This window comes from Anabrus simplex, chromosome 3, assembly GCF_040414725.1.
Source record: "Anabrus simplex isolate iqAnaSimp1 chromosome 3, ASM4041472v1, whole genome shotgun sequence".
NCBI classification, from domain to species: Eukaryota; Metazoa; Arthropoda; class Insecta; order Orthoptera; family Tettigoniidae; genus Anabrus; species Anabrus simplex.
The window spans coordinates 328,700,864-328,989,221 of record NC_090267.1 but is presented as its reverse complement, the minus strand read 5'-3'; the positions used below and the strand labels follow the sequence as shown (position 1 = coordinate 328,989,221).

General features: G+C 39.4%; 1 protein-coding gene across 3 annotated transcripts; it reads left to right on the top strand.

Annotated features, from left to right (window-relative positions):
• The first annotated feature begins 111,506 nt into the window (after positions 1-111,506).
• On the top strand, positions 111,507-260,469 carry Cortactin (cortactin). 3 transcript variants are annotated; one of them, XM_068226694.1, is made up of 12 exons: positions 111,517-111,599; positions 111,828-112,006; positions 122,711-122,830; positions 130,634-130,754; positions 154,917-155,082; positions 163,266-163,376; positions 175,505-175,626; positions 210,985-211,099; positions 211,283-211,467; positions 220,720-220,966; positions 241,509-241,564; positions 256,574-260,469. In XM_068226694.1, exons 2-12 carry the CDS (start codon positions 111,849-111,851, stop codon positions 256,652-256,654), a joined length of 1,482 nt encoding a protein of 493 aa, XP_068082795.1. In that variant the 5' UTR covers positions 111,517-111,599; positions 111,828-111,848; the 3' UTR covers positions 256,655-260,469. The 3 variants fall into 3 exon arrangements, with proteins under 3 accessions (XP_066999271.2, XP_068082795.1, XP_068082796.1); XM_068226695.1 differs by having other exon boundaries at positions 111,554-111,599; positions 111,838-112,006; XM_067143170.2 differs by lacking the exon at positions 163,266-163,376 and having other exon boundaries at positions 111,507-112,006.
• Positions 260,470-288,358: the final 27,889 nt, after the last annotated feature.

Sequence of the window (288,358 nt, the reverse complement as noted above, 5' to 3'; positions counted from 1 at the left end):
TGTTTGTAAATTACCTGACTATGGCTCATCTACTGTTCAATATGTTTCGGCTAATTCATCTCCATTGGAAATCCTAGGTTCTGTAAATGTCAAAATTCGTATTTTTAAATTTACATGGAAAATCAAATTGTTTGTGGCTAAGCACTTGTCTTGCCCCATTATATTGGGAGCTGACTTCATTTCTTACACTGGTCTTGTGCTCGATCTCCAGACTAGGTCGTGCACATTCAAATTTGCGTCCAATTGTAAAATTCCCTTGTTAAAGTGTAATTCTGTATCATGTTCATCTATTTCGCCTACCCAGGATGACATGTTGTTAGACCTTAGACATCTACCTGAGGAGCAGGCTGATAGTATTCGTAAATTATGTCAGTCATTTCCAGAGGTGTTCTCTGATACTCTTGGTGTTACTGACCTTATTGAATACAAAATTGAGGTCACGGATTCGATTCCTGTCCGTTTTCCACCATATAGGCTATCTCCACCTAAAATGAAGGCATTGAAAGAAATCGTCGATCAAATGTTGAAGGATGGTATTATTAGGCCCTCTAAGTCGGCGTATTCTTCGCCTATTTTTCTAGTCCCGAAACCCCAAGGAGGCTTCAGGCCTGTCATTGATTATAGGGCTCTCAATCGGAAGGTGGTGTTGCAATCTGTGCCCCTTCCTGACCTTCATTCTTGTTTTTCATGGTTTCGTAAGGCCAAGTTCTTTACTATCTTGGACTTGAATCAGGCCTATAATCAAATTCCCCTTGCCGAAGAGTCTAAACATCTTACAGCGTTTGCCACGGACTGGAACTTATACGAATACAACCGCGTGCCTTTCGGGCTCCCCACGGGAGCAGCTGTACTCACTAGGCTGCTAGATAGGGTCTTCTCCGACATCAAATTTGAATACTTGTATCACTACTTGGATGATGTCGTATTTTCGGAGACCTTTGAAGAACATCTAGATCATCTGCGAGAAGTTCTCAATCGCCTTCGTAAGGCTGGGTTAACTGTCAAGTTGTCCAAGGTGGCCTTTGCTAAGCCCTCTATGTCATTCCTAGGGCATATTGTGTCACCTGATGGTGTTGCCGTCGATCATTCCAGAACACAGGCCATCCGTGATTTTAAACCTCCCAAGGACATTAAAGGTATCGCCAGGTTCATTGGTATGGTGAATTTCTTCAGGAAGTTTATTCCTAACTTCGCTAATAGAGCGGCGCCCTTAAACCTTCTTCGTAGGAAAGGCATCAAATTCGAGTGGGGACCTTCTCAACAAGCCGCTTTTGAAGATCTTAAATTGGCTCTCTGTAATGCCCCTGTCCTTGCTATGCCTGATTTCTCAAAGAAATTCATCGTCCAAACTGACGCGTCGTCGTCAGCAGTAGCTGCTGTCCTTCTTCAAGAGACTGAACTAGGGAGGCCACCCATCGCCTATGCATCTAGGACTCTATCGGCTCAAGAAGCCAAGTATTCTATCTATGAGCTCGAAGAGTTGGCAGTCTTATTTGCCTTAGAGAAGTTCCGTCTCTATCTGGAACATGTCAAATTCGACCTGGAGACAGATAATCAAGCCTTAAGCTGGGTCTTAGGTAGGCCGCGTCGTACTGGTCGTATAGCCCGTTTGGCCATCCGTATTTCTGCCTTCCAATTCGATGTCCGGCATATCAGAGGTACCGAAAATGTTGTTGCTGATGGACTCAGCCGTATGTTTTCCAACGACGTTGAGAACCATGAATCGGTCGATAGTTCATCTCCTCCCGAGTCCATGCTATCTGATGTTAATGCCATCTTAACAGATGCTCCCATGCTCTTTAGGGATATCGAGAAATACCAACGTGAAGATCCGACGCTGGCTCCGATAATGGAAACCCTTTCTTCTGGGGAACATGTTGTCCCTTATGTTCTGAGGAATGGTGTTCTATGTTGCCCTTCGAGGCATGATAAGATGATGAAGGTTGTCGTTCCAGCTGTTCTTGTGCCTATGATCTTCAAATACTATCATGAGACCCCATTAGGGGGGCATCTTGGAATCTTTAAAACTCGTGAAAAGATTCGTGAAAGGTTCATCTGGAAGGGTATGGACGGTGAAATCCGTGAACTTGTAAAAGCTTGTAAATCTTGTTTGCTCAGTAAACCAACCATGTCCACCAAGGTAGGCCTTCTGCCTTCGCATCAAGCGTCGCGCCCCATGGAACGCCTGTATATTGATTATGTAGGACCCTTCCCCCAGTCAAAGGGAAATGCCAACAAGTTCATCTTTGTATGCGTAGATGGTTTCACAAGATTTTCCTGGTTATTTCCGACCAAGCTGGCTACCGCTCAGTCCACCATTACTTGCTTAAATTCTATTTTTGCCTCTTTTGGTCCGTGCCAATATATTGTGTCTGATAATGCTAAGGCGTTCACATCAAATCTTTTTCGTAAATTCTGTTTTGACTTGTCCATCTCTCATGTAACTACTTCTGCTTATTACCCTCAACCATCTCTGGCTGAACGGGTTAACCGTAATCTCAGGTCCGCGCTTATTGCCTATCATCATGAAGATCATTCCAGGTGGGACACGTCCCTGCATTGGTTAGCTTTTGCTTTGAATTCGGCGGTTCATGAATCACATAAATTTACTCCAGCCTCTTTGATGTTCAAGTTTGTTCCCAACACGCCGCTCTCTAACCTCTGGTCCCTGAGTGACATTCTACCTGAGACAATAGATCCGGACAACATTAAAGATCTTTGGAAGAAGGCTAAAGCCAATCTTAAAGTCTCTCATGAAAAGGTTAGGGAAAGATATGATCGTGGACGGAGACCCATCCCTTTGAAGGTAGGTGACCAAGTAATGGTCAAGAATTTTGTTCCCGCGGGCAAGCTTGCCCCCAGATTCCATGGGCCGTGTGTCATTCTAGATTTCCTTACGCCGGTTACGTTGTTATTAAGCAATCCAGCCACCGAGAGGATATTTAGGGTTCACCTGTCCCAGGTAAAACCGGTGTAATTTCTGTGTTAACTTGCTTCATATTTTTTTGAAAGGAATATGAAGGTTATATTTTTTTGAGTTTTCACTTTTAAGGCATTCTGCCCCTTCTATAAGATTTTGTTTTATATGTAAGCATTTTTGTGAATCCTGCCCCGAACCATTAAACTGCCATCCTGTCCTTGCCACAGCCATTACCACGCTCCCGTCTCCTGCTCCACTCTACACAGTGGCTTAATTAATGCCATGGATATCTGCACGCCGCTGGCCCCTCAACCTCTCCACAAGCCTGTGCCCTCAAAAAAAAAGATGATGGTCCAACAAATTCTGCCGCCTAGTTTTAATGTTTCAGTGCCCCCACAGCCGCGCGGCGCCGTGCCGCGACTGGGCTAGAGGAAGGGCCCCCTCGACCCCAGCGAGGACGACATGTGCACGGCGAGCCGGAGCTCTCCTCCCGGCCAAGGCTGATGTGCGGCGCACGACCTGCTACTTGCCCGCAGCCTGTATATGTTCACCGCGGGCGCGGCGTGCTTCAACACCCCTGCTCCCCTCATAGTGCGGGCGAGCGGTATCTCAGGGTACTTGTGGGGTCCAAGCGGCCGCCTTTGGACGCAAGCTGCAACGGCCGGTCTGGCCATCCAACTTAATCAACATCAACTACATGGACAGTTACTATCAGCAATTACTACACGTGGGAATTCAACAGCAATATTTGGTGGACCTTACAAAATTTTTCATCACTTTCAAGTATTAAAAGTTTATCTTCTGAATTCAACTTCTATAAACATAAAGACTTTACTTCACCAGTCACAACAAAAATTTTGAAACTGAATCAAACCACATTAAGAAAATCTTATAAATACTTCTGCAATTAATCTCCATATCAACATCAAAACTTGGACCTGGTTTTCAAACAAATTCCATGTGTCACCCCTGGAGGAACTTTTGGGGGGGGGGGGAGGTCTGTACCGGGCGGTACACCTCCACGCCGCTAATTTAAAATTTGCGCCAGTTGAAACTCCTCTGCTGGAGGAAGTCTGAACTTTATCGACGGAATTAATTTTCTACTTTCTCAGAAGATGTCACTACCTGGAAATTTTGGAGTTTTTGAACTGTGTCATTTTCGACGTATTTTTGTTTTGCTTGTAGTAAGAAGTGTGAACTTTCTCTTCTAGAGGACACTACTGAAGATCAATAATAGTGCACCCTAGTGCGGAGTGAAAGAACTGTTTTTTGGAGAAAATTTAATTTCAAAAGTTTGTTCTTTGCTAAATTTCTTTCTGTTATTGTTTAAGTTGGCTGTATACCCCTCTCTTTCCCCTTGTTTTGTAGTTAGCCAATCCCGAATTTCTTTAATTAATTTTTGACCAATCCGATGTATCTTCCCCCAACTTGAATATGCTGCTTATCCCTAACCAATAAAGTGATTGTGGGCGGGTGTTTTCTTCCCTGAAACGCCTCGAACTTTCCGCGAGAGTATATAAACTGCTGATTTTAGGGTCTCGGTGCCACTTCTGTTCCATCTTTCAGTGTGTAAAGTACATAGCAGGGGGCGGGAAGCGCCTCTTTCTTCGGCAGCGGTCAACAACAAGGTAATGGCCAATTAATAACTTCTTTCTTTGCTAGCTCAGCAGTTTAACTCTCGGGGCGGGTCCGAAGTTTTTCCATAATGTAACCTTCCTTAAAGTGTATCTATTCTATCTTTAAACTGCATTTCGGGATAGAGAGTGCTTAACCCTCTCGAGCTCCCAATCATATTGTTTTGAGGTGAACTTATTTTTCTCAACCTATTCTTCGTTAACGTAAAGCAAATTGTTCTTTTCTAAAGTCACCTCAGTAGTATGGGATTAGCCCTTGCATTAGTGGCCTAGAGCCAAATTAGGGTTTGAAACAAATAAATTAGGAGTGCAGATCGCCTCCTCTCAAATGGTTATTTTAGAGGTCATGTAATTAACCTTTTTCATTTAATAGACCTCAGTAGGTTGGGTAGGTTACCCCTGTGTCTATGTCCTGAGAGGACAACTTGAAGGTGGAGTTTGGTGTGGCCTTTGAGAGGCCTAAAGGTTGAGATCGTGTGGCTCTTTCTTGAAAATTGAGTGTTGTATGCCTCGAGGAGGCTTTTCTGTGTAATTTGGAGCAAGTGCTCCCGAACATGAATGGGGTTTTCTGCCCCTCTGGTAAAACTTATTTTTGGAGTAAAATTGGGCTAATTGCCCTAGAAGTGTGAATTCAGGGCTCGAAGCCCAAATACTGTAAATACTGTAATTGCTCCTTTTGTTGCCTTGCTACTCTGTACCTGCCGTACTTGTTTTTTTTCTTAATTTTGAAAAGAAAATATAACCTTGTTAAATTTTACATTAACTTTGATTCCGTAGTTTGAGACCCGTTCAAGCCCGCACCTTCTTTCACCTCTACCTACCGCTAAAACACGGTAACAGATTCCAACAAATACCTATATGAGGAGTCACTTCATTACTGTTTTGTACAATGTCTTATATTAGTTTTGTAAACATTAGTAAGTGACAATGACCTAATTACAGTATACAGTCATTCATTGTAGTTTTAACGTGCTTTGGTGTACTGGAATTGAAAATCTTTTAGGCAGTACATTTACTCCCACGTTGTCACTGGCTTTAGTTATGATCCCACTTGTATGGCATCATCTTTCCCAGCTGTTTCAGTTACAATCTCCTCTACTGTAGAAATATACGGGAAATGAATTGTCAGATAAAATAGAACTCAAATCAAACTGATTTTTTTTCAGTGCAGCTGTAATGTTAAGATCTCTTTTGTCAGACTTCGAATCATGAGTCCCACCAACAGTTAGTGAAAACCCAATCTGAAATTATGGAATATTTACCATTAATATTTACATTTTACTAAATAATAAACATTGTAGGTACTGGTATGCAGTTAATATAAGCCTGCTGAATAATAAATACAAATTTTTCATTTTTTTTTAAATTAAATTATATCCTTTAACTGGTGAGGTGCCTCATAGACTCCCAAGAAACGTAAAACATCTGGACTTATATAATTAAAAATCTTGCAGGGGGCTCTAGTTTATGTTACCTTTTTATCTGTGTCAACACACTTCACACCCTGGGTCAGGGTTAGCTCACTACCTTCAATTGGAATTCTCAAGTGGCCTGCCAGACCTCACGTCAGCAGTTACAAGAGTATTTTTGTCAATGCATGTTGCGTGGTCAGCGTAGGAAAAACATCTGAAATGTCTGGTCCGTTGCAGTTATTATGAACTACAAATCTTCAGTTTGAGCTATTGGAGTTCGCAGTTTGTAATACTGTCTTGATGTTCAAGTTGTACCCTGAACGTCCAGGTAACAAAAATGGAATTCTTGAAGGGTTTGGCAACTGATCAGGTGAAATCACATGTCAAAGAATAATGATAAATGGGTGAGTTCCCACGGAGATATCAGCAGGAATAAGCAACATTTTGCCCACAGGACTCGGTGCCGAGATACGGAAGAAAAACTGAAGAAGCAGCAATCTTTCCGTACATGTCCAGCATCCTTAAAGAGAAAAACAGCACATGCGTGTTTTAAGTGGGAAGTACCAGTTTGGAGTATACTAAAAAAGTCTGCAACAGTTTCATCGAAGTCAAATGAACATCACAACTTCAGTGCCAGAATGATAGGTTCCAAAGTGTGCTGCACGTTTTCATTTATATGATTACTTTTGTTTACGCTTGTTGAGTTCTGGTTCAGTGAAGATGATCTGTTTGGTAACTGCGGTGTATTCATATCATTTTAGTGACGACAACAGTCAAGGTGAAATTTAAGACTGTCTGCATACTGTGAATAAGAAAGAAGGAAAAATATACAGTGAGTCATCATGACATGTGACAAACTAAACATTATATTTGTAATTTTTGATACATAACGAAAGAAAGTTTGACAATACAAAACGCCAATGTTTCCAATATGATTACATAATAATGCAAGTGTCTCAGAACAAAAAATGCCATGTACATTAAAAAATAAGTTGTCACTTTATCACATAACAAAACCACTTTAATATTCGGAAACAAGGATCATAATGACCGAAACTATAGCGTAACATGGAACTCAAATCAATCTAGTACTGGGTGGCATTGCCACGTTGTTTTATGATGGATTTCAGTCATTGTGGCTGAGAACAAACGAACTTTTCCGTGTCCTTAGGGCCAATATTAGCCCATTTTTGTATTCGTCTTCGTTGCTGCTCCTCCTCTGACGTTATTTTGGACTTCCTCACTCTCTCGTCAAGTTCACTCCATAAATACTCCATGGGATTGCAATCCGGGCTTTGGGGTGGTTTCAAGCACCCTTGGGCCGTTGCCTAGGGATAGGCGCGACCAAATACAGTAGAGACAATATGCGACCGGATTTAGCCTTGTTAAAATGGGAGACAATTCGACGGTGGCGCTCCTAGTGACTTCACCTGAAAAGTCGCGCTAAATTCAAATATCAATGGAAATGCATATACGAAAATGGATAAATTAAATTACGTCTAGAAAGAAAGTATTATTGAGATATTAACTTCGAAGTTGATAAGGCAATTCTGGAGAAATGAATGAAGAATTATTTCAAAGGTTATTATTTAAAGACGGAAATTAGACATATAAACAAGATGTGAAATAGACTGCTGTGAAATGAGTTGATCTTTCATTTATGCATTACATTTTTTGCTTTAGCATTCCTGCCTGAACTTTTACGGTTAGATTTGTATTTTTCCTCATTTAAAAACATTGTATCATCACATCAAGACACTTGTCAATAAAAATATTGGCACATTCCTCACACACACATGATGCAATGAATTACCATTTAAAAGCTGGACAATTTTCCTCTTAACATGAAGCCTACTACCAGAAAGAAAATCTATAAAATCCCGGCTTTAATCTGAGAAGAGGGATAAAAGAAAGAAAAGTATGAAAATGTTGTCGATAGTGATGCTTTGAGAAATACTTACGTACAATTACAGTAAAAATGTAACATACCCTTGGCTGTATAGTCGAGGATTTATAAAGTCGCTGCCCTGGAAATGATCTGAACAGATGAGCCGATGACCTTCGATGTTAGGCCCCTTAAAACAACAAGCATCAAGCAAGCTTTCTTGTACACCTTATCCAAATCACTGCTGTGTCATTTCAAAACCCACAGATCACACCTACAACAACACATCGATATTGAAGGTTAAATGCTGCACTATACAATAAAATATGCGTATTATATTTTAAGCCAGTTAAAATATGGGTCGATCAATCAATCAATACTGATCTGCATTTAGGGCAGTCGCCCAGGTGGCAGATTCCCTATTTGGAAATTGTTTGAACATCTCACTTGGTAAGTTATTCCAATCCCTAACTCCCCTTCCTATAAAAGAATATTTGCCCCAGTTTGTCCTCTTGAATTCCAACTTTATCTTCATATTGTGATCTTTCTTACTTTTATAAACGCCAGTCAAACTTATTCGTCTACTAATGTCATTCCACGCCATCTCTCCGCTGACAGCTCGGAACATACCACTTAGTCGTGCAGCTCTTCTTCTTTCTCTCAATTCTTCCCAACCCAAACATTGCAACATTTTTGTAACGCTAATCTTTTGTCGGAAATCACCCAGAACAAATCGAGCTGCTTTCCTTTGGATTTTTTCCAGTTCTTGAATCAGGTAATCCTGGTGAGGGTCCCATACACTGGAACCATACTCTACTTAGGGTCTTACCAGAGACTTATATGCACTCTCCTTTACATCCTTACTACAACCCCTAAACACCCTCATAACCATGTGCAGAGACCTGTACCCTTTATTTACAATCCCAGGTCAGAAGAATATGAAGTACTATAAAAATATCTTTGTCACTGGAGGAATGTATATGCAAACACAATATTACTTACATTCTTTTGTCACGAGGGTAGCGAAAGAAAGACCGCGCATTCTTCTCTACTTCATAGTTACTGCAGCCAAACACAGCACATACCTTTCCCCTCATGTTGAGGGGAGATATCAAGGAATGACACACGCTACTATTTAATTATGTCAACTTGAAAACGCATAAATAACACCAAAAACTTCACACACACAAATACACGTGCTCTTATGACAGAATCAGTAGTTCTCAGGTCTACCCGCTAGAGAGAGCTCTAATAGCTGTCCCTCGATATCTCGCTGAGTGTCGCGTATTATCTCTACTGTATTTGGCGCGACTGAAGCCTGGAATCGAGAGCGGTTCGCATGAAGCCTCGCGATTCCAAGTTACCCTGATGCGCATTACGGGGCCGCACGGTCGCTTCGCATGAAGCCTCACGACTCCAAGCGAATTTGACTCTCATTGCGGGGCCGCTAGCGTGTCGAGGAGCGGAAAATAACATGAAACATCATGCATGTTGCTGCTCATTTGCCCATTGGGTTTTTTAAGAGTATTTGCAGAGTAAAGTGCGGTATCGTTACCGAAGACGACGAGCGTAATGGTGTAGTTGAAATAAAACTAAACGTGTCAAGTCAGAAAGTATCGTCATAGCAGACCACGGACATTTAATTTCACGTCTTTATTTGTCGTGATCAGGAAATTGATAAACAGATATCAATGGTAAATCATTATGAATACCACATGAACGATGAAAACAAATCTAATATGGGTAGGTAAATCCACTAACATAATTCGAACTTAGATTAAGCCATCTAAAGCCTCCGTGGCTCAGGTGGCAGCGCGTTGGCCTCTCACCGCTGGATTCCGTGGTTCAAATCCTGGTCACTCCACGTGAGATTTGTTTTTCTCCGGGTACTCCGGTTTTCACTGTCATCTTTCATTCTAGCAATACTCTCCAGTATTTCATTTCACATGTCAGTCATTCATCATTGCCCCAGAGGAGTGCAGCAGGCCTAGGCAGCCGGTACAATTCCTATCCTCGCCGAGGATGGGGGCTTCATTAATTCCATTCCTGACCCGGACACTGACTGGAAAACGGGTTGTAGGTTTTCATTATAATTAAAGGACCACGTGAAGTCTTGTTGCATTATTATTATTATTATTATTATTATTATTATTATTATTATTATTATTATTATTATTATTACTATAAACAAAAGCCCTTTTTCGTGACAGCCGTGGTAGGCCTTGGCCTACCAAGTGACCCCTGTCCAGCTCGAAGGCCAGTAGATTACTAGGTGAGGTGTGTTCAGCACGACGAATCCTCTCGACCGTTATTCTTGGCTTTCTAGACCTGGTCTCTACCTCACCGTCATCTCGAAACCTGAGATACAGGTAAAAATCCCTGACCTGGCCGGAATCGATCCAGGGGCCAACCTAGACTGCGGAGTTGGCTATTATGACGCACAATGTTTGGTAAAATATTTGTTGTAAAATCATAATCTAAGCACTCGCTTCTTTATTTTCTGTTTTATGCCCCAGGCCAGGGATATTAATCACTTACAATTAAAAAACCTAACCTGGCCGAGAATGGAACCCGAGGCCGCCGGGTGACAGGCGGACGCTTTGCTCCCTACACCGCGGGGCTGAACAGATTGAAGTAAATATTGGCGATGATACACTGACTGACAGAGCAAATGCAACACCAAGAAGGAGTGGTTCGAAAGGGATGAAAGTCGGGGAAAAAACAGAGACGGCACGGACGAATAATTGATGTTTATTTCAAACCGATATGCAGGTTATACAATGCGTACGGCATCGACTCAGTAGGATGTAGGGCCACCGCGAGCGGCGATGCACGCAGAAACACGTCGAGGTACAGAGTCAATAAAAGTGCGGATGGTGTCCTGAGGGATGGTTCTCCATTCTCTGTCAGCCACAGTTGGTCGTCCGTACGAGGCTGGTGAAGAGTTTGCAAACGGCGTCCAATGAGGTCCCACACGTGTTCGATTGGTGAGAGATCCGGAGAGTACGCTGGCCACGGAAGCATCTGTACACCTCGTAGAGCCTGTTGGGAGATGCGAGCAGTGTGTGGGCGGGCATTATCCTGCTGAAACAGGGCATTGGGCAGCCCCTGAAGGTACGGGAGTGCCACCGGCCGCAGCACATGCTGCACGTAGCGGTGGGCATTTAACGTGCCTTGAATACGCACTAGAGGTGACGTGGAATCATACGCAATAGCGCCCCAAACCATGATGCCACGTTGTCTAGCGGTAGGGCGCTCCACAGTTACTGCCGGATTTGACCTTTCTCCACGCCGACGCCACACTCGTCTGCGGTGACTATCACTGACAGAACAGAAGCGTGACTCATCGGAGAACACGACTTTCCGCCATTCCCTCATCCAAGTCGCTCTAGCCCGGCACCATGCCAGGCGTGCACGTCTATGCTGTGGAGTCAATGGTAGTCTTCTGAGCGGACGCCGGGAGTGCAGGCCTCCTTCAACCAATCGACGGGAAATTGTTCTGGTCGATATTGGAACAGCCAAGGTGTCTTGCACATGCTGAAGAATGGCGGTGGACGTGGCGTGCGGGGCTGCCACCGCTTGGCGGCGGATGCGCCGATCCTCGCGTGCTGACGTCACTCGGGCTGCGCCTGGACCCCTCGCACGTGGCACATGTCCCTGCGCCAACCATCTTCGCCACAGGCGCTGCACCGTGGACACATCCCTATGGGTATCGGCTACGATTTGACGAAGCGACCAACCTACCCTTCTCAGCGCGATCACCATACCCCTCGTAAAGTCGTCTGTCTGCTGGAAATGCCTCCGTTGACGGCGGCCTGGCATTCTTAGCTATACACGTGTCCTGTGGCACACGACAACACGTTCTACAATGACTGTCGGCTGAGAAATCACGGTACGAAGTGGGCCATTCGCCAACGCCGTGTCCCATTTATCGTTCGCTACGTGCGCAGCACAGCGGCGCATTTCACATCATGAGCATACCTCAGTGACGTCAGTCTACCCTGCAATTGGCATAAAGTTCTGACCACTCCTTCTTGGTGTTGCATTTGCCCTGTCAGTCACTGTATAAACCTATACTGTCAGATTATTATTACCACTACTATTATCGTTATCATTACCGTCACCAAAATAGATCCACAACATTAACACTAACTGTACCGGGTGGTACACCTCCACGCCGCTAATTCAAATATTGCGCCAGTTGAAACTTCTCTACAGGAGAAAGCCTGAACTTTAACAAACTCTATTAACACAACGGTTTCTCGGAAGATGTCACTACTGTAAATTTGGTAATTTTGAAGTGTTCTGAACCGTGTCTATTTTGATTTGTGTTTGTTTGCTCCGTATCAAGAAGTTTGAACATTCTCTAACAGATGTCGCTACCCAAAACTATGGTAACACACTCTGGTGCAATGGAATGAACTTTCTTGAAGAAATATTGTATTCCTAAGTTTTATTTTTACTAAATTTTGTTCTGTGGTTTGTGGGTTGGCAATATAAATCCTTTCTTTCCGCCCGTTTTGAATGTAACCAATCCTGAATTTACGTAATTAATTTTCCACCAATAAGGTGTTTCTTCCTCGTCTTGTGTATTAGTTTTTGCTGTTGGCCAATAAAAGTTTGTGGGCGGGTTGTTATCATTCATGAACTGTCTCGAATGTTCCACGAGGGTATATAAACTGCTGATTTTCTTGTCTCGGTGCCACTGCAGTAACATCTTTCTTAGTGTGTGAATATGTAGCAGGGGGCGGGAAGCGCCTCTTTCTTCAAGCAGCTGTTCATCTACAAGGTAATGGCCTGTTAACATCTTCATTTCTTGCTAGCTCAGCAGTTTAACTCTCGGGGAGGGTTCGAAACCTTTAGTATGTAACCTACCTTTTTAAAATGTAAATTCTTTTCTGTCTATCTATAAATTACAAATCTGTAAAGCGGGGATAGAGAGTGCTTCACCCTCTCGAACTCCCCTTCATTTTTGAAAAAGGAGGTGACTTCGTTTTCATAACCGTTCTTCCCTTCTTTAATATAGTAAAGTTTTCTCATACGTGTCACTTCCCTAGCTTGGGATTAGCCCTTGTATGATCGGCCGAGCGCCACATAGGTTTTAGACAAAACTTGGTGTAGGAGTGCAAGTTATCGCCTCCATTCATTTTGTATTTTGGGCCATTTTTCTTAACCTGTTTGTTTTCTTCATGCGAAGGCCCCGTAGGTTGGGTATTAATTACCCCTGTTTCCTTGTGTGCTTTAAGGGCAGATAGAAATGAAGTTTGTTGTAGCCTTTGACAGACTTGTAAAATCGAGAGCGGGACAGCTCTTTATAGTGTTGTGGTAAAAGTGCCTTAGAGAGGCTTGAGATGTAAAGTTAGGAGCTAATGTTCCATGTAACTAAGGGTGTTCTGCCCTTTGGTATCTTGTTATTGTGAGCTGAGAGCTCAGAAATTATTTTTGGGACTCGAAGCCCTGATCTTGTAATAACCCCCTAAATCTTGTGATTTCTTTGTACCTAATTTTGGCTTGTTGTTGACTTGTTAAGTTTACAAATTCTATGTCATCATTGTTAAGTTTTGAAAATATAACCTTTGTTAAAGTTTTAAATTAACTTTAATTTTGTAGTTGAGACCTATTCCCGCCCGCACCTTCTTTCACATCTAACTACCACGGATAACTCCGTAACAAGTGGTAGCAGAGCGTGGTTGAATGGGTCTCAAATTGCCCCTTTTGACTTGCTTTGTTTTGAACTCTAACAATTTTCTCAGTTGCTGGAATTTTTTTGGTTTCTAAAATTTTTCTGTCGACATGTGCGGCCCTCGCGAAGTCTTCCATCCCGGCTATTTGCGCAAGGAGGAATTGATCTATGAATTAACAATTAGAAATGTACAATCTGGAGGCACGGTTGCAGTAGATACCAATAAACTTAAGGATTCCCTGGATTTGCCTATTACTACCCCAACTTTGGGAGAGACAGAGATCGATGACGCTCTCTCCACGATCACTGAAAATATAACTGAGCTAGCGTCTGTAGTTTGTTTTTTTGATTAGGGGAATCCATCCCCTAACCAACTTAAACGTGTGCAAGCTAGAGTATTCCATTTTTATAATAGACTTAATGATTTATTGTCTCTTAAGTTGAGTGACGTTCGGGGAAAGGAGGCTAGTGCTCTTATTGAAAACAAACCTGGTTAGCGAGGAAACCTCTTCCAAAGGGGAAGAAAATGGAACATCAGCGGTTACTCGAAAAACCACTGCCCTACTAGACACCGAGCCCGATCGTCGGCCCTCAATGCCGCCCTTCTTTTTGAATAACGCTCCGTCCGTGCCTCCGTCACCCCCTAGGTAGTTACTTACTATGTCACCTGGGTTCAGTAGTTTGCCTCATCCATTAGCTATGTTACTTAGGGATATTTCTAAGTTTTCGGTCAACTCTACCAGTGATGTAATTTCATTTTTGAGATTTTTGGTCGAGTTCCAGGATCATGCTTTAGTGTTTTCCCTCTCTGCTTCACAAATTCTTCAAATTATATATCCGTATGCCATAAGTGTCCTCTCGGACAAAATTGTTAGGGCAGTAGCTGAACAGTCATCAATTGAAGACTTTCATGCACACCTTCTCGCAAATTTCATTCCTGCTCGTGCGAGGTCATCTCTGATTCAGAAGTACTATTATCGAGTACAGAGACTGGATGAAAATCTTGCTGATTTCATACAAGACATTAAATTCTATACCAGGGTGTTTGCTCTTCATTTTCCAGAAGATCAAATTGTTCATGCTATTGTGGAAGGAATATCACCATCCTACAGGTCATATTTGTGTTTTGCGGCACGCCCGCAAACCTTTACCGAGCTAGAAGCATTGGCTGTCTCAGCGGAAGGAGTTAGATACGCCGATACCTTGCGTGTCGCGAAAGAACCCCCTCCGTCCTCTAGTAATTTTCGGCCCCCACCTCGCCGTACCTTCACTGCCCGTAAATGTTATGCTTGTGGGTCGCCTGACCATCTTCGGAACAAGTGTCCATTAATTAAATCTAGTGGGACCAGGAATGGAGCAGGGTCATCATAAGGCTGTTTTAAATGTGGCGCTTTCTCACATATCGCCAAGAACTGCCCTAATGCTAATAGCACCCCCTCCTGCTCAACTTCAGGTGCAACTTCCACCAACAACCATAAGTGACTAGTGGCTCCGGCTGAGTCGGCAGATTCATCTTTTCAAGGCTCAGCCGAGGTTAAATCCGACGAAAATTCAGAGAAAAGTCTGAAATGTTCTACATTATCTTTTGAATGTCCCAAAGAATGTCTTAGGATCGCGGCGGATACCCCCGCACTTGTTCCAATCCTCAAAATTGAATTGAATAATGAGCCCGTAACTGCTCTGTTAGATTCAGGCAGTGTTTGTTCAATTATTTCGGCTGAATGGTATTCCAAATTAAAATCTATTTGTAAACTTCCTGATTTTTGTTCGTCTTAGGTTCAATATGTTTCGGCCAACTCATCCCCATTAGAAATTTTAGGTTCTCTGTATGCCAAGATCCGCATTTTGAAATTTACTTGGAAAATAAAACTCTTTGTGGCTAAGCACTTGTCTTGCCCCATTATATTGGGAGCTGATTTCATGTCTCACACCGGTCTAGTGCTCGACCTTCAGAGCAAGTCGTGCACTTTCAAATTTGATAGTAATTCCAAAATCCCCTTGTTAAAATGTAGTTCTGTAACATGTTCATCTATTTCGCCTACCCAGGATGAGATGTTGTTAGATCTTAGACATCTACCTGAGGAGCAGTCTGATAGTATTCGTAAGTTGTGTCAGTCGTTTCCAGAGGTTTTCTCTGATACTCTTGGTGTCACTGACCTTATAGAATACAAGATTGAGGTTACGGATTCGATTCCTGTCCGTTTTCCACCTTATAGGCAATCTCCACCTAAAATGAAGGCATTGAAAGAAATCATAGATCAGATGCTAAAAGATGGCATTATTCGCCCCTCTAGGTCGGCGTATTCTTCACCTATTTTTCTAGTCCCGAAACCCCAAGGTGGCTTCAGGCCTGTGATTGATTATAGGGCTCTCAATCGGAAGGTGGTGTTACAATCTGTGCCCATTCTAGACCTTCACTCTTGTTTTTCATGGTTTCGTAAGGCTAAGTTCTTTACCATCTTAGATCTTCACCAGGCTTATAATCAGATACTGTTAGCAGAGGAATCTAAACACCTGACTGCTTTCGCCACTGATTGGAATTTGTATGAATACAACCGCGTGCCTTTCGGGATCCCCACGGGAGCAGCTATGCTTACAAGACTGCTAGATAGGGTCTTCTCCGACATCAAATTTGAGTACTTGTATCATTACCTGGATGATGTCGTCGTATTTTCTGAGACCTTTGAAGAACACCTTGATCATCTTAAAGAGGTCGTAAGTCGCCTTCGTAACGCAGGGTTAACGGTGGAGTTGTCCAAGGTCGGATTCGCTAAGCCCTCCATGTCATTTATAGGGCATATTGTGTCGCCCGTTGGTGTCGCAATAGATCATTCTAGAACACAGGCCATCCGTGATTTCAAACCTCCCAAGGACATCAAGGGGATTGCTAGATTCATTGGTATGGTGAATTTCTTCAGGAAATTTATTCCAAATTTCGCCAATAGAGCGGCGCACTTGAACTTACTTCGTAGGAAAGGCGTCAAATTTGAGTGGGGGCCTTCTCAACAAGCCGCTTTTGAAGATCTCAAATTAGCTCTGTGTAATGCCCCTGTTCTCGCCATGCCTGATTTCTCGAAGAAATTCATCGTCCAAATCGACGCGTCGTCGTCGGCAGTGGCTGCGATCCTTCTTCAAGAGACCGAACTAGGGAGGCGACCCATCGCCAATGCATCTAGGACTCTATCGGCTCAAGAAGCCAAGTATTCCATCTATGAACTTGAGGGTTTCGCTGTCTTGTTTGCGCTGGAAAAGTTCCGCCGTTATCTGGAACATGCCAAGTTCGACTTGGAGACTGATAACCAAGGCTTAAGTTGGGTCTTAGGTAGGCCGCGTCGTACTGGTCGTATAGCCCGGTGGGCCATCCGAATTTCTGCCTTCCAATTTGACGTTAGGCATATTAGAGGTACTGAAAATGTTGTGGCAGACGGACTAAGCCGTATGTTTTCTAATGAGGTAGAGATCCCTGAACAGGTTGATAGTTCTTCACCTCCCGAGTCCATACTTCCTGAGATTAATGCCATTCTAACAGATGCCCCCATGCTCTTTAGGGATATTGAAAAATATCAACGTGAAGATCCGACGCTGGCTCCGATAACGGGAACCCTTTCTTCTGGGGAACACGTCGTCCCTTATGTACTGAGGAATGGTGTTTTATGTTGCCCTTCGAGGCATGATAAGATGATGAAAGTTATAGTTCCAGCTGTTCTTGTACCTATGATCTTCAAGTACTATCATGAGACCCCACTCGGGGGGCATTTAGGCATCTTTAAAACCCGCGAAAATATCTGTGAAATGTTCATCTGGAAGGGTATGGACGGAGAAATCCGTGAATTGGTAAAATGTTGTAAATCTTGTTGGCTTAGTAAACCCACCATGTCCACTAAGCAAGGGCTTTTGTCTTCTCATCAAGCGTCGCGCCCCATGGAACGCCTGTATATTGATTATGTAGGACCCTTCCCCCAGTCAAAGGGGAATGCCAACAAGTTCATCCTTGTGTGTGTAGATGGCTTCACAAGATTTTCTTGGTTATTTCCGACTAAGCTGGCTACCGCTCAGTCCACTATTTCTTGTTTAAATTCTATTTTTGCTTCTTTTGGTCCGTGTCAATATATTGTGTCCGATAATGCTAAAGCTTTCACATTCAATCTCTTTCGTAAATTTTGTTTTGATTTGTCCATCTCTCATGTGACTACTTCTGCTTATTATCCTCAACCATCTTTAGCTGAACGGGTCAGTCGTAACCTGAGGTTGGCTCTTATTGACTGTCATCACGACGATCATTCCAGGTGGGACACGTCCCTGCATTGGTTAGCTTTTGCTTTGAATTCAGCGGTTCATGTATCTCATAAGTGTACTCCAGCTTCTTTGATGTTTAAGTATGTTCCCAACACGCCGCTCTCTAACCGTTGGTCTCTTAACGATATTCTACCTGAGACAATAGATCCAGATAATATTAGAGATCTTTGGGAGAAGGACAAGGACAATCTGAAAATTTCTCATGAAAAGGTTAGGGAAAGATATGATAGTGGAGGGAGACCCACCAATCTGAAGGTTGGCGGCCAGGTTATGGTCAAGAATTTTGTTCCCGCGGGCAAGCTTGCCCCCAGATTTCATGGGCCGTGCATCATTTTAGATTTCCTTACCCCGGTGACGTTGTTACTAAGCAATCCAGCCACCGAGAGGATATTTAGGTTTCACCTGTCGCTCCCCGCTAACCTTGTCTTTATAACTTTGCAAGAATCCTGAAGGTTACATTTTTAGTTTCATTTTAAGGCCTTCTGCCTCTTATTGTTTTACATTTGGTTGAAACTGCTTTGTATAAATTGTGTGAAACCTTCCCTGAAGTTAATCTGCAGTCCCCTCCATATGGCCATTACCACGCTCCCGTCTCCTGCTAAACCACACCTGTAGCAAAATAATAAAAGTTTCCACGCCGCTGGCCCCTCAGCCTCAACCACAAAGACTGTACCATAAAAACATTTCTGTCCAACACAAATTCGGCCGCCGAGATCTTACTTTTTCAGTGCCCCTGTAGCTGTGCGGCGCCGTACCGCCACTGAGGTGGGGTACGGGCCCACTCCACTCCAGCGAGGTGAACCTGGTACGGCGCGCCGAAGCCCTCCTTCCGACCAAGGCTGATGTGTGGCGCACCACCCACAAGCTACTTGTGGACTGTAAACAAACTTCGCATCTGCGGCGTGCAGCGCGACTACCCCTCTCATAGTACGAGAGAGCGGTATCTCAGAGTACTTAAGGGGTCCGAGCGGCCTCCTCTGGACACAGGCAGCGGCGGCAGGTCTTGCCGTCGAAGTAATCGGCAACTAATGTACTTATTCAGCTACATGGACATTCCATATCCACAATTACTACGTTTTTGGATTCAACATCTGGTGGACTTAGAATTTTTTTCCTTCTTCCAAGAATTAAAGTTTTCCTTTGGAATTCAACTACTACAACCATAGAGACCTTTCATCAAAAGCTACTGCAAAGAAATTCCAAAACTGGATTTTATTTAATCCCACTTATATCAAACAACTTCTAAGACCTCCGTCTACTGAAAAGTTATATTTTTCTCTTCTAAATTCTGCAACTCCTCAGCAAAACTTGGACTTTTTAAAAACATTTCTTTCCTTCTGTGTCACCCCTTGGAAGGACATTTGGGGGGGGGGGGGGAGGTCTGTACCGGGTGGTTCTGAACTGTGTCTATTTTGATTTGTGTTTGTTTGCTCCGTATCAAGAAGTTTGAACATTCCCTAACAGATGTCGCTACCCAAAACTATGGTAACGCACTCTGGTGCAATGGAATGAACTTTCTTGAAGAAATATTGTATTCCTAAGTTTTACTTTTTCTAAATTTTGTTCTGTGGTTAGTGGGTTGGCAATATAAATCCTTTCTTTCCGCCCGTTTTGAATGTAACCAATCCTGAATTTACGTAATTAATTTTTCACGAATAAGGTGTTTCTTCCTTGTCTTGTGTATTAGTTTTTGCTGTTGGCCAATAAAAGTTTGTGGGCGGGTTGTTATCATTCATGAAAGGTCTCGAATGTTCCACGAGGGTATATAAACTGCTGATTTTCTTGTCTCGATGCCACTTCAGTAACATCTTTCTTAGTGTGTGAATATGTAGCAGGGGGCGGGAAGCGCCTCTTTCTTCAAGCAGCTGTTCATCTACAAGGTAATGGCCTGTTAACATCTTCATTTCTTGCTAGCTCAGCAGTTTAACTCTCGGGGAGGGTTCGAAACCTTTAGTATGTAACCTACCTTTTTAAAATGTAAATTCTTTTCTGTCTGCCTATAAAATACAAATCTGTAAAGCGGGGATAGAGAGTGCTTCACCTTCTCGAACTCCCCTTCATTTTTGAAAAAGGAGGTGACTACGTTTTCATAACCGTTCTTCTCTTCTTTAATATAGTGAAGTTTTCTCATACGTGTCACCTCCCTAGCTTGGGATTAGCCCCTGTATGATCGGCCGAGCGCCACATAGGTTTTAAACAAAACTTGGTGTAGGAGTGCAAGTTATCGCCTCCATTCATTTTGTATTTTGGGCCATTTTTCTTAAACTGTTTGTTTTCTTCGTGCGAAGGCCCCATAGGTTGGGTATTAATTACCCCTGTTTCCTTGTGAGCCTTAAGGGCAGATAGAAATGAAGTTTGTTGTAGCCTTTGATAGGCTTGTAAAATCGAGAGCGGGACAGCTCTTTATAGTGTTATGGTAAAAGTGCCTTAGAGAGGCTTGAGATGTAAAGTTGGGAGCTAATGCTCCATGTAATTAAGGGTGTTCTGCCCTTTGGTATCTTGTTATTGTGAGCTGAGAGCTCAGAAATTATTTTTGGGACTCGAAGCCCTGATCTTGTAATAACCCCCTAAACCTTGTGATTTCTTTGTACCTAATTTTGGCTTGTTGTTGACTTGTTAAGTTTACAAATTCTATGTCATCATTGTTAAGTTTTGAAAATATAACCTTTGTTAAAGTTTTAAATTAACTTTAATTTTGTAGTTGAGACCTATTCCCGCCCGCACCTTCTTTCACCTCTAACTACCACGGATAACTCCGTAACACTGACGATGATAAAATCCCGAAACAATGGTTAATGTTTGCTGGCTAATAATCATCTTGTATTTGTCGTATCACATGTTACTAAGAGACGAACGTGGAACTATAATTCCAAACAGTTCCGACAATACTTGTTAGGTGGTGTTAGTGCAACAGTGGAGTCGAGAGTGTCGGTTCCAACAACAGAGGTAGCAGTTCCGACTCTTCGCGACTCCGTTCGCAGTTCATCTCTACCGTTGCCTACGAGATACACAAGGCCGGGAAATACAGCACACTAGACTCGTCCTCGCGATACTTCTGGCAAGTGCCGCTAGAGTTCTCTTTACTTATCTGTCTCGCCCGCTCATTGCAACACGTTCGAATATGAAAAACTACAAAAATTAATTAAAACTAGTAATTTCAGAAGGCAGGAAACAGATATGAGATCAAAGATAGACCAAGAGCATTTGTTTGACTTATTTTCTACAACGTATTTCTTACAATATGCTTAAACGAAATAAGTAATTCACGAAAGAAGCAGAGAAATCTGATAGCGAGTTTGTCACTTCTTAACGATTCCTTTAATTGTGCCTCAGAGTATCAGATAAGCGGATCGAGATTGCGGTCATAAGTAATTTTGGGTTTATTTATCAGCGATCCAATCTTTTCCTCCGCACATCTGATATTTTGACACTCGTATTGAAGCCGCTGTTTAGTGAGCGATGTTATGCCCGTTACGCAAATATTTAGCGGCGTTTCACCGTATTTCTCTTTTTTCTTCCCGTAAAATTAAATTTGTGTTCGCCCCTGAGGTGTAGTGGTTAGTGTGATTAGCTGTCACTCCCGGAGGTCCGGATTCGATTCCCGGCCGTGCCTCTAAATTTGAAAAGTGGTACGAGGGCTGGAACGGGGTCCACTCAGCCTCGGGAGGTCAACTGAGTAGAGGTGGGTTCGATTCCCAGCTCAGCCATCCTGGAAGTGTTTTTCCGTGGTTTCCCACTTCTCCTTCAGGCAAATACCGGGATAGTAACTAACTTAGGGCCACGGCCGCTTCCTTCCATCTTCCCTGCCTGTCCTTTCCAATCTTCCCATCCCTCCACAAGGCCCCTGTTCAGCATAGCAGGTGAGGCTGCCTGGGCGAGGTACTGGTCGTCCTCCCCAGCTGTATCCCCCGACCCAAGGTCTGGTGCTCCAGGACACAACCCTTGAGGCGGTAGAGGTGGGATCCCTCGCTGAATCCGAGGGAAAAACCGACACTGGAGAGTAAACGGATGAAGAAAGAAAAATAAAATTAAATTCGTTCTAACAGGTATAAAGCTCCTAAATGACCAATTTTAGCTTGCTTTTCAATTATTTTTTTTTTTGGTCAAGTTAAGATACCGTAAAACATTTTTTTTCTGATTTCATTACCCGTATCCTACTTCTCAATTTACAGATTGCTTTTCTGTAATCTGGTATTTAATTTTCTCATCCGTATATTTTTTTTAATGATTTAACCAGTGGCGAAGCTATTAGTTAATGAATGGTTAGGCAGAAAATCTTACCTTAAAGTTGTTTGTATGGTAGTTCCAAACGTTGGCCGGCCCCGCATATAGGTGCACGTGCTTGCCTCTTACTCGGAGGCCTCGGGTTCGATTTCCGGCCAGGTCAGGGATGTTTAATTGGGTCTGAGGGCTGGTTCCTGGTCCACTCAGCCTAAGTGATTAGAATTGAGGAGCAATTTGACGGTGAGATGGAAGCCCCGGTCTAGAAAACCAAGAATAACTGTCGAAAGGATTCGTCGTGCTGACCACATGAGACCTCATAATCTGCAGGCCTTCGGGCTGAGCAGCGGTCGCTTGGTAGGTCAAGGCCCTTCGGGGCTCTTGCGCCATGGGGTTTGGTTTTTAGTTCCAAACACCGATTTTTCTTGGTTGCAAAATGGTCAATCACACGGTCCTTCAATACTTGACCACTCATCAATTCCTTCGCAAATTTTTCTCGACAGAAATGGTACTAAGACTGCTGATTCTTTCATTGTTCTTGTATTACGCAAGTATGTCTTTATCCTCTTTTAGTGGCCATACTCCTTTCCAGACGATGAGCTCTTTTTGAGGTTCTGCTAAAAAAACGAATTAAACGCTGTCAGATTATGAATGAAGAGCCTGACTGATTTTATTGTTTTGGAGCAATGGAGAAGAACGAGGTTTAACTTGTGGCCATAACAGTGTAGAAATACTGCCCTTGGGCAAACTTGTTTAACGTAATGCTAAACACCCTCATGCTTTCCTGCTATTGACATACGACTTTATCAATCACTACCTACTTTCGCAGAATTTTGACAATTAATTCTGATAGCCTGATGCGGTCTTATCAATCGAAACATCATAAAAGACTATTAATTTTTCTGTGGGGCCATGTTTTGAGCAGAACCGGAATATTACACTAACTTGATCTGTTTGATACATCTAAGGTCTCATCTGTCTGAATACCAATGAAATCACAAGAATCTAAATCACCGAGCTCGATAGCTGCAGTCGCTTAAGTGCGGCCAGTATCCAGTATTCGGAAGATAGTAAGTTTGAACCCCACTGTCGGCAGCCCTGAAAATGGTTTTCCGTGGTTTCCCATTTTCACACCAGGCAAATGCTGGGGCTGTACCTTAATTAAGGCCATGGCCGCTTCCTTCCCACTCCTAGCTATTCCCTGTCCCATCGTCGCAAAAAGATCTATCTGTGTCGGTGCGACGTAAAGCAACTGGTATATATACAGAGTAAAGCGAAATTCGCGCACTCGGGCGTCGCAGCGCGATTCCTCACATCCCAGCAATAAAAAAATATCTCTCACAAAATTTCGTCCTGCGAGTATATCCGGCAGAAAAAGGACGTTGAAGAGTGGCAGTCTGGCAATACTGTAACCATAGGTAGGGTAAATACCTCTGTCAGCACACGTTTGGCGTGCTGTACGGTTGGTGCAGTGGATATAGTTTTGGGTTAGCATGCAGGAGGTCGAGGGTTCGATCCTGTGTTGAGGCGCATTTTATTTGCTAATTTCCATCGGACATTACATACCGTACTGTAATACAGTAAGACACCAATCTTAGGTCACATGTATCTTCCATTTACAAAATTTTGGAACGTTGAATACGTTGTAACGCATCTAGTAGGGTTAAAAGTCAGGTTGTGAGTTTCACAGATAGGAAAAGTCCTCTCAGTTTTGCGTTGATGGGGAGAAAGTTCCTTTTGGGTATCACTGTAAGTACCTAAGTGTTAATATAAGAAAAGACCTTAATTGGGGTAATCACATAAATATAATTGTTAATAAAGGGTACAGAGTCAGAGTCCGTCTCTGTGGTGTAGTGGTTAGCGTGATTAGCTGCCACCCCCGGAGGCCCGGGTTAGATTCCCGGCTCTGCCACGAAATTTGAAAAGTGGTACGAGGGCTGGAACGGGGTCCACTCAGCCTCGGGAGGTCAACTGAGTAGAGGTGGGTTCGATTCCCACCTCAGCCATCCTGGAAGTGGTTTGCCGTGGTTTCCCACTTCTCCTCCCGGTACCTAACGGCCGCTTCCTTCCCTCTTCCTTGCCTATCCCTTCCAATTTTCCCATCCCTCCACAAGGCCCCTGTTCAGCATAGCAGGTGAGGCCGCTTGGTCAAGAGTCTGAAGCTCAAGGACACAGCCCTTGAGGCGAACCTGGAGGGTAAACAAATGATGATGATGATGATGATGAATAAAGGGTACAGATCTCTGCACATAGTTATGAGGGTATTTAAGGGTTGTAGTAAGGATGTAAAGGAGGGGACAAATAAGTTTCTGGTAAGAACCCAACTAGAGTATGGTTCCAGTGTATGGGACCCTCACCAGGATTACTTGATTCAAGAACTGGAAAAAAACCCAAGAAAAGCAGCTCGATTTCTTCTGGGTGATTTAGCGTTACAAAAATGTTGCAAAGAGAAAGGAGACGATCTGCTCGATTAAATGGTATGTTCCGAGCTGTCAGAGGAGAGATGGCGTGGAAGGACACCAGGAGACGAATAAGTTTGAGTGGTGTCTTTAAAAGTAGGAAAGATCACAATATGAAGATAAAGTTGGAATTCAAGAGGACAAATTGGGACAAATATTCGTTTATAGGAAGGGGAGTTAGGGATTGGAATAATTTAGCAAGGGAAATGTTCAATAATTTTCCAATTTCTTTGCGATCATTTAAGAAAAGGCTAGGAAAACAACAGATAGGGAATCTGCCCTAAATGCAGATCAGTAGTGACTGATTGAAGTGGTGCGAATAAATTCACGCCAACAATGTGGAAAGGGCGTCTTTCAAAGCTGACCAATGAAAACGATTGTTCGTCCATTTCTAGGATCGTAGTATGTAAGTGCAAATGGTTTCTGGAGGACCCGCTACAATCGCTGTTGACGATTAAGATGCCAGATACCATACCACCTGGACTACATTTACGAAATAAAAAAACTTACTCCACAACCGAAGATCGACCCCTCGACCTTCTGCATGCTCACCCATAACTCTACCCACTGCACGAACTGTAAAGTACGTGCAAAACTAGCTGACAAAGGTAGTTACCCTACCTGTGGTTACAGTGTTGCCAGATTGCCACTCTTCAACTTCCTTTTTCTGCCGGATATACTCGCAAGACGAAATTTTTTGAGAGATATTTTTTTTATTGCTGGCATGTGAGGAGTCGCGCTGCGACGCCCGAGTGCGCGAATTTCGCTTCACTCTGTATAATAGAATCTAAATCTGCTATGGTCGTCTCCTGAATTATGGCAGTTTCAGACTCAATTAATTCATTCTGTATTTCACTTGATCTGCCTTTGAAGTCCGATGTGGACTGAAGATAATTTCGAGGTATACTGTTCCTGTTTCGAAAGAAGATCTAACAACTCTAGGTAATTGCCGCTATATTCGAGTCTTCCCCTTCAAAATGACCTCGAAATCCAAGCTCCTGTTATCCAAGAAACACACAATGTCAACAAGTCTCTCAACAACAAGCCGATTTTGTTTCACGACTTCGATACGTTTAACGGCTTGAATTCTTGCACCTTCAGATCAAGAATGTTCTATCCTCTCGCGCCCCATTGAACGGAATATGTTTATTTGAATGTTGATGCTTCTCTGCTTTTCTAAGAAAGGTTTTTGTAACGATTGTCCCATTTAAAGTCCATTCCTTTTCACCACCAACAAAACACTCTTATATTATAAAAGCTTCTTGCTTTCGGAATAGGCTGTTAACCATGAATATCGTGTATACCAAGAAAACTGAAATTTTCTCGCTACATTACAGTCAAAATACTTACGGGTTAAAGAGTTCAAAAGACTCCTAAGTTCCCGAAGGGGCCTACTTCACTCTAATGAGTTTCAACGGATGATGTCAGTCTTGTTCTACACAACTAACAGTCCATGTTTGAATTGTCACAAATAAAGCCAGTAATGCATTGATTGCCTACTAATTCAAAACAATAACACACAATTAACAATACGGTATTTCATTGTCACCTTCGCGCAGGGAGTTTCTATACTCTCAAGTAGCAGACGAGGTATGTCTCTCTGGGATCTAGACCTCACGGAGAGCGGAGCGCGGGCGGTAATCTATCTTTCCTCCGCCGCCCCGCTCCAGTCATCAAGCTGAAGGAAGGGTAACAAAACAAAAAGTCCTGGGTGAGACAAGTTACAGACTTTCTCCCGGTCAGAACAAGTAGTCTGCTGTCGCCATCTAGCGGGGCGATCAGCGAAGCACATCATCTGCTGCACGGCCGACTTGATGGGTCGGAGCGCAGAGAGGGATCCAGTCAGCTGTGTCTGCTGTCATCATGTAGCACATATCAAATAGAGACATGGGCGCCCGCAGGATCTTTTCCAGGGGGGGGGGCACATTAACAATTTTCTTGAATATAAAAACCAATATAACGTTAGCAACATTAAATTGTTTACACAAACTTCCAGTTATAACATATGCTAGATGACTGTCAGTAATTTCAGTTTATGAAATAATCTGGTATGATATTAGACAATTGAACATCAACATCTTTAGAATCCCAGGGGGGGGGGGCAAGTGCCCCCCTTGCCCACCCCCTTGCGGGCGCCCTTGAATAGAGATTATTGTTGATTTAACCCAATAACAACAGCAGACAAATTTGTTACGGTATTTATGTTTAATCGTATTTCCTAGGGTAGGCATTGCCTCAAATGACTCCAAGTAGTTTCGCCACTGGATTTAACAGAAATACCCGTAGACTTTTCTTGATATAGAAACGAGACTTATACTCCTTTTTCGTTTGTGGCTGACGTATGAAGATATGATATGTTCATCGTCATCTGAAACGGAACTTTTACTACATTTTCAAGGACCGGGCGAGTTGGCCGTGCGGTTAGGGGCGCGCGGCTGTGAGTTTGCATCCGGGAGATAGTGGGTTCGAATCCCACTGTTGGCAGCCCTGAAGATGATTTTCCGTGGTTTCCCATTTTCACACCATGCTGTACCTTAATTAAGGCCACGGCCGCTTCCTTCCCACTTCTAGGCTTTTCCTATCCCATCGTCGCCATAAGACCTATCTGTGTCGATGCGACGTAAAGTCACTAGCAAAAAAGAAAAAAATGATGGCAATACATCATTTTTGGGAGCTGGACACTTCCTGCGTTTGACATTTTCCTGTTTGTGAACAGGATACACAGTGAAAACAGAAGGAAGTTTGATTGATGTGCTTACACTGAAATCTGTTTTATGAGAAGAATTGCTAGGTACGTAAAGAGATCCTGCTATATCACCTTGCCTAGAAATAGTTTGCTCCATTACTCTCTTAAACCGCACTTGGAAGGGAAACTTTGGAACGTCAATCTTCATGCGTTTTTGTATCATCCGAAATACAGGGAGGCACACAACAGTGCACCTTTTTCTCAAACTCACAGGCACTCACCGACAGAAACAATATTCACAATAAATTGCACAAAATCAACACAGCATCACAATTACTCGGCATATCACAATGTTGAAGTCCGCCAAGAACACAACGGAAACCTGGCATCTAGCGGCCAAATCGTGAACACGGTCGGGCCGCTTTTTCAGCGACAAATTAGTAGCTATATCCCGACCTTGTATATCTCGTAGGCAACGCTTGGGCAGTCGAACAATAGCCACATTCGGACATTGGGATCATCTTGATAAAAATGAAATGTGTCCCTGATGCCAAGCTTTGTTGCACTATGGTGTAAATTCTGCTGCAGTGTGTATAGATACTGTTTATGGTCCATTGTATGTTCAATAAACGACATTTCACCTACGCCAGCAGACGCCCATACCATAGCATTCCCGCCTCCATGTTTGACAGTTGGTTGCAAATGTCTCGATTTTAATTCGGCATTTGGTTTGCGCGAAATCAATCTCCTCGCATCCGATCCATGAATATTAAATTTGCTCTTATCACAAAATAACATGTTTCCACCATTCCGTGTCCTTGTATATAGTTGGGCACGCGAGAGTTGAAATCTGACATATGAGTGGCGAAAGCACTAACTACGAAGTACGCCGCGTTGTCATAGTTACCTCAAGCTGCGGCATATCACCCTTTCATACAGGCTGAATATTTAATCAATTATGTTGGCCTAATGCAAGTCAGTAAACTTTGGCTCTTTCCTAAGCTCGTGCTTATCGTTCTGGCATTTAAGACAGAACACGTCATTGCCGATATATATGAGATTTTATATTCACTAAACTGACAATAACATCAACAAATGCACATGTTAAATAAGGAATGTAACTGCACAAATAGCCACTGATTAACTTACGAAAAAGTAAACTAACGAAGAAAATGATACTCAGAAAACAAACAAATAAATAATTACATAAACCAGCAACAATTACCACAGCTAACACAGTACCGGTACCACTCCGAATAATGTCACAAAAGCGACTGAGAGCAAGCCAATCACGTGGCGACAACTTCCTTAAATGTGGCATCTCTGTTATCGTTGCCATAGCAACAGGCCATTTTCGAGCAGCGTTAGTCAACTTTTTGTCGCCGGTGGCGCTAAACATCAGACTTCAACTCTCGTGGGCCCAACTATAGGGGAGAGTGCTGTACCAAGGGACATCTTTTATTCTGGGAACATATTCAATATTCTGTTGGCAGTACTGTAACTTTCCCTCCAATTGTGTTTTATTCATAGCCAACTACAATTACAAGTCGGAATCATGTAAGTTTGGCAACGTCCAGTGGAAGCCAAGGTGAAAGCGCGGGATCTATCCGTTTATGTTGATGTCTAGTGAACTTCGTCTCGTGTTTCTATTTTCACGGATAGGTTTGAGTGTATATAACAAGATAAGTGATAGAATAAGACTATTATCGAAATAATGTGAAGGCTAAGCAGGGCTGAGTAGCTTGGACTGTAGAGCTGGCTTTCTAAGCCCAGCTCTATCCGGTATTATTTGAAGGTGCTCAAATACGTCAGCCGCCTGTCGGTAGATTTACTGGCGCGTTAAAGAACTCCTCCGGGACAAAATACCGGATTACCGGCGTCTCCCCAAAACCGTAAACGTAGTTAGTGGGACGTTAAATCAAGGTGCGGACTGAATTTGGCTTGTTAGTAAAATGTTTAGTGTATTTGCAGATGCCCAGAAAATGTTATGTTCCCATGTATCGTAAAAACTATAGCATTGAAAAAGTTTTATTACCTCGTTTAGTTTTCCTTCAGACGAAGAATTAAAACAAAAATGGATCTGTCATCTTAAACGGGATAATTGAGAACCTGGGAAGGATTCATTCGTATGCATAAAACATGTCACACACGAAAGTTTTTCAACAGGGGATAAAATTTGTGGTAGTAAAGTCAACGTAACTACACTACCACCTAAACCTAGTGAGTTTCTCCCTGGTGCATGTCCAATTATTTTCCCAAATTTGCTAAAATATTTGTCATCGGAAAGCAAGGAAAGAAAAGATCCTGATGGTAGGAGGCTGGAAATGTAGAGAAGGGTAAACAAGAAGATGGATGATGAGCCAAATGTAACACATTTACTCAAACTTCACTAAGTTATGAATGTCGCTGTATATTGTCAAGTTATCAGGTGTTGGCAAAACAAATGACATGTTTAGCAGATGATAAAATATCAAAGTGGTCTCAACTAAATGGGTATGTATTAAATTATATAAGAACCACTTCTTGTAGTGTGAGTGTTAAATGTGTACACATAAATATATTGAAATGCTTCACAATCTCATAGACTATCGTGAGGTAAGCAGTGAAAACACCTTCTTTGTCTTCCCTCATATTTTTAAGGGAACAATTCGAACTTTGGACTAAAAGGGCCGGGCTGAGTGGCTCAGACGGTTAAGGCACTGGCCTTCTGATCCTAACTTGGCAGATTCGATCCTGGCTCAGTCCTGTAGTATTTGAAGGTGCTAAAATACGTCAATCGCGTGTCGGTAGATTTACTGGCACCTAAAAGAACTCCTGAAGGACTAAATTCCGATACCTCGGCGTAAAACCATAAAAAATAGTTAGTGGGATGTAAAACCAATAACATTATTATTATTATTATTATTATTATTATTATTATTATTATTATTATTATTATTATTATTATTATTATTATTATTATTATTATTATTATTATTATTATTATTATTATTATTATTATTATTATTTGCACTAAAAGCAAGAAGAGTTAGGCCCTACTCAAAAAGTTTCATTTGAACTGTGAAAGCAAATTATTTACTGTCAAGAAAGTTTCACAGTGATAACTTAGAAAGACGGTTTAGTCAGTAGGTACTTACAGCTTATCGGTTGTAACTTCAATGTTACTGCACTTCAAGTCATAGAAAGTGGGATGAAAATTAGGATTAAGGGTGTTCTAGGGTTGCGGAGGTGGTGATGATGGTATGGAAATGTGAGGCTTGGCTGTAGCCAATTAGAAATGTCTGATTCCATCAAGACAGATGTTATTGGGTTCAGTATAAAAGTAGTAAACAAGTTAGACTCACATTTATCATGTGAATTTCTTTGGTGGGTGTTTTGAGATAACGGGGTAATATGCTGTACATTTCTGGGTACCGTATACTCTAAGGACAATATCCAGAAGGATAAGCTATAACACTTGTTTAGGTCTCCTCCAAAGTAATATAACAGGTGATCCCTATTTTGAAAAACTTCAGAGAGGTGGGTTAGTGGTGCCATCACATTGTGTTATGTGTGTCTGCAGAACAGTGGTATACAAACACTACCAGGATTGTGAAATTATAAAGAATATCTGTTCTCTCTATCCTTAGCTGCTTTTGGAAGAGATGACACTCAACAGTTCTGGTTTGAACGCCGTCATTGTGGGCGTGACAATAATGATGCGATAGATTATTTACTGTCTACATTTTCCAATGTTGTGTTAAATAAGTTTTGAAAGCAGGTGAAGAATACGAGTTATGTCAGCAGTGAGGATAAAAACACTAAGCGGAGGAAGCTGACAACGCTCCACAATAATATTGAGCTTGAGAGTACTGTTATTGAAGTGTTTTGTTTTAGTTCTTGTAAAATGTATATTTCTTACTTCAGTGAATGCATTTACTGATGTATGTGTTTCTTAGTACCATTTCACGAAGAGTGTGCATTTATCATAATCATCGTGTTGGTCTACGTGTAGTGAATATGGGTGAAGTAATTCAAAATCGAACACGCCCCCTCTTCTCTCGCCCTCCGCTTGACAGATAGATACAGCGTTGCCAAGCGTACCTTCCGGCTTTAACTGTAGATGGCTCTGGTTTTATGACCACGGTAGACTGGGTCCCTCGCTGCGCTCCTTATACAGGCTTTGACAATCGCTTGTGTAGCCCAGCATAAAGCTGTAATTGGAAAGTTTCACCATAATGCCGCTGGAGCGCTGGCCTCCTGGTCACTGACAGGAAGCTGTATACCGAAAATTACTGCATTTCCAGCTTTATTTATGGTGTTTTGCTGTCTTAAATGTTGGCAGTGTGTTCGCAATAAGGTGCTTGTTGGCTTGATAATTTGAGCTGATAGTTATGTGCTAGTGAGTTCAATTTTTTATTGTGTAGTGTGGTGATTATATTTTTAAAATTGTGTTTACAACTCTTGGAATTTTTGACATTATTGGGCGCCTTTTTGTACTTCGAGCTGAAATTTTCTGCAAACAGGAACACATGTAATTGGTGGCTCAAAGTGTTTTCTCGCTGTAACTTCGTCCTAAACAAGAATTTTAATTTATGCGCTAATTCGTATGTTTTAATGGTGTAGTAATTTGCTTTTCTTTAACTGTGTTTGGAAATATTCGAATACAGATTGCTGTGTGCCTTTTTGTATTTCGAACAGGAAAAAGAAAAAGAGCAAAGGGACACTACCATTTCACGAATTTTCTATTTTCCACACTTCATGAGTCTGGAAGTTTCCTTTCTTCAAAACACCTCTGTAGTTATTTAAAAATTCCCCAACTGTAGTTTAATTAAATGCTGTTGAGTGAGCCAAACTTGTAGCTTCAGGTTTACGTAATGACAGCTCAGGATGTCGTTGCCGAAACATTCGGAGCCAGCTGATTCCAGCAATTTTCTTTGCCTCCCACTGGGGAACATCTTTCTGATTGGACTTTGCATAGTCATAGGCAACTTTCCTTGCTTGATAAGTTATCAATCCATAGTGCAGATAAGCAGCTTCCTTCAAATAATTAACTAAATAATGTTCTTCACTTGATGAAAATACTCTTTTAACATCAAATTTAGGTTTAGAGGAAAAGATGGCATTGTTGGAACAGCCAATCCTTGCTTTACACACTGAGCGTGCTATGGCAGATTTCAAAACGTTGTATTTGTCTGCAGCTTCCCGAAGAGACAACTGCTTTTTAATCACTTCATTCACCGCTGCTTCCATTGTTGCTGGTGCTGGAACTGGTCTCTTGATTCCAGTTTCGCTGCGTGGCATTTTCTGACCTGGGAAGTGTAGTAGGTCATATTAATAATGGAGAAAAAGCAGCTTATTTTACGAAAGTATCTAAGGCACGTTCACTTAAAAAATATATTCACGTAACATTCATGTCATTATTAAACATACTGTATGTGTAGGCCAATAGTAGGCAACTCATATGTGGTTAAATGTTGCTCAGGTCTTACGTTCTGACTAAGCTATTCGTAATATAAGGCTAATAATATCAAGGAGATAGAGATTTGTACCAGGGGACGTCCCCAGGTACAGCAGTGCGAACTGCCACTGGTACATTTTATGCCATTAAAGCGAAAATTATTATTTTAAGTTATGTGGAAACATGCACAAGTTTAACACTCTGAGAAATTATGAAATACAAGAGAGAGGAGACATACCTCCAAGTATATTTTTAAGTAAAAACCATTGAGAAAAACTCACGTTTATGAGAGTTAAATAATTACAAAAGTAGGAACGAAACACAACTCATTCACTGATCTGCCAAGTAACTGTCATTTTTTTAATACCACGGTCGACTTGATGCGTCGCTCTAGCTATCTCCTACCGGCCTCGATAATCGGGTCCACGCACTGTAATCGGAGTAGTTACACTGCCCGACATGTGGCGCTGGCGGCCTATGTATTTGCGGGAGAAATGAATACTTCTTTATGGAAAACATATTGACTTTGATTGCCGCTTTATCGTAATTTAGAGTTATAGAGAAAGTTACATAGGTTAATACTGTTAAAATGCTTAATCTTAAAGGTTACTTTTGTTGAAATTTGCCGAAATAATGTCGTGAAATGAAACTGCGGTGAGATGGAGTAGTCCAGCTGACATTCTGATAGTGACTCTGATTGCCGATTTATCTTAATTTAGAGAATAAAGGAGTATGTTACATTGACTAATACTGTTAAAGTGATTAATTCTAAAGGCTCTTTCATTGATATGTGCCAAAAGAACGTCGTGAAAGATTTTTAGATTTTTTAAAATATGTATTTCAATAATTAATTCCAGCGAGCCAAAGGCTCATACAGAGGAATTGTACAATGAATAATATATTCAATGGCGGATCTACAAACTCTGAATACTTACAATGATATAATCAGGTGACTTAAACAATAAAAGTAGAGACATCAATACAGAAAGTGTAAAAAATAAAAATAAAATACCATTCTATAATTCCTTAATTATACTAAGATACTTAAAATACTTAGTACTACAAGTGAGTAACAATGCAACAGGATTGAAAAAGCGGGGCGAGTGTTTGTTTTAAACATTACATATTTATATTTCACCTATGAACTATCTATTCCATAAATTTTCCTTTGCCTTTCGTTTGAAAGTTATTAAAGTAGGGGCAATTTTTACATCAGCAGGAAGTTTGTTGTAAGCTTGAATTGCTGACAATTTACAACTGTTCTTCCCATACTTAGAAGAGTGGATGTGATCCAAGGTCAAGTCATCTGCATGTCTAGTTTGATACCTGTGGTTGTCTGAATTGGTTATTAAAGTAGTGTTGTGAAATATTATGTTTCTTTTTATTTTATACATTAGTAAGACAAAATTAAGCTCTGTAATTATGCTGAGAGGTGGAATTTTGGTCTGAGTGTATAGGTCTTTTACTGGGGTGTATAATGGTAAGTTAAATATGTTCCTTATTGCCCTGTTCTGTATCACCATTAGTTCATTCAGGGAAGACTATATACAATGTGACCAAATTACACATAAGTACTGCAAGTGGCTATGTACTAGTGAATAATAAATTTGAAGGAGGAGGTGTTTAGGGATTAAATATCTAAGTCTTTTTAGTAACCCAGCAACTGGGGCGATTTTCTTAGTTATGTATTCAACATGGTCATTCCAGGTCAGGTTCTCATCAATAATTAATCCAAGATATTTCACTTTGTTTACTTTTTCTATTTCCGTATCATTTATTAGTAATTTATCACTATTTGAGTGAAGGACTTTTTGTTTTGAAAAAGTATGTATTTAGTTTTCTGCAGATTCACTGTCAATTTGTTACAGTGGTACCAGTGTAAGAGAGTGAGTATGACCTGCTGCATGTTTTCTAAAACTGTGTCCTTACTCTTGCCCGTATATAAGATATTGGTATCATCAGCGTATAATGTGATATAGCTATTTAGATTACATGAAGAAATATAATTTATATAAATGAGAAATAAAATAGGACCTAGTGTGGAACCTTGTGGGACACCATGGGTTACATACTTGGCAGAGCTTGAGTAATTATTCACGGTAAGAAGTTGCTTTCGTCCTGTCAAGTAATTTCGAAACCAATTCAGCGCAAGGCCACGAATTCCAGCCGTTTCTAATTTTCTTAAAAGAATACTATGATCAACAGTATCAAAAGCTTTGGTAAGATCAATAAATAAGCCTGCTGCAATGTTGTTGTTATCTACAGTGGATTGTAACGTTGTAATGAGATCAACAGTAGCTACTTCGGTACTAGACCTTCCCTGAACCCATATTGCCCCTTATAGAAGAAATTCTTTCTTTGTTTAGAAAAGCCAAAAGTCTTTTCTTCACAACAGTTTCCATAATTTTGGAAACAATTGATAAAATCGAGATTGGCCTATAATCATTTGGATTTAGTCTATTCCCTCTCTTAAACACAGGGATCACTTTAGCTATCTTTAGTTTATAGGGTGTTATACGGGTAGTCAGGTACACGTTAATGATCTCTACGAGTAATCCTATTATAGGGTCCTTTGCTTTTTTAATAGTGAGGTAGTAATGTCATCTATTGCGCAGCTATTCATACTTTTAAGGTTAGATATGATTGACTTTACTTTTGCTACATCCGTTGGGTACAGGTAAAGGGATTCGAGACTAGTAAATTCACTGAAAGTCACAGTATTATGTTCAGAAATACTTAGAGCTAGGTTTTTGGCAATGTCTATAAAAAAGGAGTTGAATGAGTCACACAGAACCTGTTTATCAGTTATTACTTTGCCTTCAATTTCAAGCGTGGTACACGAGACATTCGATACTTTTTTATTATGAATGATTTCGTTCATTAATTTCTTGTCTGTTTTGGATTGTTATTATGAAATGAAACTGTGGAAGGATGGAGTAGTCCAACTGACGTTACTTAACTGTGAGGAACAATAGTAATCGCTTTTATTATTATGTCACTTAGATACATAACAGAACATACCACAATACTTTTGTCTTCTGATGTTAACCTTGAGATTAAGAGTCATTGTTCAATTAGAGTTTTAAAATCCTTCACGTGCTGCTCTCAGGAAGGGGCTGGACAAAACATAAAAATCCTATATTTTCTATATTCATTGTATGGATAACAAGTATTTTGATTTAAACATGTTTAAATTTTTATTTCAATATATATATTTTCAGATTATATTTCATTAATATCTTCACTAGAATTTTGAATACCGGGCGACTTGGCCGAGCGGTTAGAGGTGCGAGACTGTGAGCTTGCATCCGGGAGATAGTGGCTTCGAACCCCACTGTCGGCAGCCCTGAAGATGGTTTTCCGTGGTTTCCCATTCTCACATCAGGCTGTACCTTAATTAAGGCCACGGCCAATTCCTTCCCACTCCTAGCCATTGCCTATCCCACCGTCGCCATAAGACCTATCTGTGTCTGTGCGAATTAAAACAAATAGCACGTAAAGAAGAAGAATTTTAAATAAAAATTCAGTGGGAGAAAAGTATTTTGAGTAAATACATTACGAACTGTCACTGTTCATTGCTCAGGTAACAACACTTCATACATTGACTTTACCGTCATAAGAGTAATGGTTCTTACTTGTCATCGTTTAAATGTTAACGTTCAGATTATCTTGGAGAAAAATATATTTGTTTTGCTTTCATATGGCAAATACGACACCGCCTAAAGGATTATTCAGTGAAAGGAAATTTAGCGGTAAAAATACCCGACTAGTGTAATTAGCTGCCACCCCGGAGGCCTGGGTTCGATTACTGGTTCTGCCACGAAATTTGAAAAGTGGTACGAGGGGCGGAACGGGGTCCACTCAGACTTGGGAGGTCAAATGAGTAGAGGGGGGATCGATTCTTACCTCAGCTATCCTCGAAGTGGTTTTCCATAGTTTCTAATTTCTCCTCCAGGAAAAGACGTGGATGGTACCTGTGTCTGGTTCAACCATACCGTGCTGCTCTGGTCTTGCATCCTCAAATAGCTGCTCAATGTACGCTTTCCACAGCGTACTTACAATTACAACTATACTCTAAATTTGTATAGGACGTTCATTAAAATTCAGGTACTGGTCGTATTGTGTAATTACATATAAGTGATTGGTTGGTGTTTATTGTTTTAAGAGGAAATACAAGTAGGCAACCATCCTCCAAATAACACTAATCAGAGAGGAAAATGGAAGGGAACCGACGCTTCGAAAAATGAAAGTATCGGCCAAAGGAAGACAAGGGCTACGAAGGACGTGAAATGAAAGACTCCGTAGGCCTTGATTTCTCTAATACCATCGGGGTCGGAAAATAACAATAGTTGACCAAGGGAGGTCGGATAGGTTAGATGAAAGTGAGGAGTCTGGCACAAGTAAGTGGAAGCAATGCCAGGACTCAGCTAAGGATCCGTGGTCGCCAACCCACACTCACAGATTAATAGCCCCTCGGGTCCCTTTTAGTCGCCTCTTACGACAGGCAGGGGATCCCCTGGGTGTTATTCTACTGCCACCACCTGCCGGGGGAATTATGTATAAAGTCAAGGGGAAACTCCAGTGTTAAGCTCAAACTATCAAACACAAAAATGAAATTCAAATAGTGCCTGCTGTACCGTGATTCAACCAAATCCGAACATTTATAAAGTTTTGCTGATAGGCGTTCGTACCGCCGTACCTGTTTAGCAAATTCAGGCACCTTCAATCTGTGACAAAACGGGTGAACTTGTAGGCTTCCTTTTCATAGAAGACAGCATTTGAAACTGCAATGTATAGTCTGTTATTTCTTCGCTGAATTTTTTTCGTGGATACCTTAAACACACAGAAAGTGGACTGGCCTAGTAATGGTGTTTACGTAAGTAGCGCTTTTTGTGGTAGCAGTAACTAGCACCAAAGTGAAGGTACTGCCGTCTCCAAAAGCACTCAAGGCAATAACACTCCGTGTTGGTGGATATGCTTGATATGAATGTTCTCTTCCATTCACCACTGCAGCCCAATTGCTGTGCTGGGGTGCCAGTAGTAGCCTATGGAGAGACCTACGTACTCATATAGGAACTGCAGTAAATGATACTCCATAATGTAACAGCTGGCATGAACGAATACGTAACAATGTGGTATATCGCCAGTGATTGTCTGATGGGCTCAACCACCCCCTTGAGATGACAAAATCATCTTGGTGTAGGCTGCTTCTCACGGTCACATCTATCTCTTCGTGTATTAGACCCATTTTCGTACTCTTCCGTACAGGTTTGACTACGACAAACACATTGCACCTTTCACATAAGATGATTTCTGCTAAACACGTTTCTGTCGTAATCGCCGATGTGCCCATACGGCTGTCTCACACGAGCACGTTGAATTCTCGGTAGTCAACTGACCTTCCAAACCATCTGCATAGCCGCTATCACAGAATGACGAGCAGAGATAAAACCATAACGATATTTTGTTTAACTGGCCTGGACGTAATACACACAGACATGTCATACTACAGTACTAAACGTTTCTTCAGTAGACATACACATTCTTTGAAAGAATCCAACATATTGCATATTCTCAAGTCTCATCATCATCATTTCATCCTCATCACGACGCACAGGTCGCCTACATTCGTCAAATAGAAAGACCTGCATCTGGCGAGCCGAACCCGTCCTGGGATATCCTGGCACTAAAAGCCATACCACATGTTTTTTCTCAAGTCAATCAAAAATATTAATTTTTCAAATTATGGCAAAATTAAAAAAGTACAAAAATAGTAATGATCGAAAACGAATGGAAATATTATACATATTTACGTAAACTATAACACAACATCTAAAATCTTAACTCCTGCTGAGCCTTTACTTGCTCCTACTTGAAATAACGCACGTCTTCTCTTGTACATTCGTATTTTAGCGAACAGAGCAGTACATTATAGATCATAGATAACGAATTGTACTTTTATCGTAAAATTAGGATAGAGACGTGATTGAAGAATCCTATATAGGATACAGCGTATTTTACCAAAATTTGAAGACCCCTCGAGATCTCCCACTTCATATGGTGAAAAATATTGTTCCAACCCTATGCCTGGTAGAAAACAGGAGGTGGTGATTTTTAAAAGAAAATATATCTGGGCAACCATAATTTATAAACACTAATCGGAAGGGAAAATTAAAAGTCCAACACATCAAATAATGAAAATATTACCACAATAAAGGAAAGATCCACGAAGGTTTGGAAAGTGAAACTCCCTAAAATCGTCGGGTGGGAAGAGAAAAAGAGTTGATCAAGGGAGCTCAGAGAAGAAAGGTGAAAGCGAGACGTTTGGCGAAAGCAGAAGCATTGCCAGACTCATCTAGGGGCACTCAGTTTTTAAACTTTATCTCAATCCCATTTTCTTCATTTCCTAATCTACCGTCCGTTTCCTGATGAAACATACTTTTCACAAATGTCATGTCTGCTCCTATATTAGGTCTTCATTCTTCCTTGTCACTGGTTAGTCTCAACTGTATAATGTCAGTAGCATTCGTTGAGTTGGCTTTTTTAATGGAAACATTCAACAGAATATTACTATATTTTGTTCATACGATGGGTCATTTCGAACCTTTGAAACGACTTGTAATTTTACACTTGCGTATTCTTAAAAAATAACAAGTCGGTTGTATATGGAGATGTATTTAATTCACTTAAGTTGTTGAACAAAGAAAAGTTGACAAGACCATAAATATACATCTTCGTTAAACTCCTTATAAATATGCCTCTGGTAAATAGCTGATTCATGGGAAGCAGGGTGTCTTCTCTTGAAGTTCATTCACATACTGTCTGTAAAAAAAATGTTATGACAAAGAAACTGAGATATCAAAAATTCTACTAGTTGTCGCTGTTTCACCTTAGTTTAAAATTTCTGATACAGTGTGGTCAGTAGCAGCTCGTACTGAATTGTGTTGGTGGTTCTGCTCTGTGGCACCCAGTCCATTAAAGTAAGTCTAACAGATAAATCTAAATTCATACTGCATATTAGAACTGCCAATTGAGCTCTTGTGCATACATCCACGCAGAAACACCAGTGCCTCTCCCTCTCCTTGTCTTATCGCCTTTGAAGTTGCTGAATATTTACAGAAAAATTACAGATAAACATACATCTCAATTGGGGCAAAAGATTCACATGGGTCGACGCCCCGAACAAATAGCATTTTTTCTTTTTCTACATCTCAATTTGTAAGACTTACTGATTTCGAGTGACTTCGACTACATAAACAACCGATTTACACAAACAAATATTAAAAGTGTACAAAAAGAATATATTGCCCTTACCGCAAATAATTATGATCTGGTATCGACATACTTATGCCTTTGCTGGCAGGACCTAGTGTTTACAGTGCACTATGTATTCTGGTATAGGCTAGAGCAATTTTGTTACTTTCATAGATCTGTCTCTGTCGTATCCTTGGCTTTGACAATATGAAAGTGACTGAGATAGAAGCGTTTGTAGTAATGCCAGTCCTTATGCAGCCAGTCCCTGCTATGAATGGTGTGAAAATGTTGCTCATAGGGTCAGTTGGTGTATGCATTTCAGTGGCTTGGCAGACTTATATGTAATAGAAACTCTGGCTTTGTGAGGAAAGCAACGGGAAACTACCTCACTGCTCATTTCCCTAGTACGCCTTTTCAGTGATGCCTAGACGATCTATGACAGCTGATGACAGAGTTGTTGAGTATCCAACCAGCGGCATCGCTGACGGACTGAACATACATACATCGACATACTTATATTTACAGATGTACCGAGACCTGTATACAACTCTCGGAGCCGGCTTTCTTATGAAGGGTGAAATCACATCTGATGACACTAACGTTCCTATTTTCATTTCCTTAAATACCTAACTTCGGATAATTGACCATTACGGAGTAACATCATGATGGCTTCTGAATGTTCATGTAGGTATTGATGTAATCACTTTTACGGCTTGTCTCACCTTGCCAGTTGTATTACGAACAGACTACCTATTGGAAGCGCGATCGAATAACAAGATACCAAATCGGAGCAATGACTTTTCAATAAAAATCTTCAAGCCAGGTTTAAAGGACTTTCTTTCCTTTCACATTATGCAAGACGATATCATCCCAAAGTGGGTGATAGTGTAAGAGAGAAGAGGCTATGATTTACGGCGGCGCGTAGGGAGGAAATATCATCGATTCCAAGAATTGGGATGTCTCAGTGACACAGATCCTTCTTTTCATACGAATAGGCCTGCCGTATTGCAAACCACAAACAATTGGGCGACTCTTTAACTACAGCTCTTTCGTAGAGTTGGATATGTGTGCTCCCATGCGTTCGTTGTGAAGTGTTGTCGTTCACAGATCCAAGCAAACTGTCAGATCTTCAGTAACTGAATCGTTATCGATTTTTGGCTCGATGACAACATACAATGTAATAAATTCAGTTTAAATGAGGCAAGATTCAATAACATCATACATCAAATCACAAGTAAGCGTAGAGCCCCACTAAAACACAACACTGTTAAGAAGAAACAAAATTGTATCCATCACTTCAAATAATTGCAACATAATGTTAATCGGATGGACTTAAATTCAGGATACCACGGTGCACATCCATCCAAGTCGAAAGTTTATTAATTCTTCCAAGAGAAAACAAAACACACCCGCACACAATGGTCATAATGACCAAGGGTCTAAGCAAGACCGACTACAATATCTCAGACCTTAATGTTACTATCGACCGGCGGGAAAATGGTGGAATTCGTGGTGGTCGTATGGTACCTGTGAATCGCACATGGTTATGTGACTTTTGTCTAGCGCCTGACACTAAGGAGCCGTCATCGGTTATATTCGGTGTCTCTCGGCTCGTAATGCCGAACGCATCGTGTCGTCATAAGTCCCGCTCACATTTCATTCTTTGAGAATCTTTGAGTGAAATAATTTTTCTAGTGTATTATTTAAGTCAATTGTGTCGTCACAAGTAATTAAGGTAGTGTATTAAATTTCATTCTAAAATAGTGATGAGTAACTTCGTGTGTTTAGTATGTTCTACCGGTACATCCTATAATTATACACGAGTCTTTCTTTCTTTTCTTGTAGTGTATGCATTCCCGAAACATGCCATCTTCTTCTAAAAGAATAAATTTTCAACCGCAAAGAAAACTATTCTCCACTAAAAAGGACATTATCAAAGAACAGCCTTATCCTTGTAAAGACGTACTGTAGACCATGCTGTAGACTGTCTATCTGTTAGGTCATCAGCCCAGAGGCTGGTTGGATCCTCAAATAGCACCACCAAAGGCTATGCAGTGATAGGAAAACCACAAAAACCAATGACAGTACAAAATGAGGCGTACTAGACAAGACGAGGAGTGAGGTAGTTTGCCATTGCTTTCCTCACTGGGCCAGGCAGTGCTATTGTAGCACGACTGACCCTATGAGCAACACCTTTCATAACACTCAGCTGCACTGGTTGTACCCTGAATGCCGTTACTCAGCACCACCCATACCCCAGGAGCTTCCATATTGACACAGCTATTGATAAGACTGGTACTTCAGTGGAAGCTACACTTTGCTCTGGCCTATCCTTGTAAAGACTTACTGTAGACAAGAAAGAAATAATATGTGCAAATTTATAACTCCGCTAAACAACGTATCACAGCCACGTAATAAATATATGTAGTTGTATCTTCCCCCAGTTGTTCCACAATGATAATATGTTTCTCATATTTCAGTTAAGATAAATTGAAATGTCTTTTTGTTTATTAGTTAACATTTTGAGTGTGAACAATAAGTTATTTACAGAAACTGTGCAAAAATGTCAAGTAATATTAGGAACTAAGCTGTCCGACTCGTTGGCTGAATGGTCAGCGTAGTGGCCTTCGGTTCAGAGGGTCCCGGGCTCGTTTCCCGGCCAGATCGGGGATTTTAATCGCTTCTGATTAATTCTTCTGGCTCGGGGACTGAGTGTTTGTGTGGTGTTTGTGTCCGTCCCAACACTCTCCTCTTCATATTCAGACAACAGACTACATTACCAACCACCCCATCGTTGTACAATGCCTGGATGAAAGTAATGCTTCCTCCCGAGTTTCGACTTTTCTGTTCCTGGCATGTTGACCGCGCGTGGAGAAAAAAAACTTGGTGAAATAAAAGGAAGGGAAAAACAGCCTGAAACTTACAAGATATTAAGATATTGGCATCAGGAAGGGCATCCGGCCGTAAATCAGGACCAAATCCACATATGTGTGACGCAGTTCACACCCGCGACCTCACAGGTGTGGGAAAAGCGGTAGGAGAAGAAGAAGATTACGAACTAGACTATAAATGCTGAAACTATGGTAAAGATCGTTCGACAGGGACAATAAAATGAGTTTCAACAATCCTATTCCCGGCGCTTTTGGAGAAGTAGAACGAATTTGGTAAGTCTACTTTTATGATAAATAATTTTCCAGTATAAGTAAATGGCCAGTCCGTATACAGTTGTAAGAGGGAGACGTCTCATCCTAGCAAAGACAAGTTTATATTAAATAAATTATGTTTTATCAGCTCGCTCTCCTTACAATATTATATGGGCCTCCATCATAACGATATGATATGAATATTTGTAACTAGGTATGCCTTTCATAATAATATTAGCCACTTATTTTCTCTTAATATGTTAGAAATAACACGTAGCATTAGAACCGGTTATAAACTGGGCACGCAATAGCATTGTGAGCGTTCACTTCTATCACTGAGCCTGTAATTCCGCTCACAATACACTCAACTCGAGGAAAGTGTTAATCCTTACTTTTGAAACACCCAAGCAGAGGGAGGATGTGGCTAAATATCGGGCCACGACGACCATGCCTTAGCCGATGCTGGCTCCTAATTGTCAGGTGCTAGAACAAAGTGGTTATGTGTGTTTACATTGTGATTAGAGCATAAGACGTACTGTTTCAACCGCGTTATTGTAGTATAAACTAAAAAGTATATACGCAGACCTTTAACGAGTAATTCATACTGTGTAGTGTTAGGGGTGTAAACAATTGTACATAATAGAGTCTAATGTTCTGCTGTAACGGCTGTAGCATTTTCCTAAATGGGTCGTTCGTGTTGCGTAACTTACCGTACCAGTACTAAGTTGTAGATTAAGTTATACTGTCTCAGATACTTCACTGTTTAAATTCCCTAAATATGGAGCTTTAACGGAGAAATAGATAAGGAACATACACGTAGAAAATAAAGTCATTTAACGTACGGTATTGAACTAAGATTTTTGGTTAGGAAATCCTTCTTTCCAACAGAAAGGGGTGTGTATTCCATGGAGAGGAGTTGAATTTTGGCAAGTGCTGCAAATGTGATTTGATCTACTTTTGATGACCTCAGAACGAACTCCTGGTTCCACTTAACGTAGTAATGAAAACTTCTGCTGGGCTAAACTGTACAATTTGGTGAGCCAATTAACCATTACGTACATCTTTTCACGTCCAGTAGGATTTATATCCAAGTGAATATTTTTGAGGATGTCTTGATTCCTGATAGTGATATGGATATAGTTAGATGTAGGGAAATAACATCTGCTTTAGAATGATATTGGAATTACAGTGTTAGTTTTAGCTTAGGGTACAGTATCCGCCAGAGCTTCTGATATGGGCTGATTTCTTACACGTATCCAGGAGCCTATCAGTTAATACAAAGACTAACATCATGACTATTTCATCATGTATACATTTGATAGTATAGGTTCCTAAGAATACTATTAAAGCTTGCTCTAAATTTGACCAGGAACTCCCACGGCTATCAAGAGGCAGAAAGTTGCTGTAGTTATGAGCATTTGTCATAACATTATTGTGGAATTAGAGATGACTTGTTTTGTCAAATAGTGTTTAAGGAAATATCTTCATTAGGTAAATCACATAAACAGGATTGTAAAGAAAGGTAAAGATCTCTGCACATGGTTATAAGGGTATTTAGGGGTTGTAGTACGGATATAAATTACAGGGCATATAAGTCTCTGGTAAGACCTCAACTAGAGTCTGGTTCAATTGTATGGAACCCTCGCCAGGATTCCTTGATTCGAGAATTGGAAAAAATCCAAAGAAGAGCAGCTTAATTTGTTTTGGGTGATTTCCGACAAAAGAGTACCGTTACTAAAATGTTGCAAAGTTTGGGCTTGGAACACCTGAGAGGAAAGAGGCGAGTTTTTCGACTAAGAGGTATGTTCCACTCTGTCAGTGGAGAAATGGCGGAGAATGACATTAGTAGACGAATGAGATTGAGCGGTGTTTTTAAAATTAGGAAAGATCACAATATGAAGATAAAATTGGAATTAAAGAGGAAAAATTGGAGCAAGTATTCGTTTATAGGAAGAGGAGGGATTGGAATAATTTACCAAGTGAGATGTTCAAATAATTTCCAAATTTTCTGCAATTATTTAAGAAAATACACCAACAAATAGGGAATCTACCACCTGGGTGACTGCTCAAAATTTCAAGTTGCATGTTTATCCGATAATTTGTTCGACTGCTAGGGGCTTAAATGTAACCAATATATTTCATATGGCACTAGGCGTTCTGTTTAGTTTCGCTCCTGAATAAGTTACAAGCTTATAACCTATACCAACAAAATGAAATGATATATCACAGAACCGATATTTCATGTTACATATTTATGCGAAAATTTATTCGACAGCTAGGGGCTTAAATGTAACCAATGTAAGCCTATTTCTTATGATACTAAGCGTTCTGTTTAATTTCCCTTTCCACCGAGCTCGATAGCTGCAGTCGCTTAAGTGCGGTCAGTATCCAGTAATCGGGAGATAGTGGGTTCGAGTCCCACTGCCGGCAGCCCTGAAGATGGTTTTCCGTGGTTTCCTATTTTCACACCAGGCAAATGCCGGGGCTGTACTTTAATTAAGGCCACGGCCGCTTCCTTCCACTTCCTAGGTCTTTCCTATCCCATTGTCGCCATAAGACCTATCCGTGTCGGTGCGACTTAAAGCAAATAGCAAAAGGAAAAATTCCCTTTCCGCATGAGCTACTTGCTTATAATCCATGCCAACAGATTCAAATAGTATATTTCCGAACCGATATTTCAAGTTACATGTTTATCGGATAATTTGTTCGACTGCTTGGTGCTTAAATATAACCAATGTGTTTCTTATGGCACAAGGCGTTCGGTTTAATTTTACTTTCCGCATGAGCTACATGCTTATAACCCATGCCAACAGATTCACATAGTATATATCCGAACCGAAATTTCAAGTTACATGTTTATCCGATAATTTGTTCGACTCCTAGGGGCTTAAATGTAACCAATATATTTCATATGGCACTAGGCGTTCTGTTTAGTTTCGCTCCTGCATAAGCTACAAGCTTATAAGCTATGCCAACAAATGAAAATGATATATACCGAACCGATATTTCATGTTACATGTTTATGCGAAAATTTGTTCGAATGCTAGGGGCTTAAATGTAACCGATGTATTCCTTATGGCACTAGGCGTTCTGATTAGGGTTGGGCACTATGTCCCTGTTTCGGCACAAGGTGCCGGTGCACAGTTATGTTCCGCTGTTCCAGAACACCGAGTGTCAATTGTTCCGAAACATTCTCAAGCGAGCCGGAGACACTGACTCGCTGTCCCATCAGAAGAGCCACTATGCACTGCCCTTCGCCTACTAGCTGAACTGTGCAGCGGGCGTACGGGACGCGGGACTGTAACTGCGCAGTGTAGAGAGAACTTCGAGATGCAACATTACATGCTCCGCGCCAGTGGGAACTGGGAGCGTGCCTGTACGGAACGTGCTGTATGGTGTGTGCCTGTGTGTAGTTATGGCCATGGTCCAGCATAAAGCTGCAGGGAACGTGAACGAACAGTCGGAACACTGAATTTCGCGCCCAATAATCACGTTAAAGGCTGCTTTTAGGTTAAGATTTTTCCGGTCAATATAAAATACACATAACACGGTTACAATGGCAGTGCAGGTGTTTTAAAAGTAACCAATTCAATAATATTTTCACCAGTTGAATGTATTGGCCTGTATTGTGAGTAATTAATGAGTAATTAATATCTCGAAAATTTCCCTCAACACTTTCTCGGGGATTGACGTTAAACATTAATTTGGACTTTAAGGAAACTTTTAAGCCCAAGAAAAATTTGGGTCGTCGCTTTGGAATTAAAAATATAACTGGATGAATACATTGTTGTGCTTTCGTGCTGTTAGGCCGGGCGCACATCGAGAAGCAGTTGGCCGCAGAGCAGAGAAGAGCAGAGCAGAACAGCGCGAAGCTTACGAAATTGCGAAGTGGACGTGAGCGCACATTGCCACGCAGGGTCTCGTCGGTTTTCAGAAATAACATGTTTTCTTTAGACTCTGTGATACTGGGGCATCCAGTATAAAGAGGCTCTTTTTTTCTTTTTCTTCAAGCATTCGCGATTTTTCTCATTTTGTTAGCCATCTTCACAATTTCCCTTGTGCTGATGGCAACGCGGTTATTCAGCTTAAGACAATCGCAATAAAAACAACCACCTTCGCCAGTTTACAAGACTGAACAAGTTTTCTATGTTATCGATGTTCGGCGTTCATATGGACTAAGCAAAGAATTTAATTCATGATTATTTTTTATATTTTTTACGTCGCACCGACACAGACAAGTCTTATGGCAACGATGGAATAGGAAAGGGCTAGGAATGGGAAGGAAGCGACCGAGGCCTTAATTAAGGTACAGCCCCAGCATTAGCCTGGTGTGAAAATGGGAAACCACGGAAAACTATCTTCACGGTTGCCGACAGTGGGGTTCGAACCCCCTATCTCCCGAATGCAAGCTCATAGCAAGGCGATCCTAACCGTACGACCAACTTGCATGGTAAATTCATTAATAGGATCACAGTGGGGGAGAGGGAAAATATATGTATTTACAAATGTACTGCTAGATTTTCATCTAGTTGTCACAAGACACAAGATACTAAAATCAATCAACATTGACAATCTGTTGTCAACGCGTTTGCATTTATATTTGACAAGACATGATAAATGATTTTCCGTATTTATCTCTTCACATAAATGTGATGTTGGATGACGGCGAAGGAGTCGGCGATGATGCTCTCCATAATCAGCATTAGATCTTTGTCTTATATTCTATATGTTGCGAGAACTTTTGTCACGGATTGTTTCATAGATATATGAGGATTACATTCTTTTGTTTGCTGTTTGTTTAACGTCGCACTAACATATCGAAGGTTTTCGGCGACGGAAGGAGTGTGGAAGATTGGGAAGGTAGCGCGCGTGGCCTTAATTAAGGTACAGCCCCAGCATTTGCCTAGTGTGAAAATAGGAAACCACGGAAAACCATCTTCAGGGCTGCCGACAGTTGGGTTCGAACCCACTATCTCCCGAATGCAAGCTCACAGAGGCGCGACCCTAACCGTATGGCCACTTGTTCGGTGGATTACATTTTAGGCCTTTCTCTAAACTATAGTAATCGCCACGTAAGGCAATACCCCAGAAAGTAAATATCGCCGCCCGATGCTCTTCTTTTTCTTTTTTTGTAATGGCTGATCACTGCTGCCAACCTGCCTGGTTACATATTAAAATCACCAGACATAACTATAACAAACTAACCTCAATGTAAACACCGATAATGAATGTTTCCCTACCCTAGTAAATGATAAAAGTTAACATGAAATAAATCAAGATATTCATAATTAAGTCGATTTCCACGCTCAATGAGGAATTAAGGAAATAAACATACTTTCTCACTCAAATTAATGTTACATATATCTGTCTTTATTTTGATATACAGTAGGCGTACTATAACCATATTCTTGAAAAGAGGGGCGTGTTAAACGATGCAATTTATTTAATAAGTCTTTGCAGTGTGATTTTCGAAAGTTCCAGACATCCAATGACTTCCCTTTCTTTTGCGCGAACATTTTCTTCTCTCTTCAATACCGGTAACTAGTAAGGAGAGAGATTATTGGGCATATTTTCAGCCTGCAGGCTGGTTATATCTTCAAGCTTATCAGGAAACATATAGGAATACTAATGTGCCAAGCTCCGTGAACGGAAATTAGGTCAGCTTTCAAGTTCACTGCGGATTTGAAAATAATAATATGTTCTACTGCCAAAATTTCGTCCCGCAAAAGTTATTTCATGCACCGGTAGATCTAGACATGAGACTGGCGTATTTGAGCACTTTCATCATTTCACACAAACTATGTTATTGAATGCATTATCCGAACATGCCACAATTCTACTTACCTGGTATTAGCCAAATAGATTTACAATCCCAAAGAAAAAGAAAATATGCTTTCAATATTCTCGCAAATGTATCACTAGTGACTTTAACGGCGATGCGGTGCCAACACGCAATTCACGCTAGAACAGTGATTGAACGTTGCCAACGTGCCAGATTAACGGTAAATGTAAGACATCGTATCGGCAAGTAGGGTCCCTAAACTGTATGGTTAGCGACACTGAAAAAGACCTGCAAAATACCCAACAGCAAGAAAAGTAACTATAAATCAATATCTTAATATTACAGGGGAGAAAGGGTAAGGTTGCACCCTTAGGGTACGTCCTTACACGGAGAGGACTATACCTTGTTACGCAGCGTGAATAAAATGATTTATAGCCTAGACTGTAGTGCCTTATTTCCCCAATTTACATACCGATTTTCATTTTCGTTAAATTCTGTTCAGCCATTTTCTCACGAACATACGTACATACATACAGACAGACAGACAGACAGACAGACAGACAGACAGACAGACAGACAGACAGACAGACAGACAGACAGACAGACAGACAGACAGACAGACAGACAGACAGACAGACATACGTACATACTGCATTGCAGTCCACATGATTCACATAGTACCTACAAAACATGGTGAGACTGATGAATGGCTGTGGTAATTTTCTCCTCCATTTCTTAACTAACTGCGTGACACGTGCGGAGGAAACTGTGTTTCGAAGACTGCGCGTGGTAGGCGGAAGTAGGTGCAGAACCGGCCTGCTCTGTTCTGTCCTGCCCTGTCTGTCAACTTGCGATGGTGCAATGATTTGTGTGGATTACAAAAATCTGCTCTGCGCTGCACTGCTTTAGCTGCTTCGCCTTCGTCTCAATGTGCTGATGCAATTAAGTTATTCTCTAAGGAGGGAACATATCCTGTAGCATCAAATTATTTAATATATTATTTTTCTCCTGTCTTTAGATTGTTTTTGGCCTTGGTGACTTGAATAATTTATCCCTTTTTAACAATTTTGTTTACTTTTAATTTGGGAATTTTATTTTTTTTAGTGTTCCTCGAACCCAAACAAATATAAAAGCTAAAAAGGTTAACTTAAAAAAAAAAATTGATAAAACATCTCCCCCTAAAAAAATTACACAAACCAACATTCTTATGATTACCGAAAGCACATGTGGAAGCGCCAGTGTTTTAGGTTATATTCAAATTCGTAAAGGGCCCAATAAAGTAGGATTTATTGGGTTGCCACAGCCTTTTGCTGATGGGTCAAGGTCAAGCCAATCATAGCTTTATGCCCATTGTAATTGAAAGAATTAACATTAACTCATTTATTAAATGACCAAACCTATACGAGTATCACATCCTCTTTTTAAAATTGCCAATAACGCCTTAGTAGATCTGCCTGCCCCCTCAAACATCTCCGCTTGATGAAACTTCGGATCACTCCTCGGTCTTTGTTTAATAATCCAAATTGCCACAGGTCTTTTCTTAGCCATACACTATACTGCTAATGTAGATTTAGCTTTTTCTAGTGTGGCCCACATTTGTCGTGATGTCAACTACGGTTGACTATTACGCACTTTACATTATTGTAGAATTATAAAGAAGTGTAGGCTTTAAATTAGCCATCAGTTGAATAATGTTATAAGTTATTTTATTGTAATATGAATGATGACGTGATATTACACGAGAAGGGACGTATCAGGGCCTTCACACCTTACCAGTATCTGACCACCTCAATCCTCACTTCAACCTTGGTCCATAGTTTTAAAAACTTATATTATGATAATATGATTTTAGCTCTAAAACATGTACACATCGCCCGTCGCTCTCATTATAAGGTGAGATAAGTCGTAACGGAACCCAATTAACCTATAGCCCAGCCCTACTTTGAGTATTAGGTTTTGTCTTCCTCTTCACTATTGGAGGACTAACAGGAGTTGTATTAGCCAAGAGTTTGAGGGTTTAGAGGAAGTTACACGCTTATGATCGCTCATGGGTTATGTTCTTCGTAGAGAACTTTGATTTAATCCCCCTAAAGATCCAATTAGTACTGAGGATAAAATAATTATTCTAATGAAAATGCACTTCGAATTCCTTCCCTCTCAACTTCCATTTACTTTCTTCAATATCTCGAAAATTTTCCTCAACACTTTCTAGGGGATTGACGTTAAAATTTAATTTGGACTTTAAGGAAACTTTTAAGCCCAAGAAAAATATGGGTCGTCGCTTTGGAATTAAAAATATAACTGGATGAAAACATTGATGTACTTTGGTGCTGTTATGCTCTCTGCACTTCGAATTCCTTCCCCCTCAACTTCCATTTACTTTCTTCAATATCTCGAAAATTTCCCTCAACACTTTCTCGGGGATTGATGTTAAAAATTAATTTCGACTTTAAGGAAACTTTTAAGCCCAAGAAAATACGCGTCATAGCTTTGGAATTAAAGATATAACTGGATGATAAAATGTTAACACTCCAACACAGGGCGGCACACAGCCGGTATCGACAGGCAGACACAGCCAAGGCCAACTAATCTATCTAGTGCGGCCTTGGCACAGCACGTTCGGTTCAGGCACATTCCAGCTGAAGCGGAACATGTCCTGTTGCCTCTCGAAGTTCTCTCTAGGACGCAGTTACAGTCCTGTATCCTGTGTCCCTTGTCTCGGCACTCTGTACCGAAACAGTCCGCCTCAAGTTCCTAATGTTGCGGAACAAGTGAATGTTCCGGTCTGCCCAACCCTAGTTCTGATAAGAGCCTATGTATAGCCGCCATCTTGCGCAATCGCCCATAGTAGTAATTTTTTTCCATAAGAGCCCATGTATAGCCGACATCTTGTAAAATCACCCTTGGCCGGCATCCATTAGAAGCCCTGTATAGCCACCATCTTGCGCAATCGCCATTGTCCGTTTTCTTTCTCCAGAGGAGCCTGTGTATAACCTCCATCTTGCGCAAGCGCCCCTAGGCCTTCTCATAAGAGCCTGTGTATAGCCGCCATGTTGCGCAGTAGGCCCATCAGCTAGCTTTCTCCATAAGAGCTTGTGTATAGCCGTATCTTGCGCAAGCGCCCCAAAGTTGTCTATGTATAGCCGCCATCTTGCACAAGCGTCCCTAGGCCGTCTCATAGGAGCAGCCTCCATCTTGCGCAAGCGCCCCTAGGCAATCTCATAAAACCTATGTATAGCCGCCATTTTGCGCAAGCGCCCCTAGGCCATCTCATAAAACCTATGTAGAGCCACCATCTTGCGCAAGCGCCCTTAGGCCGTCTTTGTATAGCCGACATCCTGCGCAAGCGGCCCTTTAAGTCGTTCCATAAGAGCCTATGTATAGCCGCCATCTTGTGCAATTGGCGTCGGGAAGGGCATGGTGCATGTGAGGTTAGGCCCGCGCTCTTAGACGTTGGGAAGGGCAACTAGTCGTTAAAGTAAGGTTAGGTCCCACAAGATGGCGACTGTGAAGTTAGGCTCGCTCTGTTATGCAAAATCCACAAATCAGCATTACACACCTACTGTACTAGGGGTCAATGGCCACGGGTAAGAACCCGCATTGCTACACTACTAGATCTCGTGTGCTGACTCAGCAGAAAGGTGCTGACGAGGTGGCTCTGAATCACCACAGCTCTACTAGTGACATTTCATTTTTCCATCATATCCACATGGTATTTACATATTTTGTCCTACCCGGCCGACCTCTGAGGCTTTCATGCTCTGCATTGAATGACCGACAACGAACCTACCGGTTACTATGGCAACGTCTGTGGCTGCTTGTCACTAGGGAAGTGTCCGGCTCCATGGCTAAATGGTTAGCGTGCTGGCCTTTGGCCAAAGGGTTCCTGGGTTCGTTTCCCGGCAGGTTCGGGAATTTTAACCATGATTTGTTAATTTCGCTGACACGGGGGCTGGGTTTATGTGTCGTCTTCATCATCATTTCATCCTCATCACGACGCGCAGGTCGCCTACGGGAGTCAAATCATAAGACCTGCATCTGGCGAGCCGAACTTGTCTTCGGACACTCCCGGCACTAAAAGCCATACGCCATTTCATTACTATGGAAGTAATATAATGCCGTTTTCGTCGCCATTCCTGTGAACTCGTAGTTGTCCGATTGGTAGAAAGTAAGAGAAACGCCAAGCTGCCAAGAATTGGATACAGCACGGGTACAGTTGCTAGTGTTCTGAATGGCTATCCCTCGTTGACGAGTATGATTGTCTTAAGTGAATGTAGAGGCCAATTCTAGAACCAGCAGATTTTTCCGCATTTTTGACACACATATGTTCGGTTAGGCACTGGATGTGTAGTTTGGTTTTTCTTCAAGAGATCCCGTTATTTTCTTGCATTGCGCTTGTCAGTTTCTGTTCTCCGCCTTTCTTGCTCGAAATACTGAGTTCCTTCCCAGACATTACGACGCCAGACTGCGCGGTTACGTGCAGTAGCTTCCCAGTTGTAAGTTTTGATTTGACATTTTTTCATGTTGGTTTTTAGCGCATCTTTGTAATGCTTTTGTGGCCTTCCAAGTTTTCTATGACCATCCCTTAGCTGGAAGTGCATAATTTGATGTTGGGAGACGGAATTCAGGCATGCGAACGATGTGGCCTGTCCAGCGGAGTTGGTGCTTGATAGGTGGTTGTGATTGATGTTTTAAGAGGAAGTACAACTAGGCAACCATCCTCTATATAACACTAATCAGAGAGAAAAAATGGAAGGGGGCCGACACTTCGAAAAATGAAGGTATTGGCCAAAGAAAGACAAGGGCCACGAAGGGCGTGAGAATGAAAGACTCCCTAGCCCTTGGAAACCCAATAGGGTTGGGGTCGGAAAAGAACAAAACTTGGCCAATGGATATCAGATATAATAGATGAAAGTAAAGAGCCTCGAACAACTAAGTGGAAGCAATTCCGGGACTCAGCTAACTGCCCCGTGGTTGCCAACCCACGCTCCATAGTTTAGAGACCCTATGGCCCCCTTTAGTCGCCTCTTACGACAGGCAGTGGATACCGTGTGTGTTATTCTACCGCCCCCATCCACAGGAGGATTGGTGCTTGATAATCATAGCCTCAATGCTAGTGGAGTTAGCTTCTTCCTGAACACTAACGTTAGTGCGCCGATCTTGCCATTTCACCCTCAGGATCCTTCTCAGGCAACGTTGATGGTGTTTTTTCCAGGCATCTTATGTGCCTTCTGTAGGCAGTCCACGTTAGGCATCCATATGTAAGAGATAGTACAATGGTAGTTTTGTACACACAAGGCTTGGTCAGAGTGCTGATATTATGATCATCAAGGACCTCTACCCGAAGACGACCGAAAGCCATACTAGCACATTTGAGGCGTGTTGAACCTCATCATCGATATTTACAATTGCTGAGAGATGGCTGCCGAGGTATGGGAATTGTTCTTTGTTCTTCAGAACTTTGCCTTGGGCTGTGATTGAAGGACATACGGAGGTGGAGTTGGGTTCAGGCTGGTGAAGGATCTGCGTCTTCTGGATGTTAAGGCTTAGACCAATACTTGTATACGTTCATCAAATCCGTTTAAGATTGCTTGTAAATCTTGTTTTGAGTTTGCAAGAACAACATTGTCATCAGCATACTGAAGTTCAATGATGGATGGATGTAGTGGATTTTTTGGTCTTGGCTCATAGTCTACTGAGATTTAATAAACCTCCATCAGTCCTGTATTCAATTTCTATGCCTCTTGGTAGTTTCCCATCAACAAGATGATGTATTGTCGTAACAAATATTGAGAACAGTGTGGGTGCGATCACAGAACCTCGCTTCACTCCTGCTGTGATTTCAAAATTTTCTCCATGGTTATTGTTGACAAGAACCATGCCCTTCATATCATCATGCAGCAATCTAGGAATGTTTATGTACTTCTGAGGATAGCCTATATTTGCTAGGATCTCCACAGAGTATCTCTTTAGGATTTGGCAAGATCTGTGAATGCCATGTACAGTGGGAGATGTTGATTTTGAATTTCTCCTGCATTTGTCTAGCACAGAAAATCATATCTGTTGTGCTGCGATTGGGTTGCAATCCACACTGAGTTTCAGGTAAGCCGTCTTCAGCGAGGCGGTTGTATAGAATTCGGGCGACTATTTAACAGCGATAGACAGAAGGGTTATTCAACGGTAGTTACTAGAGTCAGTTCTGTCTCCTTTTTTTGAAGATTGTAACTATCAGAGCATCTCTGAGATCAGGAGGAATTGTTTCAGTGTTTCATATTATGAGTATGAGCATTAGTGTATGTTCAGCAAGAATTCGTCCACCTTCCTTGAAAAATTCAGCAGGAATTCCATGTGATCCGGCAGTTTTATTGTTTTGAACTGTTTGACAGCATTTTCAACTTCTTGTAAAGAAGGGACTTCGCCAAGATGAGATTTTGTAGGTTTTGTGGAATTTTCAAGACTTCTACTTCGTTGATCTCAGGACCTTCTTCAGTAGTTCATGGAAATGTTCTTTCCATCGTACATTATAGGAATTTATGTTATTTTCACCCTTAGCAACGTGAATGCATGCAGCCATGTTAGATTTTTATCTGTCAAACTTCTCTAATAATGGAAGAATACTATTCTGAATGTAAGTAATCATACACATTAGATGGTAGAACGTTCGTAAAAACTTACATGATACTGTGAAAAATAGCGAGATAGTTGGCCTTGCGGTTAGGGTAAGTTGAGGTGATGGTGGTGATTATTTTTAAGGGGGACCTACTCCTTTGAAAAAAGAAAAATGGAGTGTATTAAACTTTTCTTTTCCGCAGCAATAGAAATGAACAGTAAAGGGAAACTTAGTATAACAAACGCAATAATCTTTAATAATATGCCTCCATATTTAGAAATCATATAAACCTATGTCCAAATGTATAATTAATTATCCAAAATGGAGGTGTATCATGCAACTATTTTGCCGTATCCCTGATAATTTCCAAACAAATGTTTTTTTCTATGATTCTTCTTTTATCATCATTATTAATGGTATAGCTACAACATATACCAGAATCAGTGAAGTCGATCAAGTATAAATATTTCTTCATGAAGTTATGTTCAAATAGTCCATTTTTTCTTAATTTACATTTGAAATTTCTTTCTTAACCAATGAGGCTAGCTCAATTATTCTAGTATAATCCTCTTCTTCAGTTGTAGGGCAATAGCGGTTCTAAATCACTGGCGTCAGCATCTTTTCTGCTGAGTCAGCACCCGAGGTCATTGACCCCTAGTAGTGTAACAATGTCGATTGTCGACCAAGGCCATTCACCCCTAGTATAATAGTTGTACAATGCCGATTCGTGGATTTTTTGATAAGAACGCAAGCCTAACGGCCAGTTGCCCTTCCCGACGAGGATCTTACCTAAGAGAACTATCCTAACCTCACAGTCGCTATCTTGGTTATCCTAACCACAATATTACGGTCAGATGCTCTTCCCGAAGTGGACAGTCGCCATATTGAGGGTGTATAACCTTAGTTTTACGGGTAGATGCCCTTTTCGACGTGGAGAGTCGCCATCTTGGAGGGCCTAACTTCACTTCAATAATCGCCATCGTGGGTGGCCCTAACCTCACTTTAACGGCTAGATGCCTTTTCCGACGCCATTTTTAGTAGTAGGGCAGTGAGTATTCTCGCGACGCCAATTGGAGTAGTAGGTCAAAGTGGATTCGTGTAAGATAGCAAGCCTAACCTCACTTTTACGGCAAAATGCCCCTCCCGACGCCATCTTGATTAGTAGGGTAATGGGAATTCGCATAAGAGAGCACACCTAACCACGTGGAGGAGCCTAACTACGCGCGGCCTAGTTTTACGGTCAGGTGCCCTTCCTGGTGCCATTTTGGAGAGGCCTAACTACACTGGTTACAGTCTTACGGTCAGATGACTTTTCCCTCGCCCTTTTGATTCTCACACTAGAGGAGGCACACATGACCTAACATAATTTTATGGCCAGATGCAGTGAGTATTCTCGCGACGCCATTTGGAGTAGTAGTTCAAAGTGGATTCGTGTAAGATAGCAAGCCTAACTATGCAGGCCTAGTTTTACGGACACATGTCCCTCCCGATGAAATTCTTGTGGGGAATAACAACACAGCGCGCAGTTTTACGATCAGATGACCTTCCCTTCGCTATGTTGATCCTCCTACTTGAAGGGGCAAATAGATTTATGTCTCTATCCGACAATAACCAACAAGTCTATACATGCATAACTATGACGACGTTAACTTATGCTTAAGGCTTTACGCCTCCATCCGACAGACTGTCTCCGACGGGACTGAGCACGTGCTATACTAAGATTATTCCGCATTTTAAAATGCAGTGATGACGTCCAAAATCTATTATTATTCTTCTTTCTTCGTTTCGGCCTGCTGTGGACCACGTTATTTCAACCGTTTGCATCCTTGAGCTTTAATTCTACCCCAGTACTCACGCATTCTCGTTCTGTGAGCCTCCTTCCTTTCATCAGTCCACTTCTTGCCTGTTTTCAACTTCGCCTTTCTTGGAACCTCTTGTATCCCTGGAGCTTTTTCTGGAGAGGAGCACGTTTCTGGATGTCTTCGAGTGTGATTCCTATTTCTTGAAGGTCTTTTTCAACTTCGATAAACCAGGGTCCCTTGGTTTTCTTGTTAAGAAAGTAGGAAAAGATCCTATTGGTTTGTCTCTGTGTGCTCATGCGTGCTATATGGCCATAAAAATCAATCCTCCTTTTCCGAATCGTGTCTGTTATCCTCTCCATATGCTGGTACAGATCGCTGTTGTGTCGTCTCCTGTACTCACCATTTTCTTTGATTGGTCCAAGAATCTTTCTCAGGATTTTTCTTTCTTTAGCTTCTAGCTTCTCCATCAGACCTTTTCTGTTCATTGCAAGGCATTCTGCTGCATACAGTGCTTCCGGGCGTACAACCGAACAATAATGCCTAAGCTTGGCGTTGATGGACACTGATCTTTTGTTGTAGACATTCCTAGACAGCTGATATGCCACCTCCATCTTGTTGATTCTGCACATGATTGCTTCTTTCTCAGAGTTGTTAGGTACTATCCACTCGCCTAAGTACCGTACTTAAACTTTTCCACCTGCTTGATTTTTCCCTGTTCCACAATGAGCTCTCTGGGGGCTGGCTTGATGTTGGTTATCAACTCTGTTTTTTGGAAAGAGATTTGGAGGCCAGCTTTTGCTGCTTGGATTCTCAGTTGGTTAATTTGTTTTTCAGCAGTATCTAGGGAATCAGAAAAGATCGCTAGGTCATCTGCAAAAGCTAGGCAGTTTATGATAAGATCATCTTTCTTACATCCTATTCTAAGGCCATTCTCAACCTCTTCCTTGCACATCTCCTTGCGCCATTCCCGAATGATTTTCTCCAGAGCGCAGTTGAAGAGAAGCGGTGATAGTCCATCCCCTTGCCTAACACCAGTCTTGATTTCAAAGACGTTCGAAATTTCTCCCCTGAATTTCACCCTGGACGTAGTGCTGGTTAAGGTCTGTTGAATGATAGCTCTCGTTTTGTTGTCTAAGCCCATTTCCTTCAGAATGCGGAGGAGTGTGTGTCGGTCTATGGAGTCGTAGGCTTTTTGGAAATCAACAAAAGTAACTACAAAATTCTTATTCCTGGATTTTAGGTACGACAGGACAGACTTAAGGTTCATGATCTGCTCTGCACAAGATCGTCCTTTTCTAAAGCCTCCTTGGTATTCACCCAACTGTGAATCAAGTTGCTCTTCTGCTCGAGTTTGAAGGGCTTTGGAGAGAATTTTGTATGTTACTGCGAGAAGGGAGATGCCGCGATAGTTGTTTACATCTGTTTTGTCACCTTTCTTATGTAGGGGATGAATCAGGGCTGCTGTCCAATCATTTGGGATCTTCTCTGTTTCCCAGATCTCGCGAATGATCTCAGTTAGTTTATCGATCGCCTTTTCACTTGCAGCTTTCCAGAGTTCAGCAATTATCGCATCTTCTCCAGGTGCTTTGTTGTTCTTTAATGATGTAATTATCTGTTTGATTTCCTCTTTTGTGGGGGGAGAAGAGTCTGGGTTGGGATGTCTGGATTCTTCAAAGGTGAATTCTGATTCTGGTTCTTCGCAGTTAAGAAGAAATTCAAAATATTTAGCCAAGATTTGGCAGTTATTCTTGTCGTTGTAGGCAACTTCTCCATTTTGATCTCGGAAGTGTAGACTTGGTGGGGTGTACTTGGTGAGGTTGTGTTTGAAGGTTCTATAGAAATCCCTAGTATTATTCTTATTGAAGTCCTGCTCGATCTGTGTCAGTTGGTTTTTGTCAAATGCGCGCTTTATTATTATTATTATTATTATTATTATTATTATTATTATTATTATTATTATTATTATTATTATTATTATTATTATTATTATTATTATTATTATTATTATACAGTTAAAAGTGTGTTGGAATATACTGTCGCAGAAAGACCTTAACGTTCTGGAGTTACGACATGGAACTCTCGCATTTAAACACACTCCCTCAAATTCTTTCGACAAGAGCCGAGATCTAACGAAGAGAAAGACTACTGCTAACTGGCACCACATAAAGCTCATATATTAACGTGCTATCAGTCCTTTAGTACCGGTAAATCGTAAATGGTTTAAAGTGTTGCAAAGACACGCTGATTGAAATCATGAGCTTAAATTGCATGATAATTTTAATAGTTACTCTGCTGACGAACTAAATTCATGTATGTCGACCAACTATAGACTAATATTGTGAACGATGGAATTTCACCTTGCAAAAAATTTTCTTCCTTAACCTAAAAAACTGGAAAGCTGTGCGCTCATCTCTAGAAGTTCTGTCTGGATATACAGGAACAAATTATATTTCGACTTCAAAATAAATGAGCTATAATCACAAACTTTTTCTGTATTTTTTTACCCGAAGTGCTCACAATGACACAGGAAAAAAATGGCAAACCTTGTTATACTTGGATAGTATCGTAGAAGTAGACAGGGGTCTATATAAGTCAGTTATCGTGGTAATGTAATAGAGCTCAGGATTATTTTCAAAACATCAACTGCTTTAATCATTAATCATTCAAATCTGTGTAGGAATCCCTTGAGGAGTACCGTAGAACGAATAATTGACGTCTCCTCAACCCCAAGAAAGTCTGTAGTACTTACAGCTTGATTCTTAACATACCGGGGTCAGAAATATAGTTCATTTTATATACCAGTACAAACCTGTATTTAAGAAGATTGTCGGCAAATCACGACTCTTCCGTATCACTATCTGGTGTGCAGACTTTCAGCTCTGCACCTCTCGTGGCTATCAATACCGGTGGTTCAATTGCGTCTCCAGTGAGAGAACTGAACAAGACGTACAAGTTAATTAACTTCAATGCAGATTTTTTATTTGCTATAGACTGTAGAATTCAATAAATGCTATCTAACTTACTCTAGGCATGGGCGTATATGAGTGCACCCGTTCTGTGGTTTGTTGATGTCAGGGCCGTCTCCTAGTTCCTGCTTGGTTCCTAGGCTGTCGTGTATGACCTTTAGCACATCCAAACACATCGTTACCTAGAAAATTACACTCTTACAGGACTGAATTCGTGGGGTTACACAGCTGGAATAGATAACATTGAACACTTATTCTAATATGAGTCCAGGTTTTCTCAAAATGTGTCACGAGCGCCATTGTATGCAGGTCATCAAAATACACATTTCATTAACGTTATTCGTATGCAATGCACGCTTATAGGTGACGAATAAATCGAACTGTTGCAGAACTCATGTCCTAATTGTGTAATGTAGCAAAGTTCGTTATGTTTAGACCAACAAAACTCTGGAAAACTCGTTCTGTGTATCATAAAATACCTACAACGGATACTCTAAAGTACGTTTTATCCTACTTTAAACATATTCTGTTTAATACACTTATGGAAACTCTTTGAAGTCTCGTGAGATATTCAAGTTTTTATGCTGGTGATTCTGTTTCTAGCCGCTAAATTCCCGCTAATTCTTTGTTTATATTTCAATATTTAAGTGGTTGTCATACTCGTGATTCTCTCCCTGTGAGACTCAAATACTGCAATGAATCCATTTTAAGTTCAATCTGCGCCCCAGAGGATCTGGACGTAGAGAGTAAGAACCATTTCGTCCATGCATTGACAGACGGTCGTACAGAAAATACGAGGTAAAATCAAAACGATATACTAGCTCGCCGCGAGAGCACGTTGTGTGTCGTGACCGTGGAAAATGGGGAGCAATCTCCAATAACTGGTGACACATCCGATAGGAAGATTGGTATGGTATCCCGTCGTGTTGAGTGTGAAGAGCGGGCCTGGCTCAATGGCGCGTCAACTGGATGATCACTCCAAATTAGAGGTGCGTACAACGATCGGATTTATATAGACTAAACGCTCAATTGCACAGACATTCATCGTGAAATCACTGATGTATATGGTGAGCGTGCAATTTCTCGCCCATGTATTTTAAAGTGGTGTAAGCAATTTGACGCCGGACGCACGGATCTCACGGATGAATATCACGAAGGCAGGCCCGCAACGTCCAGTACCGTTGCAAATGTTGACCGTGTAGATGGGATCATTAGAGAGTATCGGCGCATAATACTGCAGGAAATTGCCAGCATGCTGAACATTTCGTATGGCAGTATGTTATCCATTGTTCACCAGCACCTTGGATTTCGTAAACTGTGTCAAAGATGGGTCCCGCGACTGTTCACCGATGTTCACAAGGGACAATGTTTCCTATCGTCACTGGCATTTTCGCAACAGTATTATGTGGACGACAGCGGGTTCCTGCTGCGAACTATCACAGGGAATTAAACATGGGAGAGAGAGAGAGTAATTTCTGTCTTCAGATGTAAAACAGAAAATTCAAAATACAGCAAATGCGAGATAGAAGCGTGAGGTGAGTTCTCTTGTAGAGTTCGGGAAGATTGGCCGTACCGAAGAAGAAGTAAAAATAATGGACCAAAACTCCTGTTCCTTAATTACAGCCTCTCTTTCCCAAAATCTTAATAAATCGTGGGTGTTGTTAAGTTATCTGCCCCCTCTGGCGCTTTGGATGAATGGTTAGAGCTTCGTGCCCACCCCGCCCTTTTTATGATACCTTCATTCTTCGGAGTGTTGGACGTCTTCCATTTCCCTTCTGATTAGTGTTAATAGAGGATGGTTGGCCAGTTGTACTTCCTCTTAAAACAATAATCACCACCACGGAATGGCAGCGTACTGGCCTTCGGTTCAGAGGGCCATGCTACGATTCCCGGCTGAGTCGAAGATTTTAATCGTGCCTGTTAAGTCCTGTAGATCGCGGGCTACGGGTTTGTGTTCGTATTCATACGCATCTTTAAGTATATACAACATATCGTACGGAAAAAAACCACAGAAACAAGCAATCGTGAGTACGGTAAGGCATCCGGTCGGAAAGCTGGGCAAAGTCCATACGAAGTGCTGCGCTAGGTAATTGAGAAAAGGCTAGAAAGATGAGGAGAGAGTAGTTGTTAAATATTCCTCCCAGGGGCTGGGTGGATCCTCAAACGAATTCTCCTTTATAATTTTTAAGACATAGCGAAAGGCATGGCTAACATAATAGTCGTTTGGAGGTTTATGAAGGCGGCATTTCATATTTTAAATTTTCATTCTTAATAATTATGATTATTCAATTATTTAAACAGACATATTTCCAATAAGTGTAGTGCATTCCTCCAACTCTTCCTAGGTATAAGGCCTCACAACCGTTCTGGGAATATACTGTGACGTCTGCATCGGCAGGCAAGCTTGAACCTCTTCAGTAATAAGACAGCAATGAGTTTGGCCATGTAACGCTGAAATTAGAAGAATTTTAATACGTTTCATGGTGCCAATTGCTAATGACGTTGTATGTAATGGTACTGATGTGTTGCGTATTCAGTTCTAAGGAGAATTGCGACAGTGATAACGAAGTGCATGCATTAAGTTTCCGAAAGACGAGGTTATACGACAGAGATGTTTACGTGCAATGCCAAGGCAAGACTACAGATTTACTAATTACTCAATGGTGAGTAACTATTATTATTACATTCTCACATCATCATAATGAGCATAGCCTATGACGTATTTAACTACATGGAATAACTGGTGATATGTAGGCATATTTACTTTTCAAATATATAAGGTTATGTTAGCTCACAATCATGGAATACATTAATTCAACGGGATTGTTATTATCATACGCAATAAAACACACCACATAGGCCTACAAGAGCTGCTGGTGTGGGCCGATTCACTCTGTAAATGCAAGAATTTCGCTCACAGTGATACATTATTTTGCAGGTATGCCACAGACATTTCAAACTCAGTGATATTTTATGAGAAGTAACTGGTAGTGATCCTCAGGAAAAACTTTTAACTACTCGTCTTCCAAGACCATGATTGTCAGATAATGCAGTGCCTTCTATCTTTCACAACTGCTCATCACATCTATCGTCACATTCTGGCAGGTGAAGAGAAGATCCAGGCAAAAAAGCAGAATAGAGAGAGAAGCAATAAACAGAGCCACTGAAGATGGTATTAGAAGCCATACCTCATAGACAGACATAATTGCAATCAACAATCATACACAGCTGAAAGGTACAATAAACATGTTGTTACCGGATGGTTGTTGTACTGTGATGAAGGGAACGTAAGTCATTTTTCTGTACGTGGATACATCAAGGCAACCATATTGCATACCATATTGGAATAGGACATGGCCTTTATTCTAAAGGGGTTTTATTAAAGTATAAAATATTTCTAATGTACAGTATATGTGGACAAAATGACTACCGGTACTACAAATGCGATACCGGTATATTCTTTAGTTACACAACTTCATAGCTGCATTATTAGGAATGAGTGTATCAATGTGCAGAACGATACAAGAAACAAGTTAATTCTAGTCTGAGTTGGTAAGTTAAACACCAAGGATGATGACCCACACAGTTAATTTAATAGTCACAGTTAAAACTTTGCTTAGTTCATAAAGGAGTATGTTAATGATTTTATTGTTGTTTGTTCAACCTTCTGTCTGATATCTCTCATGTTTACAAATTTATGGCCGGCCCTGTGGTGAAATTATATCGTGTCTGCCTCTTACCCGGAGGACCTGTGTTTGATTACCGGCCAAGTCAGTGATTTTCACCTAGATCTGAGGGCTGGTTCGAGGTCCACTCAGCCTACGTGATTACATTTGACGAGCTGTATGACCGTCATATAGCGGCCCCGGTCTAGAGCTAAGAATAACGGCCGGAAGGATTCGACGTACGAACACAAGACATCTCGTAATCTGCAGATCTTTGGGCTCAGCAGCGGATGCTTGGTGGCCCAAGACTTTTCAGGGCTGCTGCGACGTGCGGTTTTTTTTGCAAATTTATGAGACATAGTAGCAACTTAATTTTGCCACATATCCATACTTCTAAAGAGTAGGCACCAGTCTGAATGGCAGTCCGATATTACATACTTCCTGGAAGGTTATGAACAGAATGACAAATTTACAACATAGATAGTAAATGAAATTCTCATTAAATCAAACATGAACTTCAAAGAATTAAACATTGTAGGGTCATGTGCAAATACTGCCAGTGACGCTACATCAGCTTAGATGTTAGGCCTAAGCTAATATTATACGTACCGAGCGAATTAGCCTTGCGGTTAGGGGCGCGCGGCTGTGAGTTTGCATCCGGGAGATAGTGGGTTCGAATCCCACTGCCGGCATCCCTGAAGATGGTTTTCCGTGGCTTCCCATTTTCACACCACGCAAATGCTGGGGCTATGCGTTAATTAAGGCCACGACCGCTTTCTTCCAACTAGTAGGCCTTTCCTATCAAATCGTCACCATAAGACCTATCTGTGTCGGTGCGACGTAAAGAAATTAGAAATTTATGTACATATATGTATAATACGTGCTGGTTTTCTTTTAAGATCATGTAATGCTTATTTAGTGCGTATCTATCTATATATTAAAAAAATTGTGAAAATTAAAGTCAATCAGTACGGCCATTTTTCCGGTCGATTTCGTTCATTCTTTTTTAACTCAAAGGTATTCATGCACAGATTTGTCATCAGGTACTATAAATCACTTAACTTCCGCCTTCCTCAAATTATTTGATTTTTTCTATTTTTGTCTCTTTGAAGCAATGATATCTTTGGTTCTAATTGAGGTACGGAGTTCGTTTTGGCCTAAGAACACTCAGTGGATCAAGATCTTTTATTTCAGCTCTTAACTATTCAAAATGGTTGATTCTGAGGAAAGTTACGAGTGCACATTCAATTTGACGTCTCATTTCTTCAACATTTTTCTCGTTGAAGCAATCATATCTTTCATTCTAATTGAGGTACGCAGTTCACTTTTATCTAAAACACTCGGTGGATCAAGCGCTTCCTTTTGAGGTAATAATTACTTAAATTGGTAGATTCTGAGAAAGGTTATAAGTATATTTGTCTCCGTGACGAAGATTTTTGAAGGACTTTTTAACATTTCGGCGCACAGCAAATCATGCGCTTTATTTCATTTATTTTATTTCATTAACTCGAAACTCTGCAAACACATCCGTGAGGATAGTAACAAACAACACCATACTTTGTACATTGCCAGCGGGAAACTGCTAGTTTAAATTGAAATATGTTTGTAACTTCCTGTTGTGCTGTTAGCAATTCGACCTAATATGTTAACATTGTAAAATGCTGTCGTGTTTTACGACTGTGTGGTGTTTATCTTTAATGGTAGAGTTGCTAAAATACGGTAATAACGACAGTATAATTCAATATCCTTTAAAATTAAAAAGCTCTTTGTTAATACATAAATTATTCCATTGCAAAAAATATTAAAACCATGTCTGTGTTTGACCATGCTCCGCGTTTCTCTGCATTTTCATCGCCTCCTTAGCGTGACGTCCCCCTACTGTTGTTAGGCCGTTTTATCTAGGAGGTGTTGATTCCTCTCAACTGTAGCAGAGACAAGTATACATTGCACACCAACACCCTAGATGTCACCACCGTTGCTATTCGCACTCCACTCAATGCTGTCGAGATAGAGCTGGCCGGTATTGGTGTATTAATGTATTTGCTTACGATATCCCAAGGCCATATGAAAAAACAATAGCAATACCCCTATGCAAAAATCCGAATCGATTTATATAGCAAAAATTGAGATGATCGAACTGAAATTTTAGGCAGTAGTTTTGGCCATTTTTAGTAGAGCACACTGTTGCAAATAAAATGGCCAATATAACAATGAGATATTTATACCTTCAGAAATTCGGCCTAAATTGCTCACTTGTTCAGCAACACAGGACAAACGCAGAAGGGGAAATTTGATTCTCCAAACCTTCTAAAGAATCACTTGTTTTCTCATTTTTGCGGCCACTACAGCCACACACCCATTGGCGAAGCGTAAACTAAGTAAGGGGGTTGACAGAATGTTTTTAAAAATTTAAACTATTTTAATCATATTATGTATGGAATTTTGTTCTCGACGTATACAGATCTTCATTCATTATTACATTAATGACTCTGAAACTAAGGCAAACCCTATAACAACCTATAACCCTATGTGGACTCGTTTTATTTTCAAATATAGACTAAATAAGCAGCGGGGACTTATCAAAAAACATACTTTTAGAATTAAAAAATAGCAGTATGGTTCATTGTTATTAGCCGAGCTGAGTGGCTCAGACGGTTGAGGCGCTGGCCTTCTGACCCCAAATTGGCAGGTTCTATCCTGGCTCAGTCCGGTGGTATTTGAACGTGCTCAAATACTTCAGCCTCGTGTCGGTAGATTTACTGGCACGTAAAAGAACCCCGGCGGGGCTAAATTCTGGCGCCTCGGCGTCTCTGAAAACCGTAAAAGTAGTTAGTGGGACGTAGAGCAAATAACATTATAATATAATCATGGTTATTAGTGCCTATTCCGTCTTAAGTCACGTGCAGATGTAGATTTAATAAGGAAAATAAGAAATAAGTAGATTTTCGTACAAGTCTCCTATGAGTTCAATCCACCTGTCCTTTATTTCAGCAAATACCGTATATCTATTACTCTCGTATTTTAGTCAGGCGTCTTGTTAAAATGCCACAGCAGTTCCTTCTCTATAGTTAGAGTTCCCAAGTTAGACAGTCTCTGGTTGGTCATCGAATTCCTTAAATAGGTTCTAATTCGTTTCAAGGCGCTCATAGCACGTCAACTAGAAACTGGCGTTAACGGAATAGACAGCATCAAGTTAAGCATTTTGTTCTTCCCATATACACACTCTGGACTTCATTATCAAGAATCTAAGCCAATAGTTGTTGGGGTTATAATACCGTAACTAATATTGGCGGGCAAGGAAATGCATGTACTTGAAGAGTTTTTATGCCATCATTAATTTACTCGTATTTGAATGTTATTATTTTATTTTTAGACGTGTCTTATGATAAAGTAAATTCAAATTAATTACTTTAAAATTATGCCTGAGATGGCAGCCAATAAGAGCACCTTTATAACTGAGATCCAAATACTAGCCAATGAGAACTAGAAGATACGCTGGTAAGTCTGTCTACTGGGCGGGGAAATCACATTATAAGAAAGTCATAGTTCCAGAGTGAGCACCTACAGACAGCTTTAATGTAGCTCTATCTGAAAGCTTTGAAAATCAAAGAGAAAATACACAGAATGGACAGCGTCTACTTTTCCCCACGTACTTCGTGTAACTGACGCGAAACCGATCATTGCCGAAGTGAGACAAAAGTACGTAAAGCGGGGAATACAATAATGTCATGAATGTGGAAATAATTAATGTTCTAAAAATAATTGAATTAACTAGACAATATTTCGTGTACAAAATGTTAAGGGTACACGCTGTCTACCCTGTCTCCCCTGACGCTTCGCCCCTGCACACAGGGAACGTAGCAGCGAAATAGCAAAAGCAAACTATGTAACGATTGTGTGCTTACCGACACATTTGACACACAAGCTACAGCCTTTGGACAATCCATTACTGGGGACACTGAAATCACACTACAGCGAGGGAATTCGCAAACGGATCAGGAATAATAATAATAGATTTCCTAGACCCAATCGATATTGTCGAAGTCTTTGGGACTGCCTAGCCTACTTCAAGTTTCAAATTTGGGAAAGCTGAGACATATTTTAGGACGATGGGCATTTATACCATACACAGGAACGGATTCAATTAGCAGACGTCATTGCTGCTGAATTGGAAGACACCACGAGGTGTAACGTTAGCTGAAGTCCCCATCGCTGAATCTATCAGCAACGGGTCTGCCTTGGTGCAAGATTACTCAGATGAAGACAGCGGATCAAAAGAAACATGACCTTTTGTGACCGTCAATAACAATATTGTTCTGTGTTGAAATGTGACATATATGAGACGTCAGATACTGGCCAGCTTAGACTTAATGGAAACAAGCCAAGCGGATTCGATTAAGTGCTGGCTAGTGTGTGTACGCTTCGAAATAGTGTATCGATTCATTCAACTGTCCGAGTGAATCAAATTACAGCTACAGCGAGTTCACGGTACACGAGTCAGTGATTCACAATTCAGTGAAACACAACACTCATTCGATTCATTATCGGAACGGTGGACGTCGTTGGTGAGCCGAACTTTCGCTGCGAGCGAGACATAATGGGCCATGGATAACTGACAGAATCGTTCGCTGTGACATTATTACGGACTCTCGCTCTCAGCTCATTTGATAATGATATGCTCACTTTCATTTCCACGAAGGGGAGGGTTTTAATAATAGTTGGATATATTTGCAGTGTTATAAAATTAGTTAAATTATAATTCCGAAGTAGATAGTGAGCTTTCACTCACCTTAACTCCAATTTAACGTACTTTATATTTTAGTTAAATATCTTAGTGATACTCTCATTAAAAATCTAAAACTCCGAAATTAAAACCTAGTACTTATGATAATTTTGCCCAAAAGGATTGCGAAAGGCTTCGGCAGCCAGCAAAGTACCTATCCTCGCAGCTAAATGGGGCTTCATTCATTCCATTGCTGACCGGTCGAATGACTGGAAACAGGCTGTGGATTTTCTTTTTCACTTATAATAATTATTTGAAAAACATATTGTTGCGAGAGAATTGTTCAGTTTATCTAGGAGATGACTCTTTTCCAGGGCCGATGGTCTTCGATGTTAGGCCCATTTAAACAACAAGCATCATCATCATCATCATCATCATCGAATATTTTTCAGTGCGTTATTTCATTATTATTATTGTTTTATTTTGTCCGACTCATTGGCTGAATCATCAGTGTTGAGGCCTTCGGTTCAGACAAAATACCTACAATATCTTCTCAGGTTTGAGGAGGTTAGTACCTTGACTTTGAGACTGTCTCGCTGACCCCGCTTTCGATTCCCGACCAGTTCAAGGATTTTCACCTAGATCTGAGGACTAGTTTAATCAGCATACGTGAATACATTTGAGGAGTTATCCGACGGGGAGGTTGCAGCCTGGGTTTAGAAAGAAAAGAACAACGGGCGAGAGGATTATTGGCGCTGCCCATGTAGCACCTTGTAATTTGCAGGCTTTCAGGATGAACAGCCGTTGCTCGGAAAGCAAATCCAAGATCCATCCGGGCTGTTGTGCCATGGGGATAATACATTGAGAGAGCTTGAGGATAATAATACCGTTGCTTTCCCCTCGTGGCAACGACTACCCTCACATTGTTCTGTTGTTTACGATAACTCATCCGATTTTTAATATGATAGGCTTGGATAGGGTAGATGAGATCTTACATTCCCAGGGGACACTTTTACTGACCTTGGTGGTACTGAAACCAGTTATTTCGCAGCCTTACTTTCTAATTCGTTTTCCATAATTCCCACGTAGCTTCCAAGTCACACGAAACTGATTCCAGTGATAGAATTCCACTAAATGTCTTAAATATTTTGCACCAACGGTTGCAGCGGAAAACAAGAAAAAATGGTCTGCAGTGAACTCAGGAAGAAGTACAATAATTCTTGTGAGCAAGATGTTTAAAAAATCTGCATTTCAGTGGATATTCTACACAACGTATGTGGCGAGATCTGTATGTTAATATAACTGTGAACGGACGAACATACGAACATTCTCTACAAACTCAAATCTGTTCGTGAACATTTTTCCCTAGTATTTTAACATCGCACTAACACATCGAATATCTTCGGTGATGCAAGAATGGGAAAGGGATAGGATTGGTAAGGTTGCGACCGTTGCCTTAGTTAAGGTACGGCCCCAGCATTTGCATGGTGTGAAAATGGGAATTTCATGAATATCAATCCTGCTTCCGGAAGATGGTAATAGCGCACTGGGTATGAATCCCATAGACAGCATGTTCACTTTCTGTACATTGTTAACATCTAACCGTACTACCGAATGCGTTCGTTGAAATCCCTCTGCGGATCAGTGGTAATGGTGCCGGGCACTGGATCCCAAGGTCAGTGTTCAAACGTGGCATAGGTAGTCAGATTTTTGGAGGGCAGATAAGAGTTCATTTGCCACTCCCCGTCGTGCAATGCCGGCATGAAAAAGAACAATGATAGCGTATTTTGGTGTTTATTCAGCAAATTAAATAGAACTCAACCATATATCACCCATCAGAGATTCCTACCTCCGCCATCTGGTAGTGCAAAAGGGATCCAGCAACAATACCTACCAGTCACATTCAACCAACGATAATACAGTTCGCTATCGTCCATGTGGCTGTCAGCCGATTTTCAACCCAGGTGATATCGGGTATTAAAAAGTTGACTATTCGGGACTTGCAAAATTACATGTATTTCAAACGCGTACGAATATAGTCTTATATTCTTGTATCTGCTGACGCATGCGCTCCAAGGATGGAACTCCGGATTCGGAAAATGAATTATTAAACGGTTTAACTCTACAAAAATCAATAATATTCAGTGCCTTCAAGCACGGCTTTGTACTAAACCAGAGCCTAGTCGGTAATAAAGCAACACAAAGTTTCGATAAAGTTTCACTAGCGAAACAAGAAAGCATAGTAGACAGAAGTCTACAACGGCGATTTCAGGGTCTTTCCCTTTCATTAGCCATTACCTTTATTCTTCCAAGTGTCAGACCTCTTCTGTCTTGTTCATATGATTTTTGTTAAGAGAAGGGATTGCTTAAATGTATTTCACGTAAATAAATAATCGCAAGCACCTTTGACATAACGCTTCCACTGAATGCTTCCATGGCACACACATGACATTAATGAGCACTTGAAGACGTTCTCATATTAACCAAACACTCAATAATGCACAACGGTAACGGCGAGTCTCGAGGCATATTCTGGAATGAATTTAAAATTCTCGAACAACGTAGGCCTACTCGCAGTTTCATGTGCATGTTGAATCCAACATTCAATCACAAACAATTGTTAGTAGTTTGTGATGACGTACGTTATTATGTATGTTTCTATATAGCCATCTACATTAATGTTTAGGCCGACACGGTGTTGGGATAAATTTACACTGGGTACGATGTTCCTAGCCAGAATCTTTTCAATTTCGTCCAAGATAAAAGCCACATTTATTATATTGATAGAATATTCCGAATATACGAACTGCTAGAAGCAACTGGATAGGTACCGTACTAATAACGGAGTAAATATTACATTAAAAGTGGAAAACAATGCGATTATCACCATACATTTTGTTCCGGGGCACTCCTAGTTATCAATTGGAAGTCCTGGTGGCGTTTGAGGAGCGTGCCACGACTACCTGCATCGCTCTCAATTTAACGGTGATTCCTCTCATGCTGTACTTTGCAAAACAATGATTGCGCAATACAGGGGCGGCTTTTCAGGTGAAGTAGGGGTGCCACTTCACCACTTATTTTTACCATAATTAATTACTTAAATTTATTTTTCTTATGACATTTGTTGGTTTTACGGAAAGAAAATGTTTTATTGTACGGCGTTTGGAGCACCTCATCACCTGATGAGAACCAGGGGAACTCACGAAAGCGCCGGCTGTCGGCCACAGTACGGCGCGTGAGACTGAGTGAAGACGAGAGATTCCGCAGCTGCCTCTACCTCCCAGGTGCTCCCTCCTAGCGCTTGGCCTTAGCGGTTGCCATGACAGCCGTGACGTCACCCGCGTACTTTCCACATAGCGGAATGTGCTATAGGTGGGCCGGTGTAAGGTTGCACATGACAGCTGCGCACAATGTTGGTCACACTGCAATGGCACACGAAGTGATGTTGCCGCCATAACAACAGCTGATTGCATGACACGTGAGTTTTTAAAAACATGGGAGAAACGTTTTTAATATCATCGCGATGATACACAATACAAATGAAATCGGCCGACAAAAATCGAACTTTCAACTCACCGATTATTCATCACACAAAATGATACGAGATAAATGTACCACGAAGTTCTCATTATCGCGATGTTAGAAAATACGGAAGAAATCGGTCGACAAGAATCTCACTTTAAATACACCAATAAATGTTAGAATAATATACACCGGTGCTAACACAAAATGTTTCAAGTAAAATCTATAAACTTTACGAAAATTCAGAAACCTTATTTTCATACCTGATACCCTCAAGATCACTGCCATCACTACCGTCGCCTTCGTTGTCATTGTCATCGTCGTCTAGGGAGATCATCAAGTCCTGACAGTCACTGATGATGCCATGTATTGCCATTGCCGAGTTAATGAATGCTGCGACATGGCTAACTTTTTCCTCCACAAAGCCGCATCCATTCGAGTTATACTCTCCCGGAACACTCCTTCCACTTCAGTAACTGTGAAGGACTTGTTATTAATGCGTACGTAATGTTTTACTTCACCCCATACCGTACCAACTCAATGAGGTTGGAGTGACAGTAGTACGGCGGCAACCTAATAATCTCGTACCCTTGTTCCTTCGCTACCTCGTCGACTAATTTAGTCATACACATATGCGCCGGGATATTTATTTACTGCAGCCATTCCACTAACAGTTCTTTACGGGCGCTCGAAGTAGGGGTCTTGTCCATTATTATGGAGTGATAAAGTGCATTGTCCATAACAATGACAGAAGGGACTTTGAGTTGTAATAATCGTACTCGTGTCTTTGTATTGCATCAGCTTGGAAAGAATTAATTCCTGTTACAGGAGATTCGTTCCTTTCCCGGAGTGCTGTGAAACAAGTCCCTACTATCAGCCCCGTTTCCGCTACTGCTATGTACCCCAGTCCCTTTTTACTTCTGTTCCTGGAAGCGAACACCTCTCTGAATAACAGAACGCTTTGAAAGCCCTAATGTTTGATGTATGCGTTCCACAACATGATCTGCAGGAACAGAGAGACGGCTATACAAGCTTACGAATTTCCTCCCCCTCTCGTAAAACTCACGAATTCTCCGCACTAATTCTAATGCCTGACTATCACGGGACACTCCACTTCGCGCTTAATGACTATGTTGTCATTTCCAAGACATCGCACTGCATACGTTAAAATAAAATTTCACAATTATCTCACAATCAAAACAAAACTTTCATAAACGCGCGAATCACACCCGACCACGTGCTAGCGGCGGCAGACAAAACGGCAACACTTCAATACAGTAGTCAAGCTACTTATAGATGGCACCACTATACCACCCATATTGCCAAAAACAATCAAATGAAAATAGTTCGTATTTATTTTGTGGCTCGCATAAACCTTATAATTTTTTTAAATGCTCATATTTGTGAAAGCAAATACAAATTTATAATCACTATGCGGAATTAAATACGAATTAACGTGAATAAAATGTGGAACTGTGTCTGACATTTAAAGTAGTATATTGGTGATTCTGACTGACGGGTGACGTTCTTCACTTGATTTTTGTAGTGATGCCAACATGACTTACTACTGTCAAGTGCAACCTTGTGCACTTCAGTGAAGTTGTCGGAAGAGCGGAATGTTTCGTCTTCCCTGCGTCATCCTGTGTGAAGTACGAGTACTTATGCATCGTGATTCATTCGCAATGTTGTGCTGTTTTATTTAAATATGTATCCTATTTATGACATAGTGTACATTTTATTATAAACACCATTTTCACGTTGGAGAAACGAAGATCAGAATGAAGTTCTACGTTTTGATCGCCCTAATGAATCAGTGCAAATTTGTGCTACAAAAGAAGTGAAACATTCCGGTAAATCTTACAATCTTAGTTTCAAACGATCGTGGTTTAAGAAATTTCCATGGTTGTGCTCCTCTCCAGCTCTACATAAGTTGTTTTGTTGGGCCTGTTTGCCTTTTATCAATAAAAATAACGTTTGGAATGAAGAAGGTTTTTGAGCCCTTTTGAACATAACACGTTCTTTACATAAGCACCCAGACTCTGCAGAACATAAAATACGGCAGCTAGATTTCAAGACATTGGAAACAAACCAAAATACGATCTCTGATGTCCTGAAGGAAAATGCCAGACTGTATATTGTAATTGTACAGTTCAGTGGAAATGTACATTTAAATAGGCTTTTCGTTCAGTTGGTAATTGATGCAATGCTCTATTTAAGTAAGTAAGAACTAGCTTTTCGTGGTCATGACGAAACATTAAATTCAATAAATTGTGGTCATGTGCTGGACCCTCCGCCAGTCACATATACGAGGTACGAGTACAAAACAACCAAAAACAACACGTAGTTCCTAAATCCTGTCCTTCTCTGTGGTGTAGTGGTTAGTGTGATTAGCTGCCACCCCGGAGGCCCGTGTTAGATTCCCGGCTCTGCCACGAAATTTGAAAAGTGGTACGAGGGCTGGAACGGGGTCCACTCAGCCTCGGGAGATCAACTGAGTAGAGGTGGGCTCGATTCCCACCTCAGCCATCCTGGAAGTGGTTTTCCGTGGTTTTCCACTTCTCCTCCAGGCAAATGCCGGGATGGGACCTAACTTAAGGCCGCGGCCGCTTCTTTCCCTCTTCCTTGCCTATCCCTTCCAATTTTCCCATCCCCCACCAAGGCCCCTGTTCAGCATAGCACTGAAGTCTGAAGCTCCAGGACACTGTCATTGAGGCGGTAGAGGTCGAATCCCTCGCTGAGTCCGAGGGAAAATCCAACCCTGGAGGGTAAGCAGATTAAGAAAGGAAGAAAGAAGTTCCTAAATCTGTCGCTCGAAACCGAACGGGTAATAGCTCTTCACCATACTTTACAGCCACAAGCCGCCACTGGCGCAATACAGTGTTCACATACATTTAATATACAATTCAAATCATTTTTCCGGGACATTAAGAGCTTGTAGAGGGCAAATATCTCAATGAACCTTAATCACATAAGAAATGCTGGTATCAGTATATGATAGAAGGATGGCCTTTTCCAATCCTTAGTATTTAAGGAGTCGTTCAAAAATATTTGTTTTATAGTTCTCGATCCAGAAAATTGCTACCAGACTGAGAAATGCACTGAAAACCATGGTGATACAAATAAAATAATAATGTAATATCGTCCGTAAATTAGGTTATTTTGTTAGGCTACGTATTATAGACTCACCTTATGTTTAGAAAATTTCTGTGACATGAACTGATCTTTCGTTAAATGTGGTGTATGCGAAAATACGTCGCGAAGGATTTTATAGATGGCTTCTACTGAAGTATTTTTCTTCTTAGCTTTGTTACTGAATAATTCTGGAGTAATATTTCTCACAATTTTGCATAAGATCTCTTTCTTGTAATCGTAAAACAAATACTGGTAAATCGGAACGTAAGTCCAAGGGTCCCCTTGAAGAATCCTGAAGAAATAAAGTGAAATGAATATTAGAAATTGCTTTAAAGATTAAATAACTCTTATCCAGGTGTTTTAGAATGGATGCAGATAAAAATTTATTTCCCTTCTCGAAATGGAACCCAAACTTAACCATAGCAATATAAGATGATTTTCTTTAAATTTACGCCAATGTCAGAGATAAAGTGTAAACGTGTCATAAATCCTGAAAAGGTGTGTGTTTGTCGGCTAAGCTGTACCTACTGAGAACGTGTGCGAAAATCATTCTGCGGGATATGCACTTCAAAACTTTCCATTCACAAACATTTGCTACTTGCTCTTCATGAAGAGTGTAGTTGTTCAATGGAACACAAAAAATCACTTTAACTACATTTTATAATGACTATATAGAATGTTATGTTAACCACGTAGAGGAGAATATACATTGTTCAGTTAGAAACGAGATTATCAAAGAGTTAAAAATAAAACTATCAGTGTATTGAACCTTTTTATACCGTTTCTTCTTCGATCCAGTGTAGATCTCTCTTTGAGCAAACAAACCAAGATGATCGTGAGTCGTGGCCACACACCACCTCCCGGTGGTAACACTCAGGAACCTGAGGGGAAAGCGCACCAGGGGGCCAGCACATCTCATTTGATTGGCTGGCTGTTCATGTTCATCTTAAACACAGCTGAATGGAGTGGCCTAATTTGTAGCTGGTAGCGTGGAGGATGGGCCACATTCTGGTTTGAGCCATATTCTGGTTCTCCTTTGGCTGTCAACTTTGAACTTGTTATTTGAGTGAGTTAAAACACGGTATGTTCCGTTTCAGTAGATTTAACTTATACAGATTTCTTGGCATTATCCTGACGGAAGAAAACATGTGAACTGGTCATAAGTTCTGGATGGACGAAGAAATATTTGGACAGGTGGTGTTTGATACTTACTGGATGAAGTGAGCTTAAACTTGAACACAAATGTTGGAATATATCATTTCTTGCTGGAAGAGTGGACGAAGTCTACTGCTAAACTTAGGGAGTGCAATAGTCCATTTTGTCAGGTGTTGTTTTGTACTCTGGTATTACGTAAGAACGGAGTCCCATTAGGATAGTAGGCAATTCATCCACTCAGTTTATGAAATTCGTAAAGCTGCCTTTAGATTTCTGTGCCAGCGCTCTATTTTACTGTTAGTTGCAAGGTGGTAAGCTGTCGCATTAATATGCTGGATACCTAGTAACATGATGAGTTGCGTGAAAAGCCGGCAGCTGAATCGTATTCCAAGAACAGTTGTAATACATTTAGGAATACCAAACGAGCAATTAATGAAGAGAAATGTGTTCTGGAAATAGTTTCTCCGTCTTTGATAGCTAATGCTTCTGGCCAACCTGAAAATCTCTCGATCATTGTTAAGAAGTATGTGTAGCCTTGAGAAGTGGGGAAGTGTTCAACAATGTCGAGATTAATGTGAAAAACGGTCAGTTACTTTAGTGTAGCTGCCGAAAAGCACTGTTGAGTTTTGAACCGTACTGTTCATATGGAATTCGGTGATATTTAACGCAATTATAATGTTGCGCAATAGGACGCTATGATAATTGGCGCGAAGACATGTTGGAAGCAGGAATTTGAACGCGATCCTCTACTACGGGTTTGGCATTGTGTGTGTGAAAAAGAAGATAGAAATATGTGGAGCTTGTTTGGGGAAGCCTTTTTGCCACATTAACAAAACCTAAAGTGGAAAGAAACAGGCTTGTCACTTCGCAGGAATCAAGTGACACAGTATCTACTCTCCCTGAAGACTTTTGGAGGAAATAAATAGATGTCAATGATCCTCAAAAATTTAGGAACATTAGGATGTGACTCATGACAATAATTTGCAGCGAATTCGATAATTCTGCATTAGCGTGCATCATCATGGGAAGATGTCAAGTATCTGCATTCCAACGTGAAGAGTGTATCCCGGCCAGTCACCTAGCGTGGCTTAGCTAGAAGCTCCCGATAAGTACTGGCTAATTTGGAGGGAGGTATCCCATTCTACAGCAAGACTTTCTCCTGTGCGTGTCGTGAGTACGTCCGTCAGTTTAATAATTGCATCATAAAGTCTGCTTAGGACAAAGACTGTGGTTACCTTAGTGCGGTTGTGCTAATAATTATTCAGCGGCTCGATGATCCATAAACTTTGCAGTAACTGTTCAATCGAATTATTGTATTTAGATTTTTTATAGTGCGGTCGCGAATGTCTAATTATACGACCGTAGTCCATGCCGTACAAATAGACTTCATCACGAGACGGTATGGGAAACCGCGCAATTAGATAACTAAGTACGGAAGAAGTGCAAGTATAACCTGAAGCCATTTGGGTTATTCCAGCTAGATTTACGTGCCCGAATCAGTTGAGCATGTGATAATGAAATTTTTTTTCAACAGATCAGGCCGCTGATTTCAGATCGCAGGTATATTAGCCTACGCATTCGTGCGCGGTTAAGCAGCTAAAAGGGGAACAATGAGTTTTAAAGTTGCAGATCGCCAGTAGCTGATTTAATGAGGTAGACCCTAGATGTGGCCAGACGATTGAATGATCCCTTGTATTTGTCAGGGAATGTCCGAAAAGTGACGGTAGTGCCGTGCTGTTAAATAACTAGGCATTTCATTCCAGTGAAGACCTGTACCGTGTTTCAAGAGCTTAGTGGCATGAGACTTTCCGACCATAACTTCAAGAGGACGGCCTCATGAACGAGTCATCCATGGAGACTGGACCAAGAGCTGCCTCCGTGGATTAGCGGTAGAGTGTCGGCCTCCGGATCCCAAGATAGCGGGTTCAAACCCGGCAGAGGTAGTCGGATTTTTGAAGGGCGGAAAAAAGTCCATTGGACACTCCATGTCGCATGATGTCGGCATGTAAAAGATCTCTGGTGACACATTTGGTGTTTACCCGACAAAATTAATTAAATCTCAGCCATAGACGCCCAAGAGAGTTTCGGTTTACTCGGTCTGCCACCTAGTGGGGGCCTAGAGAAAAACGGAACGTCGAAATTGACGAGCAGACAGCCAGATGGCGTCTAATTGAAATGTCTGCACACGGTAGCTGAGGCCATACGATTATTATTATTACTGGACCAAGAGGATCGACCCAGGACAACAGCTTCACGATGATGGGGTAGGCAGGAGTAGCCATGGCCCGAAGGCAGAAGCGAAGAGGTCATCAGTAATCAGATAAGTGGGCAAGTGTTTGGCATGTGTTAAGGATAGTAAGATTTTCGCAGAAAGATATTTGTTTGATTATGTAAATAAAATTCAGTTTATCCCTTTTGGCAATAGTGTAATATAGTTAAGATGATAGTTAAGCCATTCAGGCACCTGTGTAATACAGTTTCCGGTACGATGTTATGTAAGCCCATCAAGCAACCTGATGCTATAATCATAAGTTTGAGTAAGCCCTTATGGCGAGTAAGTAATTTACACAGGACAATTACATGGTGTATTTGTATAGTTAGTTATAATTTATGGGAAATGTAGGAGCTCGGTGTAACATAGGATTGTCGTTAGTGATATGTTCCAGTTATTCTTAATGCATGTTAACATAATGTATTGCAACGTAAATGTCTTCAAAGGAAAGTTCTGATAAGATAGGACGGTGTTTGTGAAGATAACAAAATGTTAGTTAATTTTATATTGGGATCTGCATGTTTCTTTTGCATGAATTTCAGTGATTGGAGTGACGTGTATAACCTGCAGCAATGTCGTAACAGTAAAATTATCTGAATTTCCGACAGAGTTTCTTTCACTATGCACTTGACTTGAACCTGGAACTCAAGGATGAGATGTTGCGACGTATGAAAGATGCGCCCTAGCGTTTGTGATGAATTAGTACGTGAGAGTACTCTTATTTAATGAGGTAGACCCTAGATGCGGTCAGGCGATTGAGCCTTTTGTATTTGTGAAAGTAAATGATCCCTTGTATTTGTCAGGGAAGGGCCGAGACAAAGCCTATATGCCTGCTTTGTAAGAGTGGAAGACTAAGAGTCCTTGTCCCATCAAGTTCGCATCAGCTGAGAGGAACCAGGTCGAGGAGGCATGTTTGTTTACGATTTTTTCTGCTAGTAGGGGAGAGCTACTCACACCACCCTGCAGGACAACGACACAACCCACACCAAGCCAAGGGAAGTTTTCGTCCTGGATGCCTGCACGTGAATTGTTATTTTGTTCTGTTTCTGTTGTGTTTTATTTCAGGTGATTAATTTGATGTCTCTTGTTGGCATCCGTGTGTATGTTTATTTGTGGTGTTCATGTGCGTCAGATTGCCCTACACTTGTCGTTTAATAAGTGATGTAACACCCAAGTTGCCAAGGGTCATGAGTTCGTTACTCTTATATGTTTGTGGAATTGAGTCTACATTAAATTCTGTGTTTTGGTAAATGTAAATTAAGCCTGTGTATTTTTGTACAGTTGTATGGGATTTCTCTAGGGTTAATTATTGATCTGCAAAGCGTTACTAGTCCTAACACTACAATTGGATTATTCTATGCCATGGTGTTGTACACCACGGGCTTGTCCATAATCAGCTAAGATTCAAATGATGTAGTAATATTATAAAGCCTTGACGTGTTGTATTATTTAGACTCAACGTTTGTTTAATCACAAAGAATTAATGTTTTTTAATTATAAGGAAGATTCAATGTTTTGTTTGTGTCATTGCCACTTCATGACATTTATCGCGCTGATGTTTAGTGGACTGGGTTATGTTATATTGAGATTTTAATATTCCTTTTATTGTGCTTTCGTTCATTAAATTGGTTTATTTTAAGTTGTTCCTCACTTACGCAAATACAACGCAGAATTGCAGTCCATTTAGATCTATAATATCCTTAATTATTTATAGGAGGCGACCGGACCCTTGCCCACGTTCTACGGCTGCTAGGCGGTGCATTTTGGACAGGAATAACAGGTAAGTTATCGAATCCCCTATATTTACTTGACTTATCCATTCACTTACACCCTTATAGGGTATATTTATTCTAGAGATTTTAGCTTGTTGACAGGAAATGCACGATTTGGCCCACAGTTTATAATCTTGTCTGACTGAAAGTCAAACAAATCGCTGTCTAATCAGAATAATTGAGCCGTTAATTCCAGGATGAGTAAAGTTATGCAGTGAATGGAAAATTGTTTCTCGATAGTCTACTGGAATGTATGGGTGAAATTTTCCTTGGATTGATCACAAATCAATTCGGATCTATCAGGAAAAGTCACCATGCTCAACAAAAATGAATAGGACGCTGATTCCTTCATAAAATTGGCTAGTTTCACCATATCTTCCGAAGTATAACGATGTTTTGAAATGAACTGCTCACCTGCAACGTGATCTAGAAAACGTATCCACTGGAACATTTTCTCATCCTCTAAAGTAGCGTATGTCGTTGAATTGGCCTATATAGTGGTGCAGTTGTGCAGGCGTCGCTCTATCTGGATGTTGTTTGAAGTCGAAGGTTAAAGTCTTGTGATCCGTGAAGATCGTGAATTGTCTAACATCTAGGATGTTCCGAAAGTGTTTCACATCAGAATAGGCTACGAACAACTAATGCTCGTACATGCTGTCGGTGGTGGTGATTGCGATTTTTATTTTAAGAGGAAGTACAGCTAGGCAATCATCCTCTCTGAACAAATTAGTGGAAAAGAAATTGAAAAGAATATAAAATTATTTTTTCAACGAAGGAATTTGGGAACGCAGTACAAAATAAAACAAAAATTATTGAATTAAGCCGAAAAATTACTAACGAATCAAAAGGGAACGTGCGTTCCCTGAGTAACAGTACACTTGACATTTAAACATCCTTGATTAATACACTGTCGCACATAAAGCGGATGACGAGGTCAGCAGTAGTCGCGCCATCGGCTAGTATGCTTTCGAGTGTTTCCTGTAGGCCGAGGCTCCGTCTTAGGCCAGAGAGATCGGCGCTCTCTGCGAGGATGGGGGCCGCGGTGAAGTCGGCACCACAAGAACACACTGGGGGTCGTCCCTCGTTAGGAGATAAGTGTGCGCGTCGTTGCGCTGTGTGTCTGTCCGAAATCTTGAGAAGAATGCAAGAGGCTCTGGTATGCCATGCCTAATTTGTTGGAGCGTGCCAACAATTGCAAAGTCTGAAGCATCAGGACGAGAGGGAGTTCAGATGATGGATGAGCGAGCAGGCAATACTTAAATAACACTTCTTACATTGTATCAAATACCTTGTTAGCTGAAACCGAATAATGAATCTGTCAATTGAATTCGTTTGACTATGTTTGCATTGGTAAAAACGGGTCGCTGAGTATTTGCCATGCATGGCAACAAACGTCAATAAAAATGTACTAGGAAATTCGAAGTTCCAAAATTGACGTAGTTTTGAAATTGTGTATGGGCGAGGAAAGTCGACAATAGTCCTTACTCTGCCAGTCCTCTGATTCGGAGGCTACTAGAATGTAATACAGATGTGAGTACACAAAGGGCAGATCACTGATAATACTCTGCATGTAACGCTGGAAGAGGTATGCTGCATTGCGTAGTTCGAATGGTAACTGAACGAATTCAAAAAGACCGAAAGTGGTGACGCCTGACCGTCTTCGGAATATCTTCAAGTGCAACAGGAATATGGTGATAGGCACGGATGGGAACCATGTTAACGAATACGGTCTTCCCACTGAGTTGGCTACTATAATTCTGTAGATGTCGAATGGGTTAGCGGTCCGGCACTGTAACCGCATTTAAAGCCAGAAGATCACCACAAGGTCACCACGATACATACACTTTACAAATAGTAACCTAGAAATGACACTTCTTCATCAACAAATATACACTTATACAAATTAATAGTGACGATGTGTTGGATCAGACATTCGAACAGTTTCTGGAGATGAACAGAGTGTTCTTCTGATTCGGAGGCTACAAGAATGTAATATAGATGTGAGTACACTATGGGCAGATCACTGATAATACTCTGCATCAAACGCTGGAAGATTTATGCCACATTGCGTAGTTAGAATGGTAACTTCACTAAATCAAAAAGACCGAAAGGGGTGATGCCTGCCGTCTTTGGAATATCTTCAGGTGCAACACGAATGTGGTGATAGGAGCGGATGGGATCCGTGTTAACTAATACGGTCTTCTATATATGAGGAATGGTTTAGCGGTCCACATTGTAACAGCATTTAAAGCCAGAAGATCACCACAAGGTCACCACGATGTATATTTCCTTCGGAACTAAGTGAAGAGGGATAGACCAGCAACTTTTGGGTCGTCTGCCCATTCACCATATAGAGAGTAGATTAGAGTATTATCTTAAGAAGTCCCCGGAGTTGTTGTGTGGGCTTACGATGAGAAATGAACAATACATCCTGACAGGTAATGACATCTCTGTTGGAGGTGAGAGTTCGTCTGTCGAAAAGCTGTTTGGATTGAACATCTAACAGAAGGCTGAAATAGCCTAAGTAGAGGATGATTAAAATCTGTTGGAATAAAAGGTCAACTAAATCTCTTTCTGAGTCTTAAATCTAAATTGAATAATCGCGCACCGTATATGTGTACTGTGGTGCCAATAACCATGAAGTGTTGTATCTTATTAACATCCATCCGTTCTCACTGTGTTTGGGGTTTGACTGAGATTTCTGCTTCCAGAAACGAATAGAAATCTTAGTCTAGTACTGCTGTCAGTTACGAACAGGTGGCATTGCATCTAGGCCCTCACATTTTGTGCCACGTTTTGTGATAGGCCTGCAGGTTTTCCGATCTTGTGTCACTAGGAGTCTGTGCAGAGAATGAGCATAATTGAGTAAATTTCTTGGTGTGTCATTTGAATTTGTAATGGTACCAGGACGAATAGAAATGCATATTGTGACGACTTCTACTGTTTGATATGTTCCTCTGCCGTCTCTGAACATGTGATTCTAAATGAGATCTGATGTGATTTATTTCGGGCGTATCGTTTAAATAAATTATTTAAAACCGTGTATTCATTATTGTGATGTTTCAGCACTGTGCATTCTGTTTACTGACCGATGACTGTGTTTATATGCGATCTGTGTTTCATGAAAATTAAGGTATAGTGTTCCTTGTTTCGAAAGTAATCTGTGAAAAATCCGTAGGAAATATTTTACATTAGGTAATGGTTTAATTGCATTACTTCTGAAATTAGTTCGTCAGTATCTTAATGAATATATCAAATGTGTATGTGTCTATTGAGCTAAGAGTTCTTCCATTAATTCACCACGAAATCAAACTCGGTTGCTATTATCAATTATAACATTAAGGTGAGATCAGACACATTTACCGACAATGCTAAATTCTGTCAATTTTTGATCCATTATCACTGAAACTATTGAAGATATCACTACGAAATATTTACCAATTGTAAGACTGGGTGCATTTAGTTCACTGATCTGGAATGGGAAAGGTATAGAATGAGATACATTTTTTAAACCGATGCCTTCACTTTAAAAAATAATGTATAAAATACAGCATCAATTGTATCATTCTCAAAAGACTCATTGTGGATCCATACAATCACCTCTGCTATATGAATTATTTACACAAATTTTATGTTTATATCTCTATTAGTTCCTGAGAAAATTAGGCTTTTGTCAAAAAAATTTACAGTTTTGAGGCAATTCAAGTAAAACAGTAATTATATGGAAACATAGACCTTTCTTCGTGAAGCACTGGTTAAAAGCATCCTGATTTATAATCTGGTTCTTCCTCTTCATCAATAAGGCATAACTTCTTCTCTTCTTTCTTGCCTTCTTGGTCATTTGCTGACCAGAAATTCTAGCATTCTGCAGTCTTAGTCGGTCAAGAGTTTTCAAGGTACTTGCTGTATTCTGTTCAATATTAATTCCCAGCTGATTCAAGACCTTTATTCTTCCAGAATTCCCATCATTTAAGGAGATCACTGCATCACACACGCCTAAAGTTTTAATGGCTACAAAGACACTTTTTTGAATCCGAGTCCACATAATAAAATGACTCGTTCACATTCTGCATGTTTCAATGAAGGCATTTCTTTAGCGAGTCTGGACGTGCTAAGTCTCTGAATATAGGCTTAATGACCTCCATTACTGCTTACGGTATTGGAAGTTTATGCTTGAATTTATCTAGTGTGTCAGCTGCCTCTGCTTTTCTATACATACACCATGTTTTTGGTGCAGGTGGGCACAGGCAATGTGAAGGTTTAGTATCTGTGGACAGCCTGTGAAAGTGTGTTGCCCACACTGCTCTTCTCGTGCATTACAAATCATCTATATTTCCCTAATGGTTTTGCCATAGCATTCTTGAAATTCATTAATAACTATATCAGTAAGCCTTCCAGAATATTTCATACTTTTACCATCTGATAATTTGGTGTCACCCTGTTTCCAGATGGCGAAGGCGGGCTCTCATCCTCTTCTTCACATGGCCTTCACATTCAAGCTTTGTAATAGGTTCATCATAGGTTTTGCTTTTTAAAACACTGTTGAAGGATTTACAGTCCCCATATCCCAGATATTTCCTGTATCGAGCTCCTCGCTCTGAATGTGAGCGATGAAAAATAGCAATAGCAGCTGCAACCTCCATACCGCCACTTGACCCTTCATAGTTCTTTACACATAAAGGCCTGTGGAGACACTTTTTCTCTTCATTATTGTAGCCCAAATGTAACCACTCTACGGGTTACACAATAATAATAATAATAATAATAATAATAATAATAATAATAATAATAATAATAATAATAATAATAATAATAATAATAATAATAATAATAATAATAATAATAATAATAATAAGAGTTTTATGATAACTTTTAAGAATTAAAAATACAGTAAAACATTAGAACAAACTCAAGTTTCATAGAAAACGTAAACAACAGGTTGGGAAACATGACAACTACCAAATGAATGTGGAAAACGATAAGATCCCTATGAGGTAATGGAACGTATTCGTTGTGGATAAATAATTGGAAGATGGTAATGGCCCTAGACATTTTATTGAAGTAAACAAAATAAATTAATGGAAGGACGAACCAAAAAATCATCAACAAAAGAACTAAACAAACTCATGTACAAGATAAAGATTTTAACTGCGCCTTCAGACATGCGCTACGTACAAAGAAGGATTTCAAGTTACACTCGAAAGGTACAATGATGTATGCTGATTTAAATTAAGGCTAATCCCCATTACACACAAATTAGGAAAAGAAAGAAATAAACTCTTAACACAGTGGCACCGAAAACTCGTATCAGTACCTAAAACGCCTCCGGTAAAGAACATCTATTTTAGGTGCGTGTGTTAAGAGAAACTGAACTACGGGAGTCAACCCGAGGAAAAGTTAAATTACATGTTAGTTACGAGATTAAAAAAGGAACAAGGAATTGCCTCCAGGAACAAAATTATGTGAGCTTAGCTCAAAAGCTTAGTCATTACCACAATTTTAGTGATGAATGTGAATCCCGAAGATAAACTCCTGCACATTGAAAGAAATAATTACAATTAATGTCCGAAAAAAAAAGAAAAAAATAGTGCTTATCCCGCGATAGGTATCCCATGACGGGATCAGCGGAGAGCGCGTCCGCTCTCTAGGTTGGTCAAGAATCAAAGACGCGGAGGCTAACTCGTTCCCACGGAAGGAGCCGATGAGATCGAGAAACAGAAAATAGTGCAAGCACAAAAGTATCCAATCCGGATACGGAATTTATTCTCGACTTTCATATTCACCATTAATAATTAAGCTTACTTTAGGTCTCTTCATAACTGATGATCCAGAAAAGTATTTTGCGCAACAGGAAATGAGCTTCTAAAACGGCTCGTGTCAGTATACTCTATTACATAAGTTAGATACGTAATAATTTTAAAACTCACATCTACATTATACATAAATATTCCCAAAACAGATTTTTCCCTTTTAGTTCCAAAACAATACAAAAAATATTTCAAAACAATAAATGAAGAGGCTTCCATCATTATCCCACTGCTGTCCCAAATCCGGTCACAATTATGACCTACTAAAGTGCATCCCCGGCAGTATTCGCTAAGAATTTCAAAATCTAAAACTTTACCAGTGTCGACATTTGTTGCAGTAGTAAACACATTTTTGGAAGTGTGGCCCGTTTTCTGCCATGATCCATCGAATGCTACACTAATGTCCTTTACACCACTATTCTCATTTGAGCCACATCCCGCACGCACAGAGTCCTACTCACCGTGCATAATATATCATCATAAGCTAAATATTGAGGCCTTGATCTGGAGATGTGCCTCTCGGCAGAATAATACCAAGATACTAATTTTTAAATCAAAACACAGTGAAATTCAACAAATAACAAGGAAATATTTATATATTTATTTATTTATTTATTTATTTATTTATTTATTTATTTATTTATTTATTTATTTATTTATTTATTTATTTATTTATTTATTTATTTATTTATTTATTTATTTATTTATTTATTAAAAGAGAATTAGGAGAAAGAAAATCGATTTTAAAAAGGCAGGGAAAAATAATCGATATGAAAATATACATACGTAATCGCCCTTTTACACAGCTGTAGCAACAGTGACTCTACGACGGCATACTATCATTCAGAAACGCATTATATTACATTCAGTTGAACCACTTGTCATCGTGCGATAGCATTCGGATTATCCCCACCACAAACATGACGCAATGCACACAGTTCATTAAGAGTTGATCTAACTTTCGAACGGCCATTCATTTCACAAACTCAACTTATCTCCACTCCCGTATATTCATATCCCTCTTTCTTAACAATCCGTCACCCCAAAAGAAAAACTATATTCGTACGCATCAAAAAGCAGACTGAAGGAAATAATTATTCGTAGAACCTCCGGAGCATGAACTACTAAAAATAATGGTAAGGTCCAAAAGCATGCGCAGTGCATACATGAAAGAAAAATAAAACATGTTGGCCGGAAACGGTACAAGAGGCTAGGATAGCCTAGGTACAAATTGCGAAAAGAAATTGCATCAACAATCAGTTAAAGAAATAGAATTTAAAACAAGAAGAAAATAACATTCAGACAAAGATATTCCTTTTTGATACCCCACCTATTTACACATACAAACAGGCAACAAAACAATAAGAGCGAAGAGCGGTCCTGAGCATCCATTAAGGATTAAATCCTTCAATAACACGACACCGAAGTCGGTAGAAAGGGATTACCAATTATTTGGGTCATGTGTATACATAACCATAAAGTTACCAATGGGATCAGAAAGTCCCGTATTCACATTAAAAACCATAAAGATTGCAATTCGTACAGAGTGAGTAAAGCCTCGCGGTGACATGAATAGCCATACAGTGTAGATGGGAAGTAGACGCAGAAAGACTACACGCACGTAGTAATATCTGGACCATAATAATGTAGATCAACATAACCACATCAAGTACAGAGAATCACGTTTCATTCATACTGTGGGGTGAACAAGGAATGTCAACAACCATTATAACACAAAGAATAAGGTGTTAAACGATATCGTTACCTGAAGTAATGTCAACGTACAATGAAAGGAGGTGAATGGTAGTAGAAAATCCATTTGAAACGTTTAAGAACGTTTCGGTACATTACAAATGCTGCATCTGAATGCATGGAGTCCATCTTATATATCATTAAAACCCTACACATGTTCCTCAAGTCAAGGAGATAAGAAAATACATTCCGGTGAAAAGTTAGACCATCCCTGACAGAAAACACAAAGACTGACATCTTTGGTATAATGACAGAAGTTATCGGATCGTCCCAAGTGAAGCAGTAGCGAGTCATTTTCGCTCGGGACGAAACCGAACTGACACAAGGATCGAAAATGTCTCATCTTAACACTACCACCCTCTTTTTAAAATGTGTCTTTACTTGTTGATCAGATAAGGAGACATATTTTAAAAAGAGTCCCCAAATATAATACAAAGTGCGCGCGCTGACTAAATCTACAGTTCTTATATCTAAACAAAATATTAATATACAGGATTATACATGGTTACTATAATTGGTAGCACCAAAGGAGAAAAAGGCACAGTCCACTCAAATTGCGGTCCGTACAGTGTCCAAATGCACCAGGTACACATAAACGGTGGTTATGTTTTTGTTATTTAGTACGTAGGTCACCTACGATTCGGATATTCCTCAATAGCATTATGTCATTGTCATGCAAGGTCGACTTTTCCCTCGTCTTATATGATCAATCCCAGCTCGCTTTTTAAAAATTCTTCCCTTTTATATATCTAAGGAAATATAGTAATCCATTGTTCCTGGAAAAGAAAATGTCTTAGAATTCTAATATTATACGAACAAGAGAAAAACTATTGCAACAGCAAAAAAGATAAAACAAAAGAGGTACCAGGTTTTACGTCTTTCTTTGATAATAAGGTTTTTGTAAGGATACGTGGGATTTGGATACCCTTCGACATTTTATGTCTTCTAGCTTAACTGTTACAGGTCCAAAAATTTCAATAATTTTCTTGGGACTGGACAATTTCTGGCAAAGTTTAGCGGCGATTTGGTCCGCTGCTGAACTGACTGGGAACGATTTAACGATGACCAGATCTCCAGCCTTGAAAGTGACGGCTTTCCTTCTTCGGTTGAACTTCTTTGCCACACGGTTGCGGGCTTTGATCAGTTGTTCAATGGCTTCTTTCCATTTTGTCTTAACATCCAGGTTCCTCGAAGACTCAGACAGGTATTCGGTGTTCCATTTTAATTGAAATGGAAACTGCGATGCTTCTCCCTAGAAATAAATCAGCTGGCGTATGACGGTGAGGTTCATTCACAGCGTTCTTGAAAGCTAAAGCAAAAAAAAGGCTAGATTATCGTCCCAACCGCGTTTATCAACGCTGTGGAATGCGCTCAGGCAAGATTTTAGATTTCTGTGGAATATTTTCACGTGAGATGACTTGGGGTAATGCGGACTTAGAAAAACCTGTTTGATTTCCCCACCCGAAACAGAGGTGACGGAATTTATTACAGTTGAAAGTATAGGCATTATCGGAAACTAAAAACTTGGGAGTTCCGAAAACTCCAAAAAATGCCGGGCAGCTCATAGACGGCAGCATTCGAGTTGATTTTACGGACCAGGAACAACCATACAAATTTAGAAAAGGCATCGATAACAGAAAGTATTTCGACATGATTGATCTTGGATTTCATTAGAGGACCGAAATAATCAATGAATAATTTTTCGCCATGGTAAGAAGCAACATCAGCAGAATGGAGCTCAATTTGCGAAATTTGTGCAGGCTTAGACCGTTGGCAGATATCGCAGCTCTTTACGTACTCCAAGACATCATTTTTGAGGTTAGGCCAGATGTAATCCCGCGAAACACGATGTAAGGTTTTGTATTGACCTAGATGGGCGTCTAAGTAGAAATCGTGAAAGTAACGCAGTATCATGGATCTTAATTTAACATGAACAAAATGTACTCCTTCCTATTCTTGCGGTTACGACGAACCAACAATCCACGTTTGATTCAAAATGCGCCGTCATAAACGGACCCATCGGCGATCCCTTTGATCAATTCAGAACAATCATTGTCTTCCTTTTGGCGCACAGAAATATCGGTGAAAGACCAAGGATAGTTTTGAAGAATATGGATTCCATCAAGCGGATTGCAGTTTAAATGTGACTCGCCGTCAGGCGGTTTAAATCCGTCGAACATCCGCGACAAACTGTCCGCCACGATATTCTCCTTACTACGAACGTGCACGACGGTGAATTTATAAGCTGATAGTCTCAGAATCCACCTAGCCGTCCTTCCAAGACTTTTCACAATGGCGCTCATCCAGATAAGTCTCGACCTTGACCTTGCATTAGATTTCTTTTACAACTCACTCCACAAATATTTTTATGTAAGCATTCCCAAGAGGAATCTCATTCAAAAATCCAAATATCCCGTATGGATTACACATGAAATTATCCAAACTCTAAAGCGAAAAAAGAAATGTGCCAGGAAGAGAAAGTTTTCAAAATATTATGACGATCGATTTAGGCAGCTTAGAAGTGAACTAAAATCTAAAATAAACATTGCATATAAAATATATATTCACAACTTAGAAAATGGAATAAAACACAATATTTATAATTTCTGGACGTTTACTAGTAGTAAAAGAGAAACGCGAATAGGTGATAATGCCTATTTCTATAATGACAACACGTATGAAACTGTAAATATTGCGCAAGGATTTGCGCAATATTTCTCATCGGTGTATACCATCCCGGACTTTAATTATAATATCGATAACATGGACTTGGATGAGATTCCTGTATTACCAAATATTGATGTGCTCAATATTATTTCTATATCAGAAGAGGAGGTAAAACGAGTCATTCATGGAAAACTAAAACCTAAAATGTCAAGCGGTCCAGATAACATCCCACCTTATATAATGAAAGGATGTGCTGAAATACTGGTTCCACAGCTAACCTTCATTTTCAAACTTTCATTAAAAAAAGTCTTGCCTCCCTGAAAGGTGGAAAATATAAAAAATTACACCAGTTCCGAAGGCAGGCGTTCATGAAAATATATCTAACTACCGCCCTGTTTCCATTATTGACGCCTTTGCAAAAGTATACGAACATATACTATTTTTTAAGATCTATAATCACATTAAGGCAGGTATTTCAGAAATTCAGCATGGATTTTTACCTAATAGATCTGTTATTACAAATCTTGTAGGATTTACTCAGACACTGTATGATGTATTGGATAACAACGGAAGAACGGATGTTGTCCATACAGACTTCGAAAAAGCATTCGACAAGGTAGATCATAAAATTCTTGTTCAAAAAATGAACCAGTTTGGGTTCTCGAAACCACTACTTCGAATGTTATGTACTTACCTGAAAGATCGACGTCAGTTTGTGCCTTTTAAAGGCGAAATCTCAGACAACTTCATTAGCTACTCCGGTGTTCCCCAAGGATCTAATTTGGGTCCCCTTCTGTTTTTAATTTTGATTAACGACTTGCCGAATAATCTTCGTCATGCCAGTTGTTTGCTGTTTGCTGACGATGTAAAACTATTTAAAGTCATACAACACAAGAAGGATGAGGATGAGCTATAGCAGGACATTGATCGTGTTGTACAATGGTGCGATATGAATCATATGCCTCTTAATGTAAAGAAATGTAAATCAGTAACTTTTACCAGGAAAAAGAAAGGTACGATTGCGTCGTACTATATAAAAGATACCAAACTAGAAACAGTTTCGGCAATAAGAGACTTAGGAGTAATATTTGATGAAAAATTAACATTCAAAGCCCATATTACAAAAATAACGAACGATGCCAACCGTATGCTCGGGTTTATAATAAGGAGTTCTAAATTATTTATTCAATCATCGATTGTTATTCAGTTATTTACTAGCCTTGTTAGGAGTAAATTAGAATATGCATCTGTAATTTGGGACCCGTGTTCTAACGAACAAATACATACTATTGAAGTTGTTCAAAACAAGTTTTTGCGGTATCTGTATTATAAAACAAATAAGACATTTTGCTCTTTTGATACATCAACACGGTATTTAAGAAGAAACTTTAACTTCACGTCGTTGCGCAACAGAATAATCATTATTTCTCTAAAAACGTTAAACAAAATCATATGAAATAAATTTAATTCCATAGGACTGGTCAATGTTATCTCCTTTCATGTTCCACGAGCTGAAGCTCGCATGAACACAGCATTTCAAGTTCCAAGATCTAGAACATCTTATCACTTGAACTCGCCATTTTTTTAAATGCTACGATTTTATAACACATTTGCTGCAGGAATAGATTTGTTTTCAGAATCACACACTGTCATTAAAATACATTTAAAGGCCTGTGTTTCTAATTTATAAAATCAGATTCCTTTTCTATATAATAGGTGCCCTTTAACTTATTTAATAATATAGTCACTACTTTATTTATATCTTTGTTGCAATTCCTGTATTTTTATCGTGTAAAAATATTCATTGTTGTACTCTGGATTGTCATTTTCTCTATATATGTGTTTTCCATTTATTCTTCTTCCTTGTCTTTATTATCTTCAGCATTATTATTGTGTATTTATCTCTACTTACATGTATGCATTATAAGTACTGTTGACTGTTGTGTTAAGAAGGTACTGTATTGGGCTTACTGCCTGTGTACTTTCAAAAATCAAATAAATAAATAAATAAATAAATAAATAAATAAATAAATAAATAAATAAATAAATAAATAAATACATAAATAAATTATCCGTGTGGATGAAGAAATGAAGGTGTTCCAAGTAGTAATGAAATTTCTCACCACCCAAAACTACCGCCAGACATTCCTTCTCATAAAATGCATATCGTAATTCAGCTCCGTGCAATAACTTGCTGAAATACGCAATGGGAACCAGTTTCCCGTCGTCCCCACATTGATTTAATACCACGGAAACTGTGATCTTGCTAGAGTCGCACTGTAGGATAAAATCCCTGAAAAAAATCAGAATTATGGAGAACAGAGGCTTCACAAAAGACTTTTTTCAGCAGATCAAAAGCATGGGTTTGGGCTTCTCCCCAGACAAACCGGCAATTCTTTCTTTTTAGAATGTTAAGGGGGCTGAAACCTGAGAATTTTTTGATGAAACGACTGTAAAAATCGACCATACCCAGGAGTCTTCTCAGACCACGCTTTTTTTTTGGGCTGCGGGAAATGTCGAATACATTTAACCTTGTCGGGATTAATGTCATTGCCAGAATCAGATATTACGTGACCAAGGAAATTGAAATGCTTGAACAAAGGGACACCTTTTTGGATTTATAGTAAACCCGTGCTTGCGCAAACGAGATAGGGCCTCTCGGAGGTGAACTAGGTGTTCCTCAAAATTTGGAGAAAATATAAGAAGATGGTTGAGAAAGTCGAACACATAGGAAAATTTCAGAACCTCAAGGATCGTATCAAGGATGCGGCTGAGAAAAAGCAGTATAAGGGCGGCTATTAGGGTGTTCGGCTAAATTAAAGTAAAAAACGGTGAAAATTTAGCTCTATGGAAATGTTGAAAGGCACTTTCAGTGGTGGGTAAGGAGAAACTGTCAAAAAGCATGTTTTTATTGACTTTCCTATAATCGACAATAAATCTGAATTTACCGTCTTTTTTATGGATAAGGAAGGCAGGGCTACTGAAGGGAGACTTGGACGGACTGACTACCTTCTTATCCAAAAGGTCATTGACGCAATTTCGCATAGCAGACAGTTTCGGATGGGAACAACCGAAAGAAGGGGATCTAACAGGGGTATCATATTTTAATTCAATTGAATATGAATATGTTTGGTGCACCCTAGATCAGCAGTCAGGACATCAGAAAATTCTTCCAATAAACTGTTTAAAATCAAATTCTGATCATCTGAAAAATCACAAGAGGCGTTGGGTAGTTTGGAATAGGAAACGGAGCAAATGGAATCTTTCCGAAGGGGTGTTTCAAAAGGGTCATTTTCACCAGATTTGAAACGAAAACCAAAGGTTCGGGTGATAAGGCCAATGGATAAACCAGTAGATAACATAAAGTCGGTGCCCAAAATAACAGGGACAGCTAGATCAGGAACAACATTGAACACCCAATTCCACGAGAGTTTGCGGATTGTGATATGATATTTAACCCGACCCACAGGACATAGCAACGGCCGTAGCCGTGTTGCAACACCGGATCCCGTGAGATCTCCGACGTTAAGCAACATTGGGCGTGGTCAGTAGTTGGATGGGTTGCCACGCGCTGTTGGTGGGGGTAAGGGTATGGAGGAGCGGAAAGGAACTGGCCACACTAACGCACGTAAACTCCGGCTCAGGAACACCTCTGCGGAAGTTCGGACCTGTCTTCGGGAAGAACAACCCTTACCTACAGGACATACTTGATGACCTACAACTGATAAATTGCCCTGAGCCCTCACTATTATGGAGGTATTTCAAATTCATGCCACTCACAATAGATTGGTTCATGAAGGAACTACAAGGTCCAGTATCTAACAACGCATATAGTATGCCCGATCCAAAAAACTTTGACCCAGGGTGTAGACGAGGGAAGAACCCAAATCTTTTCACACACATCCCTATCAGGCGCCAACGACGGGCCATCACGCCGTCGCGGATATAGTTTCCTTGTTGAGAGTTGCACCTAGGTCATACGTTGTGCGTAACTCCATTTAGACCACATTTATAACATTTTACGGGATAGTTAGACCAACAATACTTAGAGACGTGCCCTAATTTCCCGCAGTTGCAACATTTTCGCTACACCAGTTTTCCATTCAACAGTTATGTTAGAATTTTGGACGGTATTAATACTGCGACGAGAAGGAGAGACGAAGTTCTTCGTACAATCGGAACTTCCAGGAGAACTGGTTCAAAAAGGAATCGCACCAAAGGAGACAGCAATTGACGGTGCATAAGTTATGTCGGGGAACGAACAATCAGATGCCGCGGGAGGCGGACGGTACAGTTTATTCCGATAAACGGTTGTCTCAAACTCGCGACCCAAACTAATGATTTCTTCCACGCTCTCAACCTGTGATCGTTTTATGTAAAGTTTTTAATCGGGTGCCAGATTCCTATAAAACTGATCAAATACTTCCGTTTCGGGTGCTTTGATACTCAAACGGTTGAGCAGCGTTAAAATGCCAGTGGCATAGTCGTCAATGGGTTCTCCTTCTGCTTGAGTTTTGCTGAAAATTTTCTGTTTCAAGCTGTAATCCATATCGGACAAACTAAAGCTCTGTTTTATTTGCCTAGCAAAATCGTCCCAGGATTGAATATTCGCTTCTTCTAATCTGAACCATTTCAACGCCGGCCCTTCCAGCACTCCAGGGATGACAGGTACGAACAGATCAGGAGAGAAGGAGCTACATTCGGCAATATCTTCAGCCCGCTCTAAGAACCCAACAATGCTGAACTTAGCACTCTCACAATCAGATACGGGAGACGTGTTAATTTCATCTAATTCATGATCCTTTTCTTTATCTTTGTTGGAGATATCTCCATCAAAAATTTCACTCTCACTGCTCATATTCAAGACATCATCTCTTTCCATAATTAGAGCGAAATTTCAGTAGTAATAGACACGCAAAAGGATAACGAAACTACGTAACTCAGTAATAATACCCAAAAATAAACCAGGACGTGACAACAACACTCATGGAGATTAGGGGTTAATCGGGAGTGATTTAACATTTAACATACCCAGAATACATTTCCATCCTAGCTCTACCTCATCCGGATTTCTTTCGAATGAGATATCCCAGTCGATTAACTTTTATTTTCATAATAGTTAGTAATAATAGACTATTACAGTTATAATAATAATATTGCTAGTGGCTTTACGTCGCACCGACACAGATAGGTTTTATGGCGACGATGGGACAGGAAAGGCCTAGAAGTGGGAAGGAAGCGGCCGTGGCATTAATTAAGGTACAGCCCCAGCATTTGCCTGCTGTGAAACGGAAAACCATTTTCAGGGCTGCCGACAGTGGAGTTCGAACCTACTATCTCCGGAATACTGGATACTGGCCGCACTGAAGCGATTGCAGCTATCAGGCTCGGTGGGAGTAGGAGTAATTGTAACATCATTATTACGGGTTTCCTAATTAAACGGGTCGATTAGAGTCATCATTTTACCTATCGGCACTTACTGTCCTGTAATAAGCCTTCTGTCCGCCTCTGTGGTGTAGTGGTTAGTGTGGTTAGTTGCCACCCCCCTCCCGGAAGCCAAGGTTTGATTCCCAGCTCTGCCACGAAATTTGAAAAGTGACGCGACGGCTGGAACGGGGTTCACTTAGCCTCGGGAGGTCAAATGAGTAGAGGTGGTTCGATTCCCACCTCAGCCATCCTGGAAGTGATTTTCCGTGCTTCCTAATTCTCCAGGCAAATGCCGGAATTGTACCTAAATTAAGGCCGCGGCCGCTTCCTTTCCTGTTCCTTGTCTATCCCTTCCAATCTTCAAATCCCCCCGCAAGGCCTCTGTTCAGCAGAGCAGGTGAGGCCGTCTGGACGAGGTACTTGCCATTCTCCCCAGTTGTATCCCCTAACCCTATGTCACACGCTCCAGAACACTGCCTTTTAGGCGGTAGAGGTGGGGTCCTTCGCTGAGTCCGAGCGAAAACAAACTCTGGAGGGTAAACAGATTAAGAAGAAGAAGAAGAAGAAGCCTTCAATTACAAATGCTCGGCGGCAATTCCAGAATAGCTCTTTTTCCTTCGATCAATGTTCACGCATGGATACAACTACGGTTTTTGAAATTTGTCTCATTAATAGCAATTTCACTGAATACTTATAGCCTTTCCTTTCAGTGCCCACCGTCCTTTATTGACCTGAAAATTTTATGAATAAGCACAGATAAATCTCATTGTCTATTGCCAGAAATTCATCGTAAAATGTCGCAATAACACCACAGAAATGTTGCGCCCAGTTTTCATTTACATATTAACTATTTCCTTTAATTTTGTCAGCTTGGATCACTGAGTAATGTCATTGACGTCTTATAAATCACATACAACTACACAGCACTTGATTCGCATTTCTGGTACGGATCTTCGACGTCACTATAAGGATTCTGTGTACTTTTTACACAGAAAACCCTAGACCTGTTTTTGGAGTACAGCAAGTAGCCTGGCACATGAGTCAACTTTTCCTACGCGCCAAGCCTTTAGTGGAAGTGCACAACAACATGTGTTGGCCTGGGATAAGAAACAGGTTCAGCACGCCCTATACTCTGCTACTGTACTTCCACTACACGTGGACAGAATAACATAACGGGCGTATCCTAATACGGCCGTTCAAAACACATTAGGTCATGAAATATTTGGCTCAGTTATGGGAAAACTAATAAGACAGGGTAAAAAGTACATAGCATGTATTGTGAGATGTATTTTTCTTTGCCGACTCGCAAAATACCTGCACGTATACCCTTAATACCCTACATAAGAAAATATAAAGGTCTAGTAATACTACCTCGGTTAGTCGATCTGATATATTATATTCATTTACGTGATGGAGTGAAATTACATTACCAAATTTTATCAGCGGAAAGTGTCTTTATACAGTGGTTAAGGAGATTAGCGATATTGCAAGGAGAGGAAGTTAGACCGTACGTGTGGAGTGGAAAAGTATTTATAGTGGTGAACTCTTGCTAGCTTTTATACTGACCGCTATCAGGTGAGATATAGGAGCGTATATCATTTCAAAGGCGAGTAGAAATTGAAATGTTATAAAATTAATTTCGATTTATATAATCGTGAATTAAGTAGGATATAGCGTAATGAATTCATATAACGTATGGCATGGCATTTTGGATGTTTAGGCTTCTTCTTGGCCTTATTTCCAACTCACTGGGGGACAGAGAAAGTATAGATACTTTCTCGGACTGTTTACTGGTTCTAAAAATTCTATAAACTTGGACCTAGTATTGGAACATATGGCTGATAAAACAAACCCGTCTAATGTTAGGGCAAAGTAATGTTTCAAATTATTTAATATTATCTGAGGTATAATGCGGACGATATGCAACATATTCGCTACTGAAGGCCACGATACATTTTTGTCACTTACGTACTCTTCCGTGTTTGGAAGGCCGGAATTCCATTCCCAAGATAAGATAAGATACAGTATTGTATATCCTGAGTTGTAGTGCATGAAACTGACACAGAATAGTGATAAATTATAATCAATAACATGTATCGATCTTAGGTCTGAATACAAAGTGCGTATTTCTCACCTTGGAACTAATAAGTTAGAGATATATAGCCCACATCCGCGAAGCTTCCTCAATAATTTATCTAAATCAGGATTATCTTGACAGACTGTGTGTGATTTTGGACTTTCGCCTTCCATGGTGATCTGAAAACCACGAATAATTTAGATGTCTATATTGTCAGAACCTTAGTAACCTCTTCAATATATCATTGTTGTTACTTCCTGGAGAACGTTGGCTACGTGAGAATGTATATTATCACCCAATCCGGAGCAAATTGTATTGAATTACTCATGCATGATGTTTCGTTTGAGACGGCCGACGAGGGTATTATAGTGATTACGAAGGGAAGTTTCAGTTTTGACATTCTGAATCATGCACTTGTCACTATGGCTGTACATTAAACAGTCAAAATGAATCATATTATAAAATGGTGTGACCGCAGAATAGTTAACAGAAAATTGTGTAAGAGGTAAGAGGAAAGTACATTTTCCAGCATTTATATGCAAGCAATAATATTCTCAGTGAAAGGACATAATCCAAATCTCTTGCGATATAAGATTACATCCGAATAGAATGTGTTTATAACCACAGATTGGCAATAATCAAGAGAGTTTTTGAAATCGGTTGCCGTGTTAATGACAGATATATCCACTGCAGGAAGTTCTGCTTCAAGCAAATGCCCTCTGTACCTACAAACCGTGAGGTTGTGAGTATTGGCAACTGTGTACTTTGCCTGTACTGAATATAAACACGCCTATGCCATGTGCTAATATTTTGTTTCAAATTTTAGTGTATTGGAATCCGACGTGTACTATAATCAAATTGATTTATTTCAGGATGCAAAATCAGAAAAAACGGGGGGGGGGGGGAGAAGGATCACAGGGCTTAGCTATAGTGTTTATTTCAGGCAGTACCCGGCGCGGGAGGGGGTTATTAACTCCCTGTAAGTAAATTACTTCCTCCCACAGGAAAATGTAAATTTTAAATATATGTAATTTGAATTATTTAATTATAACATGAATGATTATTATTCGAAAGTTGTTCCTTGTAGGCAATTATACTTTTTTACGTTAGTCACTACACAGTTCAATAAAAATACTAGTAAGAAGTTGGCACGTCGAACTAGGTGCAAGTTCGCTGAATCCGCACGCGTATTCATTGGAAAATGTCAATGTGAATTTCAGAAGTCTAGGCACTCATCTCTCTCTCTCTCTCTCTCTCTCTCTCTCTCTCTCTCTCTCTCTCTCTCTCTCTCTCTCTCTCTCTCTCTCTCTCTCTCCCCCTTGAGTACGGCTGGAGGCAGACCTTATGAGTTGCAATGTTAAGCAATAATTTATTTGCAACAGATGCTGGATCGATGCACACATTATGACAATGGATCCTATGGCGACAAAGGGAGTAGAACTGTAAACCAAACCTAACTTAATAAAATAATAAAAGATAAAACTTATAAACCTAGGTAAGGTAAGGCTTGGTCTGCCCGAAGGCAGGTCCGTACCTCCGCAGAGGTGTTCCTGAGCCGGAGTTTACGTGCGGGAGGGTGGCCAGTTCCTTTCCGCTCCTCCATTCCCTTAGCCCCACCAACAGCGCGTGGCAACCCATCCAACTCCTGACCACGCCCAATGTTGCTTAACTTCGGAGATCTCACGGGATCCGGTGTTTCAACACGGCTATGGCCGTTGGCTATAAACCTAGAGTGTACTAAATATTGTATAGTCCATAATTTTTGTCCTGTCTTTGTACCCCGTCCCCAAGGTACGAAATATGCCCCCAGAAGATGTTTTCTGAAAGAAATCCTGCTAACTACCAGTGCACTAATTTGGATAATCATAAGTTAAAAAAAGGATGAATGAATGAATGAATGGAGCGCGTAACTGACGCTGAGGAAAATTGTACCAGTTGGTGAGGCCTATTGCACTCCTCTGGAAGTGATTAATGAATGAACAGTAGTAAAGATGTTGTGGGAAGTGTTGCCGGGATCAGAGATGACAGGAGAGACCGGATCAAACTTGTTCCAGCTCAGATTTGTCCAGCCCTAATTTCGCATGGAGTGATCAGTGTTCCGATCACCGGAGCAATGAAGGTAGGCCGACGTTCTACTTACTGCGTCACGGAGGCATTTTGCAAAATTCAAGTAATTTAAAAATTTTAAAAATGAAAATGCAGATCCATTTTAAGGAAAGGAAATATTTACAGGATAAGAAAGAAAATAAAACGAAACTCACCTCAAAGAAAAATTCTGAAGTTGCATTTCTCCTCGCTGCTATTCTTTAGTGAGTAGCGTTGATCTGCCAAGTGATGTCCAGAGGTGACCCATTTATCAGCGACGGTAACTGCATCCCACAATTTCAAAGGGTGTCCATTGAGTTTAATAGTGATCAGAGCCTGAAAAGTGTTTACGAACAAGCTATTTTTTCGGTTGTTTTGATGCTGTGAGCAACGCTGAAACCTCGTTCACAAGAGGCAATTGGCATAGGCACTGAACGAATTTTTCTTATTAATTCTTTCAAATGAACCCAATCATTTACGGTTTTTGAGCCTATTTTATACTTTCTCCATTGCGATACCACAGTATCACCGTCCAAACTAAACAACTCAGCCGCTTTATATAACTCAGAATTGCCATACAAACCACTCATATCACTACTTGTTTCTTTCTCAAACACTTCAAAGAACTTCAGTACTTCACTTGAAGGAAATCTTCTTTCTACTTCATCTACTGAACCTTGAAGTATTTGTCCTCTTACTCTGTCAAACTCTCTCTTTTCATTCTAATCAGAATCACATTTGCAATGCGTTAATTACATTTTCCTTGGAAATAGTCAGATAAACATCGTCTTTCACGCGCCTTTCGTTAAGGATCTGCATTCTAGAAATAAGATTGTTTTCGATTTCACCATAAGAAACCGATTCCTTTTGCATTGTTGTACTCAGCAGGGACAGTACCCACGATACATCTAACAGAAAACCTAACAATAGAATATTTTTTCTGCGATAGCTTTCTTCACAGCCCTGCAAATTTACAACGATCTTTATTCAACACATCATTGTTTTAAGATTTACAGATTAGGTACTCCACGATGCAAGGGAAGTCTTTGAAAACTGCCAATAAAGAAACCTCACTTGAAATCGAACGAACATGGAAGGGTTTTTTGACTTTCAAGAACCCTGGAACACCTGTGACTGCCGCAATATGTCTCTATTCAGCAGCTGCAGAAGGTCGTCTAGTACTCATTCCAAATTATGAACAGCATTCACAGCACTGCAATCTTGTTCCGAAGCAAGGTCCATTCTATGAGCCATACACTGTGCGCTGATCAAGTGCGGAAATATGTTCCTCCTCATTCTAGCAGCAACACCTTCATTTCGGCCAGTAAAGACTGCATCTCCGTCCGAACCAAACCCCACAAAATTATCTTTGAGCATTTCTACATATATATCATGTTCTGAAGAGGCTTGGACAATTTTCACTTACTTAGCATCAGCATTTTTTACGGGTACATCAAATGTGAAACAGTGGAAGAGAAACAATAACTTTTGAGCACTTCATGGTGTGTATTGTTAGGGGAAGTACAATTATACAACCATTACCTCTTGACACTAATCAGAAAGAAAGAAGGAAAGGATTCAAAACTTCGAGGAATTAAGGTATCGGCGGAAGAAAGGGAATAGCATCAAAGGACATGAAAATGAAAGACGCATTGGGTCTGGAGAACTTAATAAACTTCGGGTCGGAACTGAACAAGTTTGGTCAATCGTGTCTGATGGGAATTTTGAAAGTAAACGGACTGGTACAAGAAAGTGGAAATGATACCATAGAATAGAATACCTTTATTTCCTCCTAGATCTATACATATTCCTCCCAAACAGGTTCTTATTCACCTGGAAGAAACAAGGTATAAATACTTGCGTATATCTTACTTCTAGTGAACCCGAGGACGAGTTGGGCAGTCGCAGTGAGAGAACGTATGTGCTTCCCGCTGACTCACCTCTCCTCGCCAGGCGACCTGTACTTCCCCAGTAGCAGTCAGGCAGCTGAACTTGTTGGTACATTTTCGAAAGAGCTTTTGTCTGAGCTGAAGCACTTATCAGTACTCGCTTTGTCTTTCAGGAGGACCAGGATGACTACGGCGTATAACAACGGGGAAGGACGCCAGGACATGTGTCTGGCGCACGGAGGCGTTCACAGTTGAGGATGCGATCGGCGAGTGCCAACACCGCCGGAAGACAGCACGGAACCAGAGACATCGTCACAAATGACGGAGCCGGAGCAGGAGATGCCGCAAACCGAGGTGGAGACGGAGCCGTACAGGGACGGGTGTGACCCCCCCCCCAACGACTTCTCCTTCTCCGCGGGCTACACGAAGCCGGAGTACGAGGCGCTGCTCGTCTACTACAGGCCGCGGCGCCCTGTACATTCTGAACAGGACCTAGTTCTGGACAGAGTGCGGCGCCCTCACCACGGATGCAAGAAGATCCGGACGACCATGGCTGTGGAGAGCTTTCTACCAGGAGGTCTCATCATCACGCATCACGGCCAGGAGCGAATGCGCGACGTGTAGACATAGCTCTCTACTCTGTTCCATGTCGTCCGACTACCAGGGAGGGACGGCGTACCAGGGACGAACGCCGGCGCCCTCAGAAGGAGGACCGAGACGGATACCACCTCAGTTGCCACCCAGACGACCAGGAAGGACCGATGGGCGAGGAAGAAGGCGATTAACACAGACTTTCTCCTCCCGACCACACTGGAGACCAGCAACGCCACCACGGAGGTAGAGCATGCCGCCCCCTGGCGCAACGACTGTGCGACCCAGGCCGAGCGGCTCGGCACTGCGAAGTGGACGCAGACCGCTCCTTCAAGGACAACCTCTACGAGATGGACGCAAACCAACGTCTATCAGGAAGGTCCCGTTACCATGGCACAAACCAGAAAAGCGCCCCAGACGACGGATGGCAACACAACAGTGGAGGAGGACGCCCTCTGGCGATCGGAGGCAGCTACCCAGGCCCGACCTGCCAGCGTGTCTGTCGAGGTGCAGATATTGATGTGAACCCCACAGGATAGGGAACGTAGTCAGGTGTCAAAACCGACCGACGACACCGCAGCCAGCCCGGAGGAGGGAGGCGTCGTCTCCAAAGCGGGACCATCAGCAAACCCTGGGTCACAAGGCCGGGGGAGGGCCACCAGATGAGGCCTCTTCTCCTGACGAGAAAAGATACCTAGCCCCGGGGAGAAGACGCCGCCCCCGGACCAGGAGAAAGACGACGACGCCGGCCCACCAGGAAAGGGCAGCGCAGCCGCAACCCAGGACAGCAGTCGATAGAGGAGCCAATCAGAAGAGGATCTCAGCGGGTAGCGGCAATCAGGTGAGACCGAAACGTCCACCTCAGCAGCTCTTGCAGTGTTTCCACTGTTTGAGGTGGGGCCACCGGCAGGACAGGTGTGGGTTCTTAGTGAGGTGCAACCGTTGTGGGGATGATCACCACTACACGGCGCGCGCAACACTTAAGGTGGCGCCAACTGCGCGGGGGCCACCTGGCCATCACCGGAGTTGCCATTTTTACCGGGCCATGGCGAGGGCAGAGAGGGAGGATCGGCGACATGACCCACCCCAATCCAGGAGGCCCCGCCCCGGCGTGCTTGGCCTCATTCTCCGGAATCGGAGGCTGGGTACGAGGGACCCCAAGGAAGTGGCGCTGTACGGCGGGCCCTGGTGGTACTCGACGCATGGCTCCGCAACCGACAAGGCCCACGCTAGTCACAGCAGTGCCCAGAAGGACTGATCCCCTGAACAACTGGACTGGCGAGGAATAGGCTTATGACTTGTGCATGATACCTTTTCCCAACTAACGCAATTACTTGGACCTCTCCAGAACCACATCTTGCACGTGCTATTTTGAAAAGTGTCAGGTTTTACATGTAGGCATCTTTCCATTTCCGCCTATGTGGTTTTTCCTGACCCTTGTTACCCGATTACATCGCTATTGATACCCACCACCACACCTGGCCTGGTACCATGCTGAGCATGGGGACAGGGAGACACTCCTGTAGTACCGGTATCACTTCCCACTCGTCCCTGCTATCTCTTTTCTCCTTAGAAATTAATAGCATGTCGGAGGCAATGTAGATTGAGTCGATTGCCACGCGGTGGGAGCGGGCTTCGCCCCCTCCCCGAAAAAATTCTAGTGAGCGTGTGCCTGCATGGGTGTTCTCCCGTTGTCCAAAGCCAAGAACCTGGTGGTGTATACCCCTCTTCAAATCTACAAGTTTCCTGTCATAACAGTGGCCTGCCTTGTATGAGTGGACCGGCAGTGGCCAGTCCGGCCAGCTGAGGATCTCCCCTCTCTATCTACGGATAACTCGTAGCTCCTGGGAGCCGCTTGTCCGACCCGCCACCACTATCACGCTATCCATCCCCCTCCTTTTTAAGGATAACCAGTCGCTGAGGAGGCCATCTTATAATGTGCTGACCGGCTCTAAAGGTCTCTCTACCTACCTCAATATTAACATTGTAACACCCATTGTTCCTTCCATCCTTCCGAACTTCTGTTAGGATAGGTAGATCTACTGGCTAAGATCGCCCATGCACAAGCGCACACATACACCCTCTATAAATCCCCCGCTCGGATAGCCATAAACAGTCTATTAGACTATTATTGTCATGCACACAGTCACCATATTCAAACCAGAACTGTTGATTTTCATCTCTTCCTAAAGCAGCTCTGGATATAGAGAAGAGAACTTCTTTGTTATTTCCACAATCCAGGTAGTCTTCAGACACCAACAAGGTAAACATTCCTGTCACTGTTACACACACACACAACACAATCTGATGACACCACTAACCCACCTCTCTGAAGTTCTTCAAAATAGTAGTCATCTGTTTCGTTGCACTGCAGGAGACCTAAACATGTATCACAGCTTATCCTTTTGGATATTGTCTTTATTGCATACCGAGAAATGTATATTACACCTGACATCTCAAAATGCCCATCAAAAATGTCACATGATAAAGGTGAGTCGAACTGTTTATCACTGCCATATTGAGCCTAATATCTTCTGTCTTGGTGGAATCAGACATTTCTAACTGGCTGCAGTCAAACTGCACTTTTCCATACCTAGATGAATGCAAGCCCAGAACACTCTTAATCCTAATTTTCTTGTCAATTTCTATAACTTGAAGTGCAGTAATATTGTAGTTACAACCACTAAGCTGTCTGTACTGACCAAACCTTCTTTCCAGACTGTCACTTTGAAACTTCCCTAACAATAAATATTTTGGTTTCACAGTTTCAAATGAAAATTGGATCATTTTTAACAGGACAGTTGAGGTACGTACCAAAGCTCTTGAAGTGTCAGTTGTTAAGTGACTATGAGCCAAATTTAAATCACCCCAACTGATCACCCACTCACAGAAATAGTGAAGAAATTGAATGCGGTCATCATCTAGTTCGGTAAAAGGCATTTGATTGTGGTCCCTCTTGCAAATTCCTTTAATTACACTTTTGACGTTTACAATGCGCCACCACTTACTAATCATTTCTAAAGAAAATACTATGGCATTAGAATCTAGTTGACTGGTTTTTAAAGCAGCTATGGTGGTGCCATGGAACAGATTATCAACAAGTAACACTTTCTGCCTATCAGGATTGTTGGGATACACCATTTTATAATTAAGTTTAAAAGCTGTAGCAATCAGGTTGGATGCATGACTGTGGTACACATAAAGGTTCCTTAAATCATTAAAGCACGCCTTACGGATAATCTCATCAACTTCAAAATCAGGGAAGATAAAAGTTTTGTCTCTGTCTTTCTCATTCAGCCAATTATTCCTGATGTTTAAATTATATGTACAGGGTCAAACATGAGAAATATCTGTAAATTCTTGTGTTGGGGATTTGGTACACAATATGGACTTTAACTTCCTAACAATGAACAAATACTGCTAAACATATTGTTATTTATCCTATTGTTGTTACATATTATGCACATAACAATTAGTCCTGTATTCTGAACAAGTGTCAGAGCATTCATTGTTAGGTTAAATAAAATATTTCCGGACTGTGCTTTCACTGGGGTGAGAGAGATGTCTTCCTTAAAGGATCCAAATGCAGAATGCACCATGAAAGCTTGTAGTGTTCTTGATTATGTAAAGGGCTATTCTTGGCTTGACCAATGAGTACTCGGTTCTTGTACTCAAGAGAGGGATTCACATAAATCTCATCAAGACTTAAAACTACGTATTTTTCAATGTCTGATAAATTCCTTGTCATTCTGTAAAGAAAGTTTCTGTTTTCCTTTTCAGAATTAGATGGCACTTGTAAATTTGCTGCTAATTTTTCAAGGTACTTTGTGGTAGTATCAGTGTATCACTCTCACGCAAAGAACAATAAGCAGCATGGGACTGACAGTTCATCATAAAGACAAGAATCAATGTACTTTTTGAGTAACTCTTCTTTCTTTTAGTACAAAGTTCGAATTGTTCCCTTAAGAAAACAAGGTTAGATGAGAAGTCTGTGCTTTCACTGCTAACCTCACAAAACTCTATGAGCTTGTCAAACATTTTAAGTACATTATTTTGTACACATTCAACACTAACACTACTAGCAGTGGCTCCTGTATAATTTAATAAATATTCATTTAGCTGAGACCACTTTGAGATTTTACCATCAGGTAAACATTTAATTTTTTTGACTGACACCTGATAACTATTAACATATACAGTCACATTCATATCCTGGTGAACTTTTAGTAAATTACTTACATTTGGAAAATCATCCAGATTTAATCTGTATATGCAAAGAAATTAATTAATTAATTTATGCCATACTGACATGTCAATTTTTGTATGAAGAAGGGATTTTAAATGATTAAAGTCAGCTATTAAGTCATCTTGAAGCTTTGATTCCTCCAAAACTGTTTTCCTCTTGTTTTCCCTACTCTTAATTTCCAGTCTCCTATCTTCAGGATCTTTTCTTTTCACACTCTTTGATGACAAATATTTGGGCAAATTTGGGAAAATAGTTGGACATGCATTAGAAAGAAGCTCACTAGGTTTAGGTGGTTGTATAATTATATTGCCTTTACTATCACAAAATTTTTGCCCTTTTGAAAAACTATCATCTGTGAACTGTTTTATACTCACGACTGAATCCTTCCCAGGTTCCCAATTATCCCGCTTAACTTGACTAATCCATTTTTGTTTTAATTCCTCATCTGAAGGAAACCTAAATGAGGTAACATAACCATCCTTTTTGATGTCATAGTTGCTACGACACATAGGAACACAACATATTCTGGGCATTTGCAAATACACGAAACGTGTTATTAATAACCCAAATTCGGGCATACCTTCACATATTTCGATAATAAGTTCTACGTATGTCACTCAGTCACCTACATTGTTACTCGAACATATCCATGAAAAATACAAATAAACACAACACGAAGTTTACTACACATCAACATACACAGATAGCTCCCGCGTTTTGGCCTTGGCCTCCACTGGACGTTGCCAAATTTACATGACTCCGACTTGTAAAATGAGGACGGCTCATGGTGATTCATAGTTTGTGTGTCAAATGTTGCCAATATTAATTTCGAAGACAAACGAGATCTACCATGATCTACTGTTTCAGGGAGATGGCTTGGAGCCTTGAGAGTGAAGCCCAGTGACAGTGGTCTACATGGGGGGCGTGGTCGTAACTAGGCGCGAGAACGCATGCTCTTTTTTGATAGTCAAATCTATCACAGCTTACTGAAGAGAATGCGGTCTACGCAAATTATAATTGCGGGAATTTTCAGATGCAAACACTGTACGACACGCTAAAATGTAAAAGAGGTACTAATATTTAGTTGTAGCTATTAAAATGTCGTGAGAATCGGAAATCCAAAAATATTCCTGGAATAACATTTCACAGGCAAGATTCTAAGAATGGTTTTTAATATGTAGTACAATACATTATATTACCTCAATTGTATTTCGGAGTCTCGGAAGCACCGTCCACTTTTTGTAAGAATTTTTAGGTTAGACATTTTTATCGTCAATTTTTCCTCAGCTTTCCTATTCATGAAGGAAGGAGAGCACAGTGGATTGAGGCCATTAGAAGGGAAAATTGGACACCTTCTCCGTACACCAGAATATGTTCAGCACATTTCAAACCGGAATTATTTTATCGGTCCATGTAGAAAGTTGGTTTATTTTTTAAAGGATTTTTTGAAGGATTCCCTTCTTACCTACAGAATTAGAGCACTCGAGGTCTAGGGAGTTTGTTTATTTTCACGCCCTTCGTGGCCGTTGCCTTCCTTTGGCCGATACCTTCATTTTTCGAAGTGTCGGATCCCTTCCATTTTTCCTCCTAATTAGTGTTAATAGAGGATGATTGCCCAGTTGTACTTGCTGTACGGTAGAATAAGGCCTAGATGTACTCCCTCTTAAAACAATAATCACCACCACATGTCGTAAAAGGCGATTAAGGGCCTAAGGGCCTCTTAACTTCGGAGTGTGGTTTGGCGTCCAAGGGGCCCTTAGCCGAGTCCTGCATTGTTTCCACTTGTGTCAGAGGATGTTTCACTTAATGGTTTTACTTCCTATTCAAACAGTAATCACCACCACCACTCCAAAATATGTAGTAAGCAATGTGGCTAAGCCCAGTTTGGTTTTTTATTACGCATTCCCTAAAGCATTCAGATTGCGGTATGACCTTATTAATATCTTTACTGATATCTGATGAAGATTTTCATCTACTGTTTTTAATATACCGTACGTACTCTGTTTATAGTACTGATAGTCAACTAGCGAGAGGGTAGATTTAAGGCTGCGGGTCATGAGAAACGCTTCCTTAGAGTTCAGTATAAAAGCATTAATAGGACTATTTGCCAGAAAATTTTGTTACAGTTAATCACCGTGTTTTTTTGAAAATGATTGTACTTCATTGAGTGATTCGAAGTTTCCCTACTCCCGAGAAAATGTCTTAGTGTGTATATATCCTTGCCTACGTTATAATACAAGGCCTGGAAATAGAGCCCGTAAAACGCTATGGAAGTGGTTACACTGAAGTTCAATGCCGGGCCGCTAGGATCGCTATCTTGCCCCCCTGTATACCAGGCTCGCACATTTAAACGTGTTCATTAACTGAGTTGGTTGTGAATGTATTATGTATTCGTCTGATGTTGAGCATTCGCAGTTCCAGTCATGGTTTATTCACGAGAAATTAAAGGTAGTGGAATTTCGTTTCACAAGTTTCCAGTGAATGTTGAATGTTCGAAACATTATACAGAGGAAGTATTTTACGCATGAGATACGACTTCAAGCTGATCGAAATAGGCCTCTGTTCCTAAGTTTTGAACCGAGTTACGTCATAAGAATCGGGCGATCCCAAAATTTGTCACTGGACCTTTTTTAAACTATGCTACCGTGACCGGCAATCATTTGAGATGCATCTTCAAACTCAGAAATCTTAAATTAGGAAACCAACGAGGAAAATAATTTTCCCAACAAATTTCACGAAAATGAATGTAGCAAGAGCTTAAAATATTGTATTTTACCCTGAAACAATCTCTGATTTGTAAAGTATGGAGGTGGTTTTGTCCCGAGAGCATAAAATACAGTTTAAAATAAGCCATTTGTTTTATGGAGCATTTTATTAAATTGTTCAATGCGCATACCACGTCTGCAACAGCTCACATGGGACATATTCAGGAACGAGAACAAACGAGCATCTTTTAACCGGGCGAGTTGGTCGTACGGTTAAGGGCGCACGGCTGTGAGCTTGCATCCGGGAGATAGTGGGTTCGAATCCCACTTTCGGCAGCCCTGAAGGTGGTTTTCCGTGGTTTCCCATTTTGACACCAGGCAAATGCTCGGGCTGTACCTTAATTAAGGCCACGGCCGCTTCCTTCCAACTCCTAGGCCTTTCCTATCCCATCGTCGCCATAATACCTATCTGTGTCGGTGCGATGTAAAGTCACTAGCAAAAAAAAGCATCTTTTAGTACTGAAGATGAACTCCTAAGTTGGTTAATTAATGATTTCCTGTCATATATTAAGAAACTTAAAATGCATTCAGAGTAAAAATGAATCATGAGAGAAATGTATCAGGCATAGATCTTGACTACTCAGTCCACTGTGGCCTGCGTAAAATACCTCATAAGTATACATTTGCATTATGCATTGATGAGGAACCTAACGAAATATGACATCGAGCTCTTCTTCAGCTACCCAAGACGCCAAGCGGAATACAATGACATTATGGTTCGTGTGGCAAAAGAAAAAAACAGACTGTAAAGGCTGTTTAGAACATATCTGTTCTCCAGCTACTCAAAGTCCAACATTGTGTCTTATTCGTTTTCAAGATCGAGGAGCCCTCAGATACCGAAAATCGTCTGTGGCACTTCTGCAGTGAACGACGGAATTTGTCACTTCCGCTACGCAGTACTTGTCCCGAAGAGAGTTACTAAAAGGTGTATGTTTATTTGTTCGAAAGACATGTTCAACAGTGAAATTAAGTGTGGAAAGTGTAAAGGCGACAAACCACCTCTTTTTCTACTATGAAAATTTCTGAGATCTCTGTTATTCAACATTGCTTTGAGCCACTCAGGTAGAAGAGAGAAAGTTTTGAAACTTGATAAGAAGCCCCTCAGAAGGAAAGTTTTGAAACTTCAATGACATACCCAAGCCAATGCAGCACCGCTCTATAAATAAAGTACTGTCAATACTCGCAAAAAACATTCAGTTCTTTTTATTTAGGATATAATTTACTTATTGACATATACGGCCATGCGAATACAAGGGGGCAAGACCGCGATCCTAGCGGCTGAATGGTGAACTAGGATGCAACCCGTTTCCACGAGTGCATTTCAAGGCCTTGTATTATAGCGTGGGCAACGGTATATATCCACAACGTAAGAATTGCTATGTTTTGGTAACCATGGGGGGGCGTGGCCGTAGGCTTCAAGCGACAGCCACAGAGAGTAGTATAGCGGGCAGCTCCCTGGATTCAGCACTAGGGAGCCAAAGTATCACTAAAAGTTTTGCGAGTAATTATCACTCCATGTGTAAGAGCATTCGTTTGACGGATTGATCATTCTAAAGTAATAACAGCAAAAATCATACTTGCCGAGCTGTATGAAATATCCATTCCTTCCAAACATAACACTGTTCACTCAGGTGGTAATTTTGTTGATTTTTGAAAACTTTTCGTTTTTATGTTGGTTCCTTTTCATACTTACGTATCGCGCGAACAGTTGATAAACGGAGTCCGCACAATATTTCTCTTTATGGTCCTTGCGCACAATTGTCAAACTGAGTGAAACTAACCTGCTGTCTTGAGTGGGTGTGCCTTGTATTCCGGTGTGTTTGTAGATAAGGTTTCCCGGATCTGCGTTGAAACACAAAGTTCGTAAAAATAAAATCATTCGTACCTTGCGGACAGTAGATAATCTCGTGTTGTTACGTGCTGCGTGAACTTATTTCCCTATCTATATTGCTTGTTATATAGTTAATAACAGGCGGAAATTCCCATGCAGAGTTGATCCGATTTAAACATAACAGGTTATAGACGTAGTTGAATTATTTTTACCTTCTTGGCAAACCTTATTAATCTGGTCTATTCTGAATTGATAGAACGTTACAGATTTTCATATAATGTGGAAGGCAACTGCCGGTGCTAAATTGGAAATTTCCAATGGTAATGACGATGATTGGGATACAGATCCCGATTTCATTAACGATGTCACTGAACAAGAACAACGATGGGGTTCACGGACTGTGGAAGGTTCTGGAAGAACTGCTGGTGCTATTGAGTGAGTTAAGTTATTTTCTCTTATAAATGCAAAATTTCCTTGCGATTTTATTTCATTCATCATTGATCTCTATTTAGGGCTGTCGCCCAAGTGGCAGATCCCCAATCAATTGTTTAGCTAGGCTTTTCTTAAATAATTTCAAAGAACTTTGAAATTTATCGAATATTTCCCTTGATTAAATTATTGTAGTGTGTAATTCCTCTTCCTATAAATCAGTATTTGCTCCAATTTGTCCTCTTGAATTTCCATTTTGTCTTACGGCTTGATTTCCCAAGTAAGAACATTCGTTTTATGGTTTGATAATTCTGACGTAATAACAGCAATATCATTGATTTTTTTCTCCACCTTTGAAAGCTCCACTCAAGCTTAGTCTCTCCATGCCATCTCTCAACTGACATGTACCGCTTAGTCGGACAGCTCTTCTTCTTACTCTTGTGTCTTTCCAGTCCAAAGTTTGCAGCATTTTTGACATGTTGCTATTTTGTCAGGAATCGCCCATAACAAATCTTGTTGCTTTTATTTGGATCTTTTCCAGTTTACATATCAATTAATTTGGTGTGGGTCCCATACACTGGAACCATACTCTAGTTGGAGTCTTACCAGAGACTTTATGGTCTTTCCTTTATAGTCATACTACAACCCCCTAAATACCCTCATAACTTTATGAAGACATCTGTAACCTTTATTTACAGTCTCATTAATGTGATTACCTCAATGAAGATCTTTCCTTACGTTAACACTCAAGTGCTTATATTGATCAGCATAAGGTAGGCTACTGTCACACCCCATCAACACAGTAATTACTGAGGGGACTTCTGGTCAGACTTACAACTTGACTTTTCATCCCATTTTCCATCATACTATTGTTTACTTTCTATCTCACAACATTGTTGAGGACTTTTTGTAGTCTCTCACAATCCTAATTTATGTATTACTGTGTACAGTATCGTCGTTGGTGGCTGTAACTCGATCCGAGTGTATATATAACCTTCCTGCATACATTGACCAGTTCAACTCAGCTTATGGATGTGTTTACAATGACTAAACAGACCAATTCTGGCATAAAACATATGCCTACACAAATCACACTGAATGGTTGGAGGAGGGCGGGGTTGTAATTGACAGAGTTTTCTTGCTTGTCGCTTGGCCTCTTGATTTCTGCGGCGTTCTCTTTTAAACAAGTTGACAGCAGTGGATATAGTGTTCTGCCTGTGAGTGGTCCACCGCACATTCTTCCCATGTCTGTATATCTATACCAGTTGTCTTCATAATGTGTTTCAGCTGGTCCTTAAAACGCTTAAGAGGGGCTCCATAAGGTCTACTGCTGGAGCAAAGTTCACCATAAAGAATTTGGGGGGGGGAGCCTGGTATCATCCATGCGGTGAACATGGCCTAAACCATCTCGGTGACAAACACGGCAGTTGTTGACAAAGCGCATCTAAATAGCATTGAGGCAACAATCATTGCTCATGCAGTATAACATCTGCAAAAAGCCTTAAGATTCCAGTTTTTTACACATATAATTTAGACTATAACCTTTATAACTTATAAGGATACATAACAGCCCATAAGTTACTACTACCTTTCGGGGATTCCCCGTCCCCCGCTTCCTAATTATTAGGCTATGGGATCAAATAATGCTTCACCTACTCTAATTCTCAAAAGTTCTGTTTTCCAGAAATTAGCTACCCATTCTAGCACTTTTTGACGTTCAGCACCCCTCATTTTCATCAATAGTCTCTTGTGATGTACCCTATCAACAGCCCGGGATAGGTCAATACCAATACAGTTTGTTTGATTTTCTGAATTTAAAGTAGCCTATTGACTATATCTTGTGGGAATCCTGTAAGTTGAGCTTCATTGGAATAACCTTTCCTAAACCCTTGCATCGAACCAGTTTGTAATTTTGGAAAATGTCTAATATAATCAGAATGTTTTTTCCAGAGCTTACAAGCAACACATGTCAAGCTGACTGGTCTGTAATTGTCCACTTGCAACACATGTCAAACTAACTGGCCTGTAAATGTCCACTTTCATTAACAATGTCTTTTTTGGTTAATGAAGTGAAATTCACCTATTAAGCTCGGATCCATTCCGATAAGTCATAGTGTTTGCAGTTCACGGTCTTGTTTTATGGGCAAGAACAAATTTGTTACTTTCTTTGACCATCTGTCTCATCCTTGGCTTTGACAATATGAAAGTTGCAGAGAGAGTTGGCTATGCGGTTTGTGCCACGTAGCTTTGAGCTTGTATTCAGAAGATGGTAGGTTCAAATCCTACTGTCGGCATTCCTGAAGATAGTTTTCTGTGGTTTCCCATTTTCACACCAGACAAATGCTGGGGCTGTACCGTAGTAAGGCCACGGTCACAGCCTTCCCAGTTCTGGCCCTTTCCCATGCGTGGTGCCGAAAACCTCCGATTTGTTAGTGCAACATTAAACCCCCTAGAAAAAGGGAAAAGTGAAAGTGTCTGAGTTATGAATGATGCTTGTAACATCATTCCTCATTCAGTTAGTCCCTTTGATGAATATTGAGAAAGTACGTCTCGTAGGGTCAGTTGGTGTGTGCTTTTCAGTGGGCTTGGCAGATTGATATATAATGGCATCTTGTGGCTCAATGAGGAAAGCAACGGGGAAACTACCTCACTCCTCATTTCTCCTTCTGTGAATGGGGGTGATGGAATACATTTCCTTGCCTGCCGTAAAAGGTGTCTTCTGCAAGGGGTACCCCGAGGCGCTCTCAACGTGGGAATTTGGGTTGGCAGTTGTGAGGCCCCTAGCTGACTCTGATACTACTATGAGTGCCAGATGATCTAAGATACCCTAGCATTTCAGTCATTAGAGGAGATGAAAGAACAAGAGTTTCAGCCTGTGTTCTGTTCCAGTAGCTTGACGTTCTGACCTACATGATGTCCCTGTTTATTGTAAAACTGTGGTGGAACACTTTGTATGATTGCCTAAGAAGTGTACTAGTGTATATTTCTCTTCCTGAGACCTTCCAAGTGAGATGCTTTAAGTAAACCTCTGAATTATGTACTTGATCCAATAGTATGGGGTGCGATAGCTGAGGGGCATAGTCACTGGCTTGTCACCAACACGTGGGATATTTAAAATAAGTCATATATCTGTGGTTCAGATTCCATGTTAAATTGGAGTTCACATGGCTATGATCACAATATCAACAGTGCTGTAAAACTACACACTTCTTGTTTGCATGATCCAGCTCTATCACATCACTCTGACAGGATAAAGACTCATCAAAAATTACCTTTTCAACTGCAAATTGATAACAAGCAACTGTAAATCAAGAATAAATTTTAAAATTGAGATTAATTGCTTTCAAATCAATATTAAACTAAAAACTAGAAATGTTATACTGGCAACTGTTCTGAATGTGAGTATTGATGTGCTACAGTCCTAGTAGGTTGTAGACATTGGTTTTTGTCATTGTGGTATTGAAGTAGTATTCGTACTGGAATAATTTAGCACTCTTTGGACCACTGTCCAACCCAAATATCTAGGGGTGTCTCTGGACCTTGCTGTGACGTTAAACGGAACATCTAGCCTCATAACTGGTAGCCGGAAACCTACACCAGGTGAGAAGGTTTATTGCCTTGCAGCCATTGTACAGCTAGATATCTGACATAAAGTGGCAGCTGTCAATAGCACACTCTTTGCAGGAATATCAACCTGCCTATCAATGGCTGTAGTCTGCAAGAAATTTTGTAAATAAGTTTGTCTGAATGCCTTATGTTATCAAGGTTAACATCACAGAGGAATAGGAGATCCTTATTGACAGAACAGATACGACCTATGCCACCTTAGCTCAGTTGGAAAGAGCATCCGATGCAAAATCAGAAGTTTGTGGGTTTGGATCCCACTGGTGACCAGTTGGGTATTTTTGTTTTGTACTTAACATCTCTTCGATGTGTACTACATGTACTGAACATGACCTCTTATGTTAAAAGTTTATTTCAAGTACCGGTAAGGCTTTAATCTTTAACTTTGTTTATAGTAAGCCTGTACATGAATCATTTAGTGAAAGGTTTAAAATGGCAGGGAAGGATTCTGTTGGGTAGAGATATAGTAAGCAGTTTGGTATATGCTGATAACTTGGTCTTAATGGTGGATTGTGCTTAAAGCCTGTAATCTAATATCTTGGAGCTTAAAAAAAGAGTTGCGGCGAATATGATATGAAAATTAGCTTTTCCAAGACTAAAGTGATGTCAGTAGGAAAGAAACCTCAGAAGATTGCCAGGTAGGAAAAATGAAACTGGAACAAGTCTTTCATTTGAAGTATTTAGGATGTGTATTCTGGCAGGATGAGAGTATACTAAGTGAAACTGAATCAAGGTACAGTGAGCAATGAAGATGGTTTTCCGTGGTTTCATTTTGAATGTTTAAAAGTTCTCTGGTTGGTATGAATAATTATGTCATAGGTTTATGACCTGGTTTTGATTGACTCCCTGTGGATGGGGGGATGCAGGCAAAGAATACACCCACGGTATCCCCTGCCTGTCGTAAGAGGTGACTAAAAGGGTAACAACCCCCTGTGGTTGGGGAACGCAGATGTAGAATACACCCCCGGTATCCCCTGCTTGTCGTGAGAGGCGACTAAAAGGGGTGACTGAGATGCGGACACAGATTGTGGTTTGGTACAATGTGTTGGACCCCTGTGGATAGGAGGGATTGAATACATCCACAGTTAATCCCTACCTGTCGTAGAAGGCAACTAAAAGGGTCATGTGGCCATCGGTCCCCTCTTTATTTTTTATTTTTTGAGGGTTTGTTGTAGACCGATTCCAAATTCTGATGTGCGTGCTGCTCGGAGATGGGCCTCTTACATGCGTAACTACGCCCGAAAGCCCGACGGTATCCCCAAAACTCACTTTGGGTGAGAGCGTCATGTATCCGTGCAGTAGTATCCGCATGGCAACACAGATCCCCGCACAGCCGAATGCCAGGACATATTATTATTAATTGTTTGTTATTTTTTATCTATATCTGTTACTCTGTACACGCTGTGGGGCACTTGCTATTGTGAGTGATTGGAGGGAGTCCTAGTGCTCATTGCCTCGGTCATCCTGTATTAGGCATCGTCCAACATCGGACCCCGGGCAATACTTGCTTCAACCAGGTGGGTATTGCCTTGGCTGCTTGGTTCGGCTACAGAGGCCCTTGATTGGAGTGGGTAGCATTCGGGAAGGATGATTTCTGCCGTGCCTTCGAAACATCTTCAGCCTGTCTAAGGTGGTCCACCACCGAAGTATTTAACTTTTGATTCCTTGAGGGATTCAACCCCCTGGGAACATGTGGAGTGTGAAGGAATGGGATCCAGCTTCCCTGGGTTTCTGGTTGCTACCAGAATTGATGGGAGTGATTTCAAGCTTGTCAAGTCTATACCACCTATCTTTCTTCTTTTTTTTGGATGGATTGAAACTGGCTAAGAACTGCCAGGATCTGAATCTGGGCCTTTTAGCCTAATGAACAAAGTGTAAAAGACACATCCCCAAAGCAGAGAGACAATAAGGTAGAAGTCAATTTAAATGAAGTTTATTAACATAAAAGCAAAGATTAGCATACAAATAAATTAAAGGGGTACAGGAAATCAAATACTCACATACATAATGTGTAACGATACTCCAACCACAGTAAAAAACACTTCTTATCAGTCTGTTTTCTTTGTATCTGATCCAAAGTATTTCTTTCTCAGATGGGGACCATTCACTATCTCGAGGAGAAAGTAACAGCTTCCCGGATAACGTCAAGGCCTTTTCATTTTTTATTTTTTTTTAAATATGGCTTCTGACAATCGCTGTAGACCCCTCCCAAAAAATAAGACATCAGTTAATCAAGGCTGGCAAAAAAGTAAACAAATATGGAATACAAGAGGGTAAGAAAGGAGTTGCCATAGTTACAGAAACAAATAAACATGAGTCAGAAAGCAAGTAAAATGAGAGCAAAATCCCAAAATAAACTTATTAATCGGTTGAGGAAGCCGGAAACAATAACAAGATAAAAGAAGAATGACAAAAAATAAATATCCATAAGATACTGAAAAGTAACACAGGTCCGATAACCACTCAACACCCACACACACTGAGACCAAACATGCGAAGCAGAGTGTATAAAAATATAATAGCAAGACACGTTACGACAAAAATCTTAACAGCATGGCGTGATTCAAGTGAGTGCCTCATGAGCTTGACCCGAGAGCACAGATTAGAAACCTGGGTCACCACAAAGGGACCTGGCCCACCCCATCTAAACACATAACGTAAATAACTTACACGCCGCATAACACATGTTCATATTGCACAACTAGGCGAACATGAATTGTATGGTATCAGTGTTAAACCACAACGCAGAACATAAACTCAAGCCAAAACATTGAAGATACATAGAATTAAAAGGTCTCCAATCAAAACAACAAGCAAACCCATCACACACACAATATAATCAGATCGGTGCCACCTTTCGTTCTATTGCAGGAATGAGTACACATAAGCAGACATGAAAAGAAAGGAAGGACAGTGAAACAAGTCTGCAGTAAAATTATAAAGAATTTATTACAGTATGTACTAGCAGTTTCCCGCTGGCTCCGCCTGCAATGTACAATGTATGGTGTTGTTCATTACTATCCTCACGGATGTATTTGCAAAGTTCCGACTTAATGAAATAAAGCACATAATCTGCTGTGGTAATAGAATGTAAGATTGTGTCAATAAAACACTTGAAAATACATTACACAAAGAAATTGAATTAAACGTTCCTTGGAACAACACTACGCGCCGGACTATTAAAAAGTCCTTCAAAGATCTTCGTCATGGAGACAAATGTACTCGTAACTATTTTCATAATCTACCAATGTAAGTAGTTATTACCTCAAAAGAAAGCGATTGATCCACTGAGCGTTTTTAGACCAAAACGAACTGTGTACCTCAATTAGAACGAAAGATATGATTGGTTCAATGAGAAAAAATGTTGAAGAAATGAGACTTCAAATTTAATGTGCACTCATAACTTTGCTCAGAATGAACCAATTTGAATAGTTAACAGCTGAAATGAAAGAACCTGATCCACTGAGTGTTCTTAGGCCAAAACGAACTCCGTACCTCAATTAGAACCAAAGATATGATTGCTTCAAAGATACAAAAAATTGAAAAAATGAAATAATTTGAGGAAGGTGGAAGTTAAGTGATTTATAGTACCTGATGACAAATTTGTGCATGAATACCTTTAAGTTAAAACAAAAATGAAGGAAATCGACCGGAGAGAATGGCCGGACTGACTGACTTTAGTTTTCATAAATTTTTTATATATATAGATTAGCAGTTTCCCGCTGGCTTTGCCCGCAATGTGCAAAGTATGGTGTTGTTCGTTACCCTCTTCACGGATGTATTTGCGAAGTTCCAACTTAATGAAATAAAACACATGATCTGCTGTGGTAATAGAATGTAATATTATGTCAACAAAACACTTGAAAATACATCACACAAAGAAATTGAATTAAACGTTCCTTGGAACAACATTACGCGCTGAATTGTTGAAAAGTCCTTGAAAGATCTTCGTCATGGAGACAAATGTACTTGCAATTTAAGTAGTTATTACCTCAAAAGAAAGTGCTTGATCCACTGAGTGTTTTTAGACCAAAATGAATTGCGTACCGCAATTAGAACAAAAGATTTAATTGTGATGTAATAGACTTATAGAAACTTATAAATAATAAAAGATCTAATTGCTTCAATGAGAAAAAAAAATGTTGAAGAAATGGGACATCAAATTGAATGTGCACTCATAACTTTCCTTAGAATCAACCAATTTGAATAGCTAAGAGCTGAAATGAAAGATCTTGATGCACTGAGTGTTCTTAGGTCAAAACGAACTCCGTGCCTCAATTAGAGCCAAAGATATGATAGCTTCAAAGAGAGAAAAATTGAAAAAATCAAATAATTTCAGGAAGGCGAAAGTTAAGTGATTTATAGTGCCTGATGACAAATCTGTGCATGAATACCTTTCAGTTAAGAAAAAATGAAGGAAATCGACTGGATAGAATGGCCATACTGACTGACTTTAGTTTTCATCAAATTTTTTAATATATAGATACTGTATATATATTATTTTATGTATTGAATTAGGTGGGAAAAAAATACAAGAATTGTAACAATTAGTATTAAGTTCAATATGGGTAAAAAAACAACAAAATAGTTTTATGCAATAACTATGGCAAGCCAAGAAAGGATAAGTAGGATAAATACCTCTAGATTGAAGTAATCATATTCATGACTCTAGAGAGCCATTTAGAATAACGTTTAAATCTTTTATAGTACCATTTGTACTAGATGAAGGCCATCGCGCTGGTCAATGTCTCCATCTTTTCTCCAAACTTATCAGACGACCAGAGATAACTTGAATCAAAGGAAAGTTAGAAAGAAATGCTTTGGCAATCCTCTGTTACATGAGGTGCCATCTGTCTAATCGGGAAGAACTACATGTCAAGTCTGGCATAGAGAATACTAAGCAGCCATAACAGACTGACCTATAATATCGTAAAGAATGTGATATCTGTAAAATACAAAAGCAAGATATGGAGGTAATGAGGTACAGCACAAAGGTGTCTATGGCGAACTGTAAGACCTGAAAAAAATGCGCAATGGCAGTTTGTTGCTAAAGACGCGCACTGCCATGCAGGCTGGTCGGTTGCTCACGTGCGACCACTTTGGTGATATTCCTGTCAAAGTGGAGGAGCGCAAATCTATGAATCTGGCTCGTGGAGTTATTTTCCACCATGTTCTCATCTTGAACACTGACGACGAGTTGATGGAAGACATGAAGCACTGTGGCGTGACACACGTCCAGTGCATTACGCGCAAAGTCAACGGCGAAGACGTTGCCATAGGTGTGTTCATTGTCTCCTTCAAATTGTCAGTGTTACCAGAAAAAGTGAAGGTAACAACCTATCGCTGCGATATGAAGCCATATATCCCGCCTCTCATGCGCTGCTATCAATGCCAGAGGTTCGGGCATATGGTATCTCGTTGCTCGATTCCGTCTGTGTGTGTTACATGTGGCAGAGGAACTCACGGTGTAGATGAGTGCACAACTCCTTACAAGTGCACTAACTGCCCTGGTCTTCATTCACCCCAAGATTGGAACTGTCTGGTATATCTGGGTGAGAAAAAGATCCAGGAGATCAAGACCCTGGATGGTCTTTCCTACCAGAAAGCACAACGTAAGTTCTATTCTATGAAAGCACCTGCCAAGACTCTAGATTACACTAAGATAGTACAGGGTCTTTCAGGTTTGTCGTTTACATCACCTACACCTTTTAGGATCGCTGCACCCAAGGCGGCTGTTGCTCCTGTGAGCAAAGCCGCAAAGAGTAAGAACTCGGAGGGGGGAGGGGGGTACCACCTCGCCTTCAACCACAAAGAAGTGTGTGCTGGCTGGGACTTCTAAGCCGGCAGAGCAGGGGGTGTGGGGGGAAGGCCAAGTCTCCCCATACCTATAGGTCGACAAAAGCCGTGCCCGCGCCGGGGGAGGCAGCATCGTCAACCAGGGCTGGGAAAATATCTCCCAGCCTCTCTAAACAAGAAAAGAAGGCAGAGAAGAGGAGCGCCCTTACCAGGCGCTCCTGCATTATACTCGGGGTATAAATCAGCGCCAGCAGGTATGCTTACTCGTAAACCTGAGTGCTTCCCTCATAGGAGGAAATCCCGCCCCCAAAATACGTTGAAGTTCTGGGCGTCAGTCCCCTCGTCCGTTGACGATGGGATGGACATTGAGCTTTCATCTACATCTACATCCTTACGGACTGCATATACCTGGCCAATCTGTGCTGTACTCTAAAACTCCCGAGTACCATCTCCCTTATCCTACAAGATGACGAGCAGTCAGCAGACCTCGTCATCCGTTTTATGAGGGATATTGGTTTATTTTATCGTATGTAAATGTAGTGTTTCGTATTAGTCTTTATATTATTGTTTGCTATGTTTTATTCTATTGACTGTTTGTGTTTGTATATTTTAATGTGTTTTTAAAAATATGAATTTGCCTGATATATTATTGCATTTTAAGGCAATGTCTTATTCTGTCAAAAACATATCAGATGTAAGGCTTTTCAGGCGTTTGCTCTATTAACCAGCGTTTCGTCTTAGGTCTGACACTAGACTCATCAGAGTGGGATGTGTCAGACCCTACCCACTGACGCTGGGGTGTATGCAGGTGAACTTACCATAATCTATCATCTATAATTTTACCAAAAATAAGGCATTTCGAATTAGATCTACTGATTATTTTGAACTTACAATCATTGTTCATCATCATTTGTTTTAAATTTTGCTCAGTGGTTACATTTTACAAATTTTAATTAATGTGTGTCATCCACCTCATACCATTAGGGGCTGATGTCCTAGATGTTAGGCCCTTTTAAATAACAACCATCAACTGATTTTGATCAGGTCTGATTGAGGTAAAATTTGTACCTGGGTGGAGTATTGCCTAATTTTGTATTTACTGGTAAATTGCTATTTCATCTTTAGAGGTATAAGATATGTTTTGTAGGGTGTTTGAGGCATTTTGGCATTGTTTCGGTTCTGAAAATGTGTAGGAATAAATTGTTTAGCATAGATTTGTTCCTATACCATGATATTACTTTTCACAAACTTGTCGAACTCTTTCCTTTGTTTAAATATGTTTTGTTTTAGCATGAAGAAACTTGTTGAAGAAACTACTGTAGCTGATGCTCTGCAGAAACAAAAGCAGCTAGAGGATGGTCCTAAGGCTGCTTTTGGTTATGGTGGAAAATTTGGAGTACAGACAGACAGGTTAGTGTTTTCATTATTACTTTACTGTTGATTATATATATATACATGCACACACACACACTAGCATGGATTTTGAAATTTGATAAAAGTAATCTTTCCTCGATACTGTACTAAGACATTATCTGAAAATCCCTCAAGTATAAAAATTCAGCAAAAAATTTAGTTTCACTACCCCAAAAAAAACTCTTTGTAAACCACCTTTGTGGTATTGCCTTTTAGGGCTAAGATGAACATCTGCCATAGAACTGTGCATATGAGAAGCAGTCGTCCCTCAAGGGGGGGGAAGGAAAAAAGTTTTAATTTCAAAGGAGATTCCAAAGACCTATTTCCACGTCTGTAACATATTCAGTTTTTGAGCTATCAGTATCCTAATAAAAAATAATTCAACCCCCTTTTCAGTCCTTTTTACCATTCCCCTGAAGAGGTTTTTCCAAAAACAAAAAATACGTATTTATTTTTAAAACATATTTTAAATACCAATTTTCACTTCTGTAACATGTTTTTGAGATATACTGTATATATGCTCATTTTTAAAATTTACCCCCTTTCTTAGTTCCCCTTAAATGGATTTTCCAAAAACAAATGATCTTTCTTTACTTCTACAGGAGATTCCAAATACCCTTTCAGCATGTGTAACGTTACAGTTTCTGACATGTACTGTAGATATGCTATTTTTTAAATTCATCCCGTTAGTCATTCCTGTTCACCCCCCAATTAATTGGATTTTCTGTAAACAAAAAAATATGCATTTCTTCATTTTTAAAGGAGATTCCAAATACCAATTTTTATGTCTGTAATATCTTCAGTTTTTGAGATATAGGTATCCTCATGAAAGGTATTCAACCCCTTTTTCACCTTTTTTTTTTTCACACCATTAAATGGGATTTTCCAAAACAAAAAAGTACATGTGTGTATTTAAAGGAGTTTCCAAATACTAATTTTTACGTCAGTAAACTTGTAAGTTTTCGAGATATACTGTAGATAAGCTCATTTAAACACTTCACCCCCCTTTTCACCCCCTTAGCGATGAAATATCCAAAAATGCTCCCTTAGTGAGCACCTACGCTCTAATATAAATGTATCCCCAAAATTTCATTTCTTTATATCCGTAATATCAGAGATGAAAAAGAAACTACAAGGTACAAAACAGACACAAAATTACCTACAGTTTTATGCTGGTGTAACTTCCGAAAATCAAGCACAAGCAGGAATAATGATTGATACATAAACGGTTTAAATCTGCCATTACAGATTACACCTTCTGGAATGAACAAATAACAGACACACGTCTGAAAATATATAGGGGATACCTGTCTGTAATTGGAGTGTATGCCCCAGTAGAAGGTGAAGAAGACAAACATGAAGATTTCTACAACAAATTGCAACAGGTTTTGTATAAAATTAATAGGAATAACTATCTCTTATTGATGGGTGACTTCAGTGCAAGAGTAAGTAATGCAAAAGTAGACAGTCAGTTGGCACATTTGGCAAACAAGTCTGTAACAACGGGATTAGATTAATAGACTTCTCCACTTACAATCAGTTAAAGGTAATGAATGTTTTTTTTTCAATCGCAGAGACAGCCATAAATACACATGGGAGACAAGAGGCACGAGATCAGTACTAGATTATGCTATTTGCAATATCAAACTAGCAGAGATGGTTTTAGTTACAAGAGTTACAAGAATTTGTCCCATTAGAACAAAACCTTGATGGCACAGCAAGATGAAGAAACCAACAAAATGAAATACAACCTCTCTGTACAAAGTAAAACTTCACAATCTTTGTATTAGATGGCTCTACGAACGACGACTAGCTAAATTAACACAATCAACTCCAATGGTAGAAAATGTTGAAGAGGAATGGGAACACCTAACAACCATCTTAAAACAAGCAGCCCAAGAGAGCCTTGGTACCGAAACGAAATGGCAGAGGAACAGGGGACTCAGAATTTGGGATGAAAACATCAAAGAAATTATAAAAGACAAACAGAAGGTCTACACAGGAAGCACTTAATGTACCCAGAAAGATGAGGATAAAATAGATTTCCACAGAAAGCGAGCAGTTGTAAAGAGAGAAGTGCGCAAATACCATAGAAGGAACTGGGAAGAATTTGTATCCCGTTTAGAAAATGACATAATCAGACCTCAACCACAGAGTAAAAAAATTTTGAAAAATTTAAATAGGGAAACTAAAGACACATTCAGAATCAACACAATCTCCTGCAGCACTTAGTCAAATCACTTTTAAAATTTATGGTCACAGAATCTCTCATCTACTCAGACACTTCACTCAGACAATCCACACATCGAATGCATTACAATGGCAGAACTATTTGCAGTCCTGAAAACACTTCAGTGCAATAAAACACCTGGCAAAGATGGTTTAAATTTGGAGTTGTTCAAATATTCATGTGAATCTTCCCATGAAAGATTTACCCAGTTCCTAAATAGAATTTGGAAAGGAGAAGACCCACCTGAAAACTGCAATAAAGCAATAGTTATACCCATTTTCAAGAAAGGCGACAAAAATGATTGTGAAAACTACAGAGGCATATGTTTATTAAATTCTGGTTATAAAATATGTGCCAACATCATAAAAAATAAACTATACAAACACTAGGAGAACATTCTGGGAGAGGAACAATATGGCTTCAGAAAGGGAAGATCTTGCTGTGATGGCTATTTCACAATGAAAATCCTTCTAGAAAAACACAGAATTTGATGTACAATCACATATTGCCTTTGTGGACTTCAAAACATCTTTTGATAAAGTAAACCGCAGTACCTTACTTAATATTTTGATATCTGATCACACCCAACAACAGATGGTACAGAACATCAGTAATATTTACAAACATAATTTGATTTCTGTACAGGTCAACATAAATTATCAGAGTGGAAAAAAATAAACACAGGAGTAAGACAGGATTGTGGTCTTATCCCTCTCCTGTCCATAATCTATATGAATGCTCTCATACGAGAATTTACAGAAACAAGACATGGTTCCATCTGCATTAACAGAAATCTACAGCTGGATACAATATTTGCAGATGACCTAGTGCTGGTCGCCACCTCAGAAGATGATTTACAGCGTTCAATGTATAACCTAAACCTTGTCTCAGAAAAGTACTCAATGGAAATATCCCCTGAGAAAACTAAGATAATGGCTCAAATCCTTTTTCGGTAATGTTGCTTTAAAATTTTTCACCACATATCTTACAGATCGTATGCAACGTGTTACAGTAAAAGATACTGCTTCTCAGTTGCGACTCCAGAAGGCAGGAATCCCCCAAGCTTCTGTTCTTGGTCCCCTTTTGTTTGTCCTCTATATTGATATCTCCTCTAAAATAAAGTACCGTATTATAGATATCACCTCTTTGCCGACGGCCTCCAAATTTACTGCCACGTTAATATAAATGATATATCGAATGCAATAAGAGATATTAACTCCAACCTTCAACAACTCAGTATGTACGCCAGTGAAAACTCTCTCCTCCTCAACCCCCAAAAAACTGAATCATTATCGGTTCTCAGTGTCACAAGTGAACTATGTAGTGCAAGTGGAAAATGTTTTTTTTAAAGTACAATATGATGTTTTATGTATTATGACCTAACCTGTACTGTTATTTGTAAAGCATGATATAACATAATGACCTAACCTGTACTGTGTAAGATTGGTGACATGTGCATTTGTAAATAGTAGAATTCTGTTCTATATTTCCTGGAAGGATCCAGAAAGTTACATGAATTGTGGAACAGGGTGTGTTGTTTTGTGAGTAATGTATTCTAGAAAATATTTCTGACTGTTCTGGAAATACGACATTCGCGATCAGGCATATTCTAGAATGTTAGTCAAAGTTCGCGACCGAAAGTAGGGTTGTGATTGGTGAGTCTAGGTGGCGATAGGGAACTTGTGCACGCTGATTGGCTGCTCCAAGGCCGGAGTTTCCTATATATTAAGAGCGAGGCAGTGTTCATATTAATTCGGTATTCTGAATTCTGTCGGTCTCGGTCTATCTGTCCGTCTGTGAGCAGCCTATCTGGTTGACGTCATCCGGTTTCCGGGATGGCACTCCTCTGGGTAAGCACTCTTGAATTCCGTTCCTGCTAAAATGTTCCGATTTGCTTTTCATACAGGAGTCTGCCCTAACCTCGCCTAGATTCGCCAAATTAGTTACTTATGACGCCTTAGTTTTTCACCTGGGCTTATCTGTTCGTTTCCGAGGCATTCCCATTTCTTGTTTCACTAAAATATGTAGATTGTAGTTTAATATTATTTCCCTTGGGGTTTGCCTCTGGTAGTTCTGTATCACTTGAGGTACGCTAGATTTTGGAGAACCTATTCTGTTCACTGTAAATTGCATTGTACAACTGCATTGATAACTAAATGTATAGTTGATTTGAAATTTGAATTTACACTGCTACGAAAGTATTATCAAAGAACCTCTAAGCTATGTATATCACTGAACTTATAGTTCGTAACTTGGAATTGTATTTGGAATGTATTTGTAAAATTATTTTGTAAATAATACTTTTCAAATCTAAGGATCACGACGATTTATTTCGGAATCCGCAATCTAAGCCATGTGCATGCCTTTGGTAGGTCCCCAGCCTTTTTCATCTTCCCGGTTTGTTGTCCACTAGTTGGCCCTACTGATATTTACGTACATGTTTTTGTTGGAGACCCGCGTAATGCCAGCTAATGTTTTTCCGAGTGTGTAGTGATTCCTGATATTGTGTAGTTTGCTCTTACCTTCCCCTTTTAACTGTGTTTGTGCCTTGTTCTGTGTTACCACTGTAGTAGAGGTAACACTCAGAAATTATTAAACATCATTTATAAAAATTATGCTATTCCTCTGGTGACTTTAAATGCCACCGTAATCCCGTTCAGTAAGGAAGTGACGAACCTAGGTATGACCCTGACTGAAACTCTTGACTGGTCTGCACATGTAAGAAATACATGTAGAAAGATGTACGAGACGCTTCACCATCTGAAACGACATAAGGACATTTTGCCACAAGACATAAAGATAAAACTACTTCAAACTTTGATACTACCAATACTTGACTACTGCGACATTGTGCTCATTGATGAGACCCGTGAATAAACTATGAAACTTCAATGAGCATTGAACTCTGGTCTTCGATTTGTTTTTAACTTGAGTTACGATACTCTCATAACCCTAGCTACACATTTCTTTCCTGGCTGAAACCCAAGAGGCGACGGAAATTCCACGCACTTACGTTGATATATCAAACTCAAAAGGAAAATCTACCCAAATACATCTCTTGAAAATTCCATTTATTATCCTCATTCCATAATTTTAACACTAGATCTGCCACTTCCCTCGCTATTCCCATCAACCACTCTTCAATATACAACAGATCCTTCATTGTGGCTGGGTCGCGACTTCGGAATTCACTCCCAGCTGCTGTCAGGAACTCAAACTCAATATCGAAATTTAAGACTGCATGTAGAGATTACCTGTTGAATACTGCTGATTATTTCGTGTGTATGATGACGTATGATAAGTTGTGTGATTATTATTATTATTATTATTATTATTATTATTATTATTATTATTATTATTATTATTATTATTATTGTAGTGTAATGTACATAATGTTTAGCTTCTTACTCATGTACATAGATCACTTTTATGGCCATACTTATATTTCCATTTACTTCATTACTTTTTGTGTTCTCTTTATGCATTGCTTATTTTTTCAGTTTGTATCTTACTTTTTCATTATGACTTTGTCTCTTTCTCATTATCTTTACACTCCGAATTTTATTCTATTTGTTGAACTCTGCTTTCTTTCTTCATTACATGTTGTCCAAATCTGTAATTTTTAGCTTATCTTTGATTTTATGATGGAATAATACATTTCTTTTATACATGTATTATCTGTAAATTAATTATGTGGTTAAGTGTAAGAAAGGGCTACGAGCCCTAACTTCGCCACTGCTAAAGTAAATAAATAAATAAATACCACTTCATAAGGATTGCTAAAAAATTGACATTGTTCATAAATTACAGAGGAAACAAAGATACCGTATTTACGCGAATAATCCCCGCACCCTAATTTTAGGAAGGACCATTCTGAAAAAAATTAAATGAAATTCCTTCCATCGAAAGAGTAATGTAGGCATAAACAAACATTTCATATCACTCCTCGAGCTCCATGTGGTATTTACGCAAATATGAACATAACGGATATAGCTACTTTGCTTGAACATATCTGAGTGATAAAAATGCATTATCACGGCTATAAAATATATTTGCCATGAAAATAAGCAAGTAGGCCTTCTTACGTGACAGATATTTCATTAATTTGAACTTGCAATAGGCTCAGTTTGCTGTAGATTGGAAGACTTTCTCTCTTGCATCACTAGAATCCTCTCCTAAATTACTTACAAATTCGCTCACACGCGGTCTCTTTTTACTCGAATAGTAACACGAGTGTGGTAAATAATTCTTTACGTGCAGTGTAAACATGTTCAACACATACACACCTGTGAACTCGTTTGTTAGTTCTGCGATACAGTAAAACCTCATTAATTCGAAGTCGTAGGGATGCAAAAATGTGACTTCGAATTAACTGCCAACTTGTAATTCAGAAATGCCAACCCTTGCCGCATCAGAAAATATTCTAAGACCCGTTACTGCAAGCAATTAACATTGATTCAGAGTTTAAACCTTTTAAATGCCATGGAAAGACTATTTCCGAAATGTATCCAACAAGGTGAATTTACATTATTCAAATAAAACACTTGGATAAATCACTGGCAAACGTAACCTCATGCAATGAAAAAAAAAAATTCAAAGACAAAGGCAAATTATGTTGGCTCCCCTGTGCAAGGACCTTATTTTTTGGATTACTGTAATGTTAGCATTTTTAGATGCCTTGTACTTGCACCGAAACTTTGTGGCTTACTGAACTTTCCTATGACGAGGGGAGGATGTCTTTCGCTTCCGTCTGCATTGCAACACAGTACATTGACCCCATCTCCTTTAAAAGCATAAGTCCGTTGATCTCAGCATTACAAAAATGCAGTTTCATCGGTATTGTCAGTATTGTTCGGTGCGTACGAATTAATTATAATTATGAGCCATGCTTTTTCGCCAACTGTCAGCATCGCCAGTGTTCACGGATTCTGCTTCTTCGCATACTGCCCTTTCAAGAATTTTACTTATTATCTTCAATACAGGACAGATATGATTAGTTACTTGTAATTTTATCATGACGTCGAGAAAATTTGAATTTAAATTACTCTGTAAAATACTACTTCAAAAAAATGTGAAGGCAGTTTTGAATTAAGTCTGAATTGTTTTCCATTTAAATATGACATATAGGGGCAGTTTTCTTCCACCTGTGGTTACACAAAGCATAACTGTACACCCAACATCGAAAACTACATGAACCAGGAACGTGTTGACAACCTTGACGCAAATAAAACCCACACCCCCTTTTCGGGCCTCGAATTTAAAAAAAAAATTATGTGGGGATTATTCGCATAAAGACGGTAATAGATGTTCTGATTTTAGTGCAGTCTAGTCAATCATTTTGACTGTATATAATAGAGTATTCTTTTCTTTTATATGTTAATCTACTATGGAGAGTGGATATTGATAAAAGTCAAAGATTATAGTGGAGCTTTACTCACCAACTATTCTAGGTTCTGATTATTTGTAACCATACCTATTTTCTATTGCGTCCTTGATGTGTGTTGCAGTACACATTTCAAAACATTAGTCTTCACGGTTACATACTAAAATTGAATTTTCACCTCTTTTAGGATGGACCAGTCAGCTGTCGGTCATGATTATGTCGCAAAGGTAGAGAAGCATGTTTCACAGAAGGACTACAGTGCTGGGTTTGGAGGAAAGTTTGGATTGCAGACAGACCGTGTAGACAAGGTAATTCAGTTCTGTTCATAATTTTGCATGGTTCTTCATCAGTTTCCTGACTTTCTTGTACAGAAAATAGTAAGCCCATCATTATAAAATAATATATTCTGCTGAGGTTCCTTAAATTAATTGTTGGAAATCAAATATTTACTTTGATGAAAATCAGTGTGGAGAAGGGAAAAACAGTGGTGATGACAAGAGGAGAATGAGAAGGAAAAGGAATTGTTAGTATTAGGGGACAGAACCTTGAGGTTTTTGAATGCCTCAAATATTTGGGAAGTGAAATAATGCAGGAGGCAATTTTGGATAAGGAGATCAGCAGAAGAGTACACATGGGAAATGTGTTCTACCAGAATGTAAGGAACTTTGTGTGGAACAGAGAAGTTCCTTTGAAATGTAAAGAGTTAATGTACAAGATGTACTACTGCGCTATATTAATGTACGCATCAGAGACTTGGGCATTGACAGCAAGAGACGAGAGTAAAGTTCAAGTCTGTGAGAGGAAGTTCCTGAGGAGTATGGTAGGGAAGACAAGGAGAGACAGAGTAAGAAATGTTGAGGACAGAAAAGAAATAGGGGCAGAAAAACTGAGTGATACGATGGAGAAGGATAAATTGATGGTTTAGATATGTTAAGAGAATGGAGGAAGGAAGGATAGCAGAACAAGTGTTGGAAGGTAAAATAAAGGGAAAGAGGGCAAAACGGAAGCCCCAAGCAAGATGGGTAGACTCTGTCAAGAACAGTATAAGAAAAAGAAGACTGGAATGGAATAAAAGTACTGGAAAGGAGTGGTGGAAGGGGAGGCAACGGTGGAGAAGTACTATCAACACCCTGACTTGGCAGGAGTTGGACAAGGGGAAGTTGTGATGATGTATTAGCATTCAGCTAACTGGGTTATACTCTAAATGCATTGCTGTATGGATTTTGATTTGTGTAATTCCTGTAATTAATACATTAGTTAACCGTACAGTACTTCCTTGAAGAATTAACTCTTGATCTTCATCCCTGAATTGAACATATATTTCATACCTTTCAGACATATCTGTATTCCTCTCAGCAAATCCGTAAGATAGTTTCATTGATTTGTTATTAATTGATGTGTCTTAATGTTGGAGACACCTATATAATGTAGCTTCTACTTTTCCTCAAATAACATTGGCTTCTCAATATGGCATGGAATTTGAGGTTTTGACTATTCGTAATTTACTGTACGCGCACTTTTTAGTGATAGATTTTTGTACACGGTGAGGAGTAAGAAGGGAACACTGCCGGTCCCGGTAAATACTGCCAACTGAATGGAAATGAAATCTGAATTGAATCGATAATATGATCGATCGATATGAATTTTCTAAACCTTTATTATCTTAACGCCAACAACTGTGTCACACACACAATATATAATACTATATAATATTTCCCGATGCAAAACGGGTTCCTAGCATGAATTCTATAGTTTGGCTTTGCTGTGTAAACAACAACAGTACGAGTACGTAAAGTGTATGCCAGATGTCGCACAGCGATGATAAGCGATTCTTAGTTTGTGTTTCATAGGTTGCCAAACGAATCTCGAAGATAACTAAAGTCGACTGATTCAGCACTAGGGTGTAAATCTATCACTAAAAAGTGCGCAGATAGTAGTTGTGTTGTAGCCACATCCAGTAAATACTTTTAATGGGGTCTGCAACATAGCCTCATATGGGTTCAAGAGAGTTCAAATCCAGTTATGTTTAGAGTAACAAGAAGTCAGTAGTGTGTGTATTGAATTAGTTTTGTTCGAGCCTTGACCAAGGGGATTTTATTATCAGGTTCATGCACACCCAGCATAACTGAAAAACTTACCAAACACCTCTCTCTGTTCAATCCTGACCTCCTGTAGGAGTGGTGGTCACTGTGATATAGATTTTTCTCTGTGATTCCCTGTCATTTACTTCCTTGATTAGATCATAAATTTTTCTTCCTCGTGTACCAGTAATCTGACTTATCCACCTTGTTGGAACTCTTGTTTTATGGTCTCTGTCACTTAGTATTGCGCTGGATGATCAGCTTTTCCATATTTTGTGGTTCTCTCCTCATTACATGGCCAAAGTATTTAAGTTTACACAGTTAAATCTGGCTAGCTTCCTTTCAGTTTGAAGCTCTTATAAGAAGTTATTTGTGTAGTGCCTTGGTCTATGGAATTCTCAGCATCCTTCTCCAGCAAAACATTTCAGTTACAGTGCCTTTGTCATCTTCTTTTTCACTGTCCATGACTTACACCCATACATTAGCATGGACAATTTTGGGCAGTTCATCAGTCTTATTTTCAGGTTCCTGAAAATTTTAGTCTTTCTAAAGTCTTGTTAATTTTTTCATTGCTACTTAAGCCAGGTTGCATCTATGTTTTACATACCAAGCATAAAGGGCTGAGTTTGCAGTTCAATGCCACCAATTTCTTGTGTGATACCTGCATTAATCTATATTCACAGAACAACACAGAGTTCAGCAACACTGTGCAGTTTGTTGATTGGTGGGTGAATTTTACCTGCTTTGACTTAAGATGCAACTTGATGCAATGCATTATTCTTGTATTACTATTATTATTATTATTATTATTATTATTATTATTATTATTATTATTATTATTATTATTATTATTATTATTTAGTAGTAGTAGTAGTGACTTTATTGGGAAGTAACTCCAATACAAAATTGATATCTCTGAACAGTAATATACAAATGACATTAATAATGTACAGAATTATTAGGGAACAAAGTCTTGTTTCATCTTGTTTCTGGCTGTCCAGTATAGGGCTGGTAAATTTCCTTGTATTTGTTGGGTTGGGTTGAGTCCTCTGCACTGAAGTAGGGGTTTCGAGTCCATAACTGATCCAGTAATTTTGCTGATGGTACACTTATCTGTTCAGTATATTTTGATTCTAGCTAGATGTTTATATCGTATGGTTCAAAATCAGCAACACTGTCGGAGAAACGTCAGGGCCAGAGGGCCAGACATCCAGCGGCTCAACTGTAAGCAGTAATGTCCTGTTTCCAATCTGAAGATGGCCACTGCTTCTTTCCTTGGCTTGCTTTTATTTTTGTCCCATAGGTCATTTTTTTCTTCTTTTCATTTCTTCATTGTAGTAAGTTGTGTAGTTTATTTCTTCCATTTTTTGAGGTTTTTATTTGTGATTATCTTCTTGATTGAGTTAGCTGCCAGAGGTTTGGTTCTCATGTAGGTACTAGTGCTTTTTTTTTTTTTTTTTTTCTCCCTAGTTTGTCTGCCAGTTCTTTGCCTTCTACTCCTACATATGTGGGGATCCATTGTAAAGTGATGTTTCTCTTTAAAGTTTTTAATTTTGTTAGTAGATGTTCAGTGTCATGAATTCTTGATGAATGGGGTTGGGTATTTGAGGATACTGCTTGTATGGCAGGTAATGAATCTGCAAGTAGGACTACTTTTCCAAATGAATTGACTCTATTAATAAGATTTTGTAGGGCAAGATAGATGGCTTGTATTTCTCCATCAAAGTTATGTCTGCCTACTGTAGCATATTGTGAGAATAATTGGCAGAAAACTCCAGCACCTGCTCCTCTTGATATCTATTTATGAGCCATCTGTGAAAACCACTGATATTCACATTCTTCGTTTAGCATACTAAGGCTGAGCTTCTCATTGTTACTGGGGTACCATGTCTTTTTTTTTTTTTTTTTTTTTTTTTTTTAGATTATCTGGGAGAGATAGGTTGCTTTGTATTGGGCTTATTGATTCAGGGATGGCTTCAATTTTGGATGGTATACTTAATGCTTTTAAAATATTTCTATTAGCGGTTATATGTGTTTCTTGGGTTTTTAGTCATTCATTGTGTCTTATTCTTGCATATCCAGTTTGCTTTTTGTGATGCTTCCATTTTAACTAAGTTTTTTTGCAGCTTGTTTTTTATATCTCTATGTATTGGTGGGTTATTTTTATATAGTTGTAGCGCTGTGATTGTTGTTTTAACTGCTCCTGATATTTATCTTAAGGCATTTGATTGTATTCTTTCCAGTTGTTCTAGACATGTTTAATTTCCTGTAACTGTTGCCTCACTTCCATATTTAATTATAGGTTTCACATGTGTTGCAGGTATTATTAGTATTCATTTTTTCTTCACTCATGGACACTTGCAGTGTTTACTTGGTACTGATGTTTATCCAGAATTCTCATTTTCATTGTTTTTCCTTCCCTTTCTCACTTGTCCAATATATGTAAAGTCAAATTGTGATAAATCTTGTCCGTGTCTGTGTAACTTTAGCCACCCTACTGCGTTAAAGGCAAGACTCGTACTTGTAAGACCACATGAGTTTCCAACGTACTCGTGTGAAGTAGCTGGAAACGTTTTCTCCGTTTTTGGCTGGGCTGAGTGGCTCAGACGAGGCGCAGGCCTTCTGACCCCAACGTGGCAGGTTCGATCCTGGCTCAGTCCGGTAGTATTTGAAGGTGGATTTACTGCCACGTAAAAGAAACTCCTGCAGGACTAAATTCCGGCACCTTGGCATCTCCAAAAATCGTCAATTAGTTAGTGGTACGTAAAGCCAATATTATTATTATTATTATTATTATTATTATTATTATTATTATTATCTGTTGTGTACCGGGTGGTAAAATTATACAAATTGAAAATGAAATCAGAAACAAAACGAACAGTGATACATTAAAAAAACTTGAGATACAATCAACAAATGCAATCTGTGTTTAAATATACATAGCTTCAAACTTGGACGAATTTAGTTGTGTGAGTCCAGCCGTATTTAATACAACTATTGGTTGGCTGGAGGAAATGCTTAAAAATTGTGAGAGACAATTTTTATTCAGACATTCTTCTAGAATTTTATCTTAGATATTTCAAGTCAATACAGAACTGGAATGAAGTTCATTGCTTGTAATTATTCAGCCATATCAAAATTAGATGCCCAATCATATGTTTAGCACTTGTTTTCGGGTGTCAAATTTTGCTCATTTGAGCACCGGGTATACAAGAGTGAGCGGTGGGAAGGAGGTAGAGGCGGCGCAGCTGGCCAGTTCATCTGCTATTCTCTTTCGCACATACAATAATTCTTAGCCTCAGCAATCACTGCCACTCACTGCGGTGAATGGGACCTTGTGGTCCTGCATACATATATAGTAATAAAATAAGTAAATTAACATGTGGTCTTTCCTCTTGGTTTTGTTAAACGAATATGTGCAGAAAACATACTGTACATCTCAAAAGCCAGATCAGCCTCTGCTTTGTTCATTGCAGTTTCCTGCCAGACTTCTTCGCCAAATAATGCCATTAGGCTTTGAACAATTTTTTAGCCATTAAATAACAGGATGCGGACATTCATTGTGATATCTGTTCATAGTTGAAAACAACCATCAATTGTCAAGAGTAAACAGTAACAGCACGTAATTATCCACATATACATAGTAAATTCTGTAACTTTTATATAACAGCTTACTACTCATTGCAATTAAACACATCCAGTTCATGTCACATGGTCATAAAGATGGAGCATCTCCACCAGGGGCGGTTTTTCCATAAGGTTGCAGGTTTGCGCTACCCCCATTAATTTTTTATGTTTATTTTAGGTAAAGTTTTATAATTTGGATTACTCAACTACTGTATTTTCATTCAACAAGACAAACCTTTCAAGAGCTTGAAAGAGCAAATATTGACTACAGGAGACTACAAGCCGGTACTCTTACATGTTCACCGCAGGAGCGAAAAGTTTGCAGCAGAGTGTCAACCAAGGTAGGATGAAACCTGGGCTGCCGGAGGGGTGCGCGGGGCTGATCGAGGGGTGCTTTTAGGCTGCTAGAGGGGTGCGCAGGGTGAGGAAAAGATAGGCATGGCTACTTATACATTGCTTAAATGGAGGTTTATCAACCTGGCTACTCCTACCACGGCCGACTTGATGCGTCGCTCTAGCTAGCTCCTTGCAGCGCAGCGAGGGATCCAATCGGCCGTGCTCCTACGTAACCAACTACTAGCAAAGTCACTAGAGACCGTTGGCGCTCAATGTGAGAGTCTGTTATAGAACAGGGATGTCGCGTAGCGACATTGGATGGAAGTTAATCTGCTGGATATCTAACTAATGGCTTTAAATTTGAAAATAAAAACCGCCATTTCTTTCAGTATAGTTGTAAGCTTTGTTATGTGCGTACAAGCTAAGTAGCTTATTGATTTCACTGTGTAAACATTTGTGTCAGCGTGTGTGTTTTTATCAGTTAGTGGTATTTTGCCAGATCATGAATTCGGTGCAGTCTTTAATGTCTGGGCCGTTTCCGCAACGGACTGCCAAAGAAAAATCAGAGATGAAACGAATGGGTAAGCACACGCAACATTTAATTTCAAAATCAGATACAATACCGGAATTAGGCTACCTCAAAGTATTTCATTTCAATATGATAAGAGTTTTTAAATGAAAAAAATGTTACTACATGTAGTAATATTCCTGAAAATAGAAATGTAAAATATTTGTTTTATTTTTGATAGTAAAAAATATTGTTGATGCATCTGGATTTGAAAATTAGCCTGTAATCATATTATATCAATGGTAAAAATTGTGCACCACGGAACTTTTAAACCACCAGCTGCCACTGATCTCCACGAATACTGCAAAATATTGCATTGAGGAACGCACAGTCCCTTTACACAGCAGATGACCTGGCCAGGCGTACTGCCTCTACTTGCTTCCCACCACTCACTCCTGTCTCTACGGTGCCGAATGAGCAAATTTTTTAATTTAATGTAAGAATTGTGCAGAAGTGTGCATTAAAAAAAGAATATCACATCATGCAATAGGAGCTGATTGTTGTTTATTGGTGTTTTTTTTTTTTTTTTTTACATTTGATAATATGGTATCTCACACAGCAGTTTGCAGAGATCACAACTGCAGTCCTGTAGAGGTTCATGAAATGTTTTGTTTTTTACATGCTTTGTGGTGGTAACCATGCACCGCTAATCCCATTGTTAAGTGAAGAGGGTGAGGGAAACGGTGTGCGAAATTCAGTGGGGCCAGAACAAAGAAACAGAGAACGAAGAACAAACCAAGGTTTCCAGGATTCCTGTGAAGAATCCAGCCCTAGAATACAAAATGAGTGGGCAGAGGTGGTCAAATGAGGAAGCCAAAGAATAATTAGGAACAAAGAACAGCACCGACATGAAAGCAGCACCATGTAAAGTTTGGTTGTTTATAGGGAGACTGCATGAAGAAACCAGAGCTGAAAATATTATCACACATCTGCAGGGAGGTGGTATTACAAAATAAATATCATGTGATGAGAGAGAATCGAAAGAGCCATACAAGGCTTTCAAGGTTAATCTCAATTTCAAAGACTTAAGAAAAAACGCACTTTTATGACCAAGAAACGTAGTGCAACATTACCACTTTAATGGTTTTCTGTGGTTTCCCATTTTCATACCAGGCAAATGCTGGGGCTGTGCCTTCATGGTACAGGCCAATTTCTTCTCAGTCCTAGCCCTTTCCTATCCCATAGTCGCCATAAGACCTATCAGTATTGGTGCAACGTAAAGTAAAAAAAAAAAACCTTCAAAAGACCTGAACCAGGATTTTTAACAGCTATAAAAAGCAGGAAATCCCAACATCCTTTTTGATTCATCACTTTTCTCAGAAACAATAATTCAGCTAACTAGAATTCGATCCTAAGTTTAATTAAAGGTATATTTCCGAAACAATTACCCTTTCTCCCACACCCTTCAGCTCTGCCTTAAATTTCCTCCCTCCAACCCTCCCAAGCCACTACCACTCTACCCAACCCGCATGTGCCTGCCCCTCACCTTCCTCCCCTCCCATATATCTCCTTCCGCCACTAACATCTTCACACCAGTTGCACACTACCAGCTAAGCTGCACACACCGCCACGCAAGGTGAGTGTCCATTCGCTTAGTTGTTTTCCATTCTTCTTTCCGTGTTCTTTACGTTTTTACTGGCTTTCTCTTAATAGGTCCCATTTGTTCCGCTATGAACTGAGGTTTCCACCCATTCATATCACCATGTGCAGTGTCTACTTAAAACTCCAGAAGAACTCTAAAACTTCATATTCAGTCCGTACAATTCCCACAATTAGTCTTGCAGTCATATCAACATAGCGCTTGATTACCTAATACACAAAGTTCAAAATTTCTGCTTAACCTGATACAGTGTATGATCAACTCCTCATAGATTCTTCTAGAGAGAATCATGTACATATTTGTTACTCAAACTTTTACTATAAGTGTCACATTATATTGTGTTCATTCTTAGTACCATATCACTCGGTCCACAACCGTAATATATTGCCAGGACCTACTGAATTCTATCTGAAACACCATGTGTTTAAAAATTTGACTCAAGTCGATCCACAACATAGAGCATCTCATTTGTATTTCTGTACCCAGACTTTTTAATGTATTTGTGTACTTGTATTATACATGGCTCACCTATTGTCACATGTAATATTTCACTTTCATATGCAACATTTTTAGCACCATAGCACTTCGCCTAATTCAACCACACTTCGTAGTGTTAATTGTACATTTGTTTCATAGTGTTTTTACTGCTCATTAGGAACATGTTTTAGGAATTAGTTTAATATTTGTGTATTGCTTTAATATGGCTGATGACCCCAAGTAGGGTTGAAACTAGTCCCAAGCAACCCATGTAATGTAAATACACACAGTGTAAATAAAACTATGTATTGAATAGGTGGAAATTTTTTTATGTTCATAATTTATTTGTAATCACATTTCAATACGGACCAATAACATGAAGTTCATAACCCTAGTTCAGATTTTATGATACCATATACCTGCAACAAGGCCTACCTATGGGATCTCCTGCCTCTGGAATATTAGCAGAAATTTATATAGACTGCCTAGAACACACGTCAATCAATAAAATAGATAATATATATTTTTGGTGCAGATTTGTTGATGACATCTTTGTAATCATAGATAACAGATCCACTTATGCAGATACTGTACTAGACAAACTTGACACATTGGACCCCAAAATTAAATTCAGTAAAGAAACTGAAAATAACCTTACCTTAAATTACTTAGACTTAACAATAACCAGACACGACAACCACTTATCTTAACAAAATCTATAGGAAACCCACACACACCTTAAATACCATAAAAATCAATTCCATTCATCCTAACACACACAAAAGAGCAGCCTATAATAGTATGGTATATAGAGCCTTTAATATTCCAAAGACAATAGAAGATCTAAATAACGAATTAAAATTAATCCACGGCATAGCCAAACATAATGGATACAACAAGAAAGATGCCTTATTTACCTTCAACAATACCCACATATATACTATAACTAATATTTTCAAGAAGCATAACCTGAAAATAGCATTCAAAACCACACACAACAGCACCTACACCATACACAACACCAACAGTCAACAGTTACAATAAATATAACCAATCAGGTGTTTACCGTATCAAATGCAACAACTGTGACACAAGTTATATTGGATGCATAGGCAGAAACTTCATCTTCTGCTACAACGAACATATAAATGCAATAAAACACAACCATTTCTCATCAATAGGCCAACATGTAGAAGAATCTAAGCATAGTTTCACAGACATCAATAATGATATGACGATATTAAACATAAACTCTAAGGGCCCCCTGCTCAACATAACCGAAGATTTCTGTATTTCTCTGGACCAGTACGCCAATCCCAATCACAATATTAATGACATTACAGAGAAAACCAGCATCATTTTTGTCAAAGCCAATCCTGCATTAAAAAATGACTATCTCAAAATGGTAAACAAACAGAATATAGCAATAAATCGACGAATCACAAGCCTAACCCTACCCCTACCTCCACAATAGCCACTCCTCCTACCCCTCCACTTACATCCCTCTCCACAGCTAACATAAGTCCCAGACGCACTCGTAGTAGTACACAGCAAGCTTGCAAACATAACGCTACACGACCTCCACAACAACAACAACAGCAACAACAACAGTAAGTACTCTTTTCATATCCATACACACCTCAGGCATTCCTTCATACGCACACTATACTTATATTAGCTTATCTTTACAGATAACTACAGCACGAATACAGACGAGAAGCGTCACTACCAACAGCTCCATTAATCAAAATTTAAACTCAAGACTTGCAGTCTGTCACAAAACACTGAAGTATATCAATGGTTGAATTGCACAGTACTTGAAAAATTTTCATGACAAGGGTTTTCACCACGAATCAATATGACTTATATCAGCCATAGAATATTCTCGAAGATCACTTTATGCAACTAAATTAACATAGATATAGAAGCACAAGAACTATAAAGAAGATTCAAGGAGGAACTCCACGCAACACGAAATCTCAATTTTAACAAGTGTTTTAATATACATGTACCATATTTTAGTGTGTTTAACTTAAGTGTTTTATTCTGTGCTTTATGTATTTTAATGTGCTTAATGTACTCAATATGTCCAATGTACACTCATTAGGTTTTAGTTTACTGTAGCCTTCATTACCACATTGATCATAGGTATTTTAACCCCACATAGACAAAACACTACTACAATATATTTTATTTTCATCTCCATTAGACATCCGGATGATCTAAACATAATAACATCTTTGTGATATTGTCTAATGGCTGCAATATAATAATGTACTAGCTGATGATGACTGTGGAAGGCCGAAACCAGTACTAATGTAAATCCATTTATAATAAGTATTGATAGGTGGAACACATTTCTTGTCTGTATAGTACATTGCTATTATACAATAAATTGCTTAATTACTTAATCAGGTCCTCTTGTACACGTGGTCTTCCTCGAGCCTTCCTTCCTTCCTTCCTTCCTTCCTTCCTTCCTTCCACTTTCACCTACCTCATTAACCTCGGCAAGCGGTCTGTCGATATTCGGTGGACGTTGCCAAACCATCTCAGTTGGTGTTTTTGGATGGTTTTCTCTAGTGGCTTCATATTCAATACTTTCCGGATGCTGTATTTCGGATTCTGCTTTTGGTACTTTCTGTTAGCGCCCAGGATTCGCAGCCATAGCCCTTTCAGACCGCGTACGCACAATTGTGCGGGTTCATATTTTATTTATGTCTGAGCTTATTTGATGTTTTTTTGGCACTAGACCGGACTGCAGTGCTTGTGCGGGACACGTAGCATGTACTTCAGTTGTTTTTATTTAGCGCTTGACAACCAGGGGGCAGGAAGAAGAGTTTAAAAATACAGTTCATCGGCAAGATGGCGGGAAGCAGTAATGCCTAAAATAAGTATTTATTTATTGCATTCATATTAATCTAGAAGCTCTACTGAATAGCAAAATATAATCAATGAAGTGTGTAAATAGTTTAGCGAACATAAATTGTGAACTTATAACATCGTACATAATACCATGAGGTTTTGAATGTTGATACGCACAAGTGTGCGGGCTAGGTTTCCCTACAGGCATTGCATGCAGGAGTGCTGGGTACAGCCACCAAAAGGACTGTGAAAGCAGAACTCGTACTCTACATGAGAAGTGTAATGTATAAGATTTTATTTGTTTAAAATACATTGTTCCACACTAAAATAGAACATTTGATCATGTACATGTGTATATTCACATGTACTGAGCTGAATTTTTTATTTTTTGTAAGTAGTGAATTAAGTCCTGACCCGTACAATTGTGTGCGCTCTGCTTTTTAGCTGAAAATACTCATTTTGTAAAATGAACTGTAAAAACATGTATTTGAGAGCATTTTAGTAAGTGTTTGGCGTACAAACGAAAATTCACACCTCCAGTTTTCTTTCAGATCAGACAAGGTGCTGCTGCCAAAAGGGCAGTAAAAACAAAACTTGTCCTGAGTGTAGAAAATGTAATATTTACTTGTGTTTGAACGAAGATTTAATTCTTTTAAATTATTCCCCACTGTAAAATAGAACATTTGATTATGTACACATGCATTGAGGTAATTTTTAATTTTTTTTGTAAGTAGCGAATTAAGTCCTGACACGCACAATTGTGTGGGTGCTTTTTCTCAGGTGTTAATTTTTATTTTGTAGATTAAACTAAAAATATATGTATTTAAGCATTTTAGTTAGTTTTTGACGTACAAACAAAAATTCACACCGCCAGTTTTCTTTCAGGTCTGGAAGGGATAAGTCATTGTGGGTACAAAGGTGGATTTGTAAACTGTTAACTTTGTGCCCTTTGAGATCTCCTTGTTGAAGTTTGTTCGAATGGCATTAAACAAGCACCCTGCTGTTACTATTCTTTTTGTTATTTCCTCCATTTTCTCATCTGAGCTGATGATTGAGCCAAGGTACTTGAACTTGGTTATTTGCTCTAATGGTTTACTATCGACCATGATACTGTGTCTCTCCTCATTCCTGCTGATAACTGTAGTCTTTATCTTGTCCACATTCACCTCCATATCTTTTTTCTTAAGTTCTTCTACCCATACGTTGATGTTGTGTTGTAGGTTTTGATCGTTGGTGGCAACAGCAATCAGTTCATCAGCAAATGCTAGGTCAGAAAATCGTACTGCCTGCATGAGGTAATTTCACACCGTCAATTTCTTGACTCTCTCATGACACAGCTTCATAATTTGGTCGAGGTACATGATGAAATGAAGAGGGCTAAGACTGCAGCCTTGCCGGACTCCTTGTCTCGTAGTGAACTCTGCAAACCTCACATTTCCTGTCCATACATAATTCTGATAGTTCTTATACAGACTCGTGATTGAACTGCAAAGTGACTTGCTAACTCCATACTCCTTCAGGACTTTCCAGAGTTTGGACCTCGGGACTCTGTCAAATGCCTGTTTCAGGTCAATAAAGGCAGCACGAACAGTCTTATTCTTCTCCAGTAGTTTTGCACTGGCTATCCTAATGGTAAGTATGAGATCTTGCATGCTTCTGTTTCAATGGAAGCCACACTGGGCTTCAAGTTTAGCCTCTACCTCCTCTCTTAATCTAGTCTCCAGGATCTTTGAGAAGACCTTCCCAGGCACTGATAACAAGGATATGCCACGATGATTACTGCACTCTTGATTGTCTCCTTACCGAGTGAGATGGCCGTGTGGTTAGAGTTGCACAACCGTGAGCTTGCATCCGGGATATAGTGGGTTCGAGTCCCACTGTCGGCAGCCCTGAAGATGGTTTTCCATGGTTTGCCATTTTCACACTAGGCAATGCTGGGGCTGTACCTTAATTAAGGCCACGGCCACTTCCTTCCCACTCCTAGGCCTTTTCTATCCCATCGTCGCCATAAGACCTATCTGTGTTGGTGCACATATCAGATGTCAGGCTTTTCAGGCGTTTGCTCTATTAACCAGCGTTTCGTCTTAGGTCTGACACTAGACTCGTCAGGGTGGGATGTAAAGCAAATAGCAAAAAAATAGATTGTTTCCTTTCTTAAAGATAGGATGATGACTGCTACCTCCCAACCCCTAGGTACCTTCTTTGTTCTCCAGGGCTCCACCATAATCTTGAATAGAAAGTCTTCTGCTTTCTTTCCCAAGTTCTTAATCATTTCTGGGAGATTCCATCATGCCCTTGGGCCTTTCCATTTTTGAGGTATTTAATAGCCAACTGCATTTCATTTATCCTTAAGTCTTCTTGTTCTCCTTCTCTCCCAGTCTGTTCTCTTTGACCATGGGCTGTTTTCATTCTCATTTCCATCCAGTAAATCATTAAAATATTCTTTCTATCTCTCCATCATTTCTTGTTTCTTCTGTTAAGATTTTCCCTTCCTTATCTTTTATAAACTTTAGAGGGCATTGTTTCTCCTTTCTCATGTTTTTCAGTGCTCTACAGAACAGCTTCTGGTTCTCTTTATACTTTTTCTCCATTCTTTGTCCGAATTCTTCCCAAGACTGTCTTTTTGCTATTTTCACTAGGTCTTTAACCTTTCTTCTTTGCTCCTTATACATCTCATGATCCTCAGCACCCTTGCTTCTCAAGTATTTCGTCCATGTTTCCTTTTTCCTTCTTACTTCTTCCTTGATGTAATCATTCCACCAGCTTGTTTTCTTGTACTCCCCCACCTTTGTTGTTCCATATACTTTCCTTGTTGCTTCTAGTATTATCTTCTTGAACATGTTCCACTTTCCCTCCAGGTCAATTCCCTTGATCCTCTCCTCTGTCCTCTGATACTACTCCTCCACTTCCTGTGTGAACTGCTCATGTACCTCCTTGTTCTCTCTTAACTTGTACACCTTAATCTTCTCTTGCTTGTTCTTCTTAGGTTGTTTTCTCTTTACCTTTGCTGTAGTTTCCATTGTTCTTATCAAGAGAAAATGGTCACTTCTTATTTCGTAGCCACTGTAAACTCTACAATCTGTTACCTTCTGGAGGTGATCTCTCTTCACTAACAATCTATGATTGAGCGTTCATCTCGGCTGGGTTCCTCCCTCATGTACATATGTATCATCTTATGAGGGAAGATGGTGTTCACTGCGACGAGATTATTGGCAGCGCAGAAATCAACAATCCTCTCATCATTGTTGTTAACCATGTGTTCACCATGCCGGCCAACAGCTCTGCCACTCCCCTCTGGCTAGTTTCCGACTCTACTGTTGAGATCTCCTAATACAATGATTTCTCCTCAAGTGTCGTCCACTGCATTCTGGAGCTCTTCGTGGAACCTATCCTTCTCCTTTCTTACATAGTCGTTCACTCCGTGAACCACAATAAATGTCATCAGCTCTATCTCGGAATCTAATCATATGCTCATATGCTGGCCGTACGGATCCTATCCGTGTGGAATTTTCATTCTTGAATCATGTTTCTGAAGTTCTTGTGGACCAGCAGTGCTACTCCTGATTTGGCCCCTAGTCTGTTGCTAACTCCACTATAAATGTGTACATGATCGTTCACCATTGAATATCCACTCCTTGCCCTTTCCTCTTTTTTCTCTGTCAATGTCAGCACAACAAGTCTTGCTCTCTCGAATTCTGCCCTAGTTCATTCTTTCCAGCTATTCCTCGTATATTCCATGTTCCGAGTCTCATAATCCTATTTACTCGCCATGTTGTCATCGGGTTCAGCAGTCCGGTATATCCCTCATTTTGACTTTTCATGGAAGTTATTTCGGGCATGCGAGATATGGGCCTACAGTGCCTATAGGGCAGTGAGGGGACTGCCCTCTTTCGGCCTCTGCCCTTGCTATGCTGCAACTTCAGGACTGATGGTGTTCTCATTCCCTACTCTCTGAGACAAGGATTTTCTTCTTTCAGGGCCTACAGCTGACGGTCTGTCATTTTGTCTGGCCCTCACCCTCGACCTTATTGGCAAGGGTGACTTTGCCAGCCGCCAAAGCTCCTGCCGGCATCTCTCTAGGGATCGCTGAGGCACGCAAGCCTCCCCACCACGTCAAGGTACCAGACCATGGGGGAGGCAATAAATTGCTATCACATATTAATGACTGAAACCGTAATGACTACTCCAATAGAGATTCATGGAAAATACTCGGCTCATTCAGTAGCGGAACAAGGAGCTGAAGGGAAACCATACCTGAGCGACTAGAGTGGGACATTGATGATGATGATGATGATGGTTGTATTTCAAGCCACATACTGAAGTAGAAACTTCTGGAGACTATTATGAGCACAATCTCATTAACAGCTCCGACTGAACTAATAATTATTGCGGGTGACTTCAACTGTTGTATAAAGAAAGGCAAAAATAGTAGGATTCTAATAAAAGCTCTGGAAGAAATTTGATATTTACTCACAAATGAAGCTCACCAGAAAACTTACTTTTTCCCGAATGGTAGTACAGTAGCACACTTGACCTTGTTTCTTTGTAGATGTCTTAACTTACACCTGCTATAACAGAAAGTATATTATACATTTGCCTTGGCCCCACTCAGAAACCATGTCCCAATCATTACCAGACTTAGCACTGACCTCAGCAAACATCATCCACACCGGGAAAGGCCCATCAGAACTTCAAGAAAATCAACTTAATGCAACAAATGGTACATCAGGATGTTACTTCTACAGCCCTAAGACTACAGAAGATCATGGTTCGATGGATAATGCTATACGAAAAGACAAGGCGTGTTGCAGGCACTACATCAGACAAGGCTAACAGGACTACAGCAAGACATACTTCACTATTCTCTGCAGAGGGATAACTATAAATCCTTTCTAAAATAGAAACACAAATTAATAATAATAATTTTAATGTTATTTGCTTTACGTCCCACTAACTACTTTTACAGTTTTCGGAGACTCCGAGGTGCCGGAATTTAGTCCCACATGAGTTCTTTAACGTGCCAGTAAATCTACCGATACAAGGCTGACGTATTTGAGCACCTTCAAATACCACCGGATTGAGCCAGGATCGAACCTGCCAAGTTGGGATCAGAAGGCCAGCGCCTCAACCGTCTGAGCCACTCGGCGTGGCGAAATACAAATTAGACAATGAAGCTCGGAAGTTAGCCAACACAGCTGCAGCAGATACATTTATAGCCCTGAAGCAAAGGAAACTTCCATCACCACCCACCACACAGATGAAGACTTGGCAAACACTCTTCACAAATATTCTAAATCCTGATAGAGGAATGAGAGCCTTTCCTACTCCGCCACCACCTACACAGTCCAATTATTGAAACTGAAATTGAAGAGACCATCTCATCCAAAACCATATAAAGCAGCCGGACCTGATGGGATCTTCAATAAACACATCATTGCTTCATACCCATTACTAGCAAACATGGCAATCCCTCCTAAATAAAGGTCTCTAAACAGGAGACCTGCCTAGCAGCTGGAGAGACTCAACAATTAAACTACTCCTTAAACCCAAAGGTGCAACGGACGATCCAAACTCAGTCATAGCTTTGTAAAACAACTCATTCAAAGTACTAACCACTGTTCTCACAAAATGAGTTACTGAAGTTGCTGACCCTCAGATCTCCGAACAACAATGTGGCTTCGGGAAAGGGCACTCCTGCCTACAAGCTGTACAGAACCTCTTTGACAACATCCTCAGAGCTCTATGTACGCCGAAACAAAAGTTCTTTGTCATCTTTATATACTGCACAAGTTTTTGACAGCATACATAGAACTACACTCTCAGAATAACTAGGAAAGATAGGAAGAGACGTAAATACAACCACCCTGATAAGAAATATATTGTATTACAATGTTATCAGGATAGATGACTCGGTCACATAATCAGAAGAAATCACCCAAACAAGAGGAGTCTTTCAGGGTGACACCCTTAGCCGCTTCTCTTCAACATTGCCACATTTGACATCCCACAAATACGTTTACCTGCAACATTACTGTACATCTATGCTGACGACACGGCCCTCGGCTCAGCAAACTAAAACTACCTACAAAGATCACTCAACTTCCTTGTAATAATAATAATAATAATAATAATAATAATCGTATGGCCTTATAATCTGCGTGGATTGAAATGAAATGGAAATAAATCAGAAGAATACAGTCCAAATGGTGGTCAGAAAAGGTGAGAGAAGACCAAAGGAAGACATAATCTTGATAAGAGAAGGCATTGAAAATTGTGAACTCGTTAAGGTACCTAGTGGTAACGCTGCAGCCAACAACAAAGTCTTTTAGAATACACATTATGGAGAAATTAGAAAGAACAGTTGGTAAGAACCAGGTAACAAGATTGATACAAAATATCCTGTCAAACAATCAAATAGTAATAGACAATAGAGTATCCACAACAGACCCTATGAATTAAACAAATGGAGTTCAAGGCGATCCCTTGAGTCCTCTACTTTTCATAATAGCCACTGCAGAAGTACCTAGAGAAATAGACACAGAAAATGTAAAAATCTACGCTTACGCAGACGACATGGTCATTGTATCAAAAAACTTGGAAAACATTCAAACAGCCTTCAGCAAACTTACGACATGGGCAGAAAAGAATGAGCTTACTATAAGTAGTAGTAAAACGGTAAAAATGACATTCAGAAGAGGAGGCAGACTATCAGCAAATGACATCATGTATATGAATATTGCCGGGCTGAGTGGCTCAGACGGTTGTGGCACTGGCCTTCTGACCCCAACGTGGCAGGTTCGATCCTGGCTCAGTCCGGTGGTATTTGAAGGTGCTCAAATACGTCAGCCTCGTGTCGGTAGATTTACTGGCACGTAAAAGAACTCCCGCAGGACTAAATTCCGGCACCTCGGCGTCTCCGAAGACCGAAAAAGTAGTTAATTGGACGTAAAGCAAATAACATTATTATTATTATTATTATTATTATTATTATTATTATTATTGTTATTGTTATGTATATGAATATTTCAATGAAGATCGTTCCGCATTTCAAATACTTAGGGATCACACTTCAGACGAGTGGAGATGTCTATGACCTTCACATAAAAGAACGAACCATCGCAGCAAAGACGGCAATTAATAGCATAAAGAACCTAAGACAACTATCCTTGCCCACAGCTACCACACTGTTTCGCTTAAAAATTGCTCCCATCATAACATATGGACTGGAAACCATCTGGACACACCTAAAGAAGAAAAATTTTGAAGACATAGAAAAGGTCAAAGCCAACTTCCTTAAAAGAGCACTGTCTGTCAAAGTACACATTATCCCGACTTACATACGTACTGGCAAGAGAGCAATTTTTCATCGAAGACCTCCGCCTCGACCTGCTTCTACCAGCTACCAAAGCCTACTTGGATGTACTGCAGGGACTCAATAAGAAGAGACAAGAGATATGGCCAGCGTTTTATTCAACGGATGCGATGATATATAGGGAATGGACCCAAGCCAGATATGATCTACGTCAAGTATTGACAAGATATGCCGTACACGGTTTCCATTATCGGATATGCCTAACAGATAAATTCCATGACCCGGACGATAACTGCAAGTGTAAATTATGCAGTGCCTACTGTGACCGATATCATCTGATATTGTGCAACAAAAGACAAAACTCTTTGACAAGTTTCTGTAAGAACTAAATGCACATTGTGCAAAATTTATCATATTAAAATCCTAAGTCTCCCTACTGCATTAAAACTCTTTGAGGCTAAAACCATGCCGACCCTATGTCACGGTATAGAAATCATTTGGAAAAATGTCAGCGTAAAAGACCCCAAGAATCTGGGGAAAACAAAGGCCCGCTGAAGAATCTGGGGAAAACAAAGGCCCGTTTCTTAAAGTTGGCACTAGGACTGTCCAAATACACCCCATCAAGATTAGTATACGAACTCGCAAAAGAAACTTACCTGATGAACTAACCTAATCCCATGGCACTACAGCCTTGAAGGATCTTGGCTTACCAAGCGACCGCTGCTAAATCCGAAGGCCTGCAGAGTAAGACGTGTCATGTGGTCCGCTCTGCCGTTGTTAGCTTTCTAGACAGGGGTCACTATCTCACCGTCAGATAGCTCCTCAATTCTAATTATGTAGGCTGAGTAGACCTCGAACCAGCCCTCAGATCCAGGTAAAAATCCTTGACCTGGCTGGGAATCGAGGGCCTCCGGGTAAGAGGCAGGCACGCTACCCCTACACCACAGGGCCGGCACTTACCTGATGAGGACCCACAAATAAGATTCTTGCTCCCCTTCACAACTAACTGGGCAAAAGTTGTACAAGAAAGACGAGAGAAGAGGAAAACAATATGGCTGGAGTCGTACACCACAAATGCAGTACTAGGTTGGTCATAGACAGGGCCCAAACAAATGTCCAAACTTTGACACCCCAAAACAGGTGCAAAATATACGATTGTGCATCTAATATTGATATGGATGAATCAAATATTCCTGTTGTAGTCATTGTACCAGATCTCAGATTGGAAACTTAGAGGTAAAGTGTGTAAATGTTAATATCTTTACAGTGAAAATTCAATTGGAGAAGTCAACAAAAAGATTTCAAGCCTCTGGTCAAAACCGGCAATGGAAGACTAGTTCCCATGTAATTAAAATAGGAGATACGAATGTTCAAGTGGGAAAAGGTATAAAAGTATCCTATTGATATGACAGTAAGAATCAAAAGGAAGTTTTCTAATTGATTTTTTTTTTTCCAAAAGAACCAGCTGATATTATGGAACACATGATCCAGGAAGAAAAATGATTAGAAGATTACTAGGTATGAATGGACAGAACAAAAAATAAATAAATAAAATAATAATAAAACCACTGACTGCATAGTCATAAGCTCAGAATAGGTTGGATTGTACGGTAACCAGAAAAAGAATAAGGAGAATAAGAGTGTGAAAATAGAAAGATAAGCAGATGCAGGAAGAGTTTGTCAAGAAGCTAAAACAACTAGTAATGAAAATCCACAGCCTGTTTCCAGTCATTCGACCGGGTCAGGAATGGAATGAATGAAGCCCCATCTAGCAGCGAGGATAGGAATTGTGCCGGCTGCTGAAGCCAGTCTCGCTCCTCTGCTACAGTGATTCATGAATGACAGATTAAATTAAATGATACTGGAGAGTGTTGCTAGAATTAAATATGACAGGGTAACTGGTGTACCCAAAGAAAAACCTGTCCCGCCTCCGCTTTGTCCAGCACAAATCTTACATGGAGTGACCAGGATTTGAACCACGGAACCCAGCAGTGAGAGGCCAGTGCGCTGCCGCCTGAGCCACAGAGGCTCTAAAACAGTTATAATAAGAAGAAGAATGGTTTTTTTGTTCTGCTAACTACTTTTTATGGTTTTCAGAAACACTGAAATGTTAGAGTTTTGTCCTGCAAGAGTTTTTATTTGGCATTAAATCTACCAGCATGAGGCTTACGTATGAGCCAGAATCAAATCCCCTAACTTGGGCTAAAAGGCCAGTGCTTTACCATCTGAGCCACTCAGCCAGTCTTGAGATGAGTGAAAAAGTATTTTTGGACAGTTTAACACAATTTATATAAAATAAAAGTTAGAAAAGCTGAAAGAAGAAAGTTCTTTCTATTAACAAGTAGATACCAAAAGGAATGGCCTCCATCCAATGAATGTTCCTATAAGTTCAAACTCGCGCTCAAATGATCAGCCTAGAATCTGATGGAAATAGGTGGAAATGTAAACTAAATTATGATTGGGACACTGGCTATCAACATGGCAATGCGTGATTGCCAGTAATTTAAGATCTGTATATATGATTCAGTTTATTGTCTTTCATTGTTCCAATTTTTCTTTGGGCTCTCCTCAGAGCCACATGGTTGACTTAATGTGTCTGTATATGTTAGTGTCATATTAAGCAGTACTAGATGCCACATTGTAATACAGTTCGGTATGTATAGTGAGCTCTCTGGTAATGAGTGAGGATACTTTTTTTCACAGTAGAGCAGCTGTGAAATTTGGTTCAAAGCATATGGCATTATGAGAATAATCGAATATACTCTCAACTTATTAGGTCGTGTTACATTATGACCTAATAGGTTGAATGTTTATTTTTAATACAGTGCGGTTGTAAAAATTCAGTATTCATTATGAGAATATTTATGATTTCTTCCACAATGTGAAGCAAGATTCCTGAAACATAGTTATTCTGCAGTTTCTCTCATCTCTTGGCATGAACATTTATTTTGATCTGTAGAAATACGAATCAAAGTAAATAACCTGAGTAAGCCTTGAAAAACTGGATAAATATTTGCAGCTTGGCAAATAGGCTCTCCATTATGTTTAAAGTTGTTCCTGTATTATGTGGTGCAGTTAATAAAAGGATGGAAATAAAAGCACATTCCTCTTCAGTGTGTTCAATTTATTGCTACTTCATTTTTTGTTTTGTATTTTGGGTATTTTTAAACTAAGAGTAATGTTTAAATAATGTCCAGATGGCCCTTCTTTGAATAAGGAAGTTAGTACTTGGGTTTCTAATGATCCTATGCTATCAATATTGCTTTTCCAAAGAGGTAGATACAGCTTTTAATGAGACTTCCAGAATTGTGTCTGGATGTCTGAGACAAACATCACTTCCGAAGATCCACCCTCCTATTGGAATTTTTCCACCTCTTGCAAGGTTTATCAGTTGCAGCATCCGAGAAGAAACAATAAGGAACGGACTCATGACATCCGCATTTTGGCCATCAACCAGCCCGACAGAGACTTATGTTTTCAAGTAGCTGTTTAAGAGGGGTAGCAGGCATCAAGGTTCGCAAGAAGCTGCCCATATGAAGATATGGAAGACCTAAGTCAAGGACCCAATTATCCCTCTCAGAGAAAATGGCACCAGGTTGCAGCTTGCCATATGGAACTTGGAAATCATTGAACTGGCTGGGGAGGGGAAATTCATGCCGCAAGATCAACTTGAATGATGACTATGAGCTCTGCAACTGGAAATCGTTGAACAGGCTGGGGAGGGGAAATTCATGCTGCAAGATCAACCTGAATGATGATGATGAGCTCTGCAACTGTGGTATCTTACAAGAGTCAGATCACTTGCTGGTCTGCTCCTTAAGGACAAATGTTGCAAGGAAGACCTTATGGCTGCAAATACTAAAACTATAGCTGTTGTTATTCACTGGCAAAATGTTATTTGATTTGGACACTGAAGTGAATGAATGAATGAATGAATGAATGAATGAATGAATGAATGAATTAGTTAATAAATATTGCTGTATTTTAAAGGAGTAGGTTCATTATTGTACATTATATGTTAATGTTTTGAGCTCTCAAATAGCATGCAAGTATGGTTTTAAAATATTTTCATAAGAGATATCTCAGTTTGATATTAATGAAGATAAATATATTGTTTACATCTGAATCATCAAAGATAAGAAGGAAGAGAGGGACACACACAAGAGATTAACAACGACCATATGAGATTGTATGAGCTCATAACATGATGTTGAACTTACTTTTGACTTGTTGCATTGCTACTTCCAAAGAAGTTAACTCCACTGTGTCCATTGCATAACATATGAGACAAGGCAGTTTCTCCAGACAAGCTCCTGTGCTCATTGTTTTAAACATAGTCATAAATACATTAATAAAAATTCAGATATGTCAACTCCCCAGATTTATGCAGGAGACTCCATATTTTTGGTCCTTCCTTTGTCTCCTGATCACAGAGACTTATCTCCCAAATTTGCGAGCAGATTTAGTATTCCTGTATTTTTTTAAATACCAGGTTTTTCCTTGTTCTTTAAGTAGCTGGAGAGAATTGATGTTCAGTTGGCACTGGAAAGGCAGTTGCAATCAGCTGGTGGTGTTCTTAAATATGACAATCTCTAATATAATGCTTTTTATTTTATCATTTCCACATAGTAATGCCAACTGTGAGACTATTTTTTTAGCTTATTTACAAGGACAAAAACTTAATTCAGATCAAACCTTCCTGAAAAAGAATTCTGGAAAAAAATTTAACCTTAAAACCTGCTCAACAAGACCAGTGCTTTGAGCATAAATGTAGTTCAAAAATTTATGAAGAGGCCTAGGGCAGTTATAATGAAAAATCGTGTGTTCTAAAGTTTTGATATATCTGTGTATATATATTAAAAATAAAATATAAATAAATAAGAGAAATTACGTAATTGAGTAATATAATGTGATAAATATTCTTCAAAGTTAAATCATAAATGATGTCATAAAATGTCGGGATGTGCCGCAAATATTTCTCATGATTTTTTTGCTTTTGAAAGTTGGCATGTCTGAAAATTTAATGGCTATTTATATATAGAAGGATGTGTTTCTAGTCTTTTACTTTGCGTATTCATCTTTGTGTTTGTCTCTTCCGAAGACCAGAGATGTCAGCCACTCAGTGAGTGTTGATGCCCACCCTCCTGGTGAAGCAGGGAAGCAGAAATGTGCTCGTTAGAGGCTGAGAAGAAATGAATGTAGAAGAATAAAGTTGGGGTTGATGAGGAGAGAGCCTGTCTATTTAAAGGCGGCAGCATATGAAAATGGGGAGATTGTTCTTGTTCTTTTATGTTTTCATGTTTGTCCTTGTCATCTTTTCTGTTACTCAGTCTTCTAATGCTGACTTGTCATTGTGTTGATGCTATAAAAGAGTTCTATCCGTGTTCTGGTCTTTCTATACTTTTCTTAATTTGTCACTAGGTTCTTTCCATTACCGGTACTTAATGGGTACTGAATGGTTGCTTATATACTATATAAAAAGATTTTTTTTACAGTTGGATGTGTAATTGATTGAAATTCATGCTGATTTTTAATTTGATGTGTTAATAGCTGAATGGTTAAAAATAAAAATTAGTTTTGACATGTGTTATAAACTTTTCTCTGTAGAGTGCTGAGAGTTGGGAGTATAAAGAGAAAATCGAGAAGCACGCTTCCCAAAAGGACTATGTTTCTGGTTTTGGGGGAAAGTTTGGTGTCCAAGCAGATCGACAAGACAAGTCAGCTGTCGGTTGGGACCATGTAGAAAAACTGGAGAAACATGAATCTCAAAAAGGTATTTGTGATTGTTATACATTAAAACTCTGTCAGTATGTTAAATCAGTTGTGATTATTTCTTAAATTATTTATGTACATGGAGTCAGATTTATTAATAGATGGTCAATATTTTTGAAGTGCAATTATCAAGCCCCAGATTCTTAGGTTCAAAGCTATTCTGATGCCATCTTGTTACTCTAGAAATATCATTTTCTTTTTAGTTTTTTGTACCTGCAAATAATATACATAAACTTTATAGGTAGTAAAATGACTTACTTTGCTTGTCATTAACCTAAAAAGACCTAATTTTTTATATTTAACTAATACTGATACATCAGTATTTTATTAATTTTAAAGTAAATGTAGAACTAGCTAAAGTAGTATTGTTGTTCATTCAGCATAAATTATTGTAGGCAGCATTCTTTGAGGGGTCTGGCTAGGTTTGTCCTGCTACAGTAATAGAGCAGAGTGTACAGCCAGCGACTCAGCACAGCGGTGGGTGGCAGGAAATAACCTGACTCCCTAAAGGAGCTAATGGCTTCGGGTGGATGAGCTCCTTCAGAAGGGTGAATGATCCTCAGTGCAGAAATGTTGCTGAAATTTTATCAGACAGTGTCTGTACTCCAGGTTAGGGGGCAACTACCAAAGGCATATGTTCACAGATTGTAGGTGGCTTAACACATGCCTGACAGGAGGTATAAAATGACCTTAATGACAGTCAGAGCAACACATCGGTTAACTCTTGCAATGCCAAGATGTCGATGCATTAATACTTAAATTCTGTACGAAAAATGCCAGAATGTGATAAAAATTCTTATAATTTTCTTAAATACCACCTATTCAATACAATAAGGTAATAAGAAGTTACATATTTATTAAATTGTTAATATGGTACATGTTTCGCTCCTTTTTGTGAGCATCATCAGCCAATTATCATTTACTTAAGGTTATATAAGATCGTGAATCTATTCTGTTGGATTAAAATATGCTTTGTAAACCTGATTGACAAATCTTATATTTTACAAGTCATATAACAAATAAAATTATGTTTTTAAGTTAAAACATGTTTGTCTAAAATCTAAGTCTAAAATTTATTGACGAAACTCATCTGGTGAACATCCTTTTAAAATCATTTTTAAAACCTTCAATGTTGCTTGACTTGTATGATTGTCGTTGAAACTTGGTTAACTATATTAACAATTTTCTACAGTTGATAATTGCCTATGTTATGAACATTTAAATTGTTCTCGATGTTACTGGAGTAACATTTGTACAAAATGTGTTGGCATTAATCCTATGTTGTCAATACGAGAGTGTAGTTTATGAACAAACTTGTTGGTGAAATGGAACTTTCTAATGTGAGGTAGAATTTGAATGGACCTTGTACGTTCCCAAATTGGGCTTGTTGGTATATCTGTAATAAAGATAAAAAAATATATTTATGGTTTTAATTATAATTCTGTATAAACTTCTTATCAAAAGAATTATCACTTACTCTTCTTGCAGCTGCATAATTGTCTAGTGTTACTCACAGCCTCTTGAGAACTACTTGTTCTGTTTGCACTCCTTGTATTATATGAGTGCAATGACTGGATGGCCCTGGCGTAGAGCACGTACAGTGTGTTGCAAATGTAGCAGAGGCCTGCATCGAGATTGTGGTCCAATACATAACTGCAATATGATTGCATGAAATATATCATGAAGTTCTGTTGGAGGACTTTTTAAAATTAGGCTGTTTTATTCATTCATAATTTTATTATGGATATTCATTGATTTTGTATGTTCTTCTCATCTCCTGAATTGTTTTGTTGAAGCAAATACTGCTGCTATACACAGTTCTCACAGGTGATCACTATTTCTCGCCTAAATTGATAAAATATCCGATCATTGACAGATTACACTGTTGGTGTTTTTGACTCCTCATGTTCCATGTTTTTGGAAAATATCCAATCATTGACAGAGTACACTGTTGGTGTTTTTTACTCCACATGTTCCATGTTTTTGGAAATTAATTTATAAATTGGAAAGTAGGCCCACTTTAACAATATAAATTGGTATATATGATCCTAAATAACGTTTAACATTAATTATCTTCACTTAGACACTTTAGATTTACTGTACAAGATGCTAATTCATTTCAATTTATTCTGTTTTATTTAAAAATAATTATATTTTTGTGCACAGTAGTCCATTAATTTTTTTGTCATATGCAAGTAACATGTTTATAGTCCTTGGAGTATATCAAGCTAGCATACCAAATTTTATCTCCATGTCTTTTAAACTGAGGCTTTTATTCATTTTTTAAATACAGTGATGCACTATCCATTGAAACATGCTTAGCATTCTATTCATATGACGACGTATTCTGGGTCTGCATTCAGAAGGTTAAGATATTCTTTTGTTATATCTAAGCCTATATCATATTGGAATTCAGATCATGCTAGGGCATTCCCCTGAAGTGACATGCACTGCTTTCACCTGGGTGGTATGAGAAATGGGCAATGACTACCTGCTGAAAGACAGGGCAGTCTAAAGAAGTTAGTCCCTTTGAGATTTTCTACAGTTAACATCGGAACATTGACTGACTGCCAGCAAGAGTTGGATGAAACTCTGAAGAATAGAAAGGTTGACATTTATTGTATTTAGGAAACTAAGTGGAGAGGCTCCAAGGCGAAGGAGATTGGGAATAGTTATCAGGTTATTTATCACCACATCACCATGTAGTACTACAGATATGATCTATGCTACAAGCTTATTGATGGAAAGGCACAGAGAAAAAGGCTGCATTTAGCATTTTTAGACATGGAAAAAGCTTTCAATCGGGTCCCATATGCTCTCATACAGCGTACACTTGGTAGCCACGGAGTTCCAGAGGTGTTTATAGGATAGATCCAACCTCTGTACAGCAATATCAGAAGCATGATTTGATGTTTGGCTGGGCTCTCGCCTCGTTTTAACAACACTGTTGAAGTTTATCAATGTTCAGCTTCTCTCGCCTCTACTCTTCAACCTTTGTGTGGATATGGCAACAGTTAACATTCAGTCTCTGCATCCCTGGATCTTCCTATATGCATATGATATGGTACTTTCACAGGAGCACAGACTTGCACTTCAGCACCAGATAGAAAACTGGAAAAAGAGGCAGAATATTTAGAATGTGCTGGACTGAGTAGCTCAGGTATTTGAAGGTGTTCAAATAAATCAGCCTCGTGTCAATAGATTTATCAGCATGTAAAAGTACTACTTTGGGACTAAATTCCGGTACCTTGATAAAAGTCGTTGGGATATTAAACCAATATTATTACTATTGTTACCTAAGATGTGGCTCCTAAACCAATGGCACCATCACCATCTATGATCAGACCTTATAGAAAGCCACTCACTTTAAATATTGTTAAGTGCCAGCCTTGTGATAGCCCCTTTCGGTACTTCCTGGAAGGGGCTAGTGAATCAGATGACCAGAGATATCCCAGCCGGCCTGGAGCATAGGGCCAGTCTTTCAATGTATTCTCGTCGCCTGGTTTTCCTGAGAGTTTCTGGGAGCTGGCAGCGAGGATGTTTTGCCTCTAGCCACATCGCGAATATTCTGGTTCACATCACCCGAGCTATAAAAAGAGAAGCTAGCTGCAGACAGTAGAGTTGGTGCTGGACTCTGTGGTGGAGTCAGTCTTGGGCTCGGTGTGTTTTGGTTCGGTGGCTGGGCAGAAGGTGACAGATGTTCGCTGTCGCTGCTGTACTGCCAAGGTCTGAACAAGGAGCTGTGGTTGTGGTGTCGGAGTGTCCAGTGAGTAGGTGGACTGAAAACTGTGTATGGAACAAAAGACATACTGCTTCAGAGAGAGAGAGAGAGTGTGTGTGTGTGTGTGTTTCTGTCGACTGAGGACCGTCGTACAATCAGCGACTGGAGCAGCTACCGTGAGTGTAATTGGATCAGTGTTAATAGATGCTGTGCGGAGCATTGCCCTGTTTAGTTGTTCACTGTGTTGACTGTGTGAATTACTGGACTGTCTCTGTAGTCAGACCAAGGAATAGGCAACGTGTGTCGTTTAGCCAGTAGCACTGTATTTGAACCTAGCATTCTGAATGAACTGCTGTGTGGAGTGACTGGACTTGTAAATGGACAGCAGTTAGTAAGTGTGGTCGTTCATGGTTGATTAGAATTTTGTGCATGTATGCATATATCGAGTCATCCTGAAATAAATTAGAGTAATAGAATGGACCCTGTTTTATTCGTAACAATATTTCAACGTGGAATGCCTCCGCATCTGCCATTTGTCATAGATCATACGGAGGAGCAGCAGAGCCTTGGCTGGATTGTGAGTGATGTCACTATTTTGGGGGCTCGCTACCTTATTGTGCCGCACAGCAGAACAATAGAGAGAGCTGGATGTTCATTGCTCTGTGCTTCCACCATTGCTGTCTTCATTGTCCTGTTGCCTCATTGGAGGCCCCCAGCATTGTGAGAAGGATCTGGACGGTGTGCCCAGAGTATTTGTTGTCGAGGGGACTCTGGAGGCATCTCTTTTCTCAGAACATTCAGATGGGGCTGACTCTGGCTATATAAGACAAGTCGAGTTGAGCTCTGTTGGTGCGCAAGTTCAGGTCGGTCCATTATGAGAGTTGAGTTGGAGTGGGAGTTCTGTTGAGCTCTGTTGGTGAGCAAAGTACAGTCTCGTGTGTGTGTGTGTGTGTTTTTTTACGTTTTTAGGAACAGATGAGGACTTGCATGTTTGATGAAAGCTGTCATTTGCTATCTACTGTTGCGTTGGTAGCCGCCCTTCTGTTGGCTCTGAGTCTCGTATTATAACTGTGCTGCAGAGAATTATCTCCTTGCGTTCAACTTCTTAATCCTTCCTTTCCTTCTCTTACAGAGAACATTTTCCAGTATCTACTGACATTTCCTGACAAGGTCTCAGACAATAATATTGCCTACCGGTGCTTAGGGCTCCTACTGCAGTAATTGAACTGATGCTTCATTTTCACCTTATGCTCACGATTTCATCAGCGGCCTTGAACAAGTTGTATTTATGACATTCATTTTTGTGCTTGTGTTTCACGCCCTCTTGTCATTGGCATTATGTCATTGTCACTTTGGTATTCCACTAACAATTTTAAATGTACCATTTTAATTAGAATTTTTAACAGAATAAGTTTTAGTCTCTGACAAAATAAATAAAATGGTTTAATCATTGATAGTGTTTCCATTAACATGTTTGTATAATGTATCATTTTTCACATTATGATGTACTGAATTTTAGTAACTGGCTAAACTTTTAGCTTCCATATTATTATAAGGTGTACTCTTGAAGATAGTTTTAGGCTGAAGATGCCCTAAATTGAGGGCAAAACATGTCCCACTTAACTGATGGTCTGTTTATGTAACCACTATAAGTGGAAATTAAAGTATTGAATAGGTGGATTAAAGAACACCTTTATTATTTTTGAACTGTAAATTTTCAATACGGACCAAAAATGAGATTTATAACATGTAGTATGCGTGCCTTTGACGTACCGGATATGTACAGATCCAGTGATGACGAGAGAAGAGTATTAACGGGTGTGAAAAATATGAGAGAACAAATACAAAAACATTTGCACTGGGGCCCATAGAAATATCATTGTATTATTTCTGAAACAAATGTAATGTCAAACTGTTAGTTGAAGTCTCATATTTTGGACCAGTGGGTTATTAACACATTGGAGACGCCGCTCGTAGAAACTACGGGCCCGCTAATTCATTGCTGCTGACGGAGCTCGGAGAATCTACGGGCATGATTTCACTGTAGCTAAAAAATTGTATTTGCCGTCTCAGCGAGCTGTGACTTCAATAAGATACTGCTGAATGCTTCTATAAGCATAAAATATAGGCCTACTAGTTAGAGCATAAGTCGAGAGCTCTTCTTTCAAGGCATTGATAACACAGCCATGTTCCTACACAACCTAAGGCTGCGTCATCGTTGACTCTCAGCTGTGAAATGGGCGGGAAAGTATGTACGGTACATGCGGTCAGGAAGAGTGTGTGTTCGAGAGACAGGCTTGTTTGCGTAATTCTTGTGAATATTTAGCATGTCTAATTCAAGTGTACGAAATTTCGACAACGAATCCATAATGGATGTTCTTATGGAAGACACGATATCTGAAAATGAGGATGAGGATAACAATTACACACTAAGTAAACATGATGATTCTGGCGCTTCAGGTTAGTAAATGTAGAAAATGAGCTCATTTCAAATTGGTGTGAAGTGTAACGTAGTTTTACATTGCTTCCTTGAAGTGGGTTCTGTAATACTATTTTATACCGCTTCCTAAAAATGTGCGTGTTTCCCATGTACCTGCAGCAACTCGATGCAACACCGTTGTCAAACAAAGAACAGTGGGAATGCAAATTCCTTGTTGTAAACCAGAATACCGGTGTCAATTGACTAATTAGGTTAGAATCTGCATTAGTGTGTTTCAGTAGATGTGCCCACAAAGTCAAATTTCGAAATATTAACCGTACTGGCATCCATTGCTGCGTCAGATTTTTTTTTTTCGTTTGTAAAACACGTTATTTTCATAAATTTATATTTTAAAATTGCTGCACTATTATGATAATTAACTCATTTTTGTGTAGAAGAAAGTGTGATATTTCTATGCATTCCAAAAGTTATTATAATCATGGCTTACCCTAGCATTGAAAAATTTTCACAAACCATCAAAAATCCTGCGATTTTTGGAGGATAGCACATTCAAAAATGGCCGTCTCCAATGTGTTAAACATTATTTTCTGGTCACACTCTTGAGCAGTGAATTATTCAGAGATTACACTCGCCCATGTGTGAGAGAATGAACTAGCTGTCATCTTGAACACACCACCACTTCGGCAGTACCCAACATTGGTTCAGACTGATTCTAGTCGAAGGTGCAGGTTTCTAAATTCACACCACCACTGTGCTTCACATTTGAAGATGCAGATACCTGTCCACCTCCTGAAGGATTTTAATTTTGTCTGCATCAGTAAGCAATTTTATGACTTTTTGTGTATCCATAACTGGGTTATCACAAGACAACATGCACTATGCTAGTAAACTGCTCACGATTGTGTTCCTAATCGTTAGGTAGGCTATCACGCGACAAATATTCACTTCCCTTCACTGTAAGACTCAACACAGAATAAATTTTTGATTGAAATGAAAAATACAAGCACAAACAGGCTCTCTTGGTTCTTCAGCAATCCCAGTAGTAACCAGCAAGCAAAATTGAGCTTTTCTGAGGCTAAGGGCTTCTCTCCAAAGGTTCAGTTTACCTTATGAAGTTCAGGAATTCAAGGCCTTTTCCAGTTATTGTGTAACATTTCCAGACTTACTTCTGTGGCAGGGATGACAAACATTTTCAGGGCTGGGAAAAATATGATAGTACTAAGCGATAATAGCAGTAAAATTCGTGATGTGGTAATGGAAGTATTTTTACATAGACTTACGTGTATGTTTAGTCATCAGCCCGAAGGCTGGTTGGATCCTCAACAGCTCTGCCATCAGCTGTCATAGATGGCCCAGGCATCCCTAAAGAGGCGTACTAGGGAAATGGGAAGTGAGGTAGTTTCCCGTTGCTTTCCTCACTGAGCCAGAAGTTGCTATTACATATCAGTCTGCCAAGCCCACTGAAATGCATGCACCAACCGACCCTATGAGCAATAGTTTCACACCATTCATAGCAGGAAATGGCTGCATAAGGAATGGCATTACTAGCATCGCTCATACCTGTCGCTTTCATATTCTCAAAGCCAAGTATAAGACAGAGACAGATCAATGAAAGTAGCAAAATTGCTCTAGCCTATACCAGAAGACATAGTGCACTGTAAACACTAGGTCCCGCCAGCAAAGGCACACATAGACTTAATATGATGGAAATCAGGACTTAAAATTTACAACATGCTAAGGGAGAAAACATCTTGATGAGGAATGCACAAACAAGGTTCACCATGGTTTAATGCTCCTTTTCTGTAGAAATGTATACATTTCATAAATAAAGGATTTTAAATGCTAAAAATGCATGAATTGGAAAAACTTCATTTAACTTTTTTTTTTTTTTTTTACCTAAAAATCTGGGACTGAGTGATATTATGAAGTCTTAGTTTTGTATTTATGATTTATGTATAGGAGTGTGTTGTTACATATTTTTCCATGTCATATCTTGTTATTTATGGTATTTGGAATAATCTAGATTACGCCAAAGGTTTCGGTGGAAAGTTTGGCGTTCAGTCAGACAGACAGGATAAATCAGCTGTTGGCTGGGACCATGTTGAGAAAATAGAGAAGCACGCAAGCCAGAAAGGTGGGCCGACTAAATGATGGTGGTGGATTATGTGCTCACGTCTAATGTGCCTGCTGTATATACTGTTATATGTATAACTGTAGTGCAGTTACTTTTCAGCATACTGACCCGTATCATCTTAACCATTTACCTGATTTGCTAACTATTGATGGACAAAAATCAAGAATGAATTTATTATTCTTTCAATTTGTGCATTTTGATAGGTATTAGGAATAGAATTTATCAGGGTGAATGCATTACATAATAGACTAATCTCGTCTTCTGTAGTCGTGTAATAGAGAAATGATCAGCTCCTCCTCTTCTAGGCCTACATCTTCACATGTAAGGAAATGGTGATACATTCATTAAATATCCCCTCAGCAAAATTTCTCTTTTAGATGTGTTTAGAGTTCTTAATTTTTCTACTAGGTGTAATAATAATAATAATAATAATAATAATAATAATAATAATAATAATAATAATAATAATAATAATAATAATAATAATGTCATCAGTCCACAGACAGGTTTGATGCAGCTCTCCATGCCACCCTATACTATGCTAAACTTTTCATTTCTACATAACTATTGCATCCTAAATCTGCTCTAATCTGCTTGTCATATTCATACCTTGGTCTATCCCTACCATTCTTACTGCCTACACTTCCTTCAAAAACCAACTGAACAAGTCCGGGGTGTTTTAAGATGTGTCCTATCATCCTCTCTCTTCTTCTTGTCAAATTTAGCCAAATCGATCTCCTCTCACCAATTCGACTCAGTATCTCATCATTCGTGATTCATTCTATCCATCTCACCTTCAGCATTCTTATGTAACGCCACATTTCAAAAACTTCTATTCTGAGCTAGTTATCGTCCATGTTTTGCATCCATACAATGCCACGCTCCAGATGTAAGTCTTCAGAAACATCTTTCTAATTCCTATATCAATGTTTGAAGTGAGCAAATTTGTTTTCTTAAGAAAGCTCTTCCTTGCTTTTGCTAGTCTGTATTTTATGTCCTCCTTACTTCCTCCATCGTTATTTTCCTACCCAAGTAACAATATTAATCTGCTTCCTTTAAGACTTCATTTCCTAATCTAATATTTCCTGCATCACCTGCCTTCGTTCGACTGCACTCCATTACTTTTGTTTTGGACTTATTTATTTTCATTTTGTACTCCTTATGAAAGACTTCGTACAGTACCATTCAGCAACTTCTCGATCTTCTGCAGTTTCAGATAAAATATCATCGGAAAATCTCAAGGATTTGATTTCCTTTCCCTGGATTGTGATTCCCTTTCCAAATTACTCTTTGATTTCCTTTACTGCCTGTTCTATGTAAACATTGAAAAGGAGGGGGGGGGGACAGACTGCAACCTTGCCTCACTCCTTTCTCGATTGCTGCTTCTTTTTCAAAGCCCTCGGTCCTTATCACTGCAGACTGGTTTTTATACAGATTGTAGATAATTCTTCGTTCTCGGTATCTGATCCAAATCACCTTCAGAATCTTAAACAGCTTGGTCCAATCACCATTATCGAATGCCTTTTCTATATCTAGGAATGCCACGTATCTGGGCTTGTCCTTATTTCGATCCTCAAAGATCAGATGTAAAGTCAGAATTGCTTCACGTTTTCCTACATTTCTTCTGAAGCCAAACTGATCTCCCAACTCGGCTTCAACTTGTCTTTCCATTCTTCCATAAATAATAAGAGTTAAAATTTTGCAGGCATGAGATACTAAACTAATGGTTCGGTAGTTTTCACACTTGTCAGCACCAGCTTTCTTGGGAATAGGTATAACAACAGTTTGCCGAAAATTGGATGGCACTTCTCCTGTCTCATACATTTTACACAGTTGATGAAGTAACCTTGCCATGCTGGTTTCTCCTAAGGCAGTCAGTATTCAGAGGAAATGTCATCAATTCCAGGTGCCTTGTTCCTATTTAGGTCTCTCACAGCTCTGTCAAACTCTGACCCCAAAATTGGGTCTCCCATTTCATCAGCATCAACAGCCTTTTCTTGTTCCAGAACCAAATCATCTACGTCTTTACCGTGATACAAAGGTTGGATATGTTCCAGCCATTTTTCTGCTTTGTCTCCTTTCCCTAGAAGTGGCTTTCCATCTGAGCTCTTAATATTCATACACCTAGGTTTCCTTTCTCGAAAGGTTTCCTTGATTTTCCTGTATGCAACATCTACCTTTCCTCGGACCATACAACCTTCAACATCCTTGCACTTCTCCTTCAGCCATTCTTCCTTAACTACCTTGCACTTTCTATCCACTTCATTCTTTAATCGCCTGTATTCTTTTCTGCCCTCTTCATTTGTAGCATTCTTGTATTTTCATCTTTCATCAATCAGGTCTTGTATCTCTTGAGTTACCCATCATCAATCAGGTCTAGTATCTTTTGAGTTACCCACTGATTCTTTGTTGATCTTTTCTTCCTTCCTAACATTTCTTCAGCAGCTCTACTGACTTCATTTTTCATGACTATCCACTCTTCCTCTGTTGTGTTTCCTTCAGCCTTTTCATTTAGTCCTTGTGCAACATGTTCCTTCAAACAATCCCTCACTCTCTTTTCTTTCAACTTGTCTAGATACCATCTCCTTACATCCCTTCCTTTCTTCAATTTCTTCAACTTCAGATGGCATTTCATGACCAACAAGTTGTGGTCAGAGTCCACGTCTGCTCCTGGGAAAGTTTGCAATCCAACACCTGGTTTCTGAATCTCTGTCTAATCATAATGAAGTCTATTTGATACCTTCCTGTGTCTCCAGGTCTCGTCCACGTATACAGCCGTCGTTTGTGGTGTTTGAACCAAGTATTAGCAAGGATTAAATTATGATCAGTGCAGAATTCAACCAGCCAACTATCCTTTGTTTCTTTGTCCCAATCCAAATCCTCCTACTGTATTACCTGCTCTTCCTTGGCGTACCACTGCATTCCAGTCCCCCATCACAATTTGATTCTCGTCACCTTTTACATATTGTATTAAATCTTCTATCTCTTCATATATTCTTTTGATTTCATCATCATCTGCTGAACTAGTAGGCATTATAGACTTGCACTATTGTGGTAGGTATTGGTTTAATCTATCTTGAAGACAATAATTCTTTCACTATGCTGGTCGTAGTAGCTTACCCGCTGCCCTATTTTCTTATTCATTATTAAACCAACTCCTGCATTTCCCCTATTTGACTTTGTGTTTATAATTCTGTAGTCGCCTGACCAAAATTCCTGTTCTTCCTGCCAGCGTACTTATACCAACTACATCTAATTTTAGTCTATCCATCTCCCTTTCCAGATTCTCTAACCTACCACAACGACTCAAACTTCTAACATTCCACGCTCCAACTCGCAGAATGTCAGTATCCATCTTCCTGATGATTGCCCCCTCTCGTGTAGTCCCCACCCGGAGATCCGAATGAGTACTATTTTACCCGAGAGAAAGCCATCATCAGTACATCATTCATACAGAGAGAACAGCATGTCCTCGGGAGTTATTTACGGCTGTAATTTCCCGTTGCTTTCAGCAGTGTAGCAGTATCAACACAGTTAAGCCGTGTTGATCGTATTAGTCAATCATCTAGACTGCTGCCCTTGCAACTTCTGAAAGGCTGCTACTGCCGTTTCAATAAACCATTCATTAGTCTGGTCTCTTAACAGATACCCATCCGATATGGTTGCACCTGCGGCTCGACTACCTCCTTCATTGGGACGCACAAGCCGCCCCACCGCAGCAAGGTCACATGGTTCGCATGGGAGGATAATAATAATAATAATAATAATAATAATAATAATAATAATAATAATAATAATAATAATAATAATAATAAAAACAAACAACATACCATTCACACATCATAATAGACAGTTATGCCATTCAGCGTTCAGTCTGCAAGCCTCTGTGAATTTACTAAATGTTGCTACAATCCTCTATTTGCAACTAGTGCTGTGGCCGCATTTTGTTCTATACCTCTTATCTCTAAATCGTTAGAAACTGAGTCTAACCATCGCCGTCTTGGTCTCCCTCTACTTCTCTTACCCTCCATAACAGAGTCCATTCTTCTCCTAAGTAACCTATCCTCCTCCATTCGTCTCACATGACCCCACCACCGAAGTCGGTTTATGCGTACAGCTTCATCCATCAAGTTCATTCTTAATTGAGCCTTTATCTCCTCATTCAGAGTACCCTCCTGCCATTGATCCCACCTGTATGTACCAGCAATCATTCTCGCTAATTTCAAGTCTGTTACTTCTAACTTATGAATAAGATATCCTGAGTCCACGCAGCTTTTGCTCCCATAAAGCAAAGTTGGTCTCAAAACAGACTGATGTAAAGATAGTTTCTTCCGGGAGCTGACTTCCTTCTTACAGAATACTGTTGATCACGTAGCTACCTCTGTGGGTCTGTGGTAGAGTGTCGGCCTCCGGATCCCAAGATAGCGGGTTCAAACCCGGCAGAGGTAGTCGGATTTTTGAAGGGTGGAAAAAAGTCCATTCGACACTCCATGTCGTACGATGTCTGCATGTAAAAGATCTCTGGTGATACATTTGGTATTTACCCGACAAAATTAATTAAATCTCAGCCATAGCCGCCTAAGAGAGATCCGGTTTACTCTGTCTGCCGTCTAGTGGACCTAGAGTAAAACGGAACGTCGAAATTGACGAGCAGACAGCCAGGTGGCGTCAAATCGAAATGTCGGCAAACGGTAGCTGAGGCCATACGATTATTATTATTATTATTATTATTATTATTATTATTATTATTATTATTATTATTATTACTGATGATCACAACTGCGAGCTCACTGCATTAGATTTACTGCACCTTGATTCAATCTCACTTACTATATTACCATCCTGCAAGAACACACAACCTAAATATTTGAAATTCTCGACCTGTTCTAGCTTTGTATCACCAATTTGACATTCAGTTCTGTTGAATATCTTACCTACTGACATCAATTTAGTCTCCGAGAGGCCTTATGCTTGAAGAATGTATTCGTAACTACTAAACCCTTACTAGCACAGAAGTCCAGCAGACACTTCCCATTCCTCTTAGCTTCTATATCTTCCCCACATTTACCAATCACCCTTTTGTATCCTTCAGTTCTAATTTCACCTCTCGCATTGAAATCGCCCATTAGCACTATTGTATCTTTGCTGTTGACCTTGACTACAATGTCACTCAGTGCTTCATAAAACTTGTCAATTTCATCCCCATCTGCACCCTAGCTGCCTCTGTGGATCCGTGGTAGAGTGTCGGCCTCCGGATCCCAAGATAGCGGGTTCGAACCCGGCAGAGGTAGTCGTATTTTTGAAGGGCGGAAAAAGTCCATTCGACACTCCATGTCGTACGATGTCGGCATGTAAAAGATCTCTGGTGATACATTTGGTATTTACCCGACAAAATTAATTCAATCTCAGCCATAGACGCCCAAGAGAGATCCGGTTTACTCTAGGTCCGCTAGATGGCAGACAGAGTAAACCGGAACGTCGAAATTGACGAGCAGACAGCCAGATGGCGTCAAATCGAAATGTCTGCAAAACGGCAGCTGAGGCCATACGATTATTATTATTATCTGCACCCTCATCCTAATTCCTTCAACTACCAAATCTACCCACATCATTCGCTTGTTTATGTGCCTAGCAGAAACTATGTTGCGTGCAGTAGTATTCCTGATAAACATCCCTACCCCAGACTCTGCCCTTTTTTAACACCCGTCAAGTACACTTTATAATCTCCTATCTCTTCCTCGTTAACTCCCCTTACCCGAATATCACTTAGGGCCTGTACTACGACAGCCAGATAAAAGTGCGGTATAAATTTATTTGGCAGTTTGGACATTTATCTGGAAGTTCAGTTGAAAACGCGTACTACGACTTTCGTTTATGTGCAATCTGGGAGAATATTCTCGAGGTTAGCTATGCCAAAGTTGGAGAGGCTGTTAACGCTCTTATCTGGGACTTCGCTCGTATCGGGGACGCTACTGTAAAGAATCAAGATGGCTACACATCAAGATGAATCTACATCTCCATGATGCTGTGCAAAATTAAGTTGTTACAATGTAATCTATGTATATATTTATAAAGTATGTCATGCTTCCTGTCCAGCTATCACAGAATTCTTAAAGATTTCCCAAGCTAGCAAGTTGTTGCTACTGACTATATGAGTAGCACACAAGCAGCCAACAGGATGCTTCATGGGTAACCGTGGTCGTTAGGGTAATATCGTCTGCTGCTATGCAGTTTTTCGTGGGTTTGAGTCCCAATAGTCTTAACATTTTTTTACCTTCTAAATGATAGTCGGTAGGGTACTAGAGGTGATAGTACACATTTCCTAATCATTAAAATGCGTGTCAAAAGCGTGGGTTCTATTCCAAATCTATCCGCGACACACATATGGAGTAAAGGTATACGACGTTGTTCATGGCGATTCGTCCTTCGAATGAGGATGTTAAGGAGGTTATATTTCTTTTACTTCATAACAACTTGCTACAAAAGTATTTACGCTAAAGTGAGATAAATGCTTGCCAGTTACTATTCTCACATTGTATTGAAAAGAAAGAAAGAAACTAACTACTTATTCAATGAGCAAACAATAAATTGAATTAATAATAAAATTAATGATCCTATGCTGGATCAGTGGCATTAATAACGAATATAAACTTTACTTTCGCCGTAACGCGCATCCTCGTAAATAGTACTAGACAAAAAAAGATACATAACCTGAATCTTAACTTTTGCGTCCAGGTTACATTTTCAGTGTTTTTATTTTCTATAACAGTTTCAGTTTCTTTATACAGTTTATTAATTTTAACATTTCTTCGTATGTGTATATTTCAGTCCTAATTCTGTTTTTGACCAGAACTTCCACATTATAGCTTAATAAGAGTCTGATATTGGATTCTAGTGATACAATTTCAAAAGGAATAGAGCTAAACAAACGAAAACACCAGGGAATACGTATACCACCGCGCTAAATTTCACTATATTTTCAGTAACCTTATTACCAACCCAATAAAAATGTTACTACATCTTCCGCATTACAATACCATCGTTAAAATCCGTTGGTAGTACGCAAGAAAATATTTAACTTCTAGTTTGCAAAACTGCAGCCTACGTATCTGACTGTTTACCTGACAGTCGTAGTACGGGCCCTTACTCCTAGCACATCTAGATGCATCCTCTTTGCTGACTCAGCCAGTTCTACTTTCTTCCATAAGCCCCATTAATATTGATAGCTCCCCATCGAATTCCATTTCGTTCGCAAAGTTGTTCCCAGAGTCCCTTGCCTGTCAAATGGGAGTGGGACTCTGTTACTTCCATAGGTCAGAGGCTTGCTTAAAATGTTCTGAGCTCGGTAAAGTCATGAAGCAGGACGCTACCCTACTTACACATAGTCCAAATGAGGATCACTCCTCTAATGGGTTAGGGACCTCTGGTGGATTGTGTAGCCCTAGCCGCCTGAGCACAAGGAGAGCCATGACTCAGAATATGTCCAAGATGCCCACTCCCATTTGGTAGCAACTGGTATCCCAACTCTCAGGACCACTTACTAGTCTACTAAGCCATTCTCCATGGTTCATGAACTAGGACGTGACTACAGTAACCCACACAGTGAACCATTAATAATAATAAGAAGAATAATGTATGCCCTCAGCTATCATGTGCAGACCTTTTAACTTGATGCCTCATAGGCTGTCTGCACAAATCAGTTTCAGTGTTCCATTTAATCTAGCAGATAGCAAAGTGAACCAGATCTGTCTTGGACAATCTGTTGTGTAGTTGTTTTGTGTTGGTTTTTAAATTTTGTCAGTTACACCAAATGTGACACCTTAGATCTTTTACATGCTAACATTGTACGACATGGAGTGTTGAATCTACCTTTTGTTATCACCCTTCAAAAACAAACTATCTCTGCCAAGTTTTGATTTGCGATATTAGAATCCACTAGGTGTACTGACCATAGTTGAGAGTACAGGTATCGCCTGAGGATATAAACAGGACATAAAAGTTAGCACACAAGCTGTTGAGCAGAGGTCAATTGAAGAATCTGAGGCCATAGAAAATCTTTACCTTGTTATTATTACTCTTCAATGTTGGGCTTTATCTTTCAGATGGCTAGATACGAGTTGGTGTGTTTGAGTTCAGCGCAGTCCAGTGGTATTGTAAGGTGTTCAAATAAGTCAGACCCATGTCTATAGAAATACCAGAATGTAAAAGAACTCCTATAGGAGAAGATTTCTTGTTCCTCACAGTCTCTCAAAGACTGTAAAAGTAGTGGGATATAAAACTAATAACTTTATCACCACATCTTTCTTCCTAATTTGGTTCACTTTTATATACCAGGTGCTACCCATATTTCTGAGAATGTATTCATAGAAACATGAATACTTACGTTAGTTCCTAATTTCCATCATTACCATCAGACCTGTCATCGTGGGCTTAAATACTTTAATTCTAGTGATTTTTGTAAGCACCAGTTGAAGTCTTCCGGCTTTGATGTGTTCAGCACCACCTGCAATTCCACTTGGATCTCTTCAGTGGCATCAGAACGCTGCCCTTCCAGGTGGAGTTTCATTTTAGGGGAAAGGAAAAAGTTGCAGGGAGCCAGATCAGGCGAGTAGAGGGGTTGTAGAAGGATGGTCATATTATTTTTTGTCAGGTGGCTCGTTATTCCACATCAGGTAGTTTTTACCTCATATCTTCCCTCAGTTGTGTCAAAATGTCTTTGTAAAACTTCCCACGTACACCCTGTGCTTAATTTCTTGAACATGAAAAGAAAATTCAAAGCAGTCTTCGAAATGTTTAAACCACTTAAATGTCCATGCTTGGCTTAAGATTGGTCACCAAAAAGCCCTCTGCAATCGATGGGTTTCAGCAGCAGTTTTAATAAGCCTGAATGGATCTTTGCTTCTTAACGTAACATGAAATACTTCACAGTCACAAATTTTGAGAAAACAGTTTTATATGTGTTAGTCCTACTGATATACAACCTCACAACACTTTTTAAAATTATTTAAACTCTCAGACCATCACAAATTTAGTATAATATAATAAATTTGCTATGTTTTTGCTAAAAGTATGTGCAAAATTTCCATTTTGAAACAATTTAATTGATTTTTGATAGTATTTGACAATCTATCGTTTATGGATTACAGGTCGATATTATCGAAATTTATAATCGCTGGACGCAGGAAGATCAGACTCTGAGAGATGTTGACATTGTCATTGTCGTTTGCTTGCCACCTTCTACATGGTGGGAAGCTTGTGGATTAGTAGTCATTCCATTGTGTGTGTGTTTGAAACACTACAAAATGTTTAACCATATAATATCTGCAAAAGATAGAGCTTTCTAGTACAAAATGCATAGGTTTTATTGCACAGATAAGAGTACCATAATGTGCAATATTTGTAACTGTCAGGTGTTGGGGAAGGAAAAGATTCCATCCAAGAACACTTGACATCTGCAAAACATGTGGTTCAATTCTCGCAAAGATGGTGGAAAGCCTTCATTCAGACATAAATAAGAAAGGCAGTGGAGTGATTTTCGTAAATTGTTCACACGTGCAGTGAAATGTGTTTGAATGAAGCCTGCATTCTCATCAGATATTTCTGCATTGTAGGGAATGATCATAAACTATACTGATTTAGCACAATCCTTGCTAAAAGGTACTGTATATGAGCATGTGCAAATGCAGATTGTGAACACTTTTCTTCTGCTACAATAATGTTTTATCTGATAGGCACCATTACTGGTCTACATACTGCTTGAGTCTTTTTTCTTTTCTTTTTTTCTCTCTGAAATGTATTTTGAAAATATCTATTTTTCCCTTTTTAAAATACCACTTTCTGTACTTCCAGCTTAACAAAAAATTCCCATCTCTAAACATAAGCCATTTCAAAATTTGCTGAAACATAAGAATGTGGTGTGAAGAAAAGCACCTAAATTCAGAAATCTGTACACCTACGACACCAGTTGGCTGACTCATAGTTGAAATGTACACCAGAAGGCACGTAATATTAGAACTTGGTACGGCTACATGTTCACAAGGATATTCAAATTGTGGTATATTCTGGGTAGCACCTCATATAAATCTCAAGCCAAGATGCTTGTCAACACTTCTGGTTTCACCTTGCTGGTATTTTACTCTTCTAGACGTATAAGGAATTTTTTCTTCATATTCTCTAGGAGTAGCAAATTATCTTCACTATATCGCTTTATATGTCACAACATCTCGTAAACTGCAATCTCGTAAAAGGGAAAATTACTTAATATCTAAATAGAAGATACTTTTGTGTTTGTTGGAGTAAAAGGGAATGTAAGAGAATTAGCTCTTTTCTTAAATTCTTAATTGACACTTATGGCTAGTATATTCTGTGTGCTATGTCTACATCCAGTTTTATATCTTGTGCTCTTTGTGTTTTTGTCCATCATTGTAAATGGTGATTTTGTCCATCCTTGCAATGGTGTTTTTGTCCAATAGGCATTATTGGGATTAATACACACTATCTGATGGTGATTGCATGGGTATGCTCTGTGACCATGTATGGGAGAAAATGTGGTGGTGTTCCGTAGATTTAATTGCAGCTAACAGCATCTGTCTCTTGTATGATGTATGTTTATGGAAAATTCTTGTTACGGACTAACTGGCTTCTGAAAACTGTCTTCTAAATGTTCTATTTGATCAATGTAATGTACAGTAATTCTTTTAAAAATTAACTTTTTAGTACCTTGTTTGGAAATAACAAACAGTAGACCTGGTAGATTTGTTTTCAGATATTAAAAGGAAGCATGTACATTTCTCTGTTTACTATATTTTGAAAGCATGCTGGAAAACTTTTAAGTTGATAAACATTCAAATGCTGAAATTCTATACATATAATTTTAAAGTTATGAAATGTTTCAGACACAGGTAACTTCTTTAAAATATGAAATAATTCAGACACATACATTTTCATATCTAATTTCAGGTGAATGCTTGCTTTCTAGTTGTTACATATAAATAAGATAAAGACATTACATGGTGATGATTTGGGAATTAATGTTCTGCTAATTCAGAAATGATTAGTTTTTTATAAAGGCTGGCCATAATTTGAGATAAAAAAAAAAGAAAAAATATTGGTAAGGTTGTTGATGTGTAGTTTGGACATAATTTTAAAAAGAACAAGTTTTTTTTATAGACCTGTTACGAAACATTTAGATTGGTGTATATGGGGATTGTGTGCATTTAAATTTTAGGATGGCTTTCTTTTGTAAAACATCCTTACATTTCAATAACTGTCAGTTTCTCAACTCAGAGTTGGCTACGTGGTTTGGGTCACATAGTTCTCAGCTTGCATTCAGGAGACAGTGGGTTCAAATCCTACTGTCAGCAGCCCTCAAGATGTTTTACCATGGTTTTCCATTTTCACACCAGGCTTTCACACCAGGCAAATGCTGGGGCAGTGCCTTAAGACCACAGTCATTTCCATTCCTAACCCTGTCCTATTCCATTGCCATAAGATCTATGTGACATAAAACAAATAGGAAAAATATTTTTTCGTCATGAGGCACTTAATATTTTTTACACACTGTAAACAAACACGAGCTTTTGAAAACGAATTTTGTTTATCTTCTACACCTCAAATTGACTATATGCAACACTAATAGGAAAAACTAGGCTGCCAAAAGTACAGGCATTTGAATTAAAACTGTCAAAAGATCTGGGAATCAAGAATAGATATAACACATTCAATGAACTTATGCCAGCAGTAGAATTAAATTTTATGTTAAATATATTTTGAAAAAATTATGTTACATAGCACAGTTACTGTCTGAACACAAATTTTCATTTGGGTAGGTATAGATTTTATGGTACTGGAATCAAAATAGTTACTGAAACATTTACATACTTACATTGTTAAAATTATGTATAGGTTTAATTATTCTATTTGCTTGAGTATGGAACTTTCTTGAATAAGAAGTGAATTGATCTTCGCATCTCAAGCAGTCATGTTGATGATTTTAATAAATAAGCACTGAAAAGAGCTCTACTTTACTGAGCTATGGTATTCCCTAGCTTTTAAATCTAAATTCCTTTCCTTAAACAATACCCTTCATGAAGTAGAAGTCTGTAAGCTTATCATTTGTAAATTTTCAGACTATGTTGTTGGGTTTGGAGGTAAGTTTGGTGTCCAGGCAGACCGTCAAGACAAATCTGCCGTTGGATGGGATCATCATGAGAACCTTCATCAGCATGAAAGTCAGGTAGACCACAAACAGGTACGATTCTTATGCCTTGCACTTCAGAATCTTAAAATATTATTTTTTATGCAGACCAGCCAATCCAAAAGGTTTAGTATGATAGTAATTTGGAGCTGTTTTTATACGAATTACTCTCAAGCTTGCTGGTACAGTATATCAGAGTTATTATTTTCTATCTTCATGGAAATCATCTATTGGTCTGACAACCTTCATCTTTCTTCTTTGAATTTAACTCTATTTGCTCTACTCATTGCCAAGGAACATTCAAGCTTCTGTGCAATATGGCATCGCAAATTCTTTGTATAGGGTAGGTCGGTTAATATGTTCACCTCAATTAACTCCTAACCACATCAGTAATATGTTTTAACTTTTAGTGACATTACCTAAGGAGTCGTAATTAAATTTCCATTACATTTTTCAGTGTATTGATAACTACCAAGATAACAGTACTAACTTTGTTTTTTGAAATGGAACTACACTGTTTTGTACACCTTACATTAGTGTTATGAGCATTGTTTATTCAGAGGTGTGATTAGTTTAAAATTTAACAAGTAGTTCCTGAGGAAATGTAATGTCTTAAGACATGCTTTATGTACCAGTCAGAGTTTAATTGAAACACTAACCAGGTGTATACATCCTGAACCTCTTGATGTACAGAAGCAATTTACCCTTTTACAATTAGGTATTTGCTCTAATGTGCACATAAATAATAACATTGTATGATTTAAAATGTAACTTTGAATTGACTGTATGTTTGACATTAAACCTAGTTATTTATTTAGTAATACACAAGAACCTCGTTTATCCAGCCCTCATTAATCCAGATCTCTGGTTTATCTGGATCGAAAATAATAAAAATTTATTTTTACTTGTACAGTATTTCTTATACACGGTTGACTCTTCTTGAATGTCTTTTCCGCCAAGGATAGTTAAGGACAGCAGTGGGAAGTAATTCGGCCACTGTCTATCAAAGGCACCATCCTGACATTCGCCTGGAATTGAGAATGGGAAACTATGGAAAACCATTCCCAGGACGACTGAGGTGGGATCGAATCCCGTGCTCTTCTGAATGCAATGCACTACTAACGTGAGCCAGCACGCAGAGCTATGCCGGTTGGTAAACATTGTTTATTCAAGGTTATAAATTTCAGTATTGGTTCCGTATTGAATTAAGATTACATATACATAATTTACGAAGTTTATTCCACCTACTCAATACTGTACAATAATTGCAATGTCTATAAATACATTACAATATCTTATCAAGGGACTAGTTTTGACCTTATATGGGTCATCATCAGCCTAATTAAGATGCACTTATGGATTTACCAAAGTCCTAAGTCAGAATTACATTGTGGAAATGAAATTTAAAAGAATGAACTGTGTATGTGATGCGATGATGTACATATAAAATGATGGATTGATGAACTGTTATAGATAAAATAATGTTATACTGATGAGTGACAAATAAAATGTTTAGGATTTATGTCAATTACAATCAGACTAAAAATAGTTATCATACAACTTTTACAGTGATTATTAAAATATGCCCTTGTTAGCGAATACTCTAAAATTGCACTTTAAAAACGTAATATGCCGGTTGAATGCAAAGTCCAGATGCTTCTATTGAGTTCTAAAATTCCGAGTGTATCTTCAGGTGGAGAATTGTAAGTTGAACATTGGCGCAGAGGGTGTCTGTCTTGCTTGAGGTCCAAAATTTCTGATACAGAAATTAAATGTAGATATAACCATGCGACCTTCTTATAATATAATGGATTCTTGCTGTAGTGTGAGGAAAATCCCCAATCCAAGTTGGAACCAATAGAACCTTGTTCACATTGCACAGGTACAAAGTCTTTAATTGCAGCTTGCAGCCAGTCGTACAGCAAGTCAAGAGCAGATTTGATATCAGCTATAGATAGCAGTAGACTATATAAATTGTCTAAAGCAACAACAGTGACTATCATAAAAAATTGGGGGTATTTAAAACCAGTTTTATTGTCTCATAACATAACCATAAGTCATAATAAAAGGTATATACAAACATTTTTGTAAATTTAGTGCATTGCATATTTTATGAATATTACTTATATAATTACATATTTCACTAATATTTACTATGTATGTACATACTTTGCACTTTGATATTACATAAAAATCTGGGCTCTAGTGATAAAACAGTTGAAGATAGACACCAAGTTACCAGAGTAAAAAAGAAATGAATAATGCTTGGAACTCACAAAATAAAGGAAGATAACTCAAAAAATAATGAGGGTTAAATGCCAGTACCAGAAAGTTATATATCTAATAATATTAACCCAATCACATCATTCGATGACCCTAACTCGCAGAAGTTATTTGTGGCATATGAATCCAATGATGAGCTCAGCTTGCGGCGATGCTCTGCTGTATATCAATACTTGTAGTTCAGTTACTAACTCACAGATGCCACTTGTATGCATTCTCAGCTGAAGTTTAGACATATGGCTTTGGTTATTTCCTGTGCTACAGGTTATCACGCACTCCTGGAACAAGAGATAAGAGAATCTTTGTTCATATTATTTCGCTCAAGTCAATTGCTATCATGGCGTCAAGCAGATGTGTTGGTGTTGATGAAGATGGAATATGAAAGCTAATATTTAGAGAGTGATTATGAAGACAGTGATGTTTGTGATGACGAAATAGACCCTGAAGGTCTTAGTTTAAGTCCAAGTGATGCGTGTGATAGTGCTGATGACATGGAAAGTGATACAAATGAAGATGGTGCGCCAAGTCTTTCGAAATGAGTTTGTACCTCGGCACAGACTACAGAAACTTGAATGACTGGAACTGGACGTTGGTAAGCATTGGTAAGCTTATTCCTTCGTTATTATACATGCAAATTTTCAGAAAAGAATCTTTACTTGTTGGTTTTGTATGATTTTTTTAAATAATACTGTGCAGACGACTGCCTTAGTGCGGGATTTAAATGAGTTTTCTCAGTGAACTGCTACGGTATTTAAATAGGATGCGAATGGGTTAACAATAGCAAAAAAAAAAAAAAAAAAAAGGAGATTACTACAAAATATTTAGCAGACAACTACAAAGATATGGTTCTCTAATATTAATATTAAATGAAAATAATAATATGATGGCCCATAGCAATAGAAAAAACAGAAATTTTAGCAGAAACATTTAACAAATTCCTTACTTGCAAAGATCTCCCAGAACCTCTTCAAATAAACACAGAAACCCCAATTAAAACATCAGCAGAAAATATAAACCCACTCACAATCCATGAAGTCTACAAAGCTTTGAAAGGGCTCAAAAACTACAAAGTGGAGAAGGTCAAACATTTGCAAAACTTCAAAATATGCAGCAGAACCAGTGAAAATATCATTACACCATTGCTTCAGATTCCAGAGTTTCTCTATAACTACCAGAACACTGGACTACAGCTGTAATATATCCAATGCACAAAAAGGGAGAAAATTCAGATCCAGACAACTATAGTGGAATTTCTCCGGACTGCACGGAGAAGCTTCCCAGAACAGATAAAATCATCTTAAAATTAGTAATGGATGTCTACAAAAGAAGGCAAAAACAAGAAGTCATAACCTTTGTAGACTTCAAGAAAGCTTATGATTGTATCCACAGATCTTCAATGATGAAGATACTAAGAAATTTCAGACTTCATCTCAAATTAATAAAAATGATAAAATTTACCCTAACACACTAAATCCAAAGTAAAATTCAGAGGAGAAATATCGGAGCAGTTTACGATTAAAACAGGTGTAAGACAACTGTGCTTTGAAATATGTGATGAGAGTAGTAGAAGGAAAATCCTAAGAACATAAAAATTGGAACCATGAAAGATCAAATAAACTTAAATTGCCTGGGATTCACAGACGACTTAACATTACTAGCTAATAACATTCAGGAAGCCAGAAATCAAGTAAGTCTACAAAATATAGCACAAAAAAAATAGGACTCCAGATATCATTTGAAAAGACTGAGATAATGGTAGCAGATCCACTAATAATATACCACAAAACATTAAATAAGAAGAAAGTAAAAATAGTGAAACAGTTTAAATACTTAGGAGAAATAATAACATACAACTTGGACAAGAAACCTGCATGGAAAAAATGAACTAACAAAATGTTAATATCTCAAAAATGAACATGGTCCATACAATAAAAAAATGTTTATTGATCAAAATAAAATCAAAACATTACAAGACATACAAAAGCAAAGAGGATCTTTTTTTGGGTCACATTATGAGGACGCCAGAAAACATGATGATGATAATGCTTGTTGTTTAAAGGGGCCTAACATCTAAGGTCATTGCCCCCTTCCCCCCCCCCCCCCAGAAAACAGTCCCCAAGAAAAATTGACAAACTCTAGAATTTGAAGCAACAATTGGGATGGATTAAGGAAATTAGTGAGGATATGGAAGAACTAGAAATAACTCTGGATGATTTGCAAAAGAAAACAGAAAATTTAAAGAAACTCAAAAACATAAAAATAAGATTTAAACAAAAATAGACAAACGGCATACAATGAAGAGTTTTTATATATGAGGACCGACGGAAAACATCGGAACGAATTAAAAGCTACTGGGCAATCCGGGAAAAAAACTTATTGAAGATGATGATCAAAAAGATTGAAGTGGTCCAGTGAGGCCGTAAAAAAATAAAAAAAATAAAAATTTCTTCTGTTTTGACTTAGTTTATAACTGTGAGGTTCTTCAGTCTTTCGAAACTAACTCGTACAGTAACACAATTTAGAAAATACCTTAAAAAGAAGACATTTATTAGCAGATAAGTTATATCTGAAAATGATACCAGTAAAAACAGAATGACGTTTCATTCTTGAAAAAAATTTATTAGATTCTATAAAATCAGTTTTTTTTAAATATTATAAATTGATTAATATTTATAAGAAATGTGAAAACATTCATGTTTAAATTCTATTTGTACCCTTTAGAACTTGTCTTAATGAAGTGTTCCAGCAGTGTTTCCTCTCTCTTGACTAGTCCAGTAAAGAGTGCAATTTGCTGCGATGCTCTGTCACTGGTGCGAGACTAGTTTGTTAGTAACTTGCCATTACGGCGTGTTCCGGTGTCATCAGCTTTCGCGGAACTGTACTTCTTAAACAGAATTTAAACCTAAGTGCATTTTATATTTATATAATCAATACATAATACAATACATATATTTTGATGGAGTCTGATGATCTTCCAAGAACGAAACATATAATTCTGTTTTTAATTAATGGTATCTTATTCAGGTATAATCTGTTAAAAAATGTTTTCTTTTCTCAGGTATTTTCTTAATTTATGTTATGCTGAATTAGTTTCAGCAGGATGAAGATCCTTAGAGTTAAAAAAAACAGGGGTTGTTGTATGCTGAGAGGCTCAGGGTTCCTTCGTAGCATGTACAGTACCTGGGCTGCCTGGTTAGCGATTCATTTGAAAATAGTGACCCCAGCTTGAGAATAAAGCTTATTTGAAGACTTTACATTTTCTGAAGAACTAGATGTTCGACCTCTGAATTTACAATACCCATGGCTCTACTACTAGGTGCAGTAACCTATGTACAGTTCCATTTAAGAAAACATAGTTGATATCATTATTTTGTAAGATAATGACACTGCAGAAATACTGCAAGTTTGATTATGAGCCCCGTGGTTAGCTTAGTCGAAAATAGGTATAGTAACGCATTGAGAGTCATTTGATGACATCAGGGTACTTTTCCTTAAGAGATCAACAGATACATTTAAATAAAGTTTGGCAGTTAAAACTTGGAGATCACCAAACCCAAACTTAGGAAGTTTTATAGACCATGTGGCCATATCTTCCTAGGCATCAAGAGATCATGAGCATCAAAATGCTTCATGAACACTGACATAGATTTGGACCAGTATCTTTCCAAAATCAAGGTAAGGCACCTATTACAAAACACCAGACAAACTAATAAGCTTAGAGCACAACGATTTGATGCACAGAAAATTCAGACCTTCACTCAACACTTTGGCATCAAACCAAAACCTCAAACATGGGAACACGTTAAAAATAATATGATTGAAACGGCAAAGTCCATAGAAACAAGAGGCACGCACACTTATGGTGAACTGATGAATGTGAACGTCATGTTACTGAAAGAAAGAAAGAAAGAAAGCAAGCATGGTTGAAGTGGTACTCACAGCAGACAGCACAGAACTTGGAGATGTTTATAGCCCGGCACCAAAACGACAAGCAGTATAATTCGCAATATATAAAGACAACATTTCAAAACAGCTTCAGGACATTGATGAAGAAGGGACTATTACAAGACATTGAAGCAATATATACGAAATTACAATGCTCCAAGGTTATACTTTCAGAATGATGAAGACATTCTTTACAACAACCATAAGAATTGCTACTTGCTTGCTGATCTACTTGGGAAAATTTCTGAACTGTGAACCACCAACTATGACCTTCGAAAGAGCTCAAACTATAACAATCAACCCAGACTTTCAACCACCATGCAAAGACATAGTGTGCTGGATTTTCTCTGTGATTGGTGTTATATAGAAAATGGTTGCCTAGTTGTACTTCCTCTTAAAACAATCACCACCACCACCACCATCATTGCACTCTTAAAGAATAATAGAGTCCCTGGTGAGGATTCATTTGTGTCAGATGTGGAAGAAGGCTCATGAGTCTTCGACTGAGACATTAATGAAGATCTTTGAAGAGATCTGGCAAACCACTAAGGTGCCTGATGACTACAAGTCAGCCCTCATCCATCCCTTCTATATATTTATTTATTTCCAGAAGTCTATACAGAGTTTCTTCCAATTAATAGACCCTATATCTGGAATATAAACCTACTTTGAAGTGCCTGCATGGGCGCATATGACAACTCCACCCCACAGTCACGGATAACCACCAACCAGGGGGCAAGCCTCCTATCTCTCCCCGCCACGGATATCCGGCAGCTGAGGAGAACACGCTGTCACTTCATAACTGCTATATAAGCTAAGAGCGCCCATGTACACACCGTATCCTACTCCCCCAGCTATGGATTACTGCCATCTGTGGGTACGCCTCTCTCTCTCTCTGTGCCTGAGTAATTGTGCATATAGCTTTTACCACTATACACATATTTCCAACTAAATCTAAGCACTTGCTTACATTACTAGGGTTATTCCATTCATTCTTCATCTTATCTTTTATGATCATTTTCTTTCACCACTATAGTCTCCTTCCTTCCTTCCTTCCTTCCTTCCTTCCTTCCTTCCTTCCTTCCTTCCTTCCTTCCTTCCTTCCTTCCTTCCTTCCTTCCTTCCTTCCTTCCATTACTATTACTGCTCCTTCCTGTAACTTTTGTATACACACACATCTAACTACAGCTAAGTAATTGCGTAAATTACTCGGGTTATTCCATTCATTCTTGATCCATCTTATAATTTTATGATCATTTTCTTTTTGACTTAATACTAATAGTTCACTATTACTAAAAAAATTTCTTCTAATCACTATAGTTTCTTTACATACTTTTAGTAGATGAAATTCTTTTCTCATTTCCCCACACAACATACATCTTGCATTGTCCTTTTCCCTCGTGCATCCCTTGTTCTTGTGAATTCCCATCATCCACCATATCAGCCCTCTTCTTTCTCTTCTGTTTATGTTACTTATCCTTACATTTGTTTCCTTGTTTATCATATTAAATACTGAGAAGGGTTGCCTTGCTCCTTCACTCAGACTCCAACAACTGTCTTTGAATATCCTTAACCCTCTGTACGATTCTCTTCCATATTGTAACCTCTCCCCTTACCATGTCTTTCTCCCAATAATTACCAAATCCTAACCTAAGATACTTTTACCTAACCAGTAATCTTCAGACATATTGTCCCTCTGGTCTTGGAATGCCCTCTGCAGGAGCAGACCTACCTCTTGTCTTTTGATACTTAACCCATACCTGCCAACTTTCCTGATTTAGGCGGGAGATTCCCGATTTTCGACAGTATTTCCTGCCTCCCAGTTATTCTATTATTTCTCTTGATTTTAGCTTTTTTGTGAACTTCAAATATTTGTTTTCAAATCCTGCTATTTCAGTTTTGTACGCCAGTGGCCAGAAGTTCTTCGCTCACTGGCTGCTTTTAGATGAAATACAGACTGTTATTAATATGAGAAATAAACACGAACGTGCGTTGTTTATTGAAACCTGTGTATCGCAACACGTATATAGACTGTCAATCTCTTGTTCTGGCGTGCTATGTTTGTGTTCGTTCACATCCATCTAATCGATTCTAGAGACTAGTTGCTAGATTTGGAGTTTTATAGTAATTTAGTGATAGAATTTAAAAGATACTGACTGGTGACTTCTCCAGAGATTTTAGGAGCCGTATGAAGACTTCTGGCAAATTTTAATTTATTACTTCATAAAAATAGTATTGCACTTCGCATAACCACGTGGGTGCATGATACAATATATTAATCTATGCATTTGCTAAGTAATGGCATCTAAGTGTGTGACTCATTCACACATGTGATGCATAAGTTCACACTATGTTCGGATGGCTTATCAGAGACCGATCATCTCACTCACATACTTCCTGTGAGGGAATCACTCCTAGGTTTCCTAATCGTGAACAACCCCACTTCTCTCCAGCATGAGTCCATTTCCCATTGCTGTTCCATAGCCCTGTAGCCTCGTATAGCAAGAGTCGGGTTGTGAGACAATAAGCAATATATGCCATAGTACTCCCGTATTGCACAAGACGTAGAATAAGCAGTTTTAACCAATTGTATCTTCAGATTTTTCCTATTTTCATATCAAAATCTCTTGATTTTTTGTTTTGTCAAGTTGGCAGGTATGTTAACCAATAACTCATTCTCTTTAAAATGTCTTGCATCACAATTTGCTGTACAGTTATGGCAGTCCCATTACAGCTTTACTAAACTTTCTTACTATTTGGTTCAGCATTTCACTCGCCGCCTCTACTCCCCATATCTCAGCTCCATATAACATTCTGTTCTTTACTACAGTGTGAAAAAACAATTTTTGGATCTTATAGTCTATATTAGGGAACTTGTTTTATAAAATCTTTATTACTGAAAGTGCTGCCAGGACTTTCCATTTCGTTTGTCTTATTTGGCGAGTCCATTTCCCATTGCTGTTCCTAAGTACTCTAGTTTATCTCCATTTTTTCTCCATTTATAATCCAGTGCTGATTTGCCGTTCTTTTTCCACCCTTCCTACATTATCAACACCTTCATCTTACCAATGTTAATTTTCAATGACCATTTTTCAGAGAATTCTATCACCTCATTTATACTTCTTTTTTTTTCATGCCTCCAGCTGTTTAGTGTCATCAGGAGAACATCATCTGCAAAAATCAAGCCTGGTATTTCTAGGTTTCCTAATACTGGACAACATCACTCCTCTCCACAATCCTGTAGTATATCTATACATATATAAAATAACTTGTCCTGACTGACTGACTGACTGACTGACTGACTGACTGACTGACTGACTGACTGATTCATCATCGCCGAGCCAAAACTACTGGACATAAAGAAATGAAATTTTGAGGATATATTCATATTAAGATGTAGGTGCTCGCTAAGAGAGGATTTTTGGATATTCCTTCGCTAAGGGGGTGAAAAGGGGGGTGAAATTTTAAAATGAGTGTATCTATATCTCAAAACTTTAAAAGTTTACAGATGTAAAAATTGGTATTTAGAATCTTCTTTAAAAATAAGGAAACACGTATTTTTTTGTTTTCAGAAAATCCCAATAAGAGGGGTGAAAAGGGTGAAAATTGGGAAAAATGGGTTGAATGCCTTTAATCAGGATACCGGTACTTATATATCAGAAACTCAAGATATTACAGACCTGAAAATTGGTACTTTTGATCTCTTTTAAAAATAAAGAAACACGTATTTTTTTGTTTTTGGAAAATCCAATTAATGGGAGGGTGAAAAGGGGGTGAAATTTAAAATGAGTGAATCAATATCTCCAAACGTTTAAAGTTTGCAGATGTAAAAATTGGCATTTAGAATCTTCATTAAAAATAAAGAAACACGTATTTTTTCGTTTTCGGAAAATCGCAATAGGAGGAGTGAAAAGGGGTGAAAAAAGGGTTAAATGCCTTTAATGAGGCTACTTATATCTCAGAAAATGAAGATATTACAGACCTGAAAATTGGTGTTTGGGATCTCTTTTAAAAATAAAGAAACACGTATTTTTTTGTTTCTGGAAAATCCAATTAAAGGGGGGTGAAAAGGGGGTAATATTTTAGAATGAGTGTATCTATATCTCAAAACTTTTAAAGGTTATAGATGTGAAAATTGGTATTTAGAATCTCCTTTAAAAATAAAGAAACATGTATATTTTGTTTTCGGAAAATCCTAATAGGAAGGGTGGATAAGTTTGAAAAAGTTGTCCAATGCCTTTCATGAGTCTACTTATATTTCAGAACCTGAAGATATTACAGACCTGAAAATTGGTGTTTGGGATCTCCTTTAAAATAAAGCAACACGTATTTTTTTGGTTTCGGAAAATCCAATTAATGGGGGGGAGGAAGGGTGTGATTTTTTAAAATGAGTGTATTTATATCTCAAAACGTTTAAAGTTTATAGATGTAAAAATTGGTATTTAGAATCTCTTTTAAAAATAAAGAAACAGGTATTCTTTTGTTTTCGGAAAATCCCAATAGGAAGGGTGTAAAAGGATGAATAATGGGTTGAATGCCTTAAATAAGGCTACTTATATTTCAGAACCTGAAGATATTACAGACCTGAAAATTGGTATTTGGGATCTACTTTAAAAGTAAAGAAACACGTATTTTTTCGTTTTTGAAAATTCCAAATATTGGAATTGAAAAGGGGGAGGGGTGAATTTTTTAAAATGAGTGTGTCTACATCTTAGAACTTTAAAATTTACAGATGTAAAAATTGGTAGTTAGAATCTCCTCTAAAAATAAAGGAACACGTATTTTTTGTTTGCTGTAAATCGCAATAGGTGGGGTGTAAAAGGGTGAAAAATGGGTTGAATGCCTTTAATGAGGATACATATATCTCAGAAACGAAAGATATTACAGAACTGAAAATTTGTATATGGGATCTCCTTTATAAATAAAGAAACACGTATTTCTTAATTTTTGGAAAATCCAATTAATGGCGGTTAAACAGGAATGACAAACTGGGGGGAATTTTTTGAAAGACTATATCTACAGAATATCTTGGAAACGTAAAATGTTACAGACGTAAAAAGTGGGTGTTTGGAATCTCCTGTAAATGTAAAGAAACATAGGTGATTTGTTTTTGGAAACTCCACTTAAGGGGAACTCAAAAGGGGAGAAATTTTAAAATGAGAATTTTTACAGTATATCTAAAAAAACTTAGCATGTTACAGAAGAGAAAAATGGTATTTTTATCTCTATTAAACATAAAGAAACGTGTATTTTTAGTTTTCGGAAATGCCACTTGGGTGGAGGGGAGGGTAAATGTGACTGAAAATGGTGTTGAATTCTTTTAATTACGCTACTGATATCTCAAAAATGAAGATGTTACAGACGTGAAATTTGATACTTGCAATCTGTTTTAAAAGTAAAGAAACACGTATTCTCGGAAAATCGAAGGAAGGGGGGGGGGGGGGTGGTGATATAATTGAAAATTTAATTGACTTAATTGTATGAGAATACATACATCTAATAAAAATTAAAGCTGTTACAGGCGTGAAAATTCGTATTTGGATCTCCTTTAAAAACAAAGAAAAACGCGTTTTTGGGAGGAAACCATCTTGGAGGGCGAGAGTGTAAAGGAGTTGAATTCCTTTCATGAGGACACATAAATAAAAAACTGAAGAAGTTAGAGTCGTGATAATTGGTATTTAGAAGATCCTTTACTATTAAAGAAACAAGTATTTTTTTTGCGGGAATATTCACTTAGTGGGGGGTTGGGGAGTAGTGTGAAATGAAGTGAAAAAATAAATTATTTTTATGGGGATACTTATATCTCAAAACTGAAGGTTATAGACGTGAACATTGGTGTTTGGAATCTCCTTTAACTATAAAGAAACAAGCCTTCTTTTAATTTTTTTTGGGGGGGGGAGTGGGTGGCGTAAATAAACTTAACGGTGGTGGGGTGTAGAAGGAGGTGAGACCAATTGATTTTACTGTTCTTAATGTACTTATAAGGATCATCCGTTGCTCAGGCGGCAGCGCGCCGGCCTCTCACAGCTGGGTTCCGTGGTTCAAATCCCGGTCACTACATGTGTCATTCGTGCTGGACAAAACGGAGGCGGGACAGGTTTTTCTCCGGATACTCCGGTTTTCCCTGTCATCAGCCATTACAGCAACACATAATAGTAATAATAATAATAATAATAATAATAATAATAATAATAATAATAATAATAATAATGTTCCGAACCGTCGTCAGTTGTGTGCTGGAAACGGCTCCTGGACTGGTAATGACTAAGAATGCAGTCCGGCCGCGGGTTTAGTGCTGCCAAGGCACCCAATATGACACCACACCGGTTCTCCTGAAGGATTTTATCCATATTAAAAATGATTATAGGAAAATATGGCAAAGATTTAGTGACCCAACTGACCGGGAGGAATACCTGAGCCTAGCCCGGGAGGTACGAAATCGATTGCTGGAAAGGAAGATTGAAAAATGGCAGGAAACATCTAATAGAAAACGAGACAGATCGGGAATTTTGGTGTATTCTCGCCGAAAACGACTCAGATCGCGAATTTCGGCGGATTATATATCTAAAACAATAAGCATTCAATTATAAATTTCAGTATAATACCGTAGCGAAGCACGGGTATCTTGCTAGTCATTTATAAATAACACATACTATCCCAGTGTTCTCCCTAGGACTGTTTTAATGGGCGCGTTGCCCTGCCATTTGTACAGACCGCCCGGCTAACATAACCTAGATAATTTGCTAGTTACATAATATTAATAAGTATTTGAGTCGTTGGATGCTTCAAATTAAAACGTAAATACTATCAAACTGTTTATTTAATCATCTTCATTATTATCAACAAAATTTCATCAATTGCATCTATTTTTGGCTTGACTTCCGTGTAGTGTCGAGCCCGAACTATGTATGGATTAGTGTGGAATCGCATACGAGCACTCGATTCCGCATGACATTACAAACCCGTATGGCACTCCACAGCAACCGAACGATAAGGCCCGGAGTCGCATGATTATGAACGAGTAGTCGAACACTAGTTCATAATACTCGTATGTCTTGTTCATGATAATAAAACTAAAATAATTCAATTTTGCAGTTAATGTTTACCTGTCTGATATTATTGCTAATGCCCTGAGAGGGGATAAATTGAGATTTTATTATATTCAATTTTTACGTAGTATTCCCTGCCCGACTTTTCATTCCTGCTTTACAAAGGAAAAAATTAAATGTATCCTCCTAATTCAATACAAAGCATAATTTTATCATTAGATGGAGCAATAAAATTCATTCCTGCCAACCGGCTGATGAAAATTTCTGGGGAGATCATTGTATCCCATCATCTACTCTAATACTGCAATATACCCTTTCATATACAGCCTCAATTGCTTTTCTCATCTTCCTTGAAACCCCTATCGGCCCAACTTCTCAAACAATGACCCCTGCAGACTGTGTCTAAGGCCTTCCCAAAGTCAACTGCGGCAATACGTAATTTACGTCCTATCCTTTTTATCTATTATTGTTTTGACAATCATGATATTGTCTATTGTTCTTCTCCCCTTTCTGAAACCACTCTGGAATATTGTGAGGGTGGTAAACTCATCTGCCCACTTCATCAATCTACTTGCTAAGATTCTTGTGTATACTTCGCTGAGGGAATCTAATAGTGTTATTCCTCTATAATTACTAGGATTGCCTCTATCCTCACGCTTCTTATAAATTGGACAGATTATATCTCTCCGCCAGTCCTTCGGAAATTCTGCAAGCTCAAGTATCTTATTACATACCTTTACTAAAGTTCCCAGCATTTGTTTACTTTTAACTGCTTCTTTCCAAAATTTGTTAGATAAACCACTTAACACCCTTGATTTCCTGCATTTGGCTTAGCTCATCACCTAAGTAAGGTATTCTTATCCCAATTCCCCTCTCAACATCCAGACACCTCATTTTTCCGCACCTCTTTCCCTCTTCCCTCATTATTTTCCCACACATCTTTCCCTCTTCATAATATCTGAGGAAATAATCAACCCACTCCTCCTTATTAATTTTAAATTTCACGTAACCTCTCTCCTGTCTATTTATTCTATTAATTCTACTCCATACCTTTTCTCCCTGGTTAGTTTTACATTCTATATTAATTAGCCGTGCCTGATCTTTCTGCCATAGTTCCTTCCTTTCTACTAATAACTCCTTATACTCTTTCCTTATTTTACAAAACTGTTCCCGCATCTCCATATCCCCTCCCTTCCTGCAGGACTTCAGGGTCCTATTCGCTTCCAATCTCTTGGTTTTGCATTCCTTGTTATATCATCCTTCTCCCCGTCTGTTTGTTTTTTCTTGTCTGCTTGTGCTATGTTCTTAAAAGGTTTCTATAACAATTCCACAGCTAAATCCACATCCTTACTGTCTAATGTTACTTTGATACCACTCTTTATAAGTTGAAATTCTTCTCTTCTTAGATATGCATTTATTTTTGGTGTTCTCACACCACTTGTATTTTTTAACTATAGTACTCTTCACTTTTTCCCTCATTCCACTAACGTTCTCTTAATCTTGTGCCTGCTTAACCCTGGATTACTAGGCTTTCGTCTGCCAGACGACGTGCGCGGATATTAGTAGCTCCCCCTTTCCCTTACTGCAAAGATATTTGCTTCACTTTCTCTCTAGCTTCCTTTGTGTGAGTCCTGACCTTGTAGAGAACAGTTGTCACCGTACGTTGTTTCATTCCTTCTCTATGGGGACCCCGTCGTCTGGGGTACGAATGCTTAGTGACGTTACTTTTATATTTTATACGTAGTTAAGCAGTTATTATTTATTTATTTATTTTATTTTATTTTATTTTATTTTATTTTTATTTTTATTTTATATATATATATATATATATATATATATATATATATCGAGCTATGTGTGGTGATCACTGATCAACAACGTGTGCTGAGTGTTGAAATGACACAAGTTTATGGAAAATATAAAAATCTGTCTGTACATAGAATGTATTACGTGCTGGGTTAGTTATTAAGTTTTAAATAAAGTAATCGTAAGAGTTATGGAAGGTATTTTTTCCTTAGTCTCATAGACGGATGCTTAGTGATAATGTACTTCGTAGAAGAGTTTAGTACCAAGCTCGATAGCTGCAGTCGCTTAAAGTGTGGCCAATATCCAGTAGTCAGGAGATAGTGGGTTCGAACCCCACTGTCGGCAGCCCTGAAGATGGTTTTCTGTGGTTTCCCATTTTTCACACCATGGCTGCTTCCTTCCCACTCCTAGCCCCTTCCTGTCCCATCGTTGCCATAAGACCTATCTGTGTCGGTGCGACGTAAAGCAACTTGTAAAAAAAAGAAAAAAAAAAGAAAAGAAGTGCTTAGTAATCTAGGGTTAATGTAATATAAATTGGAAAATGTTGTGACTCCGCCCAATCCTTTACTCGTATCTTCTTTAAAATCTCTAATATATCTCCTGAAATCACCACCAGGTCAACCTCCCTGTGTTGTAATATATGTCAACTCCCCTCTTTCATCCCCCCACTCCACCATCCATTTAAAATAAATAGGTTTTCAACGGTACATAATTTCAAGAGTTTATTCCCGTAGATATTCCTCTCTTTGTCCTGACTACTACTGTTTCCTCTCAATACCTCCCTCCCCTCCTTATTGTAAGCTGGGGTTAAGTCTCCTATTCTTGCATTCCAGTCACCATATTCCATATTATAATTCCTGCCTCTTCAAACTTACCTCTATAATAATTACATTTATTTTTTCTATTAGATCCTCAAAAAAGTTCCTGTTCGCATATATTGACCCTAATGGAGGATTATACAAAAATGCCAAGCATATATCTTTCTGTCCTCTCCCTTAATGTCTAAGCCTTACCCATATTACGTCTTCCGTATCATTTGGTATTTCTTCTATTTGGTTATTAATTTCTTCTTTTATTAAGTGATATTCCTGCAGGGTTTCTACCCCTGGTCCCTCTCTTCTTCATTACATTTCTAACCACGGATCCCTTCCAGACTATCTCTCTCCTTTCTGGTAGCCAGGTTTCTGAAAATGCGAATATATCAAACGTTTCAACCATCTCCGTCACTACCTTATTACCCAATTTACTGAAGACCCCTTCTATATTGACAAATCCTATCCTCCGTTTTAGCTATTTCTTCTTCTTACTTACATCATCCCCATTTCCTAGTTGAGATATATTGCTCTCTGACAGGTTTGAAGTCTTACACCTTGTGATCCCAGCTTTTTCTACATCTAATGTACACTCTTCAGGAAAATGAAATGAAATGGCGTATGGCTGTTATTGCCAGGAGTGTCCGAGGACATGTTCGGATCGCCAGGTGCAGGTCTTTTGATTTGACGCCCTTAGGAGACCTGCGCGTCGTGATGAGGATGAAATGATGATGAAGAAAACGCATACATCCAGCCCTCGTGTCAGCAAAATTAACCAGTGATGGTTAAAATTCCTGACCCTGCCGGGAATCGAACCTTGGACCCATGTGACCAAAGGCCAGCACACTAACCATTTAGCCATGGAGCCAGACATTCTTCAGGAGTTTTAGGCATTTTACCATTTTCTTTTCCCCCCTTCTCAGCCTGTGACTTATTTCTCTTTGCCCATAGATCTTTTAAACTTATTTTTACCCTTAGCCATAGTCCCTAATCTTCTTTCTTCTATCCCGTTGCTGTCCCCCTGGGTGTTGCTCAGTAGGGCTGTCTTCCAATGTGCTGTGACCTCGGCTTCCGCGTGCGCCGCTAACTGCTAGTCTCCTATATCCGACCTCCAAGTGGACTTTGCTCCTCTTCTTTCTGCCGGTTCACTCCTACCTACGTCATCACTGTCCTTCTTCTGCTGGGCTGAGTGGCTCAGACGGTTAAGGCGCTGGCCTTCTGACCCCAACTTGGCAGGTTCGATCCTGGCTCAGCCCGGTGGTATTTGAAGGTGCTCAAATACGTCAGCCTCGTGTCGGTAGATTTACTGGCACGTAAAAGAACTCCTGCGGGACTAAATTCCTGCACCTTGGCGTCTCCGAAAACCATAAAAGAGTAGTTAGTGGGACGTAAAACAAATAACATTATTATTGTCCTTCTTCAACCTTACCTTGCTCACTTCTGCTCCTGCCCCATACATCACATTCTGTTGATGTTTTGTGTCCATTTCCTGTAGGTGCACTGCTGACCTTATCCACCACCAACGACCATCTCAGATGATCAGATCCTGTTGAACCTTGATCGGACTCATACCCTTCAGTTTCCCTACTCTATATAGTGTACATCGTCTATGTCCACCTCACTAAAATTTATCTTAATATTTCTTTGTATCACTTCTACTTCTACCACTGTATGTACGAGGTTTGGAACTTAAATAGTGGCAACACTCCTATGGAGACGCTATGCAACAGAATCTAATATTGTCGCTGATAGCACACATTGGTTACATACCTACCTTACCTCAGAGCAAATGGACTCTCCCTTCCCACATCACCTGCGTGCGCACAAGCGAGAGAAACACAGTCACTTGTGAGCTAGCGGTCTAACGCAACGTTGTCACTATGTTTTCCAAACAGGAACAACAGAGTTGGCTCAAGATTGAATGTGCCAGAGGTCGTACAGCATGACAGTGTCATCAAGGTCTTCAAGAGGCTTGCAGGGAATTTTCATTGCCTTACAGAACAGTGGCACGTTGGGTAAAAGCCTTCAACGATGGTCGGCAAACTGTGAGATGGACATTCATCGGGCAGGTCCTACGAGCGTCAGTGAAGAAGTGCATTCTCTTGCCGCATTACTGGACAGTGATCGAAACAAGACAATTCGTGAGCTTGCCCATGAAACCAGATTAGTGCATACGACTGTGCTTCACATCCTGAAGGAACGCTTGGGCATGCAAAAAATTGCATCACGATGGGTTCCGCATGATTTGACGGGAATGCACAAATGGTTGCGTTATGACGCTGCTAAGGCGCACTTGAAGTGCTATGAGTGCGAAGGAGAGACTTTCTTACGCCATATCATAACCCTGGATGAGACATGGGCCAAATCATACAAGCCAAAACTGAAACACCAATCGAACAAATGGCATCATTATGGGTCACCACGAAAGTCGAAAGTTCGTCAGAGCCCCAGTACGGTAAAAGTTATGGTGATCCTCATGTATGACTGTGATGGTGTTATCCTAACGCATTACATTCCTCCACGGCAGAGCGTCAGTGCACAGTATTACTGTTCGTTTTTGGAGCACTACCTGCGACCAGCTTTGAGAAAGAAGCGGCAACACTTTCTGCAGAATCCACTTATCATTTTGCATGACAATGCTCGGGCGCATACAGCATAAGCTGTGGCTGATTTGTTCAGTCGATGAGACAGGGAAGTACTGTACCATCCACCATACTGGACTTAAGTCCTTGTGACTTCAATTTGATTCCGAAGATGAGGGAACCACTTCGTGACATTCGCTTCAGAACTGTTGCAGAGGTTCGACAGGTAGCAGACCGCTCCATTCGCACCATCAACAGAACAGGCTCTGCTAAAGGTATACTGTGACTTCCACGTCGCTGGCAATGGGTTATATACAATGCTGGTGACTACATTGAAGGACAGTAAAAGTCTTTTGTATCTGTTGTAAATAAATAGTTGCCACTATTTAAGTTCCAACCTTCATACTATTTCAACCTTACTTTCGACACACCATAAAGAAAAAGGTTTTTCCTCCTGAGTTCTTGATTAGTCCTGTTTTCTGACCATTTTACTTGGCTTAAGTTCCTCCTTCAAATCCCTGACTTTGGTCTTCAGTTGTTCTACTTCCTCTGAGTTTTGAGCCACTTTCTCTTTTATCACATTCAGCTCTTCTTTGAGACACTGTTTCAGCTCTTTTATTTATTTACTAGCTGATGTACCCGTGCTTCGCTACGGGATTCTCAGAAAGACTGTCTCTGTGGTTTTCCTAACTGAAGTCAACTTAGGCTGTTACAAAATCGTCAGTAGGAATGTAGCGATTAAAAGCAATGTTATCATATAGGCCTAAAATACTCGATCAAATGAATAACCGCACATTTTCTCACTTTTAACGAACAGTATTACGGTGCCGATCTAACAGCCCAAAGTTCCAGTGCTGGAATGACCAGGCTGCAGACAGCTGTGAACACATCTCTGCCATTAATCCGTTAAATATGCGCACTGCTCATTCCAATCAGTGCCTCAGAGTAGGCATTGAATTGTTTGCATGCTATGATGAACCAGTTTGTTATGTACCAGTAGTATCAGAAAATATATAAACCAGGGAATGACATGCTAAAGAAGAAAGTTAACTAACTCCTCAGCTGCTTCCCGCCAATATTCAGACAGGCTGTTATACTTGGTCGACTGGTCGAGTTGGCTGCGCGATTAGGGGCGCGCTGCTGTGAGCTTGCATCCGGGAGGTAGTGGGTTCGAACCCCACTGTCGGCACCCCTGAACGTGGTTTCTTGTGGTCTCCCATTTTCATAGCAGGCAAATGCTGGGGATGTACCGTAATTAAGGCCAGGACCGCTTCCTTCCCACTCCTAGCCCTTTCCTATCCCATCATCACCATAAGACCTATCTGTGTCAGTGGGACGTAAAGCAAATTCACAAAAAAATGCTCTGTATACAGCAGTAATCGTATCTATTGGAGATGAGTGGCAACAGAGAGACAAAGCACATCACAACAAACAATGGTCAATGTAACGTTATTGTTGATCAATGTATGCTTTCTGTATTGTAGGCCTTCACATTTAGTTTTCTTTCGACTCTGTGATATTAGAACACCTTACAAAATTATTTATAGCGTAGACTGTAGTTCCTTATTCCCCGACTTTACGTACCTTTTTTTTTCTTCTTTCTTCGATGCTGGCCATCTAAGGACCATGGAAAGTAACCATGTGCATTCATCTTAATCCTTCTTTCCTCGACTTCCAATAGTTCTTCATCCTTTCACTTTGCTGTTTCCTCCTCTCTTGTGTCCAGATGTTATTATGACATTTCCTCTTTTCCTTCTCCTGGAAACCATTGAAATTTTGTATCAATCTTCTGAAAGTTGTTCTGTATTGTATTGTATACAGATTTTTATTAAATTCTGTTTACCCATTTTCTCGTCACTCGGCGCTGGTATGGACTTAGCAACAAAAATCCAAGTTCATGAATATGTTATAGCCGGTACGGTAAAAGTGTATACGTTGCTATATAACCAAGTTATTTAGCATTTCTCAATAGGACCACTAATAACACAAATATAAATCTAAAGCGAAAAGTTCCCGAGGTTTATTCGGCAATAATGGCTTCGGCCTTTGCTTAAGTAGGTACGGTTTGGGCTTTATCCAAGTTTAGGCCTTTCTCTAAACTACAGTTTCACTCAGCATTTATAAAATTATTTATAGCCTAGATTTTAGCAAGTTATTTCCCAACTTTTCATACCCATTTTCATTAAGATAGGACCTCTATTAACATAAATATTTGAGAATTAAATTTTAGGCCTTCCCCTAAACTACCATTTTTCTCAGCGTGAATACCATTATGTATAGCCTATATTGTAGCGACTTATTTCCCATCTTTGTCTACCAATTTCCATTAAGGTACGACCACTAATAATATAAATATTTGAAAATTAAATTTTAGGAATTCCCCTAAACTGCCATTTCACTCAGCGTGAATACAATTATTTATGGCCTAGATTATATCGAATTATTACCCCAACTTTGCATACCAATTTTCATTAAGACACGAGCGCTAATAACATAAATATTTGAGAATTAATTTTCAGGCCTTCCCCTAAACTACCATTTCACTCAGTGTGAAGAAAATAATTTATAGCCTAGATTGTAGTGGTCCATCACCCGACTTTACATTCCGATTTTCATTAAATTCTCTTCAGCCGTTTTCTCGTGATGCGTGTACATACATACATACATACATACATACATACATACAGACAGACAGAAATTACGGAAAAGTAAAAAGTGCATTTCCTTGTTACTGTGGACATGACCGATATGGAAATACCATTCTTTTCAAATTCTGAGCAATGTACAGACAAACCTCTTATTTTATATATATAGATGTGCGTTTGAGAAGAATTGAAGGAATAAGCTGGGAAGATAGAATATCAAATGAGGAAGTTTTGAAGAGAGTGGAAGAAGTGAGGAGCATGCTGACCATAATCCAAAAAAGGAAGAAAATTGGATAGGTATGAGAAAGGTGAAGGAGACAATATCAGTTATCAGACAGCATTAGAAAAAGAAAGGAAGATTACGCAGAAGGGTAGAAAAGGGCACAAGATCGAGAGACATGGTGGTCACGGCCATGATTGGACCTGCCGGATTGCAGAACAATCTGATGATTATTTCCTTAGATTACTCCCTAATTAAATCCCTTGTTTGCTCGTCCTGGCATGCTTCTTTGACCACTTCCTTTATCATTTCGAATTCTTCCAAGCAAAAAACACCCACTGACCCAGGTCCCGGATTTAATTCAACGCTGCCAGTTTCCAACAAAACTACTCTCACTGCTGCTACCATCAAGGTTGCTAATACTCCAAGTTGCTGTCCATTTCTTTCCTATCACTCTTTTTGCATTTCGCTCCTCCATTCCATCTTCTTATAGTTGGCCTATACTGACCTAGTGAATTACCCATATTCAGCACTCTTACTCAGCACATTCACTCACTCCACTGTCTTGATCATGACTGATCCCTTCTATATAAAAAAGATTTAAAACAAATATTAACTACGGGGAGATCTCACTTTTATCTATAAATTACAAGATTCTTTTTAATTTCCTTCTTTTACGAGCTGAAACACAACTCGATCCACAACTTGGGGAATATCGGGGAAGATTCAGGAAAGGGCGATCGTGCATTGAACAGATAATTTAAAAACTATAATTGCACTTGCCCACCCAACCATAGAATTCTGTCAATTTCAGACACTTGGCAGAAGGGCATGATAATTTTCATACATTTCCAGAAGGCCTATGATTTGAACAGCAGGAAGGCATTTATAAATACTGTATTCTGAAAGAGTTTGGGCTAGATAATAAGACTAGAATCATCATCAAAGATACCCTAACACCAAATCAAATGTTAAGTTTGTAGGTGAAATTTTAGAACCTTTGACATCAAACTGGAGTCCAACAAGGGGATTGATCATTACCTATCCTTTTTTAATTGTACTGTAGGAAAGGTCATCAGAGTATGGAGAAAATCCCTCAAAGGGAAGGAAGTCCAAAGTTGATTCACTTTCAAGGGATCTAAAATTAGACTTCATAATAGATTGCCTGGCTTTTGCAGACAATCTTGCAATCCATGGAAGCAGCTGAAGCAGTCGATTGAAGAACTTTATCATCAGGCAGGCAATCTAGGACTCAAAAGTTCCATTCTTCTATTTGCCGTGCCCAGTCTCCCAGACATTGACGATCGACGTTGTTCTATCTTCAGCAACATGCTAGAGTTGTTCAAAGGTTCTTATTCCAATCCAGTCTTGAATATTCAGACAAGACTTCCTTTTTCTGCCTACTCACCGTCCTTAAATTTTTCCTTTTAAAATGAGGTGCATTACTGCATACCCCAGGTATGCACTTTTTCTGCTTTTGATGGTGGTTTTAGAGTTTGCTCTGTGCAATATCTGTTGATTAGAGACATGCTCCATCCAGGAGACTTTTAGCATCCAAAGTCTCAATTGAAAAAGAGAAAAAATGTGGCCATTATTAAGGACAGCCCACACGGCAATGTTCAAAATGTCAAAACTTTCAAATATTTAGGAGAGTGGCTAGATATGAGGAATAATGTGAAACATCGTGTGGAGGTGAGATTAATTAAAATTAAGTCGGCTTGCATAAAGACCCTTGAGACATACAATAAGAGATGCTGGAGAAACTAAAACGAAGAATAGGGAGAAAGATCTTAGTACATATTAAAATGAAAGGAACATGGAAGCTCAAAAAAATGAAGTGCATAACAACATGGCCAAAGTAACAGATGTCATCAGAACAAGGAGGCTCACTTTCTACGGTCATGTGTTCCATATGTCTGATAGCAGGCTGATGAAACAGATCCTAACACAAGTTAGGAATCTCAAAGGCAAACCAAGATGGCACCAAGCAGTGGCTGACTATTTGAAGTTGAGTGGGATAACTGAACAAGATATCTTAGATAGACAAGTCTTTTAAACAAAAAATCCAGGATTGGAGGGTACCTGAAGATGACAAATAAGTGACCCCTATCTTATCATCGCCTTGAGACCTATTTGTGTCAGTGCATAAAGCCAATTGTAAAAATACAAAAATAAAAGAGAGAGGGAGAGAAAAATAAAGAGCAGTGTTTCCTGAAGTTCCATTTATGAAACTGACTTATTTAAAATCCATGGGTCAAGAGACAGTTACAGGGTTGATAATGTAATTTTTTTACTGCTCCAAAACACCACCAAGAAATAAGCAAATCACAAGATAGTGAAATTACATAAAACCTGTATTAAAGTATCACTGACAGTTCCTACGAAAAGGGGTCTTTCAGTGGGGTGGTTGCTTAATAAAGATATATACAGGTACATACACAGTGAAATATAAAGTGTCTGGAATGATTTACTGAAGATAATTACTGTATGTACCTGCCATTTACTATCATTACTTCCCCTGTAAAAAATCAGAAATAGAAGTTTGTTTAATTTTAATATGCCTTTTTTCATTATTTAATTTTCTAAATTGTCCTTTAACATATTAAAAAGTTAATTCATGTGTAGTCCAGTTGCACAGTCTTTTAATGGTGCTGATCATAGAATTCTGTCAATGTTAGACAAAACTTCTTGAAGTGACATTGTTTTGTGTACAGAATCTGCATCACAGTCACTACTGCCTTCCACAGATGGGTCATTGGCTTTTTGTAATCATGTGAAAAAAAAACACTTGATCAAAACTTGGGAAGCAGCATAAGTTAAGGGGTATACCATTAATTAAATCAATCTTGCCTTCAAAAAATTCCATTTTTTCCTTGGATCATCCGCTTGTACAGCTGCTGAATCAGTCTGATATTCTAGCCACTTCACCAAGAACATTCAAGTGTTCTGGTGCTTCTTGCGGCTTTGATACAAGATTAGAAGCACTTCGTGATCGTTGAGCGAACTTCTTTCCAAGCTGAAGTGATACAAGAAATAGCATCACTAATGGTTATTTTCTTTGCTAAATCTGATGCATGGGTAACTTCTTTCATATATAATGAAGAACACACTTCTTATAGCCTGACTTTGATAATTCCCTGATCAAGTGGTTGTAATTTTGCAGTAGTGTTAGGTGGCAGGAGCTAGAGTTTCACATTTTTCATTTTCAATTGATTTTCCTTTTTTTCTTAGACCATTTTTAGTGTCTAAATTTAATGCCCATTTTTCAAAATTTTCACCCATCATCCAAGCTTTCTTGTTACCTTGCCTTGTAATCCCACTCATTTGTCTGAAGTCCATAGTTTTGAAACATCTAGGTTGAAGGGAATTACCAATTACTGTAGGTAGTTCTTTTTCTCCTGCTCAATTTGAAATTTTTCTGCCCGCTCACTGTTTTGACTATATCATTAAAGTTTTAGATGGTAAAACTTGAAAAAATGACCCAGTTTCCTCCATGTTGTAAATATCCTTCATACAGCGTCATTGAAAAATAATTCCTAGATGTTAAATAATTGCTATAAAAAACTATTAAAATGCATGGAAAAGGTAAAAAAGTTTTTTTTCATACCTTAATAAGTTTGTGTGAGCTCCGTTTGTTGTTCTGCAGATGTCTAATCTGTAGTCCACTTCGTGCCACATGCGTTGAATCATATCTGGAGTAACAGTAGAAATGGCCGCAGCAACTCGCTCCCAAAGATGCACCAAATCATGAATCTCTTCTACGTGAACAATGTTTTTTTTAGTACCCCCAGAAAAAAAATCCAAAGGAGATGAGTCTGGACTTCTGCGAGGCCAGGAAATGGGGGACTTCTCTGCCAATCCAACCATTTGGAAAGTGTGTGTAGAGTGTATTGCGTACCTCACGAAGGTAGTGAGGCGGAGCCCCATTTTCCATAAAAAGGACACGCCATCCAGTCTGTTATTTGATATCTTCAATTTGAGGGAAAACAAACTGTTCAAGCATGTCAAGGTAAATTAGGCCTGTAATTGTTTTTTCAGCAAAAAAGAAAGGTCCAATAACTTGGTCGTGAAGTAACCCGCACCACACATTGAGTTTGGGAGAATCGTGAACATACTCGTAGATTTTGTCAGGCTGTTGCGGATCCTCATATCAGACAATTGTGACGTTTCACTCAACCATTTATACAAAACGTTAGTTCGTCAGTAAAACACACCCTCTTTAGAAAAGTTGGATTTTCATCAATTTCATTTAACATAAAAACAGCAAATTAAGTACGCTGAGGGTGATCAGTAGGTTTTATTTCCTGTTTTAACTGAAGTTTATATGCATGAAGTCGTAGCCGTTAGTGCAGTACATTTTGAATTGTTGTTTGAGGAATTTGCAGTGCGAGACTTCGTTGAGCAATTGATTTCTTTGGGCTCCGAACACACGATTGGAGGATACATTCAACATTTTCCTCTGTTCTTGGTCGGCCTGTCTGACCTTTTATCGCCACGTTCCCTGTTTCTCTAAACTGATTAAACTGTCGAGTAATAGCTTTGTTATCAGGTGCAGTTTCGCCTGGATAAGTTCTCCAAAAGAGCCGCTATACACTGACAATTGACTTTGACTCTACAAACCAAATAATGCACTTTACTTTCTGTTGAATGGTCAACATCGTACTGGGGCGGCGATCACTGGCTGGCTTTCACCCGGCGAACCTTGACGACTGCACAGCTAGTTCGCGCATATCAAGGTCACGCTAATGCATTAAACAAAACTTGCACTTACCAATTACCATACAGTGAAAGAATCACTCATTTAACATACAAGGTTTCGATGTTATAATTTTTTTAAATCAAGTCATTATTTTTAGATGATCCTGTATTGTATCCTTCAATAACCGAGGGGAGGCAGTCTTTTCAGTCTTCATGAGTCTTATCATTTACATCGCCTGTCTCATCACTAATTGACCAGAAAGCAATATTGTGTTGCTCACGGAACCTTTCAAGCCGACCGTTACTAGCAATGAAATCTACAACCCCAATTTGCTTGGTGATTTCTAAAGCCTTTTCTTTTATTACATGTCCACCGATGCTTTTTGACCTAGCACTAGCATAAAGCTTTTCCTGCTGCTGCTTCTTCATGCAATGATTCACATTTGAATTACAATAACTTAAAACATTGTCTTTCGATTTTAAAATAAAATAAATCAGAGTTCTGCTACATTTGAATTTTTCCACTAACTATTGTTTCGATAGTCCACTCGCACGTTCGTGAATGACTTTAATCCTTTACTCTAACAATAGTACTCTTCTCATCTTACTGGACATTTTTCAAAACTTCACACTATGTTACAAAATTTGAAACTGTTAAGTGCTGGATCCTTAGTTGATGACTTCACAGTGGTCAAGGTCCGTCACAGTGCACCATCGCCCTTTCGTCTTAGACTTGCTGCCCCTCAGAATTTCCTCAGCCACATTCCTACAGGATTAGCGGACAGTATGAACAATATGAACAGTTATTAACGTCAGATTTAATTTGGGCAAAATAGAGACTGTCATATCATCATAATCATAGAATCCGTCCAGCATGCCGGGTAGGGTGCTGTGGTGTTGTTGAGTCTTCACCATCGTTGTCTGTCCAGAAATGCCTTCTCTCTCACCACTGACTCCCAATTCTCTCCTCTTCTCTCCCCATCCTCTCTTAGCTGGTGTAGCCATCTCTATCTAGATCTTCCCACTGGCCTTCTTCCTTCAACCCTTCTTTCTAGGCATGCATGTAGTGTTCCTGTGCCAAGCATTCGCTTTACATGTCCATAACATATTAGCCTTAAAGTCCTTAGCTTCTCTTCTATTGAGTCCATTTCCATTCTGATGCCATCGTTCCGTACATGGTCCTTGCATGTTTTTCAGAGGGAAGTTCATAGAAACATTTCGCATGCTTGCAGTTTACTAACTTCTCTCTCTTTCAGTGTACATGTTTCTAAACTGTATATGAGAATGGGCTCAAAGTATGACTTATACAAAGTCATCTTGGTTCTCATGGGTACTTGTTTCCCAAAAGTAGACGTCTTACTAGGTTGTAGAAGTTAGAACTGCTAACCACTCCGTTAACTATTTCTTTATTTGCAGTACCTCTGCTGAAACTCATACTCCTGAAGTATTTTAATATCTGTACACATTGATTGTTTTCACCTGCAAGGCTTATGTGGCAGGCAGTATCTTTCCTAGTCATTTTCAGTGCAACAGTTTTTGTTGTGGTAACTGTTTGAACTTGGCTACCCATACATCCTACCTAGTTTTTACCTCTACCTCTGTCACTCATCAGATGGCTACATCACCAGCAAACACCAGTGTGTGTAGTTCTCTATCTCATTCTCTTTTTAAGAATACTGTCCTTAACAGCAATGGTGAGAATGCACTCCATTGTTGGATACCCTGTGTGGTATTAAACCATTCTGAATGGCCATCTGTAACATGCACACAGCTGCTACACGTGTAGTACAGCATCTGGATCTTGCCTATGATATATTCAGGCACTTCCATTTCTGAGGCTTTTCCATATGACTGATCTAGGCACCCTATCTTATGCCTGGGTCTAAAAATACAACAATTAGGTCTTCCCCTCTCTCCCAGTACTGTTCCATTAACATCCTTAGGGTGAAGATCAGGTCTGTTGTTCTGTTGGTTTTGAATCCATGCTGTTCTTCTTCCAGGACAGGTTCTGTCACTGCTCGCAGTCAAATTTCTATAATTTTTCTATTTTCAGACCCTGGGAGAGAAGTGTGATATCCCTAAAGTTGGCACACTTTCTTCTGCATCCTTTTTAAATAAAAGGATACTAATATGTTTTATCCAGTCCTCTGGAACCCGGTTTTACACCATATTGCTCTCAAAAGTTCTGTATAGCTACTGCAGTCCAGTATACCTCCTGCTTAATAGAGACTGTATATAGTAAATTTTAATTCAATCTGTTATAAATACGGTCTTTTAAAAGGAGTAAAAAGTAAGAAAACGGTAGTTCAAGGCTGGTCCTTAAATAGGAAAAATTGTTCTTTTGGAATTATAAAATTGCTCTATAAAAAAATCCATCTGCCAGGCTGAGTGGCTCAGACGGTTAAGGTGCTGGCCTTCTAATCCCAACTTGGCAGGTTCGATCCTGGCTCAGTCCGGGGGTATTTGAAGGTGCTCAAATACGACAGCCTCATGTCGGTAGATTTACTGGCACGTAAAAGAACTCCTGTGGGACTAAATTCTGGCACCTCGGCGTCTCTGAAGACCATAAAAAGTAGTCATTCAGACGTAAAGCAAATAACATTATTTATTATTAAAAAATTCATCACAAGAGATGGTCTCTTAATAGGAGTGGTCTCTCAGACAGGTTTTACTGTATGGCTAGAACAAGGAACAGAAACTTGTTATTGACTACATCGCTTCAAACAGAGAAACAGGAAAATATACATTAGGCTCATTGTTATGAAATAAATAGTGTATTAGTACAAAAAGTAGAAATGGACCTAAAGGGCTGTGTTATACTCCATGATGAATATAGAAATCAGGTGATCTTCCTACCACTTCAGCAGATTGTTTTCAGGAAAGCAACAAGAATTATAAGCTGTTAATTCCTAATTCATAGTCATTGAATTTTGAAATTAAATCTGAATGGGGGATGCAATCAGATGCCTTGCTAAGATCACACAGTGTGACTTAACCAACATTATTTTCTGAAGTAAAAAATACATTTTGTTACAGAAATTCTATAGCTTAGACAGTTCATGTAGCCTTCACAATATGTAAATTGGTTACTACAAAGAAGGATGTTTAACTAAAGTTAAGCAACTAGCTATTATCTGTTGTCACTATGTACTCTTGAATTTTACCAGCTGTAGGGATAACTGATGATACTCTGACTTGGCGCATCCCAGGTGGCAGATAATGGGATCCTCACCAGCTTCCTGGCAAATTTGGGTGAAATAAAATAGCCCTCGTGGACCAAACTCTCTCCATAAATTCATCATTCACCAAATCATACTTCATTAATAACCTTTCCAGATCACATCTGAAATTGTAAACCCTAACCATGCGAAGACACCGTTCAGATACGGTGGGGTGTCACATAGAAGATCAAGGCCAATTGGAGTGCCTGGAAGCCCAACAGACAACATACAGACATATCAGATTAAGAAAAAACTCAAATTCAGCAAACCAGGAAGATTTTCATTTTTTGCAACATTAAATATAAATTTGTTAGTGAAAGTTGGTGAATTAAAACACCTAATAGATGTAATGGATCGGCATAAGATACTAATGACAACTCTTCAGGAATTGTACAATACAGATCAGGACCCTTACAATGAGGAGGATATCGCCTTTACAAAGGAGCCCCAGGAGAAAGGGTGATGAAAAATGTTCCTCAATTCGGAGTAGGATTCGTGGTTCATAATAGCATATTAGATTTAATTGAGGATTGTTCATCAAAGTCTCCGAGAATAGCAATTAAAACTATTACAGTAGAGAACAAGACCTACACAATGATAAATGTCCATGCTCCAATGAATTACAAAAATGCAAAAGAAAAGGAAGAAACCGAAGACTTTTGGGGAGAACTCGACCACTTGATATCAAACATCCCTAATACACACATTAAAATATTTCTTGAGGACTTCAGTGTGAAAATAGGACAAGAAAGAAATTTCATACAGTGGTAGGACAGTGCCCAGCTCATAAATTAACAAACAAGAATGGTCAAAGATTAATTGTACTTTGTATAGATCAGGGATCAATTTTGGAAAATAAGATTTAAAAGACCACACAACCTAATGACTTGGAAGTGCCCTAACGTTAAATTGGGTGAGTTCCAGATAGACCATATAGCCATGGACAAGAATTATCATAAAGAAATTTGTCCATGGGGTAGACATCAATTCAGATCACTACAACTCAAAAATTAAAATCAAGTTAGCACCAAATAAGAAACACATTCCATCCAAATCCGATAGGAGGAAGACTTATGACCCAAATTATTTAATAAATAACAGTTTTTGAGAGATCCAAAACTTCTTTAGCGGCAAATTGGGAACGACAATTAATAAACTGAAAACCATAGCTGAAGAAATGTCTTCCGTTAAAAGAAGAAAGAAACATGCATAGTGGAATGCAGAGTGTGGTATAGCGATTCAAAAAAGGGCACAAGTCATGGTTAAATGATCAACAAAAGAGAACAGAAAAAATCCCAAGAAGAATTGACTAACGCTAGAAGACAAACAGCCAAAGAAATTAGGATTATGACTATTAAGGTTAGCTGATGGCCTGTCTGCCCCTTTCAGCGTAGGAGTGAAACAGCTTATTGATGATGATGATGATCTTGATGATGATGATGATGATGCATTCGTTTCGACAGACTGAAAAACCTCACAATTATAGATCTAAAAGGGAAGTACACACATCATGACAGAGGTTTAAAGTTGAAGATGTGTCACAAGTTGGCAGGCAGGATAAATCTTGATATCACATAACCTAACAATATAGTTATTACAAGATATTAGAATCATTCCGTATTGACGGTTTTCACTTTACAAAGGTGAAAAATTGAGTGTATCCTCCTAATTCAATACATCATATATTCCATCATTAGACGGAGTAGTCAAATTAAAACATGTTTCGGCTTGTTTGAGCCATCTTCAGTGAAAAAAAGGGGGGGGGGTTGAAATAATTTACGTAGTACAAGCTAAAAAATGCCAAAAACATAATGAAGGAACAAATGAAAAAACAAGAGAGCCCTAGATGGAAATAAAATTAGCACAGTGTACAATATTTGCATCATGTAGAGCAAAAAAACAACTCACTGCGATAAAAATTCAGTGAAACAGGGGTTATACTAAACATAATTGAAACTAAAAACTGTGTTAACCTAAGAAGAAAAAGAAATGAAAACAAATGATACAGATGGAAATGAACAATAAGTACACATAGTGAGGTTGCGGACCTCTTAGTTTACAAAATATTGGTTATGTAACAGTACAAAAACAAGGAGGAAATCACTGACGAAAAATTCAGGCAGAAAATCTATCTTTGTAGAAACCCATCACATCGAATTGGTTAGGAGGGGAGAGGGGAGGGAAAAGGTTGAGAATTAGGATGATACACTCAATTTTTCACCTTTTTTAAACTAACAATATAGATCGCTCATGGGAGATTGTATGCTCGGCTTTCTGGTAGAGTAAAACTGAATGTCAAAATTGATGTGCAGGCAGCCTAAATAGCATCATATTGAAATGTGTGCTCATGGTAGTTGTGGCCAGATGATTATTATTTAAATAACAATGCATCCATTTCACATGCATTATTGAAAGGACGTGCGTGTTTTTATATTGGCAACAAAAATTCCAGTCCAGATAACCTAGAAATGAGGATTAATGAGGGCTGGATAAACAAGGTTCTTTTGTATCTAATTGTATCAGAAGGTGTCTGACACTACAGAAGAAAATGAATATATATTTGAAACTGTGAACATTTATAGTACTGGAATCGGTGTAGGCCTATATGCCTATGGTTACTATTTTGAAGGGTATTATAGAATCTGCGACTTAACTAAAGTTCGTTCTTTCTTTCTTTTTTTGTCAAATTGACAAAGTTTTTGCTTGTGTCAATTTGTGATATTGCTGCTGCAGTTAAAACAGTTAACAAAACCAACCTAACTAATTGCTAATTGAAAATAGTGATATATATAAGTGTAAGCTCATTCATGGCTGAGAAGAATGTGAAGTAGAAGAATTGAGATTGTTGAGGAGAGCCAGTCTAATTGAAAGCAGCATGTACGAAGATGTAGAGATTGTATGTGTTCTCTTGTGTTTTCATGTTCATCCTTATCTCCTCCTCCTCCTCCTCCTCCTCCTCCTCCTCCTCCTCCTCCTCCTCCTCCTCCTCCTCCTCCTCCTCCTCCTCCTCCTCCTCCTCCTCCTCCTCCTCCTCCTCCTCCTCCTCCTCCTCCTCCTCCTCCTCCTCCTCCTCCTCCTCCTCCTCCTCCTCCTCCTCCTCCTCCTCCTCCTCCTCCTCCTCCTCCTCCTCCTCCTCCTCCTCCTCCTCCTCCTCCTCCTCCTCCTCCTCCTCCTCCTCCTCCTCCTCCTCCTCCTCCTCCTCCTCCTCCTCCTCCTCCTCCTCCTCCTCCTCCTCCTCCTCCTCCTCCTCCTCCTCCTCCTCCTCCTCCTCCTCCTCCTCCTCCTCCTCCTCCTCCTCCTCCTCCTCCTCCTCCTCCTCCTCCTCCTCCTCCTCCTCCTCCTCCTCCTCCTCCTCCTCCTCCTCCTCCTCCTCCTCCTCCTCCTCCTCCTCCTCCTCCTCCTCCTCCTCCTCCTCCTCCTCCTCCTCCTCCTCCTCCTCCTCCTCCTCCTCCTCCTCCTCCTCCTCCTCCTCCTCCTCCTCCTCCTCCTCCTCCTCCTCCTCCTCCTCCTCCTCCTCCTCCTCCTCCTCCTCCTCCTCCTCCTCCTCCTCCTCCTCCTCCTCCTCCTCCTCCTCCTCCTCCTCCTCCTCCTCCTCCTCCTCCTCCTCCTCCTCCTCCTCCTCCTCCTCCTCCTCCTCCTCCTCCTCCTCCTCCTCCTCCTCCTCCTCCTCCTCCTCCTCCTCCTCCTCCTCCTCCTCCTCCTCCTCCTCCTCCTCCTCCTCCTCCTCCTCCTCCTCCTCCTCCTCGATTCGATTAGATCAGGTGTAAAGTCAGGATTGCTTCAAGAGTTCCTGCAATTCTTCTGAAGCCAAATTGATCTTCTCCCAATTCAGCTTCAACCTGTCTTTCCATTCTTTTGTAAAGAATATGTGTTAAAATTTTTCAGGCATGAGATACTAAACTAATAGTGCAGTAGTTTTCACACTTGTCAGCACCAGCTTTCTTGGGAATAGGTATAACAACATTCTGCCAAAAATCGGATGGCACTTCTCCTGTCTCATACATCTTACACACTAAATGGAATAACCTTGCCATGCTGGTTTCTCCTAAGGCAGTCAGTAATTCAGAGGAAATGTCATCAATTCCAGGTGCCTTGTTCCTATTTAGGTCGCTCACAGCTCTGTCAAACTCTGACTGCAAAATTGGGTCTCCCATTTCATCAGCATCAACAGCCTCTTCTTGTTCCAGAACCAAATCATCTACATCTTTACCTTGATACAACCGTTTGATATGTTCTTGCCATCTTTCTGCTTTGTCTTCTTTCCCTAGAAGTGGCTTTCCATCTGAGCTCTTAATATTCATCCACCTAGATTTCCTTTCTCCAAAGGTTTCCTTGATTTTCCTGTATGCAACATCTACCTTTCCTAGGACCATACAACCTTCAGCATCCTTGCACTTCTCCTTCAGCCATTCTTCCTTAGCTGCCTTGCACTTGCTATCCACTTGATTCTTTAATCGCCTGTATTCTTTTCTGCCCTCTTCTTTTCCAGCATTCTTGTATGTTTGTCTTTCATCAATCCGGTCTAGTATATCTTGAGTTATCCACTGATTCTTAGTTAATCTTTTCTTTCTTCCTAATATTTCTTCAGCAGCCCTACTGACTTCATTTTTCATGACTATTCACTCTTCCTCTATTGTGTTTCATTCAGCCTCTTCATTTAGTCCTTGTGCAACATATTCCTTGAAAAAATCCCTCACACTCTTTTCTTTCAACTTGCCTAGATCCCATCTCCTTGCATTCCTTCCTTTCTTCAATTTCTTCAACTTCAGATGACATTTCATGACCAACAAGTTGTTGTCTGAGTCCACATCTGCTCCTGGAAAAGTTTTGCAATCCAACACATGGTTTCTGAATCTCTGCCTAATCATAATGAAGTGTACTTGATATCCTCCAGTGTCTCCAGGTCTCGTCCATGTATACAGCCATAGTTTGTGGTGTTTGGCAAGGACTAAATTATGATCAGTTCAGAATTCACCCAGCCGATTTCCGCTTTCATTCCTTTGTCCCAATCCAATTTCTCCTACTGTATTACCTTCTCTTTCTTGGCCTACCACTGCATTCCAGTCTCCCATCACAATTAGATTCTCGTCACCTTTTACATATTGTATTAAATCTTCTATATCTTCGTATATTCTTTTGATTTCCTTATCATCTGCTGAACTAGTAGGCATATAGACCTGCACTATTGTGGTGGGCATTGGTTTAATACTATCTTGATGACAATAATTCTTTCACTATGCTGGTCGTAGTAGCTCACCCGCTGCCCTATTTTCTTATTCATTATTAATCCAACTCATGCATTTCCCCCTGTTTGATTTTGTGTTGATAATTCTGTAGTAGCCTGACCAAAAGTCCTGTTCTTCCTGCCAGCGTACTTCACTTATACCAACTACATCTAACTTTAGTCTATCCATTATCTCCCATTTCACAGTGGAATATGACTTGATTTATAACTTGTTTGTTCAATTTCTTTACTTACAATTGAAATATGAAATTTAATTTTTTTTTAATTCATTGAAATTATATTCTGTTTGTCCAAAATGGAATTATTCTTTACATCCTGTGATAATTCTATTTCTAACGATGGTCTCACCAAGCTCGATAGCTGCAGTCACTTAAGTGCGGCCAGTATCTAGTAATCGGGAGATAGTAGGTTCGAATCCCACTGTCGGCAGCCCTGAAGATGGTTTTCCTTGGTTTTCCATTTTCACACCAGTCAAATGCTGGGGCTGTTCCTTAATTAAGGCCACGGACGCTTCCTTCCCACTCCTAGCCCCTTTGTATCCCATCATCGCCCTAATACTATCTGTGGCGGTGCAACGTAAAGCAGCTTGCAAAAAAAAAAAAAAAAAAAAAAAAAAAACCAATGGGCTCATTATATATTGATAGTGATTGTGTCGACATGTATTCAAAGCTACTAGAGCTTTTTTCTTTTCACTTTTCTTGTCCTCCCTTCCTTGGTCAACTCTTCTTCAGAAGATGCAAACCTCTTTCCGATTCTTCTGCTTTACATACTGCTATTTCTTTTCTGCTATAGCATAATTATTCTCTTTGGCATCTTGAGTACTCTTCTTCCATTTGTATGATATAGCTGAAGGCCTTCATGATAAGCCCTTTAGCTCTAAATACCAGTTCATTATTCCTGTTTCAGGGATTTGGTGGCAAATTTGGTGTCCAGAGCGACAGAGTTGATAAATCAGCCCATGACTTTAATGAGCAACCCGAGAGGGTTGGAACAAATTATGAGAAACCAAAACCTGACATTGGTAAGTCTGGTGTACTTAATGTTGTTTGACAATAGACTATGAAGAATGAATTTATCAGACAATTAGTTGCCTCTCCTTCCTCTAAGATAAAGTGTGCCACAAATAGATTTAGTTAGTTATTATGCTATTTTGGGACCCAGTATGTTTGTTGGGAAGTTTATTCTTTATTTTTGTCTTCATTAGGAGAAGTGAAGCCATCAAACTTACGGGCCAAGTTTGAGAATCTAGCTAAACAAGGTGAAGAGGAAGCAAGGCGTAAAGCTGAAGAGGAGCGTGAGAAGAGAAGAAAAAGAGAGATGCAAGAAGAGAAAGAAGCAAGAGAACGAGAAGAAAGGAGGATTCAGGAACTGAAACATCTTGAGGAAAGAGTAAGTAACAGTTTATAAACCAAATATTTTATATGGTAAATTGAAGGTGATATAAAGTTGGGGGACAATCATTGGATCTGCAATTCATGTGTAGATTCACCTTGGGGCACAAATATATAGACTGCAATTTTTGTGGTGCACTCGCCATCAAAAGTGAGAGATATTTAATAGATGCCATTTTAACTTCTAAACATATTTCAAGCCTCTCATTTTGAAGATTTCATACTTTGTTGTGTCGTTAAGACTCAAACCTCTCCCACTGATCAGTAACCTTGGGTATCCAAAAAGTATTATTATTGTTGTGTCATTATTTCTGATGAGGCCTGCTAAGGACCACATGCCAGTTTGAATTCAGTTCTTCATACTTTGTTGTTTTCTCTTCCGTTCCTTCCAGTATTATTTCATCCTTTCATTATGCTGTTTCTTTCTGTCCTCGGATCACTTCGCATCAGATTTCTTGTTCAATCATCCTTGGAATCCTTCCATACTTACTACTCTCTTTCTAAACATCTCTCTGTGCATAGTTTCTTCTTTTCTTATATATATTTCTTTCTAAATCTTTTTTTACTTCTTGAATCCAGCTAGTTGTTGCCTTTTTGTCCCAAAGGTACTTGAAAATACTTTTTGTTAATCTGGAATCATCCATTCTATAAAGTCCAAAAAATTGCAATCTCCTTTTCTTATGGTTTCTATTATGTTTTCCATGTTTCTGTATATTTCATCATTAGATCTTAATTTCCATACTTCTGTTGTTTTCACCAGGCGTAAGATTTTTCTCATGATTCTCCTTTTTACTACCTCGAGTTTATCTAATCTATAGTATACTACCAGGTATTCACTTGCATGTAGGCATTCCGCGTTCACCACTGTAGTGTAGTGCCTTTTTTTAAAGATTTTTAGATAGACACTTTTTGTTGTAAAAATTCTTTGTGATGCATTCACTTGCATATAGGCATTCCAGTTTCACCACTGTAGTGTAGTGCCTTATTTTAAGATTTTTAGATAGACACGTTTTGTTATAAAAATTCTTTGTGATACCATATGCTCTTTCCATCTTGTATACCCTTTCTTCTACTGCAGATTTGTCTAAACCATTTTCTTGAATTATTTCTCCCAGATATTTGAATTTCAGTACTCTTTCCACTGGACCAATATCTGTTGCCGAAAATTTTGGAGTGTTCTAGATGTTTGTAGTAAATTTTGTTTTTTCTACGGAGATTCTCAAACCTGTCTTGTTGACTATTTCTTCCAAGAGATTGATTTGTGTTGTTGCACTTGTTAGGTTTTCTGACAATATAGCACAATCGTCTGCAAATGCTAGGTATTTTATTTCAGTGCTTTTTTTTTTTTCTCTCCCAATTTATTGGCAAAATGTTATGTTCTTTAAGCTTTACATTCCAAATTCTTACAATTTTCTCTAGAACACAGTTGAATAGAAGGAGTGACAAACCGTCACCTCACCGTACCCTGGTTTAGGTTTTGATATCTCACCCATAAATTTCACCTTTGAAATTGTGTCGGTAAGTGTTCCACATATTAAGTTTGCCAATTTAGTTTTCACTTCAAATTCACGAATTGTTTTATTTATGGTTTTTCTATCAACCGAGTTTGTCCTTTGAAGTCAATACCCTGTAGCAAATTATGGATTTTAAGTTAAATATTTGTTCTGAACAAGATCTACCTTTTCTAAACCAGCTTGATACTCGCCCAGTTGCTTGTCAAGTGATGTTTCTACTCTATTCAGCAATATTTTTGAGAATACTTTGTGTGCAATTTGGGAGAGATGCCTCTATAGTTATCAACCTTTTGTTTGCCACCTTTTTTATGCATAGGGTGCATTAGAGCAACTTTCCATTCTTCTAGAATCCTCTCTGTTCTCCAAATATCTTTAAAGATTAACTGCAGCTCTTCAATAATTTTTGATTGAGACCATTTCAAAAGTTAGCTGTTATGGAGTCTTCTCCACTAGCTTTATTATTTTTCTGATTGTTAATTACTTCTTTAATTTCTTCAGCTGTAGGTGGTATATCTTCTTCCAGATTTTCAGTTGTTTGAGAGAATTCCAACTTACGGTCAGGTTCAGGGCAGTTTAAAAGTTGACCAAAGTGCTTCGCAAGTATTTCACAATTCTCAGCATTGCTTAGGCCAAGTCTACCATTTTCATCTTTGAAGCATATGCTAGGCTCTAGATACCCCTGTAATTGATTCTTAAAAGTTTGCTAGAAGTTTAGAGAGTTATTTTTAACAAAGCTGTCGTGCAGGTCAATAAGTTGTGATTTTTCCAAAGATCTTTTAACTCCCCTTATTATTCTAGCAGTGTCTTTCCTTTGCTGTTTGAATTGGTCATAGTGCTCAGTCTTTCCAGATGATTTCCACTTTTTCCATTGTTTTATTCTCTCTTGTAATGCATCTTCACATATTTGATTCCACCAAGGTTTCTTTTTAGGTTTGACTGGCCCAAATGTTTTCTGGTCTGCATAGATAAATCTGGCCACTGCCCATGATGAGACTTTGTTTTCTTCCTGAAATATTTCCAATATTTCTTGTGTAATTTGAAGTCTATTTTTGTTATATTTGTTTATTTTCCCTATTCTGTGATTTCTGTTGGGTAAGAATTGTAGTGTGATTTTAGACAAGTAGTGATCGGAATCAAATTCTCTGCTTCTTACTACCTTGACATTGACAATTTCTTTCATGTTTCTTATGGATGTAGTTACATGATCCAGTTGAAATTCTAGTAATGGATTTGGAGAAATTCATGTTTTAGCTTTTCTTGGCAATTTCTTGAAGAAAGTTGACATTTACTTCAGTTGGAAGTTTTACAGATAGTAATTAATCTCATTCCATTGATGTTTGTTCTTTGGTGTGCAGCATATTCTCCCACTAATTGGTCCATGAATTCTCTCTCTTCATACTTGGGCATTGAAATCTCCTAGTAATATCACCACATTTGATTTTGGAATTTTAGATAATTCATCATTCAGGAGTGTCCAGAATTCTTCTACTTTATTTGGGTTCTTTCTGTTGTCTTCATTTATTGGTGCATGACAGTTATTAAAAATTAATAAAAGTAATTTTTTTTTTCAGTTCATTTTTAAAAGAGAGATCCTTTCTTAATGGGATTTGAATTCAATTACTTTGTCTAATAATCTTTTATGGACTTAAAAGGTTGTTCCCAAGAGTGGCATTCCTTTCATAATTTTAATCGCAGGTTTACCTTTAAAGTTCGATAATCTTTCATTTCCATCATATTCTCATTCAAAAATCTTGTCTCTTGTACTGCTAAAATTTGAATTTTGTTTCTGTCTGAAAGTAGTTATGATTCCTTCTGTTTACCAACCTTAACCTAGCCCTTTCCTGTCCCATCGTCGCCATAAGACCTATCAGTGTCGGTGCAACGTAAAGCAACTTGTAACAATTAAAGTTTACCAACCTTCAACAAAGAATTTACATTCAGAGTGCCCACAAAAAAACTTCTGTTTAGACCTAAGTCTGGACGGATTCCAAGGATGCTCCGACTCATCCTTATTGCAGAGATTGGGGCTCCCCAGAACCCTAGGTCCTGATCCATTGCATAACGCAATGTTGGATTTCTCTTCCGAACTGCTTCCTGGGGTAGTGCTTTCTTTCAGCGGCTTTTCCATTCTGCAATTGAAATTGTGTGTTTCAAGGGTAGGAATAACATTCTAAAGTAAGATCAGATTCTTAGTCTGAAATGATTCTTTTTTCGTGGTTGACTTCACTAGGTTCTTCCATCTTCTCAGCCGTTGAGAAATAAGAGTTTCTTCTGTCTTTGAGACCGTTGACGGTTTTTCTCTTGACCTCAGTTGATCCGCAGATGCTTATTTGGCATTGCCTTACTCACACCTGCCCTGCATTTCTACATATGGGACGCGCCATGTCGGGTTGAGGTCCCCCACCCCAGTGTCTTATGCAGGGTTACATTTAGCCCCTTCTCAATTCAGAGCCAAACTCCCACACAAGTTAACGAGGCACAGTATTATTATTACCGTATTTCTCTGAATATAAAACGACCCTGAATGCAAGATGACCTCTCTTTTTCCTTCAAAAACTTAAATCAGGCTTAAAAAGTGCTTTGTGAAATCATAATTTTATTGTAACAAATTTCAAGTTTAATTTCAATAAAACACAAGTATGATGCAAATCCTACCTACTTCCCTTTTTCATTAGAGGTATCTGATACTGCCTTTGAAAATTCAGGGAATTCCTCTTTGTGAGCCCACATTCGTATCTCATCTCGTGTTATAGCTATTCTGATCTTGTGTTTTTTGTGCACGTACCTCACAATTTCATGTTTGACTTCTTTAAAGCTTTCTTGTTGTGGGCCACTGAATGCCTTTCTTGTACAGCATGCATTTTTAGAGTATCTTTGTCTTCACGCCAACGCTGAACATTGGTTTTAATCATGCTGTATTTTCTTGAGGCTGCACAATTATTCTTGATTTTTACATGTTTAATAACCATTAACATAAAATTGTCATCATAATATTGAAGAGGACTCATTGAAAATTTGCTGGCAATACCTGTTCCGCATGTCTCTACAATAGACAATCCATCACGAAAACATTCCTGCTGTCTATAAAACTGTTAATTTTAGTAAGCATGAGGTACAACCGGCTGTCACTAGACGCGCGTCTTGCTTGCTGGCTTCAGTGGCTAGCGATGTATAATAAAAACGTTAAAGGTCAACGGATTATGTGCGCCGTTCTATGGTCGTTCCGTCCTTGGGTTTTTTGCACACATAACTTACCTCACGATTTCATCTTGGACTTCTTTAAAGCATCCTTGTTGCGGGCCACTGAATGCATTTTTTTATACAGTATGCATTTTTTAAGCTATCTTTGCCTTCATGCCTACGCCGAATATTGGCTTTAATTATGCTGTATTTTCTTGCAGCTGCACAATTATTCTTCATTTCTGTGTCATGTTTGATAACCAGTAACTTAATATTGGTATCATATCGACGAGAACCTGCAGAAAATTTGCTGGCAATACCTTTTCCACGTCTCTGCAATACAACTATCCATCACAAAAATATTCCTGTTGTCTATAAAACGGTTACTTTTACTAAGCATCGGGTACAGTAGACGCATTATAACTCTGCCATTGAGTAGCTGTGGACTTTCTACGAATTCAAAGGGTCACATCCTTGCTATTCCTATTCCAATGACATTACTGCACAGCTGGGGCTCATAAGTATATCATGGCTGATCTTGCAGTTAGCTCAAGAGAGTAAATGTTTTGATGCCATTCTGTGGATTTGAGAAACTTTTTGTAGAGGCTAGTAGAATGTCCTTCTCTCTTCACTATTTTCCAAGAACCAGTCACCTTACTATGGTCGTCTGACGAGAAGTTGCATGGACGAGGGGTAAGGGGTGAGAGTCATAAGTATGGCTACTGTGCATGCGCCTGTTTCAAGTCTGAAAGCCTGATGATAAACACTGTTCTGTCCTCGAGACTCGTGCGAACTGAGGTGCTGTTGTGAAGTTTCAGAGTGGTAATGCAATTGTGCTTTAGTACATTTTAACTATAAGTGCTGCATAATGAAGCATTTAGTTATGAACATGCATCATTTTGAGAGAGCTCACATAGTCTTCGCAGCTAATGTTTGTAGCTTAGAGTAGTATCTGTTTCTTGTGCCGTACCTACAAGCTGCTGCGACTTCTTGTCCGACGCAGATAGTACAAACAGGCACTGCTGCTTGTAGTGATGTACGCTGACTTAGCAAATGTCATGGGATAGTCACCTAATAGCGTGTGGGGCCTCCTCTGGCCCTGTGAACTGCAGTGAGACGCCGTGGACCGTCGACAAGTCCCTGGTAGTCCTCTGGACGCAGCTGATACCAAATCGTTTGCAGAGCAGCCGCCAATGCTGGTCTGTTCGTGGGTGCAGGATCCACGGCACGGAGCCTGCGTTCCAGGACATCCCAGATATGCTCGATAGGGTTCATGTCGGGGCTCCTGGGTGGCCATGGCAGTCGTTGGACCTCCGCTGCATGTTCCTGGAACCATTCCCGGACGACGTGGGAGCGATGTGGCGGCGCGTTATCTTGAAACACCGCAGAACCGTCTGGGCGCTAGAAGGCCAAAAATGGGTGGAGATGGTCTCCGAGCAGCTCAACATACCGCGTACCATTCAAAGTCTCTTCCAGAACAACTAGGGGGCCCATTCCATATCAGGAAAATGCACCCCAGACCATAACAGACACCAGCGCCCTGGACCACACCTTCGAGGCAGGAGGGATCCATAGCTTCATGTGGTCTGCGCCATACACGGTGCCTCCCATCGGCATGGTGCAGTTGAAATTGTGATTCGTCTGACCATATCACGTTATGCCATTGTTCCAGTGTCCATCCCTAGTGACTGGCGACAAATGCGCGTTGTCGTGCCCGATAACGTTGGGTTAACAGTGGCACGCGTGTGCGGCGCCGGCTCCCATACCCCATAGAACCCATGTTCCTACGGATTGTCCACTGGGAGACGTTCTAGAATGGCCTGTGTTGAATTAAGCCGTGATTTGTTGCACGGTTGCCCGTCTGTCACTACTAACAATCCGTCTCAGCTGTCGCCGGTTACGGTCATCGAGGGTGGCTGGATGGCCGGTCGTTCGTCTGTTGTGGTCGGTGACACCCACATTCAACCATTCACAATACACCCTGGACACGGTTGATCGTGTGAAGCCGAATTCCCACACTAATTCCGAAATCGCACTTCCATCCATCGGGCACCCACCGATCACCATACCCTGTTCGAACGGTGTCAGCTCACGACGACGTTCCATGTTACACCTGTCACATGCAGAGCCGCTGCTCACAAAGTCTCCTATACAACTGCCGCTGGCACAGGGGGCGTGTGGTGCGCAGACAACACACCTGCGCATCAGTGCTCCGCTATCCCATGACATTTGCTCCGTCTGTGTACAGTAAATTAGTTTTGTGTGCTTGCAGGGGATGGGTAAAGGGAAGCAGCATGGTTGCCTTGGTAGCTGCCAGAGCTGTTCATTACTGTTAGGTCACAAATGCAAGGCAACCCTTTATTTTTCACATGAAATTCTGAGGGGGAAAAATGTTGTCTTGGATTTGAAGAACATTATTATTATTATTATTATTATTACTAGCTGATGTACCCGTGCTTCGCTACGGGATTCTCAGAAAGACTGACTTGGTGGTTTTCCTTAATCCAACATAGGTCATTACAAAAACGTCAGTAGGAATGTAGCGATTGAAAGCAATGTTATCATATAAAATACTCGATCAAATGAAACACCGCAAACTTTCTCACTTTCAACGAACTGTACTACGGTGCCGATCTAAGAGTCCGAAGTTCCAGAACTGGAATAACCAGGTCGCAGACTGCCGTGAACACTCCTCTGTCATTATTCCGTTAAACATGCACACTACTCATTCCAATCAGTGCCTCCGAGTAGGGATTGAATAGCTCGAATACTATGATGAACCAATGTGTTACGAACCAGATATATCAGAAAATGTATGAACCAGAGGAATGGCATGCTACTTCCCACCAATATACAGGCAGGCTGTTTCAGTCGGTACGACCAGGCGGGTTGGCCGTGTGGTTAGGGGCGCGCAGCTGTGAGATTGATATATATATAGATTTATCTATACGACCACTAATGACATAAATAACTTATTTGAGAATTACATTTCAGGCCTTCCCCTAAACTACCATTTCACTCAGCGTGAATAAAATAATTTATAGCCTAGATTGTAGTGGATCATCACCCGACATTACATGACGATTTGCATTAAATTCTCTTCAGCCGTTTCCTCTTGATGCGTGTACATACATACATATAGACGGACAGACAGAAATTACGGGAAAGTAAAAAAAATGCATTTCCTTGTTACTGTAGACATGACAGATACAGAAATACCATTCATTTCAAATTCTGAGCAATGTACAGGCAAAACACTTATTTTATATATAGATTACATTTCAGGCCTTCCCCTAAACTACCATTTCACTCAGTGTGAATTACATTATTGATAGCCTAGATTATAGTGACCTATTCCCAGACTTTGCATACCAATTTTCGAGAAGATACGACCACTAATACAATAAATGTTTGATAATTAAATTTTAGGCCTTCCCCTAAACTACCATTTTTCTCACCGTGTATAGCCTATATTGTAGCGACTTATTTCCAATGTTTGTCTACTGATTTTCATTAAGGCACGACCACTAATAACATAAATATTTGAGAATTAAATTTCAGGCCTTCCCCATAACTATCATTTCATTCAGCGTGATCAAAATAATTTATAGCCTAGAGTGTAGCGGTTAATCACCCGACTTTACATTCCGATTTTCATTAAATTCTCTTCAGCCGTTTTCTCGTGATGCGTGTACAGACAGACAGACAGACAGACAGACAGACAGACAGACAGACAGACAGACAGACAGACAGACAGACAGACAGACAGACAGAAATTACGGAAATGTAAAAAATGCATTTTCTTGTTATTGTGAACATGACCGATACAAAAATACCATTCTTTTCAAATTCTGAGCAATGTACAGACAAAACTCTTATTTTATATATATAGATTATTATTATTATTATTATTATTATTATTATTATTATTATTATTATTATTATTATTATTATTATTATTATTATTATTATTATTATTATTATTATTATTATTATTATTATTATTTACTATTATTATTATCAAAGATTTTGAAACAATTGTTTTAAGGCATTTCCTTATTTCCTTTTTTTTTCTGTGTATAATAAGTTCTTGGTTTTTCTTAGAAAATTTATAGGCTTATGAAAGAATTAGTTTGGTGTTTATCAAAGTATATTAAAAAAATTTTACATTTCTTAGTTTTCCTTCACAGAAGATTTAATCAAAGTCTGTGCCAAAATATAATTTCATAAATAGGATTCATTTTTTGCCCATTTTAAGATAAAAGCAGTATTCGTCATCATCATCAATGTCCCACTCCAGTCGCCCGGGTGTGGTTATGAAAGCAGTATTAAGTATTCAAAATAGTCTGCTACTATTAGGGCTACATAAGTAGTCCATACAAGTAACTGTGGAAGTTTTTCTGCTGCACGTATCCAGGGTTAATGTAATGCAACACTCCCAACTTTACCACTGCCTGTTGGTACAACATTAACCTATGTTGTCTGGCAAAAGATGCATTTTTAAAACTCTTCTATCCCAATACACTATACAGTATGTATTAATAATGTGCTTTCAGGAAAGTATACAGCCTGCAGCTGTACCTACAACAGAACCCATCACAACTCAGGTGGAGGAACCTCCCCAGTCTCCAGTGAAACGGAAGTCTCCTAGTCCTGAACCACAGATAACAGTGCAAGTTCCTGTCCAACAGGAACCTGAACCAGAACCTGTCTACCAGGAGCAACAGCAACAGACATTGTACGAAACTCAGGAAGAAGATGATACCGGATATACAGCAATAGCACTTTACGATTACCAAGCAGGTACAGTTGAATTTGCTGTAGAATATAAAATTCTTAAGCTTTGGATATGAAGATTACCCTTGTGTTAATAATGGGGATAATGGGTGGAAATATGATCTGGTAGGGGTATTAATATCAATATCAAATGAACCTAGCAAGAGGCTAAATTTTGCTGATCATGTAGCCATAAGCTTGCATTCCAGTGGATTTGAATCCCACCTTTGGCAGCTGTGTTATTATTTTTCTTGATTTCCTATCTTCATACCAGGAAATGGTTAGGCTGTATGTTAAGACCAGAGCCATTACATTCCCTGTCTTGTGCTTTTCTTCATTCAATTTTTCAATTCAATCAATTTCAATCAATTTCAATCAATACTGATCTGCATTTAGGGCAGTCGCCCAGGTGGCAGATTCCCTATCTGTTGCTTTCCTAGCCTTTTCCGAAATGATTTCAAAGAAATTGGAAATTTATTGAACATCTCCCTTGGTAAGTTATTCCAATCCCTAACTCCCCTTCCTATAAATGAATATTTGCCCCAGTTTGTCCTCTTGAATTCCAACTTTATCTTCATATTGTGATCTTTCCTACTTTTATAAACGCCATTCAAACTTATTCGTCTACTAATGTCATTCCACGCCATCTCTCCGCTGACAGCTCGGAACGTACCACTTAGTCGAGCAGCTCTTCTTCTTTCTCTCAATTCTTCCCAACCCAAACATTGCAACATTTTTGTAATGCTACTCTTTTGTCGGAAATCACCCAGAACAAATCGAGCTGCTTTTCTTTGGATTTTTTCCAGTTTTTGAATCAGGTAATCCTGGTGAGGGTCCCATACACTGGAACCATACTCTAGTTGGGGTCTTACCAGAGACTTATATGCACTCTCCTTTACATCCTTACTACAACCCCTAAACACCCTCATAACTATGTGCAGAGATCGGTACCCTTTATTTACAATCCCATTTATGTGATTACCCCAGTGAAGATCTTTCCTTATATTAACACCTAGATACTTACAATGATCCCCAGAAGGAACTTTCACCCCATCAACGCAGTAATTAAAACTGAGAGGACTTTTCCTATTTGTGAAACTCACAACCTGACTTTTAGCCCAGTTTATCAACATACCATTGCCTGCTGTCCATCTCGCAACATTTTCGAAGTCACGTTGCAGTTGCTCACAGTCTTGTAACTTATTTATCACTCTATAGAGAATAACATCATCCGCAAAAAGCCTTACCTCCGATTCCACTCTACTCATATCATTTATATATATAAGAAAACATAAAGGTCCGATAATACTGCCTTGAGGAATTCCCCTCTTAATTATTACAGGGTCAGATAAAGCTTCACCTACCCTAATTCTCTGAGATCTATTTTCTAGAAATATAGCAACCCATTCAGTCACTCTTTTGTCTAGTCCAATTGTTTATTTCTGTCGCAGCTTCCCTGGAAACCTCTTCATATGACATTAACCTTTTCACTTCTGCAGTCCTATATGCATGTGTGCGCCCCCAGTGCCGAATTATTTTAGCCAACAAAGTTTGTCTACTTCATGAACAATATTCATCTAAAATACAAGTTCTAACTACAAAAGTTATATGAAATTATAGCTTAACTCACCAGACGGTCTACAGGCAACTGAGATGGAAATCCATTATTGGGTCCCAGATACCAAGTTTTTTCACTTAGTGTTAATGCCCTTACTTATTTTCATTTTCTTCACTACACATACACTCTCTCTCTCTCGCTCTGAAACACTGAACTAAATACGTTACCTGCCTGTGATTTTGTAGAGCTGGCCTGTGTGCATAAGGAAGTCCAGTACACTAAATGAACGAAGTAAAAGGAAACTTAATATCTACAAGGTGCTACACAATAAACTTTCTGAGTGTACTAATAGTATCATAATATACAAAGATGACGAAAACCAGCTAACAAGTTTCTGTCGTAGTAATTCTTACGGGCTTGATACTCTTCAAAACATGGGACCACACAGAGGGCAACACCACAAGGTTGACACATGTAAAATTAAGAATTTCATCTTAGGTCCATATTGAACTGAGAATAACAGAAAATGAAAACTAAAAAGTCCACCGTTTTCAATACAAAATAACATTCAACTAATTTAGTTACAACATCTCATTAGTGGCTGAAGATGACGCACATCAGCATCGAAACTAGTCCCAAGTAAATGTTGTAACTTAGTTAGTTCAATGTTATTTTGTATTGGAAATGTGGACTTTTTAACTTTCAATTTCTGTTGACACATGTATCGTGACTCTTTGACTGTGGTATTTCTGTAGAATGTGCCGAATGATTTGGAGCTGAAAATCAGGTAGTGAGGGTAGCTTGGCCAAGGAGGCACAATAGAGGGAGTAAGAATTTAGAAGTGCCAAGTCCAAAATATAAAATAAAAAAATAAAATAAAAAAATTAAAAATTATACTATTTGATGCTTTTAAGTTCACTGTGTAATGAGCTAAGAAGCATATCCAACTTGTCTACAGTTCCCATATACATAATCGATTATGGCCCGAAGTTTCATAATAGCAGCTCGAGATTTGCGATCCCTCTTTCCTGTTACGTTAAATACACTTTCATGCATGGTCGTGAGAACAAGTATATCCTCCTATTGTGCCACTTCACGGCCATTATTTTGTCAAAATCATCTCCAGTTCCCCTTTGTCCAATTTAGTTTTCAGGATAGGCATAGTTTTTGCAGATCACCATAATGAGGCATTGTGGTACAGAAAAAAAAGAGAGAGAGAGAGAGAGAGAGAGAGAGAGAGAGAGAGAGTGTCTGTCTGTGTCTCTCTCTCTCATATGCCACACATTATTCAGAACATTTCTGAAGATTACTGAATATGTTGATAAACATAATTATGTTGCTGTAAGGACACAATTTTTTTAAATCTTCTTGCATAATTGAAGGGCTTATTTCCAAAGTCATGCATCTCCAAGAAACATAATTTTTCAGGAAGTGCCATTTTTTTAATAAATGGATTTCCTAAAATGATACTTCATTTTTTTTTGTTTTTTTTTTTTAAATTTTTATCTAGCCAAATCATTTCAAATAAAATCTGTTTTTCTTGGTGGCTAAACTCCTAGTGTAAAGAATGCTATCAAAATGGGGGCGGGGGTCTTCGATTTACATCACTTTAAATGTGAATTATGCAGATTGGTGTAGGCAAGGTTACTTTGCAAGTGCTCAAACTTTCAAATATACTGTAATGCTTAACGGTGTATTTAATTAAATACACAAATTTTGTATTTATCCACAATTTAAGAAGTTTAAAATGCATATGATATGCTTAGAAAATACAAAAGATGATGATGAAAAATGCCTACAATACAAAAGTCATAAATTTAATATAGCAAAACGTATCATGACTGGGAACAAACATAAAGATGATTGTCTTAAGTTATATATTGTATTTTTGAACACCCAGTTTTTCTGAGGGAAATGTTTGGAAGGACCTATTGGTCCATACACTTTGCATATTAAACTCACAAAATAAATTTTAAAAAAAATCATTATTACAATCAAGTTGAAGTATGTAATGTTTTTCTTTGTGGGTTTCAATATTCGGCAGTTGAAATAGAAGAAAGCATTCTATCATAAAATGCCATGGTAGGATGTCCATGTGCACTCAGTTTATCGGGGAGGCTCTTAATTTCCTTGACTTCGTCTTCTTTCAATGCATTGGCTAATGGTTCTTGTTCCACTTAAAGAAATGGCCATTTCCTACTTCTTTTCAGCAGGCTGTGTTTGCACCCAGCAAAACCATGAGCGAAAGAGCAGAGTCCTGCCGCAACCAGTACACGGTCACGTGATGTGTGCATTGGGCTATTGATCGTGTGGAGTTGGAGCACTTTGGAAATAAAAATAGTGAGGATTTGTATCACTTTGAAAATACATACATTTCCACATTATTAAGTAGTATTGTAGGAATACATTTGCACATTCAGCTTGTAATCTGAAAAAAGTGGAGTTGCTTCTCTTTGGAAATAAGCCTTCAATTCTGGTATATTTGTTGGTGGATCATCTGCTTGGAACATTGCTTCTTTCAACGTTATCCATGTGTAGGCATCTGGGTCCATGAGATCTGGGCAGCAGGAAGGGTACAGGAATGAAGTGTCACGAGAAATCTTGTGATATCCGAAGTGCCTTTGCAGAAGGATAAGTGACTCCCCCTCCCTTCCCACAGTGTGGACTCTTCTTGCTGCATCCATTGTTGTTGGAGAGGTAGTTCCTGACGTAGCAAAAACAGAGGTCTCTGTAGAATACCTAGGCTATTGTTTTTGGATTCTGTGCTGCAACCTTGTCGAAACAAGGGCCAAATATTCCATGACCAGACATGGTGCACCAAATCGCAACCCGCTATTCAAACCCATATGATTTTTTTGTTGGTTGTTTTAGCCTTTCATCTGAAAACGATATGTTGTAGTAGTAGTCTGGATCTTCATATGTCGACTTGCTGTCATTCTGTAACTGGGCTTGCTCATCTCTTTCTTGTGGACATTGAGCAACTTGAATGCAGTATGCACATCCACCCAGCTCTGTAAACATCTGCCGAACATCGCTCAAACAGATTTTCAGCATTGTTCGTTGTAGACTATGCTTTGGGGACTGCAACACCTATTGAAGTTGTCCATAATTCTTGTTTGTGGTGACAGTTCTTGGACCCCATGTTGTCCGCTTCTGCTGACAAAAATCTGATTCCGTCGTTGTAGACTATGCTTTGGGGACTGCAACACCTATTGAAGTTGTCCATAATTCTTGTTTGTGGTGACAGTTCTTGGACCCCATGTTGTCCGCTTCTGCTGACAAAAATCTGATCCCGTATGACGGATCTGTTGTTTGGTGCCTTGCTGTTGCTCCTTGTACTGTTCTTTAACATGAAGCAGTCTTAGCCTATTCTGATGCCTCACTCCGTACAATAGAAAATGTTCCACAATGAACACTTTCTCCTCAATGGTGAGAACCATAATTTCGAAAATCAATATAACTTGAAATTCACAATACAGTATCTATTACACGTTCCCGGAAACTACGTTTTCTCGTATTATTCGTTCAAATTACTTGGTCTCGCGAGCATCCTAATTATCACACATTGTAAAAATCCCGCATTATCTGTTCCTTGAAGAAACTATTTCCCGGATCAACCATCCAGAAATTTCAGTCCCATCAATGCTAAATCCTCGATGACGTGTTTTTCAGTTAACTGTATTTCACAAAAGGATGGCTACTGTTAACATCCCACCATTGCGATAATTTGAGGAAGTACTGTACTGGAAAAGCGATCGGTGGTGAACTTTGTATAAGGGACCATCTTAGCATCGCATTCGGGAGGTATCGTTTAGAGAATCCTCAGAAATCATAAAGCAGAGAGTGTCCACAATTGGAAGGAGACGGAGCGCTTTTCGATAGCTCTTCTTGAAGACTGAACAAGTTTTGTCAAATATTCATGCTTGCAAAACATCTACATTATGTCCAGGGTTAGATGTTTATTTTTTTATTTTTTTACTTTTTTCGAGTGTGTCACTGGACTGGTTTTCAGCACTTCCTTCAGGGCACTGTATCGTCACTGGGCTTTCAGGCAGGAATCAAAACTGCTCCTTCTTAAGTAACACAAATTTAGTATCTTAAAATGATTATCGTATATGATTATGTTATTGGGGCCAGAACAGATGTAGCACCTTGCATACATAAAGCCGTGGAAGGTTTATTAATGCAGTCTGGACTTCCTCCTTCTTTCTGGGCAGAGGCTGTTTCAACAGCAAATTACATTAGGAATAGACGTCCTACAAGTAAACTGCGTGGACGAACTCCTTACGAAACCTGAACTGGAAAGGTTCCAAATGTTTGTAAATTCGAAAAATTTGGATGTGAAACCTACTGCCTAAATCGATCGGCGAATGTGGGAAAATTTGACTGAAAATTTCACGTTTTTGTGTTAAATGTTATAAAAACCGCAGTTGTTTTTATTTGCGCACATTACATTTAAAAACTTATCATTTCACACTCGTACAGACTTCTACAGCGAGCACGCTTTCCAGCTGAGTTCAAGGTCATGAATAACCTTAAGTTTGGAAGTGTTAATGATATTTTTTCTCTTTCCAATTTGATTGTGATTAGTGACGGGCAGAATTGAATATAATGCATTTGAGAACTTTACATTCGATACTTACATTCAAAACCATATTCTCGAGTTCAGCATAACCTTTAAAAGTCAATGCAGGCCTAATTTACGGAGTATACGATTTCCATAAACTGACCACAAACAGTATGCCGGTGACCAAATTACAGGGGAAGATTTTTAAAAAAGGTATTTTGCCATCATGTTGGGGCACTTTTGTCTCTATTGTGATTTATTTTATTAGATTATAGAATTAAAAACTACCTGTGGTCGATTATTGTTTGGCTTGGCGTTACAGGTATTAGATTTTTCAAAGAGTTTTGTCGGTGGATGCAGACTGGGTCTCGGCCCATGCGTGACCACGGCTGGTCCGTGGTCCAATAGCTCTGTACTCTGACTGGCCAACCAAGCAGAGGAGGGGTGGCCGCGGCTCTACCGTGGCTGTACGCCTCTGCATTCGGAAGACGGGACAGGGCTGGACCTCATGGCTGGCCCCGACTGTCGGCTGTTCTGAGAATGGTTTTCCATTCTCCTGCACTAAGGCGAATGCCAGGAAAGTTCCTAGTATAGGCCACGGCCGCCAACCCCCTCGCCTTCTTCGAGCATCTCCTTCACCGTAACAAATCTCCTGGCCTGAGAGACGGCATCACCGTCTATGTGGCCTACCTCGCCCTTCAGGGGAGGAATGAAAACACTTTTAGTAAAGTCGAAGAGTTTGGCTGATCAAAGTTGCTGAACTGAAGGAAGTTTTCAGAGGAAACTGACAAAGTATGCCCGGGAAAACTGAATGTAAAGTTTCGAGATTTTAAATTTGCATGCCGGTAATTAATGCTTGAAGCCAGCCCCGCGGTCTGACTTGCCTGTCTCTCACCCGGAGGGCCTGCATTCGATTCCTGGCCAGGTCAGACATTTTTACCGGGATATGAAGGCTGGTTCCAGGTTTACTCATTCTACGATTACCTTTGAGGAGCTATTTAATGGTGAGATGGCGACCTCGGTCTAGAGAGCCAGGAATAACGACTGAGAGGATTAGTCACACTGACCATGCATCACCTCATAATATGCAGGCCTTTGGGCGAAGGAGCGGTCGCTTCTTAGGCAGAAGGCCTATTGGGGTTGTAGTTTGGTTTGATTTAAGGGTGTTTGTAAGATACTTTGTAATGTTTAGCCAAATTGTTGATGGTTCATTCATTCCTGGATTTTCTGTTTTCCCGTGTCGTACATATTTTTTCCGTGGTCCCTCCAAAAACGGAGAATCGAGGTTCCACTGTATACATACAGTAAATAAGTACTTGGTTTCTAGGCCAGTAATTTGTGTCATTCGTTTTGCAGCATACCATATAATTACCATATATATGTTCCTCAGTACTTGTCCCTTCTAATACAGGGTCTCTATGTGGCTCCACAGTCTGCATTTCTTTTGGTTATGGACCATCTTGGGGTATAGATTCACTCTCTTCATATCATCGTATAGTATATCCACCCATCGTTGTGCAGGTCGTCCCTTAGGTCTCTTTACAACCACTTCCAGCATGTAGCCCAGCTTTGCAATTGTATCTGTTTCTACTTACAACACATGTCTATACAATCACTGTCGACATGTGAATTTTCACAATTAAGTACTTATTTATTTTCCACCTAGTCGATACAATGATTGCTTAAGGCAATTTTTAATGGTCAGAAGTGGTACATGTTTTGTATATTATCAACATCTTCAGCCACATAACACTGTTTAGATGAAAAATATATAAATTGACAAAGTACTGCTTTAGAGGAAGTGTCCTTAAAATTAACATAAGATTGATAACATTAAAACAAACAAATAACTCAAGAGAAAATCATGTTATTGTTGAAACCATTCAAGAGGGCTTGTTGTCGGATAAACAACAGTTCTTTATTCCTTTCAGATTTGGATAAAGGAATACTAAACGCTCTGTTAACGTAACTATAATATGCTGATCTTTTCTGTGCCTCAGGGAGTAACAAGTTGTTCTTGATAGTGGTCAGTGTGAAAGTGGATTTTCTGTGTATTTTGAAATAAAACTCTTTTTCTTCTCTTATTGTGATTATGTCCAGAAAATTCAGTGATCTTTCTACTTCTACTTCTTCTAAAGTGAATTTTATATTGGAATCCAAATTATTCAATAAATTTAAAACTTTATTGCTATCGGTGAGTCTGTTATCTATTATAGCGTAAACATCGTCCACATAATGTGTCCAAAAATCCAAACCCTCTATTTGATTAATAATTTTTGTGTGTTCCAAATAGTCTAAGTATATATTAGCCAATATTCCTGCTGGGGCTCCCATTGAGAGTCCTTTTTATGTAATGTGAATTTTCTCCTAAATCGGCTCGGTTCCAAACCATTTTCTTACATCTTTGTTGGAAATCCAATCCAATCTAGTTATGGCAGTAGCTTGTTTCCATGATAATTAACATACTGCCTCTTTTGTAGTTGGCATTCAGTATCATAGAGTGCAACTGAGCAGATGACGTGCAGTAGATCTTTAATTTTGGATGGTCTTCCAGCCAGTGATCGCAGGTGATGAATGCCATACTTTACCACTGTATCCTGACTGTCTCAACCCTCATGTTTATGTCTTCTGTAAGTTGCCCATCGTCAGGAATCACAGAGCCAGAATATTTAAACTGTGTTGCTCACAGCAAGTTTTTGCTATCAACTTGAATAGTTAAAATTTTTTGTTTGTCTGACATCATAAAATTTGTTTTCTTCTTGTTAAGACTGTTCATATTGCACCAATCAATCATTCCATTCTTGAGTTTGGAGTTTTTAAAACGTTTTGGCAGCCAGCATGAGTTCGTGAGATGGGCCTGGTGGATCAAGGATTTCCTTTGTTAAGACCCTTTACAATATAGCTCTTCCAGCATTATCTCACTTTCTTCCAGTCTACCAGCAAATTGCTTATTTTTTAAAATTTATGCTGTAGAACTTTCAAATGTGTTCTGTTTTGAGATCTTGATTTGGCGAGTTAATGTCGCATTCTCTTTCATATATAGAGTTTCTCACAATGTGCTTTGTATGAAGTGGCTTTTGTCGCTGTCACAATCTACTTCACCTCCCTTTGGACTGTTTAGTAAGCATTCCAATAAGATGATGTTTTATTTTGTCATTGAGAAACTTCTGATATATCATATTTACTGACATCAATTCCTCCCTATTTTGTAAATTTTAGAGGACAAAACTTTTGGGTGGAAAACACCTGGCTATTACACGACTATTACAAAAATTTCAGACATAAAATTAAGATATACAACTTCAAAAATTTAATTTATCAAATTAATATTTAAAAGTAAATAACTAATATAATACAAAATTTGAACAGTTGTGAGACTTTTCTTCAAGTACCATGTTGTGTTCAAATTCAAAAGCAGCGGCAATAACTCTCCACAGCTTTAGTCAAAAGATGTACTGGTAGACAGGTAATCTTCATCAGCAGAGTTGTTTGTATCCATCGAGTTGTCCCACAGGATATCATCCTCCAAGCCATCTATCGCATTAGATACCCCGATCTTCTTGAAGCTTGAAGAATCCAAGAGCACCATTTTTTTAATGCCGGATCTCTTATTGCTGCTCCTTTTTTGTCAGTTCGAAGGGACATAATGCCATCCATTCCCCATAAAACAGGTGGAGATATTTGAATAGTTTATTCACTGGGACGTCTTCCAGCTGGAAAATTTGTTAGCCCACCTGATATTATGGTGGGGATGGTATTGAGACAGAACATCTCATTTTTAATAGGCTCTGCTAAATGGCCATGAAAACTGTCCAGAACAAGCATAATTTTTTATGTTTAGATGATATAGATATTGATTCCCATAGGGAACCTGAAATGTTTGTCCCGAATGAGTAAATTTATAATACCAATATAGTTGGTCCGTTATTGGACATTATAAATTTTCCATCTAACTCATTCCTGGTTGCCAGCATTTCGCCCCGTGCTAAGTTGGGCTCATCAGTTAGTAAATAGCACACCTACCAAGACGCATGGCTAGTGCATACCGTGAAGGCCACTGCATAGGCTACTAGGAACCACCTGCATTGCCAATACTCTATGAGAGACTCTCATTTTCAAAAATTGATGCCTGCCTGGCCATTAGATGATCTATAGTGATTCCGGGAGAGATGGCGCACCGGGTGAGATGGCGCAGGGTAGGTCAGTGTGGCAATCGCCCGCTAGATCGCTAGATCGCTCGACCACTGCTTCTCATGTGTACAGTGTGTACGTGAGAACAAAAGCTATCTGTTGGATGTCACATAGTGCGAGTGATTTTGCCTGAAATCCTGGATATTTCTGGCAAGTACGTCTTCTCTACCTTCAAAGTTTTTCTACGGCATGATATAAAAGCCCACTGACTGGGTTGTTCAAGCTAAATTAACTTTGCATTGGCACAGGCGGGTGACTAGGTTAGTCAACGACTATGCTGGTGTGATATACGCCATGTTGGGCCAACGCAGTCCCTGGGGCAGGGGTGCGCCATCTCTCCCCAAATGTCGGGTGAGATGGCACGCTACATTTCAGGGAGAGATGGCGCGACATTCTTTGAATTTCCATTTAGGTGTAAAATGTGTTTCCATTCTCCGATCAGTTTGGTAATAAAATATAAAATATATTATATTGCCTATATGCATTTTGTTTAATTCTGTGTCAAATTATACTAATTGTGGAGAAGAGGAAGCAGCTACAGCCTGATCGAAGTTTGTGGTACATGCCTTTAATGCAACTTTAAAGTGTAATATCTCCAACAAAAGAGAGATCTCAGTGAACCAAAGGAACAAAGTGCAAAGAAAAATTGCAACCAATTAATTGATTCATTAATGACCAAGGAATAATAGACAAGTGAATGTAAATAAGGTAAATAAATGTATTAAACCTGCAGTCATAGTTTACTTCTTAATTTCTTCGCTCATTAGCATATCAAGTACATAACACCATCTCACCCGGACACAACGGGAGAGATGGCGCAGGTGACACACTTTCAAATAAACGATCCCTCTCTGTAATCTACTTACATTAAGACCATTTCCTTCAAAATGCAGTGAGGAGAGATATAAGGCATGACGTCTAGCATAAAAATAAGCTAATCGAAATGTTGGCGAAGACTTGCTGCACGATCATTACAAAATGTGCGCCATCTCTCCCCAACTTACTCTAGATGTTGGTTCCCTGATTTTTTAGCTGGATTGTATCTCATCCTGAGCTGTGACCCATCTATGCTGTTCTCAGATTTCCACCACTCCTTGAAGGCTCTTTTCTTCTCCTTCAGCACCTTATAGACTTCTCTCTTCCATCACCATGTCTCTTCGTTGATTTTTAGTCTCCCTTTTGAGACTCCTAGATGTTGCTTTGCTGTCTTTGTACAGTGGCTCTGAAATTGTTCCCACTGACAGTCTGCAATGATGCTGTCTTCCATATCCTGGGTGTAATGTAGGCCCTGATGTCATCAGTGAATGGCAGAGGTGTTTTCCCTCTTTCAGCTGTGGTCTTCTGTACCGGCAAACTTGCTTCAAGATGCAAAGGATGTCGCAGCTTGAACTCGCAGACAAGAAGCCTGTCCTGTGATGTGAGGGGTTCTGCTGGTATAACTTTGCAGTCAGCAAATTGTTTCATCAGGTTATAGCTGCAAAGAATATAGTCAGTCTGCATACAAACAGTTCTGTCCTGGACTTGAAACTTTTAGTTAATAAGATGTTCATCCCTCTTCTGGAAGCAAGTGTTGACCTCCACAAAAACAATCCATAACCATGAGATTCGGCCTTCCATATTTATGAACCCTGGAGAGAGGATGTCCCAGTATTTTAAAGCCCCCCAGGAATTGGGCTACCTGTTGATCCGCGAGTCCTAAGACTATCCCTGGGGACGCACTCTGAAGGGGTCAGGCTCCCCTGGTTACTTATTGGATGGAATTAAGCCCCACCCACAAAGGCTGAAATTTTTTTTTCTTGTATTTTTTCTTGTATATGTCTTACAAAATTTTTATTACATTCAGTTCCTTTAGTGTTGGTATTGTTGTCAGGGCCCAGATTTTGATGACATTTCATCCTTTAATTGGTGCATCATAGTCATTACTACATGAATTCTGATAGTGACCCTCAGATTTCAGAAATGTGTACATATTGCTGATGCAATGGAAGGTCGTGCTTAACTGTTTACAACAAACACAGAACAGCTAGTCCAGTAGACCATAGAATGCTCTTGGCACTATGCCCTACACAAATTATGCCTGCATGATGTTGCCTATTTCTTACGATAGGCTTCAGTTTCCACATTATGCCTAATTACTATTAGAGTGTTTAATCACCTTAAAATTTAATGACAAGCTGCGACCTTTACCACGTCTTTTAACAGACATTTTGTTGCCTTGGAGAAATAGTGCACAATTTATTGAACCATTTTATTAGAACTTTAAATTTTATCCAAGAAGATGATCTAAATCTCAGACTACATTATTTTAGAATGACCATACATAGTGCTCCTTTGATATTTTCTCATGAGTTTATCAAATGTTACCCATTTCACAATATATGTACCAATATTTTAGATAATCAGGTTACATGGCTAATTTTCTAGCTTCTTTTTTAGTGTTCAAGTGTATTAAGATTGTATTCAAGGCTGAAGATGCCCTTAAATGGGGCAAAACATGTCCCGAAAGTGATAAATGATTGTTTGTATATGTAACCACATATAAGTGGATAAAAAGTATTGAATAGGTGTATTAATAAATACTTTAATTGGATTTTAAGTTATAACACCTTTCAATACGGATAAAACATGAGGTTTATGACGTAATATTAGGCCATAGTTGATCATTTTACAAATTTTAAAATTTTTTAGGTCATTTTCATCGATTTTGCATCATTTTGTCATTTTTAGTTATTTGATTTTTAATCTCATGTTTTTATCTCAATTTTATTTGTTCTGCATTATTATTTACAGTAAAACCCCTATTTAGCATTTTTACAGGGACCTGAACTTTTTTTAAACATTAAATGGGGGTTAACTTTAAATCGAGGTTTCAGTATAAAGCACATTTTTTTCCAGAAATCTTTGCCTATATTAACATAAATTGCACCATCACACATTCATTAGACGATGTCGGCAATAAAACAAGGAGATATCTACCCTTCACACTATACTGTAGTTACAACCTTGTACTGTTTGTGCTGGAGAGCTGGACTGAGTAGCTGGGCTTCTGAGCCCAACTTAACAGGTTCGATCCTGGCTTAGTACGGTGGTATTTGAAGATGCTCAAATATATCAGCCTCATGTTGGTAGATTTACTGGCACGTAAAAGAACTCCTGCAAGGCAGAATTCCGGCACCTTGGTGTCTCCGTAAACTGTAAAAGTAGTTAGTGGGATGTAAAATCAATAACGTTATGTATCTATATGTACTGAAGATTACTCTTGTGTTAAACTGCCCCTGCTATCTAAGCAAGAGACCTGAATTGCATCATAACTAGTTTTGGCTCAGATGTTCTTTGAATATAAATAAATAAATAAATAAATAAATAAATAAATAAATAAATAAATAAATAAATAAATAAATAAATAAATAAGGCTTGGGTACAGCTTAACAAATTTGTTCCTTTACACTATCATCAGATTAACATTCCTATGCTATATGCAGATCCCATCTGAATAATTGCTGAGGGGCAAAACATGTAAACAGGTAAATGTGGTTTCTAGATGATGGATCATTATGTTCATTGTGCACTGTTATGCCTTTTAGCATTTGGTCTGCAAGCCTCCATGAATTAACTTAGTGCTTCCATAATCCTCTATTTTTTAATTATTATTATTTTTTTCTTTACGTCGCACCGACACAGATAGGTCTTATGGCGACGATAAGATAGGAAAAACCTAGGAATGGAAAGGAAGTGGCCGTGGCCTTCACTAAGGTGTAGCCCCAGCATTTGCCTGGTGTGAAAATGGGAAACCACGGAAAACCATCTTCAGGGCTGCCAACAGTGGGGTTCGAACCCACCATCTCCCGGATGCAAGCTCACAGCTGCGCGCCCCTAACTGTACAGCCAACTCGCTCGGTCCTCTATTTGTTACCAGCTTTGTAGTCTCTCTCAGTTCCACACCTCTTAAAACTGATCACCTTGATTTCCTTCTACATCTCTTAGTTGGTTAAGTAATTGTTTTCAATATTACTTTGGAATATTCCTGATGATGGTGAGCCCATGGTTAACCCTTCCTTCCTTCCTTCCTTCCTTCCTTCCTTCCTTCCTTCCTTCCTTCCTTCCTTCCTTTTGACAATAAATTTTGTCGTTAAATGCAAAACTGTTTCAGTTTAAGGTTGTTCTTACAAGTTTATATACGATAGGTTTGAGCGAAGTTAATTGGAAGGGGAAAGGAAAGGAGAGAATGAGGAAAGGATAAACACTATACTGGAGTGGTGACCAAGAAATGACAAGTGGAGTGGACTTGATAATTTCAAAACATCTGGAGGAGTATGTGGATATGGTAGAGTACATCAGCAATAGGATAATAAAAATTAGACCGAGAATAAGGAACAGAGTGAAGGATTTTAGACAGGGAACAAAGAGAAATATATTGGGAATTTCTGGAGAAGGCGATAGCTAATGCGGACGTGATTATAACGGGAGACTTAAATGCACAGGTGGGAAACAAAAGTCAAGGAAAGGAAGAAGCAATCAAACCATATGGATATGGGAAAAGGAATGGAGAGAAACTACTTAGTTTTGTAAGGGGAATGGAATGATTGTGGGCAACCCGTGGTGTCTGAAGAAAAACAGCAGGAAAATGACAAGATATGTCTCGGGTGGCAGAAGAATAAAATCTGTAATTCTTTACTTTCCAGTGGTAAAGACAAATCTGACAGTTAATAGATGTAACAGCTTTACCAGGAGAAGCATTCTATAGAGACCATACAGTTGTGATAGCATGAAAGAGAGTGGGGAAAATGGAAAACTTCAAGGAGACAAAAGATAGTAAAATAAAAGTGTGGAAATTACAAGATAAGAATGTACAGGAATAATTTCTGGAGAGACTGAAGAACAAATTCCAGTTATTGCAGTTGGAAATGTGGAAGTTGAATGGTCCAACTTCAAAAGGGCATTTAAAAGTGGGGCAGAGAGTGCTTGTGGTAGAACATTGACAACATTGAAAGAAAAGGAGACACCATGGTGGAAAGAGAAGGTGAGAGAAGCAGTGAAAGAAAAGCAAAAGGAAGTAACTTGATAATAAAAAGAAATGTAAGAAATTGGTAAGAGAAGAAAAGTTGGGAAGAATACACAAAAGATGGAAATGGATGGAGCTGGCAGTAAAAGAATGCTGTATGGAATTATATGAAGTAATAGGAAAGAAGGAGTTCATACAAAGCTAATGAAAGAGGAAGGTGGAGAGTTGATAACATATCCAGAAGAAATAAAGAGAAAATGGAAGGAGTATTTTGATAAACTGCTGAATGTGAGAAATTGTGCAGAGGCGGCTGTAGTAATACGGTGTGTTGACTGAACAGTAGATGTTGGTATAACAATGTTAGAGGTGGAATTAGCAGTCCATAAAATGAAAATGAGGAAGGCACCACGGATGGATGAAATTAGGTGGACCATTCACGATAAAGGCTGCTGGACCTGTTGTACTACAATGGGTGTACAGATTGCTAAAGTGCGTATGGAAGCAGAAATATGTGCAGAAGACTGGGGAAAGAGAATAATAATACCACTTTAAGAGGGGGGACAAAAAGGCGTGTGATAACGATAACTAAAGAGGAATCAGTCATATTACAGAGGATGATGAGAAGAAAGATAAAAAGAGAATTGCAAGAGGAACAGTATGGCTTTAGAAGTGGAAGGACCGAGCTTGATAGCTGCAGTCGCTTAATTGCGGCCAGTATTCAGTATTGGGAGATAGTGAGTTCGAACCCCACTGTCGGCAGCCCTTCAGCATGAGGCAATTAACTCTGTGACGGGGAACATTTGAGTGCCACTTTACCCAGCAGACGGAGGTGATTCAGATGTAATCACTAAGAAAATGCTACGATCTCTTTAAAAATTCACTGTTGGGCTGAGTAGCTCAGACGGTAGAGCACTGGCCTTCTGACTCCAACTTGGCAGGTTCGGTCCTGTCTCACTCCGGTGGTATTTGAAAGTGCTCTATTATGTCAGACTCGTGTTGGTAGATTTACTGGCACGTTAAAGAACTCCTGTGGAACTAAATTGACACCTCGGCATCTCCAAAAACTGTAAACTTAGCAGGATGTAAAAACCAATAACATTATCATTAACAATTCACTGTTACAACAGTTTAGCTCAGATTATTTTCAGATGTTTACAGTAGATACTCAAAGTAATGTATTTTACATTATTTACCTTATATTTACATTATAGTGTAGTAATGGGAAGAGACCTTACACATTTTGTACACAATGAAAGTGGCGTTCTTGTATTTTCCAGGGTTGTTTCACAATGCAATAAAAACTAGGGTAATCGTTGCCTCGGGAACTTTGAGCAGAAGAACCGGGGCAATAGCTCAGAGATTCATCTAGTTCAAATCCGAGGTTAATTGGGCGATTAATTAGTGAGAAAGAGGGCATGTTTTTGGCCTGTTTCGTTGTCCATTATATGGCCGTGCACCATGCCCTCCTATTCCTTATGTTTTGCGTCCACTCTCACTTTGCTCAATTCAGTCTGGTGTATTGCTGTTATCATCTGATTTATCAAAACGTAATTATTTCTCATTCATTCAAACTGCACCGTGCCATGCAAACATCAAGTGATTACAAGTCGTAAGAGATTTCAAGGTGTTGAAATAATTATTGGAATTCTCACCAGATGATGTCAACATTCATATCATTTTTTTTTTTTCTATTTGCTTTACGTCATACCAACACAGATAGGTCTTATTGTGACTATGGGATAGGAAAGGCCTAGGAGTGGGAATGAAGCGGCAGTGGCCTTAAGGTACAGCCCCAGCATTTGCCTGGTGTGAAAATGGGAAACCACGGAAAACCACCGGAGCTGCCGACAGTGGGGTTCGAACCCACTATCTCCCGGATGAAAGCTCACAGCTGCACGACCCTAACCGCACGGCCAGCTTGCCGGTATGTTCATATCAGTGAAGAGATGGCGATTTATACTATCAGTCTACATAAAGAAACATCCTGTAATGAAACATACATCCGCTAGAATGCAGCAGAAATTTAAGCCTATATGCTCTCAGGCGGAAAATGGTCAGGCTATCACAACCACTTCAGAAAAACAAACACACACTGATTTGGGCTAATTCTTTTATAAGGATGGGAGAAATCACCTTCAGGGTTATACCATTTCCATCTCGACAATTTTTAAAACTTTACATGCTATAACCAAATGAAGGTCGACCTACAGGGGTCTGTACCATGTATGGAGGTCTGCAGCATGTGAAGAAAAGGTCTATGCGACGTATGGAGGTCGGCATCAAGGTATTAATGAAAAAGAGTTGGGAATATGGAACGGATCTGGTCGTGACATTCATAGCCCTAATACAGGCATACGATAAAGTGTTCCCAGGGAGAAGGTTTGGAAAACCATGGTCAAAAGGAGACTGGGTACACAAACTGTATAAATGGTGCAAGCAGTATACAGCAGTTGTCAGCAGTGTACATACTCCGGTTGGGAAGACAGAATAGTTTAGAAATGAAACAGACAAGTGTGCTGTCACCTCGTTTGTTTCTAATTGTTATGGATGACATTGTAAAGGAAACAAAAGAAGCATATGGGAATAGGGAGATGAAGTTATTACTGTTTACAGATGATATTGTGGTCTAGGGTATGAACAGCAAAGAAGTACAAGAACAACTTGACGTACTGAACGAGAAAATTGAGAAGGATGATATGAACATTAGCGTAGAGATAAGAAAGACCATGGTGGTATCAAGAGGAGATAGTTAAGGGAAAGGCAATGTGAAAACTGGTGGTCAAAGCCTTGAAATTGTTGACAGTTTCAAATACCTAGGGAGTGAAATAATGCAGAATAGAAGATTGGACATGGAGATTAGCAGGAAGGTGCAACAAGGCAGTGCACTCTACCAGAGTGTAAGAAACTTGGTCTGCAATTAGGAAGTACCAAGGAATTGTAAAGAGATAATGTTCAAAATGTATCATGCTCCTATATTGACTTATGCAAATGAGACCTGGACAATGACAGGTAGGGAGGAAAGTAGAATTCAGGCCAGCAAAATGAAATACTTAAGAAGTACGATAGGAAAGACAAAGAAAGACATATTGAGAAATGTCTGAATGGAAAACCTAAATGTTTGGATATGTAAAGAGGATGGAGGAGAAAAGAGTACCAAAACGAGGGCGGTGTGTACAAAGGGCAGGGACGTAATCAATGCGAGCTTATGACTCGCGCTTACTGGGAATTCCTCGTTCATGGGGAATAATTGCAAGCACCAATCCCTAGCACGAAGGAGGTTCAACGGGTTGCCCGGTCCTTTCAGACTAGGAGGACACGCCGATTCCTTCAGTGTAGCGCGCGTGCGGCCCAGAACATCTAAGGGCATCACAGACCTGTTATTGCTCAATCTCGTGCGGCTAGAAGCCGCCTGTCCCTCTAAGATGATGTGTTGTCACCGGTAGCACGAACGGATATTGGATGCGACTATTTAGCAGGCTAGAGTCTCGTTCGTTATCGGAATTAACCAGACAAATCGCTCCACCAACTAAGAACGGCCATGCACCACCACCCACCGAATCAAGAAAGAGCTCTCAATCTGTCAATCCTTCCGGTGTCCGGGCCTGGTGAGGTTTCCCATGTTGAGTCAAATTAAGCCGCAGGCTCCACTCCTGGTGGTGCCCTTCCGTCAATTCCTTTAAGTTTCAGCTTTGCAACCATACTTCCCCCGGAACCCAAAAGCTTTGGTTTCCCGGGAGCTGCCCGCCGAGTCATCGGAGGAACTTCGGCGGATCGCTAGCTGGCATCGTTTATGGTTAGAACTAGGGTGGTATCTGATCGCCTTCGAACCTCTAACTTTCGTTCTTGATTAATGAAAACATACTTGGCAAATGCTTTTGCTTCGATCTGTCTTGCGACAATCCAAGAATTTCACCTCTAATGTCGCAATACGAATGCCACCGCCTGTCCCTATTAATCATTACCTCGGGTTCCGAAAACCAACAAAATAGAACCGAGGTCCTATTCCATTATTCTTTGCACATAGTATTCAGGCGCAGCCGGCCTGCTTTAACCACTCTAATTTGTTCAAAGTAAACATGCCGGCCCACCTCGACACTCGATGAAGAGCACCGCGGTAGGATTTCATCGGGGTCCACGTACAGCGCGCAGGAACTACAAGCGGATAACCATGGCGGCCGCGCGCTTTCAACTCGCCGCCATCGGCAGGACGTCCCACAAACCATGCCAGATGATGGAGATGAAGTTCGAGGGTAAGAAAGTGAGCGGGAGACCTAGAACAAGGTGGAGTGTTGTAATAAAGAGGGGTGCAAGAAGAAGAAGAATAAGAAGAAACCTGAACTGGGAGAAAATGATGGAAGAGGAATGGTGGAAGGAGAGATGAAGGTGAAGTGCCATAAATGCTTGGACCTGGCCGGAGATGGATGGGGGGAGGGGAGTATGACAACACAACTTTCCATAAAAGTTGGAAAATATACCATACTGGCACAAAAACACATTAAAATCTGTATGAAAAATCAATCTCAGATGTTTTCCATACAGCAGCTTATTCATTAGTAAGGTATTTTCTAATTCTGATAGTTTGTGAACATGCATGTTCAGTTTCATTCGTAATAATTGCAATAGCATCACTCCAGAGGCTTCTCTGGCAAACTTTCCCATTTTCTTACTTCATGCAGAGTCGCCTAACCTAGGTTTACCATGCACATATTATGGAAACAGGTTTCAGGCCCCCTCTACAGTAATGATAACCTTTTCACTATAAATTTACATGGGAATAGCCTTTCTGACTAGCAACAAAACCCATCAATCTAACACATCAGGAGAGCATAGCCTACAGCCTTTCAAAGGGAGCATGCCCCCACGGAGCATGATTTATGATATTAGGATATAACAGTAGTTAAGCAGACCCTGGGCAGGAATAACACTACTAAGATGAGGGCTGCTGTGGAGCATATAGAAAGTAGCCAGCTGAGTACATTCTGGAATTCTGGCACGTTTACTCTTATTTTCAAACTTATTTGTGTACTACGTTTAAATCTTCCTCACATTCAACTGACCTGTACAATGTACACTTCCAATTTATCAAATGTGGATTATAACACCTGTTTGTGAAAGTGAAAGGTAATCAGATAATCACTTTGAGTATTGTAGATATTAATTTTCCATTTTAAAATATTTTTTATCAGATAATCACTTTGAGTATTGTAGATATTAATTTTCCATTTTAAAATATTTTTTATCATTGTTTCAGCGGCTGAAGATGAAATATCTTTCGATCCTGATGATATCATCACAAATGTTGAAATGGTAAGTTATTGCAGTCTGTTAGTATGTCTTAGTTGGCAAGATATTTGCAGTGAAGGAAGGAAAATAAGACTGCAATATATATTATGTTGATGACAACATTTCTGTTCATTTTGTAGAACATTTTATCACTGTAAGGTAGAACAGTTAAAATTAGGCTTGCACAGAAAAATAGAAGGGGACTGGAAGAATATGAAAGGGTGATGGTTAAATGTGGGGAAAATATAGAAGCTAATTGGAATGGAGGGTAAGGGCATCAGATCCATAATAGATTATACCTTAACCAACTTTGATTTCACGAAATCTGTTAGGAACATGCAGGTTTCCTAGGGATTTTTCGATGGTACGGGCCACTATCTTACCGGTTGCCATGGCTAGCGATGTATAATAAAGAGGCGGATGTTGATTGTCAATGAGTTTTGCGCGCACACGCAGGGTGTGAAAAGAAGCACGTGGTTACCGTTGTAACTGTTCGACCCTAAGCTTCTCACTAGAGGAGACGAAAGTTAATACCTTGGGACACATGAATATCAAATAAATTATATGTGGCTTGCCCGCAAATTGCCACGCAAATAGAAACAACTAACATTCCATGGTTTTCCATTTCTCTATGTGATGTATGGGCGCCAGCGTTACAGTTTTAAACAAAACTGTAAAGCAAAATTTATATTTACTAGCATAGAGACATACTTAAATTACAGGGGTAGGATTTTAAATAATTAACCATTAAGTATCGTTTGAGAAAGAAAATTAACGCAATATCAAATACAAATGAATTTATTATACAAAAAAAATGAGATGAATCGGAAATGTTCCTTAAAGCGTGGAGGGACTTAGAATTTACGTTACTGAAATTACTAATTGCTTGCTTTATCTAATTGAAGCTCACCAATTGCAGTTTCCGTTGAAATCATCTGGTTTCCGTGGTTACTCGTTCTTTTCTTCTCGATGTAGAATTGGCTCCATGGACATCCTTCCTTCTCTGATGTGGTACAGGCTATCTGGACGAGCACTCCCTAATTGCCTAGTCTTTAAATTAGACATTGGCCCTAGACTTGTAAAAACTGATCAGCGTTGATCGTATGAGGAGAAAATTCAGAGATATGAATTTTTCCATGTTAGTAGAAATCTCAATCCAACTGAGCTATACTATTTATACGGTACAGACTTGTACCAAATTCCATGGACTTGAACTAAACATAGTTCTTCGTCCAGAAGATTTACTTAATATAACACAAGCCGTAAGCTTGTTTCGTCTCACGCAGATCCGATAACATAACCGCAGCTAAGTACTGTATCGAAGCGACAACACACAGTACAAAAATAACTATGTCTCGGAGAGACCACACACTGTCTCAAAATCAATAACGTCGTTCAAAGTAGATGTTCACAGTAAAAGTTCTAATAGTAGTTATGTTCTCAGCAGAAGTAGTGATGTGTGTGAGTATCTTTTGCTCCGCGTGATAATATCACCGGGCTCTCCCCACTCTTGGTAGCAGCTCAATCTCAGATCTCTATATAATGAAGCATCTGATTCGTAGATCGCATTATCATCTCCCTCTTCTTTCATCTTGACAAGACCAGTAGGCGTGGCAATGATGTAGTCTGCTGGTATGCAAGCCTCGCGTGTGGGTCGCTGTTTACTGCCTTGGCTCATGAGTTTAACCCAATGACTCGTGTAATTTTCCCCAGCTATGAGAATAACCTTTTCCGTATACACAAATAGCAGATGAAATTACAACAACTATGTCTCAACATATTGACCATATTTACAGTACATAATGAATTCCGATCTATAATATGAATAATAAGTTAAATAATAAATGATGTTATAATTATATAATATGATTGCAAAAGCCTTATTTACAAATGCTTTACGTTGAATAAATATGATATTACGAATAATTGCCGATGGCAGATAAACTTGATATCGAGTGATATCGCGTAAAATGATAGTATATTAAATTAGTCTGGCTGGAGAAGCCTGGACGGTTACACCGTGGTAGCCGCCAGTGGTGTTCATTACTGTTAGGTCTCGAATGCAAGACTACCCTTGATTTTTCACATGAGATTCTGAGAAAAAACGTAGTCTTGGATTCAGAGAAATACGGTAAACTCCATTGTCATAAAGCAGTAGGAATAGTCAATAGGAATGGCCAAAAGTCATGGGGAGGGGTGTTCCATTAGACCACTTGTATGATCCGTGTATGACCACTGAGCATTGCAGCTAGCTGTGGCGTAGCTGAGCAGTCTGTCACAGAAACCAGTGTTGTGAAGGTGGAAACACGTTGCGAGTTAACCGACTTTGAACGTGGGATTATCATCAGCGCATGGATCATAGCATTGCGAAGAGTACACGTGAATTCGAGTTTTCAAGGTCAACAGTGTCGAGGGTGCATCTTCAGTAGAAGACCACAGGTGTTTAACGAACGGACATAAAGTGAACTCCGCAGAACCATACTGGGTACTTGATGGGCTACTGTGAGTCAGATCACCGCCCAGTTGAATGTTGGGAGTCAGGAACCCATTTCTACCAGGCTTCACCAGCCGATGACCAACTCGTGTCCCTTTGCTGAAACCTTGATGCTGAGCTCAACGATGTGTATGGGCCCGTGAACATCGGCCATGGACCATAGAACAGTGGCGGCATGTGGTATGGTCCGACGAATCCCAATTCCAGTTGTATAGAGATGTGCGCATGAGAGTGTGACATATGCCCCATAAAGCTATGTATCCTGCGTGTCAACAAGGTTGTGTCCAGGCGGGAGGTGGCTCATTTCTGGTGTGTGTGTGTGTGGGGGGGGGGCATTCTCATGGTCGCAATTAGACCCCATTTTCCGGCTGCAGGGCGCTGACTGGTGCACGTTATGTGGACATTCTTTCAGACCATCTGCATTCCTTTCTGGCCCTAGAGTACCCTGATGGAGATGCCATGTTTCAACATGTTTCAACAGGACAGTGCGCCATGTCATTGCTCTATGGTGGCACACAGGTGGTTGGCGGAGCACTCCAGTGAAGTTACAACCATGGATTCAGATCCCCCGATCTTAATCCATTCGGGCATTTATGGGATGCTGTCGATGCTGCTGTTCACTCCATGAAAATTTGCACCACCTGGACAAGACCAACTGTGGGTAGCTTGGTACAAACATGCCTGTGAACGTAAATAATTAATATAACTCCAAATCCTACCGCAAGAATACTGTAAACATTTTAATCGTATTTTAATGTATTATATGTTACTAGTTTTTATCACATCCATATCATAGAATGTTCTAGAATGCTTAGTATAAACATACCAATGAACGTATGCAACGATTCACCAATATGAACTGAACTTCAAAGTGTACCTCAAGAATGCCATAAACATTTTACGTGTAGAAATTTTATTTCACCAAATTATCTATTACTCACGAACAGTACACCGGAATTTTATGTAACATATACATGTCGTAGAATATTGACGCTTGTTTTTTAAACCAGAAGACACATCATATCATTGTATATTTTAATATTATCGCTCATATCATGTGGCATTCTTCTTTAGATTTAGTAATTTTAAATTGTATATTAAGTTAGCTTTGGATCTCATGACCAGCTGAGGATGACCTCTGTGAAGGTCGAAACCGGTACTGCTTAGTAACAAGACATAATAAAGTATTGATTAGATGGACGGTACCCATTCTTTGTGATTGTAAATTTAATGGGAGAATCGAAAAGTTACAGGAAAATAGTATATCGAGTATTTTGTTCTTCTGAGCTGATTCTTTTAGTAAGTTTATATTTAAGTCTCCTAATAGTACGATATGTTCGTAAGTTGGTAATAGGTTGAATAAACAAGCTTCCAACCCAGTCATGTTCACTATATCTAGAGGTTTATAAACTACGGCGAAGAGGACTTTCGTCCCGTTAACGATGATCTCCACGAACATGAACTCTGTGTGTCTCTCCAATTTAATTATGTAATTTTGGTATTCTGATATATTATTGTAGTTTATTATAGCTGATGATGTCCCTCAGGGGACGAAATATGTCATAAATGTAATAAATTATATATGTATTGAATAGGCGGACCACTTAAATATAATATTTAAGTTAATCTAAAATATCCGCTACTTGATTTATAGTCAATATGGGAATATTATCTAAAATGAAGTTGTTAAAACTTGTTATATGAAACTGTCGTTGAACTACCTTTAACATTGTTTTTCCATCAATTCGGTAATACATATTAGAGGAAAGGTGCCTGCAGGATAAAAATAATAAAAATAATAATAATAATAAAAATAATAATAATAATAATTTTTTTTTTTTTTTTTTTTTTTTTTTTTTTTTTTTTTTTTTTTTGCGAGGGAGTGTGGAAAATCTTTCATAAGACGCTTGTGAGGGTCCGCACTCAAGAAGGGTGTGGAGATTCTTACCCACTAAAAACCACACTCCCTTTTCCCACGACGTTTATCTCCGCCTCGGAAACCGCTCTTGCATTACTTCAGGACGGATGTCATGCTTAATGCATCTTGTGCTTCATCTTCCTTCTGCTTTACTGTCTGTCGTAATCGTCCAGGTCCTTCTTCTTCTGAAGCAGAATATTTTCTACGTAGACTGCCACCTGGTCCCAAGATTCTTGACTTCGTGGCATTACTGACACGATCCCTCCTGGAGACAATTCTCCCTGCATAACTTCTAAGCATCTTCTTTGTGGCAGCCAATGAACATACACAAAGAAAGTATGTAATACGTCATCGATATCACCGCAGTATATGCACACCGGACTGGTTGCTAGCCCTAGCCTATGAAGAAATTTTTGGAAGTATCCATGACCTGTCAAGAACTGTGTGAGATAGTAGTTCACTTCACCATGATTTCGGCCAACCCATATGCCCAGAGAAGGTATCAGTCTTTTTGTCCATTTCCCTCTAGAGTCATCTTGCCATCTTGTTTGCCATTGTTGCATTCTGCGACTAAGAGCCAAAGCCTTTGCCCTTTTCCTTCCTAGCTCTTCTTGTGTGAGCCAAATTTCTTGTCTTTCGAAGGCCAACAAGTCAATAGGAGCTACTGCTGCTACTACTAGAATCGCAGGTTCTGATACTGTGCAATATGTGCAAGCAATTCGTAAAGCTGCTCTCCGTTGTACAGCCGCAATTCTTGTCTGATATTTCGCAATTTTTAACAACTCAGCCCAAATTTCCGAACCGTATAGCAGTGTCGATTGAACAGTCGACATGAGAAGCCGCCTTGTACTAGATTTCAGCCCCTTGATATTTCCCATGAGTCTATTCAGTGCAGTCATGGTTTTCGCTGCCTTATCTGTTACCCGTTGGATGTGGTCCCAATATGTAAGCTTAGTATCAAGCGTTACACCAAGATACTTTGTGCTCCTAGTTGTTTCGATGGCTATCTGCCCGATCTGCATCTGTACAACAGTACTAATCCTTTTCCTCGTCAGGAGGACAATTTCCGTTTTAAGATCTGCGAGTTCTAAGTTGTGATTTATCATCCATTCTTTGACACGTCGCATCACCTGATTCAATTTAAATTGAGCCAGCTCTAGGTTACGGGTTACTATCACAGCAGCCACATCATCAGCATAACCCACAAGTTTTACATCTTCTGGCATCTCCAGCCGTAACAAACCATCATACATGATATTCCAAAGGTGTGGTCCGAGAATTGAGCCTTGCGCTGCACCAGCTGTGAGCCGTTTTCTTCTCTGACCATCTTCCGTGTCATATAACAATGTACGGTCTTTCAAATAGTCTCACAGTATATACATGAGATATTCTGGTAGCTTGAAAGTTTCTTGTAGAACTTCCAAAATATCACTCCATCTTGCCGAGTTGAAAGCATTTTTAACATCTAGAGTCATAAGAAGCATCAGCTTTCTAGAGTAATTATTACCCATTTGAGCTCGTTCTGCTGTCTTCACCACTTCCTTCACAGCATCTAGCGTTGAGTGACCTCTGCGAAATCTATGTTGTTGGTCAGATAGGTCACCAGCTAATCAGACTGCTGCTAGTATTCTCGGTTGTAGTAGCTTCTCTAAACCTTTCCCGGCGGTGTCCAGCATACATAGAGGTCTGTAACCCCCAGTTTTCCCTTTACTGATCAGAACCAATCTAGCTGTCTTCCAACAAAAGCTAAAAATTTCTGCTTCCAAACAATGATTATACATTCTCAACAGCAGTTGAGGACATAATTCGACTGCCACCTTCAGTACTTCTGCTGGAATACCATCTGGTCCAGGGGCTTTCTTATTTCTAAGGGAATTAATTGCTGTTATCAATTCTTCAGTTGTAAAAGGTGGTACATTATCTAGTTCTTTCTCGGCCTCAACATCAATCCTCTCTGCATGATCAGGGAATAGTGTGTGTACTATTTCTTCCATGGTGTGTGGATCCATAATAGGGCTTGGTAACATCCCAAATTTCTTCATAACAATTTTATTCCCTAATCCCCATGGATTTTCATCCACTTCCTTAGACATTTCCCACCACTTGTCGGCTTTACTCTTTTTAATTGTATTTTGCAGTCTTTTTTTCATAGTCTTATACTCTACTGAGAGAGCTTCATCGTTATGTCGTGCTCTTTGTGTCCTTTGTCCGAGTCGCAGGCATTGTTTCCTCAGCTCAGCAATTTCTTCATTCCACCAATATGCTGGATGCTTGCTTCTCCGTTGTTTGATTCTTGACATTGATGCGTCACATGCTTGCTGAAGGAGTCTCACGGTATGTTCCACGCATTTATTAGCAATTATGCTTCTTTTGCCTCCGTGACATGTATCCGAAATACAGTCCATTCCATTCTGCATTACTTCATGAAATTTTTCTCTATCCATAGTGGCTATGTTCCATCTTTCTGGCTTGCGCGTGGTAGTCCTTAGGTGCGGAGTCTCTTGAAGTACACGAAAAGTGATATACTGATGATCGCTTCCAGTATATTCTTCAATTACTCGCCATTCCGTTATCCTAGACGCAATGTCTTCAGAAGCAAAGGTTACATCTGGTATAGTTTCCTGACACCCTGGTCGCCGAAAGGTTGTCACATTACCAACGTTGATAACCATTGATCCCAATCTGGCGACCATCTCCATTGTACGCCGCCCTCTAGAATCTGTTTGAGGCATGTTCCATTCAACTAGGTTAGTGTTCATCCCTTGCAGAGTATCTTCAAGCCCATCTAGTTTTGTCTGGAAGTCAGAAATAGCCTCATTCGGGGTAAAATAACAGCTGACAAAAATTACCTTCTCAACTTGGACCCAGACGAACCCATCTCCGCATCCTTGATTTATAACGGAATATTTCCGGGTCTGGTACCCATATCGCAGCTGTCCCTAGATTGTCTGAAAACCAGCCTGGTTGATCTCTATCTTGATATTGTTCGCTAAGAATCAAGATGTCTGCTCCTATCTCATAGGCCATCTGCATCAATAGATCACTGGCAGTTAGACTCCTATGTCTATTGGCTTGAAGGATCTGTACCATTCACCACTGCTTTTTGGCCTTTTCTAGTGCTTCACGAAACACAATACGCTTGCCTGAGCCAAGAGCATGATGTTGTTTTGACTCTTCAACGCCCATATCTGTGCAAATTATGCATCGTGGATTCGTTTTGCATCCTACTGCCTTGTGACCAGCTTCCCCGCACTTAAAGCAGAGTTTACTTCTGTCCAATCCTTTACAGTTTCGTGCTTGATGCCCATATGACAAACATCTAAAGCACCGAGGAACTACGGCCCACCGTCTTACTCTGCAGTACAGCTAGCCTACTTTAATTTTGCCTATGTTTAACAGCTTTCGTGCCTCGCTATCTTCTATCTCCACAATGGCGAGTTTTTGTCCCCTGCTGTTCGGATTTGTGATTGAGACCTTCAATTCTTGATTAAGATTATCTAATTCTTGTCTTACACCCTCCTCTACGTCGGAAATAGTGGAGGCACTGTCCATATCCCGAATTTCCAATGTAGTTCTAGGCGTCAAAACCTTTACTTCGCCATCATGTCCAAGAGCACCTTTAAGTGATTTATTAAAATTTTCTCTATTCTCCTTTTCCGTGGCATTATATTCAAGAAGAACCGCTCCAGATATAGTTTTCCTGATCAATCTAATACCAGCGCCACTATCTTCCGGGTTCACCTTGCTGCGGATATCCTTCACAACATCTGTGAAAGTCTTGCCATTCATCGGTTTAAAAATTAAATAACTGGAAAGGAGGTTCAACCTATTCAATACTCAAAAGAAAGAAACGTAGCAATCACATTTCTGTTTAAATGGGACCGGTTTCGACCTTAGTCTAGGTCATCATCAGCCATAAAAAACATGTAAAATGTTTATGAATGTTGGAGGTCAGTTTCACACTCTGTTAGGCACAAAGACACGACACCACATTCTGTCCTGCACAAAGTCACAACACTAACAATCAACATGCGAAGATCAAAAAGGCTTGAATTCGCAGACGAACAGATCTGTAGTAGAAAGCCGCCAGCTCCCGGTGACCAGCGCGGCACACTCAAGGTCACGCGCTGCGGCCAAACACCAAAGTAAAGTGGAGAACGTTTCGAAGGTCCAGAACCTGTCACGGCTGCGGGAAGCCAAGTACGTATATAAAAATATACGACGCCAATTAGTTGTTCAGGTTCAGGTTGAGTACCTTCATCTTCATCTGCCTTCTGCCTCTGTTCCCTCCTCTTCTTCTTGGATAACGCTATTTCCCAGTTATCCTGTTCTACATTTCTGTTTGGTGCTCTGTTCTACCTTCTCTTGAATGGCAAGTCCTTTTGCATTAATGCTCTAGTTGCTTTCCAAGCTCTTCTGTGCGTAGATCCCGCATCTAGGGCTTCTCATAGTTGAATGTTTCCGTTGCTCATTCTTTTTAACAGTTTCATATACTGGTACTGGTTCAGGTTGAGTACCTTCATCTTCATCTGCCTTCTGCCTCTGTTCCCTCCTCTTCTTCTTGGATAACGCTATTTCCTAGTTATCCTGTTCTACATTTCTGTTTGGTGCTCTGTTCTACCTTCTCTTGAATGGCAAGTCCTTTTGCATTAATGCTCTAGTTGCTTTCCAAGCTCTTCTGTGCGTAGATCCCGCATCTAGGGCTTCCTCCAATTTCTTTAAACCTTGCTGAATTTCCATCTTCATATTTTTCTGCTGAATGGCAAGAATACTTTTCAACAGGCCCCTGGCGATTTCCAGTTGTTCTTCCTCTTTTAACATATCCTCCATAATTTGTTGAGTAATATCAAGCCTCAAATTCGTTTTCTCATTTTGCTCAATACTACTATTGCATGTATCATGCCATAATAATAATAATAATAATAATAATAATAATAATAATAATAATAATAATAATAATAATAATAATAATGGTGATGATGATAATTCACTAATTTGATTACATAGGCTGTGAACGGTTTAACATAAATTAAAATAATGCAAGACCTTTTAGGAGATTTAAATTCAAAACACATGGAGAAACCCGATTACATATTTTAATTGTGGGGAAGAAGACCTTTTAAATGTTCAGAATAAGGATGTAATTTCTAGAAGTTACACCAAACACATAGAAGACCATGAGAATCAGATGTTTGCTTAAGAACATTATTCACTGTCCATGATGAAAAATCCAAGCTTAAAAATACATCAGTGTGGCTTTCAGTTCTGAAGATACATGTAGTAATATGTTATCACATGTTAGAAGATACTCATCATAGGCGTGGATTTTTAGAAGATTATTCAAAAACTATTCACACAAACCCATAAAAAAATTCAAGAACGACTAAACAAAAGCTTCTGAGAGTGATAACACCCTCAAATTCGTGTACTCATCCAGGATCCATAATCCTAGCTTCTTCCGTCTCGCCAGAACAGAGAATAATGGCCGACTCAAGCTCACACACAGTCATTGCTAGCCAGAGGCAAGAGGCCGCATGCTCATTGGCCAGCACCAACGAGGTTAGACCCGCTGCCACAGAGGGCAGCGCAAAGCAGGAATGAACTAGCGCTTCACGCGCAGAATTGAAAAGATACACAATGAAGTATTACAGAAACAGAAGCTTAGTGCTCAAAGGCGAAGTGTATAATAAAATTAGAAGTGTGACAGCAAGTCATAGAGAAAATAATAGCAGAAGACAAATGGGAAATAAATTCCCGGTAACACAAATTTCCATAGTGAGATGCCACATCTAAAAATGTTAAATGAAGGGGGGGGCCAAAAATGTAACCTCGGTTACAACATGCTACAGCTATTCCATGCTTTTCTGTGGTTGCCTTGGCTGTTCGTCATTACTAGTTAACTGGGCCTGTCTAAGAAGCATTATCACTGCATCTACAATTTTCAGGCTTGTGCAATAATCAGTGTCAAAGAACAAATCTAAACCTAATGATGCTGCAGCCCTGATGGATCTTGGCCTACAAAATGACCACTACTGAGCCTGAAGGCCTGCAGATAATTAGGTGTTGCACAGTGAGCATGACAAATCCTTTCAACCATTATTCTTGGCTTTCTGTGCCGGCCCCGTGGTATAGGGGTTGTGTGCCTGCCTCTTACCCGGAGGCCCCAGGTTTGATTCCTGGCCAGGTCAGGGATTTTTACATGGATCTTAGGGCTGGTTCGAGGTCCGCTCAGCCTACGTGATTACAATTGAGGAGCTATCTAACAGTGAGATAGTGGCCCCAACTAGGAAGCCAAGAATAACTGCAGAGAGGATTTGTCGTGCTGACCACACAATACCTCATAATCTGCTGAGCAGCAGTCACTTGGTAGGGCATGGCCCTTTGGGGCTGTTGCGTCATGGGGTTTGAGTTTTAGTTCCGGTCTTGGCTTCCTGTACAGGGCCGCTATCTCACCGTCTGATAACTCTTTAATTGTTGTCACATAGGCTAAGTGGACCTCAAACACCACTCATATCCACGTAAAAATTCCTGACCCAGCTAGGAATTAAACCCGGGATCACCAGGTAAGAGGCAGGCTCGCTACATTATAAGACCAGCACAGTAATCACTGCACACAACTATAACCTGTTCATGCACCTTCTTGCATCCAACTTTTGTCACAATAATGCACAGCAGCATGGCATTCCTGCCTACTTGCTTGCTTGTTTGCATTGTTATGACCCAGTGGTGAAGACACTACCACCAGTGGTGTTCAGCTCGTACTCGGTGGATCATATGATTCATCATGTTCCGACTGAAGGTCACCTACAGTGTTTAATGTACTAGCTTCCTTCTCATGGAACAAAACTAACCAGGATTGTCATCTTATTCCTACACTGATGCACGTTTCGTTTTTAAATGATACCTTTATACACTAACCGGCATGAAATATAACATTGTATTGGTATAATTTTATTTGAAGCATTTTATCTGGCAATTACTTTTGTTCTCTGATAATGGGAGTGTGGTAAGTATTTCTTCAACAGAGCAGCCACAAAATCCTCTCTTTGAATTGTGTATCACTGCTTTGTTGAAGATATTGCAGATAGCAGGTTTTATGGCTGGAATTATGTTGGGTAAGGTTGGTCAGTACAACGTGGCCAACGGTTTTCAGTTACTCAAGTCGGCAATTATCAATGATTGCCAGTGCACTCTTATGAAGATTACGATGGTTTACCGATAGGGTCTGTGGAATAAAGATGTCATTCTCTTGAAACGAAGTTGTAAAGGCCGTAGCCTTGGTGGATGATGGGAGAAGTTAACATTATGTATCAAATGTTCTCGGTATATCATATGGGAGCGTTCAACATTCAGTTAAATGTTTTTGGGAGTTTGGTACTTACGGTAAAAGGCCCGGGTTAGGATGTAGAAGACATACATTTCCAATGGGCAACATATTCCTGGCCCTCCAGATATTGTGGGATCATCACTGCCGTCTTCGGGGGCTTGGCTTTGATTCCTGGTACTGCCAGAAATTTAAGAATGGCAGGAGGGCTGGTATGTGGTTAAAATGGTACATGCAGCTCACCTCCATCGGGGGTGTGCCTGAAAAGAGCTGCACCACCTTGGGATGAGGACACGAGTTTACTTATCACAGTACTGCGATTCAGGCCAAACATCGCCTCACAATTCAGTCAGAAACACACCCTTTTAGTGTTCATTTTCATGCTGTTACAAACTTTTCAGTGGCCATGGAAAGTGTGGATTATATATTAACACGCGAGAGGTCGCACCCGTAGCAATTTGCCGCACTTTTAAAATATTTGTTAATATATTACGTTGCTAGCCGCTGTGGGGCTTCAGGCGCTCATTTCATCCCTCCCCTCCCTCTCTCCCACCTGACGTTGATTATCATCAGTGTATTGCCTGCTGCGTTCCGGAGTTGTTTAAGTTTTCTTTCATTCTCGCATCTGCCGCGGCAGATTGCCTTCGAGCGTCCCCTCGCGTAGTGTATTCTTACATGACTGCATTTCCAAGAAAGTTTCTTAAGTAAAGTTCATGAGGTTTATGGTGGCTTTCAGTGAAGTGTGGTGCTGTAGTTTTATCTTGAATTGGGACCAAATCATTCATTGAAATGTACAAATGCAAACGTTGAGGCAATTTGCTCACGCATGACCTCTCACGTTCTTTAAAATCTCACGTAATTTTACCAGATTTTGCAAAAACATTTCATTAAATTTTTACATTGAGAAAATATTGTTACTGGGTAATTATGTTAGTACTAGTTGAAAGGCAGTTATACAGGGTACATATTTATATTTTTATCAGAGCATTCACTGCAAAAGGAAAATAGCAGCTGATTAGAATATTAAGCGTGAGCAATTTGCCTTCGTGCGACCTCTCCCGTTTTAAAACGGGGTGCGACCTCTCGCGTGTTAAGTGCCATTTGACCAATTGTGATAATGATTTAAACGTATTAAAACTATTTAAAATAGTATATGCTTGAATCCACCTTGTCATATACATTTATTCATCGAATATGTTTCGAGAACATAATATATTCCCTTCATCAGCAATTATTTAAGTCCAACTTACAAATATCAAAGAACAAAAACAATATAACACTTTCTTTTATTTAGTCCAAAATTTAAAGAACTATTATACTCGTATCATAATTTACCATATCAATGAATAAACAAATGTTAGTGGTATATTAGGAAAATTATTATTACATAAAATTTTTAATATTTAGATGATATTGAATGAAAATCACTTCCTAAATAAATTTAAGATCTTGAAGTCTCATCTTTTTCTTCCTTTTTGTTTTCTTCCTTACATGATTAAATGCTAGTTTATACAATGGGGTCTTGTATGTGTAATTCTTTCATTCAAACTTGATTCAAAGTGATTTTTTGAGCAAGATAAATTTCAAAACTTTCTAAAACATTAATGAATTTTTCCTTTTTGGTCATTTCATTAGAAATGTCTGTAAATTTATTATTTCCTTCCAACCATATTGCTCTCCCATTGCTGAATCTCTTCTATGTTAAACTGCATTAGCGTGTTCTTTGTACCTTATAGCCAAACATCTTCCAGATTGTCCTGTGTATCGCTGCCTACATGTTTGGCATGACAATTTGTAAATTTCTGACTGATTAAATATGCATTCATTCTCAGTTTTACCTTAATTGAAAATTACCTTATTAGTATTATCAGTTTTGCATGTGATATTGATGTTCCTTTTTCTGAAAATTTTAGCCAGTTGATAAGAGTGCTTATTTCTAAAAGTTAGAACTGCAAATTTCTTTTTCTCCTTTCGATCTTTAACTAAAGTTGTTTTTGGTTCGTTTTTCACTTTATCATTCTATTAATAAATTTTCTGGAGTATCCGTTGTTACGAACAACCTGGTGGATTATATTTCTCTATCATAATTATATATGGGTATATTCATAGCTGTATTAATTAAGCTGTAAAATGTTGTCTTTTGATGTTGACCTGGGTGATTAGAGTCATTTCTAATAATAGTATCTGTTTGAATAGCCTTTCTGAAAATTTGAAAATCGAAATGACCATTATTTCTAGTAATTGTTAAATCCAAATAACTCCAAGTTCCATCAGGTTTTACCTTTTGTTCATCGATAACAAATATATAATCGACATACCCTTAACCATGTAATAAATCTATCTTTTATCCACTATTTTATTATATTCCATGTAATCCATTTATATGTTTGCTGAAATACCTGAAGCCAGCAAACCCATTCCTAGGTCTTTAGATTGTAAATTTTATTCTCAAAAACAAATAGTTATTTTCTCAAATAAATTCTAATGTTAAAAATTCTACAATTTCCACCTTAATATTTGCTGTGTTGCATTAAATTATTTCTTACTGTTTTTTTAGTAACAGGAATGTATTGTGTTCCCGAAGCATGTATTGACAAGATGGATGCAAGTATATTTTTAAAAGTTTTTAATGGGTATAGACAAGTCGGTACAGGAATAATTACAGCACCTATTATAGTTAAGTTTATCAACGGTGATAATGATAATGATGAAGAAAATATGCTGGATTTGACTATACTCTGCAAGCGTATTTTGAAAACATGTCATACCCAAAAATGATAGTTTTGTGTTTTTAATACCCGTCCTTGCTAAATCTTGAAGTATCAACTTGGCAACATTCAGGTCATCAGTTTGATGATCGGTGCAAGAGGTATGATCCCATGTTTCTTCTCGCAAAGTTCTGTAAGGACTTCCTTCCTTCTAAGAATTTGCAATTACTGCTCAATTGCAATCTTATGCAGTCACTTCAGTGGACCTTAAATTAGTCGTATTTTCTAAGATTGTTCATACCCTCTTACTTTTAATTATGAAATTATAATGTTCAATAGGTTTTGTCTTATAGCAATCCCTGAGCGGGGAAAGCATATTATTTGTTATCAAGCATTTTCAAAAATTTTTAAAGTAAAAATGCTAGCAAGTCCAAAAATACAAATGTTATAATCAAAATGAAAGTGTTTAATTTTTCATGTTGGTGAGTGTAATACAGGTACCATTTGAAATTACTTTAATAGTCTTGAGGTATTTATCTCTTAATTTCGTTGATATGAGGATATCTTTCATGCTCTGTTCTTTGTACAGATTGATGAAGGATGGTGGCGAGGCTTCTGCCATGGTCAGTATGGCTTATTTCCTGCAAATTACGTACAGCTTCAGCAGTGAGTGGAGCACGAGTAACGGAGAGTATCTGACTGTGATAAGAGTGTACTTAGGAGCTTCCACTACAGAAGATAAATAAAAAATGGTGAAGTTCTGAGACCAGCTGATGAGCATATTGTTATATGTTGATTGATCCATGATATGCTGCTGCATCTGGTATTTGTAATACTTGCCCTCTTCTACATTACCATCATCACCATCATTTCCCTTTTACCGGCTAACACTGGGTTGGAGCAAATATTGGTCCTCCCCACATTCCTTGTCTCTAGTTTTAATAGCTCTTTTCCCTTCTTTCTTTCCTCTACTCATCACCATTGTTTAGCTCTTCTCAACACTGATCTTCAACTTTCAATCTTTCCATTCACTCAATTCAGCTGTCATTGCATCTTCCTCTCATCCTTTTCCCAGATCACACCATCGGCAAACATTATTACGTTCTAGCACCTCTCTAAGCTTCCCTTGCTGCTCTCATAATGTGATTCATCACTGTTATGAGCAGTAAAGGTAACAACAGCCTTCCTTATTTTAGTCCATTTTCAGTTCCATTTATCACTGCTATTTTGATACAGATGTGCAATAATACAGTAATAATAATATTTGTTGAACTATTTACATTGTGCACCTTTATTTTAAGTTGATTTTGGGGTAAAATGTTGTAGGGTTTCACTATTTGTTGGAAATTCCTTCAAGGAGATAGTTAACTAAGGTTGACTTTTTTCTTTTGTTGAGATTATGCAGAAATGTGGTTTATTATTTAGTATTCTAAATCAATATATTGGTTATTGTAACAGTTTATTTTTGTAAGGTGAAACAGCTTCAGAAAAATATCCTTATAAAATATTTTGTTTGGTAGTTTTATCCGTATATTTGACAATACTGCCATTACACACTCGGATACCATCCTGGATTTTGAGTGTTAGTACAGGAATGTTATATCCTCATTTTAATTTATCATTGAAATGGCCACACATTACCAATGTGGATGCAGCAACAATGACATTCATTTATGTGTGAAAGAAACAAACTTTTTGTACGCATTTTATCCATTGGTCTCAGAACTTGTGCTTTTTACTTTTTTCAGAGAGCTAAGCATACGTAATGATAGTGATTGAATGATAAAACTATGGATTTGAGTGTATGAAATGTCCGTACCTGTTACTCAGCATTCTATTTTGTTATATGAACTGAGCCAGCCAGGTACTGTAATATAAAGGTTATTGACAGATGTGCAATTTATATTAAGACTTTACTGTTTTTCTTAACATCTTCTTCTTGTAAAAGGAACAAATTTAATTTTAAATGGTGTGTGATAGTCATGAAACACAAATTAAATAATGAAATATGTTCCTTTTATATAAATATTGTACATTTTGAAAATGAAAAAGTTTTAGGTTCACTTCCTTTATATTGCTCTTGTTATAAAATAATGTTTTGCTCAACATAATATTTAAATTGATTGGCCTATGATCTCTCTTGTTTTTAATGTGTTTTATACCCTGCTTGTTTATGGTATTTTAGTTTTAACTGCTAGAGAAATGAACCAAGTTGTTTTTGAAGAGCCATGTTACTCATGTTCAGTCTGTTAACTTCGGAAGTGCTATTTATGCGAGATCAGAATTGAATGAGAATTGAAAACTTTTTTTTTCCCCAGTTATTTAATGTTTAGTTACAGTAAGATGATACTGATTGAGAATATTCCATTTATTATGATTGTACGTAATTTTAAGTACATATTGTTTTAGACATAATATTTATTAAATTTAAATATTGTTACATTAGTTATTATTAGAGCACTATGTTCTAGAGTAGAGACATAACATGTAGACAATGAGATGATGAGGGAGATTCAATTTCCATAGAGATGTCTCGGTATTTTACATACACAGTGATACCTTCTCAAGAAAGCACTTCTCCACTGCTGCCTTCTTCCTCTGTTTGCTGTATGGCATGCTTTATTTCTCAATTATGTTGAAGCCCCAGATATATTTTGTACTCGGGTTCTTAAATGAGAGAGGAACAGACAGATGGCAAAATTCATAGATCATGAATAGGAACTACATAATTAGATGAACATGACAGGACAGTGTGGGAAGAGGAAGAAATATGAAAACACAACAGGCCAAGGGCAATCTCTGCATCTCAATTCCCTGCCACAAATGGGCTTTCTTCTCATCAGTCGTGGTTCTTCTACTTTCATTTCTACTCCATTTCTACTCTATTTAGATTTCTACTCCATGTTGAACTGTGAGCCCCTTAATACCATTAACGAAAGTGAAAACAGAATGTCAATAACTTAAACTGTTCAAGACTTATTTGAGGTGGACATCTTAGCTGAAAAACCCTGTATAATTTGTATATAATTGTAGATAGGATGTACACCTACTTCGATACTAGAGGCGTTCATTATTTGAACTTAAGGTGGGGAAAGATGTGCTTTGCTGCACATGCAACCACATCAAAAATGCCAGAGTTTGCTCCAGTTCTTTCGACAGGGTGATGGGCAACACTCTCGAGACCGATTCTCTTGTGCTGCAAGCTGTGCGACGTCCCAGTAACTACGAGGGTAAGTTTGATAGTTTCTCATATGGAAACAAGTGTGATGTTAAATTTTGTCAAAAGCCTAGGAAAGCACTGCACGTTGAAGTATGAGCTCCTTAATATCATTTACGAAAGTGAAAACAGAATGTCGGTATCTTAAACTGTTGAAGAGTTACTTCAAGTGGACTTAGCTGAATAAAACATATAAATTGTTTATAACTGTAGATAGGATGCACATCTATCTGGATACCTCGCAGTTGTTATAAACAGGATAGCTTCTTGTAATGAAGGCTGAAGATACTCCTTGATGATTCCCCTTCATTGATATTATGTTTTTATAAGTGCTGGATCGTCCCAGAATTATTTCTGCCATCGTATTTTACTTCTTTTGAACAAATAACACAGCGGGCTGTACTATGTGGCATCTCTTCAAAATAACAGACATCCACAACTTACATTGCATTTCGGACATAGTCTTAAAGTTGTAACGTACAACTAGACACACTTGCACATGCACCATCATGTACCGAAGTTGATATAGATGTTGATTCCCATAGGGAACCTGAAATATTTGTCCCGAATGAGTAAATTTATAATACCAATATAAATGGTCTGTTATTGGACATTATAAATTTTCCAGCTAACTCATACCTGGTTGCCAGCGTTTTGCCCTAGTGTGCTAAGTTGGGCTCATCAGTTAGTAAATAGCACACCCACCAAGAGGCATGGCTAGTGCATACCTTGGAGGCCCTGCATAAGCTAATTTATGTATTAGAACTGGGATTGATTGAGGAAAGATGCCACTCATGCAAATACAGTAGTGCATTATGTGAAGAAAGGTAGTGCTTGTCCTTTTGTGTTATTTCTCTCCTTTCTTTTCCTCCCTCTGCATTTAAATGTCTTATGAAACTGTACATCATTATAAAATAGTAGCTCAGTTGTTACCAAACTGTTTAAAATAAAAATAGGAGCATTCATATATTGACGTATTTGAATTACAAGGACTTTTTTTCTTTTCCATCTCTGATGGAGCATAAAATAAACAAGTGTGAAACACAAAATAGTTTCTTTTTTACCAGGAGTCGAGTACAATCTAAGTTTATTTTCCACATAGTCACCATGAAGATTGAGACAATTGTCATACCGATGGACAAGTTTTCCAATACCCTCTTTATAGAAAGTTGCTGCCAGCATATCAAGATAGGTCTGCACGGCATCTTGAACTTCTTGGTGTGAAAGAACTGTCCTCCCACAGCTTTAGCTACAAAAAAAAAAAAGGGGGGGGGGGGTGGAGGGGCGAGTTGGTCGTGCGGTTAGAGGCGTGCAGCTGTGAGCTTGCATCCCGGAGATAGTGGGTTCGAGTTCCACTGTCGGCAGCCCTGAAGATGGTTTTCCGTGGTATTCCATTTTCACACCAGGCAAATGCCACGGCCACTTCCTTCACACTCCTAGGTCTTTCCTATCCCATCGTCGCCACAAGACCTGTCTGTGTCAGTGCGGCATAAAACAAATTGTTAAAAAGCTGTCTGGTTTCCCATTTTTACACCAGGCAAATGCTGGGGCTGTACCTTAAGGCCATAGCCGCTTCCTTCACACTCCTAGGCCTTTCCTTTCCCATCGTCGCCATAAGACCTATCTGTATTGGTGCGATGTAAAGCAAAAAGAATGGCTGTCAAAAAAGTCTTGCACTTGGCAGGAGAAGTGATGTTGGCCATGTTTAAGTGCGTACAGCTCAGCTCCAACTGATGTATTGAACTCGTCAGTGGCAGACATTATAGTGAGGTAGCTGCGCAGTAGCACGCAAACAGATCCACCCCCTTCCGCTTGTCTGGTCACTTAGCAGCACAATCGGCATTTGAAAAATATAGCTCTCGTATAACCTAAAAGCACACAATACGTTTTCGATAAATGTATTAAACTGCACTATGATACAGAAATGTGCAGGATATTTTGAACTGCTACTACTACTGTCTATACTAGCTAATAAAAGCTGAAAACCTGACATGCTAATATCAGATCATGAATGTAGACTAGTTGACCTGCAATGCCAAGTTTAGGATGAGCTGATCCATAATAGCCTGCTTCTATCCTTAGAGCAAATACAGCATTAGGCGATATTTCACTGTTGTTGCGCATATAAGTGTATTCTCTGAAATACTGCCTGATTTGTACATTTTGATCGTATATATTCATTAAATATATAACAGCCAAATGAAAATGCAATGGAGACGTAAACATTTAATAGAAAAATATATACATTGTTGACGAATCGAAATTGTAAGAAAATCTTTTTCATAATAGTCTCCTGGAATTAAAATGCGAATAAATGTCTTGCATTGTTGCATCATTTTCAATTTAGAAAAGGAAAATTTTGTTTTTAAAATACAAACTCAGATATAATAAAGCACATGCTCAATTCCCAATATGGCACACAGTTTTCTTTCAAAGGTAGCACAATAATACAACTCAGTGGAATGATAAGGTAACAGTTTTTTTAAATTCTGATTAAGGCCCCTACTGTGGTGAAGCCTGTCCATTTAAACTCTTACTGGGAAAGAACTCTGAGCCAAATTTGTATTTGAACCTGGCCCGTGATACGAACTATAACTGGCCTTCCTGTTTGTAATTAGTTTTGTTACATTCAGTGAAACAAAAGCCTTTGCATTGTAATTGACTCAAAGATATACTGTACATTTTGTCTGTAGATGTTTATACATTTTGTTTACTTAACTACATTTCAGTGGCATATTTTTTATTGTACAGGAACAGACAGCAGGAAAGTAAGAGGTTACTAAGGAGAAGCATTAGACTTGCTTGACTTAATTTCTGTCACTCCTGGCTGGAAATCTCTCCATCTGACTCGCTTTGCTGCCACTGTCTTGATATTCTTCCAGGACTTCTCGACTGTTGCCGCCTCTGCTTCCACACATTCCAAAATCCAATTGAAGTCAATGTTTTTGTTTTTGTTCCAAAGGTTGTCTTCAAGATATCTGTGTGGGTTACCTTTGTATGTGTTTCTGTAATATTTCATTTTTGAGTGTGCAAGTTTTAGCCCAGTGAAAGGGCTGACTCCTGTAGTTTCAAGGCATGCTGATTTTCTGTCATGATCTTCTGTTATCCTTTGGAGAACCAACTCCATATACTACAGGGCAGCAGCTTCACCAGAGCCCGATTACCTGCTGTTTTCAGGGTTCCTGTAAGGCCTTCATAGCTACTGTAAGGTGCTCCAGGGTAACTGGGTCATGATTTTACAACATGACCTCCAGTTACCTTCATAAAACTGTAATTTAGGACAAGAAACAAGCAATTTTTATCTGCAAAATATAAGCATGATTATTTAGCAATAAACAGACCAACATATTACATACCATTTAAGGCAAATCTTTGACAATATATATTTTTTATACATATGTAATAAAAAAATTCCCTATTGGCCCAGTTGCCCCGTGAATGCAAGGCGACAGGACCAACCCAGGCTGTATTCTATAAGAGTACTGCAGCAAATGTCTGGGGTAGGTGGACCTATTGTTGTACATTCGATTGAGAAAAAATATTGGTATGATCAATTGTTTAAGTACACATTCTGGCCATTGTATCAGGACCCTTATAAGGGCATTAAAAAAAAAAAAAAAAGGCAAAGAAAAATATCCAAATAATATATTTATAACTGGATTCAAAGAAACTTGTTTCTTACCAAGAAATTACAAAAAATTCAAAGAAATTACAATAGTTTCTTGCCATGAAATTACCGAAATGACAAAAGAAAAAAGATTACAAATTAAGTAATTAGGCCTAATTAAAATAAATTTGAGTTTAAACAGTTACTATTTGAGTCCTCATAATACATTAAGGAAAACTTAGTGGATGCTAGTTAGATCACTGAGGTCTGCTGCAAAACCAATCATATCATTAAATTGAGTGGAACTACATGTTATCGGTTGTGGAAGTTTCTGTACGATGTCAAAGCCTCTAATGTAGAATTCTTCATTGGTTTCTTTGAATTTCATTGACTACAAATATCTTTTATAAAAAAGAACCATGTAGCCTTCATTCTCTTTCTGTAAAACCTTTGCATCGTGTAATCTGAAACTATTGTAGAACTCACCAGGTTCAAGTGTAATTCTTCCTCACTTTCTTGGATAGCATAAGCATCACAATCATTTTCACTAGAAGAGTCATAAGGAACTTCTTATGGTTTTGATTTTCTTTTTCCTTTCTTTCCTTTTTTTCTCAGAACTTTGCTCTTTTCTTTCTTTCATATTTGTAATTTTTTTTATTAGACTTGATGAAATATCTTGTACGCAACAAGAAGTCTTCACAATATGACAGGACTTGCCTTGATATAACAAGGTTTTACCAAAGCAAAATTAAAAAAACAAACATATAGGCTACATGGTAGTTTATTTTACTTGTTATACATTAGTGGGGTAATTGGGTCCAGGGGTGACTCGGTTACCCCAATGGGATGGCCCAGTTAGCCCTTTTTTGAAAATTTTCTGGGGTAACTGGACCACCTCTGCCAAACAAACAAGCCCAGGAGTGGTAAATATCATATTTATATATAAAACCATTCATTATGTTTATGCCTAACTGGTAATAAACAGGTATTTACCAAGAAATAGTGGAAGCCCGTAAAACATTTGAAAATATGACATTGTTTCAGAAACATTCTTTTTAATATTATTGAACCTCTTAGAACTACAAAATGGCTCCAAATGAAGTAATGTCTTTTGTTCTAGAGAGAAACAGATAAAATGAAGGTGTGTCAACCGTATAATATTATAATTCCCACGAGTATGGATATGAATAACCCCTGACCCAGTTACCCCCACGCCCAGAAACCCCGGACCATCTTAGCAGTCACAGGGCTCGAGGTCCTCCATTATTTCACCCTTGCAAGCACTCCCCTTACTTCTAAATGTTGCCCATTGCACATCTCTCACAACATGGACAAGGGGTTGGACTTAAGGACAAAAGCATTAGAATGAAGGTTTATGCGAGTACAAGGTAAGCCTTCATCATATCATTAAATAAATTGATTGTAAAAATAGTGCACTGATTTGTGATTGTGCAATATGGATTTGTCATTGGTAGGATATATCCTTTGTCTGTAAGACAGCAAGGTTTTAGAAATAACATGAGATTAGGGACAATTTCACATTTTTGATAATTTTATCATGTTGCTCCTTGGTCTTGTACTACAAGTCAGATGATCAGTACAAATATATCATTTCACTTTGTGGATTTACACATCACCAAAGGTCTTCAGTATTTTCAGAAAGAGTATTGTTCCCTGCACTCTTATTACATTGCATTTCAGTGTTTTATGGCTGCAAATTATGTTTGCTATTCTGATTTCATTTGATTGTAATGAATAATGATCTACCTAACAGAAAAAAATTTAAACTTAAAGTAAATGGAAGTATCTCCTTGGCTGAATGGTCAATGCATCGTACTGACCTTCAGTTCTGAGGGCACTCGGTTTGATGCCACGTCAGGGGTTTTAACCACGTTGGCTTGGGGCTGGTGTTTTATATAAAATGCGTCACACTACAAACCACCACAGGAATATTCAGTAGTGAATACGGTACATCTCCATACAGGTTTGGCATTGGGAAAGGCATTCTGATTGTAAAACGACTAATTTCATACAAAATGTTGACCCCAGGTAAGTAGAAAAAGATGGGGGGAAGGAGGAGGAGAATACACTCGTTACAGGTGGGATCATTTAATTCAAGCACTCGTCTTCATAGTTAGGAATGTTGAACAGAAATGCCAAATTTGAGTGGTTTGATCCAAGAACATAGTAAATTTTTGTTGGCTTTTGTTAGTGCCTTTTTCCTTAACTCCCTGGGAAAATACTAAATTAGTACATGATTTCAAGTCCTACAATATCTGTCTCGTATTTTGATCAAAGTACAGTACAGTTCAGTTCAGTTTCACTCATTGACTGGAGACATCATAAAAAATGTGCATAATTTACATGAGGTGGTCATAATATATTTGTAGCTTGTAAAGTGAATAGAAGAATAAACAGTAGGCTGAGTCATTATAATTATATTATTACATTTATTTGAATACAGAAAATTTGTCTAAACTCAATTTTCATCAAGGTTGAAAGATGTAATGGGGTTCTGTATACTAATGATAATATCCACTCTCTTATTAGGGATAGTTCAACTTTTTTTGCTCCAGACCTAAGTACCTGTTGAAAATAATTAAGAAATTGTATTGTGTGGGTTATTGAGTTTTCTGTCTGTGCACTATCTTCATTTCCCAATGAGCAATTTATTTTGATCTGCAGGCTGACTGACTGGGTGAAAGGCCAAATGTATAGCATAGTAATTGTATCCTGTTGCTGAATCAAGGGTTTTTAGGTGTCATTTAGGAGTCTTTCAATCTAAGAGATCCATGCTGACAATCATCTGCACTTAAATGAGTGTTTAATGCACAATATTGATATTCATTTAATAACTTACAGACCTAAAAAAAAACTAATTATTTTCATTGCCCTTTGAAATAAAACTTTTTTATTTTGGGAATTGATGAGAATTTTCTTTTTTAGTCTTAAGCAGTAGTGGTAGTAGACAGCACTGCGGTCTAGGGGCAGCGAGCCTGCCTCTCACCCATAGATCTTGGACAGGTATTTTTACCTGGATCTGAGAACTGGTTCGAGGTCCATCCAGCTTAAATGAAGAAATTGAGGAACTAACTGATGGAGAGATAGTGGTCCTAGTGTAGAAATCCCAGAAACATGGCTGATCATGAATCATCTCATAACCCGCAGGCTGAGTAGCAGTCGCTTGCTAGGCTAAATCCCATCAAGACTGTAGAACCCTGGGTGGAAGGGAGAATTGGAGATGATTACCCGTGCGACAGGCTGGCCCCGCGGTGTAGGGGGCAACGCGTCCGCCTGTCACCCAGCAGCCATGGGTTCGATTCCCAGCCGGGTCAAAGGTTTTTAATGTAATGATTAATATCCCTGGCCTGGGGACCGGCTGTTTGTGATGTCCTTTATCTTCCTTTCCTCACACACAACATTCCACACTACCACCATTCCAATTCAATATGGTGCCAGTAAGGGCAAAAGATCCACGTGGGTCGACACCCTGAACAAATAGCATTTTTTTTAAAAACCTGTGTGAGACTTTTCAAGAAGCAGTTAAGTTTTCCATGGGCCAACTTGTCCTGAGTGTACCATAAGTACATAGCTGTGGACAAAGCCAAAATTGCCAGTGTCAACTGCCGTGGAGTACAATGTGTTAATGACCAGGGACACCATCAACTGACTTGGATGGACTTAGATGGGTCACAATGTAACAGATTACATGCAAATTCAATGCTGGATAACAACAAAGTGTAAGCAGCCATACCATCCAGGACCACCTGCTTACAGTGAGCTACAGAAATCACCATTGAACTCTGAAAGCATAGAGAAAGATCACTTGGACAAGAGAGTCGTGCTACCAATTTGTACACACCAATGGCAGGGTACAGTTTAGGCCAGAGGTGGTTGTATCATCGTATGGGGACTGTTCACTTGGGATCAAATGGGGCCCCTGGTACATCTGACAATGTCCCTTGCCGATGAATGATACAAGAACCTGCTGTCATATCCACCCACATGTTCACCTCCAGCACACTGCGGGAGACTTGTACGTTCAGCAAGACAATGCACACTCCAGTCGCTCCTTAATTGTGGCTGATTGGTAAGAGGCTGCTTGCTTGGTTCCTAAGGTCACCTGACCTCAATCATATTGAGCACATCTAGGATGCTGTTAGGAGAGAGGTGCACTTGAGGTATCTCGGTAATTCAGTTGCTCATCAGTGTAAAATTACTATGTATGTTGATATTGGAAGCAGAGAGGTGTTTCTCTGTGACGAAAAGAATAGACTTTCCTTTGAATCATGTTGAAAGAAAGAAGGTTAATTGTGTTCAAGATGCTGTCTTGGAATAGATAATTTTAATTAAAATACCACGCGCATGTTTAACAGCCAGAAAGAATGGTGCATGAATTTAATTACCGTACATATTAACCTAATTCATTCAGACAGTAAGTTTTTATATTGAATATACAGGATCTGCAACAAATTGACTATACTAAATATAAAGGCCTCTACAAACATGATCTGCATGAGATCTAATAGTACAAAACTTGCATGTTGTCATGAACTTTTTTCCAACATGTGACATGAGGTGGTGGTAGTGGTGGTGATCCTTTAGGAGGAAGTACAACTGGGCAACCATCCTCTATTAACACTAATCAGAGGAAAAATGTAAGGCACTGATACTTCAAAAAATGAAGATATCAGCCAAAAAAGGTGAGGGCCATGAAGGGTGTGAAAATGAAAGACTCGGTAGCCCTCGGAACCTAATATCATTCATGTCAGAAAAGAACAAGAGTTGGCCAAGAGAGGTCAGGTAGGATAGATGAAAATGTGGTGCCTGGCACAAGTGGAAGCAATGCCAGGACTCAGCTAAGGGCCCCCATGGTTGCCAACCCACGCTGCCAAGTTCAGAGTCCCTGGGACCCCTTTTAGCGTCTCTTACGACAGGTAGGGGATACCGTGGGTGTTATTCTGCTGCCCCCACCCACAGGTGGTTGACTGATGAGAGGCTGTTTGGAATGTAAAGGATGAGGGATTTTCGATATGTTGTTTAAGTAACTAAAAGGGGTACTTCCAGCTGATCACTGATGTGCAAATACAATGAATGATAACTCAGTTGGTAGAATTTTCAGAAAATTATGTTGCACAGCTCCCAGCCATTGCCCAAATCTGTTTAGTACGTAAACCTCTCCATCAACTTATGTCTTTCCAGCATCTCTGTCATCACTTTGGTCCAGTTCTCTGTATTTTCTTCACCTCCTCTACTCCTTTCAGTGCTGGGCTGAGTGGCTTAGATGGTTGAGGCGCTGGCTTTCTGACCCCAACTTGGCAGGTTCGATCCTGGCTCAGTCCGGTGGTATTTGAAGGTGCTCAAATACGTCAGCTTCGTGTCTGTAGATTTACTAGCACGTAAAAGAACTCGTGCGGTACTAAATTTCAGCACCTTTGCATCTCCCAAAACCATAAAAGTAGCTAGTGGGACATAAAGCAAATAACATTATTACTCCTTTCATTCTTTTGTCCCTTGGTCTCCTGCCTTGTATATCCTCTTCTTTTCCACTCTGTGTCCATACTATCTAAGCCTTTATCTTATCCTGTAGTGATTTCACTTGCACTAGTCCCTAACTTTCTACTTTCTTTTGTTATCCATAAAAATTTCATCTCACTGCCCTAGATCCTACTTTTCTCTCTTCCAAAAGCAAACAGAGCCTTGGAAAGAATTTTTATAAAATACAGGGGGAGGCTGTGAAAAGTTACCGCACTATGCCGGGGATGTCTGGGGAACAGATTGCCCACAATTCATTGCTAGACTCGCCAGTAAACTGTAGCAACAGGAGCTACCTTCTCTTTTTACACTGGGCTAATCCCATTCTAAAAGGACAAACACCCAGAACTAAAAAAAGTACATGTTAGGAAGTAGTTCAACAATATTTAAAACAGGTTTAAATTACTAAGTTCAAGGAATATGTGAAGTCAGCCAATAACTAGGACATTTCCATGTAAAACTTTTAACTCCAACTTCTACATCCAAAAGAATAAAATCTAAGTTACATCATTACATAAAAGAAGGAAGCTGATCCCACAAATCAGGAAGACTCCCAGTACCGAGCGAGTTGGCCGTGCGGTTAGGGGCACACAGCTGTGAGCTTGCAGTCAGGAGATGGTGGGTTTGAACCATTAACGGACCATTTATATTGGTATTACATACCACTTAGTTGAGCAGCTCGTCTCCTTTCTCCCAAGTCTTCCCAGCCCAAACTTTGCAACATTCTTGTAATGCTACTCTTGGAAATCAGCCAAAGGTCCCATACACTGGAACCATACTCTAGTTGGGGCCTTACCAGAGACATATATGCTCTCCCCTTTTCATCAAAGCAGCTGTTGAAAATTATGTCCATAATTCTGGATACAGGAGCCTCCATGGCTTAGACGGCAGGGCGTCAGCCTCTCACCGCTGGATACCGTGGTTCAAATCCCGGTCCCTCCATGTGAGATTTGTACTGGACAAAGCAGAGGTGGGACAGGTTTTTCTCCGGGTACTCCGGTTTTTCCTGTCATCTTTCATTCCAGCAACACTCTCCATTCTCATTTCATAGCATCTACCACTCATTAATAAATCACTTTGGGAGTGGCGACCCCATCGTACTAATAACCTATATCTGCTTCATTCATTACATCCCTGACCTGGTCATTGACTGGAAAACAGGTTGTAGGTTTTCATTTTCATGACAAAAAATTTTTTTAAACTCTCGTATCTCCACCTCCGAAATTTCACATCTGTCATCTAATCTCATTCTCCAGGGCTTCAGGAGTATGTGGATTGTTTTTCTGTTTTAAAGTTCATCATGAGGTAGAAATTTGTGAATGGTCCTGTCATACAATTTGTTCTTTTAGGTAAAATGTCTTTACTAGAAATATCTGTTGTCCAATGCTATATCTCACCAGATTGGTGGTTAACTCAAATAATGTTCAATAAGTGTAAGAATGCAACATAATAATGTGTACTCAAGAAGAAATTGTAAATTAAACATTCATTCTGTATGCTTGTCAATAACCATGCTCGCTGCACTGTCTGACCGTGCATTCCCCTCCCGCCACTCGGGAACAAAGCAAGCATGTTCCCAGTCCACCTGCTAATGTGCTGGTTGCTGTTCACTGCTTTTCCCTATACAAAATAATAAGAAATGTTAACATTACAGTCAAATTGTCACCGACCGTCACTGCTCTAAAGTGTGCTCAAAATTTTCAAAGTGGAAGTACTTTCTTTGGCTTTGGATGTATTTGATGAAGCAGACATTGCAATAAGATTAAAATGCTATATGATCTTTGTTAACTGCTGCAAATACTTTATTATTGCTTATAAGTAGAAATTACCATAGTCCCTTTTATATGACTTGTACTAGGTGTGAGAAAATATAAGATCTGAAACAAACAAATCATAAAGATAAATGGTATACCCTGAATTTATTGGGATAAGTGGTGTTAGTACAGCACAAGATGCATCAAGAGTAAGAGCCTCTGAAAGTTTAGTATTAGCTCAAATGTATGGTGAAGAGATGCATTTTCTTTAACCCATAAACATCTGCTTCTGTTACTCAGATTTTCATGGGGGTTTTTGAAATATATTTATATATCCTATATTTTGACAGAGCTTTTAAGATTCAGAGTGCTATATGAAGCCCCTTTTAAAGATTAATTTTCTAATTTATGTTTCCATGGCTCAGAATACCTGACATGCTGGTCTTCCGAAGATATGTCCTGTGAAACAAGACACAATACTTACTGGTGGCATAATGTGGCTTGTTTCTAAATATTTTGTCTCTGTTCACTATCATCTTATTATTAGCCTACCAATATCGAGAAAATATACTGGGGAGAAAGTTGTATAAGAAGTTGCTCTGTTAGGCCAGTACATAATGCTCAGTTAATTCACACTAAAATGTCAGACCTAAGCTTTGTCAGTATTTTTCATACAGTAAATTGTAACTAGTTGCATTATGGATGTAAATAAAATGCTTCTTTGATGAATAAAGTATGTGACTTATTTGAAAATTTTCTGATGCCAATGCATATTCAACTTCTCTCTGCTTTAGTTAGTATGTGCTGGCTGAAAATGAATAGTTTCATACAGAAATAGTTTATCCTTTTGAGATATTTTTGCCTAGAAAGCATGGTTCTTCCAAAATCAACAGTATTATTTTTCTTTTTACTTAATTTTCTGGTAAGATATAAAATTATGTAACTTTTAAGTATAAGAAAAGATGAACATTCATTATTTCATTTTATATCATTAATTGAACATTGAATAAATATATAATTTTCACTTGCTTTCATCGTATTTTGATTCCCTAACCACTTTCTTAATGGTTTGGCATTTATTGTTGATATTGTTAGAATGATTTGAATTTCAGGGAAGTGTTTTTATACTGACGAGAAACAAGCTAATGAAGAGTGAACTTCATGTATTGTCAAGTGTGTATTCAAAGATATGTTCATAAAGAACCTTTACTGCCAAAGTAAGCGTTCCTTACAGTGAATTTTAACAAGGATACATTTCATCTTCACTTCTCTTAAACATCTGCTAGGAATGATATTGAAATATGATACAAGGTGTCGACATGAACAGAGAAATCATCAATAGCATTATAGTGCGGACCAGCTGGGATGGCGGTACGGCTCTCTACGTACAGCGCAGAGAGAGACAGAGACACACGTCCGCTGTTGCAACTGTTACGGTGGTCAGAGGCGGACTTACATTGAGCGAAGAATGACTGATTAACCAGGGTGTAATAATACCTTAATAATTAGTAGAACTTTGAAAACCGGGAGAGTTGGCCTTGCGCGTAGAGGCGCGCGGCTGTGAGCTTGCATCCGGGAGATAGTAGGTTTGAATCCCACTATCGGCAGCCCTGAAGATGGTTTTCCGTGGTTTCCCATTTTCACACCAGGCAAATGCTGGGGCTGTACCTTAATTAAGGCCATGGCCGCTTCCTTCCAACTCCTAGGCCTTTCCTATCCCATCGTTGCCATAAGACCTATCTGTGTCGGTGCGACGTAAAGCCCCTAGCAAAAAAAAAAACTTTGAAAATCAAAATAATACATGCTACCCTCAATAGAATTGTATTTTACAACAGTAAAAATATAACACATGACACAATTGGTTGCAGTACAGTAAAATAAAGACAAAAGTGTGAGATGTAGGCTACTCCACATACACAAACCGTAACACATTAAAAATACGCATAAGAAAATGTGTGAAAAGCATTCACTTGGCAAGATTCTCAATCACTCAGTCTAGGTGTCGGTGTCGGATTCCTGGGACTCAGACTCAGAATCTTGACGATAAAGGGCTCCATTATGCTGTCCATTGGAATCTCCCTTGCGAAATCATCCTCCTGTAATTTCTCTGCGTGTGCAACACAGTTACTTCACACCTCTGTTGAAATGCTGTCTATGGCCTCATGAGTGAGCTTTTCAACATCAGCAATCTTAAAAGTCTTGTTCCTGTCTGCTATGTATGCCTTTACCTGAGCCCATACTAGTTCAATTGGATTGTACTGGCAAAGGTAGGGCGGCAGTCGGACAACCCTATGATCTTTTTCTGTGGCGATGGAATCCAATTCGTACTTTACAGACCTGGGTTTGTGTGCTTTCACAATCCGTAACAGTTCTGCTCAGGTTTGTGAAATTCTGTGAGGAATTTTACTCGTAGTCAACCAGGATACAATGTCTGCCTTTCTTGTGCTATTGTTTGGTGCTTTATCTAATTGAACCGAATGAATGCTTGCATTGTCCATAACCAGTACTGGATGCGGTGGGATATTAGGAAGTAACTGTTCTAGGAACCATTTTTTAAACAACATGGAATTCATGTCCGAATGATAATCAATGGAACTGTTTTTCGATCTGGAACGAAAAATTAATTTGCATTGCGATACAAATCCTGTGGATGCTGATCCTACATGACACACGATAAGCCGAGCCCCCTTACCCACAGGAACCTTAAGTCCTCCAGTCCCATCACTCATTACCCAGCATGCCTTCCTTGTGCGATTTTGGTGTACGAAAATCTCGTCTAAATAAAATATAGTTTAGTTACCCTCCTGTCTTATGTCGTGAATGGTCCTTAGAAATACTGTTCTAGCTGCAGCAATATCACTGCGTTCCATTAACATCTTACGTCCATCGTTACATTTTTTATATTTGAAACCTATACTCCTCAAAACTCGAAGGAGAGAAGACTTGCTACCACTGAAACCCACCGCCTCTTTCATTTTCTTAAGAAGTTTCAATGATGTTGGAAATTGCCCTTCAGCGTACACGTCAAAAATTGTATGGCCAAACACGTTTTTGTCGAAGTCATCTAAATTTGTTACTGGTTACTGGTGGCGAGGATTTTTTCCTGGTGAACGTAAACTTACAGTCCCGGTCAATTTAATGGGTGACTTTGCTTTGCTTACAATTCTTTGTACTGTCCGAACACTGACATCGCATGCTGCTGCTGTTAGTTCCTGCAATGTGGCACCATCGCCCCAAGCATCTTTTGCCTCATCCCTCGCTCGTTCCTTAATGTTCTTAAAGTACTGGTGCACTTTGAACACTACTTCTCGCGCTTGCTTATGCAAAATCTGGCGTTTATTTAGTACCTCTGCTTCCATGACAATCACAAACACAATCTAGATAATTACTTTTACACTTGAAAACTTTCAAAATAACCAGTATGCTCTCGCACACCTTACTAGCTCGCCCGGCAAAGCTTCACTGATTCTGATTGGTGCAAGAGTGGAGAGGCGTGGTTATTTGACATCATTGTGTTCTGCACACCGCCTTTCCGGCTGGTCCACACTCTAGATACCCAGATGACAGTTTTGGCTGCAAGGTTTCGACTTTGGACTTGAACATGTACTCACTCTTGTCCATGAAGCCAGTACAGCATATAATACATAAATTAACACCACAAAGACCAAAACTATGGTGCTCGGCAAATGTCAGAATTCATCATTACCAATCCTCGTGGGGAAATGGCTTTTAAAAGGTTTGATGCCTCTGCTGTTAAATTAATCAACAAAATCTAGGCGTAAAAATTCAAACATTGGATTAGCCAAAAATCAAACCCCATGGCACAACAGCCCCAAAGGGCCATGGCCTACCAAGCGACCACTGTGCAGCCCAAAGGCCTGCAGATTAGAAGATGCTATGTGGTCAGCACAACGAATCCTCTTGACCGTTTTTCTTGGCTTCCTAGACCAGGGCCACCATCTCACCGTCAGATGGCTCCTCAGTTTTAATTACATAGGCTGAGTGGACCTCAAACCAGCCCTCAGATCCAGACAAAAATCCCTGACCTAGCCGGAAATCAAACCCAGGGCCTCCGGGTAAGAGGCAGGCATGCTACTCCTACACCGCTGAGTCGGCTTTGGATTAGCCGGAGGCAGACTAATGATTAGAGTAGTGATGGGCAGCGCTCTTGCTAGAGAGTCTTGAGACTGATGTTGCAGATCTCGAAACTCTTGCAAGAATCTTGAGACTCATTATCCTGTGTTGCAATCTGTGCAATTTCCCAAGAACTACAAGCAAAACTTGATAGTAAATAATGCTTTCATATGAAAATGTATGCCGATAAATTTTGTCAAAAGCGTAGTATAGTACTGCATGTTCAACTGTGAGTCCCTTAATACCATTAACAAAAGTGGAAACAGAATGTCAGTATCTTAAATGGTTCAAGAGTTATTTAAGGTAGGCATTTTAGCTGAGTAACTCTGTACAATTTGTTAACTGTAGATAGGATGTACACTTACCTGGATACTTCGCAATTGTTGTCGACAAGGTAGCTTCTTGTGATGCAGACCGGGCTAGAGGTGTTCTCTGTAATGATTCCCCTTCAGTGTTTATAAGTGCTGGATCATCCCAGAAGTATTTCTGCCGACATATTTTACTTCTTTTGAACAAACACCACAGTGGGCTGTGCAAAATAGTCCCACGTCTATGATTTACGTTGCAGTTCGGACATAGCCTTAAAGTTGTCGTATACAATTACACAATGCACAGTTATATACCGAAGTACCTAATTACGATACAAATACTCTATAAAATTATAAGGAATTACAACCTGTGACAATAAAGTTTGGTGAATGACGTCAGAACGCTCTATCCGGCAACACTGATGACACGCAACGCTGCACCTGCGTAGCAGCAGCTTTTGACCACCTGCTCCCAACGTAGTTCAGTTGAGCATCGTGTGCGTGCCGTGTAAGACCTGTTTGACATAGTGCATGTTTAGTGCATTGGTTCTGAACTGCAAACAGGAACATGAACGACCAAAATATCAATATACAGTTTTGTTTTAAGCTTGGAAAGACACTGAAGGAAACGCATGTGATGCTGGTACGTGTTTATGAAGATCAAGCACTGTCCTTGAAGTGTGTATACGAGTGGTTCACCCATTTTCGAGGAGGTCGGGAAAGTGTTTCTGACAACCCCCGTAGAGGAAGACCGGCGACCGCCGCCAGCAACAAAAACGTTGAGAAGGTGAGGACATTAATCACGAACGATCAGTGATTAACTGTGCGCATGATAGCGGATGAACTGCAGATTAACCGTTATTCCGTGCGACAAATCGTTACCCAGAAGTTAGGGAAGAGGAAAACGTGTTCTTGTCTTGTGCCACATCACTTGACTGTCAATCAGAAGCAGGCACATTTAGAGGCTTCACAGGATTTTATTACAAACCATTATTCTCATCATTATTCCGTATTGAAAATAGCTATATCACTAAGTTTACACAAGGAGTAATTTAAATACCACCTATTCAATACAATTCATTCCACTATTGTGTGGTCAAATGCACCTAGAAATTACCAGAATTTTAAAGGTACATGTTTCGCCCACTTTTTATTGGGCATCATCAGCCTCGTTCAATCTTAAAACACATATTGGTCTGAGGAATCTTATCAAATTACATAAATCGTATTGATGAACTCTTAATGGTATTGATACTGTGGTTACGTAATAATTACAGCGCAAAAATATTGAATAAAATATGTACACCTCCTAAAATCACATTGAAAAATTAAAATGTTCGTCTAAAAGTAATTGTGTCACGTATTTTAAAAATAATCCATGTTGGACACTGAAATGGATCTTCTTGATAAAACAGACTAATGCTGCAGACACATTAGGACATGAAGGACATACATCTGGGGAATGAAATGACTACATTTTTTACTACGGACAACCACATCTACAAGGGGCATTTCTGATTACCCGAGATTGTTATTTAGACCTACCACCCTCTCTTATGAGTAATTTTAGCAGCGATTTCGACCAATGCTCCAGTGTTTACTAGCGCTTCTCATCATACCATGGTTTTTATCCAACATTCCAAGATGTCTTAATACATATCGCCTCTGATTCGACTACGTATTTTCATCCCAGTTTTAAATAATAGACTTCAACCTCATCATATACCATATCTTTTATTCGTATTATTCCCATCCAGTGAAGCCTTGGGTTTGATATTCTGTTCCCTAGGCGTGATATATATTGCTCAAGCTTTTTATCAAGATCCATTTCAGTGTCAGACATGGATTATTGTTAAAATACAGTGTGACACAATTACTTTTAGATGAACGTTTTATAGTGAGCCCCACCATAAAAATGAGAGCATCAAGCAGTTTGAAACAGTAAAATCTTTCTTACAAGACCCACACACAAAACTGTTTTACTACTTTCTTCAGAGTACACTTCCTGTCTTTAACTCACTGAATTACACCCTGCGGGTGGGGGACGCACATGTAGAATACACCCGCGGTATCCCCTACCTGTCGTAAGAGGCGACTAAAAGGGGCGACCAAGGGCGGACTGAATTAGAACCATGAAACTAATTTTGAATCGTACCATCACGCGGGGAAACCATAGATTGCCTGTACTTGCGAGTTGTTCCACTAAATTCGGTACGAAATAGGTTCCGTAAAGTGGGGTGACTTTGAACAGTAATTTAGCGTTTTTCTAAATTTAATGCTGCACTCTACTGTGTAGATAAGTAACTGTAGTTACAAGCGTTAAAAATCGCCAATAATCCATACTTTCAGATGATTTAACAGTCGATATGAAATAACATAGTATACCAACTCCAGAAAATAAATTACATTCTGGAAATGTCGTTCTTTTTTCTAAACTCAAATACATTTGCCTAATATTAGAAGTATTTTAAGAGTCAGAATTCAAAACGAGTCTTTGTGGGCAAGGTAAACATCTTGAATGTACATTTACAGAAAGCAAAACATTTTGTATTTATTCTTTGGTGACGTAAAAAAATAAAATATGAAGACTTGTCTTTTAAGGGGCGACTTTGAACCAAGCTTTGAACAGCAGTTCCGATGTTCTTTGACACTGACAGATCAGCTGTTCAGTGATGGCTGATGGTTTGTTATGATTAAAGTCATTCAATTTGTTTTCAAAAGGCCTGTTTTTATATAATTTTCTTATTTCATAAGTAGGTTAGCACTCATTTCCATTATTAGCAAAATTTATCCATAATTGTATGAAAAGATTTGAGGTCGTTAAAGAAAACTCGTAAATAATACTCAAATTTTTAAAATAAGTTACTTTCAAAACTACATTTATATACAAAATACTATGCTCTTTCATATGATAGGGGTGTCATTGACCAGTACATGGTATGACTTCCACAGAGTAGACAAATGTCCCTATGTTCAAAGTGACCCCGAACCATGGGGTGAAATTGAACAGTCAAAAATATTTTAAAATTAAAAAAGTGGGGGGGATAAAACATATAGTTTGCTTTGTCACATTCAGTAGCACCTCTTGCAACTTCCCAAAAAGTCTATTGTCAATATCTTGAGAAGTTTTGGTTTTATTTACAAAAATAATTTTAAAATGTTTAAAGTCACCCCACTTTACGGTTTGTGATTAGTAGCAGTAAAAGCCTGGCCTGGTGGATTCCAGTACCCGTGTGTCGTACCCATGTGAGCAACACCACGGGTCTGGGCGTAGCCTGTGAGTTGTACCACTATATGAGCAGCACCATGGGTCTGCGTTGCCTGTGATTAGTACCCACTATGTGAGGAACACCACGGAAATACCGGCGCCCGTGTTTAGTACACCTAGGTGGGGAACCTTCTCGGTTTGCATTGGCTATGAGTTGCGCCATTGTGTGACACACACCATAGGTCTGCGTTATTTGTACGTATTGCAATACTTGTGAGTAGTACCATCTTTTGTGGAACACCGCGAGTCTTCGCTACTTCTGATTAATACCCCAACATGACACATACCATGGTTCTATTTTACTCGCGACATGTACCATTCTGTGGGGCCTTAGACGTGGATTTTGCACCCCTTTAGACACCAAGCATCATTGTGCTTTATAAGTGGTTCCTTGGTCGGTAATAACGTTATTTTCGATACGTTTTGAATCTGATCCACTGGTTTTTGTTTATTTGTTTTTTTATTTGTGTTTTGTTGGGTTCCTGTCCATCCATTCCTTCTTCATGACATATTTTATTTTTATTTTGGTCAGTGGATGCCTTTGAAATTTTTGTTCTTTCATTTCGTACCATTAGGGGCCGATGACCTTCGATGTTAGGCCCCTTAAAACAACAAGCATCATCATCATCATCATCAACTAACTCAACTGAATTTATTTCTGCAACAAGATGCTCCAGCCATACATCTTCTTAGGAGGAAACTTACTGGTCTTTTAACTGACCTATTGATCAGATTTATTCAGCCATGTTCTCTTCAGTCAAAGTCTACCTCCCTTTTGAGTGTTGAATTCAAGAGGAGGAAATACCAGAAAGCCAATGAGGACTTGGTAATTGGAGCAAAAGCCAGGGCATACTTGAAAGGTAATGACTGTGATGAAGAGATGTTTTATAATTCTGTAAGAGAGTTTTATATAGCAGGTTGCAGTTACATTATCAGGAAATTTCCCATTGATGATGAATTTCTTCATCATGCAGAAGTTGTAGACATCTCTCTCAGAATGAAGGTTTCCTATTCATCTCTTGAATATTTTGTTCAAAGATTCCCAAGTTTGGTCAAGGAAAGTGAAGATGAGAAACTTGAAGAGGAATTTCCAGCTTACCAGTTTGATACTTTCCCTGAATATATTGTACATTGACCTAACATTAATGAGAACTGGGGCAACACTGCCGAGATTAAAAATGAAAGTGGACAAATAAAGTATAAAACCTTAAGTAATATTGTATTTTCAATACTAGGTGTATGTATGTATGTATGTATGTATGTATGTATGTATGTATGTTCAGTCCGTCAGCGACTCCGCTGGTGGGATCCTCAACAGCTCTGCCATCAGCTGTCGTAGATGGCCTAGGCATCACTGAAGGGGCGTACTAGGGAAAATGAGGAGTGAGGTAGTTTCCTGTTGCTTTCCTCACCGAGCCAGAAGTTGCTATTACATATCAGTCTGCCAAGCCCACTGAAATGCAAGCACCAACCGACCCTATGAGCAATATTTTCACACCATTCATAGCTGGCTGCAGAAGGAATGGCATTACTAGTATCACTCATACCTCAGTCACTTTCATTTTGTAAAAGCCAAGGATAAAGCTGAGACAGATCAATGAAAGTAACAAAATTGCTCTATCTCATACTAGAAGACATAGTGCACTGTAAACACTAGGTCCCACCAGCAAAGGCACAGTACTACGTGTACCTCACAGTAACTCTTCCACAGAAAGAGTTTTCAGTGTTGTTAGGAAAAATCAGACAGAATTCAAGCCTACATTGAGTACACCTACACTGGAATCACTTATGGTTCTGAATACGAAAATGCCATCACAGGGGGAAGTATGTTTCAAGAAAACCTATAGTGAAAAGCAGCTGTTGGGTGTGAAACGAGCTACAAAGAGTTTTTTTTAATTGCAGAACTAACAGGTAATGAGCAAATTTTTTTGTGTAATATGATATACTTCAGAATAGATTGCTGTAGGAAAGGGCAAATGGAATTGGCACCTCTGTATTAGTAATAACGAAGCTGTTTTTGACGTAGTTGAAAATAAATGTGATAGAAAGGAAGGTCTTAAAAGTAGGACTATTAGGCAGTACCATATGGCTGATAAAGCAGGCATGAAGGAGTTTTTAAAAAGAAACTATGATAGGTGGAAAACGATAAATAAAAATGTAAACAGACTCTGGGATGGGTTTAAAGCAATTGCTGAGGAATGTGAAAACAGGTACCTTTAAAGGTGGTAAGAAATGGTCAAGATCCACTTTATTATAACAGAGAAACAAATATAATAAGAAGGAGGTGCAGATTAGAAAGAGAAATTAGAAAAGGCTGTGGAATACATACATGTTACTGTGTTACTATGTATTTATTGAACATAACAGGCGAATTAGCCCCAATACATGTTCACAAGGACAGCTGACAACAAAATAAGAAAAACAGATATACAAAATTTCTGGGCATGCCATGAGGTTCATTGGATACCCCGGAAACGTGACACTCCCAAGGGTGGGTCACCACAGCAGTCATCCTCAGTCCCTACAAGTCACACCCCTCATCTACACTTAATATTAAAAAACAAATTAAATGAACAATAAGGGATAATAAAATAAAAACAAGAACTAATATTAAGGAAATCTACCGCTACTGCCCGGCCGTGTCATCACCCCTGGTGAGAAGAAGCCACCCTCCCGATGATGATACGACTGGCCCTATCCGTGAGACCCTAAGGAAGACCCCAACAACTTTACCAGATGACAGTGCGTTTCTCTCACCATTCCATTGCGGCCGGCCACGTAAAGCTGCAGCCGCTCTGCTCCCTTATCCCACTTCTCACATTTCTCCCTTCTTTTACATATTTTGGGTGGGCCTGTCCCACCCGTTCTCTTACGGTTATGCCCTGTTCTCCCTTGCCCATCACTCCTTAGCATCCCCTACTATGCCTGAATAGTGAGAAAAACGCACTTGCCTAAATGTATACAACTGAGTATCGTACTGCTAGCTTCCTGCAAATAATAATATTATAATGCTCGTAAATTACTGATGCTACATAACAATTAAGATAAGACAAAGGATAATAAATCAGCAAGCTGTCGCAACCATGTAAACCTACATCTGCATCCTACCCTGTCAGCATGTGTAATGAAATTATTACTAAAAGCTGACGTTCCTAACATTTAAAGTGCTGAGTGCCAATCTCCTACTGACCTATTTATACTATCTACTCTACTATTTACATTCCAAGTTCTTGCATCATATACTACCTCATATTTCTCTCAGACATTGCTTTTTCACTGCACATAAGAACTTATTCACGCCGCTGTCGTTTCTCCACTGTTTCGCTACCCATATAATAATTTTCTGCTCATCTTTTTGTCTACACATTTTCTGTTGCTTAGTATTTAGAAATTTTGCTCGTAGTTTCTCTGTTCCTATACAATCACAAAGTAAATGTAAATCATCATTCTTAGCCTTGCATAGTATGCATTGAGAGTTCTCTTTGCTTCTGATCCATCCTTTGTTTCTATGCATCCCCAACAACCACCATAATAACCCACTCTTTACTCTTCCATCCCCATCTACGAAACATAAACATTACTCTCATAATATGCTCCAATTACCTGGTGTATACTGAAAATCTGATCCTGACAGCCTCTCTGTGGTCTGAAACCACACTGGTTTTCATCCAACTTTCTCTCGACCACTGATCACACCATCCCTTCCAAAATGCCAGTGAATACTTTGCCTGGTATATTGATCAATGAGATACCTCAATAGTTGTTCCTGTTCCCTTGCTTATAAATAGGTGCAATTATTGCTTCTGCCCAATCTGAAGGTACTTTACCAACACTCCATGCTAATCTTACTACTCTATGAAGCCATTTCATCCCTGCCTTCCCACTGTACTTCACCATTTCACATCTAATTTCATCTATTCCTGTTGCTTTATGACAATGGAGTTTATTTACCATCCTTTCCATTTCCTCAAGCGTACTTTCACCAGCATCATTTTCTTCCTCGCCATGAGCTTGGCTGTTTGCAACACCACCAGGAAGATTTCCTTTTGGCTTTTACGTTGAGATGTTCAAAATATTCCCTCCACCTCCCCAGTGAGTCCCTGGGATGTATTGTGTGTTCACTGAATTACCCAAAAACACTGTTCATTTCCTTTTTTCCCTCCCATCCTAAGATTCTTTATTACTGTCCAGAAAGATTTCCCGCTACTTGACCAAGCCTTTCCAGGTTATTACCAAAATCTTCTCACAACTTCTTTTTGGATTCAACAAGTATTTGTATCACTCTGTTTCTTTCATCTACATACAATTCCCTGTCTGCATTTGCCCTTGTTTGGGGCTGTTTCTGATAAGCCTTCTTTTTACATTTACAACTACTCTCTCTTCATCATTCCACCCAGATGTTCGTTTTTTCCCATCTTTACACACAGTTGTTCCTATGTATTCCCTTGCTGTTTCTACTACAGCATCCCTGTATGCCACCCATTCTCTTTCTATATCCTGAACCTGCTTACTGTCTACTGTTCGAAACTTCTCATCAATCGTATCCATGTACTTCTGACTAATTTCCTCATCTTGGAGGTTTTCTGCCCTTATTCGTTTGCAGACAGATATCACTTTCTCTATCCTAGACCTAGAGATACATAGTTCCTTACAGATCAGATTGGGGTCTGTATCTTTAAAAAATGCCCGGAAAACTCGTACATTCCTAACAGACTTCCTGAATGTGAAGTCGGTTAAGATACAGTCTATTATGGATCTGGTATCCCTAGCCTTGCGTGTGTAGTGGTGAATAGCCTTAGGCTGTGGAAGTAAGGAGAAATTGAAGGAACTTACTAGGAAATTGAATCTAGCAAAAAGTTAGCTAAGGATAACATGATGGCAAGCATAATTGGTAGCCATACAAATTGTAATAAAAAATGGAAGTGTATGTATAGGTACTTTAACCCTTTCAGACCTGAAAGAAAACTGGAGGTGTGAATTTTTGTTTGTACGTCAAGAACTGACTAAAATGCTCCTCAGTACACATATTAATAGTTTATTTTACAAAATAAAAACTAACATCCGAAAAACAGGACCCACACAATTGTGCGTATCAAAATTCAAAACCTCGTTGTATCACGTACGATGGTGTAGCTTCAAAATTTACGTTCACTAACCAATGTACACACTTCATTGAATATATTCCGGTATTCAGTAAAGCTTCTAGATTAATATAAACGCAGTAAATAAATACTTACTTTCGGCACTACTGCTTCCTGCCATCTCACCGATCAACTGTGCTTTTTAAACTCTTCTTCCTTCGCCCTGGCGGTCAAGCGCATACTAAAATCAATTGAAATACACGCCACGTGTCCTGCACAATCACTGCAGTCCGGTGTAGCACCGAAAAAACATCAAATACGGTCAGGGATAACTAAAATACGAACCCGCACAATTGTGTGTACTCAGTCTGAAAGGGTTAAGGCAGAAACAGGTTCCAAGAAGGATATTCCAGGAATAATTAACGAACAACGGGGTGTGTATGCGAGGATCTTCAAAAGGCAGAAGTATTCAGTGAGCAGTATTGTTGGTTACAAGAATAATGTCCAGGTAGTGGAGGTGACTAATACTAAAGAAGTATTAAAATTTACCTATGACAACAATGACATTTACAGTAAGATACAAAAGTTGAAAACTAGAAAAGCTGCTGGAATTGATAAGGTTTCGGGGAATATACTAAAGACAATGGGTTGGGATATAGAAATACAGTATATCTGAAATACTTATTTGCTTATTGTTTGCATGAAGGAGCTATACCAAATGAATGGAGAGTTGCTATAGTAGCCCCTGTGTATAAAGGAAAGTGTGATAGACATAAATCTGAAAATTACCGGCCAGTCAGTTTGACATGCATTGCACGTAAGCTTTGGGAAAGCATTCTTTCTGATTATATAACACATATTTGCGAAATTAGTAACTGGCTTGATAGAAGACAGTTTGGGTTTAGGAAAGATTATTCCACTGAAGCTCAACTTGTAGAATTCCAGCAAGATATAGCATATATTCTGGATTCAGGAGGTCAATTGGACTGTATCACGATTGACCTATCTAAGGCATTTGATAGGGTAGATAATGGGAGACTACCAGCAAAAATGAGTGCACCTGGACTTGACAAAAGAGTGACTGAATTGGTGGCTATGCTTCTAGAAAATAGACTCAGAGAATTAGAGTAGGCAAAGCTTTACCTGACCCTATTATAATTAAAAGGGGAATTCCTCAAGGCAGTATTATTGGACCTTTATGTTTTCTTATATTATATAAATGTTACGAGTAAAGAAGTGTAATAAGAGATAAGGCTTTCTGCAGATGATGTTATTCTGTATGGACTAATAAATAAGTTACAAGATTGTGAGCAACTGCAAAATGACCTTGATAATATTGTGAGATGGACAGTAGGTAGATGATGATAAACGGGGTTAAAAGTCAGATTGACAGTTTCACAAATGGGAAAAGTCTTCTCAGTTTTAATTGCTGTGTTGATGGGGTGAATATTCCGTATGGGGATCTCTGTAAGTACTGATGCAAGTGTAATGGACTGATAACTTGGAATCAGTTCTCTAACCCATGGGTAAATAATGAAAATATAGAGCTTGAATTATTATTATTATTATTATTATTATTATTATTATTATTATTATTATTATTATTATTATGACCTGTGAGATGTGGCTATGAAGTTGTTTACATCTATTAGTATTATTAATATTTACGTAGTACGGTATGGACTTTATTTGGTATAAATCATTACCGTATTATTTGTGAGGATATGACAAGAAACATCTGCTGTATATACAGTATATTAATATGAGCTTATTTAAGGTAAGAACCTGTATTTAATAGTATATAATTTATTATCTGTATATATGATGTATAAATCCAATGCGATATTGTGCAAAACACAGTAATATCCCAGAACAAAGTATTTTTGGCTCTAAAGAGTTACAGAAAATTCGTTTCATTGTATATAGGTTATTGGAGACTCTCAAAATTATGAGGAAACCTGTTGTATCATATTCTTCTAGAAGCCTGGCCAAGCAACGTATATAAAGAAGCAGTCTTGAGGGTTGAGTGGAGTTATTTTAGTGAGAGTTATGAGTGCAAGTCATTAATCGAGTATGTGAATTTGTTACGCGTGTAGTAGTGAAGGTTTACAAGATGGCGTCAGCGAAGGATGTAAGTGAAGATAGCTCCCGGTTCTCTTGCGAAATAATCGGGAATAAGTGTGGTATAAATAAGAAGCGAGTGAAGAATGGTATCCAGTGTGAAAAGTGTTTAATTTGGTACCATTTAGAGTGTATATGTAGTGCTGGTTTCGCTAAAAATGAAGATACTTGGACCTGTGTGAGCTGTGGCGAGAGCAGTTTGAATAGCGGTAACAAACCTAGGCCTACAATGGTCAATGAATCGCTGGCATCTCATTCCTTGGAGGATGGAAGTAATGATAATGTACTTGTAATTCTTTCTTTATTGCAACAGGATTTACAAGCATCAAAAGTGGAGAATGAGATTTTAAAGGAGAAGGAACGTTTACTGGAATCGAAAGTACCGGTACCAGTAAACACTCAGAACACAGGTGGCTCCGTGAATTCTAACGCATGGTGTCAAGTTGCTTCAGATTCTAGGAGGAAAAATGTACAGTTAAATAAGGACAACTTTGTAATTGACACCAAAAATAGATTTTCAGCCCTGAGGGAAGTAAGCGATACGCAAGGACTTATCTGTATGGGAAGCAGTCTAACGTATAGTGCAAAATCCGTTACGAGAAGCGGCAAAGTTAGACCTAAAATCCCACACAGTGCACCGGCGAAAGTGTCGAACATTCTTATATTTGGTGATAGCCAGGCGAGGGGAATTGCGGAGAAAATGAACAATGAAGATATTGCAGCATCAGCTGTCATCTATCCTGGAGCCCCAATCAAGAAGATATTGGGAAACACCGAACAGTCAGCAAGAAATCTCGGAAGTCATGATGCAGTAGTGATCATCGGTGGGACAAACAACGTAGCTCACAACGACGCTAAGAATGTCATTTCTCAACTTAAATGTACACTAGGTAAGCTGACTCACACTAACATCTTTGTATTGAACATGCCCCACAGGCATGATTTGATTAGAGACTCGTGTGTGAACATTGAAGTGGACAAAGTTAATACACATATGGTTCGAATTTGTAAACATTTTCGTAATATACAGGTAATTGATAGCAGCAGTTTCGAGAGACACTGTTACACAAAGCATGGCCTTCTCTAAACAATTCAGGTAAACGAAAGAGCAAATATTGTTCTAGATTTTATTAATCATAAGATATGTACTGTAAAAAAGGCAACTCCCTTGAGTTATAATACTGACCAGGAAAACTAGTAGAAAGAGCCAGCGGTACTTCAAGCTGGCTCAGTCAACTAGAAAATGAAACTCAGAAAAGTAAGGAATTTCAAGTTACCCAATTGCAACAGTCAAGTTTTAGGGAGGAAGGGGGTCTGAGATTGCTCTTGGTAAACTGTCAGAGTGTAGTAAATAAACAATTAAAATTTGGTACATTGATGGAATCTTATGAGACTGATGTGGTGATAGGAGTGGAATCGTGGTTGAGAGAAGGGGTGGGTAATAGAGAAGTATTTCCAGAAGGGTACACAGTCTATCGTAGAGACCGAGGAGATCAAAAGGGAGGGGGGTGTTTATTCTGGTGAAGGAAACTTATAGTTCACATGAATGGTTTACCGATGAAAGGGATGAAATATTAGGGATAAAATTAGTTTGTCATAATATGAAGGAGGTGGGAATTATAGGAACATACAGGCCTGGAAGAGAGGAAAGAGACATGGACATATTTGAGAAAATAATAGATTATACTCATAAAAACAATAATAATGATATGGTAATAATTGGGGGAGATCTAAACTTGCCTGAAGTTGAATGGAATGGAGCTGCAAGTGAAGCCCATGAACAGAAACTGGAAAATAAGTTAATTTGGGAGGGAGGATTTACACAGGTAGTACAAGAATCGACTCGTCTCAATAACTTACTAGATGTATTCTTGGTTAAATCATGGAAAATTGTTGATAAAACTGAGGTAATTGAAGGAATAGGTGACCATAAGGCTGTCATAAAGGATGTAGGACTGGTACCAAAAAGGCTTAATAAGAGGGTCACATAAGACAAGAAATTGTACAGAAAAACTAAAGTTGATGAATTTGGGACTTTCCTTAAATCACAATTCAGTTGTTGGATAAGTGTAGGGAGTAATGTCGATACACTTTGGGCTAAATTTAAAGGAATCAGTTGGGAAGAAGAGAAGAGATTTGTACCTGTTAAGAAGGGTAAAATTACCTCAGACCCTGTTTATTATACAAGGGAAATAAGAAAATTAAAAAGAAAATGTAGAATAGTAAACAGGAAAATCAACGAGGGTAGGGAGAGTATAGAAACTAGAAAACAGCTAATGAGGGAATTGAATAGAGTGAAAAAGGAAGCAAAAGAGAATTATATGAATAGCATACTTCAAGAGGGTAATGACCACAAAGGGAAATGGAAAAAGTTGTATTCATATATCAGGAATCAAAAAGGAAAAGGAATCCAAATTCTTACAATGGTGAGAGAAAGGGGTGAACACTATTTAACAGATACTGAAAAAGCAAACCTATTTAGTAGGAAATTCAGAGATTCAGTAGATGATTGTCAGGAGTTGGAAACTGAAATAGAAGATAGAGAGGGAGAGACACAGAGCGAAACAAGAAGCTTCTCATTCACAAATGAAGATATTTTCAGAGAAATCCAACTGCTTCAGCAAGGAAAAGCAGCAGGAAGTGATCAAATTACTGGGGAGGTGTTAAAGACAATGGGGTGGTACATAGTGCCTTATTTAAAATTTCTCTTTGACTATGTCATAAATAATAGTGTAATACCAAAGGAATGGAAGGAATCTATAATAATACCAATTTATAAAGGAAAGGGTGATAAAAGGAAATCAGAGAACTATAGACCAATCAGCCTGACCAGTATAGTTTGTAAAATACTGGAGAGTTTAATATCAAAGTACATCAGAGGAATATGTGATGATAAAAATTGGTTCATGAGGAGCCAGTATGGATTTAGAAAGAAACTTTCTTGTGAGGTACAACCGGTGGGATTTCAGCAGGACATATCAGATCAATTGGATACAGGAGGCCAGTTAGATTGCATAACCATAGATCTTTCCAAATCCTTTGATAGAGTGGAACATGGAATATTATTAAAGAAATTGGAGGGAATAGGATTGGACGTAAGGGTTACACGTTGGATAAAAACATTTTTAAATTCAAGGGTTCAGAAAGTCAAAGTAGGAAATAATGTATCGCAGGAAGAGGAAGTTTGTAAGGGAATTGCACAGGGTAGTATAATCGGTCCGTTACTTTTCTTAATATACGTAAATGATTTAGGGAACAATATAACATCTAAAATAAGATTTATGCAGATGACATAATTGTTTATAGGGAAATAAATAACATTGACGATTGTTCAGAAATACAAAGGGAC

What these genes read in the sequence shown, in the direction of transcription:
- Cortactin (XM_068226694.1), top strand. Translation starts at nt 111,849, where the DNA reads ATGTGGAAGGCAACTGCCGGTGCTAAATTGGAAATTTCCAATGGTAAT. An exon ending in AGAACTGCTGGTGCTATTGA is followed by an intron (nt 112,007 to 122,710) that starts GTGAGTTAAGTT and finishes GTTTTGTTTTAG; the next exon opens with CATGAAGAAACTTGTTGAAG. An exon ending in GTCAGGTAGACCACAAACAG is followed by an intron (nt 175,627 to 210,984) that starts GTACGATTCTTA and finishes TTCCTGTTTCAG; the next exon opens with GGATTTGGTGGCAAATTTGG.